At 34.6% G+C, this 288,358-nt stretch overlaps 1 long non-coding RNA gene across 2 annotated transcripts; it reads left to right on the top strand.

Annotated features, from left to right (window-relative positions):
- The first annotated feature begins 98,416 nt into the window (after positions 1 to 98,416).
- LOC108583133 lies at positions 98,417 to 255,912 on the top strand. Of its 2 annotated transcripts, none has more exons than XR_001897449.3 (4): positions 98,417 to 98,905; positions 208,216 to 208,257; positions 209,509 to 209,571; positions 253,581 to 255,912. It is a non-coding gene; the product is annotated as an uncharacterized LOC108583133 (long non-coding RNA). The 2 variants fall into 2 exon arrangements; XR_004180102.1 differs by lacking the exon at positions 253,581 to 255,912 and adding an exon at positions 215,770 to 216,176.
- The last annotated feature ends 32,446 nt before the right edge of the window (positions 255,913 to 288,358 follow it).

The raw sequence follows: 288,358 nt of genomic DNA, 5'->3' as shown, positions 1-288,358 counted from the left end.
AGACGCTAATTGTAATGAAAAATGACTTCAAGTTACACCAAAGCAGTAACTCACCTAAGAGAAGAGATACATTTTGAACACAAGTAATTAAAAGGCTTTTGTATTGTGTTATAATCCCATTAATGAAGTGGAGTGAGTCATATGAACATGCTGGAAAAATAAATTTTTTGCTGATGTAATGTGAAATACTGATATGGGCACAGACAACGTAAAACTCACACTTCTGAAACCAGGACATCAGTACAAATTGACCAATGACTGTTGTCAATTTAAATCGTGTGTAAGATTAGCTACTGCAGAAGGCACCTGGAAGTGCTCTGCAATCCTACATCTTATATGTAAAAAATATTTCTAGCAGTTTTCTCTAATTTGAAAAAAAATTATAAAATATACTTGAATTTTAAAATGATGGGGGATTGTTAGGGATTATAAATAATAATTAAAAATTGCTGAATGTATCCACAGAAAACACTGAATTACTCTGCTATTCTCTCTCTAGAAAATATTACAAAATTGTTGTCAAATGAGGATGCATTCAAAAAATATTGAGCCAAAAATTAGGAGAGAAAACTATTATGTAATGTGCCAGGGGACAAATTAATAAAAGTATTAATTTCTCTGAACCTTCTGATGTTTTTAATATTTGCTAGCATTCAGTTTTAATCTGTTGTTATATATATTCACAATCTAAAAAACTATTTATTTTGTGACTGATCTTGCACTTAACACTTTCTAGTTTTTTAAAGGGCCCCCTACCTCTGAATTAGTATAAGCTTCAGTACTCACAAAACTGGATCTACATTTGCTTTTGCCAATTTTTCAGGCTTAACTGAGCATGTTAAAAACAAGATGAATGTAGTAAGAAAATATAAATGTACAAAAAAAAAAAAAACACTTTTGCTTTAAATTGTGTGAGATGATTTCAAACAGGAGATTTCACAAGCAATATTGACTGAGCCCAAAATTGATTTACTAATTGCCATTTTTTAAAATTTCATAAGAGATTTTTCTCTGCAAAAATATTTTTAAAGCAGTCAATAGTTTTTTTGAAATTACTTTACAAAATATGCATAAAATCAAAATATTCAAATTTTCTGAAATACCTACTCTCTGCTAGGAACTCTTAAGGGCCTTTAAATGCAATGGTCAATGATTCCTCCTTGATTCTTTCATGCAGTGGTGCTTGGGAAGAAAATAAAAGAATAGGCCAAGCTCAGCAGCTCATGCTTCTAATCCCAGAACTTTGGGAAGCCAAGGTGGGCAGACCATTTGAGCCTAAGAGGGCAACATGACAAAATCCTGTCTCAAAAAATATTAAAATTAAAATTAGAAGAAAATAAAAAAATAAATCAACATACTTATTAATTGCCATAATGAAGAAAATAGGGTCTTGTCATAGAGCATAATGGGAAAAAAGAATATTATTTTGGGTAAGATGGTTAGACAATTTCCGTAAGAATGAGAATTAGTCATGGTACCTGAAAGTTGAGAAGAAGGCAGCCGTCAAAAATTCCCAGGAAGAAATTCATGTACAGGAAACAGCAAGTACAAAGTCCACAGCGGTATCTGGGTGTTTTAAGTTATAAGCCTACTTCTTAATATTCTTAACACCTCTTCTCTTATTTGGTTTTAATTAAGCATGTATTTATAACATTTTCTCCATCTAATATAATATTGTTTATAAGAAATACTTAAATGTGTTGAGAAATATCAGGTACACAGTCAGTTTTGCCTACCATTGACACTTTAGTTAATAAGTTTCAAAAGGTAATTCGAATCCTGTTTAAAATGAACTTCCCTGCAACTTGATATTTGTCTTGAGTTAATTACGAAGAAACAACATGTGATGGAACTTGACAGCTAACTGCATCACTAGCAAAGGAAGAGTTCTTGTTAGGACCATGACAAGACTAATCGTGACCTTAGTGGTTTTTGAAGAAATTTTATACTTGACAGCTTGCTGAAACAGCTGCTGTCAAGTGTAAAGAGTAATAAAGTATTACTCTTTGAAAAGTAATGCAGCCATTCGTCACCTTCATAATTGATAATATATCCTACAAAATGATTTCATTTAAAGACAGACAAATAAAGAATACCTTTTGGAAGGGTGTAATGAATTTGAAAAACCAAAGAAATTTGAAATAGAAAAGCACATTATGAGGATAATAGTCTGTACAAAATCTATTAATATGCACTTTATATTAGTCACTGGGGACAGGGCAAGGTCTCAGAAGTCAGCCTGAGTTAAAATGCCTATTCTTCCACCTTTTAGCTCTCTAACCTTCATAACCATTTAAACTCTCTGTGCCTTAGTTTCTCAACAATAAATGAGGACAATAACAATATTTAGCTCACAGCTTTATTGTAAACATGTCAAACAGAACTTTGTAAGCAATATCTATCATTATACATTATATATCTATGATCGTTACTTTGATTTTCCTAAAATATTAAAAAAATATCGAACTTGTTAATTCTTTCAAACAACTCCAATAAGTGAAAATACATCTCCTGCTGGTGGTTTGGTAAAACACGTTGTCTTTAGATGATGATATTATATCGGTCAGGGTTCTCTAGAGGAGCAGAACCAAAAGGAGGGATACAGATGCGCAGGAGTGTGTGTGTGTGTGTGTGTGTGTGTGTGTGTGTGTGTGTGTGTAAAATAGACAATATATGTATTATATGTAATGTATTATATACATAGTTTATATTAGATGGTAAAACAGATTTATAGTAAAGTAATCGTTACGTGACTACAGAGGCTGAGAGATCCCACAATGGGCCGTCTGCCAGCTGGGCACCCAGGAAAGCTGGTGGTGTGGTTTGAAGGCCTGAAAGCAGGAGGACCAACAGTACTGATGGTGAAGATTCTGGTCTAGTCTTGAAGGCCTCAGAAACAGGAACACTGAGGGCCAATCCATGTTCCAGCTCAAGCACTCACAAGCAGAGAGCAAATTCAACTTTCCTCTGCCATTTTGTTCTGTTCAGGCTGTGAAGGGATTGGGTGATGCCCACTGTGAGAAACACACATTCACCCATCCAAACCCAAAGAATGGACTTAGAGACACGAAGAACAGTAGAAGCCAAACTTTTAATGGTGGTCTTGCACGATCGGGTGTCTGGTAGGCAGGCACACCTGGGGCAGTTATAGCAAGTAATTTAGTTCCTAGGACGCAAGTCCCTCCCCAAGTCCCTCATTGGTCGAATACTATGGGGTTTCAATCTTCCTGGACGTCGACTAAGGTTATACCCCATCCCCTTCTCTGCTTCAGTTTCGGTTTCTCAATAATAAAAGTTTCTTCCCTACATTCTGTCACTTATTGTGACCTTCTAGGTGCATTAGCCATGTGGTTTGTTACATCTGCAGGCTGGCTGCCAGTACTTTGATTTCTCATGCCTTGAAAATGGACCATTTAAAATGTTTTCTCACACCCACCTACGCTGAGAAGGGCCATCGGCCTTACTCAGACCACCCATTTAAATGCTAATCTCTTCTGGAAACACCATCACACATATACCTAGAAATAACATTTAGCCAATTATCTTGGCATCTCATGGCCAAGTCAAGTTGACATGTGAAATTAATCATTGCAGGTTTTAATTATAATCCTTTTCCATTCTTTCCACTTCATTTGGTTGTATTTAAATGTTTAAAATATAATACAGCGAATCTTAAATATTAAACAACAATACAGCCTAGCATGTACCTTTCATTAAAAATGTCTTCCAGTGAACTGATGTAGCTGAAATTTACCATGTGATTCGTATACTACTTGATATGATTTGTGTCCCAGCCCAAATCTCATGTCGAATTGGAGGCAGGTTTGGTGGGAGGTGATTGGATCATGAGGGCAGATTTCCACCTTGCTGTTCTTCTGATAGTGAGTGAGTTCTCACGAGATCTGATGGTTTAAAAGTGTGTGGCACTTCCCATTTCTTTCTCACTCTCTCCTGCCACCATGTGAGGAAGGTGCTTGCTTCTCCTTTGCCTTCTGCCATGATTGTAAATTTCCTGAAGCCTCTCAGTCGTGCTTCCTGTTAAACCCGTGAAACTCTGAGTCAATTAAACCACTTCCTTCATAAATTACCCAGTCTCATGTAGTTCTTTATAGCAATGTGAGAACAGACTAATACACCACTCCTGTGGTAATTCTTTAACATGTAAATATACATGTGTATGAGCCATCAATTCCTTGGGGTATCTCAAGGTTCTAACTCTCAAGGATCTTGTTCTTTACCCTACTACAAACTCTCAGTCCTTGTTTATAGTTTACATTTTGTCTTTAATCAATAACTGCAATCCCTCCAGAATCCATTCTGAAGCATTCTACTCTCTGATCACCATCAAATTACATTCCTAAACTTTTCCTCTAGTTTCAATTGCTAGCGAATCCTTAGATCCCACCAGAATTTAGGATATAGACTTGCTTTCTCACACCATTTTTTCACTTCTTTCTTTACAGAGTTTAAAGTCCAATCGTCATAAGCATGTCATTGCATTCAGCCTCCACTATCTTTCTTCTCCATAGCTTTGTCCTTGTATGGCTAAACTTCACCTCTGATTATATCTAACTCTTGACCTCCTCTGCATCTTTGCACTGAAACTGCAGCTGAACATGATCAAAGGTAAGAAAGACACCATTAGCTGACTGGTCTTACAAAACTCCGGATTCTCTTGTTGGTCAATGCAGTCTTTAGTGTTTCTTGGCAGTCACACAATGTTTTACTCATTCATTGAGACTCACTCCTGTCTAGAAGCATGTTCCCCTGACGTCCCCTCTCTCTTTAAATTTTTAGCATCTCCTTTCCCATCTTTTTTTCATTGTTAATAACTTAACTCTCTCTCTCCTTGAGAAAATGGAAGAGATCAAAAATTCCATAAGCCCCATAACAACATTATCTACCCAGTTGTCTGTAATTGTACTGATCCAACCAGTGACAATCCTGATAATATTGATACACTTTCTGTGCTGCTAGTGAAGACCAACACTACTATCTGTGTACTTGATTCTGTTTCCTTTTAATTACTCAAGAACCTGACTCCAGCAACATTTTCCCTTTCCAGGCATTAATTCCTAGTCCTCCCACCTTAGGATCTTTTCCATTAGAATATACACATAATTGTATTTCTACCATCTTGAAAAACTATTGACTTCCTTATTCCTTTCAGTAACCACTCAATTCCCTCCTGCCTTTAACAGTAAAATGCCATAAAATTATCTCTTCAGTAGTTGTAGATTACCTTCTTATTCTGTCTTGAAAAACTCTGAATGGGCTTTTACACTCATCAAACAGATCTTGTCATAATTACCAATCACCTCCACTTTACTGAACACAATGTTCAGTTCTAAAGCTTCATCTCTCCTTGACTTATCAGCCTTTGATGTTCCCTTCTCTTCTAAACTTCTTATATGGCTTTTGGACATGGATAGCTCAGGTTTCCTCTTACTTCTTTGGCCTTTACTTCTATGTTTCCTTCCTCTGACCGCCTTCCCTTCTGTTTCTCCTTATTTCCCTGACTCCTTCACAGTGAGCATATTCAGGGCTCTCTATCTTTACACACTTTATTTCTCTCTCTTTCTCTCTCTTTTTTCTGTTTCTTTGTTTTTACTTTTCAGTTCAGGGATACATGTACAGGTTTGTTATATAGGTAAACTCATTCACAGAGAGTTGTTGTACAGGTTATTTCGTCACCTAGGTACTAACCCTAGTACCCACTAGTTATTTTTTCTCATCCTCTTCCATCTCTCATCCTCCACTCTCCATTAGTTCCTCTCTTTGTGTCCATGTGTTCTCATCTTTTAGTTCTCACTTATAAGTTAGAATATGCAGTATTTGGTTTTCTGTTTCTGCATTAGTTTGCTAAGGAAAATAGCCTCCAATTCCACCTATCTTCCGGCAAATGACGTGATTTCATTTTTTATGACTGTATAGTATTCCATAGTGTGAATGTACCACATTTTCTTTATCAAATCTAGCATTGATGTGCATTTAGGTTGATTCCATGTCTTTGTTATTGTGAATAGTGCTGCAGTGAACATACGTGTGCATGTGTGTTTACGGTAGAATCATTTATATTCTGTTAGGTATGTACCCAGTAATGGGATTGCTTGGTTGAATAGTAGTTCTGTTTTTAAGTCTTTGAGGAATTGCCAGCCTGTTTTCCACAATGGTTGAACTTATTTACACTTCCACCAACAGTGTATAAGCACTCCTTTTTCTCCACAACCCTGCCAGCACCTGTTATTTTGATTTTTAAAAAATAGCCATTCTGACTGGTACACACCTTATTTCAACATGCACAGGCCTGTGGTCAATCTCATCCTGACTAGTGGCTTCCTATACCATGCATACATAAGTGATTCCCAATTTCATGTCTCCAGACTTATCTCTTCAACCACTCCCTCAACATCTCCATTGGGTTGCATAAAAGCTATTTTAACCATAAGTTTATTTTCTCCATACATTCCTTTCTTGAAATCCTCATCCTCAGTTAGTGGTCGTTTTATCCTTTCAGCAGTTCAGATGATCAGATCAAATCTTTGAATCCTCTCTTTCTCTCTCACACAACTTCTATACCACAGTTAAATCTTGTTGAGTCTATCTTCAAAATATATTCAAATTACAGTAACTTCAAATTTCATCCACTGCTATCACTTTGGTGAAGACCACTGTTCTCTCTCTACAGGTTTCTTATAACAGACTCCTAACTGATCCCCAGTTTCCTCCCTGTGCTTTCCTCTTCTCCTCATCAGCCACTGATCCTGTGAAAATATAAGCCTGGTCATTCTCTGCCATAAATCTTTCAATGCTTCCAATGTCTTCTCTTCTCCCTTCAGGTAAACATCAAAGTTTTATAATAGCCTTATATATGTAACACTGCCATCCTTACCATTACTTATCTAACCTCATTTTCTACTTTTTTCTCTATAGCTCATTCTGTCCTATCCACACTGGCCTCATGCTTTATCTTGTGGAAAAAGAAAAAAAAAAAGAAAAGAATAAAGCAGTATTAGCCCAGGGAATTTTTCTTTGCCCTTCTTATTGCTTGAAATCCTCTTCCCACACATATATGCCTGGTAGATGCCCTCAATCCTCTCAGGTCTTCTCTCAAAATGCTGCCATCTCTAAATCTCTCTTCTATGTTATCTACCTTTTCATATATCTGAGATTCAATCTGGATTTTTAATTTTTTATATCTTCCAGTTCACTAATTCTCTCTTTAGTTGTGTTCAACCTTCTGTTAAAGTCATACATTATAATCACAGTTACAGTTATTATATTGCTCAGATTTTTATATGTTTCTTTTTTATTGCATTTCTTATCTGCTACATTTCTCAATTTTGACATTTATTTCTTGAAGTATATTAAGCATAGTTATTTTAAAGTCAGGGCTTCAGACACAATCTTCAATATGCAGACTCCTTGTGGGTTATTTTTTTCTGTTGTTCCCTTTCTGTGTGTTCTTTCTTCTTTCATGCAGCTTTGTCCCCTCATGTGTCTAAATATTTATTAAATGCTGGACATTACAAATGAAAAGCCTTTGAAATAATTCAAGGCCTATCTATCACCTCCAGATTATTTTCATTTGGAAAGTGGCTAAGAACAATAGAAGTCTGAAATCATCCTAATCCAATTTCAGAGATTAAGGTGATTTGAAACTGAGATTTAGTTTCTGCAAGAACCAGCTCTCTTTTAGTTCCTTTTACTTTTAAAATGTGTACCTTGGGAAAGTCTCAACCAAAAGTGTAAATGGTACTTACAATAAACATCCCCACTTGATGGTTCTGGACTCATATTTATATACCCCTATCTCATAAGATTTTAAAACATGCTGCTAAATTTCAGAAGTGGCACTTTTTTGAATGAGAATTTCTTCTGGAAGTAGAACTCACAGGAGAAACCATCTTCACATGCTGGACTCACATTTCTAGGTTTCAAAATATTTTTCTAGTTTTTGAACCTATAATTTTTTACAGTCTTATTAGTTCTCTAGTGACATTAAGCAGATTTTTATAAATATAATCAGCTTTTCTATAAGGGTTCAGCAGAGATGTTGGTTCAAATCACTCTTTATATATTTTTCTACTCTTTCCTTAACTCTTGTCTTTGATTTCCTTCTCAATTTCAGCATGGCCTCTCCAAGTCTCAGATAAAAGTATTCTTTATATATAATGTAAATATAAATGAGGTTAAGTGAAAATTGTATAATTTATAGCACTTTTAAGAAAGTGCTTTAATAATAATTCTTCTCTCTGAATTATTGCCCTATAATTAATGTATCTTTTTGGCCTAAAATTAATGTGTCTTTTTGGCCTATAATGTATAGGTTTTCTACTTTTTATCATGGCTTTTTCTAACATGTTTTATTTGTTAGAAAAAAATTGCAAATTTTGCATGCAAAGGGTAATAATTAAATGTATTATAGATTTTTATAACTAGATTTCTTGTACAAATGAAATAAATCAGATCAGGGAAAGTAAAATCCAAAGTGTAATAGGTCAATTACACACAGGACTCTGTGCCCAAATTTATTTCCAAATACAAGTAAAAATGATGACTTTTTCTATGGGTCATATAGTCACTAGTATTCCATTGTCTTCTTCCCCAATGAATGTCCTATTTCCAAAAGACCCCCTAATCTGAGAAGAGACTGAACATAATTATTTATGGCCTTTTGGCCAATATCTGGGTAAAGGTCCAATTGGATGGACCCTCAGGTGGCAATGGGTGAGGACAGAAACACATTTCGGGAATTCAGTCAAGGAATTCAGGGCCAAATCTAAGAAGATGAAGTTTACAAAAGAGAGTAGTGTGGTTGACTATTGTTCTCATTATTATGGAAAATAATTAACTCCATATAAAACAGGCAATTTATTTTGAAAAGTTGTATATGTTTTAAGTTTATCATTCATGAACGAAGTATGTATTGATAGCATTTCTGACCAATGATAAAGGTGAACATAGCTTTCAAAAGCAAAGTTAGACCTACAAAGGGAAGATGAGCAGGCTAAAAATCTTTGTTAAGAAATAGCATATTCATTTCCTGGAATTTCTTTTTGTAACTTACTGTTTGTCAAGCCAAGAGCAAGGTAATGTTTAAGGGTGAAACTTCCTTGCCCTTAGTAATGGAAAAAGCAGGTCCAGCAATATATTAATAACAATGAACACCGTCAACTAAGACTCATCCGCCTGAAAAATTAGCATCATTGACTCTTATTTTATGCATTTCGGTCTTTCTTCGAGGAAAAAACAATCACCATCTGCTTCTGCTTGCTCTTGTCTACTTCTTATAAATGTGGAAAGCATAGGAGTAGAGCTCCAAAATTCTCTAGACCTTGTTTGGTTGTATTTAATCAGGTAATTGAGAGAAGAAGAAAAAGGTGAGGATGTGATAGAACACTCACATATATCTCCATGTATTTTGTACTCAAATGGTGTATTTGTACATTTGTGTGTCTTTTATGCACATTACTCCATAAAAGTTATCCCCTATGTAACACTGATCATTACAGCCTTGCCTTTAGAATCCTCTGCCACGTACACTTCACAAAATCAATTTCATAACAAACCTGAAAATAATATGGTCTACCTTGAAAGGAAAATTAAATTTTCTAACACCTGAATGAAAGGCAGTGGCATAGTAAGGAAAAGAAACTTTCAGACAGAGCCATAAATGTCTCTTCATAGATCCTAAACACTGTGGCAATATAACAAAATTTAAAATATTCTTGGGCCTCAAAGCTCTTTACTTTGTATACTTATTTTCCCAATTATGAATCACCAGCAGTTTTTCCTTTTATATTCCCTCTGAGAAAATTTTCAGTCTCTCTATGTGGCCCAGGTTGGAGTGCAGCGGCACGATCTTGGCTCACTCTAACCTCCACCTCCCAGGTTCAAGCCATTCTCCTGCCTCAGCCTCCAGAGTAGCTACAGGCATGTGCCACCATGCCCAGCTAATTTTTGTATATTTTAGTAGAGACAGAGGTCTCACCATGTTGGCCAGGCTGGTCTCGAACTCCTGGCCTCAAGTGATCTGCCCTCCTCGACCTCTCAAAGTGTTGGGATTACAGGCATGAGCCATCATGCTGGGCCGGTTTTCAACTTCTTAATGCTGGTGCTTAAATTACATAATTAAAACTTTGGATAATTGATTAAATTTATGAATTTTAGATTTATCCTAAAAATATATAGATGCACGTTACATGTTCTTGGCTGTTTGATGTGGTAAGTGGCTGGGCTGACCTAAGTCCCCAGTGTTTTAATCAAACATGAATCTAGGTGCTGCTGTAAAGGAATTTTGTAGATGTAAAGGCTCTATAAACAGTAGACATTTTTTCAGTGACATTATCCTGAATGGGCCTCATTTATTCAATTAGGAGGCCTTAAAATGTGGGCTCGGCCTCCCTTTGAGAGACAGAAATTGAATCTCACCCCTGGATGTCTCTCCTGCCCATGCCTCTGTGGGGTTGCCTTCTGCTCACAATCCATCCTTCTTGTCTATTTACTACAAGAATACAAACTTTAGACTCGCCTAGACAGCATTCACAGTTGTTTAAAACAGTTCTTTATTCTGCCTCTGTTTCTGTCTCTTTTTCTCTCCTCTGGTGGTTCTGCTTTTCAGGTTGAACCCTGACTGAAAATTCCTGCAGTGCTTTTAATAAAAATCACCTGTATTGAGAGCAAAATTAAAAAAAAAAATTGAACTATAACTTAAACCCTAAGCTTCTCTAAAAAAACATTAATGAAAGTTTCCATTGAATTTCCTCAAGAGAAACCCAAGTCATTTTCTTTACTTCTGAGATTGGTCCTGGTCAAGATTAATCACAGTGTTTTTTTAAAAAAGTTCTATGGGAAAAATTATTTTCATATTGCACTCAGGCCTGCCTCTTCATAATGCAGTTTATTTCATTTTTCTTCTAGATTATGCTAAATGGTATTGAATTTATAAAACAAAGCAGAAGTTCTTCAAGGAATAATTTTCTCTTGGCTACAGAGTATATAATTGATATCCTTTGTCCCATTCCATATTTATATAAATATATATGTGTCTCATAGTTTATGAATTAAGCATATTCTAGCTAATTTACTATACATTATAGATAGAAAATTTTAATATTCCATGCAATATCAATGTAACTTTGTTGTGGAATAAGACTGAGTTTGAAAGTTTTTCGGAAGAGGTTGATATGACAGTGGGTTTCTAGCATGCAGCATAATGTTATACAGATGTAGATTTCAGCTGCTGAGATTTTCTCACCTACTAATTCTCATTCCCAATGAAGCAAATTTTGGCCTGAAAATCTTTTCTGTCACTCAGTCTGGTACTTTTGTGGACCACAAGAATATCTCACATACATAATGAATATTTTAATGAGCCTCTGATTCCAATCTTAGAAAATTGATTTCCTCTTCTAGTTTCATAATAGTATATATTGCCTAAAGGAACTTAACCCTGACTGTTCTCAGCTCAAAAGTCTTTAAGATGGAATGTTATGCTTTTGTAAAGTAAATTAGGTTACTACTTCATAACTATACCAATTTCAAATAGTTATGTGTTAGATTTTTGAAACAATGAATGCCTAGACCCTATACTACACAGGGTACTTTGTCAATTTATGATTTTGAATATAATATTTTACTAATTGTCAAAAGAAAGTTTCGTTTTGGGTTACTCCATATGTCATGAAAACACACAGCCTCTTTTTTTTGAAGAAAAATGAATTGCCTTAATCTTTAAAACACACTGTCAATAATTCATGTTAATGAACCTCTAAAAACTAATACAGATTTTTTGAATGACCACCTGTGGGAGAGGGCACTTTTTAATTCTATTATGTTATTAGTTATATGAAAATCATAATGTCATAGTATTTCACAACAGTTCCAGTTCCATTTAGAAAAATATATCTATGTTATGTCTCTCTTTTTAAAGGATGAATTTGTCTGTATATAACAAAAAACCTAGGCAGAGAGTGTCATGAAGAAATAGCAACTTACTCATCTTATATAATAATTTGAGAGATAGGAGTCCTGGACTAATGTGGCTATTTACTCACGCCCTCAGTAATTCGGGCTCTTTCTGTCTTTTCTGTCTCCCATCCACAGTGGATATACTGCTGTGACTATGCTTGCCAATTCATGGGAGCAAGAGTTCTGCTATTCATTTGTGTATGTTCCAGGAAGGGAGAAAAAGCAAGTTTAATGGAAATAAATATTCCCACATAGCAAGACTTTGCTTTTATTTTATTTTATTATCATTATTTTGATTTGGGAAGACACTTTATTCAGAGACTCCACCTGTATCTCATGAAACATTTTTCTGTTTTGTGTACTCCCTAGTTAAAAATATGTTATTAGATGGAGTATTTAGTTTACTATTCCCAATGTTAGGGAAAGCAAGTAGGAACAAAGTTGGTAATAGGTGTTGAGTACATATGTTTGTTTTTGGTCTTTGGTTTTCTGTGTGTGTGTGTGTGTGTGTGTGTGTGTGTGTGTGTGTGTTTTCTCCTGTGTAATAAACTACATCAGAACCTGGTGGTCTAAAACAACAATTTTATTTGATTTTTACATTTGGAAATCAAAAAGTTGGGTAAAGCCCAACTGTTTGGTTTCTCTGTGATCTACAAGATATCAGCTAGGGCAGCTGGAAGCAGATAAGATTATTGATCAGAGCAGATAAACATCAGAGTTCTAGCAATCTCATAAGGTTGAAGAGACAAAATTTTGAGTTTGAGGATTTTAGGGAATACCAAACGTGGAGGTCAAAATTCTAGAGAGAAAACAGAGATAGAGAAATAAACCTGGCAGTGCAGATTTCTCCTAGATGGACACGCTAATTTCTTAAGCTCCATAGTGTAAAGAGATAAAAAGGTAAGCTCAAAGCCATTGAAAAGCAGAGAAAAGTTTGTATCAGTCTTATAGTGACAGAAAGACAAAAAACAAGGTATAGTATCCGCCAAAAAGGAAAGAACCTAGACTATTAAGTCTTGGTGGGGAGTTCTGATAAAATAAACTATAGAGGTTGGGATTAATCAGTATCCTACGAAAGCTGTACTCAACCTTAAGTTAGCTCAGTTCCTGCTCTGTTTGCTCAGCAGATAATATACTCACTCTGAGCAAAGTAACATTATCAAATATCTCAAAAATATTTTGTACAATATCCAGCAGTACTGGGTTGAATTGTTTCTTCCCAGAAGATATATTCAAGTCCTAAACTTGGTAACTTATAAATATGACCTTATTTACAAATAAGGTGTTTGCAGATGTAATCAAGTTAGAATGAGGTCACACTGAGTTAGAGTATGTCCTACCTTCAATGATTGGTGTTCTTCTAAGAAGTCAGGAGAACATAGAGACACACACACATAAGGAAGAAGCTATGTGATGATGGAAACAGAGGCTGGAGTGGTGCAGTTAAAAAACAAGGAATGCCAAGGATTGCCAGTAGACACCAGCAGCTGGAAGAAACAAGGAAGGAAGAAGTCTTCCCCAGAGACTTGAGTGGAGACATAGACCTGAAGAAAATTTGACGTTAGACATCTAGCTTCCAGAACTGTGAGATAATAATTGCTTATTGATTTAAGCCACACAGTTTGTGTTAGTTTGTCACAGCAGCCTTAGGAAATGAATAAACAATCATTTGATTATATATGACTAGAAATACTAAAAACTAGCTTTAGGAAAAGATCAAAAATAGAATCAGGCCAGTAAATGACAGAGTCATAATTACCAGAACAACCATAAAATATGTGTTCAATAAAATATATATTTTAGAAAGTTTTTAATCAGAGAATTAAAGTTGATAAAGAGGTCACACGTAAAGTCCAGAGTAAATATGTATATAATGCATATTCTGTATCCAGAATACACAAACACACACACACACTCACACACAGACATGGACATACACACACACACATATTACTATGAAAATAATTAATTTTAACCACATACTGGAATCAAATGAGGAGAATATCAGTTAATTGTAGAAAGATCAGTGGAAAAGAGTAAATCTGAACAATGGACTACTAAAGGAATAGTTCATTAATATTAAAAATAGCTTAAAAGCAGTATGTATAGGAGTCAATAAAAAGGTCTAACAGTTGTATAATTGGATTCCCACAAAAGTAGGAGACAAAGAATGACAAAAACATTGAAAATATAATGTTTAATAATTTTCTAAAACCAATAAGAGAAATCTATCTATATCTTCAAAAAATTCTTCTAATATTGATAGGGTCAATAAAAGTAAAAATCATCTTAGATTTTCAAAATGTAGAAAAATAAACATCACCAATAAAAGTAATATATTAAAAGAATTCAGAGAATAAAGATACATTTTCTTATAAAGGGCAAAAATGAGAAAGAAGGGTGACTTTTTAATGAAGATAACGGAATTATATGCATATGGAAGTTCATAGCCCAAATGTATATATAAGTAAAGAATTGTTGAATAATAGAACTTTAGGTATCCATTTTACAAATTTATAAAGAGCTTATTTAAAAACAGAATATCAATAAGAAAGTAAAAGAAAGGCAATAATAATGATAAAAAGAGAAAGCAGTAAAAGATATAATAAGCATACAATAGAGAGAATCAATAAAACCAGTTATTTTTGAAAGGGGAGAGGAAAGATTCATGAAATTGAAAACTTATGGCAAAATTAGTCAATAAGGAGAAAAGAAAATAGTGGAAAATTTTTAAAAAGAGAAATAGCACAGATTCTATAGATGTTAAGTGTATAAGATGATATTATGAATAATTAGGGTCAATAAATTTAAAATGCTTCTGGAAGATAAAATAACGAAAGTCATTGACCTTGAAGCAGGCAAAGATTATTTTACTTTTGTTGTTGTTGAGACGGAGTCTCGCTCTGTCGCCCAGGCTGGAGTGCAGTGGCGTGATCTCAGCTCACTGCAAGCTCTGCCTCCCGGGTTCATGCCATTCTCCTGCCTCAGCCTCCCGAGTAGCTGGGACTACAGGCGCCCGCCACCAGGCCCAGTTAATTTTTTGTATTTTTAGTAGAGACGGTGTTTCACCTTGTTAGCCAGGATGGTCTTGACCTCCTGGCCTCATGATCTGCCCACCTCAGCCTCCCAAAGTGCTGGGATTACAGGCATGAGCCACCGTGCCTGGCCCGATTATTTTCATACTAGTCTAATATAAAGGATAACATAGAACAACTGAACTGTGTTAAAACAAAGAATTTCTGTTCATTAAAAGACACACTGTTACAATTATGCAAATAAGTCATAGAGTAGAGAGGAACATTTGCAATATTTATGTCTGATTAAGAGCCAGTGTTAAGAATAGAGAATTTTCTACAAATCGATAAAAGTGACAGAAAGATCAAGTTTTTAAAATGGGCAAAACCTTGAGGGTTTGTTTAAAAAAGAGAGCAAACATATGGTCAGTAAATTTATGTAAAAGTTGCTTGACCTTCTTAGTAATTAAGTAAATACAAACCAATATCTCAATTTGATACCAGTAATAAGATGACTACTACAATGAAGAAAAGAAAAAGACTGACAATGAAGACTGAACAGTGTTATGGATGGAGAGCAACTGGAATGCTCAAACAATGCTTGTTACTCTTGTCCACAGCACTTCGGGAAATTTTGTCATATACTCATACAACAAATTGCATTGTTAGGTAAATACCCATCAGAATTATTTAACAAATGATCCGTACAAAGATGCTTATAGCAATGCTATTCATAATAAACAAAAACTGCCAACAAATATTCATCAACATTAGAACAGAGAAATACAGTACATTACAACAAAACACCATGAGAATGGATGAACAATTGCTCTACTCACGTTTCAATCTCACAAACACAATGTTGAATGGATGAACATAGATGCACATATATATTGAATAACTGTCTTTATGGAAAAAAATAACAAAAAGACAACAAATATCTAGTGTTAGAAGTCAAGATAATTATGTTTTTGTGTGGGGCTTAATTATGAGGAGGGGTAAAAGTTGGAATTCTGAGGCACGAATAATATTCTATTTCTTGGTCTATGTATCTATTACATGTTTGCTTTCATTTTATTAATACTTATTGTTTGTGCGCTTTCCAGCATGTATGCATATGTGTGTGTTTAGCTCCATAAGAAGGTTATTTAAAAATAATGTGGAAGTAATGTTGACTAACAGCCACAATGGCCAAGGCATTATAAAGCAGACACTGGAGAATAAACTTCCAGGACTGTAGATTTGGTTAAAGGCAGACGCTTTAGAGTCAGCTTGTGCTTGAATCTTAGCAGTGAAACTTCTGTGACCTTGGAGAAATTACTTAACATCTCTGAGCACTCAATCAATCATATTATTTAGAGTAGAAATGATAATACTTGTCTGTGGCATAAATTTTAATCCATTTGCTCTTTCTTCCATACTAGCAGAATTTACATTGTGTTAAATATGACAACGTCTCTATCTTTTAAAACAAGCAAACAAGAAAAAACTGTCTTTCATTGTGTATTATTAAAATCCTTTCTTATTTATCATTTACAGCCAGTGCCAGTAACTATGTTAAATTCTGAGATACTAAAGTGAATAATTCATGAATCTTTCTTGTAAAGAACTTGCAACTTTTTAGGGGAAACACAAGAAAACCTCTAAGTCTCATTTAAAGATATGAGCTCCATGACAACAGAAATCAAGCTCGTCTTGTTCATTCTTTTAGTCTAATGGTCTCTTATGAAAATGTTTATCTCACTAAACAATACTCAATAAACATTTGTGGATTGAATGAATGAACAGATGCGTGAATGAAAATTGCTGTGGCAGAAGACGTCACATGCTATCGTGGGAGAATGAAGCAAACTGTGAACACCTATATCTAGGAGGGTTCAAAGATTCTCTACATATGAGGAAAAATTTGGCTTAAAGCCTAAATTGGTAGGTATTCATCATCCTGTCTTGTTGTGAGAGAAAACTGAGGGAAGATTAGCAAAGAAAGAGAAAACATCTAAGCAAAAGCTACATCATCAACAAACGCACTGAAATCTTTTTCACCCGAAGAACAGAAAATCAGAGCAAGTTTAAAATAAAAATAATGAAAGAAGCAGTGTTTCTCTCATACACTAAAGCCTCATTAAGTTCTCTCTGTAATTATAATGCACTAGTTTGCCAGTTTGGGTGACTATCTTGGTCTGCTATGCTGGGTAATCTCCCAAGATCAGTTGCCTTCCAGATTTAAAAGCTAGTTTACCTTGCTCCTTCTCCATCCTGGGAGCTATAATATAATGTGATTGAATAACTAATCTGATCAATAGATTTAAATCACAGTAATAACAGCTTAACATTTTAAATTTATGAGATACTTTTTCAAATGTCATTACTCAAAAAAAATAAAAAAGGATAACTTCAGTATCTTACCCTCCATGGAAGATATTTTGGCATATGCAGGACTCTTTCCAGTATGACTTTGCTTTAAGATTTAGCTTTTCTGCTACTTCCTTTATTCCATCTTGTCTGATAGCCAGGCACAGACGTTATCCTTGACACAAGGAATAATCTTTTGTGGAACAGTTTTGCACATGACTGCTTGTCTGTGCTTCCCTTGGTCTGTGAGCTCATTGAGGCCAATCATTTTATTTCCATTTATTGTAGGCTTTGTGCCCAACAGTGTTCTTAGCAATCAGAAGTCAGTCAATAAATATTTGTTAAATGAATCAATGTATACAAAATGGGCATTACCTGATGACAATCTGTGGTTTATACTGACTTGACCAGGTGACTTGACTTGGTGACAATGTATGGTTTCCTTAGATATACTGTTTACTTTAAATATATATGGGTTTCTTCTAAAGTTGAGTTTTTCGACTAAAGAGTTGAGTTTTCAGTGTTAAATCAATTTTTTTTAGGTAGGTTTTAATTTTTTGTTGTTAATTTCTGGTTGTGATTCCAGTTCACCATCTAACTTGTCTGTGGTGCCAACTGATCCACTGTGTGAACTCAGGCCTCAGACAGCAAGGGGTGTCTTTATTAAGATGTGACCCAGGTTGGAAGATGATTTTCCTGGTGAATCCCTTTATCAATAAACTTAGAAACTCCTTGTGACAACATGTCCCAAAGGAGGCCCTTCTAATTCCCGGCAGCATCAAGAGGGCATTGTGAGAACAGACATAGTAAATATGCCATTGCAGTAACAATAATATTAATAATGAATACATTGCTAAATATTCATAACAAGTGCATTATTGAATCAGGTGTTGTTGCTTGGTTTCTAAAGTCTATTTTATCTCTTAGTCTTTATACCAATCTTATAGTTTAGGTGAGATTGACCTTCCCTTACTGCAAGGAAAGGTCTGATTGACATAATGTATAAAATACTATCTCACTGTCCTTAGCAAACATAGCAAACAGCTCCACGGAAGAGAAACGTAAGCCATTCATCAGATTATGACAGTCTCCTGGGTCACAGCTATGGGTTTGTATCTGTGGAGACAAAAATGATTCCATCTTGGATGCTAATTTGCTATGCTGACTTCTGATCAGCCCCAGTCTCATGAATGACCCCTGGTTTCTACATCAGTTCTTGTCTTTTGTGTAAGAACAAAGCAACCTTGATGTTATCACACAAATTATAGGCTATGCCACACACAGCATTCTTGTCTGTTCTGGAGGATGCCTTTAGTTGTCTTGTTGGAGCACATATGCCTCTTTTCTGTGGTAGATAAGTCTCGAGTCTAGGGAGTCACCGGGCAGAGATCTACTTGTCTTGTGGCTGCCCAAGACCACACTTCCATCAGTAAGTTCTCTTAACAAATCACCCAATACTGACAAAGTAGGTTTGTCTGCCTCCTTCTTTGGTTTGATTCCTTCAGCATTTGGGGATCACTTTGCATACATGGCCCTTTCATGGAGCAGTACTATAGATTTTAAAGCACAATTGACAGATTTTTAACTTTCTCCCTGCCACCATCAGTATGATTTGTTAAATACATGTATAGTAAAATGAAAACTTTTCTATAGTAAGGAGTGCGAATTTGCTGAAAGTCACCTGCCTTTATTTTTATGGAATGTGAATTAACATTCTGTATGTGGTATTATGCATTCTCAGTGGGGGTGATCTTGTCTTCAGTGGAGTAAAAATTGGTTCTCATGGGAATAAGAAAAAAAAAAACAATGTGTGGGTCCCCAAGTGATAGTTGATATACAATATATCTGTCGGTACATTTTAGGGGAAAGGGTAATTAGGGGAAAAAATCTTTAAAAGATACTTAGAAGAGTGATAGTGAAAAAAAAAAAAAACGAAAGGTGTGAGAAACACATCTACAGATAAGTGGCAAAATACAAATTCACTACTGGATGGTGTTTGTGTGTCTCTTCTTTATTCCCCCACCCTACTTCTCATTTTTAGGTGGTATATGCAAGCTAATTTTATCAATATTTCTAACAATCCTCTAACTAGGAAGTCAGATCTACACAAGGTAAGTTGTGAGACTACAGTTTATCTTGCAGCTAGTTCCATGTATCTCTTAAGTGATTCTGAATTCTGTGGTGGACGTGGCAGCCAGGAGCAATGCTCCCTGAAAAGACAGCTGTTGTAGAGAATACAGTGCAACTGAACCCGGGTGCTGGCTGGGCGGGCTCCTCAGGGGATGAGAGGAAGGAATATCTATACCACACTTCATTTAAGTGGCTTAAGTCACTGACAGAAACGTCAGAACAAGAAGTAAGCAGGAAGGATCAATCTGGTCCTTTCCTGCGGTTCTTTATCTCAGTAAGGGACCCTGTTATGAGCTGGACAGAAGGACATTAGTCCTTGATTTCTTCATCACTCTTCCATCATCAGCTCCTGATTATTTTAGCTCCTAAATATCTCTTGACTTTTTTCTACTTTTTCTATCTTTAACATCACCACTTCCCTTGGTCAGGTTCATTTTTCATCTTGGCTACTATGATTACCTCCTAACGTGCATCTCTATTTATTTTTGCAATTCCCCTTTCCCCATCCATTTTTGCACTGCAGCTAAAGTTTAAACATAAATTGTGACTTGGTTACTGATCTTCTTTAAAACCCTTAAATAGCTTCTCACTCTTATTAGTATAAAATTCATATCCTCTTATTAGTTACTTTAGTGTAATGAATTTCCTCAATACCCAGAAGCTTAAAACAACACTCATTTATTTCCTACAGTTTCTGTGAGCCAGAAATGTGGCTTAGGGTCTGTAACTGCTATCAATGTTTTGGCCAGCACTTCAGTCTTCTTATGGCTTGACAGGGAAGAAGTTGCTTCCAATTTCAAGCATGCGGCTGTTGTCAGTCTTCAAGTTCTAAGTGGCTTTTGAATGGAGTTATCAGTTCCTTGATACTAGTAGCTGGCTTGAAACAAAGAAAAAGTGACAGGGACAGAGTAAAATGGAAATCACAGTTTTTGTAACCTAATCTTCTAAATGACTTGATATTACTCTTATAATCTTATAATTGAATCATGAGCCCAGACTCAATGGCGTGAATACCAGGAGGGAGGAACCACTGGCAGCCTCTTAGAGGCTTCCTTTCACACTGCCCATCATGAACCTCCAGTTCAGGCCACAGTTCTCCTCTGTGCACTTAAAATATACCTCCCGTACTCTCTCCACACCTGCCTTTGGCACTCTTTCAGTCCCTGCTCTTCTCCAAACTTTCTGCTGTTCCTATTTTCACATTTTCCTGAAAAGCTCTTCTTTTTTCTCTTTGTTTATGTAACTCTTTTCATTTCATTTCATTTTATTTTACTTTATTTAAGTTCTGCGATACATGTGTAGAACGTGCAGGTTTCTTACATAGATATACACGTGCCATGGTCATTTGCTGCACCTATCAACCAGTCATCTAGGTTTCCCCCCGCCACACACACGCATTAGTATTTGTCCTAATGCTATCTAATGCTCTCCCTCCCCTTTCCCTCCACCCCCCAACAGGCCCCGTTGTGTAATGTTCCCCTCCCTGTGTCCATGTGTTCTCATTGTTCAACTCCCACTTATGAGTGAGAACATGCAGTGTTTGGTTTTCTGTTCCTGTGTTAGTTTGCTGAGAATGATGGCTTCCAGCTTCATCCATGTCCTACAAAGGACATAAACTCATTCTATTTTATAGATGCATAGTATTCCATGGTATAGATGTGCCACATTTTCTTTATCCAGTCTATCATTGATGGACATTTAGGTTGGTTCCAAGTCTTTCTTATTGCAAATAATGCTATAATAAACACACGTGTGCATGTGTCTTTATAGTAGAATGATTTATAACCCTTTGGGTATATACGTAATGATGGGATTCCTGAGTCAAATGATATTTCTGGATCTGGGTCCCTGAACAATCACTACACTGTCTTCCACAATGATTGAACTAATTTACACTCCCAACAACAGTGTGAAAGCGTTCCTATTTCTCCACAGCCTTGCCAGCCTCTGTTGTTTCCTGTTTTAGATTTTACATTTATTTCATTGTTTCCTGTTTTTAAAGAAAAAATATCCCATCTTAGGTCCCATGAGTAGGGTTGCCAGATAAAATGCAGGATGCTCAGCTAAATTTGCACTTCAGATAATGCACAAATTTTTTTTTAGTGTAAGAATGTCCCAAATATTCAGGAGACATATATGTACTAAAAATATTTATTTCTTTAATCTGGAGTTTAATTGTGCATTCTGTATTATTCTTTGCTAAATTTGTCAATCTTACTTCTGAGAAGCATAGTAAATTTCCCTTTCCTAGGTCAGTGTCTGTCCTAACTAGCTGCAAGATAAATTGCAGTCTTACAACTTATCTTGTGTAGATCTGACTTCCCAGTTAGAAGATTGTTTGAAGTATTGATAAACTTAGCTTGCATATACCACCTAAAAATGAGAAATGGGGTGGAGAAATAAAAGAAAAGACATAAACACAATCTAGTAGTGAATTTGTCCAAAAATATTCATTGGATCCAGGAGTGATAATAATTTTTATTCTTATAGGTTCTCAGAAGAAATGAATTATATAATCAGGAATGCAGTATTTCTTAGTTGCTTAATAACTCGGGACCATTTAGAAAGATTCACTTCCCATATTTTTAGGCAGGTTTTGCTATTCAATGAGCTGACAGAAATTATTCTGAGTGAAATTTTAATTTGTGTCCAATTTCTCTTCATTCAACAAATCCCAGCAATATCACTCACTATCTAGTACAGAAAACAACTTTTTTCAAAGTTATTTGAGAGACAAAATTGTAAAAAGGAAAGCTTGGTAATTGTGAGCAAGCAACATAAACAGGGAGAATAGGGTTGATGTGAGGATTAAATGGGTCCATGAGCAAACAGTAAGAAACATACTTGGCACTTAAAAGGCAGTTAATGAATCTTCCCTTAAGCTCTTTTTATCTCCTTATCATGTATGTATTTTAAATTAGCTAAGACAAAATATATTGATGGTGAAAAATAGAAAGTCTCTAAAATTTAGGGACTATTTCAGAAGTAAAGAACATGTATTATTGTACATTTCAAATCTATTTAAGGAATTAGCCAAACCACTCTTCAGAAAGGTAGCTGAAATTTAAATTTAATGTTTTGTTGTTGTTGTTGTCGTGTTTTACTCTTCCTTTTTTTAAAAAAACTGAAGTATATATAAAAGTGTTGCTTAAAAACGGTTGTAGAGAATCTAAAACATGTTCTATGTAATGATTTAAATCTTTAGCTCCATCAAGAAATAATAATGAGCTTTAATAATGTCAGATTAGGTCAGGAAGAATCAGAAGGATCACTGAGCAAGGGTAGGCAAGATTGCAGCACACTCCCGCCCCATTCAAGCTGCATCGTTTAATTACTGGTTCAATGCAAGGTTAATAATTACTACCAACTGTCACATTCACTTAAGACTTTTCTGAGAAAATATTAACAACTCACTGACATTGTAAAGCTTGGGATTTCCATCAAGTAAGAGTGCCAGGGCAGGAAGCTTATGTGGAGGAAGCCATTACACAGTATGCAGGCAAATGTAGGTTTACAGCAGCAGTTTACCCAGTTTAGCTAGTATAAATAATGTTCAAAAGCTCATAAAAATCTGTAATTTCTCATATTTTATGCTTCTTAATGGAATTTTGGTGGGAATAATACAGGTTAGGAAGACTGTCAGTCAAGAGAGCCACTGTGTACCATCATTGAAGATTAGATTCAGATGAATAATTTTAAAAAAGAATTAAATATTATTTTTATAAACATTCTGAATAACTGTAACAAAATACATTAGCCAATGTTTGCTGTTATGCTAGAGGGAAAAGTATTTTTTTGAGGAACATATCTATGATATGATCTATCCAAAATGATGTGCCTTGTTTCATAGGAAGAGATAATCTTGATTGTACAAATTTCAAGCTGTTTAAATAATTGGAGACATGACAACTATTTTAAAAATCTTTCTTTGATGTTTGACAGAAAAAACTCAACCTTTCTCTTCACATATTGAAGATAAGTTAAATGTACTGATTCAAGAAGCTACTAATGCCCAAATATGTCTTTATTCTGTTTATGAGGATATAGAAGGAATAAAAGCCCAAATTTGATAAGAAAATAGATAATCAGTTTAGAGGACATGTGATTCATATCATATAATGTTTACTAAGGCTTTCAAAAATACTATGTAACATTTAATTTGTGAAGCTAATGCTATAAAATGTTGGACATTGTATAGCAGTTAATTTATTTTTCTATTCAAAGTTTCATTTTTTTAAATGCATATTTTACATCTTTTTTCTTTAAAAAAATTTGCACTTTAGAAAAGATAGTTAGATCTGTCTGCTTCTTACCTGTAGGTCAAAAGGTGACTATATTAACATTTTACTATTAACAATTTGATCTTGACAATCTCTTTGTATGATTTACTTCCCCATTGCTCCTTACTGTTTGAACAACATGTCACAGGCTCCCCTTCTCTAACTCTCTTCTGGATGCTGGGAATCCCTAGAGACATGATACCAGTCATAATCTCTCATGATTGCTAACATATATTGGACTTTCTACTCACCCTCCCACTTGAATATCAAACAGGCTTCTCACATCTCTATTATGTCCAAAACAATATTTATGCTCCCATACTCCCCTCCACAAATTAGTTGCTGTGTCCCCAAACTTCAGTCTCACTATTATTTATTCATTTCCTGAGTTAGAAGACTAAGCATTACTTAGGCACTTCACATCCTGTTTTTAGCAAGTCTTGCCACATTTACCTTTAACCTACTATCTATTCTGGCCACATCTCTCCATATCAGATGCTCATATTCTGGTTTAAGTCTCTTCTGATACTTGCCTGGACTACCTCCAAATGGTTTGTATGTCTACAGTTTTGCCTTTCCTTTAACATTGAGAATCTAGGATGATCTTTTATATACAGATCAGAGCATGTCACTCTCAGTGAAAATGGTTCCCCATCTTTTACAATGTGGAAGGCAAGTGTTTACATGGCCAAAAAGGTGCTCCAAGATCTGTCCTTCATAGCATGGAAGTCTTGTATCTCATTTGCTCTTCTTCCCTCAGCCGATTATTACTACACTGAATTTATGTTGTCCCTAAAACATGCCAAGTCCATTCCTGCCTCAGGGAATACTTGCTTTCCCCTCTGCCTTGAATATTCTTCTTGATATTTTATAATGGCTCAGTCCTTCCTATTATTCATGTCTCTACTCAAATGTCACCTTTTCAGGAAAGATTTTCCTGACTACTTTATCAAAAAGAGTATGGTCTTTACCAAAGGGGAAAAAAAATGTATTCGATAGAGTTATGCAGGCAAAGATGTTATTCAAGCTTATTGAAATAGGAGAGGCCACATCCGAATCTGACATCAACTCCACTGAAACAAAAGGAACAGGATTTTTAAGAGCTGGGTTAAGGGAGAGTTCACAGACCGTTTGAGTTTGCTAATTGGCTTTACCCAAAGGAACAGTAAACTTTCTCTCCTCTTTGTGACAGGAGGTAGTTGTACAGCTTGGAGCAAAATGCCCACCTGAGTTAGGCTCCTACTCTCCCATAGAGACTGGGAGGCAGGGCTTCTATGATTCTTGCTAATTACATTTCAAAGAGATGGCTCCCAGGTTGTTGAGAAAGACTGTTTAGGGATGGAACACTGGCAAGAGGGGGTTTAAAAAGATTTACATCTAAAAGGAGCAGAGAAAGAGTTTGCAACTACAAGCCTTCTAAAGCAAATGCTCTAACAAAAGGGAGGTCAGACGACTTGAGGCAGAAATAATCCTGTCCCAGGTTTAGTCATGGCAAGGGAACATTAAGGCTGCCTTATTTCCTCCTTCTTCTGTCATTTTAGTCTCTTAGTCAGCTTTATTTTTCTTTTAACTTGATTATAACTATTTTTTTCTCCATAGAACATAAGCTCTACAATGGTGGAAATTTTGTCTGTGAGGTTCAGGATCATATTTCCAGAATTTAGGTCTATTCCTGGCACACAATAGGTAAACATTTAATAATATTTTAATTACTTAATCATGATAGTGAATAATCATCTTATTATAAATGGATAATGAGTTGGAATATCATGAAACGTTAAGGTTATATAAAATGTATGTCAAATGCTCTTAAATTTAATTGATAATTTTGAGGATAAGAAAATTAATAAAGGTATTGTACTACTATCTTCCCACCATCTGTATTTACAGTGAAACACATGAGTTAACATCAATATTTCAAAATAGACTGCCCCTTTGCTGCAATATCTCTAAATCTCAAATATAGAGTTTCCAAAAAGGTGATAATAATTCCGGTCTTTCTCCAGACCTGTAGGGAAAGGTGAGAATGAGAAAAATCACTGTTACTGTCATGACCCAGTGTTCTTCAAGTGCACCTGAGGCAAAAGCTCCTGCATTAGTTAACTCTTTGTGGTAGTATGCATTCCCAGGGATGAAGAAAAGTGACTTGTGATGAGCTAATTTCTCGTTCTCATAAGTTGTCCTCATTAAACCTCTAGGAGACTATTGTATCTATGAACCACATCTTTAAGGAGAGACAGGGAGAAGAGTTCACCTTCCAAGCTTATATGCCGTGGTCTACTTGAAGACCTGGCAGGACGTGCCTGTGAGCCACCTGCGGGACCAGGAGCAGCTTTCATGGTAGCACTTGGATTTCTATAACAGCAGCAGTGGGAACAAAAGTGTAGGGACAGTGCAACCTGTTTCCAGGGAATCTCTAAGCTGAAATCAAGGGAATTGCACAGATATGTGAGTTTGCTATAGTCTACCGTTTAAAGGGCTACTCAGATCAGTTTGCAACCTCTTATAATATCCAGATATCTTCTGAAATTAAAAAAGTGTTTTTTGTTGGGTTTTTTTTTTTTTTGGATTGACAAATGGAGGAAGGTAGTTGATTCCCTAAAATCTGGTAGTAAATTGCCATCTCCTAAAACGAATTAGGAAGTGCTGCCCCTCTGTCCAGAAACTACTGCTGAGAACCAGTTTGCTCTTCCTCTACCGACAAAACTCAGTTTCCTTCACCTTGGACATAACTTCAGCTGCTGTAGTTTGCCTGTCTGGTTGTATAATCAAGATCTTAATATTCAAGAGTTTGGAGTCCTTAGTTGTCTTGTTCGTGTTGGGTTGTGGTTGCTGCAATGAACTATTAATGGCAATCACTGGGCACAAAAACACAAATGTATATCCGAGTGAATTCATTTGATTCCAGGCATACTGCTCTGTTCCTGTGTGGCAGCAACCCTAGGCACTTGTGGTAGTCAAAGTCGATTATCCTGGCCAGATTTGTTACTCCTTCAGTTGTCCCCCAGCACACCAGCAAGAGAATACTGAAATGATCAGACGTCACTCATAGCTTTCAGTTAACCAAATCTAACAGAAGCTTTCTTGACCTGTAAACCAGAACCTTTACTTGGTAGAATTTAAGATTGTGGACTGAGAAACAACAGTTCATAATTGAGTTCCCAGATAGGTAGTGATAGGACCCAGATGTGCTGTCACTCTTTTGTTCCTGACCTACATATTCTAGGTATTGGGAATACCAAACTTTATATCATCCATTTGGGTCATTGCATATAACTGTTGGGGTTCAGAAAACAATACCCCAAATTAAAGGCTTCAGTAGCAGCCTAAGAAGCAAAAGTTTTTCTCTGCCGTCTCCTGTCCTCCTGTCTGTCAGTCCCATTCTCTGCTGAAGCTGGCTATAGAAACCAGAATCCCTCTTCCCCAAGGTAGGTCATAGAAACCAACACTGCCTTTCCTGAAAGACAGCCATAGAACCTAAAAATATTCTGAGCAAAAACCGGCTATAAATAAACTCTCTGACCTACCTTATTTGACTACAGATGGACATAAGACCACCATTCCAGGAAGGTCCCTGCCCCACACTGAGAAGGAAAGAATGCATGCTGAGAGAGGCCAAGAAGAATCTAAACAGACAGGCCTTACTGCGTTTCCCCACTCAGTCTATTAACATTAGATCGTGTGCTCTTATCCTATCATATTTCTACATAGTTGTTCATACTTTGTTGAACCTAAGCATGAAAATGGACAATTTCCCCTATATCTTTGGGTCTCAATTCTGAAGGCTTTCATGTATATGCTTTAAACAAATTCATATGCCTTTTCTCCTATTAATCAACCTATCTCATGTCAGCGAACTTCAGTGAACCTCCAGGAGGCCAACAGCCTTGGCCCCTACAAACCTCATGGAGAACAGTATATTCATCTTCTCAGCCTACCATAGCTAAATACTATAGACTGGGTGCTTATGTAACAGAAATGTTTTTCTTATAGTTCTAGAAGCTGGGAAGTCTAAAGTCATATAAACCTGACAGCCAATTCTCTTCTAGTGAGGAACAGAACTGGCTGTCAGTTCTGTTCCTAGTGAGCCAAAGATGTTATTTAAGCTTATTGAAATAGGTAAGGCCATAACCTAGTCTGACATCATATTTCTCATCCTAGGGAGGAACAGGATTGGCTGTCAAGTTATCTATTTCCTTCCTGGCTTGCAGATGGCCACCTTCTTGCTGTGTCCTCATGTGGTAGTGAGAACGAGAATGAACTCTCTTGTGTATTTTCTTACAAAGATTCTAATTATATCAGATTAAAACCCTACCATTATGACCTCATTCAATCTTAATTGCTTTTTTAAAGGCCCATTTCCAAATATAGTCACATTAATGGTTTGGGGTTTCAAAATAGGAATTTTGGGGGCACAAAATTCAGTTCATAGTAAATAGCATCCTCAATCCAGAAGACATTTTCCATGGTGGCACCTTAGCTGAGCTGAATTGTCTTAGGACTGGTACCAGCTGACATCCAAGGTCAGGTCATCCCATTTACCTGCTAGTTGAGAGCCTCCTCTTAGGTGGATGCCCTCTGGCTGGCATTAAAGTAAGCTCTATTCACTTGATGCCCATTCCCACGAGGACATCCAGAGGGCATTTTCCAAGAGTATTTTCATCTTCCAGATGTTTCTCCCAGCCCCTTCTCCAAGCAGTCAAGCTATTCACTGCTGCTCAGTAGTTAATGGGCATCCATAAGTTGACTAACTCTTCCTTGGTATGAAATGAACAGCCTCATGTACTACTTGCAGCTCTTCTCACCAGAATTCCCATTCAGAATGGTCAGCCACTGCTGTGAGGGCTGTAACTGATGGGGGTCCAGTTTCAACCACAATCAACATATCACATCAACCACTTCGTGAAGCTGGCCTGAGTTATCTCATATTCTGTCAGTTGGTCAGAGGTATGAGTTGAAGGAGCAACATCAGTGCAACAGAAGTGATAACAGAAGGGATAGGTACCTGAGCTACCTGCTTATGTGATTTACCTCTTCTTTCTCATTTTTCCTAGGCCCATTTCAAATTACCATTTATATTTGACAGTAGAATGCTGGTGTGCTTGCTTGACATTGTCCTTGATGGATCTGTAATGCACAGCTCATAACAAACAGTTACTTGGAGTAACTATCCCTTGGCCTCTATTTGAGCCAAGTAGCATACTAACAGTGTGTGTATGTGTGTGCGTGTGTGTGTGTGTGCACGTGCGTGTCTGTGTGAGAGAGAGAGAGAGAGAGAGAGAGAGAGAGAGAGAGAGAGAGAAAGGGGGACTAGTTATCTGATACAGAATGGTATGGCCATAAATGTCTGTACTGCACCTTTCTTAGGGAGCTTGTTAAAGAATCTGCAAAGCATTTTTACCAATTTGTATATTTCTACAATTATTTTGATCTATTTTGTTATATGGCCAAAGAGGTAGGGAAGCTCACACTGCAACCCAGGGCTGCTGTAAAGTCCTCTCTTAATCTAGACCACACTCAAAATGACTGTGAACATATTAGTTATGTTCCTCTTAATTCATTCTTTGACCTCCATTCTCCCCCTTTAACTAGAGAACCCTGAATATATTAGTTCACAGTCATTTTGAGTGTGGTCTAGATTAAGATACATTGAAGCAGTAGTTTTGTTTTACTCTGAAATAAAAACGGCCTGCCTAGTGCTGTGCTTCTTTCTCAGGTAGGGGATACACAGAGCAACATTTGTCCTCTATCTTAGAGGAGATGCTCAGGAGTATTCCAAATCACTGGATTCCTTAAAATGTACTAGTGTTGTAGGCCCCTGAGTCCTTTTGTTGTTTATCTATCAAGTTCACCATGTGTGTATCTTATTAGAGAACCTAAGGTTCTGGCCACCTCCTGTTCACCTTGTCTTATTAGGCCAATTTTCCTTGATATAGTAAAATACAATGATGCTATCAGGAAGGTCAAAATGATCATGATCCTTATGACTATCTGACAATAAAGGGCAAGATAGTTTATTGATCCCTGTGGCAAAAAAAAGAGTTGGGGGGGGAGTGTTGTCCTTAACAGGTAAAAATGACCTGATTTGAGCCCTTCGTGCTAAGAGGATTGAGAGAAATGTCCTTAACAAATCCAGAGCCTTACACCAATTTCAGAAGTTGTGCTAATAGCAGGCAGGAGCTGCAAATGAGGCTGATTAAGAGTGGTCCACCATGAATTACAATGATCCATCTTTTGGTGGTGGTTGTTAACTGAGATTAGACTGGTGAACTGAAAGATTGAGAGAGGAAATACTGGAGACTATTATCCTTAAGTTTTTCAGATATTTGATGGTGGCATTAATACATGAACTTCCTCCTCAGATGAGATATTGCTCCCAATATAGACTCCTGGATGGGGATGTGGGGTGGGCTGTTTCCTGGCTTTCACTTTTCCACTTCTACAATAAAGGCTCTTACTTTACAGGCCAGAGAAACAACATGAAAGTTCTTCCAGCTGGTAAATATATTCAACCCAATTAAACTAATCAGGAAGCATATTAATACTCATAAGTATAGCTTGAGTCCATGGATGCACTGTATCTACAGTGAGATGGACTTGGGCCACCTCTTCATTCATTCCTTGACCTCCATTCTCCCCCTTTAACTAGAGAACCCTGATGGCATTTAGGTCTCTGGTTTCAGCTCATACATTATATAAAAAATTCTTCAAAATGTCTGTGTTTTCCCATTTCCTCGGTGCACAGCTCCCTGAATAAGTGGCTGCAGGTCCTTTGAGGCATGATCAAAGTATTTTTGACCATATATTTATGGTATTGAAGGATCTTTCCTCAAGACGACTTTGTCTTCCTGTCAGTCAGCATATTATGGTCATTTGAACTAATTTTAGATCTGGAAATTGAGATAAGGATATATATTTTGAATTGTAGTGGATGAAAGTTTGCAAATTCTCACTTATTTTTATTTACTTATACAAATTGTGGAAACCTTTGCTTGACTGTCATATCCCTTGCCTTCAGGTCAGCCACTCTAATTGTGGTAGGAGATTCAGACATCTTTATTGTCACTTTACTATACGCATTAAGTTATTTGCATTCTTTGCTTCTGACAATAAGTATTGCCACTGACCTCTAACATTCCAGATTCTTATTATCCACATTGATATGGGGCAGGTCTACAACAAGGTCTCTAACTCTCAATGCTCTTTTCCAAGGACACCTACCATTGAGCTTCTCAAACATTTTGGTAACATCCTCACCAGGAAATTTTACACTGCCTTAGTGAAAGGATGGATTCTAGGACCTCCTGAGAAGCAAGGAGGAGATCTCAGGTCTTATAGTAAATTTATTAATGCATATAGTAAATTTATTAATGCATCCCTATAAGCTTTCTGACTCTTACTGACACACAGTATATGTGTGTATATATGTACACAGACTGATTATATGTATACTAAACATGTATATTATACTAATGTATAATTATAAATACACACAAAACACACACACACACATACACACACACAAATTTCAAAGCTGGAATTGAGTTTCACCGCAAGTGCCAAGCCACTCCTACCTAGACTCTGATTATTGGCCTAAAAGCAATATTCTTGTTCCTTTGCAGATTACCACTCACTTGTACCTTATCACAGTTAAGTGTAGGTGAAGTTTTAATAATGACGATGCTAGAAACGATGTTCATACTGACTTCAGATTTCTTGACAAACTCCAGAAGCCCATCTGATCATATGCTAGCTACTCAACTTCTTAATCTGAGTACCTTAGAAAAGAAGACTGGATGTGAAAATTTATGAGCCAACACTTTATTAGGGAGTGGGATCCTAGGGGAAGTGATCTGAGGCAATCAAGGAGGAAAGAAAATACATGAAAATGTATGACCAAGTTTCATGAAAAATTAAAATTTCCAGCCTAAACGGATGTCTTCAGAGAGCTTCAAAAAAACTACTACATCTCTGAACCACGGCTTGTGAGCAGGATGAGAGAGCAGAAGAATTCATCCAACATCTCTTGCTCCTGGTGTAAGTTCACTGAGTAAAGACAGTGGCAGTAGAGAGCATCAGCAGAAACAGGGGACACAGGGTGGAAGGTGAGGTATGGGGGTGGAGCAGGGATGGAGGTACCAGAGTCCGGTGCCAAAGACCCTGGTAACACAGGCTTCAGCCACAAACCGGCAATGCACTGAGCTATGATGTGCATAAGCTAGAAACCCACATACACATTTATGAATTTACTTAAGTTTTTATTCAAATTCAAATCTTATAGGAAATATTACACACATTATAAAATTAATTATTAGTCATGAATTTAGTACCTAATGGCCATCAAATATTAGGAGACAACTTCTATGTAAGACACAGAGTTGAGCAGAAGGACAATGACAAGCACATAAATAAGGGTTATTTGGGGTAAAAAATATATATAGCAGAAAGAAAAATGGCTGGAAAGACTATAATACATGTAGGTAAAGAACAAAGGTAGAGAATGGTTAGTAACTTAACTTGTCTGCGTTTGCACTAATACCCAGCAGGAACCCCTGTTTGTACATCACAGCTTGCCAGTAGCGCTGGTTCAGCCACTATTTGGAGTGAACAGGTAATAGTTTTTATAATTGTTATTTCATGTAATATAATATGGAAGATAACAATATGAAACATGTAAAAATAATTAAAGTGAATTATCTGCAGGATATCATCTTTGTTCTCAGTCTTAGAGACTTCGAATAACAGAAAAATAGCAAAAAGAGTCCTTATCTGCCAACATTTTCCTACTCATTATAACAATGGTGTCTACTAAAGCGGAATATATAAATAAGAATAATATTTTTATTCTAGAATAGAAATTAAACAGTTAATTACTATTATTTACTGAATACATCCAGTATGTGATTTTGTGTGACAGAGAAGTCCTCAAAATGTTTAAGGTGAAGGTTTGTAAGTAATAGATCTATAGAAACTACTTGAAGGCTCATGCAATATGCCATTGAGCACCAATGATGCAATATTTCTAATCTTGGCAACTGCAATCAGATCCCAATTAAACGAAATGAAATGTTCATGGGTAAAATACAAATGACTTAAAATTTTAAATACAAAACTCTAATTTCAACTCGAATGCCTACGCATTTCTACAGAGGCCTTACAGCAGTTTATAGATGAAAAAGCATTTTGGGTCCTTCTAGCCCTCCAAATAATGAATATGTTTGAATTGAGTTTAAAGTATATGTACCTTATAGGACACGAATTCCGTCTTTTAGCATGCTGAACAAATACAACCTTGAGACTTCATTTGCTTCTCTTTGTGTGTATGTTTTGAGTATGAAGAAAAAGATGAGAATTTACATGGAACATTTTTACTGGAACTTTTCCCGCTAGATTTAAGACAATATCTATCAATCACATGCCAAAAGCACTTTATAAGCAGACTAAAGAAAAGGAGCTAGCTTCTGAATTATTTAGTCCCTGTCACTCTGCATCTGACAGTATCTTTATATTCCCCCACATTGTCTAATTTGTGCATATGGAAGTTACTGTATCCTCAGATACTAGAAGATGATAGACCAGAAAGAATATATGCTTCCCACACAACTGTGTTGGGAACAGAAGAATGTATCCTTTTCTCATTTCTAGAGTTTCACTTGGATGTGTTTCACTCTTTGTCAAGTAATTCAATCCCACCTTAACACTTCAGTGCTTACTGGTAGAGCTAACATTTGACAAAAAGAGTGGCCGAGCTGCCAACCCCTGTGATCAATTTCTGTTAGGCTTTACAGTACCAAGAGTATCACGTACAGTGTCCCTCTGAAATAACATGAATGGCAGCGTGTGGTGGGGCAGTCGGACTTCCAGGCATTCTTGCTGAGTCCGGACATCCACCAAGCTGTCGTGTTCTACAGGAAGCTTGATTGATCGTGGCTTCCCTTGTCTAAACACATTCCTTAGACAGAAAATCTCCAGCCTTAAAACTCACATCCTACTAGTCTGTATAGGACTGTTCAGACAGGTGTAAACCCATATTTCAAGTCATGCCTTAGTGTAAGTTTTGACTTATTGTTACCTCTTTCAGTTCTATTAAGGCAGAAAATAAAATAATTGAAAAGTCATTTAGAGGAAAGATCTGTTGCTTTGACATCAGTAAATACTTTTGGCCCCATATAATTGAACAATCATAAATATATTACCATTGGATGTCAGAATATTAATCTATAACACAGTTACTCATATACCACCTAACATCTCTGCCCTAGTAAGAAAACATACGTGTAAAATTGAGTCAGTATATTAATATTTTTAATGCCAGTGTTAGAACAAACTATCCCGTGCACTACAAATATACATGGGATCATCTTTATTTTCTCCAATCTTCTCAATAAAATTCAGCCATCAGAGAGCTATTTGCTCTTAAATACCTGTTTCACATTGCCAAGGACATCTTTTACTCTTTCACAAGCTGTCTGAGATGTTGTTCTTGTCAATAGCAGATTCTTTTCCACTTTGAAGTCGTTTATAGCTAATAATAAGCTATGAAATTCCATAACTCATCAAAATGATAAAAACTGAAGCCTAAGAGAAATCTCAAGTTTTCTGTTAGGGAAGGTGGAGACCCACACGTACCAACACCAGCATTCACAGATTATCTGTTCCTTTCAGTCTTTCCTGGTTCTCCTAAAGAAGAAAATTCCTGTAAAATATCTGGAAACATTTCTAAAACATTGTGAAAGCACTGAAATATATTTTAATACTGCTTTCTTTCTCTTAAGCATTAAGAACACGTCCTTTTTAATGTGAGTAAAGGAGGTGGGGTTATTAATTTTGGCACTGAAGAAAGACATTCCTCCTATTCCAGAGAAGAAAATAAGTAAACTATACAACCAGTTTTGTTTTTTTTTTTTCATATAGCAGATATGTGGTAGAGAGAAACCTGTCAAGATTTACTTCACCTCTCAAATGGTGGTGAAATAAAATACACTGCCATTTGCTGGAATAAAAAGCATAAACTCCCTTGAGTATGCAAAACAACAACACACTTTGTTGGTTTGGGTCATTTTCAGCTTGCAGTCTTGCTCTAAATAGCAAACACAGTATGCACTTCACAGTGTTAACATTTTAAACTGCACACTTCCAAATCAGATTAGAGTTACAAATGGTAAAACGGTTTTAACACTTGAAAAATTCTTTGGTTTGAAATTTCGTCTAGCACTGAACATGTTGGTGAACAAACTGAAAAATAAAGCTTCGTTTCATTCAGTAAAGAAACAGAAACACCAAATTAACACTCAGATATTTTTAAATTAAGTAAAATCTGATTATCTTAACTAGATGAAATAACCATTCAGAGAAACTTTATTCTCAATATTTTGTTAAGATTTTGTCAATACAATTTTGGAAAGAATACTGATGTGATTTCTTATTCTATTTTCACTTTCCAATTTTTGCAACGCACCATTTTACAAAATAAATATCCAAGTAAAGGTTTACATTACAGTATATGAAACAGAACAGAATATGCAAACACACATAGGGTAAAAATATGTGTCTATCTATGTCTATGTGACTGTGTACCTTAAGAGGCAGGCAGGGAATAATTTAATTACATGAGTAATGCAATAGAAGATCCTATTTGCCCATCTAAACATGTTTCTAGTATTTAATAGTAAATGCCTAAATTTTTAAATAAAACAATAGACAAACATTTCAGAATAAAACTATGGTTTTATTCTGTTGGTTTAAGTGAATGTTTATTAAATTGCATTTCAAACTACGTGTTCACAATGTGTGTAAGTCTAGGACTTGAACAAAGCATAATACATTCTCAATGTCCTGGTGCATTTGCAGTGCTCCATGGCAGACAGTGGTTCATGAGAGTCCACCACGTGGATACATGTGGCTTGAAAGTTTCTTAGTAAATTTAAATGCCTATTAAGGTACATTTAGCCAGTAAAATGACCTTTCTAAATAACATAGAGGCGGAAAAACTTGTTTAATATTCAGATTATTTGAATCAGTGATATCAGTATTGTCAAATATCTCTCTGGCAAATATTTATCAAATGTGGCCTACATGGAGGCAGGGAGACTGCAGAGGAATTTTTGTTTTTGTTTTTAATTATATATTTATTTTCTTATTTATATATCTGCTGACTTACAAACACTTTTAGCACAAGGGGTGTGTTTGGTGCACTACTTTGAGTCACCTGTGTCTAGTGCAGTGTCTGATACATGGTAGATTATTAATCAATTAGTTTTATGATACTAAATTTCTTTGAGCATAAAAGAAATTATATACTCTATGTATATTCACCATGCCATAAACTCTACCACATGGAAGGACGCATAAGTAGTAAATAACCAAATATTATTATTTTCTCATTGTTTAGATATATATTTCTGGTTTTAAAATATTTTATGGAATTTCTACTGTATCTATTTACAAAATTGTTATATCAGTATGATATTTTTATTTTTTATGAAAAATCTTCTGAATATATCATAAAAGTTTGTTTAAATACTTTAGTATAATTTAGTATTTTGTAATGAAACATTATTTAAGCGTTTCTTACGTAAGAATGTACATAAGCTAAGTTGCAAGGACTTAGTTACAACTTAAGTCTATGTTGTAAAACTTGTCTCATGACGAACTGCTCATTCCTGTGAATGATCACGGTGAATTCTCTCTTTCTGGGACATGTGAAATCTGAATATAGTATTACCATTCTTAGGGACATTTTTGAAAAAGTTTTAAGCTATGACATGTACATAGCTTGTGAGTTGTCATTCTTATGTTTACACCGAGAAAAAAGCAGGAAAAAAACACAAAACAATCAACAACTCTTTCTGAGCCCATCAGAGCACTGAGGTCACGAGAAAAATACACCAAACATAATAAAAAACAAACTATGCATACCTAAGTATGTCATAGACAGACTACAGAAAACCAAACACAATGAAAAACATCTTAAGTGAATCCAGAGGAGGAAAGTAATTTTACCTTGTAAGAAATGTGAGAAATACATTGAGAAATACATTGGATTCCTATTCACAAAATTTACAGGTGAGAAAAGAGTGGACTTAATATTAATATATTTAATATTTAATATACTGAACTAGAACCTGTGGTCCTGTGCCACAAATGGAGTCTGCCAGCCACACACCCACCGGTGCCCCACCCCTGTGCTGACACAGCTGCCAGTGCAAATGCATGCAAGGATGCCAGTGTCCTTGACCCCCTGGCCCATGCCATGACCACCACCAGCATGAACATACACACAGAAATTGCTGGTACTTCCTGCCCCCACACTGACATCACTGCTGGTGAGATTGTGCAAATGGACATGGCAGCCCTGCCCTCCTCCCCGTGCCACCACTACTACTGCTGTGAATTTCTACTGGAAGCCAAACACTCCAGTGCCTGCCAGCACTCAGCCCCAGCCAACAATCATGCAACTCACTGCACTGCCACTGCTGCTGGCACATGAAAACAATCACGAATTCTGCTGCCACTGCCCAAAGAAACACTTTGGCTGCCCACCCCCCACCCCATAGAATGTTCTGGCCAGCAGTCAAGGAACATCTCAGCCCCTCTAGCCAGCAGATTTCTAACCTTGAGGAGCCAGAGAACAAATCTCGGGGACAATACTAAACCCCCAGAGTTAGAACATGCAGCCCAGGAGTGCTGAACTGAGCCTTGCCCCTTTAAAATTTTCCAGAAACAAGGCCAGTGAACTAAATCTGCCTTGTACTACAATCAAACTCCTGAGGACATCACAGAAGATAAAAGCAAAAAAAAACAAAATAAAAAATGAAAAGGACAGTAACTTCAAAGATGAAAGGAACATCAACCTGCAAAGATGAAAATGAACTAATGTAAGAACTCTGGCAACACAAAAAGCCAGAGTGTCTGCTTACCTCCAAATGATCACACTAGTTCTCCAGCAATGGTTCTTAACCAGACTGAAATGTGAAATGACAGAAATAGAATTCAGAATATCTATAAGAGAATGAAGATCATCACCATTCAGGAGAAATCTAAGCAAGCGAAGGAATAAAATAAAATGATACAGGAGATGAAAGTTGGCATAGACCTTTAAAGAAAAAAAAACAAAACAAAACTGATGTAATAGAGCTGAAAAACTCACTTCAAGAATTTCTGAATACAATCACAAGTATTAACAAGCAGAATCCATCAAGCTGAGGAAGAATATCAGAGCTTGAAGACTAGTACTCTGATATAAGTCAGACAACAATTAAAAAAAAAAAAAGAAGAATGAGCAAAACCTTTGAGAAATATGGGATTATTTTAAAAGACAAAATCTATGTCTCATTCACATCCCTAAAAAAGGAGAGAAAGCAAGCAACTTGGAAAATATATTTGAGGATATCTTCCATGAAAATTTCCCAAACCTTGTCGAAGAGGTCAACATGTAAAATCAGGAAATGTAGATAACCCCAGTGAAATACTACACAAGGAAAACATCTCTAAGACACATAGTCATCAGATTCTCCAAGGCTCAAGTGAAAAAAAGAATGTTAATGGCATCTAGAAAGAGGGGCAGATAACCTTCAAAGGGAACCCCATTGAGTTAACAGTGGGCCTTTCAGCAAAAACCTACCAGCCAGAAAAGATTGAGGGCCTATATTCAGCATTCTTAAAGATCAGAATCTCCAACCAATAATTTCACATCCAGCCAAAAGTTCTTAAGCGAAGGCCTTTTCAGACAAGCACATGCTTGGGGAATATATTTCCATCAGACCTGCCTTACAAGCGGTCCTGAAGAGAGTGCTAAATATGAAAAGGAAAGACCATTACAAGCCATTACAAAAACACACTTATGTATATACACTTGTGACACTATAAATAAATCACACAAACAAGTCTGCATAATAACCATCTAACAACACAACAACATGATCAAATCTGGACATATCAATACTAATGCTGAATGAAAATGAGCTAAATTACCCAATTAAAAGACACAGAGTGGCAAATTGGATAAAAAAGCAAGACACAAAGCTATGCTGTCTTCAATAGCTATCTCATATGTGATGACACACATAGATTCAAAATAAAGGGAGGAGAAAAATCTACCAAGCAAAAGATAATTTTTTAAAACAGGGCTTACTATTCTAATTTCAGACAAAACAAACCAAGAACAATTTTAAAAGACAAATAAGGGCATTACATAATAGTAAAGGGCCCAATTTAACAAGAGGACCAAACTATTCTAAGTATATATGCGACCAACACGGTAGCACCCAGATTCATAAAGCAAGTTCTTAGAAACCTATGAAGAGACTTAGATGACCACTCAATAATAGTGGGATACATCAACACCTCACAAACAGTATTAAATTATCAAGGAAGAAAACCATCAGAGATACTCAGAATTTGAACTCAACACTTGACCAAATGGATCTAATAAACATCTACAAAACTCTCCACTCAAAAACAACAGAATATACATTCTTCTCTGCACATGACCGCATGCTCTAAAATAGGCCACGCACTTGGGCATAAAACAATCTCCAGCAAATTCAAAAACACTGAAATCATACCAACTCTATTCTCGGATCATAGCATGATAAAAACAGTGACCAATAAGAAGAAAGTTGCTGAACACCACATAATTACATGAAACTTAAACTTGCACCTGAATAAAATTTGGGTCAATGATGAAACAAAGGCAGAAATCAAGAAAATCTTCAAAACTAATGAGAAGATACAACAAACATGAATCTCTATAACACAGCTAAAGCAGTGTTAAGAGAGGGAAGTTTATATTACTGAATACCCTCATCAAAAGTTAGGAAGATCTCAAATTAACCACCTATCATCAAACCAACTCCAAAACTAGTAGAAGACAAAAAATAACCAAAATCAGAGATGAACTGAAGGAAACTGAAACATAAAAAACTGTACAAAAGATCAAAGAATCAAGGATTTAGTTATTTGAAATAATTTAAAAAGACAGACCACTAGCTCGACTAGTAAAGAAAGAGAAGATTCAAATAAACATAATCAGAAACCAACAGGGAGGTGAAACCTGTGAGCCCACAGATACATAAAAAAGCACTCAGAGACTACTATGAGCAACTCTGTGCACACTAACTAGAGAACCTAGCACAAATGGCTAAGTTTTTACAAACAAACATACAACCTCCTAAGATTGAACCAAGAACAGATAGTATCCATGAACAGACCAATAACAAGTTCCAAAATTCCATCAGTAATAAATACCCTACCAACTAGAAAACACCCAGGACCAGATGGGTTGACAGCTGAATTCTACCAGATGTATAAAACAGATCTGGTACCACTCCTACTGAAACTATTCCAAACCCTGGAAGGACAGGGACTTCTCTCGAACTTTTCGAAGCCAACATAATTTTGATACCAAAACCTGGCAAAGACACAACAAAAAAATGAAAAACTTCAGGCCAGTATCCTGGCTGAAAAATTTCTCAACAAAATGCTGGCAAACCAAATCCTGCATCACATCAAAAAGTGAATCCACCAGGATCAAGTAGGCTTTTTCCCTGGGATGCAATATTGGTTCAACATATAGAAACAAATAAATGTGATTTATCACATGAACAGAGCTAAAGATAAAAACGGACATGATTATCTTGATAGGTGCAGAGAAGGCTTGCAATAAAATTCAACATCCCTTTATGTTAGAAACTTTCAACACACTAGGCATTGAAAGAACGTACTTCAAAATAATAAGAACCATCTATGAAAAATCCACAGCCAACATCATACTGAATAGGCAAATGCTAGAATCATTCCCCTTGAGAACTGCAACAAAACAAAGATGCTCTCTCTCAACACTCCTATTCAACATTGTACTGGAAGTCCTGTTCAGAGCAATAGGGCAAGATAAAGAAATAAAATACATCCAAATAGGAAGAGAGAAAGCCAAAATATCCCTGTTTGTAGACAATGTGATTACATATATAGAAAACCCAATAGCCTCTGCCCAAAGGCTCCTACATTTGATAAACATTTTAGCAAATTTCAGTATACAAAATCAATATACAAAAATCAGTAGCATTTCACACACCAACAACATCGCAGCTGATAGCAAAATCAAGAACACAATTTCATTCACAATAACCATGAAAACAATAAAACGCCTAGGAATACAGCTAACCAGGGAGGTGCAAGATCACTACAATGAGAATTACAAAATACTGCTTGAAGAAATCAGAGGTGACACAAACAAATGGGAAAAGATTCCATGCTTATATATAGGAAGAATCAATATTGTTTAAACAGCCATACTGCCCAAAGCAATTTACAGATTCAATGCTATTCCTACCAAAATACCAATGAAATTCTTCATAAAATTAGGGGAAAAAAATCTTTTCTAAAATTTTATGGAACCAAAAAGGAGATTGAATAGCCAAGGAAATCCTAAGTAAAAACAACAAAGTGAAGGCATCACAATACTCAATTTCAAACTATACTACAAAGTGACACTAATGAAAACAGCATGGTGCTGGTACAAAAACAGACACATAGACCAAAAGTTAAAAGTTTAAAGTTTTTCATTGAAAGAGAAAATGATATAGGTAAGAAACTTGAATAAAATAATATAACTGCATTAGAGAAGGAATTAATCAAGCTAAAATAAAATCTTTTAGATTTTATTTTTATTCTATATTGATTTAAAATTTAGTTTGTTGAAAGTTGTGATATTAACAATATTATAGCATTGATTATACCACTTGAATAAGTGAAATGAATAACAGCAAAACCATATGAAATGAGTGGGAAGAATTGGGAATACTTGGTTATAAGCTACCTGCACTGCATATAAAGCAGTATAGTGTTATTTGAATGTAGAGTCAGATAAGTTTAAAATGTAAACTGCAAATTCTAGGCACTCTGATAAATTTTTTTAAGTAAAATAAATGTGCTAAAGAAAGAGTTAAACTGGAGTCTTATGAAATGCTCAATGAAAACAAGAGATAACCAGAATAAAGGAAAAAACTGATAAAACAATTGCAATGACTAAAAAATATTTGCAAACAATGGTAGATATTAATCCAACTATATAAATAAGCAATCTAGTGTTAAGGGTCTAAATACACCAATTAAAAAAGATTACTAGCGTGGATGAAGATAAAATAAGATTCATCTGTATGTTCTCTACAAGATATTCAATTTAAATATAAAGATTCAAATATGTTAAATAATGCAGAAATAGATACTATAATTCATTAGTTCGCTTGAGATGCTATAAAAAGTACTTTAGATAGATTAGCTTATGCAATAATTATTTTCTCACAGGCTGGGACCTCCAAGACTAAGGTGCCAATATATTTAATTGTTGGTGAGGGCCCTTTTTCTGGCAGATTAGTTAATAAAGCACAAATAAGAAATGCCTGAGTGCATTAAGCAATGGGAAGCAAATAGCTATGACTCACTTTTATTTTTTTTCTACCTAATCCCAAATTCGAGAATATAATTTTATGGCACTTCAGCATATCATAAAAGATTGGACCAGAGGATTTTTGCCTCTGACCATATGTCATTTAATACACTACTTATTTAACACAAAATAGTTTTAATTTGAACTTTAACATAAATTATAGAGATTACAATAAAGTTTGAGTCTACACTATACTACCATTTGAAAAGGTCCTTGTAAAGTTGCCAGTAGACATCTATAACTCATTTATAAAGTTCTTTTGCACATCTTTTTAGAAGAGTAGTAAGAGTAAATATATTATGAGGCAATTAAGAATGATGAATAATCATATTTCAAATAAGAAAAGGTAAACTCTACTGAATCCATGATTTATTATCTATACTGGAAAACATTCAATCAACATCAGGATGTTTACATTTCTTAATCAAATTAACTTTTTTTAAGCAAACAAACAAAAAGAATATAAACATTGTGGAATGACCACTAATGAAGTAAATTTGTGGGAAATTCATATTATTTTAATCAGATATTTGCAAAGTCCCAATTTCTAATGAAAGCGTCAAATAAAAATTGACTAAGAAACATTTTTCAGTGATTTTTTTAAGGGTTGTATTTTTTCTCTTTTATGGATAATATTTGTAATTATTCACAGTACCATGTCTACTAAATTAAGTACAAATTTAATAGGATTTGACAGATGTATGGATGAACTCCTTAAGCTTTACTGATTTACTGGGCACTAAACCACATACAGCTTGAAAGAATACAGTCTTTCATGAGTCACAGGCCTAATTATTGAGATATATTTATTTATTTTTTTTTATTTTAAGCAGATAGCCTCCCTATTTTTCTTAATTTGGCAAAACTAAATTTACCTGGTGCCTAAAATAATATGTTCACTGATCCTAGATTATTTAATATTCAAACTATTCAATATTCCTCGAAAATAAGGTATTTGATTACTCTAAAAAACAGGATTTAATCTTTGTTAAATATGGGGCTATCATTCTTGATAGATCATATGCATGAATCTTATCTTTTAAAAAAAATCAAATCTGTGCAGCTGTTAATCTTCTTAATATAAAGTTATAGGACAAACAATATCCATTAATGGGAAGATCTAAAGCTGACTTACGGGTAACCTGGTATTGGATGTGCTACGTAGCTCTCTAGTTAACCTGCAATGTTTATATATATGTGTACATACACACATGTGTGTGTGTATATATACACACACACACTTGTATATACACATACAAACATATATATACACTTATATATACACACATATATATACTTGTATATATAATTTCATACTGTGTAGTTAATATATAAATATATGTATAAACTTTCCATACATACACACACACACACACAAACACGGGATGCACAATACAGAGTTAACTAATCTGCCATCAGAGGCTGCTACAATCCATAGATGGAAGAGAAAAAAGTTTAATCAAGGTCACACCAGGATTAACTCTATCTCTGTGAGAGAGTGCCAGGGGATGCTTAATACCCACACATACCAGACAAGACCTTGGTTTTTACGGTCTCACCTGAAAGACCCTCACATACTCTATCGTATAATTAATTTACCTCAGAAAGGGTGAAGGTTAGTACAGCTGGGATTTTAAAGGAAGTTTAAAATTCTTCAATTACACACATAGACAAAATAAGTATGTTGTAGTTTACACTCATTTTTAAGCCATAATTATAAACCTTATAAAAGTAATTATAAATGTAATTCACCTTTTTTCCTGCATTGTTTTCATTGCTTTCCCTGCCTTGCTTATTTCTTCCCTCTTTTTCCCCCTTTTTTTCTTCTCCTTTCTCTTTCCTCCTTCCCTCCCTCCTTCCTTCCCCCTTTTCTCCTTCCCTCCTCCCTTCCTTCCTTCCTTTCTTCTTCCTTTCCTTCCTCCCTTCTTCCTTCCCTCCTCCCTGTCTTCCCTTTCTTCCTTTCTTTTCAGTTAGACCTCAATGAATATAACAAGTTAGTATTTTCTGGAATCAAAATTTACCCTTATGGTTCAAGTTGGGAGAACATATTAACCCTTGGTATATTCTGAACTTAGCACCTAGAACTGGATTTGACATAGAAAAGCAAAACATTTATTCGTTCATTAGCTAAAGTAATATATTCATTTCTCAGGGGAAAGAAACTAAGGTTAAACTGTGAGAAAGTGTCCCAAGACTACTTCTGAATTCTACTACTCCTATAATCTGTTCTAGTGGCTTGGCATATATCCAAAAATATAATGAATAAAGATATGATACTTGTTCTGTATGCCTCATCCTGAGTTATTTTGTTTACTTTGGCAGAATATTCTTTTATATATTTCTATATTATATGTTTTAGGAGAAAGTGCTTAAGAGTTTTTTTTTTTTTTTAACTTATACTTTAAGCTTTTTAAATACTTAAATTCAAGTAATATTTGAAGTACCTTCTTTTACTTTCAAGTTTTGTGCACCAAATTCACCAAACAAGCATAATAGTGTAGTAGAAATACCGTTATTATGGAGACATTCTTATCATGATGACCAAGTAAATAAAATATGAATTATAAAATTATCCTCTTACAGATCCACAATCAAAATACAAACATGGAGAAATTCTCACTGCAGAAGACTCTGTGAATCATAATCAGTATTGCCTTTGAACACACACGTTCTACTTTTCTCATTGAAATCACAGGCTACATCGTTGAGACTGTGCTTATACAACACTAACATTTCCAGCACATTGAGAAATTGGGGCAATTTTCTGAATATTAATGTTACATGCTGATGGGTACAGAGCTGTTCACCACATCTCTCTCTCTCATGCCAAATAGTTTCTGCGTAGTTGGGAGTCTATGAATATTGATATTTGAGTTAACTATTGCCAGAACATACCAACATGACAATTAGATTATTTTACATATTTATTACAAATAACAACATTGCATGACCTATTTTTAGCCATATTACCTGGTGTGAGTGATAATATTGAGGCAATTTAGAAAAATAAATATTGTGAAATTTAGATGTTTGTTCTCTGGATGTGTTTGTAGTGACTGTTACGAGCATGAAAACAGCACTTCTGGCTAGCAGGTTACTCCAAGCAATCTCATTTACTCCATGGGGTTATTTGTGAGGTTATTCATGTCTGCTTTCAGCAAACTTTCATGAGAGGTTGCCATATGTATATCACTCAGGTAGATGCTGAGGAGGCAGCTGATTTGATCCTTACCTTCTCATGGTCTAGCAGGCACAGTAGACATTAGTATGTACTGAGACATGCTACATGGGAGAAGTTATACAACAGGGTCATAAACAAGGAAATGTAATTCTCCTGGGGAAGGAAAGCTTCTCAGACAAATTATGTTTATAGGATTTGAGATTTATGGGCTTTGAAGGATAGGTGGATGTTAGTTTGGTGATAATTTCCTTATGGGGCAAGTGTTCAAGGCAGAGCTAAGTTCACATGCAATAGTGACGAGGTGAGAGACAGCATCATTCTCTAAAAAATGTGCAAGATACAGGATGTGAGTAGAGCATAGAGGGTGAAGGAAAAATCAATTTAATCTGTGACTGTCCAGGAAGAAAATTCATGGCCTTATAGGACAGTGCAAAACTTTTAAGACTTTACCAAAGAGGCATTGGAAGCCACAGTCAGGTTTCAGCCATTGGAGTGGCATGACCTGGTGTGTACTGTTAGGAAATTACAATAGGACACGAATATTTTCCAAACCCAGAAAACCTCTCCACAAAGTAGAAAACTTCCCCCCATAGGCAATCTGTTAAAAGACTGCAGAGAGAAAATATCACCCTTTTATAGAGTCAAGCAGATACAAAGCATTACATACATGTTCTCATGATAAACTAGTCCTCAAATAAAGGGATTTGACAGCACCATTTATCACTCATAGCTTTTCCTAAATGTATTAGGTAATTAGGGTTACCATCTGTGGTATCTAATTAGTTTATCCAAAGGAAAAATAGACTTCTCACATCTTTATGACAGGAAGTAGACTTGGAGCAAGGCCTCAGCCCACTGGGCTGTGATCCTACCACATAAACAAGAGAGAGAGGCTCTGTCTTCCCTGAGGGGGCTTTTCCTTTCAAAGAGACAGAGGTCCCCAAGGGCTTTAAGAAAGACTTTCTTGGGTTGCTTAACTGACAAGAGGCTTATTTAACATTTAAAAACATTTGCATACATTTCAAAGAGACAGGGAAATAATAGAATTACAAGTTTTCTAAAGGAAATGCTCTGAAGAAGGGAGTGGGAAGAAATCCCTTTCTTTATATTCAACAGAGAGAATTAAGCCCCCTTTTAAATTTGCTTTTGTCTTTGTCTTTAACAGCTGTTTTTTTTTTTTTTTCTATTTTTAACATTCCTTTTTTGTTTTTTATTGAGATATAAATCTCATTGTCTATTTGTGTATCAATATCACGGTCTCCAGATTTCTCTACTTTTTGGGAAAGTCTTAAAATCGGGTAGCATATTTCCTCACATTCACTCCTCTATTTTTCTTTTCTTTGTTTTCTATTTTTTTGTTTGTTTGTTTTGGTTTAGAGACGAGGTCTTTCTGTGTTGCTCAGACTGTCCTGGAACTCCTGGGCTCAAGCGAATTCTCCCACTACAGCCTCCCAAGTGTCTGGGGTGATAGACATGTGCCCCGCTCTGAATTTGCTCATCTTTTTAAAGGTTATTTATACTTTTGTAGTTCCGTTTCTTTTCTCTATTTGTAATATGCTTATCAATTTCTTAAAAAAAAAAAGTCCACTGGGATTTTGAGTGGATTTGCATTGAAACTAATTAATTTGGAAAGTATAGTGAATCTAACAACATTAAATCATCAATCATAATGATAATATGTTTTCATTTATTTGCCTTCTTTAATTCTTTCAACAATTTTTTAGTTTTCCATGTATTTACCATGTATTATGTTACACATTGTATATATTTTGAGACTAGTGTAAGTAATCTATTTATTGTATTTTTTATTTGCTTATTACTATCACACAGAAGCACAATCACTTATTACGTTGATCATGCCATCAGCAAGATTATCCATTTTTTTATTACTAATAATTTTTCACGATTCTCTACAAACGCAATGATGTTGTCTGCAAATAAAGACAATTTTACTCTTCCTTTTCAATCTTTCTGACTTTCTTTTGTTCCTCTTGCTGCCTTGAAAGAGCCAAGGTTTTCATCATCAAATTGACTGGAACTATTTAAAGTGGATGAGGTAGGCAATGTACATGGGCACACAACAATTATGGAAGCACTCGATGTTCTCAGGTTCAGATCCTGCACTTGTAAGACTCTAATAGGGAAGACCCCCCTGAGAGAGTGGAGCTTGTTATCTAGTCATGACAGGATCATTTTTCAGGAGCTTATTCTTCTATACCAGAAGTACAGTAATCTCCTCAATTGAATATTAATTCTTCCTGTTGTTTAAACGAAAAAAATAACTTGAGGAAGTTTTAGTTGTAAAATGATAATTACTTTAGTCAGCTTGCATCAGGTTTGTATAAAATTACAATCACGTCAAATTTTCTGAGGAGGCCCCCATATTTTACATCTAAATTTATTTATGCTACTAAGAGAATTAGGATTATGTCATTTTCTCATGTTTAATGCATAGCTCAGACTGTCATGTGTTACAGCTGGAAGAAAAAAACCTTCGGAATCTTCTAAAGCTTTTTTTAAACTGAAAAAAAGGCTATTTGCTCATTTTTTCTTATTGTAAGCACTACACTAGTTGCTTCATATACATTGTTTCATTTAAGCCTTCTAATAACAATGCAAATTAGATATTCTTAATCTGCATTTTACAAATGAAGAAACTCAAGTTAAAAAAAATTCATTTATCTACAACTCTATTGTGAGTTACTGGTGGAACCAATCCTTGAGATCAGGTATTTATAATAATAATAATTACTATTATTATATTATTATATATAATAATATTATATTATATATAATAATTACTATTATTATATTATTATATATAATAATATTATATTATATATAATAATTACTATTATTATTGTATTATATTATATTTTGTTCATTGTTGTATCCCACAGCCTAGAATTGTGTCTGGCAAGTAAACAATGAGCAATTAATGAACATTTGTTACATGGATAAAATAACTTTTATGCTCAGTTTATTTTTAATTTCTGTTGTTGTGTTTGCTGGTAAAGGTGAATATCTAATTATATGTTATATGTGAATATAATTGCCGTATTTTGAAATTATATTGAAGCAAATTTATTTCCTCACAATAAGAAGGCATTAGGGAAGATTCAGAACTCTTCTTTAGACTTGCCTATCTCATAAGATCAGTTGGAGGCTGTGGTGTGATGACCTTCAGCATATGTTAAGACAGGGCAAAAGTCCCAGTCATACAGCTTGAACCATGATAAAGAAAATGGGTATCTTGGTAGGTAAGCATTTTGTCAAGTTATGAGTCATACTCATAATGCAAGACCATTAGCATCCAGAATGTCTGTCCACAGGCAACAGATTACAGACAAGAGTTTCAGACACAAATGAGGGCAACTGGGTCAAATTAAGTCAGATTCTAAGAATAGAGACTAAAGGAGAATCCAGTATAAAAATAATAAATCTAAATGCAAGTATAAAAAAAGTGCGATATCCTGGGGAACAAAACTGAAACAAATGAACAATAGTTCTTATGTCCTGGTTAAGCCTAGCAGAGATAGGAGCCACATTTTCTTGATTGAAGGTATTGATAAAGTATTCAATGCTTTAAGTCAAGATAAATCTTACAATTGGGAGAAGACTGAGTCTACAGAATTGGGACTTACTGGGTTTTTTGAAAATAACTAAGTGAGTAGTGTCAGAAATAATCGTAGTTAGGACAGCTATTCAGAGAGTATGTTTTATGTGCAGCCTGGGGAAATCCGAGTTTTTCCTAGGCCTAGATTTAGTGTCTCTGAGCTCTATTGAAATACGCAGTTGTACAAAATGTATGTCCCAGCTCTCAGGGAACTTATTGCCTTGTGTGAGAGATAGACATTAATAAAGAGAGCATCATCATTATGAATGAGTTACATGAGGCTTACAGCCCGAGATAAGTGCTCTGAAGCAAAGCAACAGGCTTATGAGAATGTGTAAGAAACCCCATGACCTATGCTAGGAGTATGGGGAGGTTTTCCTCAGAAAACAGAAGTTCAGTTAATACCGAAGCCATGGGTGACCATATTATTCAGGATGTAGATAGTGTAAAAAGAAAAGAGAAAGAAACGAAACAGAATTTAATGTTAAAGAATACCATCATTTCCCTTAGAAAATAAAGAAGCAGCAGATAGACAGGTAGATAGAGCATAGGAGAGAATCTCTCCGTGCAAGTCAGGAAAGATAATATTTTCTAGAAATTCTGCTTCTGTGAGTTTTCCACTAGAGTTCTCAACATAGAAAGAGAGTGGTGATTTTACCCTCTAGAGAAGAAATCTGGCAATGTCTTGAGGCATATTTTGTAGCTACAACTAGGGAGGGTGCTCCTCAGTGGGGAGAGGCCAGGGATGCTGCTAAATATCTTGTAATGCAAAGAAAAGCCTCCTACAACAAACATCCACCCCAAATGTTAGTGGTGCTAAGCTAGAAAGCAAGCACTAGTGTGAGTGCGAAGATGACAGAGCAGCTACAGACTGAATGAGGTGAGAGGAAGTCATAGGGATTCTATGAGCATTGTCTGAGCACTCCTGGGAGTCCTGATACCAAGAGCTGCTTATAAGAGAAGCAGCTTATAAGAGTTTTGGTAAGAGAAGGTAAGCCCTAAGTTATTAACAGAATAAGAGCTGCCACTGATGGCAGCAGTTATAGGCAGCTACTGCTGCCAGTAGGAGTGGAGATATAAGGCCTGAGGGTATCCTAAGAAGGAAAAAGATACACTGCTGTTAAGACATTCTGGAAACGCTGTCCTTTGAAGTTGATGGAGATGAGAATGCTGTTGGACTTGGAAGCCACAAATGTTATCCCACCATTTGCTTTGTTGACATTTTAAATCATTAGATCTGTTTACTTACTCCTACTTAAGGTTATCACATTAAAAAAAGAACAATAAGAATTGTATTAGTCATTCTTACACTGCTATAAAGAAACATCTGAGTCATTTACAAAGAAAAGAGGTTTAATTGGCTCATGGTTTCACAAGCTGTACAGGAAGCATGGCTGGAGAGGCCTCAGGAAACACTCAGTCTTGGGAGAAGGGGAAGCAAGCACATCTTATGTGGCTGGAGCAGGAGGAAGAGAATGAAAAGGGAGGTGCTGCACACCTCTAAACAACTAGATCTTGTGAGAACTCACCATCATGAGAACAGCAAGGCGGAAATACGCCCCATGATGCAATCACCTCCCAGCGGGTCCCTCCTCCAGCATTGGGGATTACAGTTCAACTTTACATTCCAGCAGGGTCACAAGTCTAAACCATATCAGACAAATTGGTGTGAAAGGCCTTGAAATTTCAGAACAAAACTTTAACTTGATTCCAGAATGAGAAAACATTCGAAAGAATTTCAGTGAATTGATTTGTTCTTTACTTATTAAGTGCATCAGATGTATTACGTGTTCTAGGTGTTGAGATTTCAACAATTGGCAGTCTTGACAATGACCTTCTCATCCTGAATCATATATTTCAGTTGGGAAGCAAGAGATAGAAACAAAGGAAATTAATAGGCAAGATAACTTTAGAACATGGTAAGTTCTATGGAAACAACGAAATTGGGAAGTGGTATTGAGGCAGTCCTTGATTATTTTAGCTTATATATCTCTCCACTCACTTTCTAAATATTTACCTGATTTCACTGCCATTTGGATTAAGACTTAAGTGCTGGGAAAGACCTAGCTGTGGGATCCTGTAGTGACGGAGTCTTCCAAATTATGGCTTGAACAAGGAACAGAAAGATGTCTCAAGTGCCTGGATTGTATTTGGGGAATGGGAATAAGGTAGTTGTGGTAAGAAAGACCAGCTCCTGGAAGGCTTGAAAGCCACAGAAAGATTGAATTTAATTCTGAAGGCGTAAGAGATAACCAGAAGGTTTTATGCAGTGAAGTGCTATGACCTAAGATATATGTTAGAAGGCCATTTTGGTCCAGTATAAGAATAGTAGAAGCTGAATGATAAAACTAGGGTCATGACAGTGGGAATGGAGAAAAACAGAGAGTTCATGGACTTTGCTATGGAATGCAAAGGAAAAATATTACACATGAGAATTTTGCTTGGGTGTCATCGTTGGGGCATTTTAATAAATTATAATGCTAGTGAATTATAGTACATTTACTAAGACTAATGATTTGGGAAAGAACCGTATTTTGATATGCTAGGTTGTAGCTGCATAGAAAACATCCAAGTCACTATTGCACTATATCAGCTAAATTTCAGGGAATTTCCTGGTATCAAACTGTTGATTTGTTAGTGAATGGTCTATACAGTAATGAGATTACACAAAATCTCTGAGAGATATTGCTCCTAGAGACAGACAGAGTGAATGTGAAACCAAAATCTGAGCTCCGGGTCATTCTAGCAATTAGGAATCAAAGAGTAAAGCAATTAGGAGGAGCAAGTAGTAAAGCAATGAGGAGTCAAAGAGTAAAGCAACTACAAGGGAGACCTAGAAGGAGCAGTCACTGAGGTAGGCGGAGAATCATGAGAGCGTATCACAGGGAAACCAAGGCACAAAAGTGTGCCCAGGTAGAAGCAGTAATAGGAAGGGGTGCTTCTGTGGGTCTGACTTGCCCAGGACAGGGGAGAGGAAATAGGAATTGGGAGGAGGCAGGTTACGGATTTTTTAAGACTGACTATTATGGACTCATAGAGCCCACTCCAGCCCAGCATGGATTAAAGAGACTAAAGAAAGTAAGGAAGTATAATCAGCAAATGCTCACAACCTGTGAGGAGTTTTGCTACAAAGGGAAATAAAGAAAATGAATGAAATCTAGAGTAAAATCTAAAACTAAGATAAATTATATTATATTATATATACATTTATATTATAAATAAATTTACATTATATATAAATTTACATTTATAATTTTATTATATATAAATTTTATTATACATAAATTTATATTATGTATAATAGTATATATACACTTATAATTTATATATTTGTATATAAATGTATATGTACACATTTATTATATTTATATGTTACATTGTATATATAAATACATTGCATTTATTTATACATTGTATATATACATTGTATTTATATATACATTGTACATATAAATACATATAAGTATATATAAATACTATATATACTGTATTTATATGTACAATGTATATGTATGTACATGTATATTATATTTATATATTTATATGTATTTATGTATATAAATCTGTGTGTATATATATACTATATAAATAAAGGTAACAATATACAATGGTTACTTGATATATTCATTTGGATATTTGATTAACTGCTTAAACCTAGCATGCCAAAAGATGACTGTTTCATTTTCCTCCCCAAATATATTTCTCTCTAGTCTTTTACCTACCTTCACATCAGCGAAGTTAGTAGAATAACTACCATTTCTAGCTTTTAAATCTTTAAAATTGTGTATTAAGGAATGTTTTATAATTTTGTTTTATGATCTGCTCCTTCCTCCTTCCCTTTTAATCTCTATATAAACTTAATTTTATGCATTCAATATGTAATTTTATAAGATATATAAAATATATGTGTGTGTATATATAGACACATATATAGAGTGTCTTTATGTTATCTATATATAAAGAGATTACACATGAGAATTTGGCTTACATGAAAACTGGTAAGATCAATGGATTAGAAAGTTTCTCTGGAGCTCTGGAGTGGTGAGGTGTGAGTAATTGAGTTGGTGAGCTAGAAAAGTATACTTTTGATTATACATTTGAATTGGGGATGAAGGTATTGGTTATAAAGATCTAGGTCAAACCCATGGGAGTAGGTAATTGATGAAAAGTAGAAGAAAAACATTTTAGAGATGAGGATGAAATGGTACTACACAACATGTTGAATGGATCATACGTGTTTGCTGAAGTTACTAGAAATGATGGCAAAAGTGGTGGAAGGGTATCTAGTTATTCAATAAATAAGGAAGTAATCAGTTGATTGGTAGTAATGAACGAAAATAGTAGATGGTTCAAACTAGATCAGGAGCTTCAAAAATATCTCTAGTGTTTGGAGAATGGAGGATTGGAAATGTTTAAGACATATCTGTTACTTCATATTTAATACTTATGAGTATTGCTTAATTTGTTAGTATCAATGCAGCATTAAAATTCGCATTCGTGTGGCCCATTTTAAACGGATATTTTAAATAAATATTGACAGAAAAAGTTTAAGAATAATATCACTGACAGCAACTTAGAAGTTTGTGAAAAGGGAGAAGAATTTATTTTAAATTTTTGGTAAAACACTGTTTTTGAACACATACTACCTCATAAGACCATACAATTCTTGTTAAAATACACATGCTTTTATCATTGTTAGAGCGAATGAGTTGACAAATTACTGAGTTTTGGACTATCTGGAATTGTTTTGGAAATTTATCTCTAAGGCTAAATAGTGTGGCACCATAATTATTGAGTTTAGATGAGGGAAAGGAAGCAAGGACACCCTTGGATAAATGAAATGTCAAAGCAGGGTTGAAGGCAATAGTCATGCCTAGCATGGAGGAAATCCTTAATGACACTTTTTACAGAGTTCAAAAAAATCATTGCAATTCCCTTTAACTGACATGAATAAGAGTAATCTGTCAGCAAGAACACTTAAGGCTACCCAACTAAATTGGTTTGAGGCATCCTGCAGGAAACCAAATCTAATCTAATCAATAATACTGACACACCAAAGAGAGGTACGTAGGAGCAATTTTAAAAATGAGGAATAATATAAATTTTAAAATGTCAGGGTTTCTCCCTTTTAAGCTCCTGAGAACTAAAATTTAAAGTAATATTTATGTAGTTTAATGTTCTCTCTAGTTACAGAAAAAACACTATTTTGTTGTTGTTTTCATTTGAGGGACAAATGGCTTAACATTTAATTATACATATATGCATTCCTGAATATTTGCATGTATATATATATATTTCTCAACAAATATATATGTGAGTCTTTGTGTGCATTATTATAGTATAACACACATTATTAGATACATAATACATATTATACATACAATAATACATATTATTAATACATAAATATAATTATAATATAACATACAGTTTAACCCTGATAAATAAGAGTATTCTATTACAGCTTTGTTTAAATTCAAGTTATGTTTTGCTTTTTTTACTTTAAATAATATTTTTCTTTTTGCTGCATAGTTATGTTTTAATCCCACCTGCAAACATTGGCTAATCAGAACTTCAGTAATTACCAGGTATGGAAGGTTCTTCTTATCTTTTACTGACTCAGCTGCTTTCAGCAACCTCACCTCAAACTTACAAATGTCTCTAATTGGGCTATTTGCCTAACATTTTCACATTTTAATTTTATGATTGTCCTTGAAGAAATTGTTCTGGGATCCCACCAATACTAGTAATTATAGCTCCATTATGCCTCTTACTTAACTCAGGAGATATTTAGACTTTGATCAATGTATTCATTACACTTATTGATTGATAATTATAATGCATTACTTGCCGACTTTCCTGCCTCCCTCATTAATTGTCTTGCCACAGTCCAGAAACATAGTTGCTAGACACTTGACATACATTTTGCCAGAACATTTTACTTTGCTTTTACACTGACTTGGTACTTAATTGTTCACTTCCCTTATTACAAACCAATTTTATTATTTATTGTAGCTTTCTAGCGCTACTCATAGGGATCCAAGCAGCGTTCACCATTCTTACGTTCACCGCCCACTCCTTAGCTGTGCTCCTCTAAACTTGCTATTTCCAGAATGTTATAAAAGAAACTCAGCATAACTTCTCTATAATTACTCTAGGATTTATGATTTATTTAGATTTTATTTTTAAAGTGTTAACTAAAACTTTAAATATGTTAAAAGCTGTGGATATTACTATCTGTATTTGAACAAGGTTGATTTAAATACACGATCTCTTCTTTCTGAGTCTGGCTCTATTGCCCAGGCTGGAGTGCAATGATCTGGGCTCACCACAACCTCCAGCTCCCGGGTTCAAGCGATTCTCCTGTCTCTGCCTCCCGGGTAGCTGGGATTACAGGCATGCACCATCATGCCCGGCTAATTTTGTATTTTTAGTAGAGACAGGGTTTCTCCGTGTTGGTCAGTCTGGTCTCAAACTCCCGACCTCAGGTGATCCACCTGCCTCGACCTCTCAAAGTGCTGAGATTACAGGCGTGAGCCACTGCACTCAGTCACTATCACTTGTTAATAACGTAACAATACAAGTTGAGGAAGCGATAGGATTCAAGACATTCATTAGTGTACAAATGTGTTTTAATTACATATTTTGGCAAGTAATACATTATTTTTATTTAATCATTTTACTTCATTATTTAAACTACCTTAAATTATTTTCTAGGTCTAGACAGAGCAGCTTATGTTTATTTGTGACTCAAAATATGAATAACAATGCTGTGTATTCTTTTTTCCAGATGAATAGGACTCAACCTTTTGTAGACACTTCAAATAATGCTTTTCCTCATGAAAAAAAAAAAAAAAGTGTAATGTGTGACATTTTCATTATCTGTCCACTTTTTAGTCACGTTAGTAATGACATTTATCATTTAATGCCCCTTCCAAGCTTATAAACGTCCCAGTATGTTGTCTTTACTGTCGACATTTTGTAGTGCTTTGCATGTTTGTGTAATAGTTTGACACCGTATTCCAATTTTGTCACTAGGGTCTAGACCTCTTTATTCCCAGAACCTAGCATAGGGAAGGTTTTTTACTTTTTTTCTTTTTTATTTATTTTATTTTATTTTATAGTTTTTTGAGACGGAGTCCCGCTCTGTCGCCCAGGCTGGAGTGCAGTGGCGCGATCTCGGCTCATTGCAAGCTCCGCCTCCCGGGTTCCCGCCATTCTCCTGCCTCAGCCTCCCAAGTAACTGGGACTACAGGCGCCGCCACCGCGCCCGGCTAATTTTTTTGTATTTTTAGTAGAGACGGGGTTTCACCGTGTTCGCTAGGATGGTCTCGATCTCCTGACCTTGTGATCCGCCCGCCTGGGCCTCCCAAAGTGCTGGGATTACAGGCGTGAGTCACCGCGCCCGGCCGGGAAGGTTTTTTAATACAGATGCTCCTCAACTTCTAATGAGGTCGTGTCCTGAAACACCCATCGTAAGTGAAAAAATCATTTAATACCCTGCCTACCTTAACCATGCTCAGAATACTCACAATAGCCTATAGTTGAACAAAATCGCCTAGCACAAAGCCTATTTTATAATAACGTGTTGAATATCTCATATAATTTATTGAATACTGTGGTGAAAGTGAAAAACAGAAGGGTTGTACGGGTCCCCGAAGTATGGTTTCTACTGAACGCGTATCCTTTTTTGCACCACCATAAGATAAAAAAACTTTTAAGTTACAACATTCTAAATCAGGGATCGTCTGTATATGTTAATTTTTGTGTGTGTGTGTGTGTGTGTGTGTATATATATGTATGAAAAGGGAAAGTAAAGAGTTGACTCAATTTATAATATACTCTCATTTTATACATTGCATATGCATTAAAGGAAATACCAAAATTTAAAGAGGCATAGACATAATAAATATCAACAAAGGCAATCATAACTGTTATTTGGTGAAAATGTTTCCTTAACTCATCTGCAGGGCTGCATTATTACCTTTTGTTTTATCTCATTGTAAGATTTTAATATTTTTTCAATTGTAGCTCATCATTCCAATATTTAATCACATTGTTGCCTAAGACAGTGGTATTTTTTTTTTCTTTACATATGCTTGCTTTTTTTCTCACAGTTTCTTCAAGCAAACTCTCAACAGTACCTTCTTATCATGAGTATTAGCTTTTCATATTGCCAATCTTTTAATTGGAGTTTTAAAATAGGAAAGGATTTTGTTGGTAGACAAAACTTGAGTAAAGATACATTTTCAAAAATCTTAAATACTGACTGAAATAAATTGTATGTTTCTGTTTTTTCTATTTTTATCTGTTTAACATAAAACAATATAAGCATAAAGAATATTTTATAAATATAAACAATGCAAATATATTATGTAGAAAAGAAAGTGACACATTCAGAAATACTATCTTTATAATTAAAAATAAAAATAGTGTTCTATAATGCTTTCAATCATGATACATTAAAAATAAAAAATGTAACTTCCAGAAAAATTCGGTTAGATTGTGTAGAAATATATTGGTTTCAACCTCACTTGCAGAATCAGAGAACTAGATTGCTGTAAAATAGATGGACTCTTTTGAGTGCCATTGGATTCATAGGAGCAATATGTAAATAATGAGTAAAATAATCTTGATTATTTCCTGTTATTTTACAAAATATTAACCCTTGTGATCGCACTCAGATCACCTCACAGGTGCAAACAATTTAGGAAATAAATTCCATCCATCACGATCCAATGCAGTTATTTTCATACTGAGCCACTTGGAAGGCATTGGGTTATTTTCACTCAAGACCTCGGAAGATGTTTGAATATAGGGAGGTAGGGAGGAGAGGAGAAGGAAATGCTGAAAATATTTAAATTTATTTAAAAAATAATTAAAAATCTGTTCACACACATGCTGTTACACACATCCCAAGGACTATTTGCTTATTCATGTGTAGTTTCAGTGTAAAAACAGATAACATTTTCACTGACTGTGATCTAAATTAAATTAATGCCTCAAAATAATTCTTGAGTTAGCAGTGGAAATCAAAGTAGTACTTCAAGCGTACTTAAGTATTGACTTATGTTGAAAACAATTTAGCATTTTACCCTGCTTTGCTGTAATATTTCAAATAATTTCTAAAAAATGTTTCATTTAGAAGATTTCTAGATTATTCTCTGGATTTGCATAACACCTTCCATTGTTTATTTATTTATTTTTGAGATGGAGTTTCTTCTTGTCCGGGCTGGAGTGCAATGGCGTGATCTTGGCTCACCACAGCCTCTGCCTTCTAGATTCAAGCGATTCTCCTACCTCAGCCTCCTGAATAGCTGGAATTACAGGCACGTGCCACCACGCCAGGCTAATTCTGTATTTTTAGTAGGGACGACGTTTCCCCATATTGGTCAGGCTGGTCTCAAACTCCCAAACTCAGGTGATCCACCTGCCTCAGCCTCTCAAAGTTCCAGGATTACAGGTGTGAGCCACCGTGCCCGGCCTTCCATTGTTTATCAATAGTTAACAAGACTAACATTTTAAATAATTTATAGAGGAAGACTGATACAAATAAATCAATATTTCTATCTAAAAGTTGTCACAAATACCTTTTACTTAATATAATGATTCTAAGTTTTAAAACCTCCTTCATGAATGATGGTAAGCTGAGAATGAAAGTCAACCATTATTTACAGAAAACTTTGAACATGTCATGATATCTCCCATTTTCAGTACATATGTGGAGTTAATATATGACTGCATTTCTTAGCAGTCATATATTATTATTATATTAGCATTGTAACAATGTTTTATTTATTTTACTGCCTCATCCATATAATCAAATTATGTATATGATTTATTGTATGATCCTGACATAAAATTTATCATTACTCAATAATATAAAATAAATAAAATAAAATAACCCAGTAAACTTTTCTAAGGTAAGGAAAAATTCCAGCCACTGGAAATAAAATTAGAAATTTATGCTCTCTTACTAAAAAAAATTAATTATATATATGTTAATTTTTTAAAATTATACTTTAAGTTCTAGGGTACATGTGCACAACATGCAAGTTTGTTACATATGTATACATGTGCCATGTTGGTGTACTGCACCCATTAACTCGTCATTTACGATAGGTATATCTCCTAATGCTATCCTTCCCCCCTCACCCCCACCCCACAACAGGCCCCAGTGTGTGATGTTCCCCTTCCTGTGTCCAAGTGTTCTCATTGTTCAATTCCCACCTATGAGTGAGAACATGCAGTGTTTGGTTTTCTGTCCTCATGATAGTTTGCTCAGAATGATGGTTTCCAGCTTCATCCATGTCCCAGCAAAGGACATGAACTCATCCTTTTTTATGGCTGCATAGTATTCCATGGTGTATATGTGCCACATTTTCTTAATCCAGTCTATCACTGATGGACATTTGGGTTGATTCCAAGTCTTTGCTATTGTGAATAGTGGCGCAATAAACATCTACGTGCATGTATCTTTATAGCAGCATGATTTATAATCCTCTGGGTGTATACCCAGTAATGGAATGGCTGGGTCAAATGGTATTTCTAGTTCTAGATCCTTGAGGAATCGCCACACTGTCTTCCAGTCCCACCAACAGTGTAGAAGTGTTCCTATTTCTCCATATCCTCTCCAGCACCTGTTGTTTCTTGTGTTTTTAATGATTGCCATTCTAACTGGTGTGAGATAGTATATCATTGTGGTTTTGATTTGCATATCTCTGATGGCCAATGATGATGAGCATTTTTTCATGTGTCTGTTGGATGCATACATGTCTTCTTTTGAGAAGTGTCTGTTCATATCCTTTGCCCACTTTTTGATGGGGCTGTTTGATTTTTTTCTTGTAAATTTGTTTAAGTTCTTTGTAGATTCTGGATATTAGCCCTTTGTCAGATGGGTAGAGTGTAAAAATTTTCTCCCATTCTGTAGGTTGGCTGTTCACTCTGATGGTAGTTTCTTTTGCTGTGCAGAAGCTCTTTAGTTTAATTAGATCCCATTTGTCAATCTTGGCTTTTGTTGCCATTGCTTTTGGTGTTTTGGTCATGAAGTCCTTGCCCACGCCTATGTCCTGAATGGTATTGCCTAGGTTTTCTTCTAGGGTTTTCAAGGTTTTAGGTCTAACATTTAAGTCTTTTATCCATCTTGAATTAATTTTTGTATAAGGTATAAGGAAGGGATCCAGTTTTAGCTTTCTAAATATGGCTAGCCAGTTTTCCCAGCACCATTTATTAAATAGGGAATCCTTTCCCCATTTCTTGTTTTTGTCAGGTTTGTCAAAGATCAGATGGTTGTAGATGTGTGGTATTATTTCTGATGGTTCTGTTCTGTTCCATTGGTCTATATCTCTGTTTTGGTACCAGTACCATGCTGTTTTGGTTACTGTAGTCTTGTAGTATAGTTTGAAGTCAGGTAGCATGATGCCTCCAGCTTTATTCTCTTTGCTTAGGATTGTCTTGGCAATGCGGGCCTTTTTTTTTTTTTTTTTTTTTTTTTTTTTTGGTTCCCTATGAACTTTAAAGTAGTTTTTTCTAATTCTGTGAAGAAAGTCAATGGTAGCTTGATAGGGATGACATTGAATCTATAAATTACCTTGGGCAGTATGGCCATTTTCATGATATTGATTCTTCCTATCCATGAGCATGGAATGTTCTTCCATTTGTTTGTGTCCTCTTTTATTTTGTTAAGCAGTGCTTTGTAGTTCTCCTTGAAGAAGTCCTTCACATCCCTTGTAAGTTGGATTCTTAGGGATTTTATTCTCTTTGAAGCAATTGTGAATGAGAGTTCACTCATAATTTGACTGTTTGTCTGTTATTGGTGTATAAGAATGCTTGTGATTTTTGCATGTTGATATTGTATCCTGAGACTTTGCTGAAGTTTCTTGTCAGCTTAAGGAGATTTTGGACTGAGACGATGGGGTTTTCTAAATATACAATCATGTCATTTGCAAAAAGGGACAATTTGACTGCCTCTTTTCCTAATTGAATACACTTTATTTCTATCTCCTGCCTGATTGCCCTGGCCAGAACTTCCAACACTATGTTGAATAGGAGTGATGAGAGAGGGCACTCCTGTCTTGTGCCAGTTTTAAAAGGAAATGTTTCCAGTTTTTGTCCATTCAGTATGATATTGGCTGTGGGTTTGTCATATATAGCTCTTATTATTTTGAGATATGTTCCATCAATACCTAGTATACTGAGAGTTTTTAGCATGAGGGCTGTTGAATTTTGTCGAAGGCCTTATCTGTATCTATTGAGATAATCATGGGTTTTTTTCTTTATTTCTGTTTATATGATGGATTATGTTCATTGATTTGCGTATGTTGAACCAGCCTTGCATCCCAGGGGTAAGCCAACTTGATTGTGGTGGATAAGCTTTTTGATGTGCTGCTGGATATGGTTTGCCAGTATTTTATTGAGGATTTTCACATCGACATTCATCAGGGATACTGGTCTAAAATTCTCTTTTTGTTGTTGAGTCTCTGCCAGGCTTTGGTATCAGGTTGATGCTGGCCTTGTAAAATGAGTTAGGGAGGATTCCCTCTTTTTCTGTTGATTGGAAAAGTTTCAGAAGGAATGGTACCAGCTCCTCTTTGTGCCTCTGTTACAATTCGGCTGTGAATCCGTCTGGTCCTGGACTTTTTTTGGTTGGTAGGCTATTAATTATTGCCTCAATTTCATAGCCTGTTATTGGTCTATTCAGGGATTCAGCTTCTTCCTGGTTTAGTCTTGGGTGGGTGTATGTGTCCAGTAATTTATCGATTTCTTCTAGATTTTTTGTTTATTTGCGTAGAGGTGTTTATAGTATTCTCTAATGGTAGTTTGTATTTCTGTGGGATTGGTGGTGATATTCCCTTTATCATTATTTATTGGGTTTATTTGATTCTTCTCTCTTTCTCTCTTTTCTTCTTTATTAGCCTTGCTAATGGTCTATCAATTTTGTTGATCTTTTCAAAAAACCAGCTCCTGGATTCCTTGATTTTTTGAAGGATTTTTATGTCTCTATCTCCTTCAGTTCTGCTCTGATCTTAGTTATTTCTTGCCTTCTGCTAGCTTTTGAATGTGTTTGCTCTTACTTCTCTAGTTCTTTTAATTGTGATGTTAGAGTGTCAATTTTAGATCTTTCCTGCTTTCTCTTGTGGGCATTTAGTGCTATAAATTTCCCCCTACACACTACTTTGAATGTGTCCCAGAGATTCTGGTATGTTGTGTCTTTGTTCTCATTGGTTTCAAAGAACCTCTTTATTTCTGCCTTCATTTCATTATGTACCCAGTAGTCATTCAGGAGCAGGTTGTTCAGTTTCCACGTAGTTGAATGGTTTTGAGTGAGTTTCTTAGTCCTGAGTTCTAGTTTGATTGCACTGTGGTCTGAGAGACAGTTTGTTTTAATTTCTGTTCTTTTACATTTGCTGAGGAGTGCTTTATTTCCAACTATGTGGCCAGTTTTGGAATAAGTGCAATGTGATGCTGAGAAGAATGTATATTCTGTTGATTTGGGGTGGAGAGTTCTGTAGAGGTCTATTAGGTCTGTTTGGTCCAGAGCTGAGTTCAATTCCTGGATATCCTTAACTTTCTGTCTTCTTGATCTGTGTAATGTTGACAGTGGGGTGTTAAAGTCTCCCATTATTATTGTGTGGGAGTCTAAGTCTCTTTGCAGGTCTCTAAGGACTTGCTTTATGAATCTGGGTGCTCCTGTATTAGGTGCCTATATATTTAGGATAGTTAGCTCTTGTTGTTGAATTGTTACCATTATGTAATGGCCTTCTTTGTCTCTTTTGATCTTTGTTAGCTTAAAGTCTGTTTTATCAGAGACTAGGATTGCAACCCCTGCTTTCTTTTTGTTTTCCATTTGCTTGGTAGATCTTCCTCCATCCCTTTATTTTGAGCCTATGTATATCTCTGCCCATGAGATGGGTCTCCTAAATACAGCACACTGATGGGTCTTGATTCTTTATCCAATTTGCCAGTCTGTATCTTTTAATTGGAGGATTTAGCTCATTTATATTTAAGGTTAATAATTTTATTAACCTTAGGATCCTGTCTTTATGATGTTAGCTGGGTATTTTGCTCATTAGTTGATGCAGTTTCTTCCTAGCATCAATGGTCTTTACAATTTGGCATGCTTTTTCAGTGGCTGGTACCAGTTGTTCCTTTCCATGTTTAGTGCTTCCTTCAGGAACTCTTGTGAGGTAGGCCTGGTGGTGATAAAATCTCTCAGCATTTGCTTGTCTATAAAGGATTTTGTTTCTCCTTCACTTGTGAAGCTTAGTTTGGCTGGATGTGAAATTCTGGGTTGAAAGTTCTTTTCTTTAAGAATGTTGAATATTGGCTCCCACTCTCTTATGGCTTGCAGAGTTTCTGCCGAGAGATCTGCTGTTAGCCTGATGGGCTTCCCTTTGTGGGTAACCCGACCTTTCTGGCTGCCCTTAACATTTTTTCCTTCATTTCAACTTTGATGAATTTGACAATTATGTGCCTTGGAATTGCTATTCTCGAGGAGTATCTTTGTGGCATTCTCTGTATTTCCTGAATTTGAATATTGGCCTGCCTTGCTAGGTTGGTGAAGTTCTCCCGGATAATATCCTGAAGAGTGTTTTCTAACTTGGCTCCATTCCTTCCGTCACTTTCAGGTACACCAATCAGATGTAGATTTGGTCTTTTCACATAGTCCAATATTAATTGGAGGCGTTGTTCATTTCTTTTTACTCTTTTTTCTCTAGACTTCTCTTCTCGCTTCATTTGATCTTCAATCACTGATACCCTTTCTTCCACTTGATTGAATCGGCTACTGCAGCTTGTGTATGCGTCACATAGTTCTTGTGCCATGGTTTTCAGCTCTGTCAGGTCATTTAACGTCTTCTTTATGCTGTTTATTCTAGTTAGCCATTCATCCAATCTTTTTCAAGATTTTAAGCTTCTTTGTGATGGGTTCGAACATCCTCCTTTAGCTTGGAGAAGTTTGTTATTACTAATCGTCTAAAGCCTTCTCTCAACTCATCAAAGTCATTCTCCATCCAGCTTTGTTCCATTGCTGGCAAAGAGGTGTTTTCCTTTGGAGGAGAAGAGGTGCTCTGATTTTTAGAATTTTCAGCTTTTCTGCTCTGGTTTCTCCCCATCTTTGTGGTTTTATTTACTTTGGTCTTTGATGATGGTGGTGTGCAGATGGGGTATTAGTGTGGATGTCCTTTCTGCTTGTTAGTTTTCCTTCTAACAGTCAGGACCCTCAGCTGCAGGTCTGTTGGAGTTTGCTGGAGGTCCACTCCTGACCCTGTTTGCATGGGTATCACCAGCGGAGGCTACAGAACAGCAAATATTGCAGAATAGCAAATGTTGCTGCCTGATCCTTCCTCTGGAAGCTTCATCTCAGAGGGGCACCCAGCTGTATGAGGTGTCAGTCAGCCCCTACTGGGAGGTGTCTTCCAGTTAGGCTACTTAGGGGTCGGGGACCCACTTGACGAGGCAGTCAGTCCATTCTCAGATCTCAAACTCCATGCTGGGAGAACCACTACTCTCTTCAAGGCTGTCAGACAGGGACATTTAAGTCTGAAGAAGTTTCTGTTGCCTTTTGTTCAGCAATGTCCTGACCCCAGAGGAGGAGTCTACAGAGGCAGGCAGGCTTCCTTGAGCTGCGGTAGGCTCCACCCAATTTAATCTTCCCAGGCCACTTTGGTTACCTACTCAAGCCTCAGCAATGGCAGACGCCCCTCCCCCAGCCTCACTACCACCTTGCAGTTTGATCTCAGACTGCTGTGCTAGCAGTGAGCGAGTCTCCGTGGGCATAGGACCCTCCGAGCCAGGCGTGGGATATAATCTCCTGGTGTGCCATTTGCTAAGAAAAGCACAGTATTAGGGTGTGCCATTTGCTGGAAAAGCACAGTATTAGGGTGGGAGTGTCCTTATTTTCCAGGTACTGTCTGTCATGGCTTCCCTTGGCTATGAAAGGGAATTCCCTGACCCCTTGCATTTCCCGGGTGAGGTGATGCCCTGCCCTGCTTCGGCTCATGCTCCATGGAGGCTGCACCCACTGTCCGACAAACCCCAGTGAGATGAACCCAGTACCTCAGTTGAAAATGCAGAAATCACGCATCTTCTGCATCACTCACACTGGGAGCTGTAGACTGGAGCTGTTGCTATTCGGCCATCTTGGAACTTCCCATGCCCTCTCTTAATTATATTTTTAACCTTTAAATTGTATGTTAGTGTTTATACTTTTTCTATTTTATCTCATAAATAAGACATGCCATATCTAAATAGAAAATAATAATTTCTATAAATCTTAATATTCAAATAATTTTCCTGACTCCGCCCACTTAGTTTTTTGCATATTTGCAATCATAGTGTAATATATATTTTGTATTCTTTTCTGCTTGATTGATATATAGCTTATGTATATTGTGGTTGACAGAATCTGTCCCCCATGAATTTTGTCCTCTGCGTTATGTCTGTGAATTTATTACCTGACAATAGAAATGGTACAAATGTTAACTGTGGTTATTAACCAGCAGTCTTACAAAATAGGAGGATTATCTTAATATCCTGGTGGGCTCAATGTAATCGCATGAGCCCTTAAACACAGAAGAGAAAATTGGTGAGATTTGAAGCAAGGGAAAGATTTGATGTGCTTGAAGACAGAGAGAACCGCATAGAAGGTGTGAGAGGGAATACCCTCTAACCAAAACCCTTGTGCCTGAATGAAGACCTAGAGTCCCAGGTGAGAGCAGCATCCTTTGCTGATAATTGATTTTAGTCCAGTGAGACCCTTAGTAGAGAATCCAGCCACAATAGACTGGACTTCTGCTATAAAGAAAATGCGACATTATAAATGGTTTTGTCGTGAGCTACTAAATTTGTGGCACTTTGTTACTCAACAATGGGAAGCTAATACATATATTTTGTTCCCAGTTCATTACTATTCAATATCTAGATTATTAAATTGGTGTGTGGCATGGATACTAGTGTTATAAAGAATGCAATCTAAAGTTAGGAAATGGTATCTACCTTTTAGAAACCCACAATATAACCAGAAAGGCAAACAGCCACACAAGAAAAGTTAAAATATTTTTATTTTTGTCACAGACAGAAATGTTTGGGAGGAGTCACAGCAACAAGAGACACTGCTCTGGAGCTGTTTGCTGGAACTAATAGATACAGGAAGAATTTGTAATGTAAGTGCCTATCATCTAACTGATGCTCGACATTATCTCATTAACTCTATTTCCACTAACACTGCTGTAGTCAAATGGCTGGAAATGAAGAGAAACTGTAGATAAAGTATTATGTTAGACATAATACAAGATCAGACTGGAAACCCTAAACAGGCTAGGGTGGAGATGAACATAAGTAAAATAATTTGTGTACCTAGGAATTTTCTGTAATTTCAGCATATGCAAAAGATTGACTCCTAAATTTACAGATTATATTTTTGTATATGACCATTTAGGAAGCAATGCTAGGTTGGCTTGTGCAGAATAATATATGATTTCCAGGATACAGGAGGGGTAAAAGCCAAGATTTACTCCAAGATTTCTAGTTTGGCCACTGGGGACAAAATGCACAATTAAAAGAAACAACATAATTTAACAATTCAATAATTTGGCAGAAGAGGGAACATAAGAGCTTATTTTAAAAGTTATGATATGTTTTGCTATGAATAAATGAAACTATAACTCCAATTTTCTTCACAATAAGTAAGTCTATTACCTCAACTAATAGCATACAGGGTTGGTAGTTTGAACATTTCAATGTCATCTAGAACCCGAACTTGATGAATAATTTAAATGCATATGTTAATTAACTTGATTTAGTTATTCTACAATGCATTGATATTTCAAAACATCATATTGTACAAGATAAATATATATAACTTTTATTTTTTAATTTAGAAAAATAAAATAAAAGGAAATAAACCAGGAGGACAGAAATTATATGGTTCAACTTATATAAGGTACCTAGAATAGACAAATTCACAGAGCTAGAAAGAATAGAAGTCACCAGGGATACAGGGAGGGGAAAGGAATAATTATTTTTTTATGAGTAGAGTTTATGTTTGGAATAACAAAAACATTTATTGCATAATAGTGGTGATGAGTACACAGCATTGTGAATGTATTTAATTCCACTGAATTATATATTTACAAATGATTAAAATCATAAACATTATGCATATTTGATCACAAGAAAAAATAGGAAAAAAAAGAGTAACTTAAAACATAAGGTAGCAGTATTTAAGAAATGTCATAAGATTCCCAATGCTACAGAAAAGCAAAGTAAGATCAGAATTGATAAAAAGATGACTTGATTCGATGAGTTATAAATCAATAATAATGTTAGATACAGTGTTTGGTAAAGAGTACTTTTCTAACAAGTCATAGAAGTAGAAACCAGAGTGAAAGAAGAAAGTAGTGAGCAAGTGCAAGCTACATGAGTTGGCGGCTCCCTCATGGCATTCAAAATCAATAGGTGAGCAGGTGTGCCAGGGCATAGCAGTCTCAGTGGAACTTTTTGTTATTGTTTTTGTTGTTACATTATTTTAATTTATAGAAGAAAATATTATGTAGTTTGGAGGAGAAAATATGAGGCTTTAGATGATAAAATGGGCAGTTTATATAAAAAGGTTAAAAGTTTAAATATGGAGGACATAAATTTATACACTAATGCCCTGGATAGCAGAAGCTAAACTTACAATTTGTACATTGCAGATGATAAATACCCCTGAGCATGCCTTCCTCTCAATAGTACTCAAGCTGCAATTTTACTTTCACAACAACAGGAGAAACTACAGAAAAGAGGCAAGAGAAGTTGGTAGGTAAATACTCCTAGCAGTTTGTTAGAGAATCCAGGGAAGATGAGTATGTTCATATTTACTGATATCAATTTTCCAGGAAAGTGCAAGTTAATGTAATCAGCTGGGAATAAAGGGACAGGAATTTCAGTCTTCGGTAAAAGCTTTAATATTTCCTATTTATTCCATTATGTGCCAGTGCTTTATAGGTAATTATACTTCTTACTTCATGAGAGATAAAAGAACTTGGAATAAAACAGTAGTAGTTGCAATACAACCCAATATAATCACATAACATTTCTTTCCAGCTCTAGTTCATCCAGAGTCTTTGATTAATTTTTTATTGCATAGCTTAATTGTGCCTGGCATTTTATTTTATTTTATAGTGTCACTCTCAGGGTATTGTGTCTATTTTAAAAATATTTGGCTTCCACAAAACTCAGGAAATATTGTGGTACATTAGAGATGGCAGAGTTTAGAGGCAAAGGGATTCTTTAAGAGATTAGTCCAGTTGATGATGCTTTGGACTTAAACTAAGAGACTGGAAATGCGACTAGCTTCTAAATATTAAGAAGAACATGATTTTTACCAAACCAGAAGTGATAAATAAGAGAGCCAACCTCTGGGTAACAGCCTGGAAAACAATGCGTTAGAACGCCATTAATTGAGCTAGATACTATTGTGGAGAAAGATGAGGTTAAGAGGTGATCTGATGTTGTCACTTCGGGATATGTTGAATTGAATATGTCTGCAGAAGACACAAGTTGAGATAGCAATTTATAGTTAAAACGCAAATTTGGAGTTTGGGAAACAATCTCTACAGCTAGGCATCATTCTTTGTTTGATTATTGAAGACATAAAGCAAGTTGGTATTGACTAAGAACAAGTATTGCTTTTTAAAAAAAGCAAGAAGAGGGTGGGCGCCGTGGCTCACACTTGTAATCCCAGCACTTTGGGAGGTAGAGGTAGGTGGATCACGAAGTCAGGAGATTGAGGCCATCCTGGCTAACACGGTGAAACCCTGTCTGCACTAAAAATACAAAATATTAGCCGGGCGTTGTGGCGGGTGCCTGTAGCCCCAGCTACTCGGGAGGTTGAGGCAGGAGAAAGGCTTGAACCTGGGAGGCAGGAGCTTGCAGTGAGCAGAGATTGCACCACTGCATTCCAGTCTGGGCGACACAGCAGGCCTCCATCTGGAAAAAAAAAAAAAAAAAAAAAAAAAGGCAAGAAGAGAGAATCTAGTGAGAAGGTAGACAAGAAATGAGCCAATAGAAAAGATAAAGGAAGAATGGTCTTAGATGTTGGATTATAATCAGCATTTTCTGAGTATTTTATGCAAAAAAAATTTACATAAATTGGATTTGTTTTGTTCTTACCATAATGTTTTTAGGATGTTATTTATATCTACTTTGCACTAAACAGGAAAGTCGACCTCAGAGAGGTGAAATAATCTGTACACATTTATAAACATAGAACCTGGCTGTGGTAGAAGGCCAGACCTATCTTGATCCCAGGCTATTTCTTGTTCTCTAATACCACTCTGTAGCAAGGAGATAACTTCAAACCCAAACAACCTTTCAGGTCATTTATATAACAGCCACTTGTGGATTCCAAGGCAATTGGGTATGAAAGAATATGTGAGTGAGTTTTCTGCTAGCAGTTTTCCTCCATTCAGTCTGCTAAGTCTTTTAGGGAGATGGTTATCCTTTTTGCTTTCCTAGTTTTCCTAATCATGTAGAAAGTCCTTGCTCTATTTCCTCTTACTCTTTGTTAGAAGTCTTTTTCTGATTCTCCCTCTCCAGGCAGAAGCAAAAAGAAAAAAGATCTTCATTATGTTACGTGTCTGCTCATCAGCAGAACAAATTCCCATGGCTCTCTGTTCTAATCAGAAGGAAGTAATTTTCCTTTCTCACCTGACTGACTCTCCAACTTGGCTCTTGAAGCTGACTGCTCTCCAACCCTTCCCTCCAGGTACTCAGTTGCAATTTTTGGTTCCTGCTAAGGTTCGCTCATTAAACACTTTACCACTTACTCTGTTACTTCTATCCATCTTCCCTTAAAGTTGTACTACAAATTTAACCAAGTTTCAGTGAAAAATCAAGCGAACACATACTTAACCACTATATGATTTTAAGATCCATCTGTATTTATTTGACTAGATATTAAGTGCCTGATGACATAAACATAAAAGTCGTCACTATCATCATCACCCCTATTATTTGCTATGTGCTAGATACTATGCTAAATATACTTCTCAGGCATCGTTTCCTTTAGGTAGGAGTATTTACATCATCTCTCTTTATATAAATATAAATATAAAATATATATTTAAATACATATTTACATTATATAGAGAGAGTAATTTATATAAAACTGGTATATGTACACATACATAAATATTCTACATATATATACTGGTATGTGTGTGTGTTGTGTGTGTGTGTATATATATAAAGAATGGTCTTAGATGTTGGATTATAGCAGCATTTTCTGAATATTTTATGCAGCAAATATTGTATATATAAATATTTTAAATATAAAGTTTAGTTAATGGGATTCCATATATGTGGGGTTTACATATTTCAACCTAGTTTAACAATTTGTTGTGAGTTAGGTGTTATTATCATGGTACTGATAAATAAATAGTGTTTCAAAGTTATACTGCCTCTCCAGGGCAGAACCAGTTTTTAAAATGCTTCAAGTTTTTAAGTTCTAAGGATACATAAAAAGCTAGGACCCAAGTGAACTTGAACTACCAAAAATGTTCAATAAATATATTAAATTCATTTACAAACTAGGAAAGTTTATGGCACATATAAATATAAAACATACATAAATGTACAAAGTAATAGCAAGCTTCAATTCCCTAAAAATTAAGAAAAGATGAAATACTTACAAGACGTAATCCCCTTTTCTAAATCAATGTTCAACTTGTAAAGGCAGCCACAAACTAAGAAGTAGTCTAGAGGCTACAGCTCAGTGCTGATGGAAACATGTTTTGTTTAAAGTAAGCATCTGATACTAAAAATGTGCTTTTGAACAGTTGCTGAAAGTGAGTCAGCACCACAGATCACCTTGTCAGTGCTCTGACAGGAAGGCTGATGTTTAAAGGTGAGTTCCAACTGTTTCCTTAATTTATAGTGTAAGAATTCTGCAGCCACCTGTCTAAGGGAGGCAACCATACAGAGATTATTGGTCCCCTTTTGTTGCCCGTCTTGTTAGACCTCTTGTACCAATCAGCACTTTTTTTGTAGAATCTAAGCTGTTTTAATCACTTGTTTTTCCTTTTTCCAATCTTTGTGTCAGATAATTTTACATAAATCTCAATGGGGAAAAAAACAAACAAGAACAAAAAGCAACAACCCCCAAACAGAAAAGCCAATATATCTGGCTTGGCTAATGTTCCAGTTATTAGTCTATGGCAAACACTTGCCTTGTTAGGTTTTTAAAAGTTTCCCTCGGCCAGGCACGGTGACTTACGCCTGTAATCCCAGCACTTTGGGAGGCTGAGGCGGGGGAATGACGAGGTCAGGAGATCCAGACCATCCTGACTAATACAGTGAAACCCCATCTCTACTAAAAATACAAAAAATTTAGCCGGGTGTGGTGGCGGGCGCCTGTAGTCCCAGCTACTCGGGAGGCTGAGGCCGGAGAATGGCGGGAACCTGGGAGGTGGAGCTTGCAGTGAGCCGAGATGGCGCCACCGCACTCCAGCCTGGGCCACAAAGCGAGACTTGGTCTAAAAAAAAAAAAAAAACTTTCCTCAGAAATAGTGTTTTTTTTTTTTCTTTTTCTTTTATGTCTCATATATAACTTAGCAACCCTATTTTGAAAGCCATTAGTAATCACAGACCCTGAATGTAACCTCACTCTCTTCCCATTGTATAGTATTTATCAGACATTATTCCCTTTGGTGCACCACTCAGTGTTTTGCCAGTTTCTAGCAATGTTAACAAAGTCTAATAAGACTCAACCTTGCTAAGGCTCAGATTTCAGCATTAAAAAATGGGCCCAGTTATACTCCACAGAGTTATTTGAGAAAAATCAGAATACATGTAGAAGTTCAGAGCCAAGTGCCTGAAAAATAGTAAGTGCTACAAAGTTTTATGTTCTTTCCTTTTTTCATCTTTGCTTTTCCAATCATTCATTACTAAATATATAATAACTCTCAAGGGGGAACTCATAGGAGTTAACAGTTTAGTCTCATCCATACACTTACTTATAGGTCAAAAGTTGATCACTTGTCACTTTGATTTATTGTTCTTCATTCTCTAGTAGTGCAAAATAATTCTACTCTTCCTCAGTTGTAAGAGTCTCAGAGTTAAGCACAATGTAGTAGCACTCCCTAAGAATGTACACTATATGGTTATAGATGGGTTTCATTTTTTTTCTTTGCTCTGTTGCTTGCTTGGTTTATCTTGTTTTTGAAAAACAAAATTGTTACAAAGTGGAAAACATCACAGGAAGAAAAATGCTGAGTTTTATGATCTGGGAAAAGTAGGAAGGGAATATATTTCAGTGCTTCCCAGTTATTGAAGATAACCTTTTTTCTCATCGAAAGCATCCTTAACTTCCATGGCATACACTTTAATCTTCTAATATTTAAAGTGGCCATGGTAAGATTAGATGGAAGAGAGGTGGAGAGAGTCATCAATCATGCTTCTGTTTAAAACTGAACGTTTAATCTACTCTGGTTTACACTTTCAAAGCAGGAAAGGAATACTTTTTTTATATAGCCAGGTGGGACACCTTTGCACAATGACTTCAAAATAGTAAAAAGAAGCATATATATATATACATATATATATATTTAACACATATATATGTTAAATATTTCTCATTCATGTAGACTCTCAATGTATTCTACATGAAACACTTTTAGCAGTACTCACGGATAGGTTAAGTGAACTCAAAGATGCTTAAACGCTCTGTTTAAGCCAGCAGAGATACACAGGATCTTCTTGTGAGTTCTTGATGGCATTGTTATGTTACTTCCTGGACTAGTGCCTACCGAGTGTCAGAGGAGTGAGTTGAGTGGGGAGAATAACATGCATAACTTCCATGTTAGTTGATTGAGTTTTGTACCTAGACAGCTCATGTAACTGTGATTTCTCTATCTATAAACTGAGACAAATTATGCCTCTCTATTAAAAACACTCATTCAGAAGACCAAGTTTGTTTATATTAATATAGAATACTTCAAGATTTTTACATTAAATTGCTTTTAAAATTTTTCTTGTCTTATTAATACTGAAACATAATCTTCCAGCAGTGAAAAAGCTCAATTTCCCTCCTAAAGTATAGTGGTAAGAGAATGATATTGGAACCAATTCTAATTTGCTTCTGAAAGGGCTTGTATTATTTTTAGACAGATTACTTCTAAGAGTTCAGATTCCTGTCAGACACATATAAGTATGAAAATATAATAGCATAATAACTGGTACACCAAATATGTGTAATAAGTATACATTAAAAAAGCAAATATACATTTAAAAAGGTATCTTTAAAGCCACAGGTCCCCAGGGTGAGCAAATTGAAAACCAGAATGAGAATAGAAAGGGGAAAGAATGAAAGGAAGCTATATTTTAATTAATTACAAGTTAATTTCTAGGGCCATATTTGAATCTAATTTTATTAAACATTTTATTATATTTTAATTAAAATGGCTATGGCACTGTCTATAGAAGCTAAGGTTTATCTGATTTAAATAGTTTTTCAGGGATCCACAGTTGCTGGACAGGGCTGGAAGTATAAGATGGTGCTCATAAGTTCTATGTATATTTCTTTGTTTCACTTTTGTGTTATTCAAAACTCTCTTTCGGAAGGATAATGACCCTGGAAGGGTCTGCTCTATGGCGTCAACTTATTCCTGGTAATGTAGCTGAGTCTATTCAATACAATAAATATTTAATTAAGTGCCTAGTTTGTGCTCATGGAGTTAGGTGACATCAGTGAAGAAAGCAGACAACTCTTTCTTTTCTACATTGTAATGGAGAGGGACAGAAATCAATAACAAACCTACCAAATGAGAAAATTATATAGTATAAAAGAAAGTTATAAGTGCTAATTAAATACATAAAATAGAGTGAGCAAAAGAGGTCAGAAGTGCTATTAGTGGGCTAAATTTTAATAGTGTGTTCAAGGTAGGTAGAACTCACTGTTAAAGTGACTTTTGATTAAGGAACTAAAAAAAAAAGTTGAAAGTTAACCGTTGAGGTACCCTAGATAGCCAAGGGGAGGGAAGGCATTCTGGGAAGAAGCAAAAGCCAATGCAAACACACATGTTGGCAGGACATTGTCCGGTCTGCTCTAAACATATCGAGGAGGGCTGTGGCCAGTGAAATAGAGAAAGTGAGGGGAATCCGAGTAGATGACTAATCAGAGAAGTAATTGAGGAGGTGGGGATGTATGTCATTAAGCTAGGCACTCAGGCTGTCGCAAGCACTTCCTCCGAGTTCACGGGGAAGCCAATGCAGAGCTCTAAAGGTAGGAGTGACATAACTCACCTTTTGTTTTAAGAGTTTAACTTTGATTTTGCCAAGAACAGACAGAGGGAATGATATAGCCTGAGAAACTGATGACATATAACTTGGTTAGAAATAACAGTGGCTCAGCTGGGTGTGGTGGCTCATGCCTGTAATCCCAGAACTTTGGGAGGCCAAGGCGGGCAGAATGCTTGAGCTAAGGAGTTTGAGACCAGCCTGGCCAATATGGTGAGACAGACCATGTCTCTACAAAAAGTACAAAAATTAGCCTGGTGTGGTAGCGTGCGCCTGTAGTCCCAGCTACTCAAGAAGCTGAGGTGGGAGGATCGCTTGAGCTAGGAAGGTGAAAGTTGCGGTGAGTCATGATAATCACACTACGCTTCAGACCAGGTGACAGGGAGTTCAAACCAACAGGATTTTTGGTGAGCTGGCATAGTCTGAGAACCAAAGAAGAATCAAGAATGAGTCCAAGTTTTTTGGTCTGAACTAAGAGAAGATTGGAAATGCCATCAACTAAGATGAGTAAGAAGAGTGCAGATAGAACAGGTTTATCGGGGAAATATTAGAAGTTCAATTTTGAAAGTATTCTAAACATTTAAGAGGAGAAATCAAATAAGTGTTTCTGAGTGCATGTGAATCTGGGGTAGAGATGGAACTTTTGGTGTTGTCAGGATTTAAGTGTTATTTAAAGTGATTATCCTGATTACAGATGAGACCACAGAAATTAAAAGGATCATTTGCAGCTAGTATGAGCAACTATATGCCAATACATTGGAAAACCTAGAAGAAATGGATAAATTCCTAGATGCATATAACCTGCTAAGGTTGAAGTATGAAGAAATCCAAAACTGCAACAGACCAATAACATGTAAAAAGATTGAAGTCTTAATAAAAAGTCTCCTAGCAAAGAAAAGCCCAGGTTCTGATGGCTTCACTGCTGAATTTTACCAAACACTTAAAGAACTAATACCAATCCTACTCAAATGACTGCAAAAATAGAAGAGGATGTAATCCTCCCAAACTCATTCTATGAGGTCAAAATCTGAAAATACCAAAATCAGAAAAATACACATCAAAAAAGGAAAACTACAGACCAGTATTCCTTATGAACATTGATGCAAAAATCCTCATCAAAATACTAGCAAACTGAATTAAACTACACATTAAAAAGATCATTCATCCTGACCAAGTGGGATTCATCCCAGAGATACAATGTTAGTTTAACATACACATATCAATCAGTGTGATACATATCAAGAGAATGAAGAATAAAAACCATATCATCATTTCAATTGATGCTGAAAAAGAATTTGATAAAATTCAACATCCATTCATGATAAAAGCCCTCAAGAAACTGAATATATAAGGAATACAAATCAACACAATAAAAGCCATATATGACAGACCACAACTAGCATCATACTGAATGGGGAAAAAACCTGAAAGCCTTTCCCCTAAGATCTGGAACATGACAAAGATGCCCACTGTCACCACTGTTGTTTGACATATTACTGGAAGCCCTAGTTAGAGCAATCAGACAAAAGAAAGAAATAAAGAGCATCCAAATTGAAAAGGAAGGTGTCAAATTATCCTTGTTTGCAGTTGACATAATCTTATATTTGGAAAAACTTAAAGACTCCATCAGAAAGTGTTAGAACCGATAAATACATTTTAAAAAGTTGCAGGGGCCAGGCGCGGTGGCTCACGCCTGTAATCCCAGCACTTTGGGAGGCTGAGACGTGCGGATCACGAGGTCAGGAGATCGAGACCATCCTGGCTAACAGGGTGAAACCCCGTCTCTACTAAAAAATACAAAAAACTAGCCGGGTGAGGTGGCGGCGCCTGTAGTCCCAGCTACTCGGGAGGCTGAGGCAGGAGAATGGCGGGAACTCGGGAGGCGGAGCTTGCAGTGAGCTGAGATCCGGCCACTGCACTCCAGCCTGGGCGGCAGAGCGAGACTCCCTCACAGAAAAAAAAAAAAAAAAAGATTTTAAAGTTGCAGGATACAAAATATACATATAAAAATTAATCGCATCTTTATATGCCAGCAACAAATAATATGAAAAACAAATCAAGAAAGTAATCCCATTTACAATAGCTACAAAGAAAATGAAATATAGAGGAGTTAACCAAAGAAGTAAAATATCTCTGTAATTAAACATCGATGGAGGAAATTGAAGAGGACACAAAAATATGGAAAGATATTCTATGTTCATGGATGGGAATAATCAATATTGTTAAAATGTCCATAGTATTCTAAGAAATCTACAGTTTAGTAAAATACCTCTCAAAATACCAATGACATTCTTAACAGAAATAGAAAAACAATCCCATCATCAGTCTTTATTTTTATTTTACAAAAACTCATTAACAGCCAAAGCTATCTTGAACAAAGAGAACAAAACTGGAGGAATCACATGACCTCACTTCAAATTAAAGTAACCAAGACAGCATAGTACTGGCATAAAACCAGACACATAGACGGATGGAACAATATAGAGAACCCATAAACAAATCCATACATCTGCAATGAATTCATTTATGACAAAGGTGCCAAGAACATATACTAGGGAAAGGACAGTCTCTTTGATAAATGGTGCTGGGAAAACTGAATATCCATGTGCAGAAGAATGAAACTAGACCCGGATGTCTCGCCATACACAAAACTCAAACCAAAATGGATTAAAGACATAAATCCAAGACTTTAAACTGTTCAGTTACTAAAAGAAAACATTGGGGAATCGCTCCAGGACATTGGAGTGGTCAAAAGTTTCTTGAGTAATACCACAAAAGCACAGGCAATCAAAGCAAAATTGGACAAATGAGATCACGTGAAGTTAAAAAGCTTCTGTACAGCAAAGGAAACAAGTAACAAAGTGAAGGGACAACCCACAGAAGGGGAGAAAATATTTGCAAACTCTTCATCTGAGAAGGGATTAATAACCAGAATATATTAGGAGCTCAAACAAGTCAATAGGAAATAATCTAATAATCCGGCTAAAAATTGGCAAAATATCTAAATAGACATTTCTCAATACAAGACATAAAAATAGCAAACAGGTATGAAAGAGTACTTGATATTATTATCATCAGAGAAATGCAAATTAAAAGTAAAATGAGATATCATCTCACCCCAGTTAAAATGTGTTTTATCCAAAAGACAAGAAATAACAAATACTGGCGAGAAGGTCGACAAAAGGGAATCCTCATACACTGTTTGTAGAAATGTAAATTAGCACAACCACTATGGAGAACAGTTTGGGTATCACTCAAAACACTAAAAATTGACCTAATATAGGATACAGCAATCCCACTGCCAAGTATTTACTTTAAAAAAAGGAAATCAGTATATTGAAGAGATACCTGCACTCCCATGTTTATGGCTGCACTATTTACAATGGACAAGACTTGGAAGCAACTCTCTGTGTTCATCAGCAGAAAAATGGATAAGGAAAATGTGGTAGATACACACAATGGAGTACTAATCAGCCCTAAGAAAGAATGAGATCCTGTCATTTGCAACAACATGAATGGAACTGGAGGTTATTATGTTAAGTGAATTAAACCAGGCACAGATGGACAAACTTTTCATGTTCTTACTTATTTATGGGAGATAAACATTAAAACAATTGACTCATGGAAATAGAGAATACAGTGATGGTTACCGGTGGCTAGAAAGGATAGTGGGGTTATGGGGAGGAAGTAGGGATGGTTAATGGGTACGGCATAGTTTTTAGAAAGAATGGATAAGATTTAGCATTTGATGGCACAACATGGTGGCTTATTTTCCTATAGTCACCATGTTGTGGCTGCTATAATATTTGGCCATAATTTTAATTGGCCATTAAATTTGGCCAAATAATGTGGCAAAATAATAATTGGCCATAATTTACTAAAATTATACTTACTTATTTTAAATAATTTACTAGTTATTTAAAAATAACTAAAGTAGTGCAATTGGATTGTTTGTAACACAAAGGATAAATGCTTAAGGTGATGGACACCCCATTTACCCTGATGTGATTATTATGCATTGTATGCCTGTATCAAAATATCTCATCTACCCCATATATATACAACTACTATACCCATAAAAATTAAATATACATATATATATATAAATGTCAAAATTATGAACAAGATCATCAGGAGCAACCGGAACTAAAGTCAGGGACCGAGCATCTACGTGAACAAGTCTAGAAGAGGCAGATCAAGCAAGTGAGACCAGAGTGTCCTGCAAGGATAGGGAAGAAACTATATCATGGAAGTGGGAGTGGCTGACTCAAATGCCACAGCTAGGAATAAGAATTGGCCACAGGATTTTGATACTAGAAGGAGGACATTGTGTTCTTGCTAAGAGAAATCTTGATGGGGTCGTGAGTGGAAAGGCAACAGCCTTATTGCAGAATGTATACAGAGATGGGAAGAGGGGAACCCAAAATATTTTTTCAGGGAATTTTAGTGGAAATCAGAGTAAACAGAAAAATGTTAAGAAAGATAAATTCAATTCTAGATTACAGATATCCTCAATGAAACTTTTAAGATGATAGTTTGATCGCACTTTTTCTTGAATGTCCAACTGCATGCATACTAACCTACATCACTAGAAATCTTACATAGACATAGAAATTTCTTCTAGCTTATTATTTTAACAAGCTATACAGTAACAGACTCATACACATATATATATACACATATATACTTATATACATATAAGTATATATATATACTTGTTTTGATTCCATGATCATAGTTAACATATTTCAAACCACAGATACAATTAATATGCAGAAAGCAATATGTTATACAGAAATATATATGCTATGAAATATGTTCAGGAAACTACATATTGCAATACGTCTAGCTATATTACATTATGAACATATTTCTGTACTTCTCTTAGGTTTACGTTTGTTGAAATTTATACTCAAAACTATTAAATTCAGTAGTGGAATTAACTGCTCAAATATTCATACAGGCATCATAGAAAAAATTTCATTTACTTATTTTAGAAAAAGTATACATGATGGAGGAGTGGGTTATAAAACACACCAACCTAGAATGAGAAACAGAATCCAGCTTCATGAGATGTAACTGAGAAGAGCCTATAGTTCTTTGTGTGATCAATACAGAAGTGATCAACTGGAAGACAGTGTTCAATTCTTTAAGATGAGTTTGTGCCCACAAAAAGAGGTGGTCATATAGACGAGACACCACTAGAAGTTTACAGATCTTGGTATCCTTTCCGAAAAAAATCCCCAAACTGATCCTTAGGTACTAAAATCAAGTCTCTTATATATCAATGTTTATGCAATGATTTTTATTTCATTAATCACAGGGTCTTATTTCCACTGGCTATAAGTTTTAAAGTATTTACTGGGAAACCTGTCCATGGTGAATTGACTCTGAAACTGGGAAGTTTCATATGAAACCAAGGGAGCTAGCTCTGTGGTTCCTGAGTGAGCTGAAATTCATAGAACAGCTGCTAGAGGAGGGACACCTTGTTTTCACAACTGAATGTATGCCAAGTACAAAAAAACAGGAGCTGCAGGAGCATGAGTCATGATTATTTAGGGAGAAGAGTTTGTCAGTATTTCGATGTATGCCCATAAACATGGATACCATATACCCCTATCTATTTAGCAACAAATAATTTAAGGTGTGTATTTTAATCTTTCTTCTGGACAGAGGATAACTGGCTAAAACATAGTGTCTACTAAGTATTCAGATGTCACAGGAGTGAAATAACAAAAGTCTTTCAATTTAAAAATTTTATGTAGATAATTTATACATAATGCGCATTGTAAGGGGCAAAGACGTCTGCATTTAAGCACAAAACAGTTTATCATACTGACCAATGTGTTGCTTCTGCTTATGTTCTTTTACCATTTAGAGTATGACATATATTTTTTAAATGGTGCTAAACATCATTAGGTATTTTTAAAATTTGTCATCACTTGCAAAGAAAAATACTTTTTTTCCTGTTGTTTCCCCTCCAAATAATAGCAATTTTAAAATATTTTATCTCAACGTGAATTCAAAATAAAGGATAATACAGTGACAAGATAGATACATAAGAATATGGAATTGTTATTAAGACAAAGACAACTGCTATGTTCCTTTACATATCAGAATGAATATTTGCAGGGTATTGAAATCCAGGTGGCATGTGGGATAGAGAAATACCATGTATCCAACAACTGAGCCTGAACTCTGCTTGGAGAATCAGGCCCTCTGAAGTGAAATTTTATTTCTCTTTCAGGGCCACATCATTATCTGGGCTCCCTGTAGCTCTTCCACTACAGATGTAGGAAACATTTCAATCTCAATATTTTGTTTTTATAGCTCTCCCTTGTAAAAGGCAAGCCAACATTTCATATGCGTTTTCTTACACTCAGCTGTGTACCAAGTAAAGCAATAAAACTGCCAATGCCTGCCTTTGCCTTGATCTTCATCAAGTCCATACAGTGAACCAGGAAGGATTTGGAGCACCTACTATGAGCAAGGCCCATTCTGCCACCACAAAAGCAAAGGCTGCTGGATTCCCTTTTCAGAATGTCTCCGATTGTAGCTGTCACATAAGCTATGTTAAGTGAAAGATTTCTATCTTTTTCATGCTAAATATAACTCAGGAGAGCATTTATAGAATAAATTTCATATTTTATTTGTTACAAGTGCTCTTAAGCTTTTAAAATCATTTTTATATAGTTGATCAGGAAATGGTTTTAGATGCTATATGTGGACATCATTTTCTTGGAAAAATAAAATAATAAAGTTTTTTCTCAAGAAAATATGACACCTCTTACATTTTTGGAGGAAGTTGTCTACTAATAACAAAGAATTGCAGAATCTCCCTGGCACTATATAAATATTGAAAGATAGAGTGAATATGTTTCCATTTGTATTTCTAAACGTTCCATACTAGAAATGAAAAGACCAAAGAGACTCTCTTGAAATATTAATTTTCTAGATAATTTTTTTCTGTCATCTCATTTATTTTTATATATATTCTGGTAGCTTATTTCAATTTATGATATAAAAAGCAGATGTTATTTTCTTTCAGTAATCATTATTCTTGTGGGTTTGTAATGATGCTCTGAATTGGAAAAAAATATAACTAACCAGCAGAACAAATATATTTTACAAAATTTTGAATAAGTTGGTCTAATACACCTAGATAATCTTATTATCCCATACTTTAAAAGCAGGACATGTTGCTGTAGAAATATATATATATATATTTTTTGCCTCCATAAATATTTATAGGTTTAAAATTGAGAACTCCCAATTTATATTTAAAATTTCTAACGGAAAAAGACATTACATTATGAAAATATTAACATCAAGAAAGATCAACAACAATTATCTCACTATTATGTGAAGTAATAGTATTGCAGGAAGAAAAAAAGTAGGCTGAAAAATGGCTATTACATCTATTTTCCAGATTTTAAGCTCACTGACTGCTATTATCACAAGGTTACTATACTCTTTAATCTAATGTACCTGACAGCTAATTGTCATTCAATGAATATTGTAGAAGAAACTGTATTTAATATCTCTCTCAACTGGTTCCTGTATTTGCTTGGAATTTTTTTTTTCTTTAGGCTCTATTTCCATCATTTTGAATTTTTTCCCTGCAAACTACATACAGTGGACAAATTATAAGTATGTTAAAGTAGCAAGTGAAAAAATATAAATCAATTATTTACAAGTACACTCTAATGTACTGAGTATACTTGTAAATGTGTTGATGATTTTACAATAAAACTCATCCCAATTTAAAGCTTAATGTGGGTATAATTTATGTATAGTAAACAGCACATATTTAAAGTAAACGATGTGGAAAATTTTGACACATTTTTACATGTGACAAATTTTGAGAAATGATGTATATCCATCAACAAAATCATGATAATGAACATATTCATCACCATCCCCCCGAATTCCCCATAACTCTTTCTGATCTCTTTCTCCCATCCCTCCTCACAACTCTACTTCAGGCCAAACAACTACTGATCTACTTTCTGTAACTACAAATTAGTTTGCATTTTTTAGAATTTAGATTAATAAAATCTTATTTTAGGTACATTTTGTCTTCCTTTTTTTCGCTCACAATAATTTTTTTTGAGATTCCTCTATCTTGGTGGGTGTATTGAAAGTTTATTTCTTTCTATTATTGAATAGATTTCCATCGTGGGAATAAACCATATCTGTTCATTCATGCATGTATTTATGAACACTGGAGTTGTTGCCAGCTTTGGGTTATCACAAGTAAAAAGTTGTTATGAACATTTATGTGCAAGTCTTTGTGTGGATATGTGATTTAATTTGTGTTGGATAAAATCTCCAACTATAATTTTGTACAATTTTCAATTTGTATTTGCAGTTCTATCAGTTTTTCTCTGGTGTATTTTGAAACTCTGTTATGAAATGTTAGATTGTTACAATTTTTATGTGTTCTCGCCCCTTTCTTAGTACAAAATAAGCTTTTTTATTCCTGCGAATATCTTTGCTCTAAAATATATTTTGTCTGAAATTGAATTAATTTTCTAATGCTGGATAAAAATTATCACAAATTTAGTGATATAAGACAGCACCCATTTATTATCTCACAATTGCCTTGTGCCAGAAGTGTGGGCAATACTTAGCTACATCCTCTGGTCAGGGTCTCACAAGGCTGTAGTTAAAGTGTTGGCAAGGATGAGCTATCATCTGGAGGCTTGACTGGGGAAGAGTACACGATCTCAAGTACATTCAGGTTGTTGGCAGAACTCATTTCCCTGAAGGCACACGTTTGAAGTCTCTGGCATTTGGCTCATTGTCAGCTGGAGGCTGTTCTTGGGTCCTAGGGGTTAGCGACAGTTTCTAGAGACTGCTTATATCTTATACGAGGTTCTCCAACATGGCCACTTATGTCATCTAGCTCTTGAGGAGAGTCTCTCTCCTCAGATGAGGCCTATTCCTTCTACTGAGTCAGACTCACTCAGGCCGATCATATTTTTAGTTACCTCAAAGTCAACTGATTGTGTCTTGATAATTAATTATATCTGAAAATTTTCTTTTTCTTTGGCATTCTCTATTTTCTGAAGCAAGTCAGAATTCTTGTTCACATTTAAGGGAAGGAAATTAAACAAGGTATAAACACCAGGTGGTGGGGATTACTGGGGTTTCCCTAAGGGTTGTCAACCACAGATACTAATAGAGTTTCTTCAGCTTTCCTTTGATTCATGTTACTAGCCGTATTGGCTTTATTATTTTATAAGTTTTTTTTTCATTAATTTAAAGTTTTTTGTTGCTCTGATTATTGTTGATTAAGCTACCATATTGTTGGTTCTTATTTTTTTAATCTGCTCTCATAATCTCGAGTTTTAAATGTTTGATATTTACATTTAATATGAATGTTAATAAGAAAGTTTTTAATCTGTCACATTTCTGTTTTCTATTTATTTATATGTTATTGGTTCTTCTCTTTTTCTTCTTTTTGAATAATTTAATTTTTTATGATTCTATCTCATTTTCTTTGTTTTGATTAATTATCTATTACTCTTTTTGCTTTTGTCTGCCTGTGTTTGCTTTAGGATTTATAGTATACACCTATAATTTATCATGATTTCACATATTTTGTAAAATCCTACAATAGTATGTTTTCATTTTCTCTCTTCTAGTATTTTGCTTATTTTTAAAAATATGTATTACCTCTGCATATTGTATAAACTACATACTACCTCTGGTATCTTTTCTTTGTCCTTAAGAAATTATTTAACATTTTTTGTAGAGCAAATCACTGATTCTGCTTTTTTACATTTTTATATCTGTTGAACCTTTATTTTACCTATGTTTTTATTTATTTATTTATTTATTCATTCATTGATTGGAGACAGGGTCTTGCTCTATCACCCAGGTTGGAGTGCAATGGTGCGATCACAGCTCTCACTGCAGCCTCTACCTCTCAGGCTCAATCAATATGTTCACCTCAGCCTCCCAAGTAGCTGTTACTACAGGTGTATGCCACCATGCCTAGCTAATTTTTTGTATTTTTTGTAGAGATGGGGTTTCGTCATGTTACCCAGGCTGGTCTTGAACTCTTAGGTTCAAGCAGTCTGTCCAGCTTGGCTTCCCAAAGTGCTGGGATTACAGGCATGAGCCACTGTGCCTGGCCTACCTTTGTTTTTAGAAAACAATTTTTCTTGGTATACATTTTTAGTTTAAAAGTCACGCTCTTTCAAGATATGTACATCGAAAAGTCTGCTGTCACTCTTGTTTTGGTTTTACTAAAAATATCCACCCCTCCCCCAGCCTCCATCCAACTGTTTTGAAGATATTCTTTTTATCAGTCATTTTAAGCAATGTGATTATGTGCCTTTCTTTCATTGTTTTTATTTGAGTAAAGATTATTGAACATCTTATATCTGTAGGGTTTTCTTGAGCATGTGACATCTATTGACTACAAGGAGCAATAGTCTCAGGGTGTCCAGTCACTGCATTATTTGCAGACATTAAGGTCACCCAGAGACATGACTCTCACAAGTACCTGATAAATCAATTATTTACTCATGCAGAGAAGTGACATGGCAAGATAGATGTCAAGTGTGATTGTTATTCCTCAATAGCCAGCAGCTCTTGCCCTGCAGTCAACACAGGACAATGTTCCACACACAATTCTCTAGAGCTGCAGGTGAAGGGCCCTGTTTTCTCCCCACCAGGAACAGATATAGCAGTGGGGATGGCCAGTTAACACATGACACACACATCTTAAGCAGAATAAAGTAGCATCAAGCCCAGACTATGAAAAGATATTCACAAAAAAATGCAATAAGTCCAGCAGTCTATGATGGTTCCTATGTCCACATAAGAACATGTTGTTCCAGCCCAAGACACACTCAAACAGCCATGCAACAGTCAAGCAAGATGCACCCGACTGTCTTTCCCAAAAGTTTGTATTTTTGTTAAACATAGAAAAATTCTATCCATCATTTCTTCAAATATTTTTGTAACCCACTTTCCAAAATCTCCAGTGATATATAAGGGGGGTCCTGTGAAGCTTTCCCAGAGGTTACTAATATTTTATATAATTTTATTTCTGTTTATTCCTTTGTGTTTTATTTTAGGTAGTTCTTTGTCATCAAGTTCAGAATTTTTTTTTTTTTATTACTTTTGGTAGTGTCTGCTGTCAATCCTATCTAGTGTGTTTTTTAGAAGCTGGATTTTGGTCTTTTAAAATATATTTTACATCATCACTTAACATGCTTCATCTTTTTTCTACCTTCTTGAATATATAATGTAAAATTATAATAACTGTTTTCATTACCTTGTTTACTACTTCTCTTATTTGTGTACTTTCTTGGCTTTCTAAGTTATTGATTTTTCTGCTTATTATGTAAGTGCCACATTTTGCCTTTTTTGTATGTCGGGTAATTTTGGATTAGAAACCAAATGCTGTGGATTTTGCCCTTTTTCATTGGTGCATATTGTGTATTCCTATACACATCCTTGAATTCATTCTGGTATAAAGCTAACTTGCTTGAATATGGTTCGACTCTTTTAAGTATTGTTTTTAGGTTTTGTGGAACCTGAACAACTTTTAGTCTAGGGCTTTTTTGACTCCCTGCTGAGACAATGTCTTTTCAAGAACTCTTTGTGATGCCCTGTGAATAAGTTTTTCCACTTTGACTGGTGGGAACATGAACTTTCCCTGGTCCTGTTGATCCTTGGTATTGCTCTCTGTCCTTCTTTCCGTTATTTCTTTTCTGGCTTCAGTGCTTTCTGTTATGCCTTCATTAATCAGTAGTAAGCTGAAAACTGGTAGCCGACTCTGTGCCCTTTTCAAGAGGTTTTGCTCCATGCTTGTCTCCTCTCTTTACACTCTGCTCTGTGGAATAGAACTTCCTGAACTCTCCAGACTGCCTAGTCCTTCCCCGCAAGTCAGACAGGTGCCACCAGGCTTGATCTTCTCCCTCTTCCTGCATATCAGCCTCATAACTCTGTCCAGGCACTAAACTTGAGAAATTGTAAGGCTCAACTTGTTTGTTCACCCTCTATCAGGATCGCTGTTCTGTTTTGCCTGATGTCTAGCGTATGAAAATCATTTTTTGATATAATTTTATACAAATTTAATCTGACTCCTGTTACTCTATATTGGCTGAAAGAAGAAATCCCCAATTCAAATTTAAAAGTTACATTTTGTTTTGAAATCTAGAAATAGGTTAAAATACATGTCTCATGATGTTTTAGCGTTATAGACATCTCATTACATTTTAGGTATCATTTATAGATTTGCTAATTTTTTGCTTTAAATCATTTTATAAATTTGAATGGATTATATGAAAACTCAACAGAAAACTTTAAGTTTTAATTTTGTTTGATCTGTATTCAAATACGTGATAATAATTTTACGAAAGCAAATTTTGAACAAAATTAGTTTACATTCTTTAACAGAAGACATGCTTAAACATTCCATAGAAGTAAAAAATTGGAAACAAATAAATTTTTCCCCCATAGCTGTGAAGAAGTAGAAGAAAACATACACTTTGGAAGCTGCACATTTTGAATAGATATGAGTATCTTGGATGCAAACACTTAATAAACTTGAGTTGCAGTTTTTAGTTATACTCATTTTCTTGCTACATAGCTTGGACAACTGACTAATTCTCTTCTGCTTTCTCTCTCTCTCTCTCTCTCTCTCTCTCAATGTTCTTTAAAATTTGCTTTTACAGCGTGGCCTAATTTGTTTATTTTCACTATGTAGAGGTCATTATTTGGGCATTGTTAAAAGTTTATATTGTGACACTGTGACAGATAAGAACTAGCAGGCCAGATGCCTGGTGACATGCTAACTCAATGTCAACACTCTAATGACCCTAATAAAGGAGAACAAATGAAACAAAAGATCATCATAGAGGGCATCAGAACCAAATTATAATGGACATCATATGATCAGGGATGACTTTGGGGAATATTAAAACAAGGAGAAATTAACAAGATGACTGATATTAGTGTTGACAAGTATCAACAGATGTTTGCTTGCCTCTGGCAAAATAAGAATCAGAAACAGAAGTAGGATTTCTGTATTTCTGACCATTTATCAGCTACCACAACTACCTTTTAGCTAAATTATCAAGAAATAGTTTCGCTTAAATCATGGTATACAAAGAAAATAGAATATCACAATTTTTTTTTAAATGCAAAGAGGTAACTACATGAAAAATTATGTAATTTAGGATTTTATAGTCATGAATAATAAAATGCCTTATATAATTATTATCTGTATATAAGCATCGATTTGTGTAATAACTTGTCTAAATTTTTACTTTAGTATTCGATATTTAGTGCTTTTAAGAATTTTGGAAGGTAGCTCAACAAATAAAATGTTGATTGTAGAATCAGACTTTCTTTTTTAGAATCCTAGCTCCACCACAGCCTTAACCTGTTTTGTGCTACTGCGACAAAATACCTGAGACTGGGCAATTTAGAAATAATAGAAATTTATTTTTTTCACAGCTCTAGAGGCTAAGAAGTACAAGATCAAGGTATTGGTACATTTGGTTGTCTGGTGAGGGCTCTGGAGGTAAACTTTGTTTTAACAGGGCAAGAGAGTTAAATGCTGCCTGAAGCTTCTTTTATAAGGGCCTTGATTCTATTCACGAAGAAGAAATGCTTGTGGCCTAGTCACTTATCAAATGCCTCACCTCTTGCTACTATCACATTAGCAACACTTGAATTTTTGAGTGGATATGTCCAAACCACAACAACCACTTTCTAACTATGTGAACTTGTGCCAATTAGCTAACTTGTGTGTGGCTGAATTTCTTTGTTTTTAAAGGGGTATCAAAACTATATCTACTTTAGAGAGTTGTTATGAGGAATGAATCAGTTAATACAAGCAAAGCTCTTAGAGCAATGTCTTAGAGACGTTCAATAAATATTAGACAATAGTATTGATATTTCCACTGATAACATTATGGAGTTCAATTATTCACACTGTCTCGCTCTAAAAGAATGTGTATCCCTCCCTATGTTGCCACAGCTTCATCCACCCAGCCTTTAGGCCTTAGGCATTATCTCCTGTAATTTTCAGAGAAAAGAAAAATTGCTCTTGCCTTACAGAAGTATCTCATGGCACATTGGTTTAAGGCATAAGTGGTCTGCGTTGCCCTTACAGTTCCATACCCTGGAGTCTGACCACCAATAGAGCAGGAATATTATAGTGAAAAAAAATCTCAAGCAAGACATCTTCTTTTCTTTATGAAGGATTTCTTGAGGATTCTTTCATTCCTCCTAGCATGCTATAGATACAGTACGCACCTTGAAATTTCTTGGATCTCTGGCTCCTAAGACCCAGTCACAGATACACCTGTTCTCCAGCCTAACAGAATTGGAAAGCTTGTCTTATTTTAAATCTACATCTTTTGGATTGTTTTAATAAGTAGATAGGTTTAGCACCACCAAATGGGAGATTTCATATATATATACACACACACACATATACACACATACTATATACGTTTATATTTTATATATTTATAAAATGTATATTTTAAATATAAACTCATTTCAAATCTCTGTATATTATATATATCCCAAATCGAAATCATATATATTGGTTTTTAAAGTGTGTGTGTATGTACGTATATATGTGTGTGTGTGTATATATGTATACATAAAAATTCTTTAAAATCCAAATATGCACAGTATTGTTGTGACTGTTTCATTTTGTTTTTTTTTGAGATGGAGTCTTGTTGTCAGCCAGGCTGGAGTGCAGTGGCGTGATCTCTGCTCACTGCAACTTCCGTCTCCCAGGTTCAAGCACTTCTCCTGTCTCAGCCTCCTGAGTAGCTGTGATTACAGACGGGCACCACTGTGCCTGGCTAATTTTTGCATTTTTACTAGAGACAGGGTTTGGCAATTTGGGCCAGGCTGGTCTCAGACGCCTGACCTCAGGTGATCTGCCCGCCTTGGCTTTCCAAAATGCTGAGGTTACAGGCTTGAGCCACTGTGCCCAGCAGTGACTGTTTTCTTAATGGCAGGAGGGTGTAAGATATCCTAGCAACAAGGTGCCCTACGTGATATAGACTGCTGGAACCCAAAACACTTCACTGAAGGACTGCTGGAATTTATGGCCTTCTCTCTGGAATAATGTATCTTACCAAACTATCTAGAGTAGCAGTTGACAAATTTCTTTCCGTAAAGAGCCAGATAGTAAATGTTTTAGACTTTGTTAGACATGTCACAACTACTCACCTTAATAGTCAGAGCATGAAAGCAGCCATAGAAAATATGTAAGTGAATATGCGTGGCGGTGGTTCAATAAAACTTTATTTACAAAAACAGATAATGGGTTGGATTGGTTCCACAGGCTTTATTTTTTTCTGTTGTTTTGATTTAATTGAAACTTGTCTTGTTTTTACATTAAATGAGCACATTAATAGGTTTGTTCTAGAAATCACTGCTAAAGAATCTTTCAAATCTTTTTTTTTCTTTTTGGTGTTTCTCCAGTTTGACCCTTCCTATATGATAATAAGGGACTACAGTATGTATGTAGGACACCAGTAAAAGGAATCTGCTAATTTTAGAAAAATTTATTTTAATTATACAATGAGGAACTGGTGATAACACTGATTATTCCTGCTAGGCTATCTGAAGGAAATGTAGGGACAAAATAGAACCAATTATTTGACTTCCAAAAGACCTCCTCTGACCGTTAGATATCAGTTGAATTTTGAGTGTTCAGAAATTAGTGTTATCTTACTGCCACGGTCAAATATTTGCAAATAAAGTAAGTATACTTATTTCATGCCTTTTTTTTTTTTTTTTGGCTATGTTTCACCTAGAAATTATGGTAACTGAACTTTATTTATCATGGACTACTCTTGAGTTCAAGGTTTTACAAACATGATGAGCAAACCATTAGAAGGATGGCTAACTAAGCAAGGTTACACATTAAGTCTAAAATTTCTGGTAAACACACATCCATAAACAAATATAGTCAACTGTAAAATAAAATTATGACACCTTCTTCTCTTCTTGCCAAAGAACTTCAGAATTCAATCCTGCACAGCTTCTCTAGGTTTTTGTTGTGGATTATAAAGTTTTCCAATTCTTTTAGTGTGCCTTTATATGAATTTTGCTTTGTATTGTCCCATCTCAGCATGTGCTGAGATCAAATGCTATTTACAGACTTCAAGAAAATAACAGGTGAGGGAAGTGGAAGCCGAGGGAGTGGTTTGAAAGAGATGGGGACAACCTTATCAGATATGGAAGAAATAATTGATTTATATACAAGAAATCTTGGAGGGATTAAAGATCTGGGATGCTCACCATCCCTTAAATCCCTCTCCACATGTCTCTAATTCTAATTTTGGGGACCCCACTTCTCAATGAATGGCAGGACTTCCATAAAACAGACTGACAAGGCTGTGATTTTTATCAACACTGCCATTTAGATACCCACATCAAGTGTCAGATTTTGAGTGTCTTTTTGGCGTTATCACTCTTGTGCCACCAAAAAATAAGACATTATTTTGAACATTGCCTTATAAATGTGTCTATTTTCAGGCTCTGTCTTGGCATTAAAATCTATGGATTTAGGCTTATTTTGCTCTTTCTTGAAACCTTCCACAAGCAGCTATAGCAACACAGAATCCTTCACTTCTTGATCACATTCAAACTGTTCCATGATAGGGGTAAAATGGTCCGTGAAAGTCTTGAAGAGTAGATTAAGCCAGAGCCAAGAGTCACACTGGGATTGAAGCAAAGAGACTAGACTATAGCAGTATCTTTGAGGTTGCTGATCACAGTTAATGTTGCCTGATTGAGTTACAGAGGGTGGAAAGTTCCCACCATTAATAAAGAAATGAACCTGATACTTGCTATTCATTGATATTATTATATAATAGATATGTATACATACTAATTAACTGAATATATACTATTAAATTTTCAATTTTTAATAAAATTTTTAAATTTTCATTATATATAGTATATATATGCATATATATACTATTAAAATTTTTAAAAGGGAATTAGAAAATGAGGTACCTTGAAAGGCAGAGATGTTCACTGGAAGCTCAAGATTTAAAACACTCATGAAAGGCTAAAACTGTAGCCTCAAACAAATGGCAAGATACACCTTGCTCTTGGATTGGGTGTCTCAACATCATCAAGATGTCAATTCTTTCTGAGTTTTCTTAAAATTTTAATGCTATGCTAGTTAAGCTGCCAATGAATTATTTTGGTAAAGCTAGATGTATTGATTATAAATTTCATTTAAGGAAATCATCAAGACTAGCCAGAACAATCTTAATAAAAAGCGATGATTTGAAGTAGATGCTAGATCTAGGTTTATAAAATCTGTTGTACACTCTTTTATTTAAAATAATAAAGTGCTGGTATATGAATAAGCAGAGAGTAAATAAAACATGAAAAATTTCCACGAATACCTAAATATCTATGTACGTTTGGTATTTGATAAAGATGACATTTTTTAAATCGTTAGAGGTGACAGTGGTTTCTTCAGTAAGTGGTGTTGCACCGAGAGCCATTTAAAAATATATGCCAGAATTTGAATAACATGAATTTGAAAAACATGAGAAAGGTAACTAAGTACAAGTTAAGTAGAGGTATTGATTAAGTACATATGAAATAACATGTATGTATGGATACATATGTATACACATATAGAAACAAAATGCAAGTGCAGAATAATGTTTCTGATATTTTCCATTCATATAAAATAAGAAAAATAATTAAATAAAAATATTTATGGGATTTTGCTTAGTTTTGGAAAACAGCATTAGCATTTCACATCATAAACCTTAGAATGTTAAATTCTAAAGTATTTTTTAAAATTTACCAATGAGGGCATGAGGACTAGGGAGAAAGAAGTAGGGATGAATGAGTTACTTATTTGTGTATGTATTTTTATGTATTTGCATTGCCTCCATATAATATTTTATATATTGAGACTTCATAGATTAGAGAGGAAGCATATTACAATATGGAAAAAATATATACCTAACAGTTTAACACATTTATACACACAAACACATATAGGTGCATGTAAAATGAAATAGAACAAATACTGATTCAAATTACTTTTGATCACATAACTTCAATTATTTATATTAATATTAGCAGAGTATATTTTAAGAATAAAGATTTACCAAAATCTGTGAAAGTTTATTTGGCAGTATTAATGTTTGAACTACTGTTGGGGTTGGTGATTTTGAACCTCTTTTTTATATAGCCTGTTGAATAAAGTCTATTAATAAATATGCTTAAAAATATAACTATTGGGTGCTGGGCTTAATACCTGGGTGATGAAATAATATTTGTAATAGACTGCAATCCTAGCACTTTAGGAGGACGAGGAGGGCGGATTGTTTGAACTCACAAGTTCGAGACCAGCCTGGGCAACAGGGTGAAACCTCATTTCTACAAAAAGTACAAAAATTAGCCAGGCATGGTGGCACGTGCCTGTAGTCCCAGCTACTCTGGAGGCTGAGATAGGAGGATGGCTTGAAACCGGGAGGCAGAGGTTGCAGTGGGCTGAGATGGGGCCACAGCATTCCAGCCTGGGCTAGAAAGTGAGACCCTCTCTCTCTCTCTCTCTCACACACAGACACACACACACACACACGCACACACACATATGCACAAAAAAAGAAAGAAAAAATATGTACCACAAACCCCCGTGACACATGTTTACCTATGTAACAAACCTTCACATGTACCCTCAAACCTAAAATAAAAATAAAAAAACACAAGAAATTGGAAAAATCTAATAGATTATTAAATGACCGTATATAAAACAAGGTAAAAATAACATAAATATGCTCTTATAATAAAAGAAGGAGAGGTAAAATAAGCAAGATTTAAGCAAAATCTGCGATATTAAATTTGGCTTTAGTAACAATAGCACATACGATTGATATATATATATATACACACACACACACACACACACACACGTTTTTTAATGTATCTGCTAGCACTGCCCACTGTAAGGCCCTAGAATTTGTGAGGATACAGTAGCAAAATAAAGAAGCCTAGCAGCCATCGTACATTTTCTACATACAATTGCCCACTAACATTTTCCAGGGGCATTTGGAGTCCTGCTCTGGAGCAGGTCTGTACAAAGTGAGTCTGTGAAATTTTGTGTTAGAAATCAAGGAATCTCAGAGATGAAGGTGTTGCTACAACAGGAGGAAACTTGCAGAGGCTCTCCTGAGCCAACTTTGTGTCAAAATCAATGTCCAAAAAAGATGTTGGTAATTTAGTGAAACACTGAAAAAATAAAATCTGTTGCTCTGAAGTGATACAATAAGGAGAAGGGTAGCGTGGGGTGAGGTGAGCTGACTCCTTTGCTACCAATGGAAATGATGATTTCATCATCTCATTCTGTAAAGTGGCTATTAATACGAAAGAATTAGGTATTTGCCCTCAATTTTCAGAAAGAATGCTATTTCAATTATACTTGAAAGGAGGAAAAATGCTTGTTTAAAGAGAATTCAGTTAATTTATAAGCTAGTAAATGTTGATAAATATATATACATATATATATACGTGTGTGTATACATATGTGTGTATGTGTGTATATATATATTTTCTTTTTTTTTCGAGATGGAGTCTCAACTCGGTTGCCCAGGCTGGAGTCCAGTGGCACGATCTCCACTCACTGCAACCTCTGCCTCCCAGGCTCAAGGGATTTTTGTGCTTCCTGAGTAGCTGCGATTACTAGTGCATGCCACCATGCCCAGCTAGTTTGTTTTTTTTTTTTTTTTGCAATTTGTTTTTATTTTTATTCTTAGTAGAGACAGGATTTTACCTTTCGGGTCCAGCTGATCTCCAAGTCCTGACCTCAAGTGATCTGCCAGCCTTGGCCTCCCAAAGTGCTGGGATTATAGGTGTGCACCACTGCATCTCTCCAAAAATTTAAAAATTACTTTTCTACCACTCCAGTGGAAAAATTGAACAGGAACAGATCTTTATTAAATGCTAACTTTTTTTAGTGAAATTTGTTGATAATCATGATATTTACACAGTTTGAAATATCTGCCTGAATCTTAATCACTATTTGCAAAGGGGAAAACATCTTGGAAATTAATAAATCTGGTGGTGACCATGGTGACCAAATTTTCAAAGTTAGCATTATAAAAGGGGGGACAATTTGACATTACTTGCTTCCTGATTGAGACAGTATAAAGTACTGACAACAATATATGTTTGATCTATGCATACATCACAGATATGTTAAATCAAGCCAACTAACATATCTATCACCTTACCAATTTATCATGCTTTTGTGTGGTGCAAATGTTAAAAATCTCTTGTTAAACAATTTTGTAATGTATGCCACATTTTTATTAACTGCAGTCACCATGCTGTGCAATGGATGACCAAGAGTTTCCTGCAGTCTGAAACTTTGTGCTCTTATTTTAATAGACATCTCCTCTTTCCTAATTCTTCTCCTTCCCCCAGCCTCTGGTAACCCCTTTTCTTCTCGTTTCCAAGTGATCAATTTTTTTATAAAGATGCCACAATTATTATTTGCCAATTAAAATAAATAAATGTATACAAAAAGGGAAAGCAAAAAGTAATAACACTTGCCACAAATATTTTTACATGAATCTATCCACACTCTCAGACTTAACAGGTCGTTTAGAGAAAATAAATGGGTGAACAAATGTTATGGCTCCATAAGGGAAACCATTAGGCAAATTTAAAAATGTGTAACTTTCCTTGTTGAAAACACTGGAGTACGAAGAAGAGGCATAATCAAATGTGCTTACCTCTAGAGGGCATAGCTGACTCCCTAGAGGAGGAAAGAAGAAGCTTGTAGTTTGTTGTTTCTTTAACCATATGTGTGGATGACATTTATTATAATATTAATTTGGAAATAGATAATAATGTTTTTAAAAAAAGAGTAGTTAGATGCAAGTGACTCAAAGGGAATATAAGTTGTAAATGTTTCCTAGACCTACCAAATGAATATTATACAGTGCTTGATTTGTTTATGACTTGGAAAAATATATGTATCAGTTCATGACTCGTTTGACTCTATTATTCTGAAGGTCAAACTATAGAAAATGATTTTCTTGGAAAATAAAATATAGTCCTTTACCTGAAGCATGCGCAGAAGGATATATGTACCTATAGGATATTAAAAATTATTCAGAATATGTTATTAAATGGTTTTCTCAAAGAAAAATATAATGAAAAACATGGCTTTTATCTATGCTCCCCAAAAAGACAAAAAACTGAAAATATTTGCACAACAAATACGACCTTGCCCTTCAGCAGGGTTCCCCAGCCTGTACTTTCACAGAGGTACAAGAGAAGAGATGTCTTCAAGCACTCTTCACACAAACTGACTCAGTGAATCTTCTGCCATGTTAAATTGGAGAAAGTGACTGACACAGCATATTCAAGGAATGGGAAATAGACTCTATTTCTCTTTGAGATGAACTTCAAAGTCTCATTTCAAGGGACATAAATCAGGTGGTGGGGGAAAACTTTTTTTTTTAATCAATCAGCCAAACCATAATAAAATTAATCTAGACTAATAATAAAGGATGTACAGAGGATAATATTGAAACTGAGGTCCCTTTTGTAATATAATTTTGTTCTAAATATAATTGCATTATATTTAGACTTCCTGCTTAAAAGTAGAGAACACCCACATTTTGTTTTACTTCTAATATTTGTATTACTGAAAATGTAAAAGCAACATTATATATGGCTTTCATCATCAAAAAGTATCCCTTATCCAATGATAAGGGGCACATTTTCATGTTTCATCTTAAACGTGAAAAGAAAATGAGAGAAAGAAAGACGGAGAAGTGTTTATTTCATAGAAGTGTTTATAAGAATAACACAACACCTAATTTAATAAATTAGGTGCCGGGCACGGTGCCTCAAGCCTGTAAATCCCAGCACTTTGGGAGGCTGAAGTGGGTGGATCACGAGGTCCAGAGATCAAGACCATCCTGGCCAACATGGTGAAACCCTGTTTTTACTAAAAATACAAAAAATTAGCCTGGAGTGGTGGCGGGCACCTGTAGTCCCAGCTACTCAGGAGGCTGAGGCAGGAGATCTCGCCACTGCACTCCAGCCTTGGTGACAGAGCAAGACTCCCTCTGAAAAAAAAAAAAAAAAAAAAAATTAGGACATGTAGACCAGGTGCGTTGGCTCACCCTTGTAATCCCAGCACTTTGGGAGGCCCAGGCGGGTTTATGACCTGAGGTCAGGAATTCGAGACCAGCCTGTTCAACACGGTGAAACCCCATCACTACTAAAAATACAAAAAAATTAGCCGGGCATTGTGGTGGGTGCCTATAATCCCAGCTACTCAGGAGGCTGAGGCAGGAGAATGGCGTGAACCCAGGAGGCAGAGGTTGCAGTAAGCCGAGATCGTACCATTGCACTCCAGCCTGGGCAACAAGAGTAAAACTCCGTCTCAAAATAAATAAACAAATAAATAAATAAACAAATACATAAAAATAAAAAAAGGACATCTAGTATTTCATTTGATTCCTGATATAAACTAAATCTGTCAAATATTTTCTCACATTTTCAGCTGTGACTGAATGTTATTTATTAATTATGCACATTTTTTGGTACTTTAGTTCTCCAAAATGAGCTGCTTATTTTCATTATTTGCAATCTTTATTGTGACCAGGCTGATATATTATCTCTATTATAGTTTTCTCTGTAATAGAGATTCTCTTAAATAGTTTAAGAGAATAAAAATGTACTTATTTAGTAACAAAAGCACAGCGAAAACTGTAATGGACAAAATACGTCATCATTAACTTTGGTTGAAATTCTGAATATTTTTAAGATAGTGAGTGAGGTGAAAATTTTAAAAATGCATTTTTCCATGTAAGCATTTGTAATGATTAAATGCAAAATTGCTTGAAAAGGATATAGTGATGTGAACATAATTTTAACTTTGGGAGAAATATATAGATTTAGTTATATAGATTTCTATCAAATATTATAGAGAACCAATAAAACAATAAAATTATGGCTAGATAAAAATGTCTCCAAAATCAACTCTATAAGAAAAAACAAACCTAAGTCAGATGACAAAATATTAAACACAGCCACACATATACACATTTGAATACTATCAACTGGTATTTTTGATGTATGTAAACAAAAAAGTTTACAAGTATTTTTAGTACTATATAATATTTAAAATTATAATTAGAAGACGTTATCATCTGTACTAAATGACATACTTGTGAAAAGTAACATTATCTTTCCTTTATTCCTTTCTTTCTCTTCACATTTGATGAATATCATAATTTCAGAAAGGACTCGAATGAATATATTTTTAATGGCTTTTAATCGTACACTCTCAAAGTGCAAAATGATCTTAATAGTTACTAGAAAAAAACGATTGTCCTGTGACCTATGAAAATTTTTGTGAAAACAGTCTCCTATTATGGGTTATAAGTGGATAGAAAAATGAAAACAATAGCAAAAATAATGCATATTTAGTATACTTTAAGATAAAATATCAGAAACATTGAGAGAAAATATTTATGTTTTTGTAAAAAAAAAAAAAAACTTATGAGTGGTTTGAAGAGAGCCAGCACTCTTCTTATGGTATAATTTCAGGGTACAGAGTGTGGCCAACTGCCTCTCTGACAGTTTGCATCAGTTTCCAACATTTTATCCTTTGCACATTCAATGTCATAAAATGTTTCTAAGAATTTCTTTAATGGGCAGGTTTTATTGATGTTACTTTACCTTGGGTGCTTGCATCCTTTTTTTCATAGCCACTTTATTCATTACGGCTAATTATTTCTGCATTGTTTTATGTAATTCTGAAAGTCCGTGTATTAGGAACTATTAGGATGCTGATTTTCTGGGTGAGAAAACTGAGGCACAGAAATGTAAAGTAACTTTCCAATGCTACCATTAGCAGAAGATAGAACCAGACTCGAGCAATTTATCCCTAGAAGAGGCTTAAATCATTCTGAGAAATGAAGCCAGCTGGACTTCCCAGGTTGAGTGGGGACTTGGCGAAGTTCTCTGTCTAGCTAAAGGATTGTAAATGCACCAGTCAGCACTCTGTATAAATGGACCAATCAACACTCTGTAAAATGGACCAATCAGCACTCTGTGAAATGGACCAGTCAGCGCTCTGTAAAATGGACCAATCAGCAGGACGTGGGCAGGGACAAATAAGGGGCTAAAAGCCGGCCACGCCATCCCGCAGCGGCAGCGGCCGCCAGCTGGGGTCCGGTTCTGCGTTGTGGGAACTGTTCTTTCACTCTTCACAGTAAATCTTACTGCTGCTCACTGTTTGGGTCAGCATCACCTTTAAGAGCTGTAACACTTGCCGCTAAGGTCTGCGGCTGCATTCTTGAAGTCAGTGAGACCATGAAGCCACCAGAAGGAAGAAACTCTGGACTTAACACTCACCACGGAGGTCGGCGGTTTCATTCTTGAAGTCAGTGACACCAAGAACTCACCAGAAGGAACCAAGTCCGGACATACTTTAACCACATGTCCAATAATCTGTGTGATTAAAAAGTCTCAACACCTTGGCCCTGCCCCAGAACAATTTCTGAAGATGAGGCTCAGGCATTGCTGTGTTTTAAAAGCTTCTCAGACGACTCTAATGAACGGCCATGATTGGTAAGTACTGCTTCTGAGCCACCATGCATTACCAATAAGCATTAGCAGCATTGAAAAAGTGAAGGAGAAACGATACTCTTCAGTAACTGGTGTTAAGACAGTTGGAAACAAATAAGGTTGGATATCTACCGCACACATTTGCCTTGTGAAATTCCTAATGGTTCACTCACTCAATGTGTGAATTGTTACTATGTAATTCAAATATAAAATGTGACAGAATAGGTATATACTCATGTTTACACTAGGGACGAGAGAGAAAAGGCCAAAAATCAGCATGATAACAACAAGAAAACAAAAACCACAAGAGTAAAAAATTGCCTGCAAAATTAAACTCAAATTACTGAGTTTTTAAACTCAAAAGCACTCTTTTAATAGCTTATGGTCACTAAATGGATGAATTTTTCAATCTTTGTATTTTAAAGTCTGTGTGACAAAGCAGTACTCTGGCTAAAACAGCGCCATCACATGGGTCCCGCTGGGACTGCCTTCAGCTAGACTATTTCATGTCGCATGATACTGTATCAGCCAGCGTTCTAATACATGAAGAATGTTTTGAACTTTTTTTTGATTATTTAAATTTTACAACTTGGCTGTGGATTTTGTAAACCCAGAAAACCTGGGACTGGTCTCAGTTAATTTTGAAAGTTTATTTTGCCAAGGTTGAGCATGCTTTCCCGTGACACAGCAGCAGGAGGTCCTGACAACGTGCCCAAGGTGTTGGGGCACAGCTTGGTTTTATACATTTTAGGGCGATATGAGAAATCAATCAATATATGTAAGAAGTACATTGGTTTGGTCTGGAAAGGTGGGACAACTTGAAGCAAAGGCAGGAAGACTCAAAGTGGGGAGGGGCTTCCAGGTCACAGATAGGTGAGAGACAAACAGTTGTGTTCTTTTGAGTTTCTGATTAGCCTTTCCAAAGGAGGCAATCAGGTATGCATTGATTGCAGGGAGCAGAGGGATAACGGCATAGAAGGAGAGGCAGGTTTGCCCTAAACAGTTTCCAGCTTGAGTTTTCCTTTCAGATTGATGATTGTGGGGGCCCAAGATACTTTCTTTCACAATTTTTAAGAAAATAATTTTTCTCCATTTTAAAAGAAGCCTCAAATGGCATTAATAAAGCTTTTTTTATACTTTTAAGTAGAAAAGCATTATGATCTGTACTATTCATTGAAAAATTGTGAAATTTTCAGCTATTTTTAAAAATAATATTCGTTCTTGACAAAATGGTGTCCATGTAGCATTTCCAGGAAAAAGTAAATCAGTATGAATAATGGAGAGGGATATATTCTCTGCAGCTGTTGTAGTAAATGAATGGAACTTTGTTTAGTAGAACAATTTATCAATAATTAGTTATACATATTTGGCATAAATACATGTAAATATGCTCTTATCAAGTGTCACAAAAATAGGGAATTTTTTTTTAAAATCTTTGTATTACTTTATGGAATATAACTACATATTTAAGCAACAAGGTTGAAAGAAATCCTTTATTTTTAATAATTCTGTTCTCAATTTCAGACAATAGCTTAAAGGAAAAAAAATGCTCTCAGTAAGTTCAGCTCCACAACTACAGCAAATCTTTGATTTAGAAAACTTATTTTGAGAATTACCAAGTTGAATATAAAAGCAGCATTTTACTTTGATACGATCACATTTTGATTACTTTCTAAAAGACACCATGTTATCATTTTTGTGTATGATGAGAACACTTAATTTGGGATCTAGTTTCTTAACAAATTTTTAAATATTCAATACAGTATCATTAATTACAGGCATAATGTTTTACAGAGGAACTCTGGAATTTATTTATCTTGTATGACTGAAACTTTATGCTCATTGAATAACTCGCGATGTGTTCCTTCCCCAGACCCTGGTTACTACCATTCTAGTTTTTGCTTCTACAAATTTGACTATTTTAGATACGTCATATGCGTGAGATCATGCAATATTTGTCCTTTTGTGTCATGCTTATATTACTGAACAAAATGTCCTCCAGTTTCACTGATGTTGTTGCAAATGGAAAGATTTCCTCTTCCTTCTCTTTCAAATTAGAATAACATTTTATTGAACATAAATATATGCTACATTTTCTTTGTGTATTCAACTGTCAACAGACAGATGGCTTCCCTATATTGGCTATTGTGAATAATACTGCAATGAACTTCAGAGTGCAGGTATCTCCTTGAGATAGTGATTTTATTTCCTTTGGATGTAGAGCCAGAAGTTGTATATGGTAGTTCTATTTTTAATATTGTGAGGAACTTCTGCATGTTTTGTGTGGCGATTTCACCACTTTACCTTCTCACTAACAGTGTGCAAAGCTTCCTTTTTCTCCACATATTCACCAGCCCTTGCCTTTTGTTCTTATAATATCCATTTGATATGGTTAGGCTTTGTGTCTCCACCCAAATTGCATCTTGAATTACAATCCCCATAATTCCCGCGTGTCAAAGGAGAGACCAGGTGGAGGTAATTGCATCATGGGAGTGGTTTCCCCCATGCTGTTTTTGTGATGGTGAGTGATTTCTGATGAGATCCAAAGGTTTTATAAGTGTTTGGTGGTTCCTCCTGCATTCATTCTCCTTCCTGCCACCTTGTGAAGATGGTGACTTGCTTCCCTTTCACCTTCCACCATGATTGTAAGTTTCCTGAGGCCCCGCTGCCCAGTCAGGCTGAACTGTGAGTCAATTAAACCTTTCTCCTTTTTATAAATTACCCATTCTCAGGAAGTTCTTTATAGCAGTGTGAAAATGGACTAACACAACATACTGACAGGTATACAGTGATATCTTAATGTGGATTGATTTGCATGTTTCAAATAATGAATGATGTCAAGCAACCTTTCATTGTATGTGTATGTCTTTTTTGGAGAAATGTCTATTCAAGTCCTTTGCCTATTTTGTAATTGGATAAAGTTTTGAAGGTAATGCATATATTTATTATCTTGATTTTGGTGATATTTCATGGGTATGAGCATATGGTCCAATCCAATTGTATACATTAACTATATGTAGTTTTTGTATATCAATTATATGTTAATAAAGGTGTTAAAACAGAAATGAAATGAAAGCAAATGTATATTTACTATAGGAACTGCTTTAAAATGTTTTTGCCTATTGCAACACATCTACTAGATGATATTTACATGTGTGACATACTCCAGTAGACAGACCAAGAGTTGTTTGTAAAGGCTGCAGAAAAGAGAAGCCAAATTTCTGATACATTTACAGGAAATTCTTGCTGTGCTAAAACGCCATTTCCTCTTCTTCCTTTGAGATTATGAACCAAATGTTTAGGACATATAGGATTGAGCAAGACAGATAACCTGTGCTTAAGAAATATGTAAAATATTTTACTGTGCCTCCCAGGTGGTTGCTGGATGTACTGATAGTTGAAAAATGTCCTACACCCCAACACTTCCATTGGGAACCTTAAAATGCTAAAGAGACCTCTATACTAAGATGTTTATCAACTGGAAGAAGAAATTAGTGCACTGAGGGCCGGGCGCGGTGGCTCAAGCCTGTAATCCCAGCACTTTGGGAGGCCGAGACGGGCGGATCACGAGGTCAGGAGATCGAGACCATCCTGGCTAACCCGGTGAAACCCCGTCTCTATTAAAAAATACAAAAAACTAGCCGGGCGTAGTGGCAGGCGCCTGTAGTCCCAGCTGCTCGGGAGGCTGAGGCAGGAGAATGGCGTAAACCCGGGAGGCGGAGCTTGCAGTGAGCTGAGATCCGGCCACTGCACTCCAGCCTGGGCGACAGAGCGAGACTCCGTCTCAAAAAAAAAAAAAAAAAAAAAAAAAAAAAAAAAAAAAAAAAAGAAATTAGTGCACTGAGGATGCAAAACACACATAAAGTCAGTTCTCAAATGATAATAGACTTACAAACCAAAAACAATTCAAAATATCAGTGTATTCCATCCTTCTGTTTTACAGAAGGAAACTATAGCATAGATAGGCCAAATCATTTGTCCAAGGTACACCTAGGTAAATAGTGGCAGTGACAAGACACAAGCCAGTCTTTCAAGTTTTCTTACCACTAAAGGTTTCTATCTAACAACTATATTGTGAGTTCATTATGTACAACACCAGTCATGCTATCTTAGTATCAGCAACCAAGAACAAAATGCAGTTGTGAAAACTGAGATATAGTTCTGTATATCCCAGTCACTGTTAAAGTTTCTGCTTGGTAGAAAAATTGTATGTTATTGAAGTCTGATATATCATTATGTCGGATTTATTAAGATCAACTATTTATTTTATGCCAGATAATTGATAATTTATAGAGGATTAACTATGATTCAGGCATTGTTCTAAGCATATTACAAATATCTCATTTAATAGCTACCAATGGTAGTAACTGTAAGAAAAAATATATAAAAAATGAGTAAGAGGGATTGGGTATTGTAAAAAAAGGAAATCTTTCCAAATTAATCTATAGGTTTAGTAAAATTAAATATTAATTCACTCCCACTCCCCACCATTCTAAAGGTTATAGAAAACAAACATTAGAATAGAAAAATATTTTTAGTTAAGTGTTATTTTAGGATGATTATAGGCTCACATGTAATTGTAAAAAGAAAAAAATACATTGAGATTCCCTGAAGCTTATTCAGCTTCTTCCAGGGTTAATCTCTTGCACTGCTGTAGCTCGATAACACACCTATATTAGCATTGGTGTAGTCATCATACAGAGCATTATCATTACCACAAGGATCATTCATGTTGAATTTTTGTTTTAGTTTAACTGAAGTATAATTGATAAATTGAAATTTTATATATTTAATGTACACAATATAATATCTTGATATAAATACACGATGTGAAATGATTACCCCAATCAAGCTAATTAACATATCCATCACCTCACACAGCTATCGTATTTTCGTGTGCATGGCAGGAACACTTGAGATCTACTCTATTAGCAAATTTCAAGCACATAGTACATTATCATTAACTACAGTCATCATATTGTATGTTAGGTCTCCAGAAATAATTGCGTTTTGTAAGTGAAACCATGGAGCTATTGCCCAACATCCCCAAATTTCTGCACCCTCTAGGCCCTGGTAATCACCGTTCTACTCTCTATGACTTTGAATTCTTTAGATTCCATATATAAGTGAGAGCATGCAGTATTTGTCTGTGTCTAGATTTTTCCATTAAATATAATGCCCTCCAGGATAACCTATGTTGTTGGAAATGGAAGAATTCCCTTTTGCTTCTAAAGCAGAGTTGTGTGTGTGTGTGTGTGTGTGCTTGTGTATGTGTTTGTGTGTGTGTTTGTGTATTTGTGTATCCTTGAGAAAAATTCCTATTGGCTTTTCTGACCATTTTTTAATTGTGTTGTCTTTTTGGATGTTATGTTGTAAGAGTTCCTTCTTATTTTTTAATATTAGCATCTATATAATATATGGTTTGCAAATATTTTCTTCCCATCGATAGATTGCCTTTTCATTTTGTTGTTGTTGTTTTCTCTTTTCGCTTTGCAGAAAGTTTCTAGTTTAGTGTGATGTAGTCCCATTTGTTTATTTTTCCTTTTGATGTCTGTGCTTTTGTTGTCATGTTCAAAAGGATCATTGACAAGATCAACTTTTCCTCTATGTTTTCTTCTAGGAGTTTTATGGTTTCAGGTCTAATTATTGTCTTTAAGCTCTATTGACTTGATTTTTGTGTATGATATAAAATAAAGGCCCAATTTCATTATTTTCCATGTGGATATCCAGTTTTCCTAACACTATTTGTTGAAAAAACTAACTCTTCCCCATTATATACTTTTTGCACCTTTGTCAAAGTTGACTGTATATATGTGAATTTATTTCTAGGCTCTATTCACTTCTCTTTGTCTATGTGTCTGTTTAATGCCAGTACCATATTTTTCATTACTACAGCTTCGAAATGTGATTTGAAATCAGAAAGTGTGATTTGTTTTTGCTTATGATTGCTTTAGCCATTAGAGGCCTTTTGAGATTCCATATACATTTTAAAATTGTTGTAACCATTTCTGCAAACATTGCCATGTGAATTTTGATAGAGATTGAATTGATTTTGTAGATGTCTTTAGGTAATATGGGCATTTTAATAATTTAACTATCTTCATTAATATTATTCTTCCAATCCATGAACATAATATATCTTTCAGTTTGTCTTCTTCAACTTATTAAATTAATGTTTTATAGATTTCAATGTACAGATATTTTACTTGCTTGGTTAAAATTATTTCTAAGTATTTTATTTTTTATGCTATTGCTAATGGGATTACTTTCTTAATTTATTTTTTTCAATAGCTTGTTGTTAGTGTATACAAATGCAACTGTTTTGTGTGCAGATTGTGTATCCTATAACTTTATTTGCTGAATTCACTTATTTGTTCTAACAGTTTTTGGTGGTGTCTTTATGGTTTCCTGTGTATGATATCATGTCACTTGCTCATAGGAGCAATTTAAATTCTTCTCTTGCCATTTGAATGTCTTTCATTTCCTTTTCTTGCCTAAGCATTGTGGCTAGGACTTATATTACTATGTTGAATAAAAATGATGAGTGGGCATCCTTGTCTGGTTCCTAATCTTAGGGAAAAAACTTTCAGCTTTTCACCATTCAGTATGTTGATGGCTGTGGGCTTTTCATATATGGCCTTTATTATGTTGAAGTACATTCCTTTTATATCTAATTTGTTGACAGATTTATTATAAAAGAAAGCTGAAGTTTGTCAAATGCTTTTTCTGCATATATTCAGATGATCATATATTTCCTATTTTTACCTCTATTAATGTGTGTATCACATTATTGACTTGTGTATGTTGAATCATCTTTGCATCTCAGTGGTACATGTCATTTCGTCGTAATATGCGATCCTGATTATGTGCTTATGAATTTGGTTTGCCTGTATTTTGTTGAGGAGTTTTGCATCTATTTTCATCAGAGGTCATGGCCTGTTTTCTTTTCCTGCAGTGTCTATTTATGCCTTTGGTATCAGGGCAATGCTGCCACTGTAACACGAATTTAGAAATCTCCTCCTTCCTCAGTTTTTTTGAGGGGTTTGAAAAGGATTGACATTAATTGTTTAAATGTTTGGCGAAAATTCACCAATGATGTCATCTAGTTCTGGGACATTCTTTGTTGGAAAGTTTTTCATTAATGACTCAAAATACTTTCTCATTATTGGTCTGTTCATAGTTTCTATTTCAATATGATTTAATATTGGTAGGTTGTTTGTGTCTAGGAATTTATCCATTTCTTATAGATTATCCAATTTATTAGTACATAATTATTCACGGTAGCCTCTTATGATCATTTGTCATTTTTGTGGTATCGGTTGCAATGTCCCCTTTTTTATTTCTAATTTTACTTATTTGAGTCCTCTCCCATGTTTTTCACAGTGTAGGAGAAGGTTTGTCAATATTGTTTATTTTTTCAAAAATCAACTTTTGTTGATCATTTCTATTATTTTTTTATCTGTATTTCATATAACTATGCTCTGATCTTTGTTGCTTTCTTCTTTTTACTCAGTTTAGGCTTTATTCTTATTTTCCAGCTGCCAAAGGTATATAGTTAAGTTGTTTATTGGATACCATTCTTTTCTGTTAATGTCAGCAGTTACTGCTATCAACGTAGCAGTTAGAATTCTACTTAGAATTGCCTTTGCTGCATCACATATATTTTGCTATTTTGTGTTTGCATTTTCAGTGGTATGTGTCATCTATCTATCTATCTATCTATCTATCTATCTATCTATCTCTTCTTTAAACTATTCATTGTTTAGGAGTGTGCTGTTTAATTTCTTCCTATCTGTATGTTTTCTAATTATTCTCATATTTTTTATTTCTAGTTTAACAACATTGTGTTAAAAAATACATGGCATAATTTCAATCTTCTTAAATTTGTTCACACTTACTTTGCAGCTTAACATATGATGTATACTAAAGTATCTTCCATGTGCACTGGAGGAGGTATATTCTGTTGCAGTTTGATGGAAGGTTCTGTCATACCTGTTAAATCCATTTGGTCTAAAGTGGAATCCAGTGTTTCCTTATTGATTATCTTTTGGGATAATTTATCCATTTTTGAAAGTGGGACACTGAAGTCCCATATTATTATTGTGTTGCTGTATCTTTGTCCTCTCAGTTCTATTAATATTTTCCTTATAAAGTGTTCTGATGTTGGATACATATATATTTACAACTGTTACATTACTTAATTGGCCTCTTCATCACTATATAATGACCTTCTTTGTCTCTTGTGATAGTTTTTGACTTAAAATTTATTTTTTTTCATGTAAGTATCCCTATTGTCTTTTTGTTTCCATTAGCATAGAAGATCTTTCTCAATTCCTTTATTTTCAATCTATGTTTATCCTTAAAGTTCAAGTAAGTTTACTATAGGCAGCTTGTAGTGGAGTCTTGATTTTTGTTTTTATCCATTTAGCCACTCTGTCTTTTGATTGCAGAGCTTAATCCATTTACATTTAAAGTAATTATTCATATAATTCATATAAAAGGACTTACTATTCCTATCTGGTTAAGTATTTTCTGACTGTTTTATAGTCCCATTGTTCCTTTCTTCTTCTCCTGCTATTTTCCTGAAATGTAATAATTTACTGCATTGGTAAGCTTTGATTTGTTTATTTTTACCTTTTGTGTATCTACTATAAATTTTTGCTTTGTAGTTAACATGAGGTTTACCTAACACATCTTATAAAGAAAATAGTACATTTTAAACCAATTATAACTTAAATTCAATTGCATACACCATCTCTACACTTGTACTTCCTTCCGTCTATATTTTATTTTTGATGTCACTTTTTACATGTTGTTATATCATGTATCCATTAACATGTTATTTTAGCTGCAGTTATATTTAATAGTTTCTCTTTTAACCTTCAGTGATTTCCATGTCACTGTTATAATAATGTGAATATTCTAAATTTGATTGCATACTTAACTTTACCAGTGAGTTTTATGTTTCCATATGTCTCTTCTTCATTTCTGAGGACATAAAGTTAGGTTGGGACAGATTTTCTCAGTAATTGGTGGTGCCCATGGGCCAGTTTGGGGGATTCACAGGTGAAGCCTCCCGAGTGGCTCCCAGGTAGGCACCCAGATGGACTCCACAAATAATTGGTTGCCATCTTTTGACTTTGCAGTCCTGGTTTCTGTGATTTTCTTCCTAGTTTCCCTGCTCCCAGCTTCTCGCAACCACTCACTCATGTCAGTAGTCTAAGTGAGGTGAGAAAGAGGAGGTTCTCTTGGACAGCGTCCCACACAGTTGGAGAAAGCAGGCACTCACTATGCACTCACTTTTTTATGTGGTAGAAATAGCAGGTGTCTCTCTTTACACTGAGCTGTGCTGCTTAGGGGAGGATGACGGGTGAAGTAAAACTGTTCTTACAGTCTTCAGTTGTTTGTTCTTGGATTTTGTGTTCTAATGTCATTTCTGAACTTCTTCACTGGACTTTGGGATTCCCACGAAGCTATTCTTGTTCACAAGTGCTTGTTAAAATCAATGATGGTAGACAACACCTAGTCTGCCATCTTGCTGACATCGAATCTCTCATTTGAACTTTTATATCTATATTCACTTCCTTTCCAATAAACACCCTATTATTAACCCCTGGCAACCAGTAATCATTTTTCATCTCTATGATTTTTATCATTTCAAGAATATTATACAGTTGGAATCACAGACTACGTAACCTTTTGGGAATGGCTTTTTTTTTTTTTCTCAGAAAAACTCTTCAGAGATTCATCCAGTTTTTTGTGTATATCAGTAGTTTATTCCTTGTTATTGTAGAGTAATAATCCATGGTACAGGTATGCTAGAGTTTGTTCGATCATTCACATGTTGAAGGTCCACTGGATTGAATCCAGTTTGGGGTTACTATGAGTAAAACTGCTCTAAACTTTTATTTATAGACATTCTCTAAACATAACCCTTTATTTCTTTGTAATAAATGCCCAGAGATGCAAATGCTGGGTCATATAATACATGCACGTTTAGTTTTTCAAGAAACTGACAATTATTTTCGAGTGGTTTACTATTTTGTATTTCTATTATTAATGTGTGATTGATCCAGTTCCCCACATCTTTACTGGCATTTAATGTTGTTACAAAATTTTGTTTCAGCTATTTTATAGGTGTGATATCGAATTACATGTGTAATTTGCATTTCCTTAATAGGGAATGGTGTCATACATGTTTTCATGTGCTTATTTGTCACCTGTGTATTTTGGTAAAATGTCTCTTTATAATATTTTGCTTATGTTCAATGTGGATTTTTTGTTGGCTTTACTGTTGAATTTTGAGAGATTTTCATGTATCTAGATAATAGTTTTTGTCAGATGTGTGATTTACAAATATTTTCCCTCAGTCTGTAGCTTGTCTTTTTCAATATCTTCATAGGATCCTCTTCATGGCAAAATTTTGATTTTATGAATTCTAATGTAACCACTTTTCCCTTTAAGACTAGGGTATTGCCAGAATTTTCAGAATTCTCAGAATGCTTTGTCTAGACCTATATTTTGAAGCTGCTTCTTCGTTTTTTTTTTTTTTCTAAATGTGTTGTATTTTCGTGGTTTCATTTAAGCCCATGAACCATTTTAAGTTACTTTTTGTATAATTTGTGAAATATTTTGGACATCCTCCCCACTGCCCACCTCCATGGACATATAATTGCTTCAGCAACACTATTTGCTGAAAGGACTAATTTACTTCAATTGAATTGCTTTTGCACCTTTGTCAAAATTCAGTTGGGCATATTTATGTGGGTCTATTTCTGAGTTCTTTATTCTATTCTATTGATTTTTATGTCTATGCCCTCACCAGTACCACACAGTTTGGATTGCTGTTACTATATATAATACAACTTGAAATTGGACAGACTGATTCTGTTCACATTATTTTTATTTTTCAATATTGTTTTAGGTCATATAGTTCCTTTGCCTTTCAACATAAGTTTTCGAATAAGCATCTTTTCTACATCAACAAATATTGCTGATATTTTGATAGAAATTACATTAACAGAGTATATCAATTAATAGAGCATAAACAAATTTACTACATTTTTTCTTCTAATTCATAAACATGGTATTTCTCTCCATTGTGCGTTCTTTGACTTTTTAAACCACTGTTGTGTAGTTTTCAGCATAAGAAATTGTACATGTTTTGTTAGATTCCTGCCTATTATTTTCTTTTTAAAATAACTTAAAAATTTCTGGTGCCTCTGTTCATTTCTGGTAGTAGAATTTATAGCCCCAGTTTTCCTTCTGTTGATACTCAGCAGGATGTGGCTTCTCATTATTGCTGGGAGGGTGTGATAGATCCAGCTCCCCATTAAGCCTTCACTGACATATTCCTGACAAGTCCAGATAGGACAGCCTCATTAATGTTTCCACATTTTCTCCGGAGACATCATGGAGAGTGGAGACTTTTCTTACCGCCTGGTGTGAATGAAAGTCCTGGCTCCCTCCTTAGCCGTGTCTGACACTGTCCTGGTTTGGAGTGGGAGTTAAGGAGACCTGTTAGAATCCGGTAAGGGAAAAGCTGTGGTTTCCCACTTGATCATTGTGGACCTGGGTGAGAGTGAAGCCACAGCCAGAAATAGATCTCTCTTGTTAGGTTACTTCTTGCTTTATCATATGGCTAGAGAGAACAGAATTTTAGAGAGCTAATTTGTCTTAGCCCTATAGCATTTTTGCTGCCATCATCTTCAACTTTATATATAGGATATATGAGACAGAAAGAAAAATCTAAGGACCTCACCATCACGCCATTTCTTAAATCCTGAGACCCCTGGCTATTCTGCCTTCTCTCCATTTTTCAGACTCTCTTTATAATTATTTTATGTATGATATCTAGAGTTTTCAGTTGTACTTCATAGGAAGAATAGAGAATGTTTACCAGGAGTAAAAAACAAGCAAAACATTTTTGATGGTGTAATGCTATGATGGTTGCTTGTTCAAATCAAGGGCCTGCTATTATCTAAACAACTAAAAGTCATGTTTATGGAACAACATGTGTAATATTACTAAATAAATAAATGAACAGATTTATGTGTGATAAAAGAAACATCAATTCCATTTGGAAACAAATGGGTTATTTAAAAGGCAGTGTTTGAATTATAGCTTAATAAATCATAGAATGTTGATAGGCTATAAATTGAAACTACCATTAAGGATAATATTTCTGAAGAATCTTTAATGAAATAGAAATTGCATAAGCTATTGTGTTAAGTAAAAAAGTATGCTATTATATTATACTTTTTTTTTTTTTTTTTTTTTAAATTTATTTCTTATTATTATACTTTAAGTTGTAGGGTACATGTGCATAACATGCAGGTTTGTTACATATGTATACTTGTGCCATGTTAGTCTGCTGCACCCGTCAACTCGTCATTTACATCAGGTATAACTCCCAATGCAATCCCTCCCCCCTCCCCCCTCCCCCTGATAGGCCCCGGTGTGTGATGTTCCCCTTCCTGAGTCCAAGTGATCTCGTTGTTCAGTTCCCACCTATGAGTGAGAACATGCGGTGTTTGGTTTTCTGTTCTTGTGATAGTTTGCTAAGAATGATGGTTTCCAGCTGCATCCATGTCCCTACAAAGGACGCAAACTCATCCTTTTTTATGGCTGCATAGTATTCCATGGTGTATATGTGCCACATTTTCTTAATCCAATCTGTCACTGATGGACATTTGGGTTGATTCCAAGTCTTTGCTATTGTGAATAGTGCTGCAATAAACATACATGTGCATGTGTCTTTATAGCAGCATAATTTATAATCCTTTGGGTATATCCCCAGTAATGGGATGGCTGGGTCATATGGTACATCTAGTTCTAGATCCTTGAGGAATCGCCATACTGTTTTCCATAATGGTTGAACTAGTTTACAATCCCACCAACAGTGTAAAAGTGTTCCTATTTCTCCACATCCTCTCCAGCACCTGTTGTTTCCTGACTTTATATTATACTTTATAAGCTAAATATTAGAAAAGATAAATCTGATGTGTATTAGCAATTTTCAAAGGGAAAAAACTTTCCAAATATTAATAAAAATGTTATATTTAGATTTTATCATTACATAAATGGTCTGACTTATATTGTTCTATAATTTTAACTTATTCAAAAGTTAGGCTTTTATAGAAATATTGACATTTTTTACTTTATACAAGTATAAATCAAAAAACTCTCTCTAAAACTCATTCGCAATGACTAAAATATTTACAGCTACATCCTTAATGCCTTTCATGTTATCTGATAATATTTTTTAGGGTACTGAGAAAAAGTTTACATAAGTGAGAAAAAACATAAACCTATATCCTAGAATATTTTCTCTAATTACATGATATTTATATCTATTTAAAATTATGTTTGCTTTCAGAAAATATTTCTTATATGCCTACCATTGGCCAGCCTTATTGGTGTTTACAGTATTTTCCTTAATTCTAAGTATCTACAAAATTATTTTATTATTTTATTTTACATGTGTGGAATTGAAAATCTGAAGATTTAAAGAAATTCATGTAAAGTTTCCCAGATTATTAATAGTAAATTAGGTTTTTCCTGTAGGTCAGTTTAAGCAAACTGAGAGACTTTTTTTTTCTTTTAACTAAAACACAGGTAGAGATTTAAACAGATTTGTAAAGAATGTTTTATGAGTGACTTAATTTTTTGTTGAACTTTCAGTTTATTTAAAATTAAATTGTAATTTCATCTCTGGATTTCTAAATTCTTCTGTGCTGAGTGGGGATGAGATAGAGTGGAGATTTTTTATGGCAAATAGAATTTGTTTTGCAATAGTAGGATGGGCTTTCTATGGAAAAATTCACATTTTAAGTCATATTTTATTTTTATTATTGTTGTTTTCAATACAGTTATTTTTATTTTTATTATTGTTGTTTTCAATACAGTTATTTGTCATCTATAAAATGAGCTAATAATAATACCTTTCTTTAAAAGTTTTTGAATTATATAATTTAGTACAGGGAAAATGACCACCCACATAACATTATTCCATAAATATTTGTAATGGTTATTATCATTATAGTACAGAAACAATGGAAGAAATTATCCTATTTTATAAGTTTTATATCAGATTGAGAATTATTTAATTATTGTTTCATATTTGTTTTTGATATTTTTCTGAGTATAAAATTCTTATTTTGGGTAGGGTATTATAAATACTGCTTAACTTTTGAAATATACAACATGACCTACAGAAAGAAAGTTTTGGCAATCCATGTATACCTCCAGGAAAAATACTTCTATATAATTAACGGCTGACTAGGCATGTTACCTCTGTAACTAAAACAGTTATCTAAACTTGTAAAACACTCTTTGGTCATATTTGGCAGGAACTGTCCCTGAAGGATATCACAGGAAAGGTACACCAAATGTAAGAATATTTTTCTTTCCTTCTAAAGTATTTAGACTTTTCTTTGCCTTAAAAGTGATTCTTAAGGGGAATAAAAGTCTACATTTAATTAAAAATGGCCTTTAAGGCATTTTTCAGAAATCTGTCTAAACGTGGGGCACCATTCTGAAGAAAGCTCCTTGTGGTAATTATATTCTCCATGAGTGCTGATTGAACTAATTAAAAATTATAAGTCCTATCAAGACTATTTATTGAAATCTATTTGGCAGCTTCTATTGCTTGACATAGCTCAGTAGTTTATTCTTTTATACTCATTTAAGAATGGCAGCAGTGATTCCAGCAATGAATGAAAGCTGAGAAATGTTTGATAAACAGATAAGACCATATATGATCCTTTGTACCTCAGAAAGTGACTCAATGGGTAAATCCACAGATTATAAAATAACCTTTTAAATCACCTAGTAATTTTATTTTATTTTGCTTTTATTATCTAGAAAACTGCATTAGGTAACAACAATTCAGTTCCCTATCCAAATGTGTTCTTACTGGTTTGGTCTGAAGGAAAATCCAAAGTTAATTTTTGGTGTATTAGTGGTGATCAGGAGACATCCTTTAGGGAGCTGCATCGTGAAATCTAAAATAATTGTATTAAAATCAGGCCTTACATTGGTGGGCTATGAATAAATGCTCGGTAGTCTTTTCTCAGGGAGGGGCTTTCTATATTTCTCCTGTGTCACTGTTTGCTCAAGGCACAGAAAATATGGGTATTATGACCAGAGGACTGTCAAAATGAAGAAAATATGGAGTTAATGAGAGTAGGAAGGGAAATTCTGCTTTATTGTGTACTAGTTCTGTGAACTTGAGCAAGAAAATGAATATTTTTGCATTTTAGCTATTTACTTGCAAAACAGTATAGTGAAATGAATCTGGAAATATTGTAAGACTAATACAAATTAAGTGCATGGAGGAGTTCCTGGGAGGGCAAAACTCATTTTCAAAGAAAATTCTAACAAGTTAAGTTGTTTAAAAAAATGAAATGTTCATACCCACTTAATGGGCATGTTGTAAAGAAATTCATGCTTTATGAAAAGGGCCAGTTTGGTTAGCTTCAGGGATCCTTTAGCCCTGATGGTCATTTATGGCCAGTTTGAAATGTAGAATTGACTGAGTTATATATATTTGTGATGGGGTGCAGGTAAGTGTTATATATTGTTGCTTTGAATATATATTTTTTTACTTCTGCTGACAAAACTAACCAGAAATGTAGAAACTCTCCCTTTCCATTGATGTAAAAGTACCATTTTTATTCATATGGAAACATGTAAATATATGATTCCAGAGGATATAATTGAGAAATCAAGGCACAGATGGTGAATTATCCATGCAATGAGTCATGAGGTAAAATAGGAAGTAGACTGTCTTGTGTTCGTTCCACAATATTTGTAAATAGTTTTCAAAAAGCATTGTGAATGCATAAAATCAATTTGTTTTAGAAATTTGTATTGACCTTCCCTGTAAGTTATCAATGTCACTACATCTATTGATTAAATGTCTATTCTTTCTTTTCCTGAGCACCTGCCAACTGAAAAAAAAAAAAAGGAGAAAAAAACCCCCTGAATTATCAATCAAAGATTCTCATAAAAATAAAATCAAAACATGGTACAAACATGTTTGGTAATGTCTCAAATTATGTTCAAGCTGTTTTTACAATGCTAAAGATTCACCTAGAACCTTACACTAGAGGCTTTTCAAACAACTGACATATGTAAATCCATAATAAATGAAACATTTAGGAGCAAGAAGCACATTTCCAGGGAGAAAACAAACAGTTCAGAGTAAGTTTCTGAATTTGAGTCAGATAAGCCAGTGGGAAGCTGTGAAAGCTACTATCATTAACCTATACAGTAAATAAGCTAAAAAGATCTGGACTGGTATCTCTTGGTCATCAGATTTCGGAAAAAAGTCTTCCTTAATAAAACTGGTAGAATTCAGGATTTTTTTGTACGAAAACTAGCCTGTTGGTAAATGAAACTTTATTAGACTGGGAAGAAAGAGGTTTTGAAAAAAAAAAACACCTGAAATATTTTAAAAAGCTAATTCATTATCGACTTCATTCCTTCATACCACCTACAAGTCGCACCTTATTGCCATTAAGTATAAGCCAAGTGTCTAAAAATCATTGTCTAAGGGAAGGGGATGGTGAATGACACTTAGAACAAATAATTACTTAACCTTGGTTATCGAATTAGAGATTCTGCTTCCATTCATTGTGAAAAAAAAAACGAAGAAAAATAATTTATGCACTCTAACATGCTAGTGCTCAAAGAGCAAATTCTGAAAGCAAATAAAAAAGCAAACTGTCTAAACTGATGAAGAGACTATCTGGAACAAACTAAGTTATTTGATGGAATTAACAACCCTTTTAAAGGAAACGTTTGAATAATTTCTGAAAGACGCCGCAAGATTAAATTCCATTCTGGTCAGTTGGATTTATTCAGAAAGCTAAATTTCAATCTTGTAAGAAGTCTAATAACCTTTAACCAGACATTGCTTTCCTTAAATATCACCAAAAATATGTGTTCTAGTCACTTTTTTTTTCCTTTAAAAACTCCCCAACTTAAGAAAATGTTTGAATTAAATTTTGTAGAAATCTCGTCTTTTGCAGCAAGCTTGAAATCAAGCATTGTCACAAGCGCACAATTAATCTGGTGTTAAGTAGAAAGGCAAGATGAGTCAAGGCAGCTTTCTTTCAACTCTAATGAAAATCATGTTCAAGCAGGAGGTGAAGAGATCTGGGTGATGCAAAATCTAGCTCAAGGTTCTGACTTTTATTTAAAAAAACAAAACAAAACAAAAAAATAGACTTTGAAGTGGCTTTATTCACATAAACATGATTCATAGGAAACTCTACAAATAAGCTACCAGAAATCAAAAGTGAATTTATCAAGGTCTCAGTATACAAGTCATTGTTTTGTTTGTCCGTTTGTTTAATTATACTTTATGTTCTGGTATACATGTGCAGAACATGCAGATTTGTTACAAAGGTATACACGTGCTATGGTAGTTTGCTGCACCTATCAACCTGTCATCTGCATTAGGTATTTCTCCTAATGCTATACCTGCCCTAGCCTTACCCCCTTCAACAGGTCCCGGTGTGTGATGTTCCCCTCCCTCATCCATGTGTTCTCATTGCTAACTCCCACTTATGAGTGAGAACATGCAGTGCTTGGTTTTCTGTTCCTGCATTAGTTTGTTGAGAAAGATGGTTTCCAGCTTCATCCATGTCCCTGCAAAGGGCATGAACTTATCCTTTTTAATGGCTGCATAGTATTCCATGGTGAATATGTGCCACATTTCCTTTATCCAGTCTGTCATTGATGGGCATTTGGGTTGGTTCCAAGTCTTTCCTTTTGTGAATAGTGCTGCAATAAACATACGTGTGCATATGTCTTTACAGTAGAATGATTTATAACCATTTGGGTATATACCCAGTAATGGGATTGCTGGGTCAAATGGTATTTCTGGTTCTAAATCCTTGAGGAATCACAACATTGTCTTCTACAATGGTGGAACTAATTTACACTCCCACCAACAGTGTAAAAGTGTTCCTATTTCTCCACATCCTCTCCAGCATCTGTTGTTTCCTGACTTTTTTCTGTCTACTGCCATACCACCCTGAATGTGCCCGATCTAGTCTAAGTTGTTCTTAAGAAGAAATTCAACACCATGCGCTAATGAATGCTAGGAATTTTAGACAGATTGAGGGCAAGGAGGAAGCAGAAGGAGCTGGATTTTTCTCTTAAATGTGAAACCCTGAGAGGAATTCCACACAGGATGCTCTGTGCTAACACAGGAGTAGTAGTACAGTAGACAAGTTATTGCAAAGAGGATCCTAAAGAGAACAGACCAGAGAAAATTCATTCAGAGCATGCCCTGGCAAAGAAGTCAATCATCAGCAGTTTCTTTTGGCAGAGACTCAAAGACAGGCAGTGTGCCTCCTATGAGTAGAATCATGCAGCATTTGTCTTTCTGTGACTGGCTTTTTTCACTTAGACTAATGTCCTCAAGCTTTATCAATATTGTTGCATATTGCAATCTTCTTGTGGCTGAATGTATTCCATTGTGTGTATAGTCTATATTTTCTTTATCCATGCACCTGTTGATGCACACTTAGGCTGTTTTCACATCTTTTTTATTGTTTTTTTTTTTTTTTTTTGAGAGGGAGTCTCGTGCTGTTGCCCAGGCTGGAGTGCAGTGGCCGGATCTCAGCTCACTGCAAGCTCTGCCTCCCGGGTTTGCGCCATTCTCCTGCCTCAGCCTCCCGAGTAGCTGGGACTACAGGCGCCCGCCACCTCGCCCGGCTAGTTTTTTGTATTTTTTAGTAGAGATGGGGTTTCACTGTGTTAGCCAGGATGGTCTCGATCTCCTGACCTCGTGATCCGCCCGTCTCGGCCTCCCAAAGTGCTGGGATTACAGGCTTGAGCCACCGTGCCCGGCCCTTTTTTATTGTTAATTGTCAAATTCATAAAATCAAAGAGAGGAATGATGGTTACCAGGGGCTAGGGAGAAGGGGGACTTACTAATAATGAGCAAAATATTCAGTTAAGCCAGATTAGTAAGCTTTAGAAAATTCTTCCATTTTAAAAAATAAAAGTTTAAAATCTGGATTTTCAGATCAGAGATCTCTATTTTATAACTTCGTGGTCGTCAAAAATTAAAAACAGAAGCAAAATCTTGTCTGCTTAACATTACTTAGGTTGTTCATTTGTGACCTCAGATCTCATTTTAGAGTGAGATTATTTGTGTTATTTTCTACGGTAAACAAAATATTTAAAGTTAATTCCTTAAAAACTATTCAACTTTTTTTTTTTTTTTGAGAAGGAGTCTCCCTCTGTCGCCCAGGCTGGAGTGCAGTGACGCGATCTCAGCTCACTGCAAGCTCCGCCTCCCGGGTTCACGCCATTCTCCTGCCTCAGCCTCCCGAGTAGCTGGGACTACAGGCGCCCGCCACCATGCCTGGCTATTTTTTTTTGTATTTTTTTTAGTAGAGATGAGATTTCACCGTGTTAGCCGGGATGGTCTCCATCTCTTGACCTCATGATCTGCCTGCCTTGGCCTCCCAAAGTGCTGGGATTACAGGCCTGAGCCACTGCGCCCGCCAGTATTTCCTTATTTAAATGTTGATGTGCCTAAATCAGTATCTAATATGCATGGTCAACTTCTGTCTTCCAGTAAACAAAACACCTTATAGTTCTCTCTAACTGTAGAGTTAACTGAGATTCTCTTTTGGTTGAATCACATATCATTAATGCCAGAGCGTACCATTTACTCAACAGACAAGACGTTTTAAAATACATTCACCTTAAAGTACTTTCACATTACAATTTTATATTCCAGTGCTTTTGAATATGCCTCATTTCCTAAATTTCCAACATTTTAATTACTCTAATGTAAGAATATGTAGTGTATGTCATGTTTCCTTAAAAATATACCTATAATACTTTATAATAAATCCATATTGTTCTATTTTATGTAAATTATAAGATATGTAAATAATTGCTTCAAAAGAACACAGTAGGTCGAGTAATCTTTTAAACTGTTTACTTTATATTGAACACTCTGCATTAAAATATAATGAACATATGAGTATAAAAAGAGCATGGAACCTGACACACGAATAAGCAATATTGGAAGAGTTTTACATCTGTAATTCAATACAACCACAATTAACATTTCAAAAATATGTGTTAACTGACAGGATCATCTAAGTTACTGTTTTCTTGATACAAGTTTGTCAGTTTGGAGGTTTGCATTGAAAGAAACAATTGCAACAAAAGAGGTTGAATGTCTCTTGTTTTCTTTCCTCATCAAGTCATGATAAAAGCTCAACAGTATTTTTTTAAATAAAAATTTCTGACCGGGCGAGGTGGCTCACGCCTGTAATCCCAGCACTCTGGGAAGCCGAGGCGGGCGGATCACGAGGTCAGGAGATGGAGGCTATCCTGGCTAACACGGTGAAACCCCGTCTCCACTAAAAATACAAAAAAATTAGCCAGGCATGGCGGCGGGTGCCTGTAGTCCCAGCTGCTGGGAAGGCTGAGGCAGGAGAATGGCGTGAACCCGGGAGGCGGAGCTTGCAGTGAGCCGAGATCGTGCCACTGCACTCCAGCCTGGGTGACAGAGCAAGACTCTGTCTCAAAAAAAAAAACCAAAAAACAAAAAAATTACTAGCAGATTCTAAAGTGCATCTGGAAATTAATTGCATAGAAAGAGATAATATTCTGGAAAAGGAGAATAAACTTTAAGTAACATGTTTCCTAAAATGCCATGTTAAATACAACTATAAAGTTACAAAAATTAAAAATATCATAACACAAAGAATAAAATAATCTTGTCATAGGCAGGTTTAGAGATACAGAATGCTAGAGCAAAATGTGCCCAGAAACATATTAAAGTGTAAATAGGCATTTACAAAATAATAAAATGTGGAGCGTACCCTGTTCAGTAAAGGGCTTATGTATATTTGGGTAACAATTTAGAAAACAACCTTCCCGCCACAGAGACACATACAAATCTAATGACAACAAAACATAAAAGGATTACTACCTGACAACATGCATGCACATTAATTCTGGGAATAAATATGAAACTGTTAACACAACACTAGAGAAATATTTGCATTTGAAGACAATTTTCCAAAAAAGATGACATTATGACTGTTATACTGACCTAAAAATGAACATGTGCTAAAAGATATTATTTAATTCACTCAGTGAAGAAGCCAAATTAATCCTATAAATGATTCACGAAAACAGACATATTTAGGCAGAGTTGAGTGAATAATCAAAAAGTGTGTTGTATATGGACAATGGTTGTAAAATAGCTGAAAGAGAAGCCTGGCATGTTCTATACAAGCATTGTTTGATTGATACACTTTTTTTTTTTTCCCCCTAAGGTTCTCCCTTTGTTCTATCAAAAATATTCTGAAATAAAAATTATTATTAATCACAAACTGAGGTTGTTCTCATTAGATCTGACTGTATACAGAGCTGTAGCAAAAGTGTAAATTTACCATATAGGCTTTGTAACTTCACCGAAATTTTCCTAAGAAATCCCATGTAAGGATTTTTAAATTGTCTTAACAATTTTAAACTGTTTTAACAAACTTTCCTGACTCTAGGAATCAAAACTAAGACACTCTCTCCATCAGGATTTACCTGCAGTAACTATACATTTAGGTGAATTCTGTCTCTAAAATATCGTAATTTCCCTGGACTTACCAGGAAGTAAACTTTCTTGCTCACATTTAAGGTCGAGAGCACTGTAGACAAGTAACAAGTTCCATTTTCCCAAGAGGGTCGTGAGAATACTGCTCTGTAAAATCAATCTCATTTGATTAAAATTTCCGGTCATAGTTGATTAAATGAGCATTGTTTTCAAATATGACATTCCAGGCATGTTCTTGGTTGCAAAATCATTTTTTCCAATTACATCCTAATAAAAAAGGAATTTTGTTTTCACTGAACCTATGCAAATAACTGTATTGTCATGAAAAGTAAGATTCAGTAAGAGTTTCTGAATTCTAGGGGGAGAGGGCCAGGAAGAAAGAATAAGCGATCATTTTGAAGTGTTTTATTTCAGATTAGAGAAACAGAATTTACTAAGTTGTTTTGAGTTACAGACAGCTTAAGAAGAAAGAAAAAGGGCTTTCTAAAATATCCAGAAAATAGACCATTAAGACATCAATAATATCAACAGCAAAACAAAAATTGCAGCCATACCTCATCAGCTCATTCAGTCCTCTGTGATTAAATTCTTGTTTCACTGAATCTTGGGTTAGAAGTTTCAGCACAATTTTAATACATCTTTTTAAATGTTAGTGCTTCTTTTCAGACTGATTATTTGTATACACTATAGTTCAAGGCAAATAAAAATCCCTCTTCCACAGAGGTAGAACTTTCTATATCCACTCAAATTTTGTTCTTCACTCTTCTCCTTCTCATTCTATAATGACCAGACATTTTACTTTGGAACAAAAATATGTGTTTTTCTCTTAATAAACAAAAACCTATCTAATTATCTTGTATACAAACTTGTATTTCGATGTCATTTTTGCTTTCAGTAGTCTCATTTGTGTATACTGATTATAACCTTTTACTAATTGTAACTTGTAGTCAAAGTAACTTCTACTGCACAAAGGAAATTATAGGATGAATAATTGTGAACTGTCTGCCAAACACCAGCATTTTAGCAACTAACAAAGTTCATGAATATATATAACACTAGTTGCTATACTTACAACTATTCCTTTAAAAACTGCTTGAAGAAGCAAAAAATGAATATATTTATTAACAGAGCTTCCCTGTACTTTAGAAAATAAGTTCTAAAGTGAGTGCTTTTCTGTGGTATAGAAAAATAAGTGCATATACATGTAAAATATTGCCTAGTTATCAATGTTTTGGTATTTTTATCTTAGAAATGAGCTAGACATTTAATAACTATCCGTGAATTAACTCCATTTAATATTATTCCAAAATATTATTGGCTAAAATTTTGGATTATCTTCAAGATAACATTCTTCCAGCATAATTAATGTTGGAATAGTTTGTCAGAATAACGGTTCATTTTGGGTAAGCAATAGCTTACATTTTTCACAACCTTAAACATTAAGTAGAAATAATGTTAGTTTATTTGATAAGTAAATATAAGTAAAGGAAAAACATATGCAAGTGAAATACAAACATACGCGCGTATTATTCTTACTCATAAACCACAGAAGACAGAGCTGCTTTGTTAAACCAAAAATAGTAGTTTTGTTTGTTGAAGATTTACCTACAATTTATGAACTTGAATTTTTAACTCTTTTGTATTGGTTTCTGTAAAAATACATTTCCTTTCTAGTTTATTAAACATATTAGAAATAATCCTATTTTCTCAGAAAATTAAAAAAATATTCAATTTGCCTTTATATACTAAGCTTCTTTAATTTTACAGATTTTATAATCTAATTTGTGAAGACAATTTGGAGATAGAATAATTACAACATACTATATAAAGTAAAGGTCTTTATGAAATATAGATATTTAGGAATACACAGAAAAAGAAAACTGGTAGTTTCAATCCTGAAATTTTAGCAATAGGTAAAGATTAAGCACAGAAACACAAAATTAACTGGTTCAGATACAAAAGAGGTTTTCTTTCTGGTGGGCACAAACTTAATTGTTTGAGGTCATAATAGGACAGTATGCAAACAAACGAAAGACTAACAAACCAAATTTTTTGTCACGTTTCACCTAACAGAGACTGTTAACTCCATAAACCATTAATTCATTTCTAGAACCACCAAACATGCAAACCATAAAACCAAATTCCCTACTAAAGAATAGACATATTTATAAAGAGTTAGAAAATTGTTTATGATCGAATCAGATGATCTAAAAAGGAATGTCCTATGTAGACAATAAATTGTGGAAAAATAATGCAAAAGCAAGAAGGCTAAAATCATGTGATCTGAAGCAACAGTCTTTCACCAATGCATAGGTTTCTGTTGAAATTCAGTTTACCTCTGCTTTCTTAATATGGGCAAGGCTTTCTAAGTGCCAGGTAAGCCAGAAGTCATAAAGAAATGGTAAAAATGTCTATCAAAATAAAACATATTAGAATAACCAAAGGCAGCATAATTCAATTTAAAGGACTAGAATGTAATTGGATATATATACACACACATACACATATACACACATATATACATATATATATACACACATATATACACACACATAATCTTCAATCAGCACAGACATAAATATAGACATCTATCTCTTTAGTCAACACATGTGCATCTATGTATTCTAAATATAACTATAAACTATTATATAAGGCATATATAAAGTACTTGTAGTCAGAACATTCACATTATTTTGAAACATTTGTATTATAAAAACTTGTAACATTAAATACAACAATCCATATAAAAGAACAAAAGCTATGAACAGGGAATAATAGAAGACTAAAAGCAAATTTGAAATGCTGCCCAATCGTACTAATCATCATGAAGAGAACAATTAAACCATAAGAAAGAATTTTTTTTCTATTCAGAATTGAAAACGATAAAATTTTCAAATATCTACATGAGATATTTGAGTCACTCTTCAAAAAGACAAGAATTTGGCGTTATCTCTTCAACCTTAAAATGCACACACACAGTTGTTGGAGCAAATTTGCTTCCTTTATTCTTTTTATTTTTGTATTTTGTATTTTGTCTCATTAAAAAACAAGCATGTATATTATATATTCATCTTGACATGAAAAACAGTAATGGTAATTCTAATAAAAACTAACAGAATGAGTGCATGTGAATTACCAATATTGGTAGGCTCTCCAAATATGCAGCTTTTGCTGGTACAAGTCTGATTTTTGCATGTTCTGTTGTCTTTATGTAGTGCATTATATTTGTACCAAAGTTACTATTGTTTTAGATGAATAAGTTATTTAATTAATTTCAAAATAGTTATCAAGGAATAATCCAAAACTTCCTACCATAAAAACTAAGATAAATATTGAAGGTGATGGCTATCCCAATTAAACTGATTTGATCTTTACATTGTTTACATCAATGTATCAAATTATCACTTGTACCCTCAAATATGTACATCTATCGTGTATTAATAAAATACATAAAATAAAAGAGCTGAGAATAATAAAAGGGTTAGTAAAACTATAGGCATTTCACACACTGGTAAACTGTATTTCCAGCAAGCGTGTTATTCTTGAATATCAAAAGAAAGATTCATCATTCATGCTCTGTTTGTTGAGGGGTATTTGTGTTTGTGTACTACTAGATAAAATGTATTTATTTTTTACAACTCCTAAATAACCTGACTTTTTGGGGGGATGTGAAATAAAGCCATTTTATTGAGACTTCCAACCACACCAGAAGGGAAGTCATTCCTAAGGAAAACACTTTAATTTCAAAGGAAGCATACCACTGAAATGTCACCCTTTTTGCAATAAGCCATTGACAGCAGCTAAGGTGATTTAAAATGGCATTCAAGGTATAATTCATGAAAAGGACTGGTTTGGTTTAACATAGGTACACCTTAGTAAGAGTATCAGAAATCTTCAAACAGTGATATTACCACTTAAAGCTCTTTAATTAAGTGGAGATAGAAAATCAAACCCCAAGTCATCTGTTCAAGTAATGCTGGGAAATAATAACAGCTCTCATTTGACACAGTGATGGATTTTTTTTAAAAAAGAAAGAAAAATGGGGCAGGATATTTGGTAGGTGAAAGAGAATGCTTTCTTGGGGAATGAATATGGAAGACATTTGAAAGTCATTCACTGCAGGGCCAGGCATGGTGGCAGGCCCCTGTAGTCCCAGTTACTCCGGAGGCTGAGGCAGGAGAATCACTGGAACCCGGGAGGCGGAGCTTGCAGTGAGCCGAGGTCGGGCCACTGCACTCCAGCCTGGGCCACAGAGTGAGACTCCGTCTCAAAAAAAAAAAAAGGTAAGTCATTCACTGCAGAGCATCCTTGCCCTTCAAGATGGCAACATTCTATAAGAAAAGTCAGCTTAATATTGCATCTCCCAAACACTATTAAGTCTTTGATTTCTCCTCGTACATGAGGAATTCTCACCAATATAAAACCAAAACCAAAAATCAAAATGCTTATTTTGAGTATTAAGCAGCTCTACCACCTGACTGATAAAAATAAATACTCCAGCTGAAAACTCCTGACATATTCCTTCCCTGGTTTGCTCTCTTTCATGTTGTTATTTAGTTTGTAATCAATTATCTTGACTTATCTTGGATATTATACCTCTTGTGTTCTCTGAAATCTTTTTTATTTTCAGTAAGAAAGTCTGATTCAGATATCAAAAGGTCAACATATTGAACAAACCTGTTTTTCCCAGTACATTTTTGACAATTTTATTATCTTTCTTCTTATCCAATAAAAAAGTAAGTCTCTCATAACTGCTGTTGTGAAGTGTGCAGCTGCTTGGTGAATCATGCCTGATGAAGACGATTTTCATGGGTCAATCCAAATGAACTAATATAGCATTACTTATTCCAGAAGGAAAACCAAGAGGTGAGGTTGTCCATAACAGCATTCTATGTGAATAGGTAGTAGCACTATTATAATATTTTCCGTTAGCATTCAGTTCTTGTTTAGCAGATCAGACCAATACGTATTTTCAGAAACAAACTAGCAATCAACATGATTTGAAGATGGTGATAATAATGAACAAGCAAATGGTATAATTAACCTATACTTTTTGATATGTTTATTAAAATATTTATGCAGGTGTTTATTTTCCAGATAATGGTAGTATAGCTAAATATAATTTGTAGATATTTTTCTCCAGGTTTTGTAGCTGAGTATAAATCATTCTTACTGTATTTTCATGTTTCCCCTTTAGTTAATTTCAACTATCCCATATGAGAATTGATATTTACCACTACCCCAAATTTCCCAGCTCCCTTGCATGTTTTTGGGGCCATGTGACTGTTCTGGAGAATGAGTTTTAAGGATAAGTATTTTATGTAATTTTTAGATATTTACATTTATGATTTTGGGGCATTTTTCCCTTTCTCTCTTTCACCGTGTATGTGATGGTGGAATTCCTCTGTTCCAGGTCATGGCTGCAGTAAGTCAGTAAAGCCTCCCTCTCAGCCTGGGTCTCTGATTGATCTATGGATTAAGAAGCCTACCAATTCATATTGTATGTATTATATGAGCAAAAAATAAAACTCAGTTTTGGGTTTGATTCTTAATACCCATATTCCAACCTGTTCTGACATACATGTCTCTTAAAGCCAATACATTAAGGACATTTATATTTAAAATCAAACTTTAACCAAGCCCCATTTCTTTTTTTAAAATTTATCTTTTTAAATTTTTTCTCCATAGGTTTTTGAGGAATAGGTGGTACTTGGTGAGTACCTATGAGTAAGTACATAGGTTCTTTGAGTAAGAACCTATGAGTAAGTTCTTTTTTTTTTTTTCTTTTTCTTTTTTTTTTTTTTTTGAGATGGAGTCACTCAGACTGGAGTGCAGTGGTGCCATCACGGCTCACTGCAACCTCCAGCTCCTGGGTTCAAGCAATTCTCCTACCTCAGTCTCCCAAGTAGCTGGGACTATAGGAGTGTGCCACCACACATGCCTATTTGTTTTTTTAAAATTATTTTTAGTAGAGATGGGGTTTCACCATATTGGCCAGGCTGGTCTCGAATTCCTGACCTCAGGTGATCTGCCTGCCTCGGCCTCCCAAAGTGCTGAGATTACAGGCATGAGCCACTGCGCCCGACCATGAGTAAGTTCTTTAGTGGTGATTTGTGAGATTTTGGTGCACCCATCACCCGAACAGTATATACTGAACCCAATTTGTAGTCTTTTATCCCTCACTCCCCTCCCACCCTTTCCCCTGAATCCGCAAAGTCCATTGTATCATTCTTATGCCTTTGCATCCTCATAGCTTAGCTCCCACTTACAAGTGAGAATATAGACTGTTTGGTTTTCCATTCCTGAGTTACTTCACTTAGACTAATAGTCTCCAGTTCCATCCAGGTTGCTGTGAATGCTATTAATGCATTCCTTTTTATGGCTGAGTAGTATTCTGTCATATATAGATATATACACCACAGTTTCTTTATCCACTCGTTGACTGATGGGCATTTTGACTGGTTCCATGTTTTTGCAATTGTGAATTGTGCTTCTATAGACGTGTATGCGCAAGTATCTTTTTCGTATGATTTCTTTTCCTCTGGGTAGATACCCAGTGGTGGAATTGCTGGATCAAATGATAGTTCTACTTTTAGTTCTTTAAGGAATCTCCACGTTGTTTTGCATAGTGATGGTACTAGTTTACATTTTCACCAGCAGTGTTCCCTTTTCACTGTATCCCCACCAACATCTATTATTATTTTTTTATTTTTTGATTATGGTCATTCTTGCAGGAGTAAGGTGATGTAGCATTGTGGTTTTGATTTGTATTTCCCTGATCATTAGTGATGTTGAGCATTTTTTCATATGTTTGTTGGCCATTTGTATATCTTCTTTTGGTAATGGTCTATTCATGTCTTTAGCCCACTTTTTCATGGAGTTGTTTGTTTTATTCTTGAGTTTCTTGTAGATTCCAGATATTAGTCCTTTGTCAGATATATAGATTGTGAAGACTTTCTCACACTCTGTGGCTTGTCTGTTTACACTACTGACTGTTCCTTTTGCTGTGCAGAAGCTCTGTAGTTTAATTAAGTCCCACCTATTTATCCTTGTTTTGGTTGCATTTGCTGTTGTGTTCCTGGTCATGAAATCTTTGCCTAAGCCAATGTCTAGAAGAGTTTTTATGATGATATCTTCTATAATTTTTATAGGTTCAGGTCTTATATTTAAGTCTGTGATCCATCTTCAGTAGATTTTTTGTATCAGGTGAGAGATGAGGATCCAGTTTCACTCTCCTACATGTGGCTTGTCGATTATTCAAGCACCATTTGTTGAATAGAGTGTCTTTTCCCTAGTTTTTGTTTGCTTTGTTGAAAATCAGTTGGCTGTTAGAATTTGGGTTTATTTCTGGGTTCTCTATTCTGTTCCATTGGTCTATGTTCCTGTTTTTTGTATCAGTACCATGCTGTTTTGGTGACTAATGGCCTTATAGTATAGTTGGAAGTTAGGTAATGTGATGCCTCCAGATTTGTTCTTTTTGCTTAGTCTTGCTTTGGCTATGCAGGCTCTCTCTCTTTTTTTTTTTTTGTTCCATATGAATTTTAAGATTGTTTTTCCTAGTTCTGTAAAGAATAATGGTGGTATTTTGATGGGAATTGCTGTGAATTTGTAGATTGCTTTTGGCAGTGTGGTCATTTTCACAATATTGATTCTACCTATCCATAAGCATGGGATGTGTTTCCATTTGCCAAAGCCCCATTTCTATTTCTCCTTCTAAGAAATTTAATTCAAGTAATATTTCTTTTTTATATAAAAATCTTGCTTCTGCTACCCCTTTGTATTACCTTCTATTCTAATCTTCTAACTAATTACTGTATTATTGTCATTATTTGAGGACATTGTATTCTCATTCACAGTACTTTCTTTCATTTTGTTCATCAACAACTTTTTTTAGAACCCAACAAGATAGACATTTATCTCTGTAACATCTTCATTTGTAAATATTTTTATCTACTTTTCACTTCAGACTGTATCTTGAATAATGAAACTTAATATTACCTGAAACATTTGCACCATTAAAACCTTACTATGTTCACTGTCTTTTTATGTCGTCCAAATTGTCCACTTCTCTTATTTCTTTATTGTCTCTGCAGTGGTTCTTTAGAAATATCAGAGCATTTTTCCTTAGACTTAGGTCATTTCCTTCTACTAGCAAACTTCTCTTCCTTTTTTTCTAATTTTTTTACTCAGCTAAGATATCATGGTTAATCCCTTCAACTAATTATTTGCCAATATCCTCTACATGCTTACCCAATTGGCCTGCCTGTACACCTGCACATGCATGAACACACATGTGTGCGTACACACACACACACACACACACAAAGTTGTGATGACTAATCAGATTAACCTGTTTATCTTCTATACTTTTAATGCCAGATTGCTATTGTCCCTGAAGTAAAACCATAAATTATGTAAATAATGTTGCTGGAACTTTATGTTACTGAAATTTACCTAGTAAGCTCCGCTTTCTATTTTCTATAGTGGTTATTGATTAACCTCTCTACTTTGCTCAAATATAACAGAACGCCACTATCCACATACCTCATGCTCGTAGAATATTATACTTTCTTCTTCAATTAGAGAATAAAAGGTATTACGTAAGATTTTTTATAAAGCTTTCCCAAGTGATTTTTAAGTTACTTTCAATCCTAATTGTTTAGATCTTGTCCTTCACTCTTCATTACAATGAATATTCTCATTATCCATCCTGCAAAAGGTAAATCAATTCCCTACATCAGTGCTTTGAAACCCACACCCTCATTCTCTTTTGTAACTTTCCTGTATCAATTATATCTTCACTCACCTCTATTTTTACATTCTTCATCTTATTTGTATTTTCATTTCACTATTAAACATACTGAAAACTAAAATATCTTAATACAAATATATCTAAGTATAATAACAATAGTTTCTTTTGCTTGAGAATGAACAAGCAATGAGTTTTCACTCTTGATAAGGTAAAAAACATTTTCTATTTAGATTTTTCTCTTTTAAGTCATTACTTTTAACTATCTTTGTCAGAATTCTTAGAGGTGTCTTTATATCTATGAATGAAACACTAAGGTATTATGATAGATGGTGACTGAGTGTCCTCTGTCATTACATAGATTCAATTGTATAACAGGTCTCTCCATGAATGGAGGGGGGTCTGAATATAAGCTACATATACATAAATGAAGATCCATTTCAACATTTACTGGAAAGAGGCTACTTTTCTCTCTTAACATCTGTATAATGTAGCCTTGTATTCAAAAGGATCTCTAGATCTCTCTGTGTTGTTAAAATAGTAGGGATGATATATATATGCCTTTAGTCTGGGGCCAGTGCTGCTCCTTGTCCATCATTTTTGTAAGCAAGGGTTTCTATATGAGGACACATGCAGTGTTTTGTCCTAGCCCCTTTGTGTTCATTTATAATTACTATGACTTATATCCTGCAGTCAGTCAAGTGATTCCAGATCTTCTGCGCTAAACTCAACGTTTATCTGAAGCTTTTCTGGGAAGAATGCATTCTGCCTTGGCTGTTGGTTTCTCTGCATGTTTATCTTTGTAGCTCCCTGTTTTCTGCCTTAACTATCAATAGTTCTGTATTTTTTTCATTTTTCAATATGTTTTACAAAATTGATCTAAAGACTTTGGTTCCAACACATACTTAAATTAAAACACATACAAAGATTATCTTAAATATAAGAAAATAGTGCCAGGGTATACTGGTAAGCTTAGAATAAAGAAAAGGAACCAACAGCTGTTACAAGTGAAGAAGAATCTCAATGTGGGTGCAGTGAGTGGAAGTCAAAATCAATATGTTTCCTCTGTCATTTCAACTGGAGACAAATTATCAGAGAGAAGTGCTGTGTGTTAGATTTTTATACAGGGAACTTATTTCAGACTTAAGACATGGTGAACAAATGGAGCTAGAAATTAGTTATCAAAAGGGGTCAAGATGTGTACCAGAGCTTGGGAATTCCCATCTACAAATATGCCCCTGCAAGGAAACCTGCCATCAGCTAAGATTGTGCTCCAGATGGGGGAAAATAAGAGCCACAACAATTTGTGAGATTCCTAAACCACTAGTTAGTGTGAAATTCAAATTTTCATGACTACAAGAGGTGCAGGGTCCATGAATACAAGAATTAACATAATAAAATATGTGAACTGAAAAAATTGAGTGAGCACCAGCAGAGGCCCACCCATATTTCACCATGAAGATGTAAGATGCTTTGGTAACCTGGGGCATCGGATTCCCACAGAAAACCAAGCTCCCAAAAATGTGCTTACGACAAGTATTAAACAACACGCAAAGAAGCGTTGGCGAATCTACTAAGTGAGCGAATTAGGAGAGTTGTATACCCTGAGAAGATTTTAAAAATAAAGTAGACCAGAATATATTTTAAAATATAAGATGTCTGAAATGTACAAAGCATTAAAAGAGGAATGCAAACAAACAAACAAAAAAACCTGTAAAAACAGGACACTGGAAAAAGAACATCTTTCAGAAGAAATCAAATAGAAATTCTGTAAGCGAAATATAAAAATGAAATAAAGTCAGCTCAGTGGACAAATTAAACAGTAAACTAGACAAATAAAAAAGATAATCAGTGAGTCATAAGTTGATTTTTCATGTATTTAAAAACATTTTGACCACCTACTTTGTGTAGACTAATAAGGCTCTGCCCTTATCCTTACACTCCAGTTGGATAAAGAGAGGAAATAAAGAAGCAGATAAATCCCTAATAAATAATGTACTTCCAAGCAGTGATAAGTGATATGAAAAAAAAATAAGATACTGCAAAAGAGAGTAATATGAGTAGAGAGAGACAATCAAGTTAGGGTAGTCTTGGAAAATCTCTCCTAGAAGGTAATGTGTAAGTAGAGACATAAGTGAAAGAATGTAAAAAGCAAGACAAAGGTCTAGGAAAGAATATTCCAGGTGAAAGATGCAGTGAAAGGAAAGGTCCTGAAATACCAATTAATGTGGCTCGTTGGAAGAACAAGAATGCCAGGGAAAGTATGTAAAGAAAAGAGCAGTATAAGATGATTTTTTAAAAATAAGGGCTAATATTTTTTGAATCCAAAACATAAAATGTTGAAATGTCGTATCTTATCTCCTTTCCTATGAAAAGTGTTATTGAAATTGTTTATGTAATTGTTCATTGGTTTATGTTCTCCTTATTGGATCACCTTTTCAGTCTTCATATGCGTTCAGTTTGCCCCTAGACTGCCCTGTGCTTCCAGTTCTTGAAACTACCCAGAGGAGCCTCTCCACAGTCACTGCTGAAGGTGTCTTTGCTGATATCCTTGTGACAATCTATAAAGGGATCTGGATGCCAAGATACTGCTTATTTTCACAGAAATGATGTAAAGAGGCTTCTTCTCAACATTCCAAACTACACTTTTTGTTACTCAGCCCTGAACCATCACTGCTAAAATTGAAAACTTCATGTTCCTCATCTTTGCTTTTCTAGCTGGAAAGTTACATGGAAGCAACAGCAGCAATACAACACTTACAACACACACACACAACTTTACCCCACAGAGCAAACAACAGTAACTCTGCAAAGTATAATCTTTATTCATAAAAGGTCAAGAAATATATAAATGATACCCTGAAATATCTAACCCAATAAATTGTCTCAATTGTGCACAAATAGTAGATGACTAATCCAAAAATATATGATCAAATTTTAAAGTAAGGTTGATACCTTATGATTTCCTTTAAAAAAGTTACTGTAGCGTGCCAGAAGGTAAACTAAAGTGTTTATTATTGTTCCAGAAAAGGCTCAGCAGCAAAATTCAGATGATAACCAGGCTCCATCTTTCATAAACTCAAGCATTAAGATTAGGAATAAATGTAGGTCCCAAAGTAGGCCAAGATATAATTCCAATGAACTAATTATGTCCCTATGTGTTTGTGTGTGTGTGTGTTTGTGTGTAACTTCACATAGTGCCTAGCATAATTGATGTATTCAGTTACTAAATGTTAATTCATTAAGTGAGGGAAAACAAAAAATACTGATGTAATTTTTGTTTGCTATTCCATTATGAATGTTATATCTGAGGTAGATTCCATTATATTGCCAAAAAATGTCTTAGGTTAACATCTTCAGAGAGTTTTTCTTTAAAGATTTTCACTTATGTCTCAGGGATGCTTTGATAGAAATTTGTTATTTATCAACATTAGCAGAGTAATTGAAAGTAAAGGAGGATGTCAGCTTTCTTCTAGAAATGAGATTTTTCAGGTCAAATGCACTTGCTTTGGAATGATTCCAGTTGCTAAAGTATCTTGCAAAAAAAGCGTAAGTAAGTGCATTACACTAAATTTTTAAAATCTAAATTTAAATGTTTCTTTAATATCCCATTTCAGAGCTTTTTATGATTTGTTGCCATGTCTGAGGATAATAGTTGGTATTATTTCTGCTTCCTCTTGATCCCTTTTAATTTTTAATTTTATACTTAGGTTCTAGGTTCTTAGTTCTAATATTGAGTCATTATGCTTCACTAGATATCTCAGAATTATTGGTTATCTATTTGTATAAAGTAAGTCCTTACATAATGTCATTGACAGGTTCTTAAAAACTGCTGACTTTAAACAAAATAACATATAACAAAACTAATTTTACCATAGGCTAATTGATACAAACAAGAATTAAGTTCCTATAGCATCTTTCTGGTTACAAAAAACATCACCAAACCTCTAAATAAAGACCAAATTACTTAGCAAATTAAACATGGACATAAATGTGAGGTATACATACACTGAAGAAAGATTAATAGACACAAGTAAGAAAATTATTTCCCATATTATTTCAGTTCAGGGTTGTGGGTGCCCAGAATATCTCCTGGCAGCATAGGACACCCGGTGGGAACCAGCTCTGGACAGGACACCATCCTGCTGCAGAGCCGCTCACACAGAAACAGAAACACACACACACAGACACACACACACACGCCCCCACAGCAACACCGACCCTCACTCACCCACACTCCTACCTAGTGGCCCAGGCTGGGAATCAATCTTTTTTTTTTTCCTCATGGTTGTAGCATCATTGAATGAAGCAATATTATTCAAGGACTTGCTGTATATGAATGAAAGCTTAAATTGATTTCTTCATTAATTTTCTCCACACATTCAAATCACTTTTTAAGACCCTTCTCCTGCCTAGTTTAGTAGAAGCATAAGTAAAGTCTTATTTTTTTAAATCATCTAATCTGTAGATTTCTAAGTCAGTTGCAGAACAGTACTTATTTTAGTGCAAACCAGAAGACTGTCAAAGCCAATACTTAGTTCCTAGTCAGTTCCTTCAGCTGCAGAAGACCAAAATTTACTTAGAAATATTTTATCTGTATTGTTTTTTCAAATGGAAGTTTAAAATATAATTTATTATTTAAAAAGAACATGTTTATTTATAAATACAGAAAAGTGTTTATCCAACTTATTTTTGCTCCCCAGGAAGCCCTGTGTACAGAAAACAATCTCTTCAGAGAGACTTATTTCTTTCGCTATCCTGTGGGTAGACCAGCGAGTAGATATATACAGGACACAGATATCTCTTTTGCATGCCCTCTCTATTTAAGTAGAGAAAAATTTTTTAAAAATTAAAACCATTTTGGTCTACAGCTTCATAAGTTGCATTATATACTGATATGATTTGGCTCTGTGTCCCTACCCAAATCTCATCTTGAATTGTAATCCTCATAATCCCCACATGTTGAAGCAGGAACCAGGTGGGAGGTGATTGGATCATTGGGGTAGTTTCCTCCATGCTGTTCTCATGACAGTGAGTGAGTTCTCACGAGCTCCGATGGTTTTATAAGGCAATGTTCCCTGCTCTTGCCTGCTATCTCTTGCCTGCTACCGTGTAAGACATGCCTCTTCCCCTTTTGCTACGATTGTCAGTTTTCCTGAGGCCTCTCCAGACATGCAGAACTGTGAACCAATTAAACCTCTTTTCCTTATAAATTACCCATTCTCAGGTATTTCTTTATAGAAGTGTGAGAATGAACTGAAACATATACAGTGTTTAATTTATCGTTTTTTTTCTCTTAGTTGACTATCACCTTCCACCTTATCTAGCCACAAATCCAGGACCTGCATTTTTTTTTTCCTATTCTCCACTGCCTAAAGGGTATTGTGTAAAAGGTAAAATCCTAAAGTGAGCATGAACCTACCTCTCCCTCCTCAGTGCTCCCTATTGATATTTCAACATACTACATCATTTTAGACAGTTTTCATTATTTGGAGATATTTTCATTCTATCAGTATATGAACTCAAGGTTGGAGATGGTGATTTATCCATCTGTGATTTTCCCAAAGAATGAATCTTGTACAAAAAAAAAAAAAAAAAAAAAGCACTCATTAACTACTGGAGAATTGTATCCAATCTTCATTCTTAATTCTCTTGACTCCAAGCGACTTCTGAGCAGAGTTGTCATTGGGAGATTTAGAATGACTGAAGAATGTTAACAGATATTTTCACTGCATTGAGCATCAAAATGTGTAGATTTAAACTGCACGAATCTAACCACCATAAAAAATAAAAGTTGAAAAATAATTAAAAGGACAATGATGATAATAATAATAACTTTTAAAAGCAGCCAAAATATACTGAGTACTTTCTTTGTATCAGACCCTGGTCTAAACCCTTGTCATTTACTAGCTTATTTAATGTTAAGAACAAAGCTATAATGGGTGATATTATTAATGCCTGTATTTTATTTCTCTATTGATTTTAAGTTTTTCGAAATTGTGGGTTTTTTTAGATTTAGGGTATACATGTGCGTGTTTTTAAAGTGCATATATTACCTACTGGTCTCCACCTATTACCCAACTAGTGAACATTGTACTCTACAGGTAATTTTTCAACCCTTTCTTCCTCTCCCACCCTCACCCACTTTTGAGCCTGCAGTGTCTATTATTTCCATCTTTATATTCATGTGTATCCGTTGCTCCTAATTACACGTGAGAACGTGGTATTTGATTTTCTGTTTCTGTGTTCAGTTAGGATAGTGCATTGCCTCTATTATATAGATAAGAAAACTGACACTAAGATTTACCCCATATCAACAGCTATTAATAATCTAGCTAGCATGTAAGTACTGGCAGTCTGACTCTGGAGGGAGTTTGTACTCAGACTTACCTAAGGCTGTATCCTATACTTCAGAGAAACTTGTTTCAGAGTAGACTCATTATTGCAGTGATTTTAAAATGCAGTCTTTACTTCTATATATTTTAACAGTATTTCATTTTAAAGGTATAAATTAAAATTGTTAATATGTGAGCAGCCTGAATAATGTGGTATTAATGTTTGAAATTGGCTTTCTAAGTTAAAGGGCACAATGTCCTGAAAATGTGGTCCTAAGGAACCCAGCTCTAAACACAGAACATTCACAAAACACTTCTTATTAAATTGTTGGAAGCATGGGCCTCACATTTGCTGTCTCAGGTGATTCTACTACTGGCCATGCAGTCTGGTTTTTCTCTCCGTGATGAATAAACTGTCCTAATTCTAGATTATAATGAGATGTTCAAACTGTCGGGTGCCTCTTTACTCAAACTCTGACTTCTGAGAACAGATGACAATTTTTTTGGTAGAAACACCAAGACAAATATTTCTGTCTTCTACAGAAAAAATACATACATCTCAGCTATATATAAAACCTAGAATGTTGCATATTTTCACCCCAATTTATGGAAACTTTTCTTTCTTTTCTTCTTCTTATTTATGTATTTATTTATTTTGAGATGGAGTCTAGCTCTGTCACCCAGGTTCTAATGTTCAATTTTACCTTTTCACCAACTTACCACCATTGAAACAAAAGTGTCTCGAACTATTCCCACCTGCGTCGGAGTCACCTGGTTGTGCTTGTTAAACCTGCAGTTCCCTGGCTTTTACAGTGTAACTACTTTGTCCAACTCTGCAAGTTGGAGCCTGGGAAGCTGGCAGGGTAAAAATAAAAGAATGAATGAATGAATGGATGAACCAAGTCGTTATCATATAAAACTTCCTGCCATGAGTCCTTTCTTTTCTCCTTTATTTAAATCTTCCGTTCAGAAATGCATCATTTTCTACCCACGTTATTGCACCTTCTCTTTCTACTTCCAAATGCATCACTGACATGGTTTCTGCTTCTTCCATGGTACTGAGGCCTTCTTTAGAAATTATTGTGATTTTTAGCTATTCCTTCTTCCTTTATTTGTTGTGACTATTTATCTTCAATTATTTTAACTGCTAAGTTTTTTGAACTTGGCATTTTAATATTTTTTGTTAATAAATTATCTACTCTTTCTCCTCTTCTAATCACTAAATATGTTCATTTGTATATTCTCAAGCAGGCAGTGGTATCAGGGAATAAGATGATAATGCCACCATTCTTACCTGTAATGTCTCATGCCAGTGTGTATGGTGAGTTGAAATATGAAAATAGTGAGAAATCACTGTCATCAGTGGCTCTGCAACTTAATTGCTGGCTACATAATTTTGGTCAAGTCATTCGACATCATTGAATTTTCATAATCTCATCCATCAATTGGGATTGTAGTAAACCTAAAGCTATATGGTGCTTGAATTACATTAGTTAATCCTTGTGCATATGTTTGGCAAATTGTCTAGTTTTACAAAAATCTTCCTCTTCTTTAGAGTTATGCTTGTTTGCTTTATCTTATAGTCTACGCACATTAATAAAAACTGACCAAGAGTAATTGATATATTTCATAACGAATAAAGCTGGGAACCTAGCTTTATTAATTATAAAGAAGTACATTTGTTATTGTAGTATATCTGTGCAGAAATCTGTACTTACAGAGATTCAACCTTACATACACATGCAAAGAGAGAGAGCGCCAGCCTTCTTCGAATGTCTTATTTTGCCAGGTATTTAATATACATGAATCTAACTTATTTAGTAGTATTATTATTTCAGTTTACAAATGTAAACATCAATGGATAGTGACTTTCCCACTGGCCACAGTAGGATATGATGGTATTCTGACCTGTGGGTTTGAATACAGGGGTAAAGTGAAAGGATCAATTTGGCAAGGACCAAACTTTGTATCTGGAATTGTCTGCTGCAACACCCACGGCTCGTCTCCACCACACAGGTTTCCAAGCTGCTTGAGTTTTTGCTGCCAGATTTAACATGGATTTTTGTGTGTGTTTCTTTTGTTGTTTGTAAAATCAATATTGCTTTAGCCTCCAAGCAAAATGTAAAGGTCAAGGATTATGACTATTTCCATTGTTTTGCTCTTTCTAGTCCTCTAAATACTGAGATTTATGTTCAATCATATTTTCTGACTAAGCTGATGCCTGTGGATAAATGGGGTTACTTCTTTTATACCAAATTTATCCACCTGCCTTCGGTCTTTCTTCTTACAAATTAAGTAGTAAATAATGCAAAGCATATTGAATTACCATTTTTGAAGGTCAGCTTATATATTAAAACCTATTATCTAATAATGAATTTTAATAATGTTGCCACATGATATACATTTATATAATTAAAATTAGGAGCATTGACTTGAATACTACAAATTAATATTTTTAAATGGCCTTTTTATGGTACATATTAATGAATAGCATTAATCAACAAATATTTATTTGGAGTCTTTAGCAAAAAAATCTCCGAGTTACAGTTGATAATTATAAAGAAGCCATTTTGAATGTACTTAATTTTTTCGATTTATTATTCCAGGGATTCACCTCTCTACCCAACGAAAATAAAGAACTGCTGTTGTGTTTACAGTTAAAATAAATTCTGTTTTTATCTCCTGATACCACAGATATTAAGCAGTTTTAGAAAATTACAAGGCATTTAGGAGAAATAAATCATGTTTGTCCTGTGGTGTGCTCCTGGGAGATAACGTGTCTCTCAGGGGAGCAATGCCAGCTCTTGCAGTTTCTGGGTATAACATGATCCATAGCCATTAAATACTAAAAGCTAGTGTTCTCCTTCTATCTTTATGAAAATAAGACATGATTTACTCTAGGGCAGTGCTGTACTTAAAAGACTACTTTTCTTTTTAACGACTGAAGGGACATTTGAACAAAATGTTTAGTTTTGTATTTCTGCCAATGTTACATAGCCAGCATTGTAATAAACCACATGACTGGATTTTTGCCAAAGATCATAAAATGACAAGCTTAAAGTCTATAGGCAAAACTATTGGTGATAAATTATTTTCCATTTTAAGAAACATACCAAGTGAGTAACTTTATGGTTTTCTGAGTTTAAATTTGGTGTGATTGAATGAATTGTTCTCCTTGATGAAATAACTGTAATTCCACTCTACAGCTAAGGTGCTACATAGTGAATCAATTTGAAAATCCAAGAAAATACTAAGTATGGTGTGTGACATGCATTGCATATCTTGGATTGCCTTCGTATTCCTCATAGTAACTCATTTTAAAATGCAAAGTAACCACTTCTCTGAAATTTAATCTCAAAGGCTACTTTCTTCAATGTGTGGTATATAGGAAAGAATATAGTTTTTGGAGTCAAGATAAAACTTAGTAGTAATATGGTCTTGTGTAATTCTTTTAATTTCTACTGGCAAATAAAAAAATGTAATTTACACATTTTGGGAGTAAAATGATAAAATATATAAAGCATCTAGCATAATGCTTTTCAAAATCTAGTTTCTCATTAATAAAACATAGAGAAAAGTTTCTATTTCATTTTCTGTCACATTTATTAACTTCTTGCTTGCATTTCAATATTAATATATGTAGTAGTTTAAATATAAATGAAAAATAGTTTCTTTTACCTTTTTCTCTAAATTTTATTGTGTTTTTCTAAATATAGAAAATTTGAAGGATAGTAAAATAAATGCCATATAACCTACACTTGGATTTAATAATTGTTAATACCTTGACAAATTAGTTTTCTTTCATTTTCATTCTCTCTTCCTCTCTTTCTGTCTCTCACTCTCTCTCTCTCACTCTCTCTCCTTATTTCTTCTACTTGCCAAATTTGGGACACTTTAATGTCAAAAAAGGTGATGACTAATTCTGAAATACTGAATAGATAACAATCCATGGACTCAGAGTGCTGCACACAGGTAGACACCAGGGAGTTCTTTTTATAGAATAGTGATGGGAGGTAATAAATGGAGAAGGAGTGATGGGATTAAAAAATCAGCATTTGTAACCTTAGTGAAATGATTATTTGGGAAGGAATCAGCAGTGGGTTCCAAAACAAAGTGGAAAGCATATTTGTATAGTACCACTGTTTCACAGATTGCCTACTAATTTCAGAGGAAAAAATCATTCATTTAATAGAGAGCTTCCAGCCACCATCTTAACCAAGGACTCAACCTTGGCATCATGAGTAGTGGGAAAACTTGACCTTACATACCTGCTGATAATACAAAATAGAAAATACATGGCATTACTTTTGAAAGGTTCCCACCATTTAACCTTCATCTAATCACTTCTCTAGTCCTCATTTCAGTTTTCCAAGAAAAAGACAGAGGAATACGTTTAAGAAAATATCAGGAAACCATAAGACACACTTAAAATATTTACAATCTATTGACAACTGACTTAATTGCTTTAAAAATGCCATAAAGGAGAAAGAAATGTTGAAGTATTAGAGAAAACTAGTAGTGTCTTTACATATGAAGGATACAAGGGCATCTAGGACATAGTATGCATACACAGTTAGTACTTACTTTGGTTTTTATATTGATTCATTATACAGCACCTTAAGTATATAGTCTAACTAAAGTTATTTGATCAGTGGTAACAACTCATTTACTCATTCTGACTTCAGAATTCCTAAAATTATTCTTGTGGTTTCTTTCACAAAAAGAAAATTAATTTATCACGAATATTTGTGTCTACAGTCTTTAAGCCTGTAAGAGTGTGCGGTTTGGCAGATATTCAGGTAAATGACCTCCTACAAAACTTAGATGGAATCTTGTTTCAAAATCAAAATTGTACATATTATTTTCTAAACATTTAGAATAAATTTGAATATTGTTTAGATGTTAGGTAACATGAGGAAATTAGTGTTAATTTTTTAAACTATGATAATCGTATTTTTATCACAGAAGAAAAGCTCATGTTTTTCTTAGGAGATGCATTTGAAATGTCTAGGGTTGGAATGTGTTCTGCTTATGGTGCAATTATACTAGAAAACTAATTAAATGAAAAATTTTATAGACCCAACTACCTAAAAATAAACAACTACATACAACAACCCCTATGTGAAAGGGTAAATATAAACCCCAGATTAACTAAGTTATTTATTTATCAAATAAAGTTAATTCTCTAGATGATCATAGGAAACATAGCAGTAAAATCATCTCTAAAATTTGAATGCTGATATAGTTTTTTTTTGTAAACTCATTTATTGTTTTTATATCCTTCTAATGTTTCTTTTTTATTGTCTATTTTCTTAATTTTAATTTTTGTGTTTACATAGTAGGTACATGGGGTACATGAGAGATTCTGATATAGGCATGCATTGTGTAATAATCACAACAGGGTGAATGGAATATTCATCCTCTCAAGCATTTATCCTTTCTTTGTGTTACAAACTATCCAATTGTACTTTTAGTTATTTTTAAATGTGCAACAAAATTGTTGACTGTAGTTGCCCTGTTGTGCTATCAAATACTAGATCTTACTTATTCTAACTATATTTAGTATCCATTAACCATCCCCACTGCCCCTCCCCTACTACCCTTGATAGTCACTGGTAACCATCAATCTACTGTCTACCTCCATGAGTTAAATTGCTTTAATTTTTAGCTCCCACATGTGGGTTAGAATATATGAAGTTTGTCTTTCTATGCCTGGCTTATATCACTTAACGTGATGACCTCCAGTTCCATTCATGTTGTTGGAAATCACAGGATCTCATTTATTTGTGGCTGAATAGTACTTCCATTGCATATATGAACTACATTTTTCTTTTTCAGTTTGTCTGTTGATGCACAGTTAGGTTGATTCCAAAGTTTGGCTTTTGTGAATACTGTGCTAATAAACATGAGAGTTCAGATATCTCCTTGATAAACTGACTTAATTTTTTTTTATGTGTATATACCTAGCAGTGGGATTGCTGCATCATACAATAGTTCTTTTTATAAAATTTTAGTCTTTAATTTTATGGGGGCATAGTAGGTGTACATATTTATGGGGTTCATGATACATTTTGATATAGGCATACAATGTATAATAATTACATCAGGGTAAATGGGGTATCCATCACTGAAGCATTTATCCCTCGTGTTACAAAGAATCTAATTATTTTAGTTATTCTAAAATGTACAATTAAATTGTTATTGACTATAGCCACCATGGTGTGCTCTCAAATACTAAAACTTCTTCATTTTTTTCTATTTTTTGTACCCGTTAATGATCCCCGCATTCCCCCCAATGACCCCATTACCCTTCTCAGACTCTGTCATTCTACTCTCTATCTCCATGAGTTCAATTGTTTTAATGTTTAGCTGAGAACATATGACGTTTGTCTTTCTGTGTCTTGCTTATTTTACTTAACATAATGACCGCCAGTTCCATCCATGTTGTTGCAAATGACAGGACCTTATTGTTCTTTGTGGTTGAATAGCATTCAATTGTATATATATACACCACCTTTTCTTTATTCATCTGCTAATGGACATTTAGGTTGCTTCCAAATCTTGGCTATTGTGAACAAAGCTGCCATAAACATGGCAGTGCAGGTATGTCTGAAATATATTGATTTTCTATCTTTTTGGTATATACCTAGCAGTAGGATTGTTGGATCATATGGTAGCTCTACTTTTAGATTTCTTAGGAAACTCTAAACTGTTCTCTATAGTCATCATACTAACTTACATTCCCATCAACAATGTACAAGGGTTCTCTTTTCTCCACATTCTTGCCAGCATTTGTTATTGCCTGTCCTTTGGATAAAAAACATTTTAACTTGGATGAGATATATCTCATTATAGTTTGATTTGCATTCCTCTGATGAACAATAATGTTGAGTATCTTTTTGTATACCTGTTTGCCATTTGTATGTCTTGTACTGAGAAATGTCTACTCAGATCTGATGCTAATTTTTAATTGGATTTTTGTATTTTTTCCCTAAGAGTTGTTGGAGCTCCTGATATATTCTGGTTATGAATCCCTTGTCAGATGGTGAGTTTCCAAATATTTTCTCACATTCTGTGGGTTGTCTCTTCACTTCGTTGATTGTTTCCTTTGTTATTCAGAAGACTTTCAACATAATATCCCATTTTTTTGCTTTTCTTTGATTGCCTGAGAGGTAATACTCAAAAAAATATTTGCTCACTTCAGTGTCCTGGAGAGATTCCCCAAAGTTTTCTTTTAGTAGTTATGTAGTTTGAGGTATTGTACTTAAATCTTTAATCAATTTTTATTTTATTTTTGTATATGGCAAAATATATGGATCTAGGATCATTCTTCTGCATTTGGAAAACCAGTCTTCCCAGCAACATTTATTGAAGAGACTGTCTTTCCGCAGCATGTATTCTTGACACATTTGTCAAAAATGAACTCACTGTAAGTGTGTGAATTTGTTTCTGCTCTCTGTTCTGTTGCATTGGTGTCTGTTTTTATGCCAGTACCATGCTGTTTTGGTTACTATAGCTCTGTAGTGTAATTTGAAGGAATGTAATGTGATCCTACCAGTTTTGTTTTTTTTGCTTGGGATAGCTTTGGCTATTTTGGGTCTTTTGTGGTTCGTATGTATTTTAGGATTGTTTATCCATTTCTGTGAAGAATGTTGTTGGTATTTTGATAGGCATTGCATTGAATCTATGGATTTATTTGGGTATGATAGACATTTTAAAAATATTAATTCCTCAATTCATGAACATGGACTATCTTTCCATATTTTTGTGTACTCTTCAATTTCTTTCATCAATGTTTTGTTATACTTTTCATTGTAGATATCTTTTGTTTCTTTGGTTAATTCCTAGATATGTTGTTTGATTTGTGGCTATGGTAAATGCTATTACATTTTTTTTCAGATTGTTTGATGTTGGCTTATAGAAAATTACCAATTTTTGTATGTTGATATTGTGTCCTGCAACTTTACTGAATTTGTTTATCAGTTCTAATGGTTTATTTGTGGAGTTTTAAGTTTTTTCGAGTATAAGATCATATCATCTGCAAATAAAAATATAACTTGACTTCTTTCTTGCCAGTTTGGATGCTCTTTATTTCCCAATTGCTCTACATTGAATAACAATGATGTAAATAAGTATTCTTTCTGTGTTCCAGATTTTAGAGAAAAGGCTTTAAGTTTTCCCCTATTCAGTATGATATTAGCTGTGGGTCTGTAATATATGGTCTTTATTATATTGAGGTATGTTCTTTCTATACTCACTTTTTGGAGTTTTTTTCTTTTCTTTTTGAATAACGAAGAGATGTTGAGTTTAATCATATGCTTTTTCAGCATCAGTTGAAATGATCATATGGTTTCTGTCCTTCATTCTGTTGATATGATGTATTACATTGATTGATTTCCATATGTTGTAGCCTCCTTGGACCTCTAGGATGAATCCCACTTGTTTATGATCAATAACCTTTTTAGGGTGATGTTGTATTTGATTTGCTGCTATTTTGTTGAGGATTTTTGCATCAGTGTTCCTCAGGGATATTGGCCTCTTTTTCTGAGGTGTCTGTTTGGTTTTACTATCAGGGTAATACTGGCCTCATAAAATGAGTTTAAGATATTTTTTCATTAATTTTAATTTTTATTTTAAGTTTTTGGCAGCATTTGCAGGATGTGCAGGTTTATTACATAGGTAAATGTGTGCCATGGTAGTTTGATGCACCTATCAACCCATACGTGGATATTAAGCCCAGCATGCAATAGCTGTGTTCTCATTGTTCAGCTCCTACTTACAAGTTACAAGAACATGTAGTGTTTGGTTTTCTGTTCCTGTGTTAGTTTGCTGAGAATGATGGTTTCCAGCTTCATCCATGTTCCCGCAAAGGACATGAACTCATTCTTTTTTATGGCTGCATAGTATTCCATGTTGTATATGTGCCACATTTTCTTTATCCAGTCTTACCAGAGCTCCTGAAGGAAAAACCACCAAGTTTCTTTAGTATCCCAGAGTTCTTTAGCCCACGGTGGTAAGGCTTGCCAAAACTAAAGTTCCGACTCCCAGGGTGGATGATTTGCCTCCAGGCTGGTCTAATTGCTCTCTCTTGGGCGCTGGCCAAATTTGGTCCTGTGTCACTTTTTGCTGTGACGGGGCAGCAATGGGTTTAAATGCAAAGTCTCAAATAGCTGGGCATGGTGGTGGGCACCTGTAATCCCAGCTACTCAGGAGGCTGAGGCAGGAGAATCACTTGAACTCAGGAGGTGGAGGTTGCAGTGAGCTGAGATTGCACCACTGCACTCCAGCCTGGGCGACAGAGCAAGATTCGGTCTCTAAATAAATATATAAATAAATAAAATGCAAAGTCTCACAATCACTGTACTCTTATCTCCTCCAAGTGCACAGATTCCTTCTCCATGACACCCAGCCACTGTTGAGGGATGGCGGGGGCTGGTGTAGGTAATTTGAGGGTGTTTATTCTAACCTCTTCAGCGCCTTTTTCAGTGATATGAAGTTAAAACCAGGTACTGTGATTGCTCACCTGATTTTTGGTTCTCATGAAGGTGCATTTTGTGTGTGTGCGTGTGTAGATAGTTGTTTAACTTGGTGTTCCTGTTGTGAGGACGATCACTGGAGGCTTCCATTCAGCCATATTGCTCTGGTTCCTTCTTTCCATGCTAATATAGTTTTTAAAATATCCTTGATTCTTGAAAAATATCTTACATGGCTCTTAAAACATTAGTTTTTACATTTCTTGCTTTGTACTCCATCAAAATGATATTCTGTTGCTTTGCTTTGTTTGTTGTCAGAATCTATCAAATGAATTTGTTTCTTCTCTCTTCAAATCGTAGACTTTTTCCTGGAGATCCAATGTAATTTCTTAAACTTAAAGCCTACAAATGTTACTGGAGTATTTCTCACACAATTTTCCCACTAATTCATTGAGCCCTTTCAAGCTTTAGAGTTTGATTTTCTCTTATTTCTGGAAACCGTTCTTAAAACATAGTTTTAAATATTAGTGACCTTTTGCACTGTTTTTCTTTTTTTATTCATATGAGAGACTATTTATTCATATGTTGGAAACTTCTTCTCTCTCTGCTTTATTTTATTACATTATTTTTTATCCAACTTACATTTTCTGCTTTTTTTCATTCTATTTTATAAATTTTACTGTTTCCTTATGTGGAAATTTTGTAATTAACTTTTTATTGCTGGTATGATTTATTATATTATTTTATTTTAGAATATAAATATTTCCTATTTTAGTACTTACTATTGTATGTGTATATTCTGAATTTCTGCATTTCTGATGAATAGATTTTATATACATATTTATTTAATTACATGTAATTAGTGCCAAAATATCATGTTTCGTGTTTTTTTTTTTTCTTTTCATATTTTCCCTTTTTGGAGTTTTATTATTTGTTGCAAAGTTTTGATTCTCAAACTTTTGTTTGAGGGTATTTGCTTTGTGTATGTTTGTTGACTGTTTTGTTTAGAATTTTTCTTTATCGAAAATAATATGGAATCCTGTTTGGGAAGAGGCTAGAGAAAAAATGGTTTACTTACTTGGGTTTTAGTTTGAGTGCCCTGTACTGTTGCTTTGATGAAGTTATTAAGCACAATGTTAAAATGTCACAAAATTTTTATGCAATTTTCCCATGTCTCTTGTTTTAATAGTTCAATAAATCTTAAGATGATTCTTAAAGATTTACAGTCAATAATTGACCTATATACTATACATCTTAGCATAATTAAAACTTGAGACCTATATTTCCTCAAAATAACTGTGACATCCTATAAAATAATGTTCTATACCAATATTTTTACCTTTTCTACTTTGAGAAAAATACAGCCCAATAAGAAGAGCAAATAAAATAACACATTGACTTCATAGCTACAGCATTGTTGGGCCATATGCATTTCACAAATTTAAATTTAGTCTAAATAGTACAATGTGGATAAATAAGTACCTGAGACAAGTAGTTATATCCTGAAGCTAACCAGGAGTAAGATATTCAATAAGGACTTTCACAGAAGAAAAAAGAGCAAGGACAGTTGCAGCACAGATAACACCAACTAAGGTTCACTCTCAGATATCACTGAGGATATCACTAAAAGTGGGAAGATACTGATGATGGAAGTTACTGGTTACTGGAAAACAAAAGAAAACGACTGTAAGAATGTTGAGGGCCATTTTTTGGGAGAGGGAAAATACCTTGGAGAGAGAATGTATCCTTTGAAGAAAAACTCAAAATATAAAAAAACAAACTGCTGTATTACTTTCTCTTTTGTGACATTTTAAAGTTGTGCTTAATAATTTCCAGGTGAATAATTCAGGTGAAATCAGTCCATAGGATATTTCAAAATGTTAAGGTATTTGTTAGCCTAGATAACAGTTCTGAATCTTTCTTCATTTGCTCTTGATATGGTTTCTACCAAGATACCTTTTTTTTGTTAATAGATATTTCATAACTTATGTATTTAACAATCCTGAAATTTTGTTTCATACCGTTACAAGAGTCAGGGATTCTGTGACCTCTTTTGCAGAAAAGAACAATTTCCTATCCAGAGATAACCAGCTTAAGAGGTTATTGAGAGGCTATATATGTCTGTTGAGATAAAGTAAGTAACAAGTAATTGACGACTGGTTGTCCTCATTTATTGGTATTTTTAAAATACACATAATGAAGCATTTGTTATTACCCTAGAGAAATCTGAGATCATTTTAAATGTATGAAAATATGGTTCTGTAATTTGTTGTTTTTCTGAATCTATATCTATTTATCTTTCCACCATACTGATATGTTCATCATCTCTCATTCCTCTAGTTTAATAGCATTGTTGTTTTAGAAACAGAGACAAAACCATAAGATATTAAAGATTGAAATTAATCTGTATACAGAGGTCTTCTTTTTTAATATATACATATGTAACAAACCTGCACATTGTGCACATGTACCCTAGAACTTAAAGTATATTAATAATAAAAAAAAGAGAGGTCTTCTTGAGGGTGGCAGACAACGCTAATGCCTCTAAACTTAATATCCCTAATGTCTGTTTAAAACTGCAATACAATTGGAACTTCAGAAAATGGTTAATAAACAATAAGATTGGTTTTGGTTGAAAACATTCCCTATCTGTTTATTTCAGGGTTTTTTTTTTTTTTTTTTTTTTTGATTAAATGTATGTCTCTGTTCTCACTTCACAAAATGGTTAATAAACAATAAGATTGGTTTTGGTCAAAAACATTTCCTATCTGTTTATTTCAGGGTTTTTTTTTTTTTTTTTTGATTAAATGTATGTCTCTATTCTCTGTGACTTGCATAGCAAGTTCATTACGCTATTATAATGCTTCTAAGGATTCAGAAGTGTTGAATAGTGTTTTTAGAATCCGTAAATAGATAAATTGATGACAAATGCTCAATTCGTAGAATGTCATTTTTTTCTTTATACCTTTCAAAACATATATTTAAATTTATGTGTTTAAATTGTAGAGTCTGAAATTTCTATACAGTAACAGCCAGATCACTTTTTCCAATGGGAATTTATACTCTGTAGTACATTTTTTAACCCAGAGATATAAAAATTATAGCTTATATTTTCAAATATTATTTATCGAGTATAGCTGATTCACAATAAAATTTGCAATAGGAGAAAAAAACCATATTAAATAGATAGCATCTATAGAAAACAATGACTATTAAGTACTCTTTAGTAATATTAATGAGGTAACTGTAATCAAGTGACACAACTGATACTTTCTAAGATTCATTTCAAGTAGAAAATGCAAATTTTGAATATGTTTTATTTCTGTCCTAAGTCATAAATATAGAAAAGAAAGTGGCCCTGATAATTTACTTATAGAGCAAACTTTGCTTGAACATTTAGAACATTTGTTTACAACTTGAGTATTTAAACAATTATTTATTGATAAAATTTCTGTTAGCAATGATATTAAAATGTCAACATAACTAAGCTTATAATGTGACTGTTTCTGAAAAATCTTTATACAAATACGCTATTATTGAATTGTTGTATAATTGTAACTCATGTTCTTGCCTCTTCTAATCGATAGAGAATATTTTCATAAAGCTATCAGCTCAAATGCATGGCTACCCTTAAGGCCTAGAAGAATTAAGACAACAGACATCTGGGACTCCCCATTAATATAGGCAAGTGTTTAAGAAAATGTAGTCACTAGATGATTTTGCCAAATTATAGCAATTTATAGTCTTGACTGCTTCTACATAACCCATTCAGTATATATACACACACACACATATTATGTTAACAGTAAGTATATATTAACACAGTTATATCCAAATAAATTGCAGCATATTTCCACCAAAAATTTTGTTACAAACTGGTTAAGGTATGGATTTCATAGGATGACATCAGAAAATATCCTGTTAATTAAATAGCAGACACCTACTTTGTTGTTAAGCTAAATGTTGAGGAAAACAGTTGATCCCTATTTTTCTTGAATTAGCTTTTATGCTAGTCTCTGAGAATACCAAAATGAAAAATATACTGTCTTTGTCCTCTAGAAGTGTTTACAAATTAATCACAAAACAATTACATTAACTGACTAATAACTGGTTTTGCTTTCCCAAGGTGAAGCTAAAGATAAATAACTCAAACAGCGTATCTTTAGATGTTGGATATTTAGTTCAAATATAATTCATATAAATCTAAGCAAAAGAGTCATATTAAATCAATAATGATCTAATTTAATTCACTTTAATATGTATTTGTATTGCATAACTTTCTTTGAATATATATATAGGAAATGAGATAAGACTAACAGGTTGATTTTAATTGTGGTGGTGGTGGGAGTGATATTTGGGTTGTAGGGGTAGCGCTGTAAAGAGTAATCAGCCCCAAGAAAGAAAAATGGTCTAACATCACTAAGGTTTCCATTCAGAAAATGATATGAAAAGTCAAACTTCAAATTATTTTTGTGGGAGGTAAAGGAGGTTAACTAGTCCATTAGGTTCTGAATCACAAAATAAAATTGATAAATTTTAGGTTGCTAAATCATAGAAAGTTGTTCACAAATACAAGCTTCAGAACACGAGGTAGAGGCAAAAAGAGGTAGTGGAACAAGAAATAGTCAATTTTTATATTCCTACCAATAAAAGTAGAAGGGCTTCAGAGTTAGTAGACCAGACAAGTATATTATTAAATGTGTGCTTTTTAAAAATGTTATGGACACAAAACATATTTTACACACACCTTTAAAAACAGATCAATAGGCGCTCTGAAAGAAAACACAGCATTATTAGCTGGGCATGGTGGCATGCATCTGTACTTCCAGCTGCTCAGGAAGCTTAGGCATGAGAATCGCTTGAGCCAGGGAGGCTGAGGTTGCAGTGAGCCGAGACTGTACCACTGTACTCCAGCCTGGGTGACAGGAGAGACTTCATCTTGAAAAAAAAAAATAACAACATTAAAAACCCACAAGCATTAACAGCATCAATAGTAGAGGTTTTCTCAGGAGAGGAGAACTAGGTGATTGGCGGAGAGCAAAGAGAGACTTTTCCTTGTAGATTTAGAAAACAATGTTTGAATTTCCTACTGAATCTTTACACTGAAGCACACTTTTGTTTTTAAAAGTACATTAGTAAAAATATGTACTTCATGGAAATACTCTTCCACATAATTTATGCAACCACAAATAGGAAAAAATCTATATATATATCTATAGATATAGATATTATAAGGTGTTATGTAACTGCTGAGATGTACTCTGAGTTCTTGACAATTATCACTTTCAGTTGTCATTTAATACTATTTTGGAAACAAGTTTTTGTTTATTTGTTTAATTTTATTTTAGTTCTTAAAAATCAGTCAACCACCCAAGTATAGGATGGAAATAACACCTTATAACCCCATCAAGAATCCATAAAGCTGGTGGGTCAGTCAGAGACCCCACTAATATCAGTTTCCGTGAATAGAGGTTTCAATGTTAAGAAGCTCATAGCTGGGCCGATGTTGCCACGACTCTACTGCCACTGACGCTGAGACTCCCTGATGGTACGGCTTTATTTCTGTGATGTCATCATGTGTGTGTCTCCCTGGTAGTGCCTAGAGCCTCTTGACTTCAACTCTCTAGCCAGATATGTGACATAAGTAAACCCCATTTGTCAGAAAGGCTAGAAAAAGACATATTTATATTTTAGTTGCCTCTACAGAGTGGGCCAACAAGGGAGTAAGTGTTTGGGATTGTGTGTAGGTTGAGCTTGCAATGCCCACGCCAGCTGGTGGGTAAAATTGCTAGCACTAGAAACTTTCAAAAAGCTACAGAATTATTCTTCCTACTCCTGAATGAGATGTTGTGCACAAATAAAGATCTAATTTGTAAGAAGGAAAAAGATTGAGATAATGGCAACACCACAAGATGGGATTTGAAAATTAATATCTATAAACACGTGCTTTGGTTAATCGTGTTTGCCTCCGAGGTGGTTAACACAGCACTTGTGGTCACGACCTAGGTGAAATACTGCTAAAATACAATATTAAGTTTCAGAGCAGTTATTTGTTTTTTATTACTATTATATCAGTTATACACACTAATGAAAGGAGCATATAGCGTTAGTAAAATATCTATTACCTTTATAATGATAGAGATATAGAACTCTTTGAAAAATGACTCACTGCTCTTTTTTAAAGTATTCTTATATCATAGGCATGATCATAATTATGTCATATTTACTAATTATTAATATTGTGTATTTAAAAAACAATATCTGAGTTTAAACCTGTGAATGTTTACTACTATGCTCTCATAATCTTTCTTTACTTAAATTAGTAACTTTTGTTTTAATTTAAAATAACTGTTTTATAAAATGTAATTTGCTGTTTTCAAATACATATAAATGAGAATTGATTACTGCAGTCAAGCTAATTAGCATATCCATCACCTCATATAATTACCTTTTGTTCTTTGTGTGGTGAGAACATTCAAGATTTACTTACTTAGCAATTAACAAATGTAGAGCGCCGTATTAACTATTGTCGTCATGCTGTATATTAGATCTCTAGAATTTATTAATCTTACACAACTGAAAGTTTGTACCGTTTAATCAACTTTTCTTTTGTTTTGAAAATAAAACAAAACCTGCTAAAAAAATTCAATATCTACAATAAAATTTTGCTTTCAGTTTTGCAAAAAGTACCCTTCTTTTCAGCTAAACAAATAATTTATGAAAACAAGTGTACTTAGAATAATTTCATTCAAAATAATAGTAAGCACATAGAAATCAATATAGGTAGCAAAAATTGAGACTCTTTCATGTACACTTGAGAAGAAATATGTATTCTCCTGTTTCAGTGGAGTGTTCCAAATTTTTCTGTAAGGTCTAGCTAGTTTATAGTGTTGATCAAGTCCTCTTTTTACTTGCTGGTTTTTGCTTAGTTTTTCTGTTATTGAAAGTGTGATATTGAAGTCTCCTAATATTGTAGAGCTGTTAACTTCTCCCTTCAATTCTGTGATTGTCATATATACATATATATATGTTTATAATTCATCTTCTTAACGGATTATTCCTTTCATCAATATGTAATGTCTTGACCTTTGTCTCTGATAACCATTTTTACTTAAAGTCTATTTTGTCTGATAGTAGATACCACTTGTTCTAGTTTGGTTACTATTTTCATAGAGTGTCTTTCTCCATCCTTTCACTTCCACCTTTTTGTGTTTTGGAATATAAATGGAGTCTCTTGTAGGTGGTGTATTGTAGGATTATGCTTTTTAAATCTATTATGTTATTCTGTACCTTTTAATTGGAGAGTTTAATTCACGTGCATTTAAAGTAATGACAGATAAGTAAAAATTTCTGCCATTTTGTTATTTGTTCCCCATACCATTTTATTTTGTTCCACAAATTCCTCTATTACTGCTTCTTTGTGTTCAAGTGATTTTTTTGTAGTGCACCCTTTCAATTTCTTTCTCACTTCCTTTTCCTTATTTATTTTTGGTTATTTTCTTCATGGTTACCCAGGGAATACAATTAACCTCTTCAACGTATAGCACTTTGTTCTGAATTAATACCAATTATCCTTAGTAGTATACATAAACTCTGCCCCTATACGAGTCATCTCTCATTGTTTATGTGGTTATTGTTACAAATTAAATCATTATACATTATGTTCCCAATAACATAGATGTATGATTATTTTAAATATTTGTATTTAAATCCTGTAGGAAATGAAAAGTGAAGTCTCAAACCAAAAATACATTGCTGGCTCTTATATTTGGCCATGTTTTACCTTTAACAGGTATATTTTTTTTCTTCATACAGCTTTGTTTTTTTGGTTGTTGTTTTGTTTGTTTTTGTTTTGAGACAAAGTCTCACTCTGTTGCCCAGGCTGGAGTGCAGTGGTGCGATCTCAGTTCACTGCATCCTCTGCCTCCTGGGTTCAACCTCCACTTCCTGGGTTTATCCTCTACCTCCTGGGTTCAAGCCATTCTCCTGCGTCAACCTCCTAAGTAGTTGGGATTACAGGTGCACACCACCATGCCTGTCTAATTATTTATTTTTAGTAGAGACAGAGCTTCACCATTGGCCAGGCTGGTCTTGACCTCCTGACCTCAGGTGATCTGCCCGCCTCAGCCTGCCAAAGTGCTGGGACTATAGGCATGAGCCACCACACCCAGCTTCTTCATACAGCTTTGAGTTACTGTCTTGTATCCTTTTATTTCAACCAGAAGAACCACCTTTAGCATTTTTTATAGGGCTGCTTCAGTAATACACATTCCCTTAGCTTTCATTTATCTTTTATTTGGAAAAATCTTAATTTCTCCCTCATTTTTGAAGGATAGTTTTGCTGGATATAGGATTCTTGTTTGATAGTCTCCGTTTGTTGTTGTTGTTGTTTTTACTTTTTTCTTTTTTTTTTTTTTTTTTCCAGCACATAGAATATGCCATCCCACTGTCTTCTGGCCTCTCTAGTTTCTGATGAAAAATAGACTGTAGGACTTACTGGGGAGCCTTAGTGCATGCTTTATATGTTTCTCTCTTTGTCTTTGCTTTCAGCGGTGTGATTATAATGTATTTTAGAGTCAATCATTTTGAGTTTATCCTGCTTAGAGTTTGTTGAGCTTTTAGAATGTGTAGAGTTATGACTTTCATCAAATTTCAAACGTTATCAGTCATTATTTCTCATAATATTCTTTCTGCCTCTTTCACTCTCTTTCTTTCTGGGACTCTTATTATATATATGTTGGTATACTTGACAATATCCCCAAAGTCTTTTAGTCTCTGTTCAGTTTTTTTTTTTTTTAAATCTGGATCTCGGCATGTATAGTGTAAGTTAACCAATTTTCAGATTTGTTGATTATTTCTTTAGCCTGCCAGTATCTGCTGATGAGCCTCTTCAGTTAATTTTTTGTTTTAATTATTGTCAGCTATAGAATTTCTGTTTCATTGCTTTTTTAAATAATTTATGTCTACTCATATTCTGTATTTCTTAAGACATCATTCTTCCAAGATCCTATTGTCTTTTGTTCACTATTTTTTTAGTTGGCTGAGTCTACTTTGAGAGTATTTGTCAAGCAAGTTCAATGTCTGTGCTTCCTCTGGGAAACTCTCTCTTAATATCTCCTACAAATGGATTTCTTTCTTTCTTTCTTTCTTTCTTTCTTTCTTTCTTTCTTTCTTTCTTTCTTTCTTTCTTCCTTTCTTCCTTTCTTTCCTTTCTTTCCTTTCTTTCCTTCCTTTCCTTCCTTTCCTTCCGGTGCTGAGGAGTTCTGGAGATGCTGGAGGTTTATTTTTGATGAGAAACACTGAACACGATGAACTTTTCTATTTTATTTAATTTTATTTTTCTTTTTCTTTTTCTATTTTTCCATTTTCCTTTTTGATGACAATGATACATTTTCCATTTTCACCTTTTATTCACCTCTTATTCAAAACTGGGCATTCTGAATATTATAATATGGTATCTCTGAAAATTCTATTCATCTTCTTCCTTGTGGTTTGTTTTTATTACTTTACATAAGTAGTTCTTCAGTTACTTTTCTAAATTACTCATGTAAATCCTTTATTCTTTTTGTTATGTGTAGTCTCTGGTCATTTAGCTATATGTAGCTCATTTTAAACAGGGATTTGCTTGAACACCAGGAAGAAGAAAAATAATTTTTAGTTCTCCAAATATATTTTCTCCTTGAGTTGTCCTCTGAAGGTTTCAGTGTACCTATAATTTGTTCAGCTGTAACTTTTTCCCATGCTGCAGTGGATTTTTCATTTGAATTAAAATATCTTCAAGGGATGCCTTCTGTTGTAGCCACATTTCCACTCTGTATGATCTCAGAGCTAGACAAAATGAAAGCAGGCACCTTGGGTTATTCTTTCAGTTGACTGCCACATAAGTAATAGTATAAAAACACAATTATTTGGGAAAAACATCCACTCTCTTCCTTTCAGAACCAGTGACCAAAATTACAAATTGGGACAATGAGTTGTGGTTTTCAAAATCACTGCTGCAAAGCGGAGGTTATTGGGCCAAAGACAAGGACAAATTCCAGAAAGTTATCTGACCAAGTTTAATTTACCTTTTCATTAATTCAGCATCTGCCTGGTTGCTGTAAACCTTTGAGTCTTTCCCAGAGTTTGAACAAATTTGAAAGTGGAGTCTGATAGTTGCGCTCATTTTTTTCTATATTTCTGTGGAGAGAAGGGCTCTTGGAGCTACATACTCCATTATCATCACTCCTGAATAGTTGCTTTTTCAAATTTTATTTTCTTTCCTGTTATTTGTTACTTTCCACAAATGCAGGACTTTTTTTTGTTAACATAAGTGTGTCACAGTCTCTTTATACATGTAAAATTCTTTCAGTTACTAGAAAAAATAAAATCCAAGCTATGTACATTAAAAAATACTTAAGATGGCATTTAAAAACAGATTTGCAAAGTTTACAATGAAATTAACATAGCATTCTAAAAGCTTTCTGCTGTGGACAAGATGTAAATAATAAAAGATAACCTTTTTTTTTTTTTTTTTTTACCTAGTATTTGGGTAAAACTAAAGATATAGTTAGATACTATAGAAACAATATAAATAGTAAAAAACACAGTAGAAATAATAAAAGATAATCTGTTATAATTTGACAGTATTATTTCAAAACACTGATAATCTAATTTTACCTAGTATTTTGGGTGAAACTAAAAATACAGGTTAGAAACAGTAGAAACAATACAAAGCTGCAAATAAAAGAGTTAATTATAAAAACATTGTTTTCACAGCTGTAAAAAAAGTCAAATACAAATCATGGGTTATCTTCACTTCAGTTTTTTAAAATAAGGTATAACAATACAACTTTATATAAGTACTTATTTTATGGAAGTTGTGTTTCTTTTTTAAACTTTTAAGTTTAGGGGTATACGTGTAGGTTTGTTATATAGGTAAACTTGCGTCATGGGGGTTTGGTGTACAGATTATTTTGTCACCCAAGTATTAAGCCTAGTACTCATTAGATATTTTTCCTGATTCTCTTCCCCCTCCCGCTTTCCACCCTCTGATAGTCCTCAGTGTCCATTGTTCCCTGTTATATATCCCTGTGTTCTCATCTTTTAGCCCCCATGTGTGAACGAGAACCTTGGTTATTTGGTTTTCTGTTTCTGTGTTAGTTTGTTAAGAATAATGGCCTTCATTTCCATCCATGTTCCAGCAAACCACCATGGCACGTCATTGACTATTAGAAAAATGCTAATCAAAACCACAATGGGAAATTGTGTTTCAACGGAAAATTGTCTGTCCTCTAAAACTGTGCATCCTTTCTGTATTCTCAGATCTAGCTTTGTTCATTGTTTCGGGGATATTTTGGTATGCTTTGTAAATAATAGTTACCTGATAATTACGTAAATTATATTCTATATGGTACAAATTTAATTGACTTATCCCCCTTCTGTGAAATAACCAGTGTTGTTTCCATTTGCAATACTTTTCAGTGTTCCTTTTCTCTATATATTTTTATGCTTTTTTGATTTTGCCTAATATCAGTAATTACACCTGCTGAGTTCTCTCAGGTCATATGAGTAAAATAGAATTTTTAAATATGTTAACTTTTTATATGTGCATAAAAATCATGATTTTATCTTCTTCCTAAGAATTATCTTTTAACATTATAAACATAAGCATGCATACATATAGATAGACATCTATTTGGAAAAACAAAACAATTTTTATATATGTGTACATATATGTATTACTTATGTATTCACATATATAAGCATTTTATTCCAGCACATACATATTGATATGCTAGATAGTTTGATATACATGAATATTCTAGCATGAGATGGAGTCCCTTTCGTCTTTTTCAATTTTATAATTTCAACCCCTCTTTTATATCTTTTCTTCACCAATTTAACTATTTTTTTAATTTTTTATTTTTTAAATTTTTTATTTTTTTTTTTATTATACTTTAAGTTCTAGGGTACATGTGTACAACGTGCAGGTTTGTTACATATGTATACATGTGCCATGTTGGTGTGCTGCACCCATTAACTCGTCATTTACATTAGGTATATCTCCTAATGCTATCTCTTCCCCCTACCCCTCCCCACAATAGGACCCGGTGTGTGATGATCCCCTTCCTGTGTCCAAGTGATCTCATTGTTCAATTCCCACCTATGAGTGAGAACATGCAGTATTTGGTTTACTGTTCTTGCAATAGTTTGCTGAGAATGATGGTTTCCAGCTGCATCCATATCCCTACAAAGGACACGAACTCATCCTTTTTATGGCTGCATAGTATTCCATGGTGTATATGTGCCACATTTTCTTAATCCAGTCTGTCACTGACGGACATTTGGGTTGATTCCAAGTCTTTGCTATTGTGAATAGTGCCGCAGTAAACATACATGTGCATGTGTCTTTATAGCAGCATGACTTATAATCCTTTGAGTATATCCCCAGTAGTGGGATGACTGGGTCAAATGGTATTTCTAGTTCTAGATCCTTGAGGAATCGCCACACTGTTTTCCACAATGGTTGAACTAGTTTACAGTCCCACCAACAGTGTAAAAGTGTTCCTATTTCTCCACATCCTCTCCAGCACCTGTTGTTTCCTTAATGATTGCCATTCTAACTGGTGTGAGATGGTATCTCATTGTGGTCTTGATTTGCATTTCTCTGATGGCGAGTGATGATGAGCATTTTTTCATGTGTCTGTTGGCTGTCTGAATGTCTTCTTTTGAGAAGTGTCTGTTCATTGCCCACTTTTTGATGGGGTTGTTTTTTTTTTTTCTTGTAAATTTGATTGAGTTCTTTATAGGTTCTGGATATTAGCCCTTTGTCAGATGAGTAGATTGCAAAAATTTTCTCCCATTCTGTAGGTTGCCTGTTCACTCTGATGGTAGTTTCTTTTGCTGTGCAGAAGCTGTTCAGTTTAATTAGATCCCATTTGTCAATCTTGGCTTTTGTTGCCATTGCTTTTGGTGTTTTAGACATGAAGTCCTTGCCCATGCCTATGTCCTGAATGGTATTACCTAGGTTTTCTTCTAGGGTTTTTATGGGTTTAGGTCTAACATTTAAGTCTCTGATCCATCTTGAATTAATTTTCGAATAAGGAGTAAGGAAAGGATCCAGTTTCAGCTTTCTACTTATGGCTAGCCAATTTTCCCAGCACCATTTATTAAATAGGGAATCCTTTCCCCATTTTTTGTTTTTGTCAGTTTTGTCAAAGATCAGATGGCTGTAGATGTGTGATATTGTTTCTGAGGGCTCTGTTCTGTTCCATTCGTCTATATCTCTGTTTCAGTACCTGTACCATGCTGTTTTGGTTACTGTAGCCTTGTAGTATAGTTTGAAGTCAGGTAGCATGATGCCTCAGCTTTGTTCTTTTGGCTTAGGATTGTCTTGGCAATGCGGGGTCTTTTTTGGTTCCATATGAACTTTAAAGCAGTTTTTTCCAATTCTGTGAAGAAACTCATTGGTAGCTTAATGGGGATGGCATTGAATCTATAAATTACCTTGGGCAGTATGGCCATTTTCACAATATTGATTCTTCCTGTCCATGAGCATGGTATGTCCTCTTTTATTTCACTGAGCAGTGGTTTGTAGTTCTCCTTGAAGAGGTCCTTTACATCCCTTGTAAGTTGGATTCCTAGATATTTTATTCTCTTTGAAGCAATTGTGAATGGAAGTTCATTCATGATTTGGCTCTCTGTCTGTTACTGGTGTATAAGAATGCTTGTGATTTTTGCACATTAATTTTGTATCCTGAGACTTTGCTGAAGTTTCTTATCAGCTTAAGGAGATTTTGGGCTGAGATGATGGGGTTTTCTAAATATACAATCATGTTATCTGCAAACAGGGACAATTTGACTTCTTTTCGTAAATGAATACCCTTGAATTCTTTCTCTTGCCTGATTGCCCTAGCCAGAACTTCCAACACAATGTTGAATAGGAGTGGTGAGAGAGGGCATCCCTCTCTTGTGCCCATTTTCAAAGGGAATGCTTCCAGTTTTTTGCCCATTCAGTATGATATTGGCTGTGGGTTTGTCATAAATACTCTTATTATTTTGAGATACGTTCTATCAATACCGAATTTATTGAGAGTTTTTAGCATGAAGGGCTGTTGAATTTTATCAAAGGCCTTTTCTGTATCTATTGAGATAATCATGTGGTTTTTGTCTTTGGTTCTGTTTATATGCTGGATTACGTTTATTGATTTGCATATGTTGAACCAGCCTTGCATCCCAGGGATAAAGTCCACTTGATCATGGTGGATAAGCTTTTTGATGTGTTGCTGGATTCGGTTTGCCAGTATTTTATCGAGGATTTTTACATCAATGCAAACCTTCTTCTCTCAACTTGTCAAAGTCATTCTCCATCCAGCTTTATTCCATTGCTGGCGATGAGCTGCGTTCCTTTGGAGGGGGAGCTGCGCTCTGATTTTTTGAATTTCCTGCTTTTCTGCACTGCTTTTTCCCCATCTTTGTGGTTTTATCTGCCTTTGATCTTTGATGCTGGTGATGTACTGATGGGGTTTGGGTGTGGGTGTCCTTTCTGTTAGTTTTCCTTCTAACAGTCAGGACCCTCAGCTGTAGGTCTGTTGGAATTTGCTTGCGTTCCACTCCAGACCCTTTTGCCTGGATATCAGCAGCGGAGGCTGCAGAAGATAGAATATTGCTGAACAGCGAGTGTTGCTGTCTGATTCTTGCTCTGGAAGCTTCGTCTCGGGTGTACCCCACCATGTGAGGTGTGAGATGTCAGTCTGCACCTAGTGGGGGATGTCTCCCAGTTAAGCTACTCAGGGGTCAGGGACCCACTTGAGCAGGCAGTCTGTCCATTATCAGATCTCAACCTCCATGCTGGGAGATCCACTGCTCTCCTCAAAGCTCTCAGACAGGGGTATATACCTCTGCTGAAGTTTCTACTGCTTTTTGTTTAGCTATGTCCTGTCCCCAGAGGAGGAGTCTGCAGAGGCAGGCCGGCCTCTTTGCGCTGTGGTGGGCTCCACCCAATTCGAGCTTCCAGGCAGCTTTGTTTACCTACTTAAGCCTCAGCAATGGCGGGAGCCCCTCCGCCAATCTCACTGCCGCCTTGCAGTTAGATCTCAGACTGCTGTGCTAGCAATGAGGGAGGCTCCATGGGCATGGGACCCTCTGGGCCAGGTATGGGATATAATCTCCTGGTGTGCGCCGTTTGCTAAAACCCTTGGTAAAACGCAGTATTAGGGTGGGAGTTATCTGATTTTCCAGGTGTTGTGTGTCTCAATTTATTTGGCTAGGAAAAGGAATTTCCTTCCCCCTTGCGCTTCCCAGGTGAGGTGATGCCTCGCCCTGCTTCAGCTCTCGCTGATCGGGCTGCCCCCGCGGACCAGTGCCAGCTGTCCAACACGCCCCTGTGAGATGAACCTCAGTTGTACCTCAGTTGAAAATGCAGAAATTACGCGTCTTCTGTGTTGCTCACACTGGGAGCTGGAGGCTGGAGCTGTTCCTATTCAGCCATCTTGGGTGTGCCCCTTAACTACTGTATTTTTAAAAAATAAGTTGCATATTTGTCAAGCTTGGATTGAACTTGGTATAGAGATAAATTCTCTTGTAAATGTTGTTCTTTGAAAATATGTAGACTCATTTCTGAGCTTTCTATATAGAGAGTAATGGTGAGTCAGAATGGAAATATAATGGCCTTTATCTACATTGGTAGAAGTTCCTCCCTCTGGGATGATGTAACTCTCAAAGGATAAAGCTTATTCAGAAAAGTAGGGGCCAGATTTTGGCTCCAACTTACTCCTTTTAACCTGAAGCCTGTGTGCAGGAATCAGAAATTTAACTCACTTGAGTTTTAGAGTACATAAATATTATTAATTTCTTGGTAATGTTAGTGTGCAGAGACAGCTGAAGGTGAATATAAATGTGCTACTCTTCTACAACATCAAGGCTATGGTGAAAACAAACCCTAGACAAAATTATTTCCATTTCTGTGACTTTCTTTTATTAGCAAAACATGAGTTAGTACACAAAATCAGTCTAGAAGCTACCTGAAGTCTCAGTGCTCTGCCTATTCTGTTACTCACAGAGCATCTAGAAGGAAGAGGTCCCTCAAGGCAAACTGTCTATTGAACAATAGTCAAAACTCTATTAACCATCTAATCACGTTCAGGTGATAGCTGTTTTAGGGATCACAGCTGAGCTGTTTTCCCCAAGACTAAAGGTGAAAAAGCTAAAATCTTCTATCCAGTTTACGTCAATAATTTAACTAGTGAAAAACATGTGCAATGCTCATTATGGTTATTATTAGCAAATTATTAATTTCAGCAACAAAATGTCATCCTTAATATATTAAATATATGCTGCTAATTAGAAAGGACTCTTTTCTTCATTAATGAGAAAAGAAAGGGAAACACATCTAAGAGCTCACCCTTGAGTGGATCTCATTATCGAACGCCAACCAATCATCTCTATGGTGTGTATTTCTGTTTTTGGGAGTGGGTCACTCTTAAGTGAGCACAAAAAAAACAGAAAATATAAATTTTAGTATTTTAATTAATAAAATATAAGAAGTTACATATCACATTTAAAAGTATGTAACATCAAAAAGTAATTCCTATTGTTATAAATAATTTATAAGATTAAAATAATATTATGTTTTATGTAGCTATAATGAATATCACCTGTCCAGAAATAATAAACCTCTTTCAGTGCCACTTAATAGGCTATTCTTTCTGTTCCTTTAGAACAAAATTTATATAATTTTCTCCACATGAGAAAGGATTTCAATTTTCTTTTCATGTCATTTTTCTTTCCAATTTACAGATGTTCTCCACAAGAAGGAGAATAACATGCCCAAGGAATCCAATCTCCAACTTTTCAGTGAAATATTTGCTAAAAGCTGTAATTTCGGTTCTGAGGATCTATCATAAAAAATTTCAATGTAGCTACCTCAATCAAGTATTAAAGAATGAAAATTCTTTTCTTTACCATACTGAAATGGCTGCTTATTGCTTCTTTGGAGAATCAATGTGTTAAAGACAGCGCTTCAGAATCATTTATTGCTGTAATAAATGTTCACCATTTTCTCCAGTGTTGAGTGAAAGTGCAGTGAACTTGAGTTTCCTGTCTCAATTCTGCAGTTGAAAATAATTGCTTTGCTTTTCCCACATAATTGTGGAAAAACAATTTTAACAAGAGACTAGTTCCTAACTATTGAATATTGAAATTAATTAGCATTCACATTGCATTGTGCAGTGCCATCCCTGGAGAATTTTGGTAATGAGTCTTCAGATTAACTATACCCACTAGGGACACCTTGTACCATTATGCCTTCATGTTCTATAAATATACGTAGTCCTTGAACAGTCAAAATATATTAAGGGATCAGTTATACCCACAAATCTAAAAGAACCAGAATATAGAAGGACATGGTCCATTTAACTCTGCAGATCACAACATACTATGCTGGTACATCATGATATTGTCTCAACTAACATTTCCAAGTGTCTGTTCTTGAAACTGGCATAACATAACAACACATCGCAATGAAACACTCCCATTTAAAACAGAGCATTTGATTTAATGACCCACTTCTAATTAACTACAAGAATTGTGCTTAGAAAACTGTCGATTTATCAAAGCAAAGACAAGTTATGGATATTGGCACACACAATTTTTGTTAGCGTATCTGTTTCACTTCTTTCCTATAATCTCACCAAGTGTTGGCTAAGTTTAAAATTTAGTCAAGACACTTGCTCCAAGTAGGATTTTAAAAATTAACCTACTTTGGTTTATTCAAAGCCTGATTAAACAGATAATTAAAACTTACAGACACAGATTTCTGCTAAATTACTGTAGCTTGACTGAATTTGTACAGTAGATTATTTGTGGTATGTAAGCTGGCATAAACTGTCTCAGTCACAGTGCAGAAAACATACAAAGATTTCATGTTTCCTCTTTTCTACATATGCTCCTAAAATGGCTCCTTTTGATGTGAAAAGAGGCAGAAATATGGACAATTTATGAATTTTTTTTTTTTTTTTAGATTTAAGAGCTTCTTTATCTCAACTTTTCTAAGCCAGTGCCACTGTTTATTATACCATTTCACAATGGAATTGATCAATTCTACTTGCCTTAAGAATCCTTTAGTGCTTTGAAAAGGTAAATAACCTGAGAAAAATGTAAGAATTAAAATGATCATTTATGGTAAATTGCCAGGATGCAAATTAGGTCTGTGTTCAAATCTCCGTTATGAATACTTTTTATTTGTATAACTCTCTGAATTTCAAACCATCTTGTATTACTTGGAAAAATGCAGATGTTTAAACTTTAAATATTGTTGTGACTACTAAATGAAATAATGTATGTGAGACTCCCTAGCACATTTCCAGGAACAAAATCTTGCAAGGTTGGTTTCTTTCATGCATTTACACATGGAAAGGTAACATGCAACAGATTAAAAAAGAAAAAAAAAAGCTTCAGACTTGATCTCTTCCATGTACTACTTTAAATTTGAATAAGACACACAATCTCTGATCCCAAGCCTCATATATTTCATCTTCAAAACTAAACAAACGGTCACTTTAGGTACCAGGAGATCAAACAAATAAGGTATACACATCTTCCAGAAATATTGGCATTTTGAATTCTCTCAAAAATTGTTATTGGCCTTAAAACATTATATATTTGCTCAACAGTCCATATCATTCTACTTCCACATTCTTGTAGAAAGAAACTAATCATTGTGAATATCTCAATTCTCCACCTTCCCTAGTCCAGCGTTTATCTATTGGAATCTGCTATATGCTTGCATTGTTCTAGGCATTAAAGATAATGAGCTTGAAGCAGAACTACCCTAATGAAACTTACTTGGTCATACCAATCACAGGCAATCAGCAATACAATGTCAGGTAGAGAGGAATACTGAAAATAAAGTTCAATATAGTACAGGTTAAATAGTTAAATATTGGAGTGTAATGGTTGGAGTGGCCAGTGAAATACAGGGTGATCAAGAAAATACAGAAATGTTTCCAATGTTGATTATAAATTTTACATAATTCTAATGTGATATTTATCTAGACAAAAAGATTCTAAAACTAATAAAAAAGAATAGTAAAACAAGATACAGGCAAAATAATTGCCCTAATAGAATATATGATTGAGTGATGTTATAAATCAATGAGAAAATAATTATTCAATAAATATTACAGAGAAAATTATCTAAACAATTGAAAAATTATTAATCATTTTTCCTTACATTGTATGCCATAATAGATCCAATATAAAATGAAGAGGCTTCAGTTAAAATGTCAACTGTAAATAAGAAGTGTTACTGAATTTAGACAATACTCAGAAAGGATACTTTAAGTATAAACGCAATGAAATAAATAAAAAGGTAAAAGTAAACTACACATAAGTTTGAGACTTCTGAACCAATAAAATACATGAAAAGATAATCAAATAACCCAAAAATGTTTATTATAGAAGTTTTAAAGTTGTATCTCTAAGATTACTAAGGTAAACCTTGCAATCTTGAAGTTACCTAGAATTATATTGATTGGATACCCATTAGCCACACCTGACTATCAAGCACTGAAATGTGGCCAGTCCAGATTGAGAATTGCTACAATGTAAAATACAGACAAAATTCTGAAAACTTGGTAGGAAAATTAAAAATACAAAATATCTCAATAATGTTTTGTTGATTAAACATTAAAATAATACTTTTGACTTATTAAATTATGTTATTAAAATTAGTCTCTCCTGTTGCTTTTACTTTTGTAATATAGCTACTAGAGAGTTTAGCATTACCAATGTGGCACAGATTACATTTTGGATTGCACGTATCTAGAGAGGCAAGAACTATTTGGAAAAATTGGACCTACCAGATTGCCTCATCTTCATTTTTCTAAGATAGTATGTTTAGAGCCTTGATTATGATAATAACAGTGGTGATGATCTTGGTAATTCTTGCATCTCAACATTGTATCTTTATACCTTCTTGTAATTTTAGTGTTCACCTTATGTTTGATATACTGGTGCTAGAATTTGAAAAGTCAAATATTGTGGCTTCATAACAATGACAGCTTCCTAATTTTCCTAACTGCTATGAAATGTGAGTTGGTCATGGCCAAATAACTCAAGAATTTCATATTCTGTATACTTCAATGAAAATAAAAATGTTTACTCATTAACTCTAAGTAAAACCATCACCAAATTAATTGTAAATAACTAGGCAGAGAAAAAAATCTACGTTGTATCATTACATTTTTACAATACGTTTATCTTCTTCACTAAGAAAAGAAGTGCTGTTTGGGGAAGAACTTAATTGAGTCATCTCTAAGATTTTCAACTGTCTGTTATTGCATAAGAGATAGATCTAGATAATATGAACCTTTAAGAAGACAGGTTGTATCTGGAAATTATCATGACTTGTGTCACTCCTACGTCCATATATTATCTTAGTTATTCCAAATTAGCCACAGTGACTAACAAAGCATCACAGTCCTGATAACCTTTCACAGTTTGGTAGAGAATCTAATGAACAGGCAAGGAATGTTTAATTCACCTTGATTAAATAATTGCATCTGTGAATTTGTGTAAAATTATGAATAGAACTGAGATGTAGACAAAATTATGTATGAGGATGCCATCATTACTGTTGTGGCTGCTGTTATTTTGTATTATCTTGATGCAATTTTTACAGCAATAAGAAATAAATTATGCAAACACAAAATTTTAAATTTGAAGCACAGTGACATGAGAAGATTCATTAATATTTAAAAAATTATTCATTATCCAATTATCTAAGCATGACAGCATTTAACATTTTAGTTATGTATAATTACATATATGTGTATTTCTAAATGCACTCAGTTTTAATATACATATGATTTGCTACTGTGTTTCTTTACTTATCAATCAGTATGCAGCCTCCATTGTAGTAAGGCTTAAAGAAGATGCATGCAAAGCACTTGTGTCATCTCTCCCAGAGAGTAGGCTCTCTAAACTTCAGGAGATTCCTGTTCTTGCTCATAATGTTCTACATTTTTTTTCATATTACTGGTATATAATAAGCTTCCTTAATAATTTCAGTTGCTCAGACACTGAAAACTAAGATTGATTCAGTTTAAGTTAACTCATTCCAACTACCTATCCCATAATTTATTTCTTAGTATTTAATGGCATATACAATCATCTACATTACTTTGGGCTGCTTTTAATAGAAAACTGAATACAATGGCTTAATGAAGTAAAGATGTATATTTCTCACCTAGAAAAAAAATCAGAGGCAGTCCATGACGACCAGTACTCCCCTGTGTCACAAGGACCTGGTCTTATTTTTTGTTCTGTCATCTTTAGTTTGTGAATTGCGTTCCCATCTGACATGACGGTTGCTGTATCTAACATTCACAATTGAAGAGGAAATAGAAAGACACCAGCCATTTGCTCTAGCTGTCTGCTTTTTTTTTTAAACAAAACAAAACAGGAAAAGGATAGCACTTTTAGCTATTTCATAGATTTAAATGAAAAAGTAGACTTTCCTGTATATAATTATCCATATCTAGGTCTAATTTCAAACAAAATGAAATCTGTTATGAAAGAAGGGAAAGGAGTTGAATACCGGGGAGACAATGAGCAGATAGATTAGGGCATAAACTGTGATAATCCAATCTACTAACACACTTTTGTTAATATTTTTGTACCTTGAACCAATTTTCTCCTCTATTAAATGACGAAATAATATCTATCTCTCGGAGTGGTTATGCGATGTTAATAAGACAGTGTCAGTCATCTAGTGAAGTACCTGATTCATATTGTGTTCCCATTAATGTACTGATTTACATGAAGGGTTAGATTTCTGAAGATACAAGGTTTTAAGTATATTAAGTTTCTATGGTTGTTCTTTGGTAGTACCTGAGGTTGAAATTAATAAGCATAGAAAAGTATTCTAAAATAAGTGGATGTTGTTAAAGGCGTATGATGGGTAAGGTAAAAAATGTCTTTCTTATTACTTTCCTAGAAAATACAATTAAGAATTAGCACTAAATATATTCGGCCCTTACTATGTCTAGTAAAATTATGATAATATAAAATATTGAATACTAAACAAATATATTTTATGAGTCTTTGAACATTTCTTTGGGATATAATTAAAGAAAAATGGCAGAATAAAATATATGCTATATTAACCTGCATTATTATTTTTTAAGTTTATTATCTGAAAGCATTTACATAGCATGTGCATATCAATTCATATAATTCACAGAGCATATGGGTTGTCCAATAAATGTCTTTTTATAAGTTGGATTATGAATTTAAAAAGGAATATATTTTCTCAAGTACCTATGAATGGATCCTTGATTGTCTCTTATCAAGAATTATGAAGTTCTCAGAAAATGGCATCACATAATTGAAGCTAAAACAAAACCTAGTAGGAGTGGACAGAAAGTGTCAAAAGGCAATACAACTTTCCGAGTGAAAGCCTAATGCAGGATCAGAGAAGAAATGAAGTGGCTAAATCCGTCAGCCACTTTCCATTGTGTCCAGTCTTATTTGATATGAATTCCCTATGATAAGCCACTTAAGTATCTGTAATAATTCCCCGACAGATCTCCATGTCTTCACATTCTACATTCTCTATATTCCTATCCTCCAAATGTTTACAAAAAATATTCTTACCATTATTACATTTAAGACAGCATTATTTGACAACTCTTATGTTAAAAAAGTCAGATTTTCTATTAACAAAGAAGATTATTTAATTTATTCAATATTCAAGATCCTTTCTACTTAGTGTTTAAAATACTTCGCTGATCTTATCTTCTAGTGTTTCATTCCTCTCTGGCCACAGCATGCACTTGGGAGACTCAGTTAGTTTGCTAATGCTATTTCATCCTGTTTTCTTCTAGTCCGTCTAACTGGCATTTCTTTCCACTCAATTTAGCCCATTGAAATTTTTTGACAAACGCCCAAATTTGCTACTTTTTGGAATCCTTTCCTAATTTTGCTTGGCCAATTTAGTTATTCTCTCCTTTGTGATCCCATCATATTTTATTTATATTTACAATTGCAGAATTTATTATAATCTGGCATGCTTTCTAGTTAGCTAAAAAATTGCCCCCTCTTCTACTAGGTCAAAAGCTAATATTATTATTATTGTTATTTTAATCACCTAGTACCTAATTTGAGGATGTATGCACAGCAGGGTCTTATAAAGGCTTATTGAATTAAATTAATATTCATAAGTCTATCCTACCCAGACAATTAACTTTGTTTTCTTTTAATATCTACTATTCTGGAATCAGTGTCCGTTTGCCTTTGTGACAAATTGGAAAGAATATTCATGAAGACTTTCCCTTCAAGTTCATACTGCCAAATATTCTAAATGCCACTTCATGCCTTCTGCTTACATTATCTGTTTTCTCAAACAATTTCATCATTTTAAAAAATTACAAAATTCCAAGTAATTTATGGTACATTTCATAGGATTTCTGCTTTCATCCAGGAATGTCTCTAGTAAAAATTAATATGTCTTCTATCAGATTAACTCATTTATATTCATTCAGTAGGGAATTTCCATATTGATCTCTCCTTGAAAGTTCTTGTCCTCTTTCAGTCTCTTTGCACTCAGAATAGACATGAAACTGCTGCCTCAACAACTTATCAAAATCATTTTCATCCATGAAGACTGCAGAGAGAATGAAAAACTCCAGTTTAACATTAGGCCTTATTTATCCTGACATTTTTCCCTATGCTTATATTTGGCTGAGAAGAAGCCAAATGTATTCAGAGACTTATGTAGTTGGCACCATAATATCTAGCTTAGGGCCAAAATTCTGTTCTTGACAAAGATGAAAAAGTCATTTAATTTATTGGAACTTTTGTTTTCACATATGTAAAATGTAAGAAATTTAGATAATATTTATGCTTTCTCTTAGAATCTCTTTTTTTTAAAAAAAACTAAATTAACGTTTCAAGGTTAATATTAGAAACACAAAAAATTACATTTAAAAGTCACTTTTAAAGTCTTTGACTTATAGAATACCAGAGTTGGGAGGGAACAAGGAGTTCTTTGTCTAGTCTTCCTCCCTATGGCAGACATGTTACACATTATATCCAAGCTAGGCGGTCATTTTCTGTCAGCAAAATAAGTTCTGTAGTAACAAGTTTATGACATCAAAACTTAATCTGTTCCACTGCTGAACAGGATGGCTTATCAGAAAATCCTTAGACCCTGTCATTTTCATTGCTATCTTTGAAGTATCTGTAGTTAAAGCATCTAGAAATCCCAAAGAATTTATCTCTAGAACTATGGAATAAGATTCATGGTCCTCACCTTGAGTAGATAGAGATTTGCAAAAGGAACCCTTTTTAGCCAGCCATAACATCATCGGTGAAACACAAAATTCTAAAAAGCATGACTCTCATTCTAAAATGCCATATCCTAATCCCAAGTACTGTAAATGATGGGATATGACTGTGGTGATTAGGTTACATTATATGGCACAGTTGATCAGTTGATCAAGTGGGCCTGATCCAATCCTATGAACCATTAAAAGCAGAGTGCTTTATTGGGCTGATGATAGAAGGCGAAGTGAGAGAGATTCAGAGTCGAAGGACTTGACATTCATTTGCTGGTGTTGAGGGCTCCACCAAAGAAGGAGTACAGGTGGCTTCTAAGAGCAACGGTGACTCCCAACTTACAGTCAGCAAGGAAATGGAAATTTCAGTTTAACAACAGCAAGTAACTGACTTCTACCAACAAACTTCATGAGCTCAGATATTTCTTTGCGGATCTTCCAGATAAGAACTCAGCCCAACAAACACCTTGCTTTCAGCCTTGTAATGCCCTAAGCAGAGAACCAACGCACGATGCCAGATTTCTGACCTACCATACCGTGAGCCAATAAATGGGTATTGTTTAAGCTAATAAATTTGTGGTAATTTGTTATGTAGTAACAAAAAACACTACCTCAGTTAAGAAATAATGTGTCATAGAGTTTATTTGTAAATGAGGTACTGAGAGTACTGATTTTAAAAAATAAAATTATCAACAAGGTACCAACAGACTTTCCCTCTAAGGAAAATATTTTCAATTAAATTGTAATAATGAAAATTGTAATATGTGTGTTGTAAAGGCTGATATTTCATTTGAAAAAAAGCATAGCTGTTTAATCCTTAGAATTTTCAAAGAGAAGTTGTTCATATTCTAATGAACAACATTGGAAATTTAAGCAGAAATAAATTAACTGAATAAAAGCAGTTAATCCAACTGCATAGTTTTTATTTAATTAAGAATACCAGATTCTTTGTGGTCAAATTTTATAGTCACAGGTAACTTTCTGATTTGTAAAGGACTATTGAAAGAAACCAGGCACATTCCTCCATATATCTCCCAACTCCCTGAGCCCAGCACAAACACATTCCTCCATATATCTCCCAACTTCCTGAGCCCAGCACAAACACAACCCACCATATATCACTCTCAACTTCCTGAGCCCAGCACAAACACATTCCTCCATATTTCTCTTAACTTTAGAAAAACACCACCTGGGAAATCTCCGATAAGGGCACAGCGGGAACCAATAAAAAATGCTAAATGTATAATGTTAACCAATTGTAATGTTGTAACCAAAAGAATTCCCTTGTTCCCCTGTAACTTTACATATCCTGTTTACATCGGGCTGTAAAAAGCAAGCACTCGCATTGTTCGAGGCCCTCTTGTATGCTGTGGAAGGGAGGGACCAAGTTCGGACTTGCAGTAAAAGATCCTTGCCGCTTGGCTTTGACTCTGGACTCTGGTGGTCTTCTTTGGGGAACAAACGGTCTGGGCATTACACTATTCTTATATAAAAATTGCATTGCAAACTGAGAGTATTATAGAGAAGAAAACATAGCTAACCATTATTGAGCAATTACTATAGGCCAGGAGCTGTTTTAGTCATTTTAAGTGTATCTACTCACATAGCACAAGAGATTACTATTATTATATTATTGTTATTTTACAGATGAGAAAACTGAGACACATCACGATTACTCCTTAAAGGTACAGGAGTAGTGCTTGGTGAATCTGGAATGTGAATTTAGGTTCCAGAATCTGTGGAGTAACCACTATTGTTATTTATGTGTATATGTTACTGAAGGAGATAGTTCTTCATAATTTTATAAACAATTAGAACATAAAGGTAAATATCCTTTTAGCTTAGACAAAATTATAAAACATATTTAAAAAGGTATAATACCCAATAATATTTTTTCTCCACTTTAAATCATTATATTTTTCATGGATATATTGAATTATCTTATCTTACTTTCTGTGGCCAAAGTACCAGAGTAATGCGCCTCTCCTTAAGCATTGTAAAAATATATTCTAGATACAGACAATCACACAAAATAAACATCTGTCGTTCAACAGTTTGTCACAAAGGGAACATTCATATAACTACCAGCCAATTGTGACAATAAAACATTGCATATTTTTAAATTTGTCCTTTTCTTTTAGGTAATTAATATATTTATATTTAAAATTATAATTTCTTATTTGTTCTATGAGTAATTTAGAAGTGCATTATTCAATATTCAACATAAGGACTTTCTAGTTTTCATTTTTATTAATTTTTAGTTTAATTGATTTTTCAGTAAGATAAGATGATGTGTGTGATTTCCAACATTAAAAATTATTAAGATTTGCTCTATGGCACAATATATGGTCAACTTTTGTAAATGTCTAGTGCGTACTTGAAAAGAAAGTACTCTCTGCAGTTTAAGGAGTGCAATATCTTCATCATTAATTTTACTTATTGTGATGCCCTAATCTTTATTTTATCTTTACTGATTTTGGTGTCCTTGTTTATGAGTTTTTGAGATAGTTTGAATAATCCTGCAAAAATGATTGGTTTGCTTATGTCAGTTTTGTACAATTATAAAACTATATAATTTCTTAATTAAGTAATTTTTTCAGCATAATACAATGTCTGTTTATCGCTAGTAATGCTTTTTGGTTTGAAGTCTATTTTGACATTAATATTTTCATATTAATAATAGTGTCTGCATAGCTTATGCTTATCCATTCAGTTTTACTAATATATCTTTGTATTTTAGACATTTCCTTTGTAAATGACAAATAATTGAGAAAATTTTTTACAGTTTTACAATCTTTATATGCAATTTGAGTGTAGAGCATATTATTTACATTTAGATACATAATTTAATGACTTTAAAAAGTCATTTCTATTCATATACTCTTTCCCTTTTTTCTTACTTTTTTATCTTCTTTTGAATTGATTATATTTATTTTATTTGTTGTAAAGAATTGAAATTGGTCCACTCTCTTTACTATTAATAGAGTTCTCATAAATTACTCCATGATTTAAAATAATAATAAATAAATAAATATAAGAAGTAGCAGCTAGGAAAAATAAAAAACCTAATAGAATTTAAAAGGGACAGAAAAGAAAAGTAGAGGAGGATGCTCATTGGATGGTAACTTTTTACTTTTAAGACAACTATGGGATTTCTATTTCTAAAATATCTCTCCATTAATAAAGAAATTCAAAATAATAAATATTTTGAGCATTTCCCTTTGAGCAGGAAAATATAAGCCAGTTTTGTATAGATAAGGAGCTTACAAAAATGACATGATGGTCTGGGGCTGACAAGTATTGCTTAATCTTTGTACAACACAAGAATTGCTAAGGTCACGTCTTGTAGATTAGACATCTGTGTATATATGGTGAGCCAAAGGCCTGCAGTCCAAAGGTGTGCAAGTTGTACGCTTGCAAATGAAATTCACCAAATGACATCATTGTTTTTGGTAGTGTCACCATTACCAAGATGCCACCACATTTCTGGAAGGAATTTTAAGCAGCACGTCCATTTAGTCATTTCTTTTGCTCTGAACATTTCAAAGAAAAGAAATAAGCCAGAGACCTGATCTAATTCCTCTGGGGTGGAGCATACAATACAATAACAGGCCACCTGATGAACAAGTGCTAGAGATTTTATAGTAGAAGAGTTTATCTATTCAATGCTTTTTAACAGTATGTTATTCTTGTTCTTATAGACTGCTGCTATGGTAAACAAGCATTGCACCTATCAATATATGACCCGATTCCAAGGAAAGTATCCCAACAATCATCTTATGCCAATATGTGAATACAAAATGAAGATGTTTAATGAACTGAATGATTCCTTTTGGTATGCAAGTGAGGATAATTACAACTGAAAGCGTCGTATTGTCTTGGGCAAATGCACATCAGGTATAAAGATTGTATTTCCATTGGTCTATATGCAGGACCACCGTAGAAATGGCAAACAAGACTTGTGAAAATTAGAAAGATGGAAATGCTTTTAATTTCCGTTTTAAAAATGTACTTAAAGTCATGTGAAATCTGTCGGCTGCAGTTAGGAGTTATTGGGACAGGATTCCAGGTGGTGATGGGAGGCATAGGGAGTGAGCCCAGTAATAAGTCAGTTTTCTCTTTTAAAAGCACCCACAAACTTCAGAGTTATAAGTAACTTGAAAGCCTAGAGTCAAAGAAGGTGGCCTGCCCTCTCCACACTGTGGGTGCTTCTCGTTAGGTGGAACAAGAGACTTGAGAAAGAATGAGACACAGAGACAAAGTGTATAGAGAAGAGAAAGTGGGGCCCAGAGGACCTAAGTACCAGGCTTCATAGAGGACCCATAATTCAAGCAACTCGAAGGTCCTGAGTTCCTGGTATTGATAATTATCCTTACCATCCAGTGATGGCGAGAGTGTAAGGCGGATCAACAGGACCACAGGGAGGAATTGTAAGACATATGAACAAAAACTCTGTGACATGAATAAGCTTAGTGAAAATGTTGGAAGCCTTGAGATGCATATGCAAACATCTCCATAACCTTTAGCATTATTTCAGCCTATCATGGGGAGAAACCTTGACAATAATTAGCTTTCCCAGGGCAGAGGTCCCTGTGACCTTTGGCCAAAATTTTGTCCCTTGGCAGTTGAAATTAAGAGAATGGTGAGCTGACTTTTTAACCAGTGTTGCCTTCAGGCACTTGTTTAACAAAGACATCCTGCATAGTCCAAAATCTATTAAACCCTGAGTCACCTACATACGTCTCTTGCAAGGACAGGCTAGTAGGGTCACAGATTAACAAGACCAAATACAGAACAAAATGGAGCTCTTGTGTCTACTTCTTCTTTCTATAGACACAGTAACAGGCTGATCTCTCTTTCTTTTCCCCACACAAAGGATAAGAACTAAAGTTATGGCAGCCTCGCAGTGTTAGTGGGACAATATCAGAGGCCAAGACTGAGACAAATGTCTGAATAAACTCTATTAATTTGGATGACATTCTGAAATACTGCATCATAGAAGTAATTTAAGCTGGAAACAAATGTGAACTATGAAAGACCTTAGAACACATTTGAATCATTTCCTTGAAACCAATTTACTTTGAAATGCATCAAAATATAAAATTCATCGATAGATATATATATGTGAATAGATATGTATGTGGAAAAGTAAATGCGGTAAACCTAACAATGACAGAATCTACGTAGTAGAAGTGTGGTTGTTCGCTATAAATCGATTTCATTTTCTTTCTTTAAAGATTTTCATACTAAAATATTGTGAAAATGTGGATGGAATTAAGACTTTCCATGGCCAAAAATTATACTATACTATGATATTATCGGTACACATACATTAAATAAAATATTAGAGAATATGGGATCTTCTCAAAAAGGCAGATCTTTCTAGGTAGAAGCTAAAAGATGTATGAAGAAATGATGAGCAAGAAAAACAAACAGTAGGTATAAATAAATGTTGATTCCACATAACAACAATAACAAAGACATATGTCAAGTGTATGTATTGTTATATAATGTATATACTATTTAAAATAAATAGAATGGTCCCAACAATATTAAAATCATGCTGTTAATCTGTGACCCTACCCCCAACCTTGTCCTTGCAAGAGACATGTGCTGCGGTGACTCAGGGTTTAATAGATTTTGGACTGTGCAGGATGTGTCTTTGTTAAACAAGTGCCTGAAGGCAGCTTGCTGGTTAAAAGTCATCACCATTCTCTTAATTTCAACTACCCAGGGACAGGTACACGGCCAAAGGTCACAGGGACCTCTGCCTAGGAAAGCTAGGTATTGTCCAAGGTTTCTCCCCATGTGATAGGCTGAAATAATGCTAAAAGGTTTATGGAGATGTTTGCATATGCATCTCAAGGCACAGCATTTTCCTTTAAACTTATTCATGTCACAGAGTTTTTTGTTCATATGTCTTACTGCTGATTTCTTCCCTACAATGATCCTATTGTCCTGCCACTCCCTTATCTTTAAGATGGTAAGGATAATTATCAATAAATACTAAGGGAACTCAGAGACCGGTGCCGGCGTGGGTCCTCTGTAAGCTGAGCGCCGGTCCTCTGGGCCCACTTTCTCTTTCTCTATACTTTGTCTCTGTGTCTCATTTCTTTTCTCAAGTCTCTTGTTCCACCTAACGAGAAACACCCACAGGTGTGGAGGGGCAGGCCACCCCTTCACTTTGACTCTGAGCTTTTCAAGTGCCTGCTCTGAGATTTGTCGTGCTTTTAAAAGAAAACTGACTTATTACTGGGCTCACTCCCTATACCTCCATCCTACCCTGAATCCTGTCCCAATAACTCCTAACTACCTTGACAGATTTCACATGACTTTAAGTACATTTTAAACTTGAAATTAAAACATTTCCATCTTTTCTAATTTTCCACAAGTGTTGTTTACCCATTTCTACATTGGTCTACATATAGACCAATGGAAATACAATCTTTACATACCTGATGTGCATTTGCCCAAGACAATATGTGCCTTTTCTAGTTAGTAGTATAATCCCCTCACTTACATACCAAAAAGAGTCATTCAGTTCATTAAACATCTTCATTTTGTATTCACATATTGGCATGGATGATTGATAGGATACTTTCCTTGGAGTCAGGTCATATAAATGATAGGTTAGTAACTTGTTTACCATAACAGTCTATAAGAACAAGGAATATACTGTTAAAAGCATTGAATAGATAACAACTCTTCTGCTAACAAAATCTCTAGCACTTGTTCATCAGGTGGCCTGTTATTATTATGCTCCCCAGGGAATTAGATCAGGTCTCCTGGCTTATTTCTTTCTTTGAAATGTTCAGAGCAAAGAAATGACCATGGACGTGCTGCTTAATTCCTTCCAAGAAATGGTGGCATCTTGGTAATGGTGACACTATTCAAAACAATGATGTCATTGGTGAGAATTTCATTTGCAACGTAACTTGCACATAACTTGGACTTTGCAAGCCTTTGGCTCACCACATATACACAGATGTCTAATCTACAAGACGTGACCTTAGCAATTACTTGTGTTGTACAAAGATTAAGCAATGCCAATATTTAGACCACATCATATTCATTTTTGTAATCTCAACATCTGCCACAAAACTGGCTTATATTTTCTGCTCAAAGAAATGCTCAAAAATATTTATTGCTGAATTTCTTTATTTAATGGAGAGATATTTTAAGAAATGAGAAATCCATAGTTGTCTTAAAAAGTAAAAAGGTTACCATCCAATGAGAGCATCCTCCTCTGCTTTTCTTTTTCTGTCCCTTTTAAATTCTATTAGGTTTGTTTCCGAGGAGCTACACAGATGGCAATTATCATGAGAGTCAGTTGAATGTCGGGGATACTTTCTCCATTTTACTTTACATTTTTTTTTTTTGCTGTGGTCTTGCCTATACTTTGATTATTTTTCCTAGCTGCTACTTCTTATATTTATTTATTTATTATTATTATACTTTAAGTTCTAGGGTACATGTGCACAACGTGCAGGTTTGTTACATATGTATAAAAATGTGCCATGTTGGTGTACTGCACGCAATAACTCGTCATTTACATTACGTATCTCTCCTAATGCTATCTCTCCCTGCTCCCGCACCCCATGACAGGTCCCAGTTTGTGATGTTCCCCTTCCTGTGTCCAAGTGTTCTCATTATTCAATTCCCACATACGAGTGAGAACATGCGGTGTTTGGTTTTTTGTCCTTGCGATAGTTTGCTGAGAATGATGGTTTCCAGCTTCATCCAGGTCCCTAAAAAGGATATGAACTCATCGTTTTTTATGGCTGCATAGTATTCCATGGTGTACATGTGCCACATTTTCTTAATCCGGTCTATCATTGATGGACATTTGGGTTGTTTCCAAGTTTTTGCTATTGTGAATAGTGCCGCAATAAACATATGTGTGCATGTGTCTTTATAGCAACATGATTTATAATCCTTTGGGTATATCCCCAGTAATGGGATGGTTGGGTCAAATGGTATTTCTAGTTCTAGATCTTTGAGGAATCGCCACACTGTCTTCCACAATGGTTGAACTAGTTTCCAGTCCCACCAAAGTTTACTTGCTGCATGGGAAACCTTAAACCCCTTTCCTCTCTTTGCTTCCAGAATGCCTACAGCTAGGCCTTCGCCCTCCAGACAGAAAATAAAAAAAAAAGAAAAAAGAACATTTTCTCTGTAAAACTTTCCCAGCCAACTTTCAGATGTGGAATTTATGAGAAAGATAAGTCAAGAGTAACACTAAGATTGTAGGCCTCAAAAATTTAGAAGCAATAAGTTGCCTTTAACTAAAATGGGGAAGACACTTGAAAGGCAGGTTAGGAGAAAGATCAGGAGTTTGGTTTTGAACAGCTCAGGTTTAAGATTCTCATTATGTTCCCAGTAAATAATATCCAAGTTACCAGTGGCTAATCCTTATGGGTCTGCAGCAACCTCAATTCTTGCCTACTCAGAAGAAATAATTCAACTGAGGGGCATAAGGAAGAAAAAGAGAGTGAAGCAAGTTTCAGAGCAAGAGTAGAAGTTTATTTGAAAAGGCTTTAGAACCACATTTCTAGGAAAATGTAGTTTCCTGGAAGTCTAATGAAGAAATAAGATTTGATTTGCATTTCTCAAAAAAAAATAAATAAAATTAACTTTTTGTTTGTTTTCCAGAACAATCTGCCCCAAATGTATATGTTGGTCTCTATTTTTTTTGCAGGAGAGGAAACTACATATATATTTGAGATGTCAGCTTTTCTTTCTGGTTTCTACCAGTTCCATTAAGGTTTCAAATCTTTCAGATACAAGTGTTGGCCTGAACTAGGGCTCTGGGAGTGAGGAGCTGCCTATCTCCCCGGTGGGGAGGAAGCTTCTCCAAGCACTGCACGTTGTCAGAGTGGGCATGGAGCCTGAGCGTGTCCCGTGTCATGCATAGCTCTGGAGGACAATCTGTCTGCCTCTGAATTGCCTCACTGTTACAGTTAAGAAGATGAACCTCATCAGGGGCTATTACCAGTGCTGCCTTTTGTTCCAAACCACTGCAAAGGAACAAAAAAACAAACAAAAAACTGCACTAGTTTTAAAAATTGGAAGTGGAGAAATAGGAGATGTAGGCTTGATGTAGATATTTAATAATTAATCTAAATTAGTGAAAACTGACAACTGAACATCACTGATTACGAAACAAAGATTTGGGACCCCCCACCCCGAATATTGAAGAGTTATGTCAAGCAAAATTGATATGAAACGATGTGCAGTGATTTCAAGTTGATACCCTTCCACTGTTGATAAGTACTTGGTCAGTTCAATAGTTTTATTTCTATTTTTTTCTTAAGAAGGCTTATTCTAAAGGTACTGTTTTCACTATCATTGTAAAAAATAAAATAATAATTTTAATGAAAAGTAAAAAAGGTGGTTTTATTTTCCCGTGTTATCATCACATTTGACCACTAACACAGTGCCACATTCTACTTAGATAATGAAGAGTTCATTTTAACTTCTACAGCCAGTTCAGGAAGAAAAGAATAGTAAACCCTTGTTATTTTCTCTCATTCACAATAACACAACCTTACAAATAGGAAGCTTTAAGCTCTATTCTACTTACTTTGAAATTCTGTGTAATTCCTCAATACAATATGTTTCATTTAGAAACTGTCAATTCCTCAAAAGCAAAATTCCAAGGCATTGTTCAAAAGAAAAAAAAAAACATATTTGTTGTCGCTGCTATCCCAAAAGTAATCAAAGGAGGGTACAAAGATTTGGCAAAGCTATACGTGAAGCAAGTCAAAAGTAGCCAAGTATCCTTTGGAAAAAAGTAAAATTTTTTTTAATGTTGATTAACTCAATTCAGTTTAACATTTTGAATACACCGTAACACTAAAAATAATGATTGTGATTCTGACATTATTTATATATCTATATTCTGAAAGGACAAGCTTTAGTATTATTTTTTAAGTCTGATTATAACATACTTAACATGACAATGAAAACTTTATTTCAGTTTGCTATTCAAGTGAGGAAAAAGTTATGATATTCTTAGTATGTCAAAGGATATGACAACTTATTTCCAAATAAGTCACTTTTTCACCTGTGGTGATTAATATGTACAATCCATCATTATTCTAATGTATTTATTTTTAGTTATAAGCAACATACATTTTCCAGAGAATTAATCATGATTAAGATTTATAAGAAGTAGAGAGGAAATTTAGCAAGACATTTAACAGCTTGGACACAAGTTACAGTCAGTTGGACAAGAATTAACAGATACTAACTCTGTGAATTTGGGAAATTTGTGTTTCCTTCCTGAGTCTGTTTCCTGATCTATAAAATTAGGATAATACCAGCAGCAAGTTAATTTGATTATTTGAAGAAAATACAAGGAAGAAATAAGAGTAAAGTAGCAGATAGACAGATGATAGATAGATAGATAGATAGATAGATAGATAGATAGATAGATAGATAAAGTAGATAGAGAGATAGATAGAAAAATCTATCTTTTTTAGGGCTTGTGATAGGTAGATAGATAGATAGATTTGTCTAGATATCTAGATAGATAGATAGACAAATCTATCTCCAAACCTGCCCATCTATCTATCTATCTATCTGTCTATCTGTCTGTCTGTCTACAAACCTATCTAGATATCTGAACAAATCTATCTGTCTATCTATCTATCTATCAATCAATCATCTATCTCAAGTACTAAAAAATGTAAACCCATACATTCAATATAAGTATGCAGAGAGAAATGTAGTAGTTGAGTCCGTAAATCTCTAGTCACAGAGTGACTCTGACAAGCAATAGAACTTTGTTTTCTGTACTTACCTGAAGAATTAATCTTCCCAATATGATTTTCCATTTCATTTTTCCAACCAGTTTTTGTTTGCTGTTGATCCTTATACCCAAGATTTAGAAAGTTAAAAAAAGCTACAATATTCTCAATAAGTTAAGTTGGCTTATTTTAATAGAAATGGTAGAAAATGCCGTATCTAGGGCATTGTCTTACATTTTTATGAGCACTCAATCCAATTGAAAAGTCATAGTGCTTTTTCAAAAAACAAAATCTTCAAAATATTTTTCTGGCAATAAATTAAATTGACTTCATGCCTCAGTGTAAACAATAATGCATCATGCAGTTTTTAAAACAACATTTTTTAAATTTAAAAATGACTGAGGCCGGGTGTGGTGGCTCATGCCTGTAATCTCAGCACTTTGGGAGGCAGAGGTGGATGGATCACCTGAGGTCAGGAGTTTGAGACCAACCTGGCCAACATGATGAAACCCTGTCTCTACTAAAAATACAAAAATTTAGCTGGGCGTGGTGGCAGGCACCTATAATCCCAGCTACTTGGGAGGCTGAGGCAGGAGAATCGCTTGAACCCAGGAGGCGGAGGTTTCAGTGAGCTGAGACGGTGCCACTGCACTCCAGCCTGGGCAACAAGAGCGTAACTACGTCTCAAATCAAATAAATAAATAAATAAACAAATAAATCAAATAACTGAAAATTGTTTTAAAGATAAACCTATTTACACTTTTTGCTACATAGCAATTTCTGATTTTTTAATTAAATTATGAGCATAAAAATGATTTAAAAAGTAGAGTTACTTAGGATTATTAAAATTGTAACATCTTGGCTTTACTTGTTTCATTAAAGCCAAGACATCTGCATGATTTAATTTTGTAACTTTGGAAAATTGCTATACTTTCTGCAGATATATAATTTGCAAATTTGATATGGATAAATGAAGAACATTGTTGCTTTGAGTGTTTTTCAAAGCTTTGAACCTTATCAATAGAAAAACAGAGGAAAATAATCTGCTATTTTAGTTCATCAATAAATATCTCTGTTCTGATAAGATTCACAGTGTTTCCGTAGTGTGCCTAAATTATTAAACTTCTGTGTCTATAGAAATTGAACGATTTCCCTACAATTGACTCAAATTATAACTTTAGTTTCTCCCTCATACTGTTTCCTCCTTCTCCCCACTCTCCATCTTTTCTCCTTGTCTTCTAGAATTCATCCTTCTTTTCCCCCTTCTCCTTATCTTCCTTTTCCTTTTGAAAATATTTTTGATAAGAAAAATGGCCACTTAGTAACTCAAACACATATTAATATTTATTTATTATAGGGAAAATCAATCTCATTCCATTGCATTCAAGTTTCTTCAGATTTCATGAGACCAAGGCAGAATTCTTTTCTTAGGCACTTGTTGTGTAGTGGGGTCTACGTGAACACTTAGTGCAAATGACCTGGTGGGAAACCGGAAGACCTTATGTTAGAGCTCATCTACACTTCCATGTCACCAAGCCTTAGGATATAATTTAATGACAATATGCCAATACTGAAAAAATGATCGGATTTCAGTGATCTGGGTGTCTAGTATTAAACCGTGAAGAAACATTGTACTGGGAACCAGGAGAACTAATCATCAAAATAATACAAATTATGTGTTTGACTTTAAACAAATATTTATTTCTCAGCTTTCAAGTGAGATATCAATAAAACCTCTGAATATTTACAGAATAATAAGGATATATTTGAAGACAGTTCTTTTAGTCATTTACAGTTATTTTACAATCCATAATATCAGATTTGTTATGATCTGCATTATTTGTTAATAAAATAATCCACCCTGAATCAAATATTCTAAATACTTGCAAATGAGTTTATAGTTCTAGATCAGCATACAGGGAACAAACTGCAAGACAAAATTCAGACACTGAGCCAGTTTTATCTTAACCTTTTTTGTAAGCCACAGAACTTCAGGGGAAAAAAAAAGTCTATACTTCAAGTTAAATCACAAATCGGTTAGCTTATTTTCCCCAAATGATGTATGTCTTCTTAATTAAAAATTTCCTAATTGGGATAATGTCTCTATTTCCACTTTAAAAACACTAAAGAAGATAAGTAGACCTAAGAGCAGAGTGCTATTTCCTAGGTGCAACAATTTTTATTTAATTTCTCATTAACACTTTTTAAAAAGAGCATATGTTTCTCCTAAATTCTTTCAAACATCTTTACATTTGTTTTTTCAGCAGTTACAAAGTCCTGTTTAAAAGGACTTATTATTAAAAACAAAAGCAAAATCTCGAAAAAAAAAATCCTCACTCCTGAAAGCCAAGTGGGAATCATAACAAGGTCACGACGAGCCTAAGCTCACGTCAAGGGAGTCTTCCTAAAGACACATCACCATAGCAACAGCATTGAGGAATGAATCAAACTGCACATGTGGAAGTCCTAACACCCAATATGACGGCATTTGGAGGTGGAGCCTTTGTTAAATGAGTTCATAGATGTGGGGACCTTGTGATGGGATTAGTGTCCTTATAAGAAGAGACACGGAAGAACTAGTTTTCTCTCTCTGTCTAGTGAGGACACAGTGAGAAGATGACCATCTACGAGTCAGGAAAAAAGTCCTCATCAGACCTTGACCATGCTGCCACCCTGATTTTGGACTTTAAGACTCCAGAACTATGGTAAATAAATGTCTGTTGTTGAAACCACCTAGTCTATGGTATTTTGCATGGCGAGATTAGATTTGCACTGGTCGATACAGTAGCTACCAAACACCTGCAGCTATCAAGCACTTAAGATGTGGTTAAATAGTGATTTTCTGTGAGTGTAAGATATATGTTGGATTTTGAAGACAGTTAAAAAAAGGCAAAATATTCCATTAGTAATTTTTAAAATTTTAATTATGTATTAAAATATGTACCAGTTTAAATACAATATATTACTAAAATTAATCACTACTTTTTCTTTTACTATGTAAAATGTGACTACAAAATTTACAATCCTCTATGTGGCTTGCATTTGTAGATCATATTATTTTTCTATTGGACAGCATTATTTTAGACTCTCATGTTCCTTTTAAAACCCAAGTCCTGATTAAGGTAGTAAATTTAATGATCAGTCATATCTTGGTACTCATGAATTATCAAAATTTGAAATGCATTTTCTAAGGAGAAATCATTAAAAGAGAATCATGATATGTTGGGGATAATTTGCGACACGAGTTATTTACACAGGATCTTGAGAGACCCTCTGTGGTCCAATTCACAGTGGGTCAAATGTTATTCAAATAAGGATTGCAATAATTGATTCACAGCATGTTAGATATGGAGAAGCCTACCTAAATATTTTCAGATAAAAAATAAGGCTTTGGATATAGTAATATATTGTTCTCTATTCAATTATTTATCTCTTGCTTTCAATGTCTATTGCCATTTGTTTTCAGACATTCAAACTCATCTTTCATCTAAAGGAAACTCAATACTCTGTTCTGACACATTTATCCTTAACTCTGAAACTGTTCAAACTAATATTTAAACTTATGAATTCTTAGCAAAATAAAACCAATTATGACGATGAGTTTTTGTTACTCATCTCTCTTGTTTTAGAATAGTTAGTGAAAACACAGGTGCCATCCATGACCATCTATGCTGAATGCTCAGCATTGTAAAATGATTGGTTAGATTATATCTTAATATTTAAAAAAGTAAATAGGTGCTCCATATTAGAACTAATAAAATTGAATATATTGTTTTGTATTTTACAACCTGAAATGACATTTTACAACTTAAAGTAGATCAGTATAAATGAGACTGTAATTGCTTATATACTAACATAAATAGAGTTATAAATGGCTTTAGGGAAAAGAGCTATTAGGCTGTGACCCTAGATCCCTCACCTTTCAATGTACCAATTTCATAACGGTCATATGCTCGCCATAATCAAGGCAATTTTACCTTTATTGTCAGGATGATTAACCAAATTCTTTTTTTAAAAAACTTTTATTTTAGGTTCAGGGGTACATGTGCAGGTTTACAGTATAAGTAAATTGTGTGTCACAGATAATCTGTTTGGTGTATGGATTATTTCATCACCTGGGTAATAAAGATATTACTCAACAGGTAGTTTTTCCATCTTCACCCCCTACCTCATGTAGGCCCTAGTGTCTGTTATTGCCTTCTTTGTGTTCATATGTACTCGAAGTTTAACTTTCAATTACATGTGAGAACATGTGGTATTTGGCTTTTTTGTTCCCATGTTAGTTCACTTAGGATAAAGACCTCCAGCTCCATTCATGTTGCTGGAAAGAAAATGTCCTCATTCTTTTTTATGGCTGTGTAGTATTCCAGTTTACTGTTGATGGACATTTAGGTTTATTCCATAGCTTTGCTGTTGTGAATAGTGCTGCAGTGAAAATATGCATGCATGTGTGTCTTTATGGTAGAGTGTCTTATATTTTTTGGGGGTATATACCTGATAATGGGATTGCTGGGTAAAGTCTGCATAATGTATTATTTTGACAATATGTGCTGGATTGTATATCACATTTCAAGTTCTCCTTTCACCTACACTGGGAACAGACAATGTTTTTCTGTTTTATTTTATTTTATTTAGAAACTGTCTTTTAGAGGGTACCATATTTTTATTCCTCTGGATTTTACTACTTTGTTGGAGAAGGCAAGAAATGAGAACTGAAGGCAGGTTTTCATCCAATGAGTCTAGAATAAAATGTGGCATATTTACATGCCTACTGCTGATACATTCAGCACCTTCTCACACATTCAGTGGCAGGAGAAGGAGGCAACCCAATGTATCACACTGCCACGCGGAACAGAAGAGGCCAAACCCAAAGCGAGGATCACCCAGAAGAGGGAACTTCATTTTACCTGCTTCCTCTATGATCAGTGAAAACTCTACATGCTGATACCAGCAAATCATTCACCCACATCAAAAATCCTCATTTGCACGGCAGGGGTAGGGTGGCATTGATATTGTATTCAATTTTCTAAAATCCACGAAAGGATGAGCTTTAATAATTTTAAGTTAATTAGAGAAAACATGGTCTTCACCACCGACTTGTTCAAGAATCAGGCTTAAGCTGATAGGTGTGCAGTGTTTCTCACACCAAGAGCATTCATTCTGACTTAGAATTTGATTAAATTTGGATCAACGAAACGTAAGAAGTTTTCTTCTGGGCTTCTGAAATCTTTCTTCACTGGTAATTTTGAGAAAAACAAGAAGAGGCACTCTCTGTCATTTAGATGTGCCACCTGGGATTTCTTCAGCCAGTTTTGATGGTCTGAGGTTAAGACCAGAAAGACTGAGGTCTGAAATAGAAAAATGTGATTAAACGGAGCTTGAAACGTTCATTAATTAAGTCAACTGTTAAGGTGACGCTACCCATAGATTTCCATTCATAGTAATCAATATTATATTTATTACATTTTCTTCTTGTGTAAAAGCAATTTTAATTGGAGTTTCAATTCACTACAGCAAAAAGCAGCCTAATCTCTCCAAGGTCTGAGTGAACTGTCAGAGTATAGGGCCATGCAAGGTGACTTATGCAGCTGGCCTTAAATATCAAGTAATTTATTTCACTGCTAGAAAGTGTATTGCTAGCTGTATTGCCTGGTCTGAACACGAATGCCACAGAAGGAGTGCAAGGTCACTGACAACCATCAAAACAAATAGAAGAGTAGTGAGAATGAAGCCATGGTGCTATCTTCATATTTATAGTGATCTTTTATTGCTGTTGACATAGTCATGCTACCAGAATCCTTTTTATTTGAGAGCAAGAAAGGTAACATGTGTTTTAGTAAATGAGACACAGCTATGCTTGGGTCTATTATTCTGTCTCCTGGGGCTCAAGAAGCTACTCAAGCTGTGCATTTGTGGTTTATCCCACCATCTGCTATTCAAATGTTTCCTATTAACCATGACCACCAGTGGTTTAACCTTTCAATATCTTTCAAACATTTCATTGACAGGCCAAAAAAAAAAAAAAAAAAAAAAAGTAACTGGGATGGATGCACAAAATCCATTTTGAGGCCTGTATTGTTCAGCTAATAGATCTGTCATCAATTAAAGGAGGGCATAAGTTAGATGTGTTGCATGGCCAGATATATTTCTCTGTTCTGAATCTATCTACATTGCTAAAAGGGCATGAAATAGCTTCCACCGGTGGTATTTTATTACCACTGAGCTGTAAAATTTAACAGCACAGGCAACATTGTCTGGTATCTACCTGTTAGGGAAGAAAGGGACAATGTGGAAGATTTAAAGCTTAACCAACAAGACATCCAGAAGTAGAAAATGAGTGCTTAGAGTGAGCCTTTGTTAGTTGGAACTAAAATCACAGCTGAAGAAAATGACTTTCCCTTCATAAAAATAGTTGCTCGACATATTTCAAACCCAAATGCTTATTTCTTCCTTCATAAGAGCATACATTTAATGTAAATTTGTTCCATGCTCTATACTTTAGCTGAAGAAAAGCAGCTATTGTGTTACAAATCAAATCCCTTTACACAATATCTTTCTTTCACTCATTTGTAGAAAATGCAAAGGATATCGGAGTTGTCAGAATAAAAAACTGTTTTTTCTTAACAACAACACTCAGGAGCAGAGTTAAGGGCTACAAAATAAACTTTTGAGGCTGAGAAGAGAAGCCCTAAATTGTTTGTCATCCCTGTGTGAGAAAGATAAGACAGGTCAAGCCTGAACTGGTGTTATATTATTTATGTAATACATTGTACTTGTAAAGCATTGGTAACTATTACATGTATTTAAAACCCTATCAAATTCTCCAGCCCTGTTTCACATTCATGCTATAGAAAATAGCACCTTTTAAAGAATAGTCTATGAGAAAGCATGACTCTTGATTCTCAACAAATGGTTAGATCCCAATTTAATTCTAACAAAATAGGGCATTTAGAGAGCACAGGTAGCTGATATGTTGTAGCCAGTGTTACTGTGGTTACCAAATCCTCTGAGATAAAAGCTTAATTTAACACATTTGGACCCAGGGGCTAAGAATTTGGGGAATAAGTATGACTTTCAGGTATAGACCACATGGGATGGGCTTGTCTAATCACAGATGTGGGAAAAAACACATAATTGAAACTGCAAGAACTATTAATAACTTGCTCATCTCTCACTTTACTTGAGCCCCTTCTCCTGTTCATTCCCCATTTGGATTATAGAGAAAGATCTTCTATAAATGGAAATCATATCATATCATTCCCCAACTTATAATCATTCAAATAGTTATTGTTAGTTAAAATAAAATATACTTTTCTTATGTTATCCTGCAAATCCTGTTATGATCTCTCTTATCCACCCTAAAAATCAGCTCATGTAATTGATTCCTTTTTCCCTCACTTTTTCCCACTCTCTGTCACTGAAATCCAGAAGCACGGGTAGGTTTACAAATTACTTATAACATGATGAGCCACAAGTGGTTTTCAGTGTTATTGGCTCCCAATAATCCTCCCTGCAGCCCTCATGCACTGATCATTCTTTGCATGGTTGAATTTTTCTCACCAGTTATTCTTACTTAAAGAGACACCTCAGTGGGATTTCTTCACCCTGCCTGACTAAAGCACCCTGTTGTGTTTTGTTCTATCTCGTAGTGTCCTTATGGCAGTTATCAAAATGTGTAATTGTTCATTTTTGTTTGCTTTTAGTCAGTTTTTATCTTGATATGTAAGAACTTCAAAGAATATTTTTAAAAACATGAGAATTTAGAGAATTTAGAACACAATTACTTTTCCTAAACTTCGAAAGTGTTATTGATTTTAATAGATTTTCATATATTACAAAGTCATTGATGTAGTCTGTGAATTTTGTTATAACACATCAAACATCTTACAGGTATAGTCTTTATACTAAGGTGGCAATTCATAGCTAACACCATTGTAAGTATTCCTAAATTGATAAAATCTAAATCTCTTATGAAAGTGAATGATTATCTTAGATACACTGGAGAAACTTTTAAATTTCTTTTCTTGGGTATGCAATAAATATATGTAATTAGATAGGTGGATTTTTTTAAATAGTTTTGAAATCTTAGAAAAGTATTGAAAATTTCATATAATACTTTTCTGGAATAAATTATGTGCATGGGGAGTAAGGATTGAAGAATTATTGGGCATAATTCATAAATTAGTCAATTAAGTCAATAATGGAGAGGATATCCTAGTCTTATTAAACAAAACTAGAAAAATGACAGAGCAAAGGTCACATAATAGCAAAGACAGCTATTGGAGAGGACGTTTATCACTGATATAACTCTTTACACGAGTCAGCAGAGCCAGGAAAAAAACCAACTCTCTATTCCTGGAAAGAGCTATGAATAAAATCACGTGAATGAGTTAATATAAAACTGATAAGAACATGCTCAGTGATCTATTGTTATTGAGAGTTAAGTGAATGGATAGAAGGGAAGCCAGGAGGCTAAAACTTATTAGGAAGTTTTATTAACATCTCCCCAGGGAATTAACAGACTTTAGTAGTATCAAACCCAAATCAGTTAGTAGATTTTATTATTGGCTAAAAATAATAAGATTAAACAGGTCAATCAAAAGAAAATTAGTATTCTACTTCTAGTAATAGGGAGATATCTCCTACCAAACCAATCAATCTTCCCAGATATGACTTGAGTATAGAACTACACATTCTACAAAGATTTTAAAAACAACTTTTTAAAGGCATAAGAAAGTGACAAAAAGAGGTGTAAACTTGAGAAAAGTTAATACTCAAACTAAGAAAAAGGTGGGAAGTCATTTTTCAATTTTTATGGCTTCCTGCTTGAGGGAAGACCCAAAATTAGGTAGAAACTGATAGGCCTACTATCTTTGAAAGTCAGAATGCAGACTTCAGGGTGAACACAGGAGCTAGGGTGTAACAGTAAACATCTGGGACAGGATAAATGCATGGAGGAATACCTTCACATTTTGAAAACAAGCTCTGCCCAAATCTCTGCATGACCCCTAAATTATTCAGGTGTGTAGCAGAATCTAAGGAGCCAAACTAGGAACAAAATGTGTAAACAGAAGTTTTACCTGCTTCCCACCACAGAAGGGACTGAGACTGAAGTTTGAGTTCAGCTAAAGTGACTCCCTATTAAAACTTTAAAAATCAATCAATTAATCAAATCAGTACACTTCAAAAGAATATAATGGTATCTGAAATCTACCCAGTATATCATTCACAATATACAGAATGCATTCCAAAATTACCTGGCATGAAAAGAAATAGGAAGCTTCATTTCATGTATACTCAAAACAAAGAGAAATAAATTAAGATTAACACTTACCTGATCCCAACTTAGAATCAGCAGATGAAAATTTTAGAGCAGCAATATTTACTTTTAAGGACGTAAAGAAAAATATCCTCAAAAGAGAGTATGTGTAGAAAATAGAAACTAAGAAAAAATTGAAAGCTCTAGAGCTGAAAATCACAATATTTGAAACAACAACAAAAAATGTTTAAATGGGGTTACCACCTGGTTGGAAATACAGAATAAAACGTCCATAAACTTGCAGATAGACCAACAAAATCATCCAATCTGAAAAGTAGACATTAAAAAGACTGGGAGAAAAAGTTGAAAAACAACTTAGAGTTAATATCAAAGTTCCAGAAGAAAAAAGATAATATGAGACAGAAAAAAAGGAAAACTGAATGGCTGAAAATTTCTTCAAATTGTTGAAGGACATGCATTCACAAATTAAATTTAGTGAATCCAGTGTTAAAAATTACGAAACACACACAAGGCTGTGAGTGTGCGCACGCACACACACACACGCACACGCACACAGATAGAAACAAAGTAGGGAAGGTAACTATTTAAAACCAATGATAAAGAAGATAATTTTCAAAGCAGCTAAAGAAAACCAACAAGCACACGAAATATAACAAAATGTTTATCCTTGACTTCTCCTTAGAAAAGATGGAGGCAAAAGACAGTGGGATTATATCATTAAAATACTACAAGAAAATCACCCCAGAATTCCACATACAGCTAAAGTATTCTTCACAAATACAGATAAATAAAAGCTCACGGTATTCAAGGAAAGTATTTAAGCAAATCAGTGGTTATCTTTTTTCTTTTAACAAATATTGCTGATAAAATTGAATATCCAATTTAATAACAAAAGCTCCAAACCTGTCTGTAATTACAACAAAAATTTAATTCTAAATGGTTAAGTCTTTCAATGTAAATGCCAAAATATGAAGCCAAAGAAACATTTGACGATTTCTTGAGATGTCTTCATAACACAGGGGTACGCACATGTTTTCTTAGATAGGACATAGAAAGCAATAACTATAAAAGAAAAAAAAATGTTGCTATAGAGTCAAACACTTCCTAAGCAGCAGTGACTGCCGCATCAGCTAGGTTAACTTGCCGGATTTCCACAGATTTGGTCAGTAGGGAAACAGTGAGCCCAAATTGATTTAGACAGTTTATTACTCTCAGCAGAACCGGCGGCATGAATTTCAGGTTCACATCAGTTCCTCATACAGCCAAGTTCCGGAGAGTTGTCATAGAGGTGGCTGCAGGTGAACAGAGTCTGTTTTGTAGCTAAGGACCACTCTACCTCGGAACCCACTCAATCTTTCAGAGAGGGGCTGGCAAACCTATCATTACGCCCTCTGGAGACAGCTACTAACTTTATTATCCTAGTCAGGAAACAAATCTTCCCCCTAATCTGAAAGAAGACATTTTCTTTATTACCTTGTAAAATTTATCTGGGGAGGGGAGGGAGACATTATCATTTTTTTTACTCTCCTAGAATATGAACAATGCTACATCGTGCATCAGAGTAGCTTTGCAAACTTCACTGATGTTCAGAAATGCATGACCCATGGGGAAAAGTCTCCAAACAGTGGGTAAATTGGCCTTTTCAAAACTTTAAGACATAATCATCAGGTACCATGAAGGAGAAAATGAATAGCCAGTGCAAAAATATTCATAAAATACATATTTACAAAGCATTTATTTCTAAGATATGTAAAGAATTACAACAACTCAATAATAAAAGATTGATAACAGTATTTTTTTGGGGGTCGGGGATGGAGTCTTACTCTGTCACCAGGCTAGGGTGCAGGGACACAATCTCAGCTCACTGCAACCTCTGCCTCCTGGGTTCAAGCAATTCTCCTGCCTCAGCCTCCTGAGTAGCTGGGATTACAGGCACACACCACCATCCTCAGCTAATTTTTGTATTTTTAGTAGAGACAGGGTTTCAACATGTTGCCCAGGATGGTCTCCATCTTCTGACCTCATGTTCCGCCTGCCCTGGGCTCCCAAAGTGCTGGGATTACAGGCGTGAGGCACCGCACCTGTCCAACAACTGTATTTTTAAAAGTTGGCTATATAAAGGGCCCCCAAATATACTCGATTAATATTCATAGTAATATGTACATTAAAACCACAATGAAATATTATTACCTACCAGAATGGTTGCAGTGATAAAGACTTCAAGGATGTGAAGAAAAACCATCGAAGGATACTAGTAGGAGTGTAAAATGGTGCAACTATTTAGAACATGACCCTGACAATTTCTTTTGAATTGAAATACACACTTACATACCAACAGTTCCACTTGTAGAAAGAGAAAGTTGTATACTTATTATACATGAATGTCTATAAGAGCTTTATTCATAACGCCAAACACCCAGAATTTTATGCATATGTGTATTTGTGTGTTTGTGTGTGTCTTACCCTATTCTTTATATTGACCCAACTTTTTGCTTCAAAACTTCCCTATTTTTAGCAATTTTCCCCTTATTGGAGGATACTGCACTAGTATTAAAATGGGATTATATAAATGGTGACTAGCATCAGCAGGCACTCCTTAATTCATTAATGTTTATGATTCCACATATGCATACTAGGAGTCCCCAATCCCTGGGCCATGGACTGGCATTGGTCCATCCATGGCCTGTTTGAAACTGGGCTACGCAGGAGGTGAGGAGCGAACCAGTATTGCTGCCCGTGCTCCGCCTACTGTCAGATTGGCGGTGACATTAGATTCTCATAAGCGTATGAACCCTATTATGAACTGTGCATGTGAGGGCTCTAGGTTGCATGCTCCCTATGAGAATCTAATGCCTGATGATCTGAAGAACAGTTTCACCCCAAAACCATCCCCCCAAACCCAGTCCATAGAAAAACTGTCTTTCCATTTATGCAGCCAACAGACATATGAAAAAATCATATCACTGGTCATTAGAGAAATGCAAATCAAAACCACAATGAGATACCATCTCATCCCAATTAGAATGGTGATCGTTAAAAAGTCAGGAAACAACAGGTGCTAGAGAGGATGTGGACAAATAGGAATACTTTTACACTGCTGGTGGGAGTGTAAATTAGTTCAACCATTGTGGAAGACAGTGTGGCGATTCCTCAAGGATGTAGAATTAGAAATACCATTTGACCAGTCACCCCATTACTGGTCATATACCCAAAGGATTGTAAATCATTCTCCAATAAAGACACATGCACACCTACGTTTATTGCAGCACTGTTCACAATAGCAAAGATTTGGAACCAACCCAAATGGTATCAATGATAGACTGGATTAAGAAAATGTGGCACATATACACCATGGAATACTATGCAGCCATAAAAGAGGATGAGTTCATGTCTTTTGCAGGTACATGGATGAAGCTGGAAAACAGCATTCTCAGCAAACTATCACCAGATCAGAAAACCAAACACCACATGTTCTCACTCATAAGTGGGAGTTGAACAATGAGAACACATAGACACAGGAAGGGAAACATCACAAACTGGGGCCTGTGGGGAGTGGGGGGTTAGGGGAGGGATAGCATTAGGAAAAATACCTAATGTAGGTGATGGGTTGATGGGTGCAGCAAACCGCCATGGCATGTGTATACCTATGTAACAAAACTGCACATTCTGCACATGTATCCCAGAACTTAAAAGTGTAATAATAATAATAATAATAAAGACAAAGAAAAGTTGTCTTCCATGAAAACCAGTCCCTGGTGCCAAAAGGATTGGGGACCTCTGATATATACACTTTGAGAATATGCCTCTGGAGTTTGATATTTTTTCCCTAGGAGTGATTGAAAAACATACCCTGAAGCAAATTTATCTTCATGTATATCTTAAAAGGAGTGGTTATGTTTACAGAGGATAGATTTTTGAACATTAGACTTATTCAAACTTGCTGTGACATAGTAGGCCAAAAAACCAGTTAAAACTGGCAATTAATTAATAAAAGAATGTTATTACTCAAAGCAAATTTGATGAAGAGTTTACTGCTACCAATGTTTTAGCTTTGGGGACAGCAATGTAGAGTTACATGGGTTCTGTCACATGAATTGACCTGTGTTTTCATTAAATGATATTTTTTGAAGACTAAGCAGTATTTTCTGCTTATTTGTTTGTCTCTCTATTAAAAAAAAGAATATCTACAATAAAAACAGATTCAAAGTCCTAGACAAATTTCTTTTGGGAAAAAAAATGTGGATACTTGCTCAGTTACTGATTAGTATTTGCCCTTGAGTACCACGTAAATTTCTATTTCCTGGTTCTCAGGGTTTTTTTTTTGTTTGTTTTTGTTTTTGTTTTGTTTTGTTTTTTACATAGATAACAGATTGTATTTAGTCATTGAGAATGTGTTGCCAGCTATAGAGTCTTCTGGCATTTCTGTAAAAGTGAGACAAGAGAAAGTCCCTAGATTCCACTTCAAGTGACATTTGCAAAAAGCAATGGCCACTACACCAACATAAAGTACTATTTGGAAGACTGTCGGTAATTTCATAAAATTGGTTTCTTAGGTTATGCTCACCCAAAGGAGTTCCTGAGACAGGATCTGAATGCCCGTAGTTTATTTAGTTGATATTCCAGAAGGCAAAAATGAGGGAGTAGGGAGAATGAAAAAGAGAAGGAAGAAAAGTCAATAAAGGGTACGCTCATTAGAACAGGCTGCCACTGAGGTCAACTAGCCTTTAACTGGTAAGCTCTGAGTAACCTAGTGTAGCGGTGCCTTAAAATTTCCCATGAAATCATGGTCTTAATTGGTTGATGGCTGCTCTTGGGGAATGTAAAATCCCAGGAACTTCTGAGCTCTCCTGAGGGAAGACTGGAAGAGCTCCCGGGGAGGCTGAAGAAAACCTCCATGCAAAGACACACAGAGACTTGGGTCCTTGAGGGAGGAAGCCATCAGGGTAAATAAGAATGATCCCTCTCAGCTTCAGGAAACAGAACAGGGGCAGAGAGAATGTAAAAACCACAACTTAATTCAATTTCAAAGTACAAGCCTATAAGCATATATATGCATACACACACACACGTGCGTGTCGTGTCGGTGTATACTATACAGATATGCATAGTCAAATGATATTTATATGAATACAAACATTGACACAATGCGATGTCCACCTCACAAATATTCATTAGCCTTTCTTCTAATTGTGGATATTTAGTAATCACAAGGTCTATGGATTAGAACTGAACAGAAACTTTCAGAGATTCCAGGGATTATCATTAATTTACCAGAGAGATTCAACCTCTGTGCACAGTGGCTCACTCCTGTAATCCCAATACTTTGGGAGGCCGAGGTGGGAGGATTACGAGGTCAGGAGCTCCAGAGCATCCTGGCTAGCATGGTGAAACCCCGTCTCTACTAAAAATACAAAAAATAAGCCGGGCGTGGTGGCGGGCCCCTGTAGTCCCAGCTACTGGGGAGGCTGAGGCAGGAGAATGGTGTGAACGCAGGAGGCGGAGCTTGCTGTGAGACGAGATGGTGACTTTTCAAACTCTGAATTTTATTTTTTAGCCTTAAAACTTTAAACTACTCACATTAATTTCAATGGACATTGATGTGTCTCTATAGTTTATTTTTTTTAACTTTTTAATATTTTTAGGCAAAGTGAGTTTTTATATCTGAAAATCTGAAGATCTGAACATGTGCTAAACTATTCAAAAGGCACACATGTTAGTACAAATAACTTGTACTCTAAAAATGACATACATTAGATGTCAAACACCAAAGGAAATTTTTTTAGTAACCGCAAAAAATAAGAAATGTGGATATTACATAACTCATTTTTTCTAGGAACTCTGATACTCTAAATGCACAAATACTTTTAGATTTATAATTTTATATTTAGTCAGTTGTAAAAAAATGTTTAAACTGTCCTCATGTTTTAGAGTGCTTTCCCAATGGAATATTTTAAGAACAAAAATTCATCACTCCAAAACAAAGCTCATCTGGAAAAAAATTTGAAGACTAACAGAAGTGGCAAATTAAAGTGACATATGTTATAACATTTTTTCGAGGATAATTATAGGACATATGGTGAAAGATATCCCTTTATTTAAAATTAAATTTTTAAAAAATGAACGCTGTCAAATATATTCAACTCTCATATGAATATCCGTTATGTAACAAGTCACAGGAGGTCTGCTTTTGAAGATGTTACTATGAAGCATTTATGAAAAAAAAAAAAAAAAAAAAGAGAGAGAGAAAGCATCATGCCGCTACGTAGGTACAGTAAATCAAATTCAGGTTGAGGCTTCTTAATATTATGAAATGACTGTACTGAGAATGGAAATACATTTCATAGATGATGAGAGCCAGAAGAAATCTTAGAGGCCACTTAATCCAGTTATTTTCACCAGTTTCTACTCTTTTCAAGCTTCAGAAATCTTTGGATAAACTCCAGTATAAAAATCAGATCGAAGCACTGTCTCCCCTCCCCACGTGAGGGCCCCCATATCACCAATCTGAATCCTTTAAGCTCTGCAGAGAACAGATTGAAAATCAAATAACTTGTCTTGCTCTAATTTTCCAGATGGCAAAACTAGTGTATCACAAAGACTAATTTATTTTTCATAGTTGGTAGCTTGATGTGTGTTGGAGATGGGTCTAGAAGTTAGGTCTCTTGATTAGTTCCTGTTTGCCTGGAACACCATGTCCCTGATTCCAAAAGAAGGACTGCTGCAGTTATAGCTAAATGCAACCCATATCAAGTAGATGTGAACATACTATGCAAATAAATTCCAATTGTCCTTTAACCCGGTGTCCTTTATTGACATGGAGACTTCGTGCAGAATAGGAAGATGTTGTCTGCAGGTACTGGATATCTCAGGGTGATCTCCCATGCATATAGAAATCAAAACGATTTACCTTATTTCAGGAAAGTAAATTGGCTTCCCAAGTGCGTTCAAACAATATTCACAGTCTATAAAAACTATCTAGAAACCTCTAGAAATGCTTTCTGCAAAATCTTTTATTTTGCCTTTTCATCACACTTTCTAAACACAGAGCAGAGTGATTGGGGTGTAGCATCATAACCATTATTTGGTAGATTACTCTTAAATACTATATTTTTTAGAAAACAGGGTTAAGGTTATGTTAAAAGGGAAAGATTTAATGTTGTTAAAATCATGTGGCATCCTTTAGAAGAGAAGGAGCATATTAATGTTATCACTATTATTTTGCTATTAATATTTTAATATTATAAAATGTGAAGGTCATATTAACTATTCCCCTTGGAAAACAGCTTCAAATGTTTAAAATGATTATGAGATGCGCATGTCAAAAAATAGAGCAACTCCATCAGACTTTGAATTCTCAGTGCTATAGAGTGTATTATTGTTTTTCTGATTTCCATTTTACTTTAGACTCAGGGGGTACCTATGCAGGTTTGTTACAGGCTATATTGCATGGTGCTGAAGTTTGGGCTCTATTGATCTTCTCACCCAGATAGTGAACATAGTACCCAATAGGAAGTTTTTCAGCCCTTGCCCCTTTTCTCCCTCCCTCCTTTTGCAGTCCCCAGTGTCTACTGTTCCTAGCTTTATGTCCATGTGAGGCCAAGATTTAGGTCTCACATATAAGTGACACTACTCAGAATTTGGTTTTCTGTTTCTGCATCAGTTCACTTAGGATAACAGCCTCCAAGTGCATCCATGCTGCTGCAAAGAGCATAATTCTGTGTTTTTAAATGGTTATGTTGTATTCCATGGTGTATGTGTACCACATTTTCTTTATTCAATCCACCATTAGTGGACAGCTAGTTTGGTTTCCTGCTTTTGCTATTGTGAATAATAACACAGGCATTTATTTTAATATTAGTCTCAATTTTGCTATTTTTTTAAAAGAGAATTTTATTGAAAATCTTAGTTAAGAATTCAATTTTCAAAGGTGAAATTTATATTTTATCAAAACAGTTATAATTTGGCTAAACACTTCTACCAAGTAATATCTTCTTTGTACCATAAATTAACATGAACAATGAAAATTTGTTTGTAAGAAATCATTATCGTAATATTATAAGGTTGGTTATTTCCCTCAACTCAAACTTGTTTATATTGTATAATATTTTATATATAAGCTTTAGAAAAAAATTAATGGGAAGATGATAAGCTATTCATATATGACACTATTAATCTGTTATTAGGGTTGTTAAATTGTAGAAAATTTTCATATTATTATACAGACTTTTTATTTGAAGACACTTGTGCAAGAAGAAACACTGTTTTTGTTGTTTGACACTCAATAGATTAGTTTTATAAAATTGGCCAGTATTTCTCTAAAAATTTGAATACATCATATAAATAATAAAGCAAAGAAGAATTATAGTTAATATTTAAATCCCCATAGGTGTTTACTTAAGAAGATACCACACATTTAGTATATACTTTCCTATACCTGAATTTCTTCAAATTACAATTATTATTACTCTGTACTCCTGTAATCATTACCACAATTGTTATTTTATGTTAGGTTGGTGCAAAAGTAATTGCAGTTTTTGCCATTAAAAGTGCTCCCCAGACTGAGCTAGACATTTATTTATTTAAGTACCTTGACAGAGTTATCATTTGCTCCCATCCAGGTATTAACCAGGCCAAATTTGCTTAGCTTTTGAGATCAGGCAAAATTGGGCATGTTCAGGGCGCTATGGCCATGGATTCTAGAGTTACAATCTTTTAACAAAGCCAAAAGTAAAGCAGGAATACAGTCTCAGCCTGGGTTGGCCAATATAGCTTTTGTTTTGTTTTGTTTTCTGTCTGTAGATACTTCGCTATCACCTGTTCATGCCTCTTAGGAGGTGAAAGGTAAAATGCATGTTGTTATTGTTGTGAATATCAGCATGTGCTGACCAATCATTAAAAAGCTGTTTTTCTGGCTATTTATTGGAACCACTGGTACCGTTTTATCCTCTTTTCCTTTTTTGCCTTCTATTTAAGAACGATTTGGTTTAATCATAGTTTTTGGTGTTTCTCTTTTTCAATTTCTTAAAGAGAAAATGGGCAACAGTGAAAACAATCACATCTGCTTCCAGGCACTCCTCTTTCTTATTTCAACTGCATTTTGTGATTTTAAAATCACAATGGCTTCTCTTTACTATAATTGTAATTTTGATTATGATTTCTTTTTAATTTGGCCAGTGGGAAATCCTGGCTCTTTTATATTTTAAGGTTGTTCCCCAAAATGCTGAAATTATTTACTCCCTCATTATATTACAAACCAATAGATACCACACCCGGCTAATTTTGTGTTTTTAGTAAAGATGGGTTTCTCCATGTTGGTCAGGCTGGTCTCGAACTCCTGACCTCTCAGGTGATCCGCCCGCCTTGGCCTCCTAAAGTGCTGGGATTAAAGTTGTGAGCCACTGTGCCTGGCCCAGTCCTCTTTTATGATTATTTTATTTTTGTTACAAAATATAAAATATGCTGCTAAGGACCTGTCATTTCTTGTTACAGTATAGAACCTCATCTGTGTTTTAAAGACACAGGTTAGAAAATTGGTGGCAAATATGTTGGGCCACATCTAGTGAAGAAATTGAAACAATATTAATTTTAAGGTCAAATATTATTATAAGGGTTGATTATTCTTGATTTAATCATACAATGGCCAATTATGTACATCTACATATTTCTAGTTTAGTTTCTATGTAGCCTATATAGGTATCATTTTATACTCATCAAAATTATAAGTGGAATTCCTTCTCTTGTAAACTGTAGTATATTCAGCATCCACATATGTATAATCAATTTATTGACAGACATTTATTTCTTCTTTCTCCTAGTATTGAAATAGACTTTTATGGTGTGAATATTTGTAGTCCCTGAAAGTGCATACATTAAAGTCTAATCCCATATGTGATATTATTAAGGGTGGGGTCTTTGGGAGGAGATCATATCATGAGGATAGAGCTCTCAGGACTGGGATTAGAACCCTTATAAAAGAGGTCCAAGGGGCTCCTTGGCATTTTCCACTATAAGAGGACACAAAAAGTTGTCATTTATGAGGAACTGACCCTCACCAGATACTGAATCTGCTGGCACCTTTACCTCAGACTTCCCAGCCTCCAGAACTGTGATTAATAAATGTTTTTTGTTTATAAGTCACTCAGTTTACAGTATTTTGTTATATTAGCCCAAAAGGACTAAGGCATAGCTAATAAAAGCAAATTCTTATGTAGTCCTAAATAGGTACTCATCACTGTTTTAAGTACTTCAATAAGTTCTATTAACTACCTCAGAAAATACATGTATCCATTTTTTATTTCAAGAAACTAAAGCACCAACAGATTAATCCATTTCCTAAGTTCACACACACATTAGAAATCCCAACTGGATCCAGGATTTGGACCCAGTAATCATGCCAGTAACTAATGTACTCCAGTAATTTCAACTATTGAACCAGAAACTTAATTTAAAAATCTGGGCTAACATTTTTATAATGGTTAACCATTTGCAATTTATTTAATTACATACTATCAAACCAATTGGTGAAAAGGTAAAATAAAATTAGCAATCATAGTTTTGTTAATTTTTTGTCATTTGACCACTTTTGCATTTAGTTTACAAGAAGTTTGCTACCAGGTAGACATATGCAATATTAGGTAGTCAAAATCTCTCAAATATACAGGCAATCCTCAAATATTTATACAATTCTTTAAAAAAAAATTTCACATTTAATTTTCTTCTTATCCTCCTTTTAAAATGTATTACAAGTAATTATTAGCCCTTTTTATTTATATATTTAATTTTTTTAACTATGACATATATCTGCTTAATTTCTGCCTCAAAAATGCAACCTGTTTTTAACTGGTATTGCCAATATCCAATAAACAATAAGGGTGAAGGGTAAATTTGATGGAAACTTGGGTGTAGAAAGGTCTTGCCACTTTCGAATATTAGATAAATTGGCTTCTCGTAAAACTGCCACCTCTCCTCCTAACCCATTATAGTTTTGTCTATTTGTTTGTAATAAATTGCACAGTTCTCTGAGAGACTTACATTTTTCAGTAATCCCTCTTAGAGTGATAGTTACATGGTGCTATAAAATATTATTTTACAGCTGGGCGCGGTGACTCACACATGTAATCCCAGCACTTTGGGAGGCCGAGGCAGGAGGATCACCTGAGGTCAGGAGTTTGAGACCAGCCTGGCCAACATAGTGAACCCCCATCTCCACTAAAAATGCAAAAAGTAGCTGGGCGTGGTGGCGACCTCCTGTAATCCCAGCTACTCGGGAGGTTGAGGCAGGAGAGTCACTTGAACCCGGGAGGCGGAGATTGTGGTGAGCCAAGATCGCGCCATCGCACTCCAGCCTGGGTGACAAGAGTGAGACTTCATAAAAAAACAAAACAAAGAAAAAAAACCTCAAAAAATTATTTTATTTCTGTAAAATATATCTAAAATAAATACCTTCGGAAGTTTAACATGCCATAATGAGATACATTGAAAGTGCATTTTTAGTGCTGAATTTTGAATATGCTCTCACATTCTAGATCTGAATTGAAATTATAAATAGCATCTCAAGAATTGTGTATTTCAAATTAGACTACTGCAGTGCGTGTGTCTGAATGTTCTGCCCAAATCTTCACTTGCTGCAGCTTGATTAAATATATTTGTCCTTCATTTTGTCCTGGCCACCTTATAGTCATTACTGTAAACTTCTCAGTATTTATTTAAATGTTGAAAAATAAGTCTACAAGCTTCTATGTGTCTTGGCTTCTATAAAATGTATGTTTTTACCTTAGAAATTGTAAATTTAATTTAAACTAAAAATGATAACTCTTATGTTAAATGAGAAAGAAAAACAAAAATCCTCTAAAGAATTTAGATTGTTTTTCTTACGCCAATAATGTTACCTAAATAAAGAAAACATTTAACAGAGTTTTTACTTCAAAATTGTGGTATACTATAAATATGCAAAATCTTTCTTTGTGATATAAAATAAGCTTCTGAAATTCAGTAAGATAGAGGTTGATTGTGATAGATCAGGTTTAAAAAGTATGTTTTGATAGGAAGATAAAAATATTTGTTTAATTTCTATAAATCAGAAATTAATCAAATATGTCATTTTTCCCTCTAAAATATTTTGGGCTCATTCAGTACATAATGACTGAAAGTCATTTACCTATATGATTTACCTGAAACATTCATAAAAATGATTAAATGTGTCAAGAAATCTCTTTAAATGAATCTTAAGGTTTTGCCATAGGCGGAGATTCCACAAAATTCTTGGTGCAGAACATTTAAGATCTGAGATTCATCATTTTATTCTTGTAGTTCTTACTTCATCACTGACAGCTGATGAAGAAACACACTGTAAGACTAAGTACTGCTGCAAATTGTTATTTATAGATGTTCTGCACAATACACAATATTCCAGAATACTTCCCATCTACTCTATTTCCAAACTGCAGGTCACAGCTCAATAATGATTTGTGAAATCAATTTATAAAACAGACATAGAATAAAATATGATGATAAAATTTTGGAATTCATGCCATGAAGTAAGGATATATGTTGTTCGTGAATATTTTCAGTTGTGTGCATGTGTGTGTGTGTTTCTGTATGCATATTTGAATACTGAGTCTTTATTCCTAATATAATTATTAACATGAGCTGTGGCCAAAGTGCTCAAAAAATACAACTATCTTAACTGAAAATATACCTGATAAGCTAATTTTCTTAAAATTGGAGTTTAAAAAGTGGTAGTTTACAAAACAGTGTGAGCTTTTCACCTTCATATTCTCGCTTATGCTTTTCTCTTCTTGCATTTTCTTTTACTTCTTGTTTTTGCCCTTCACAGACGTACTCTATGGTTTGCTTCCTGATATTTATCTGAACACTTCATTATTTCTGTTTTTAAGTATGCCTGTGCCAAGTCTGCACAAGTCTCTCTGACTTGGCACATGCATACCTAAAAGAAATAATGTAGTTAAATATCGGAAATACAAGAAGCAATAGAAGATAACATTCAGCCTTAAGAACTTGAGAATTCACTGAAAAAAAAAAATAGAAAAGTAAATAGAAAATTATTTCTTAACTGGTGGTATCATTAGAACTCATTGGAGCTGAGAACAAATGAAAAATAATTGATAGGAGTGCACTTTTTAAAATAATTTCAGAGTCAGATTTATCTACAACTAGAAAAATGATTCAATGACAGGCAAAAATAAAAACATGAGGTTACTTGAAACTTGATAAATAAGCAAAAAAACCCAAAACAAAACAAAACAAAAAACAATAATAGTACCTGGGCTTTTAGTATCTAAGGTTTAAATGGCATTTGAATGGCCTGTCTAGTTCTGTGTTACCTGTCTCAGGGGAAATTCTTTCAGCTATATTGATAATCTAGAAAACAGAAAATCTTATTCTTGCTACATGATTTACACTGTGTAAGAAACAGTCTTTTGTACTATTTTGCCATTTCTCTGTGTTGGTGACTGAACTATAAAATCTTGTGACTACTTTTGTGATGTGAATTCAGCGATGTGCTAAATTTAGTTCTTCCTTTGGGAAAAAGTCTGTACAGTCCCTTAGGAATCCTAAAACTACCTAACATGTACAAGATGGAATTTTTTTCCACAAACTTTTTTTTTTTTTTTTTTTTAGTTCTTAACAATTCTTAGTGCACTCTGATTCATCTCTATAAATGATCAAACTTAAGAAAATATATTCTCACATGTTTCTCACCATATGCACTTCAGAACTCCATTTGCTTTTATAAATTCATCAAAAAATATCTCCAAAATAATGACAGAATTAAGAATAGTTCTTCCATTTTGCAAAAAATTAAGGAACACCAACGCTATACCCTGGCACTGGGGATGAAATGATAAAAACAATAACATAATCCTTGCCTTTGTAGAGTCTACTTTGCGGGGTTAACAGTGTAGTTGGAGACAAATAAATATAGCATGGAGGCCGAGGGAGATAGGATTGTCAAAGATCAGTTCTACTTTGGGCTAATGCAAATCTGTGGGAAGCATTATAAAGAACACTGGAAGAATAACAGGTTTGAGGACAAACAACATGAATTGGTGTTGGAATATTGAATTTGAGATATGTTTAAAGCTTCTTAATGGAAATGTTATGTAGGCAATTGAACATATTGTGTGAAGCTAAGTTGGAAAGCCAGGACTGGAGATTAAAAACAAAAAAAATATAACTCCTTGGTCTGCTGAAGCAGCATCACGTAAGATTTTCAAATGATAAAACTATGTAGTGGAAGAAGAAAAGGTCTTCAATGTGTGTTCTGAGAAGCTCCAACAGGCTCAAGAAAACTATAAAAACAAATTCTCACATGTATTTTAATTGAAAACACAAATGTACAACAGCCCTGAGCATGCGGATGTAGCTGAATTTAGGGCTTATTGCTTACTAGCATGTCATTTCCCTGTATTATCGGTTTCTGGAGGACAGATGCTTATTTGGCCATGGGCTCCTTAAAATGAATGATAGGGTTTCAATATACAGGTTTTTGTGTTTTCTTTTTAATTGAATTGAGCAAGCACGTATTTTCATTTCACATCTAAAATATTCTAGAACACAATCTAAATGCTATTTTTCTGAGCCATTGATTCATTGGGAGAACTAGGGTAAATGAATTGTTAATGCCCCAGTTTTACCATTTGTAGTGAAAAGCATAAACAAAACACTAAACTTATTATCCACCAATTTATATTACAAATCATCATAATTAATAATAGATGATATTGTCAGGAACCTAATACAGAATGCTTCTTTTATCACCTTTTGAGTTGAGAACTGCGGTAGATTAAAGAAGGCTGCAAATGTCCTTTCCTATCAAGAGTAGAGGATCTATGTCTCCTCTGCTGGTATTTGAATGGATTTCTGGGACTACCTGGCAAAGAGCATACATTTGAACATATGCTCTGCCAATTTCTGAGTGCAGGCCTTAAGAAACAGATGGCTTCCACCTCCAGTCTTGGAGCACTTGCTCTTGGAATCCAGCCACCATGCTTTGAGGAATACCAAGCACCACAGTGTGAGGAATCCCAAAGACACCCACGTGAAGAGGAACCAGCCAGCAATCCCAGCTGAGTTTCCAGGGCCAGTACCACATTACCGAAGATAGGAGTACGCCATTTTGCTAGCAGGTCCTCTAGGCTCAGTTGAATTACGCAACCTCGTGCTTTGTGGAGCTGCGTGGAGCTACCTTCACTGACTTCTGCTCAAATTACAGATTCAGCAGCAAGATTCGTTGTTTAGTTTTACGTTTTCACTTTAAAAGTTTAAAACTTAGTTTAAGCATTAGTTTTAAGATTTAAATCTGGAAGTTATTTGTTACATAGCAATAGACACCTAGAAAGACAATAAATTGAAATCAAAATAAAATCCTTATATTTACTAAAGCTGCATCAGAGAATACAGAGAATACAGAAATCAAAATAAAATCCTTATATTTACTAAAGCTGCATCAGAGAATACAGGGAATACAGAAATCAATGTTGGTGGGATTGTAAGCTAGTTCAACCATTATGGAAAACAGTATGGCGATTCCTCAAGGATCTAGAACTAGATGTACCATATGACCCAGCCATCCCATTACTGGGTATATACCCAAAGGATTATAAATCATGCTGCTATAAAGACACATGCACACGTATGTTTATTGCGGCACTATTCACAATAGCAAAGACTTGGAATCAACCCAAATGTCCATCAGTGACAGATGGATTAAGAAAATGTGGCACATATACACCATGGAATACTATGCAGCCATAAAAAAGGATGCGTTTGTGTCCTTTGTAGGGACATGGATGCAGCTGGAAACCATCATTCTTTTTTTTTTTTTTTTTAATTTATTTATTATTATTATACTTTAAGTTGTAGGGTACATGTGCATAACGTGCAGGTTTGTTACATATGTATACTTGTGCCATGTTGGTCTGCTGCACCCATCAACTCGTCATTTACATCAGGTATAACTGAAACCATCATTCTTAGCAAACTATCACAAGAACAGAAAACCAAACACCGCATGTTCTCACTCATAGGTGGGAACTGAACAATGAGATCACTTGGACTTGGGAAGGGGAACATCACACACCGGGGCCTATCATGGGGAGGGGGCAGGGGGGAGGGGGGAGGGATTGCATTGGGAGTTATACCTGATGTAAATGACGAGTTGATGGATGCTGACGAGTTGATGGGTGCAGCACAGCAACATGGCACAAGTAACATATGTAACAAACCTGCACGTTATGCACATGTACCCTAGAACTTAAAGTATAATAATAATAAAATAAAATAAAAAATAAAATAAAATCCTTATATTTATAAAGCTGCATCAGAGAATACGGTTTGGGTCTATGACCACGGGTTTCTTAATCACAGTATTTCCTTAATGTCTAGACTTTGAAACAGTCTAAAGAAACGTTTGGATTATCATGGCAGATATATACATCCAGAATTACTGACTGCTGGCAGTCCAGAAAATTGGAGGGAAGAAGCGAATAAATAACCCCTGTAAGAATCACTTCAAAGAGACACAGGGACAGATGAAAGGCTCTCCCGGAAATCTCACAATTTATAGGAGTTGTGCTTAGCGTAAAATAATCAAACTAGGAAACAATATTTTATGTAACAGAATTACAGAAGAATATGTTTATTGTATCATAAGTAAATTCCTTATGTTAAACTTTCATAGCCTTAAATATATTCTACTAACAATAGGCATGATTTCGGTTTTACTTTACTTATTTTTTTGTCCATAATTATGTTTTATCAAAAACCATAAACATGTTGTAGGCAATGGAAGTTGGGAACAGAGAATCAGTAAAAGGAAAAGCTCTGTGTGTGTGTGTTTTATATGTATGTAGTAAAATATTTGAAGATAAAATTTTACAAAGACCACATGTTTGAAATTAAACTTTTGAGTTAGTGATGTGTGTTGAGGATTCTTCATTGGATACTTTTCATGTTTCTTCAGGAACTTAAACTAAAATTTGTTTCTATATAATGCTTCTGCACTTAGCTATATCTTCCAACATATATAAGCAGGTATGCATATATATATATATAAAATATATATATATATATTTTACATCCGTCTTCATTTTCAGTGAGACTAATCTATAACTATGACTACTCTCATTGCATATAAGGCAATGTATAAACTTCTTTCACATAGGTTTACTATTTCTGTATTATTGTGTAGCAGTGTGCATTTTTGATATATTACCTCCCAAAAGAGATTTATAAAATATATGTTTTCCTTCACCACAATTATGTAAGAAATATTTTTCAAGAGGCACATTAAAGTAGTAATATTTAACAGAGGCTGACACATCCTTCATAATTACTTTTGTTCTATTACAGCACCTTACAAATTTAATTAATTAACACTGTTGTAATACCAAAATATGGAATAGAAAAATCACTGAGCACCAAAGAACTTCAGCTGCTGTCAGTTTTGTTATCCAAATCAATCAAATCACACACATTTATTCAAACATATGAACATTATCTCTTTTGGAAAATGTAAACTAAAATAGAACATGAGAAGAGAAGACATGAGCTCAACCCAGTGACCTCTCTTGAGTCATTTCACCTTGTTGAAACATAAATCTTAGCAAATGACAGCAAATCATATATATCAAGAGGAACAATTCATCTTTTATTAGAACTCAAAAAGTTTAAAACAAAATAAATGAATTATGGTCAGTTATTGACAATGTTGTATTTTTAGTGAAAGCTACCAGTTTCATTAAATTTCAGAGACAAATGCTTTGAAAATATTTTTATGGTGTTTTCCATATAAACTATCCATGTTCAAGTATTAAATCTTGTATAGCATCCTAGTTAGAAAAAATGATCATTATGACAACCTCTGCATAAATTAAACTGTATTTCTTTCAATATTTTTCTATTATATTTTTCTTTTTCCATTTTACAGCTTACATTTAAGGAAGTAGGCTGATATCAGAATATCTATTCAGTGACTGAGAACTATTATAGTATATCATAAGATCATTGCATTGATCTTTCTAACTTTATACTTCTATTTAACTACCTCCTCAGAATTGAAATATTGACTGATCTTTATAATCCCTGATCCTTTAAGAAGAAAATAAAAGTGTTTAAATCCACATTAACTTTGCTTTACATTAAAGACATGTTAAAGAAATAGACTGGTCCCTCTGAAGTTTACCAATAGCTTGTCATTTTACAACATCTATAATCTTATTTTTGGGTTATGGAAGATATTTTCCCCAAAATACAAAGTTTCTAAGCTAGACCACAAAAGCTATTTAACACTAATGAAAACAAATTAACAATATGAATCTGAAATACTCTCTCTTGGGAATAGGAAAATGAAATGAGATAGATAAAAAATAAGGTATTTTGCTAGGGTTCTGTCAGAGTCTACCAGAATTTCTCAACTGATACACATCCTCTCAGATGTGCTTATGGTTCAAAACATTATAGTTATGCTGATGACCCTTAAATCTACATCTACCAAAACAAATTTATAAAGAATTAACATTAATCCAAAAATTATTGAAAATTTCTGAAGCCCTTTGGGTTACTTGCATTTTAGGGACATTCGTTAACTCAAATTAATCTTTTGTGAGTTGAATTTACAGAAGAATAAATGGCATTTAGTAGTTTAAAAGTCTGAATGCTTTGGTTTTATTTTTTCCTCCTGATTTCCTAATAAAATTTTACCTAGTTTCTTACATTGTTTAGTTTTTAGGAAATAAAACTAAATAAAACTCATGTGCTAAGTTTTTGTTTTTGTTTATTTTAAAGGTCTTTGACTGGAAACAGAATGAGCAAGACAAAGGAGATCAGGTGGGGTCAGAATACCCCCTTACCTCTCTCTTTCTCATTCTCATTTGTTTTCTCTTTCTTCTCTCTCTCTCTTTCTTTCTCCTTCTTCCCTTCTCTCTCTCATAGACACATGCTACACATACACATGCAAACACATACATGCACACAATGTGTATATGTGTGTTTCATAAGTCAGAGCTACCTGTACTCTGCAGTTCTCAAAATGGTTAGTCTCAAGATTATTCTCTTCTCTGCACTCACTACCCAATAAGATCTAGTCCACTTCTGTGGTTTAAATACCACCATGTGCTGAAGATTCCCAGTTTTGTATTTAGAACAGTTTAGTTCTTTGAATTTCAGTCTTGTAGAGCTAATGGGCTGTTAAACATCTTGATACATAGATATATCATCACATCACAATTTTAATATGTCCAAAACAAATCATTGATTTTTCTCCCCACACATACTCATACCTCAGTGTTACCTAGCTATTCAGTTGCTTATTCTGGAAACATTAAAATCATCCTATTTTTTTTTTTCTCTCACATACTAAATAGTACATTAGTCAATCCTATCAGTTGTACTTTCAAAATATTTCTGGAAACCAACCACTTACCACCACCACCACACGTCATCTCCAAACTACCATGACCTCTCTTACAGAATCCAGAATGATACCTTTAAAACAGACATCATTTTTTTTCACCTTCCTCTCATAAAAAGTTATATTCCACACTCAACAAAATCCTAAGACTTCTAATGGACATTAAGATCCTACATGTTCCAGCCCGTGGCTTTCTTGGACCTTGATTTCTACCATTCTCTGTCCACTCATCCTCTTCTGGGGCTCTGGGTTGTTCTTTATATCAAGCATCCTCCAATTTCTAGGGATATAGAGGTATTTTTTCTTGAGCCCTGAATCATCTTCTCAGAAATTTTGGTGGTTTCTCTATCATAGCATTCAAGTGTTGCCTTTTCAGAAAGAACTTCCCTGGCACCCCTATCTGAAAGGACATTTGCATCCCTCATGTTGAAAAATATATAAATGTATTTTTGCTCCAACCAAAAAATATGCTCAAGGAGGAGAGAATTTTTATTTTATTAACTGCTAAATGCTCAGTGTTGGCACATAGTAGGTGGTCAAAAATATTAGTTGAGTAAACCTCGTGAATTCTGTGGAATTCCACTACTTTTGCTACCATCACTATATTCCCTTGTTATGTCAGAAATACATATTTTAATAACTTATTTATCTCTTTTATTTGTCCTCAGGGATGTGATCTATAAGATTGGAAGAGAGTGACCTGAAAAGGGGACTTAACCAGTGCCAGCAAGGTAAGTTTCATGCATGACATACCTCTATGGCTCTCCATCAGATTCATAGTTCTGAACACAAGGTGGGTGGTAAATAAATATTTGTTACATTATGGATGCTATCACAGTCCATTCATATAACCTTACTTTACCTTTATCACTAATACTACTAATGATAATAAATATTATTCACCTTCCTTGACATCTGCTATGACAAAACCTACTAAATTTCCCTCTATTCATTCCCTTCTTCTTTATTTTAGTAAATAAACCTTCAAGTTTTAGCTATGCATATGGCCATGCAGCTTGAATTTATATTTCAAAGTCTTCCTTACAGATGGTATGGCCATGTGCCTAAATTTTGACCCAAGAGATTCAAAGGAAATCAATGTACTCACATTCTGAAACTTTAAAAAAAAAGTATATTGCTTATCTTCTGGTATGCCTCCTTTTTTTTTTTTTTTTTTCACGGACTGGATCATGGAATTAGTTGAGACACTGGATATTTCTTTGCCCCTCTAGACCCACTCTCCCCTATTCAGTTGTTCCATGCTCTCAGAAACTGGCCGTTATGGACTCTCAGGTGCTCTGGCTTCCAATTGGTTCAGTCAGTGGAAGATTGGTACATTCAAAGAAGGATTTACTTTTATAGGTTCTCTTGTTTTCAGAGGCTGTGTTCTCTTGTTTAAGACCGTATCTCCAGGAGAACTGTGTCTAGTCCTACAGCTGCAGCTATTCTTCTTGGATTTTTGGATTCCAAATATTTTTTCTCTCCTTTTTCCTTTTAAGTACTAGGCATGATAATGATTTTATTGTTTTGGGGTTCATTTAACTCTCTCTATATCTTTATAAACAGCTCCTTTATTAAACTCATTTCATTTGTTCAGTTGAGTGCCTCCACCCCTGCTGAGGCCTTGATTGACAATAGTGCATAGTACTAAGAGTTGCGCCACAAAACAGGCCATTAAGTAGGTTTGTGGGATAGGTTTGCTCACATGTCTGCAGTCCTCCTGGCTGAGAGAGAAAAGGACACAGATAGTCTGAGGCATCCAGTGCCGCCATAATTGTTCAAATTATCATGCACAATCATAGGATTAAAAATGCAGATAGATGGAAAGCCAAGCATCTCGAGATCACATGTCCATGGCACTTAGTTACTGAGGAGATCATAGTCAATATAAGGATTGTGGGATAAGCTGGTTGCTTCTGTTGACCCTAAAATGAATGTTGACTTTGTCAGTCTAACTCAATCTAGGATGCAAAGTCTGAAAACCTCTATGAGGAAGATAAAACTGAGGATCAGGTCCACAGTCAGATTTCAGGGGTTGCAGAATTACAGCCCCAATTAAATGCTTACCCTCACGAGGTCTCTGATGCTTAGATAAGGGAAATGATGGAGACACACTGAAACCCTGAAATTAGGTAGAGGACACTTGAAGCTGAGAAACTGAACCCTCAAATAACATAAAACTCCCTTACTGGTAGAAGCATTCTGGCCCCTCTCTGTCTGAAGAAACCTGAATTCACTACCTGAAATAATCTTTAAATTACTGTACTACAGTTGCCTTATAGAGGGATTCTCCCCAAAACCTACCCTGACAAATCATCATTTTTCTCCAAGCTCATGAGTTAGTGCCAAGCCTATTGCCGATACAAAAGTACAAGACCTGGCAGAAAATAGCCAATATACTGAAAGAGTTGCATAACTTTGTCACTTTTGATCAACATAAACCTGATAATTGTAAGAATGTATTCTGAAGGTGTTAGAGAAGACATACAAAACAGAAGATATTATCATCCTGAATTTATTAACATTGGTGCACTTCCTCAGGTTTCTAGGTTTAAAGTGTTGGCTTCAGCCCTGGGGAGTGGCATTTGCCTTCCATGAGGATACTAATTGTTTGGCCTAAATTCAATGAAGATGAAATATCAGTACTGTCCTGTCATATACTAGAAGAAAGTGTACACTAGATCATGCATGAGAACATCGTGGTGTATCTATTATGTACAAACTGAGATGGTCTTAAGCCACAGCCAATGGGAGGGCCAGAAGGGCATTCTGGTCATCAAAGCTGGCAGTAAAAAATGGCTTGGTGACGGGGACAACGGTATCTTTTAAAAATTCAGGGCCGGACGCGGTGGCTCAAGCCTGTAATCCCAGCACTTTGGGAGGCCGAGACAGGCGGATCACGAGGTCAGGAGATCGAGACCATCCTGGCTAACACGGTGAAACCCCGTCTCTACTAAAAAAAATACAAAAAAAAAAAAACTAGCCAGGCGAGGTGGTGGGCGCCTGTAGTCCCAGCTACTCGGGAGGCTGAGGCAGGAGAATGGCGTGAACCCGGGAGGCGGAGCTTGCAGTGAGAATGGCGTGAACCCGGGAGGCGGAGCTTGCAGTGAGCTGAGATCCATCCAGCCACTGCACTCCAGCCTGGGCGACAGAGCGAGACTCCGTCTCAAAAAAAAAAAAAAAAAAAAAAAAAAAAAAAAAAAAATTCAGAGGTGATTGTCTACTGTAGGCTGGAGATGAAAATGGGGAATATCACAATTAGTTTAGGTTATTCATCTGAATGAGAAGAGTGGAAAGAAGAGGTAAATAAAGAAGGTTAAGGCCTTTTAATAGCACTGAAAATCAGACACAAGGTGGATTACAGGGTTAGAGTGGTAACAATTAGCAACAGGGTGACATGATATTCAAAGCATTTGACCATTAAATTATTAATAACATCTAATTTGTCCCAAAGTTCTTAGAAATAAAATTGATAAGAAAACTACTAAAGTCTTTGATATAAGTTAAGGGGTATTTGTTTCTGAATGTTGAAATTATGTCTATCATGGCAGGAAAGAAAAAGTTTAAGATACTGGACCTGTCTTCCACACCCACACCAATCTAGTAAACCAAAAACAATATGACCTCTCTGAAGGAACTCCAGAGATTAGAATGTCCTTCAAAGTAATGAAAAATACAGAAATGTTTATTCCTCTAAAATCTTCACTTAATTGATTGGCTGGCCCCCAAACCAAATGCACCTAAAACAAACAAACAAACAAACAAACAACTATAACCCTGAGATCAGGAGTTCAAGACCAGCCTGGCCAACATGGCGAAACCCTGTTTCTATTACAAATACAGAAAAAAAAAGAAATCTGGGCGTGGTGGTAGGTGCCTGGAATCCTGGCTACTGTGGAGGCTCATGCAGGAGAATCACTTGAGCCCGGGAAGCGGAGGTTGCAATGAGCTGGGATTGCGCCATTGCACTCCAGCCTGGGTGACAACAGTGAAATTCTGTCTCAAAAAAAGAAAAAGAAAAAAAAAAAGAGGAAAAGAGAGAGAGAGAGAGAGACAAAAGACCTCTTTCTTTCCCACCAAGTAAGGATACAGCAAGAAGGGAACCATCTGTAAACCAAGAAGATAGCTTTCACCAGAAAACAAATCAGCCTGCACCTTGATCTCAAACTTTCAGCCTTCAGAATTCTGCGAAATAAATGTTGGTTGTTTAAGCCACCAAGCCTTTTATCATAGAAGCCTGGACTGATTCCCAGCACTTTGGGAGAGCAAGGCAGGTGGATATCCTGAGGTCAGGAGTTCAAGACTAGCCTGACCAATACGGAGAAACCCCGTATCTACTAAAAATACAAAATTAGCCAGGCGTGGTGGCGGGCGCCTGTAATCCCAGTTACTCAGGAGACTGAGGCAGGAGAATCACTTGAACCCGGGAAGCGGAGGTTGTGGTGAGCCGAGATCGCACCATTGCACTCCAGCCTGGGCAACAAGAGTGAAACTCCATCTCAAAATAAAATAAATAAAATAATAAAACAATACTCTTATGATAATTATGCTTGATGTTCATGAGTTAGGATGCGCCATAGATACCTTAGTAAGAAGCTTGCATTTCAAACATGGCGGATAATTCTCATCTATGGTCTTTAAAAATTTTCATCGTCACTATAGCACAACGTGCAACATAGCTTCTATGTAAATATTTCTTTTTACAATAGAGAAAAGGAGGTACTGAGTTCACCCCCATTGTATTAACTGTCCTTTCCTCATACCCTGCCACCCAGAAAAAAACTCTTTTTAAAATGACAGATTTGCTTTCTGAAGTCTCGGGTGTAGGATAATCTTGTAGACAATACTTTGCAGGGTTTCCTTCTTTTCTGTCCCAAATGGGGTCAAATGGGAGGTGGCCTCTCCCACTATTGTTCCAAATAAAATACTGGGAGAACTTTTACTTTCTTGTTGTACCCAAGGAAGAAAAGTTTTTAACCAATAAATGTAGTTTTGTTCAATGGTAACCTGGGATTGGACCTTGGTCATTTTGGTCTTGTTAAGCTCATTCCTCCGAAGACCAGTGGTCTCTTCACTGCCTGTAGCAGTGTCTGATCTCAATCACAGAAGGAAAATTGAGTTGTTGCAAAATGCTGGGGGGTGGGGGGAGGGGGCAAGGAGAATGATGTGGAACAGAAAATATTCACCAGGACATCTCTTCGTTAGTTCTTGTCCCATAGTTTTAATCCATGGGAAAACATGGCCAACGAATAACCACAAGGTAGTGATTCGATAAAGTTTTGGGTTGAACAATCCACTCAAGCCAAGGTATTTGGGTAAGGGAAACGTGGAATGAGGAGGGGGGCTATTGAAGTTTTGTTTGCATTACATTAGCTCATTTTATATTTTCCTTTTTTTTCCCTTTACCTTACATAAGCAGTGCTGATATTAGCTGAAGTTCACTGTCAGATCAGAATGTGGCCAAATTGACATTGATCTGTGATTATGCAATAGCTGATGGGACTCAATATGTTGTCCATTTTGTGGATGTTTTTTGTCCAGGAAGAATGACTCCCTCCCCTCAAATGCTCCCTCTGGACAGCTCCTTTTGAACAGCCCTCTCCCACAGGTCCCATAAATGCTCCCTTTGCTTGTCCCTTCAGGCAAGTTGCTCTAGGCTCTCTGCTCTGGTCCGCTTCTTCTAGGTTTTACCAAATCATTTTTGTTTCCTTTAACCCTGTGCCTGCTGCTGTAAACTGTCCTTTTCCAAATTCATTTAAAGTATGTCGATGGATTCTTTCCTATGTTTCTTGCGGGGACCTTGATTGATATATTTTGAGAGCCACCTTTTGAACATGCAGGCAGTGTGATACTGGAGGTGGTAGCAAAGCAACAAGATAAAAGGAACTCGTGTCTGTCCTGGAATCACCTACTGAGCAGAGCTTCCTATGCTCCCTGGACGTCTTGCTCACCAGACTGTCATATGAAATAGAAATATGTAATCAACTGTTTGTGACACTGTATTTTTCAATATCTTTGTCATAACAGCTCAGCTTGTACTCTAATTAATATACCTACTATGTGGCCAGCACTGAGCTAAGGGATGTACACAGAATTTCTTATTTAATCTTTATGAAATTCCAAAGAGGTTGCCATTATTAATCACATTTATAAATGAGAAAGTTGAGTTTCACAAGCCCTGAGTAATTTGCCCAAGTTCACAGAGATAACAAGTGACAGAGTTGGGAATTGAGCTAAAATCTATCTTATTCCAACGTGTGCAATCTTTATCCTGTAGTGCACTGCTTCTTAAATGGATCTGCACTGCTCTTTCCAGGTTCCAGTCTCTTCAGACTCTGCAGAATTTACCTAAATTAGCACTTTTCTCTCACCCTCACCTAATCTGTGGGATGCTGTGATCAGAATGTTCTGTAAGCACAGGAGCTAAGAAATAATCATTAAACCTTACCCCACAATGAGTCCATCAATCTTTTGTGTAACACTGATCAAAATAGAAAGCAATAAAGTACTTTTTGTGCAGTATATTTAAGGTCGCCTTGAAATTGATGTGCTTCTCCATAAAGTAGAGAGTCAATAATGGTAAGACAAGCTGGGATTAGATAAAGACACTTATCAAGGATCTGCATCTTTTGCTTGAACAATTGTGAGGAAAAAACAGAGATTCTGTTAACTTTGGCAGAAGCTTTTAAGCTGCCAACAGGACCCTAATATTTGAAACGTTTGACAGGAGGGAAAAAAAAAAAAAAAGGATGCTGGCAAAATTATGTGCTTTACATTCCAAGGGCAACATTACAACAAGCTTTTAAACTAATACAAGCTTAGATCATTGAAATATCTCTTAAACACAGTATTATAGAGCTTCACCTCAATTTCCCATACTACTTTTCCTCCTGTGATTTGACCTCGTCTTTTCCATATTTGTTCACAAGTGTACTTGAAGAGTATTTCCAAATACTGAACATGTGACTGGAACTATTGAGAACACTGATATTGTGACATTTTCGGTGTTGGCGGAGCTCTTTATGTCAAATCTGGTGAGTAGAAATGCAAGCATGTGTGCAGTTATTTTCTTAGCAATTATATGAAAAGTAGAAAAGCTCAGAGCAGAAATAATTAACTGGATTCTATATTTTATGCTATGTATGGTATCACACTGTAAGCTTCTGAGACATGTTTGGAGATAGGAATATGGCATATAGAATAGATGGCTCAGAGCTCTCACAAATTCAGAAAACCACCCAATTTGTAGTATTTTATCCCTCACCCCCCTCCCACCCTTTCCTGCTTGTTTCCAAAGTCCATTGTATCATTCTTGTGCCTTCGCATTCTCATAACTTAGCTCCCACTTACGAGACAGAACATACGATGTTTGGTTTTCCATTCCTGAGTTACTCCACTTAGAATAATAGTCTCCAGTTTCATGCAGGTTGCTGTAAATGCCATTAATTTGTTCATTTTTATGGCTCAGTAGTATTCCATTGTGTGTATATGTTTATGTCACAATTTCTTCATCCACCTGTCGATTGATGGGCTTTTCAGATGGTTCCATATTTTGCAATCAAATTGTGCTTCTGTAAGCATACATGTGCAAGTATCTTTTATGTATAATGACTTCTTTTCCTCTACTAGATACCCAGTAGTGGGATTGTGGGATCAAATGGTAGTTTTACTTTTAATTCTTTAAGAAATCTTTAATTTCTTTAAGAAATCTCCACACTGTTGACCACAGTCATTGTACTAGTTTACATTCCCACTAGCAGTTTAGAAGTGTTCCATTTTCACCACATTGACACCAACATCTACGCTCAACATCACTAATGATCAGGGAAATGCAAATTAAAACTATGATGTGATATCACCTTACTCCTGCAAGAATGCCAATAATCAAAAAATCAAAAACAAAATAGAGGAATTTTTTAAAAGAAGACAGTGCTCAGCCAGGGACTTCGGAATGTCATCTTATTTTGATTTGCTATATATTTTCAACAAATACATTTTTTGCCTCCTTTAGGGCAGATACTGAGATAAATATGGTTCAGTTCTATTAGCAATTATAGTGAAAGTCTGAAATAAAAAAACACAGATATTTAGTGCATTTCCATGCATGGGTTGGACATTTGGAAGTTCTTTCCAAAAAGTTGTAATAATTTGATACACACGCAAGAAGAATATATGTATTTATATAACCACATTGTTTTATAAAATGGTATTATAATAAAAAGCTTTATTTGACATTTTTAATTGCATAAATTTATCATTATGCTCTAAACATATTTTGAAGTAAAATTTAGCAATTAAATAGACTGAGGTTTTCTCTTTAGCAGTTGCGGACAGAGCACATGTAGGTATTTGCTTCAGGAGTATCACAGTGTTTCTTTCTAATGTCAAGACACTTTGCAATGTCATGTTTGAACTTTTATCTGTTACAGTTATCCTGTGAGAAAATTTTTATTAACTTTATTTTTCAGTTATGGAAGCAGATTTAAACAGATTAGAGCTACATTTACTCAGCTAGTAAGTGGCAGAGCAGGGCCTCATACCAGGGCTCCCACCCCAACTATATTCCTCTGTCCTTTGAATCATGCCATGTGGGTTGTCAACTTCTTCCATTTACTGCTCCACTGGTGTGTTTCCACATGCTACATCTGTGTAAATATCCTATTTCTTAGTTTTCTTTTATGAATTTTATTATTTATACTCTGTATCAGTCACATACGGAATTTGTATATGTTTGTTAGAGTCATATGCTGTGCATATGAAGAGTTTTAGAGAGAATGGTCGGTAGAAGTGTCATTCTTCTGGAATTAAATGAATGTCTTTTGTTGGTTGTAGTGATAGCACAAACACTCTCAGTGGAGAAAGATAACTATATATATGCTTCTCTCTCTCTCTCTCGCTCTCCCTGTCTCCCCCTCTCCATACACACACACACACAAACACACACACACACACACACACAGATACACACATATACAGAGAGAGAGAGGGACAGAAAATATATTTAATATTACAATATAGTATATATAATATACTATATAGTATCTATATATTTCCCCATGTATATTCCCTATACATGTTACTATATATTACACATTCCATATTCTCTACGTTACTATATATATTACCATATAGAGAGTAATATATGGTAATATATTAAATATATTTACTATTTAAATATTTTATATTTATATTATATTTATATTATATATTTACTATTTATATATTTAAATATATAAATATATTAAATATATTTGCTATTACTATATAGTAATGGTTATTAAATATATTTACCATTACTATACAGTAACATATAAATTATTAATTATATTTACCATTACTATATAGTAATATTTATTAAATATATTTGCTATTACTAATATATTTACTATTATGCTATACTATTTACTACATATAATATATCCTATACACTATATATATTATATACTATATGTAAATTACTATATAGTAAATTATACAGTTAATGCTATAATACTACAGTAATTGTATAGTAAATTACTATGTAATAAATATGGTATAGCAATATTTACTATTACTATATAGCTGTATATAGTAACATATATAAATAATTTATAGAGAGTAATATACAGTTATGTAGAGAGAATATATATATATGGAGGAAGATTTTTTTAATAAAAAGGAGTTATTTATTGAGCATCTACTTTGTGCCAATTCATCTATATATGCTATCTCAGTTAATTATGACAATATCTCTTGTGTTCGTATAAGTTCCTCCATTATATAAATGTCTTAAAAAACTCATGTGCGTGAATTACTTCCTTCATGTCACATAGTAAGTAGAACCAGGATTCAATTTTCTGTGTTTCCAGAACTTTTGCTCCTTGTGTTTCTTTTAAAATTTTGCATAATATTTATACATACAAAAGAATGTGAATGTTTAAAATATATAATGCATAATAACAAAATACATAACTGATCCTATCACATAAAGAAATAAATTATTACTAATATCTGTGCATTTAACAGTAAGTACATGGAATTAACTACTGTTCTAAATTTAGTGTTTTTCACTACATCGCTTTATCAAAAATCCTTTAAAAAGTTTTTATCACATGTGTAAATACTATTAAGCAATTCAATGTACTGCTTATGCTTTTTTTGTAGATTTACTAAAATATTATTATAAATATAACTGTTTGCTGTAGATTGGATTATTGATCAACAAAGATCTGAGCTCCAAAGATCTATAGTGGTGTAAATACATTTTCAACCACTGATTGTGGCCTTGGCCATGTGAGGCACTTTCAACAATGGAACATTAATAAACTCAAAGCAAGCAGGAAAGGAATTTGAATGTGCTAGTGTGGCTTGCATTAGCTCATGGACTATAATATTCGACCATCTCAAGAGCATGCCCATGTAGTTGCTGCTGTTTCCATCTGGATCCCAGAACCAGAGCTGTTGCAGCAGACTCAGACTTAACCTCCCTAACTGTAGCCATCATCAGAAAGTGCAGCACTCAAAGAGCAGAGGCTCAGACAAGCCCAGACTTCATCACCCATATGGCGGTCAATCTGAATACCCGAAAGCATCAGAGTAAATGATGTTAGAAATCATCAGTTCGGGGGGTAGTTTGTTGCAAAGCAAAAGTGTGGCATTAGCTGATTGCTATGACTTCTCTTACTGATTTTTAAAATTTAATTTTATGTTTTTAAGAATATCCAGGTTGAGTTTTTTGTGTGTTTTTATTTAAATTCATTTCTTTTCATTACTATATATTTAATGGTATCTTAGTGACAAAGTTTTTCTAACACATTTCCCTCTTTGGTGGACATTTTTGTTTCCTTTTTAATTTCTTTTTAAATTGAGGACACAGGTGCTTGCATTTAGGGCCTACTCACATACTCCAGCAAAGATTTCTCCTCTTGAGCTCCTTATCTCAATAACATCTTTTAATCAATGTTCACTCCTTTGTGAAGTTTTTTGCACAAAAATTTGTTTATCCATTCCCTTGATGAACATTTGTATTGTTTGCAGTTTTTAGATACTATCACTAAAGCTGCTACAAAAAATATGTGTAGAAGTCTAGTATGAATATATGCTTTTATTTTTCATGGGTAAATGCCTAAGAGTACAAATATCTGAATCACATGGTCAGTGTATGTTTAACTTTTTAAGAAGCTGGCAAACTGTTTTCCAAAGTAGTTAAACATTTTTACAATCCTCTGAGCAGTAGATAAGGTTTCCATCTTCTCCATATTGTCACCCACACTTGACATGGTCAGTCTTTTAAATTTTAGACCTTCAAATAAGTGTGAAGTAGTATCTCATTGTGCTGTAGGTCACAATGATGTCAAGCATTTTTTCAAGCGCTTTTTCATTTTCTCTATATTTTCTTTGGGGAAGTGTCTATTAAAATGCTTGTACATTATTTTTAATACATTTATTGAATGTTGTGATGATTTATATCTTCTGAATATGCCTTTCTTGAGATATGTGATTTTCAAATATTTTTAGTGTACTTTATCTGTTCATTATCTTAAGAGTGTCCTTCAAAGAGCAGAAGTTCTTAATTTTATGAAGTTCAATTTATTATGCTTTCTAAAATTTGCTTAAGTGACATTTTGTTCTTATCAATGAACATGTTCTATTTCTCCTCCTGTTATAGGTCTTCTTTAATTTTAATCAACACGTTTTGTAGTTATCAATGTAAGGGTATTTCACCGAAGATTAAGATTTGAATATTAATGTGCCTTTTTTCATCTATTGATACAAATCTCATGCCTTTTCCATTGTAACTTATAAATATGGTAATGTGTCATAATATACTTTCTGATCTTCAATAAAACCAATAAGACTATTGTGTATTTATTTTATCATTGCTGTATTTGATATTTGCACCTTGATGTGACTTCTCTTTTTCCCTCGTATCTTTTTTGGTTTTGGCATCAAGGTTTGGCCTCATGTAAAATTGTGTGTAGTATTCCTTTTCTTCATTTTTTTCTCTAAAAGATTTTGTTTCTGTCTTGTTTTTATATTAGAGTGATCTGTTCTTTGAAAGTTTGTCAGACCACTGTTACAGAACCATTTTATTCTAGTGTTTTCTTTAAAGTATACGGTTAGCGCAAGAGTAATAATTTTAACTCTGAAATCAATTTATTTAAAAATTTTATTCTAGTGTTTTCTTTAAGTATACGGTTAGCGCAAGAGTAAGAATTTTAACTCTCAAATCAATTTATTTAAAGGTTCCAAGATAGCTTTTAAACTTCTTCTTGGTGTTGATTTTTAAGTTCAATTTGTTGGATATTTTCTAATATACTGGACTGCATTTGTTACATTATTCTATTGAATTTAATATCTGCTAGATGTGTATATATGTCAGATTTTCATTCTAAATATCAATTATTTATACTTTATTTTCTCTCTTTGATAAGTCCTATTAATTATTAGAAGCTTTGTGTGTATTTTTGGTCATTTCAAAGAATAAACTTTTGATTTAACTTTACTTTGTTGGATTTAATGTCATTTTATTTTTCTCTATTTTCTTAATTTTAGGCTTTTAGTTCACTATCAGCTTTTTTCTTTCTCATATTCATATTTGAGGTAACGTACTTTTTCTTAGGTATCCATTAACTACTTCACATCATTTTAATGTGTAGTATTTTCAATATTAGTTTATTTTTAGTATTGTACTTTTATATTTTATTGTTTCTTTTTTGACATTGGCTATTCAGAATTGTTATTATATTTATTTTCATTATGTTTTTGTTATTGGCATCTGTTTAAACAGACTTGAGTCTGATAATATTATTGTATTCATTCAAACTACAAATATTCATTTGAGTACCTACTGCACAGTAGTTACTTGTCTTTGTTCTTCAGTATCCTAGTGAATAAACAGACAAAAATCATTTTCCTTCATAGAACTTATAGTCTATTGATATTAATACTTCATTAAAGCTTTTTTTATAGCCTAGGAAATATGTTCAGTTCTTATAGATGTTCTATATGTACTTAAAAAGAGGACACATCACTATTTGTTGCTCAGGGCACTGATTCTTTATATAAATATTTCATCAACCAAGCTTATGAATGTTTGTCAAGTCATCTACATTTGTACCAGTTTTTTATATATCTAAAAGAAATAAGTTGAAATATTTTATTGTGATGATGTATCTAAAAATTTCTCCCTGAGGTTTTATCAATTTTAGTTTTATGTATTTTTTAGGGTACTTTATATCTTAATGTGTTTGTAACGTTGTAACTCTTAGATCAATTGAAAATTCAATACACACATGCAATTCTTAGCTGGTATTCACTTGTAAATCTTTCTCTTTCCATTGGTTTCCAGTTCTGTCCACTTGATTTGGGATTGTTTCTTATAAACAAAGTACAAAAAATCTTTTAAAAATTAATCTGATGACTTATTTCTCTAAACTTATATTATTTACATTTATTGTGTTTAGTAATAAGTCTGAGCTTATATTTTACTATGCGTATTTTACATTTTTCTTGCTGCTTTAAATTGACTTTTATTGCTTTCATTTTTTTTTTGTATGTGTTATTCCATTTTTTTTCCCATTACTGACTTACAGTTTGGAAGTTATATAAACTTTTTATTTCTTAACATTGATTCTTCTGATTTTATCTCATGTACTTAACAAAGTTTAATATACATCAATAAGAATGTTGAAAAATATGGCTCTCTTAAGCAGTAGATTCCTTAGAACAGTACGTCAGGCCACACTTTTCCTGCTTTATACTCTATTCTCCATCACTCATGTTCTACCATTTTTATGGCCCTATTATTTAGACACGGGCATTATTATTTTGTAATGATAAGGCTTTTTATCTTCACTCATAAGTTTAGCAATTAATTTGATCACCCTTTCTTCTTATAATGCTGTTCCTATGGAGAATCAATTGTTGATTGTATTTCACAGTCTTATAGTTTCATTTCTTGCCATCAAGATTCTATGGTCATGTATCATTAGCCTCTCTATCAGTTATCTATTGCTACAAAAGAAACATTCTAAAACTTAGTGTATTAAAGCAACAAAATGGTTTACTATGTCTTAAAATTTAAGAGATTTACTGGTTGTTGTTTCTGCCTCACAAAGTACCAGCTGGGGCTACTTATGTGACTGCATTCATCTAGGGGCTAAACGGGGATAAAAAATCCAAGAAGGCTTCTCTTATATCAGAGACCTTTATGCTATTGAATAAGGTGACTATTCTTCTTTGTGTGGCTTTTTTCTCCCCGTGGTGTCTTTAATATCATGTCCTTTCTATATGACCTCTCTTGCCAACTGGAATTGACACAGGGTCACTTCTACCTCATTTTATTAGTCATAACAGGATACAGAGTGGGCTTAGATTGAAGGGGAGGAGAAATAACTCTACATTTTTAACGAAAGGAGTGACATGTCCTAACCAAAAATCCTCATTTTTTTCCCCCAAATAACCAGTTGTAAAACATCAAGACTGTACTAACAAAATATATACTATACATAATGGCACTTTTTTTCCCCTTTCCTGTTAAATCATTATTAAAAGAAAACCTAGTAAAAAATAATTGTAAAGATCAGATTTACAGGGAATTCTGGTTAAGGTCATTCTTTTGCCTGAATGTCCCTGGTGAGAAAGAATAAGTTAAAAACCACCTGTTAGCCTTATTCTTCCCACTATCATTATTCAGTGATTCATATGAGCCCAAATAAGGCCAGTGATAACCCTATCAAGAGAGTTATTATTTTTATTTGGCACAGTTTCATTTATTTTGTTTTTTATTTAGACAATTATATATATTTTCCACTTTAATCATCTAAAAATGATATAGTGTAATTTGCTGATGATTTTGATCACATCTGCTTTCTATTTCATATATTGCATTCATATTAATTTTATATTCTCTATGAATTCTAATAACTAAGGTATTTAACATTATAAAGTTTTTTTGTTGTTTCTATGGACTTTCATTCATGATGGCTGTCTCTCTTTTTGTTTTCATTTTAAAATTTATTTGAATTATATTAATCAACGGAAAACCTGAGAACCTGAATTGAGGGTAATTAATGTGTAAAAGTGATTGGATTTGCATCTGTATCTCCTTGGGAGAAAATAACCTGAAACCACTCCAGCCATTTCTCAGATTCTAAGAATTAATCAGAGTTCTCAGGTCTGCCTCCCTCTCCTTAATGTTCACCTTAGATGCAGTATGAATATCATAGAACTAATTCATACGTATAGTGAGGGACATTACAAATTTTATGTCAGCTCGGGAACTCTGTCTGTTTTTTGTATGTTTTATTTTCTTAACTTTTATTTTTCTCCCTTTCTTTCCTTTTCTGTTACAATTTTTATTCCTTTCTAAAAGCCTAGCAATGAATCAAAATATCATTTTATGCAAGGTCTATTCTGATTGGGCCTTCCATACTACTGTAAATGGAAATTCAGTGTTTCTTCTACTAGAAGGGATTTCAAAAGGAGTATCAATTTGCCTGTTTTACTTATTGGCTGTTGAGTAAGTTTTTGTTAAAAGTGTTCATAGCTAAAGAAAGAAAATAATTCTCGTTAATAACCACTACAGCAGATTTTCATGCATATAGACAAGGGATTCATAATGGAAAGATAGAAGAAAAGTGAATAACTTCCAATATAGTCTGCCAAATTTTCTTTCCTAAAACTAGTTATATTAAATTTCCACATTAATGATTTACTTTTTGAGCTTCTGAATTGCCTTTGATTTCCTGTAGTCACAATTATGTTTGAGAAACTGTTCTCATTTCATTCCCACTTTTTGTTGTTACCTTCATTAGTTGACAAGAACTGTATGGGACAGTGGGGTTTGTATAAGCTCTAGAGTTTCTATTCAATAGCTAGTGATTTTCTTTCACCATAATTTAAAAAGCAAGAAGATTCTACTTTTGAATTTTCTACCTTTCAAGAAGTTTTATTCTTCCCTCGGGGTTTAAGGAGCCATCTTTTAAACTTCAGAAGTCTCGACTTCAGTTCAAAGATTAAAAGGAATGATGGAATGTCAAAGGCTTCTGAAAGTAAACAACGTTCTTCCAACTGTGAAGAGACAGCATTAATCCAGGATAAAACGACTATGGATGGAATAAACACTTTTATATTTATTAAAATTACAGAGATGTATTGGTTACTTGCTGGTTTATACTGTAGCCCTTTTAAAAGTGAAGCTATGTACTTCAACATTAGTTTTTTTTAGCAGCATTGTATTATGTATACAAAGGCTTTACTTGGAGAGGGGCTTGGTTTTGTTTTTGTTTTTGTTTTGTTTTGTTTTTTTCAGACGATGAAAAACATCATCTGAAACATCAGACGATGTGTCACTCTGTTGCCCAGGCTGGAGTGCAGTGGCACTATCTAGGCTCACTGCAACCTCCACCACCCGGGTTCAAGCAGTTCTCCTGCTTCAGTCTCCTGTGTAGCTGGGAGCTACACATGGTGGGAGCACGCCACCATGCCCAGTTAATTTTTATATTTTTAGTAGAATAGGGTTTCACCATCTTGGCCAGGCTTGTCTTGAACTCCTGACCTCGTGATCCACCTGCCTTGGTCTCCCAAAGTTCTGGGATTACAGGCGTGATTCACCACACCCAGCCTTGTTCTTTTCTGTTTTAAAATACATCTAAAAAGTTTCCAGTATTTTCAGCATACACGTTTTTATCTCTGAAACAAACACCTCAATGGTATCAAACAGAAACAATGAACAATTGACAATCTGAGTTAATTTTATTAAGAGAAAATAAAAATATGCTATTTTCATTTCCCAAGGTGCTAGATATTTTTCTTGTTTCAAAGTATATACCTGTTAGACTTAGGGTCATCCCTGAAGGAATTCCGAATGGACTTTTTTATTGCTACTGTTTTTGAAACAACCTGTGTTTTAAGAGCACTGGCATGAAAATCAAGAGACTTCATTATTAGTATTTTATACATTTTTACAATAGACTTTTTTGCAGTTAATCCGAAAAAAATAACACGTTTTTAAAATATTTTCTCACAACAAAAATGTCATAAAGCTTTAACTTGAAAATATAATCATAATAGCAGGTACATTTACAAAAAAACTGTGGCAGATCATTTCATAATATAAATATTAAAATCCAGTGGTTTTAGTGTGTTTCATTTAAATAAAGGACCTCATCAGAATTATACCTTTTTATTCATTTTATTCATTTTTGTATATTTATTAGTGGAAAAAAATGAATGAATCATCCAAAATTATGTCTATAAGCCACAGAACAATTAGTTAACAGCTATATAGTCTTTGTGAACATTAACATACCCTTAATACACTCATTATAGATAACATTAATCATGACATATACCTTAAAAGCTCTTTAATGATTTTTACCAAACATGTTGAGAATCTCATAGATGTCATACCACGTGTCTCTTGTTACATAATACATTATCTTAAAACAAAAGTACTAATTACTTCACAATTTCCCTGGGTTAAGAGACTGTGCTTACCTTAACTGGGTCCTCTGGGACTCTTACGAGACTACAATCAAAATGTCAGCTGGGATTGCAGTCATGTCAGGCCTTGATGGGGGTGGGATCTGATTCCAAGGTCATGCATATGAATGTTGACAAGGTTTAGTTATTTGTATCCCATTGGCCTCAGGGCCTCCATTCCTCACTGGCTATGGGCAAGAGGTCATCCACAGTCTCTTGACATGTGGGCTTCTCCACAGAGGTAGCTCATAACGTGATAGCTGGCTTGATCAAATCGGGTAAACAGAAGCAACAGAGAATATGCAAGCAAGATGTATGTCACAATCTTTGTAACCTAATATTAGAAGTGGTGTCCCATCATTTTTGCCATATTCTGTTTACTAGAAACAGGACACAAAGTTTAACTCACTGTCAAGGGGAACAGATTACACAAAGATGTGAGAAGCTGGAGGCTGGCATACATGGCAGTCATTTCAGAAGCTGCCTTCTGCACAGATGTTGGGATATTTGAACAGGTATTTTATAGGGTTGTAAATTTAAAATAACACAGTTTGTGTCTACATAATAATACTGAACATTCTGACAAAAATAAAAATTAGTTCAATAATAATTTATATGTAGCAGAATCATAACCTGATTAATTTTTTAAATGATTATTTCTCCTTTTATTCTAGGGATCCTTTGTACTAAACTTTAAAGGTACCCATAGATGAATATTCAGCTAGAGAAAGATTGGTAACTTCTCATTTGCAATAAAAGCTCTGTGATTACAAATGCTTCCAGTTGTAGGAACTTAGGAAGATATTCATGCAGTGTATGCCAATATACCTTGATAATATTCACTTGGCAAATCTAGGACTAGTCTATTTTTGTTTGTTTTCCCTAGAATATATATTGAGAACACAATTTTCAGATTGGCTCCCTTTATGTCAAAATACATGGAATAGACCTTCTTACTTAACTCCTAGGCTAGGTATCTTTGCTATAATAAATTTGAACTTATCCAACTGAGATTGACTGGCTTTTTTATAATACTTAGGTATTATATGTGAAGACATTAATTTTTATGTAAGTGAGTGATTTAGATAGGTACAATAATCTATATATTTGCAGTCCATATTCACCAACATTTTTGCTGTAATAGTGTTTTTTTCTTTTTAAATTCACTATTGACCTATAAGTGAAATAATGAACCCATCAAATAACACATTTTATTATTTATTCACCTTGATCTTATTTCTTTTGCTAATGGTTTCTTAAATTAATTCCAAATCTATTTTATCCACATTTCTTCAATGATTTATACATTGATGTTGAATACATTTACCTTTTTAAATCTAAGTTATTACTCTAATTAGTTTAAACAAATTATTTATGAAGGAGTCAGTGGGGCAAACACTACATTTAGAATTAAATAAATAGACCACTAAATAAAAAGTTCAGCTAGTGGATGATGATTTAAATTTCTTGCTTACCCAATCCTCCCAACCCTTCCCATCAGAATGGCCTGTTAGAAGATAGCAACAAGATTCATCAATCATGCTCTCAACAAAAAGGTTATGCACGTATAAATTAGCAAAGTTGTTTTTTATTATGCTATTAAAGCAATTTATCTTGCCAATATAGTCCTACAAAATTAAAGAAATATTTATATTCTGTTCCCATTTTTCTTAGACCATACTTACCTAAAATGAAACGATTTTTAACAAACATGTGGATTAAATTATAAGTTAATTAAAATATGTTAAATTAAGAAATAAAATGAAGATATTACCACCCTAGAAATGGTTTCAGTAGAATAATCATTTGACATTATAAAAATATATCCTCCTGATTCCTGACATGTTCATTCCAACGCATCTTAGTTTCTGATTTTGTATTTGTTGTTCTATAAGTTTCCTTTTCTGTAGATATATATGGTACAAAAGTATTGCTTTGGTTTTCAATATGTGAAGTACATTTCAGTTGTAGTCAAAAATTATTAAGTTCCCACTAGGATCAGAAAACTGTATTATGAAGCTTGAAATCTTATTTACAAAGTTGGAAAAAATATTTTCTCTAGGAAATTCATTTAACTTTTAATTAAAAAGAGAAATAATTTATTTTTTATCTAGGTCTGATATCTTGACTTTTATTTTATTAAAAAATATGGAACTGTGAGGCTGTACGATTGCATAATGAATAGAAAATTAAAATAGCACCTTTAGAAAAAAAAAGGAGAAATGCTATTCATTGGTTGAATTTGAATTTCAGTGGATAGGTTTTCAATTAGTATATAAGTTTTAAACTCTGCCATTTTCATAAAATGGCAATTTTTTAAAGAAAAACCATGACCAATATAAAAGTTGAATCATGTCATTTTCAAATTTTAATCTGAAATTATTTGAAGCAAGTAGTTTCTAGATAAAACTTCATGGCAATATCTATTTGTTAATGGTCCTGGCATCATTAGTTAATAACATAAACATAGAAATAGATGAAACAAAAGTGAAGTGTTGACAAATTCCTCCCAAACATAAAGATTCTCCTTAAATGAAGAAATACAAACAAAACTTTAAAAGTCTTCCACATACAGACACAGAAACATACAACAAAATATGAAAAAATGTACTTAGAATAATCACTGAATAGACCAATAGTAGGCTCTGAAATTGAGGCAATAATTAATAGCCTACCAACGAAAAAAAGTCCAGGACCAGACGGATTCACAGCTGAATTCTACCAGAGGTACAAGGAGGAGCTGGTACCATTCCTTCTGAAACTATTCCAATCAATAGAAAAAGAGGGAATCCTCCCTAACTCGTTTTATGAAACCAACATTATCCTGATACCAAAGCCTGGCAGAGACACAACAAAAAAAGAGAATTTTAGACCAATATCCCTGATGAACATCGATGCAAAAATCCTCAATAAAATACTGGCAAACAGGATCCAGCAGCACATCAAAAAGCTTATCCACCATGATCAAGTGGGCTTCATCCCTGGGATGCAAGGCAGGTTCAACATACACAAATCAATAAATGTAATCCAGCATATAAACAGAACCAAAGACAAAAACCACATGATTATCTCAATAGATGCAGAAAAGGCCTTTGACAAAATTCAACAGCCCTTCATGCTAAAAATGCTCAATAAATTCGGTATTGATGGAACGTATCTCAAAATAATAAGAGCTATTTATGACAAACCCACAGCCAATACCATACTGAATGGGCAAAAACTGGAAAAATTCCCTTTGAAAACTGGCACGAGACAGGGATGCCCTTTCTCACCACTCCTATTCAACATAGTGTTGGAAGTTTTGGCTAGGGAAATCAGGCAAGAGAAAGAAATCAAGAGTATTCAGTTAGGAAAAGAAGAAGTCAAATTATCCCTGTTTGCAGACGACATGATTGTATATTTAGAAAACCCCATCGTCTCAGCCCAAAATCTCCTTAAGCTGATAAGAAACTTCAGCAAAGTCTCAGGATACAAAATTAATGTGCAAAAATCACAAGCATTCTTATACACCAGTAACAGACAAACAGAGAGCCAAATCATGAATGAACTTCCATTCACAATTGCTTCAAAGAGAATAAAATACCTAGGAATCCAACTTACAAGGGATGTAAAGGACCTCTTCAAGGAGAACTACAAACCACTGCTCAGTGAAATAAAAGAGGACACAAACAAATGGAAGAACATACCATGCTCATGGATAGGAAGAATCAATATCGTGAAAATGGCCATACTGCCCAAGGTAATTTATGGATTCAATGCCATCCCCATCAAGCTACCAATGACTTTCTTCACAGAATTGGAAAAAACTGCTTTAAAGTTCATATGGAACCAAAAAAGAGCCCACATTATCAAGACAATCCTAAGTCAAAAGAACAAAGCTGGAGGCATCACACTACCTGACTTCAAACTATACTACAAGGATACAGTAACCAAAACAGCATGGTATTGGTACCAAAACAGAGATATAGACCAATGGAACAGAACAGAGTCCTCAGAAATAATACCACACATCTACAGCCATCTGATCTTTGAAAAACCTGAGAGAAACAAGAAATGGGGAAAGGATTCCCAATTTAATAAATGGTGCTGGGACAATTAGCTAGCCATAAGTAGAAAGCTGAAACTGGATCCTTTCCGTATTCCTTATACGAAAATTAATTCAAGATAGATTAGAGACTTAAATGTTAGACCTAATACCATAAAAACGCTAGAAGAAAACCTAGGTAATACCATTCAGGACATAGGCATGGGCAAGGACTTCATGTCTACAACACCAAAAGCAACGGCAACAAAAGTCAAAATTGACAAATGGGATCTAATTAAACTAAAGAGCTTCTGCACAGCAAAAGAAACTACCATCAGAGTGAACAGGCAACCTACAGAATGGGAGAAAATTTTGCAATCTACTCATCTGACAAAGGGCTAATATCCAGAACCTACAAAGAACTCAAACAAATTTACAAGAAAAAAACAACCCCATCAAAAAGTGGGCAAAGGATATGAACAGACATTTCTCAAAAGAAGACATTCATACAGCCAACAGACACATGAAAAAATGCTCATCATCACTGGCCATCAGAGAAATGCAAATCAAAACCACAATGAGATACCATCTCCCACCAGTTAGAATGGCAATCATTAAAAAGTCAGGAAACAGGTGCTGGAGAGGATGTGGAGAAATAGGAACACTTTTACGCTGTTGGTGGGACTGTAAACTAGTTCAACCATTATGGAAAACAGTATGGCGATTCCTCAAAGATCTAGATCTAAAAGTACCATATGACCCAGCCATCCCATTACTGGGTATATACCCAAAGGATGATAAATCATGCTGCTATAAAGACACATGCACACGTATGTTTATTGTGGCACTATTCACAATAGCAAAGACTTGGAATCAACCCAAATGTCCATCAGTGACAGACTGGATTAAGAAAATGTGGCACATATACACCATGGAATACTATGCAGCCATAAAAAAGGATGAGTTTGTGTCTTTTGTAGGGACATGGATGCAGCTGGAAACCATCATTCTCAGCCAACTATCGCAAGAACAGAAAACCAAACACTGTATGTTCTCACTCATAGGTGGGAACTGAACAATGAGATCACTTGGACTCGGGAAGGGGAACATCACACACCGGGGCCTATCATGGGGCGGGGGAGGGGGGAGGGATTGCATTGGGAGTTATACCTGATGTAAATGACGAGTTGATGGGTCCTGACGAGTTGATGGGTGCAGCACAGCAACATGGCACAAGTATACATATGTAACAAACCTGCACGTTATGCACATGTACCCTAGAACTTAAAGTATAATAAGAATAAAAAAAGAAAAAGTAAACAAAGATGCAGTTATTCTCTTGTCAATACACTTACAGATGTATATAAATGTGTACACCTTATGTTTATGTAAATATATATGTAACTGTTCTTACGACAAAAAATATGTAAACTATGAGTAATAAAACAATAGCTTACTGTGAAATTCATATTTAACAATCTATAGAACTTGATTAAAACATTAAAAACCACGTTTGAAGAAACTTCAGTAATGTTGACAGAGAAAAGGGATCACTTGAGCCCTCTGCAGATAATAATTATGAAAACTGGCTAAATATGTCTTAAGGTATGGAAAAGAATAAATAAGGTAGAAAGATTATTCTTTTAAAAAACTGCAATTAGAAGGGGTAAGAGTTCTAATTTGAATCTGAATTTGAATTTTTCTAGACTAATTGTACTTCCATCTTCCCTTGGCTTTAGAGGCAAAAACTAAAGCAAAAAAACACTGTGTTATTTGTTCATTGTGCCCAAAAATATAACATTGAGGCAGATAGTTCAGCTGACAATAGAAAATTCTGGTAGCAATGGGGGAATACAGAATTTAGTAAGATTCAGAGTATAAACATTAAACTTGGCATATCACTGGCTGAATTTAAACCACACACATGTAGAAGAAACAATAGGGAGCTTGGTGAAGAGATAGGCAGAGGCTGAAATATAATCTATTATTGAAAGGTAGACCTGTACTAGACAAGATTTATAATTTTTCTGCTTAACAGTGTGTTGCTTCATAGAAAGCCCAAATCTTACATGCTTGAATGGTCAGGAGAGAGCGGCCCAAGGCCAGCTAAGCAGTTGGAAAGGGGTTAGACATTCTTAGGAACAAAGAGAACAGAAAGAGGTAATCCACAAATTCCATAAATCTCACAAATTGAGGAAAGCAGGCAATGTCTACTCGATATATATATGTACACACACATATATATGTCATATATATAATTTTATGGGTAATTAAGTGGGTTTATGTTATCTGAATATTTTTATTAGTAAAATAGTATATCATTTTAAAGTATAATTTTGGAGGGATATCTTCTTCATTCTTTTCTATGCATTTATGAAAGAAGTAAATTCCTTCCATAGGACCTCAGTTTGTCAAATTGCCAGGAGTTTATTAATTCATTTAATTATTACTTACATCCAAAAAACTCAGCTTCTTATGCAAAAAAAAAAATCTGTTAGAAGATGGATTTTTTGCCCTCCTTATTAAATTATTTCTCATTATCTTTGTCTTTCTATTCCCTGTGGATTCTGATCATATTTTTATTCTTCTTCACTTCTTTGATCTTTTGAATCAGTTACATACCAGAAAAAAAGCCTATAAAAGATGTGTACATTTTCACCTAGTGTCTGTGACATTGATTCCAATTTCCTTCAAGCATCTATAAACAAAAATACACATTTGCGAAAGGTAACTGGAAATTTTCGCTTAGCTTCAGTGAGCTCAAATAGCAAGTCTCATTACCATTTTCAGGGTTACTCTACATGGATTTGTAAACATCTCTATTCAATTATGGATTGAACTTCTGATATACAAAGTTGTTTTGATAAATTTTTCCTTTAAAACTAAAACCATTATTTCATTTACTAGAATATTTTCAGGATGACAAACTATTTGTTTTTTGTATGTTTGATTAAAGGGACAACTTCTGAGTAATATTTAACTCTCAACGCAAAAGCAAATACCAACCAAAAAATTATTTGATAATTATTGTGAATTTCAGGCAGACACAAGCAAACATGTTCTCTTCTCCTTTCTTCACTTCCTCCTTCCCATATTCTGCTTCCCTTTTTTCTTCTTCCCTGCCTTTTTCTTACCTTCATTTCTTTCTTAACTTTAACAAATAATCATTGATACTAGGTGTTATGTTATGCGCTAAGGATATATTTTTATTATAAAATTGTGACTGGGAGTAGTTTAGCTTAATTTGGGTGATATATCTGTGCTGGGTTGGCAAGAAATAAATGCTATGTGGTAAATATAAAACTCATTTTGCAGTATAGCAGAAGGCAAACCCAGAGCATTTGTAGAAATCAAAAGACTATTGAGCTATCTAAAACACATCTCGGTATAACTATACCATGTTGGTATAACTATACCCTGGATTGTGCAGTAGCTAGGATTTAATTACTTATTGATGGTTAATGTGTATCCTGAATAACAGCTGAGAAACCAGTAATTTTTGAGCATTACTATTGCCCTCAAGTAACTTACAGGCTACACTCTGTAGTCATAAAAAAGTATGGAACCAAGTCCTTTGCAACAACATGGATGGAGCTGGAAGCCATTATCTTAGTGAAATAATTCAGAAATAGAAACTCAAATATATGATGTTCTCACTTATAAGTGGGAGTTAAACAATGAGCACACGTATAAATAAAGATGGAAATAACAGACTAGCAATTCCAAATAAGGGGAGATGGGAAGGGGAGTGAGGGTTGTGAAAAACTACCTATTTGGTACTATGTTTTAACCATTTGACTGATGGGTTCACTAGAAGCTCAAGGAATCATATCTGGTAATGTAACCTACCGCCTGTGGAGGCTTCCATCTGCAACCATTACCATTGCCCCACAGAGACTTAAAGACAAGAGGAATTCACCATGTTGATGCTGATGCAGTCTGCCGTGACATTGATGATGAAGTTGTTTGTCTCTGATCTAACAGTCTCATGTCTTCTAACAATATCATTAACATTGTTACAGACTAATTTTGAGACTGGAAAGTAGAATAAAATCATAGACCCTCATGTTTCTGAAATACCATAATGGACATCAGGAGGTAAGAAAAATGTTAATAAAAGTATCCCAAATCCAAATGCCAAAAAACACTTTTTAAAGCCCTATAATAGTTAGCATATAATAAATGTAGTTGACAAGTGTGTTCAGAGACAGAAGGAAAACCAGACTTCGGATCCCATCCTTCCTGCTGAATGGCATGAGTGTGCGGCCAAGGCTGGTGGGGAGTGACTAACCACAGCCAGCTTGTCTGTTCGAGCCTCCAGGGCTGAAACCTCAGGCTCGTTTTCAAATCATCCTTCTCATAACATCACAGGACTCTAGAAGAAAAGAGAAGCAGTTTTTGTTGAAATTTCAAAATACTAGTGTTTGAAAATATTTATTTTTGTTTTAACTAGGAAACACTACCCAATACCTGTAAAAAAGACCACACTGTAGAACAGAAGTTTTTCCAGAATATCTAGTTTGATAATCACTAAATATTTCAGTTTAGCTACCCATGAGAGAGTTTTTCCAGTTGCGATTAATGTGGAGGAAAAAGCAGTCTGTTCTAAAATCGAGGGTTCTGCTTAGGTAGACGTGTATTGTAGAAAAAGAAGACATTTTCCAGGTTGACTGAAATGATGGAGCAAGATTAAAAAAATATAGAGATTCCGTTGACCTTGGAAAAATGTGTATTGAGACGTAGATGTGATTGGCTTTTTTAATTTCAGAATTTGGTTTCATCCTAACTTACAAGGTGACCGTTATATGCTTCAGTATTCACTACATACTGCAATATTGGAATGATGGGTTTAGAACTAGATCTTGGTTGGGATTAACCTAACACTTAGAAACTGAAGAAACAACAAACGTTTTGACAGATAATGGCCCAGTAGAAGCTGCTGAAGAGGACTTGCTCTGAACAAACCAGACCTCATGGTTGTATTGAGAAGAAAAAAAAAAGAGGAAGTGAGACTATGCTTAGTGCCAATTTAAAGGCTTTAATATGTCTGTAGAATTAAAATGCAATGGGGAATAATTATTGAAATGCTAAATGGGGCCAGGCGCGGTGGCTCAAGCCTGTAATCCCAGCACTTTGGGAGGCCGAGATGGGCGGATCATGAGGTCAGGGGATCGAGACCATGCTGGCTAACGTGGTGAAACCCCGTCTCTACTAAAAAATACAAGAAATTAGCCGGGCATGGTGGCTGGCGCCTGTAGTCCCAGCTACTTGGGAGGTGGAGGCAGGAGAATGGCGGGAACCCAGGAGGCAGAGCTTGCAGTGAGCTGAGATCCGGCCACTGCACTCCAGCCTGGGCTACGGAGCGAGACTCCGTCTCAAAAAAAAAAAAAAAAAAGAAATGCTAAATGGGTCAGCAAATTACAGAATGTTACACAAATATGTAAATTTTAATTTTAATTTACATATGTTTTTCTTTTTTTTTTTTTTGATAGAGACGGAGTTTCTCCATGTTGGCCGGTCTGATCTTGAACTCCCGACCTCAGGTGATCCGCCCGCCTTGGCCTCCCAAGGTGCTGGGATTACAGGCATGAACCACCATGCCCGGCCTGATAATAATTTTTGAAGACTTTGCATCATCAGCATAGTAAGGGGGAAAATGAAATTTTTAACTTTGGCCGTATTACAGTGTTCCTTCTGTAAAACAATGAGATGGATGAAATGTCACCGTGTTTTTCTTTGAAACTAAAAGTAGCGAGGCTGTTGTATCATGGTAAAGAATACAAACTGCTGCTGCTTTAGTAACACGGTTACATTGATAATTGGATGTCATCACTGACAAACATCTCTGCCTGAGACCAGGATAAAGGATGGTGGAGATAAGGTCAGAAGCAGTTACCAGGCCCTGCCAGTGGAGCTCCTTGGATGTCGCTCCCAAAACTATGGGCTGTCAGATATACACACAATGAAAACAACATAGAAACCTCACCAGCACAGAGCTAGAAAATCAATGCAGGTAATTAGTTCTTTCTTTTGCCCTGTAGAAAGTTTATTTTCCATGGAGAAAACACCTGGACGTAGTTAAGTACTGATGTCCTAGCCACCTTACCTGGCTCATCTTATCACAGGGTGGGCCCTCAACCCTGGCTATTTGACTTCGGTTGGCTTATGTGTTGCGCTTTGACCAATGGACTGTGGGAGATGGTGTGTACACCACATACAAGCGGAAGCTTGATGTGTTTGCCATTTTTGAAAGCTCTGTAGGCCTTGCCTACTTCTCCTCCTGCCTCCATCCTAGCTTTTCCCTCTACCTTGTGAGAGTAACCACAGCCACCCACATCCCCCTGTAAAGGGAACAAGATGTAAATGTTTGTTTAGGCAAACCCTGAGAACGGAGGGCTGTTTATTGCTGCAGTAAAGGTTCACTAATCATAGCTTTTGCTGGATTTCTGTGTTGCTTTATATTTTTACTTCACTGTTCTTGCAAAGTATACGTATTAGGAGCTTGAGAAAGAGAAAAAAATATTAAAAGCACACTTTAAATTCCACACGAAATAAGGAGGAACAGACTTGAAGGCATTAAATCACTCAGAGCAAAACTACAATTGGCTAAACCCTTAAACACCTACCAAGGTAGAGATGGGCAGACACCATTGTACTCACTCTGCTACAAGAAGAATGTTCCATGTAAGGCAGCCTATTCTCTCTGCCTGTCTGATCCCTCTGCCCTAACCAGGGTAGGCCCTGGAAATTACTTCCCATCTGGCATTAATCAAAACTTCCAAAAAGAGGTACTTTCTTAAATACATGTGTCCAGTATGTGTCGCTGTTTTCTGTCTCTCTTAATAATTTGTATCTCTGTCTTTAACTCACTCTCTCACAGGCTGTATCCCTAACTCTATTTTCCTCTCTCTGTCTTTTCCTACCACTCTCTCCATTTATCTATTTCTATAAGTCTATTTCTCTGTCCATCTCTTCTCTATTTCTTTCCCTCTCTGTCTCTATCTCTAACTCTCTCTGTCTCAGTTTCTATCTCTAAGTCCATATACCCCTTAGTGTTCTTTGGTGATTAAGTAAATAACCACATATAAAGCAGTTTAACATAAACAAGCACATGGCAAGCAGTATATAAATACTCTTTTAAAATAATTACTTTGGAAATGGTTCTGTCTCTTGAAAAAGCTACCTTTGCAAGTCTCAGAATCACCCATGCAGCTGGTACCAGGACAATTAATGCACTCAACACCTCTCATCATCATTTTGGGAATACATAAAGTCACCCATGGACAATCATGGTACGGATACCATATTTTATCTCAGGGAAGCATAGACTAGATTGCTCAGACTATATCTTGTCTACTAGAAAGTTGTATTTATAGTCTCTCCTGCTAAATTCACAAAGATGAAAATCTACATAGAGATTTCCAGCCAATATCCCACTCTGTGTAAAACGAGATACAAGTGGCAGGAACATCCTATATTTTCTAAATGTTTTGCTAAATGTTTTCATGAGTCTACAGTAGTAGACCCTGTATTCAGGGATTTAAGATCGTAACTATGTTCTTACAGGAAGCACAAGGAACAGTTTTGTGTTGTCCTGTCTACATTGTGATCTAGATCACATTCCTTATGGGCCTAATTAAAGACTGTGTCAAGTGCATTACTGGTTTAGAAATATATCCTTCTAAATGCTAATGTGGGTTCAGTGAGAAAGGTACTTTTGTACATTACTAATATGAGTAAATATGACTACAAACTTTGGAAAATAGTTTGCCAAAATGAATCAAGTGTCTTAAATTATTCACACTGCATAAATTTCACTTCTATCAATAAGTTCTTTTTTTTGTTTGTTTTTTGTTTTGTTTTGTTTTCTTTTTTTTGAGATGGAGTCTTGCTCTATCGCCCAGGCTGGAGTGCAGTGGTGCAATCTTGGCTCACTGCAAGCTCCGCCTCCCAGGTTCACGCCATTCTCCTGTCTCAGTCTCCCAAGTAGCTGGGACTACAGGCGCCCGCCACCTCACCTGGCTAATTTTTCGTATTTTTAGTAGAGATAGGGTTTCACTGTGTTAGCCAGGGTGGTCTCCATCTCCTGACCTCATGATTCACCTGCCTCAGCCTCCCAAATTGCTGGGTTTACAGGCGTGAGCCACCGCACGGGGTGCTTCTATCAATAAGTTCTAAGGAAATAACCAGAGAAATTGACAACAATGTTAATAATAAAATTATCTGTGAAAGCAAAACTGGGGGTCAATAGAATCAGGGGTGACTACATTATAATGTAGAGATACATGAAATATTTTGCAGACATAACTATACTTTAAAAATTTAATAACATGGGGAAATGCTTACAAAATAATGTTACTTGAAAAAAAAAGAACCACAACTAAACATATACCAAAAGCTAATTTATATTTAAAACAGTATATATAATTTACATGATAAGTTATCCAACACACAGAGAGGGAAGTATCTTGGAAATGCATGTTGCATACTAAAAATACTTATGTCTTTGTTTATGATTTCTGGATGTTTTTCTTCTTTCTGTCCCTGTTTTTTTTTTTCCTAAGTATCTGGGCATGTTTTTATCTTTAGAAAAAAAGTAAGATTTTTGAACTTCGCTGTAGTTTAGGTATTCAAACTGTATAATAGTCTGTTGGACTACCATTCCACTAGTCATAATATAATTTAAAATGAGATGAATCTGCAGTAATCATTCTAATTAAATCTATTTTGATTTCTAGCAATCATTTGTTCTGACTCTAAGTGCTCAGAAACCATTCACTTGAAACAGTTGACACTTTGACATACTTTAAACTCACTGTTCTATAGTTTGCAGAATCTCATTTCCAATAAAAACATATTTTTTTCTCTACTAACACTTAAGTGTTAGTATATTTATATATTTTCCTTATTTTTGTAACTGCTTATAATATAAACTTTGGTTTATTGTGGAGAGAGCATACCTTCTCCCTTTTTTTCTATCCAAATTGATCCTGCTTCTCATTTAAATATTATCCAGGAGTTCTGTGTTTTACAATTCCCAGATTATATGATAGTCTTTTATCTTCCTTTTAAAATAGAAAACACCAACCCAAGAGTCCATCCTTAAAGAACCACAATCAGACACTATCTTTATGAGGTATGGATGGGAGGTAGACTAGTTCAAGGCTCAGACAGGATGGGCAGGTGGGGGCCATTTGAGCCTTGAGGTCTTCACTCAGGGCTGCCCCCAGTGTGAGAGGTGACTCTGAGGTTAGCCCTTGGCTGGGTCACGTTTTGAACATGTGGTTCCTCCAGAAATGAACAGCTGGTAGTGTTTCGGGGTTGGGGGCGCCACTGTTGGGAACATCCTTGAATATATTGCTCCATCTTTTGTTCTGTTGTATTTGGCTACCAATGACAATCAATTATTGCTTGTCCAGTGACTTCTCTGTTCTCTTGATACTCTCATGTTTGTTTCAAGGCTATTTCACATAAAAGGGCTTTTAAAAAAAATTCTCATACTTTCCTGATTTGACTTAAAGAAACTACTGGTTCTTCATTGTTGTTATTTCAAGGCCCAGAGCTGCCCTCTTCACTTTGTTGTTTTTTTTTTTTTTTTAATACTTTGATGAAAGTTTACTAAATTCCTTTTTTAAAAAAAGTTTCCCCTGTTTCTGGGACAAAGAGAAAAGCAAAACAAGCAAACAACAAAAATCAAAGTTTCTTGCTTTTCTGGGTCATCACAGTTTGAATGTGAAAACAAGATTTTCAAATATTTTTTGTTGTGAATGAAATTCAAATGAATAATCATATTGACCTTCTGCTTTTTTGTAAAGCAGAGGGAAAATTCTAGGAGAACTCGGCAACTCATTTGAATTTCTTCCCCTCCTTTGCCTCAATCTTTGCCTCTAGTGGTCTACACATAAGAGCTCCTACTGTCTTGTTTCTCCAAGTAGATGTCTTCTCTTTGGAAAGGCTCTCAGGGTCCATAGTTGTTTTCTCTGCATGATTTCCTACAGAGCTTGAGCTCTTAGCAAACACTCTTGATGATGCCCCTTTGTGCCTTTAAATTTAATTTATGAATCATCTGTATACTAGAGATCTGCTGTTCTGTGTTAGCTGTGCACATGGTATTTTCTGCTCTTCAGAGCCACAGTGCTGCGCTCTCTTCCATAGCAACTTATGTATTACAGGAAAATTGCCTCAATGAAACTTCAGTACCAGAGCAGAACTATAAAGGAGGTATCTGAAATAGCTGACATTTCATCCACTCAGTTCCTGAAATGGGAAGCTTTGTGTTTTCCATTACAAGTTTTTTTTTTCCCTTTTTACTTCATATTTTATTTTATTGATGTATAATAATTGCAGATATTTATAGGGTACAGAGTGATAGTTTGATTCATGTATACAATGTATAATGATCAGGGTAATTAACATATCCATCATCTCAAATAGTTATCATTTCTTTATGTTCAGAATATTTGAAATCCTCTCTTCTAGCTATTTGAAAATACAAATAAATCATGGCTCACTATCGTTACCCTATAGTGCCACAGAACACTAGCACTCATTCCTCCTGTCCAGCTGTAATTTTGTGTCCATTAACCAACCTCTGCCTCCCTTCACCTATACCCTTCTCATCTCTGGAATATTTTCTTAAACAAGATCAGTTCCTTAGTTTTTAGTGCATCTCTTTTCTTTTATCTTTTTTAAAATTTAACATATTGTTAATTATTATTTTTATGATTTATAAATGGATACAAGTAAAGACATTTATTTAAAGTTGCTTATACAACATTCTTTCAGTAAGTTATACACAATAATCCTTAAAGCCACAGAATTTGCTTCAAAATTTATTTGTTTTTATGTTGGGTTATTTCTAGTCCACACTGCTGCCAATTGTATGAGATATCAAAAAATAACTAAAAGATGATAGAAAAATATTTCAGTAGATTGTTTTCCCTAGGTACTTTTAGCAACAATACATTTCTTCCTTAAAATAATATTAAACTGAAGTCTAGTATACCAGGTAGGGAAGTCAAAGAATGCTGTAATGAGAACAGGGAAAACTATTTGGCGCTTACTACCCCCACTTCCTCATTTTCCCCATACTTGCCACTGGAATGCCTAGAGATACTACCAAGAAACTCTGTAAGTCTGGAATAAGACAGTAGAAAATTCATATTTTAGAAAATTATGTCTCTATGGAACCCTGTAACCACCAGCCACGGTAACCGTATATAACTTCAGTAGCCACTGCTACTTCACATTTCAACATAAATTCCACCATTCCGCTTCTTGTGTGCCACCTGATAAAGATATATTTTTACTTCTTTCCCCTGCTTTCGTTCATTAATTCACTTCTACTGAAGTCCAAACCAATGAGGCAGTAGAAACCATGTAGTCAAAAGGTAGCCACTGCAAATTCATAATGTCGCCTTACAGGAAGCACTTGAGACAGTTTCTAGTGCTTATCGTTTGAATAATTGGACATTCTACCATCATTAAAGCTGTGAAAGTCAACACAAAAATTCTAATAACATGCCTTTGCAAAATAAATGTCAGTTGAGGAACAGGTGAACTTCGAGAAAGCTGCAGAAGGAAGAGATGCATTTCAATTTTTACAATCAATTAACTTTTATATTCTGTCCCAAAACCATGGATATAATAGGAAAAATCAGAATATCCATATTACTTAAATTGATTTTAGAATGAAACATGCATGTGAGAGACAGTTACCCAACTGAAATTGCAGAAAGAGAAATGTAATATTTAACTCTTATTACAAAGCAGTTAGGCTTTTGCTAGAATAACAATTTCATATATAATGAGTTTACTTTGTTAATAAAATAAGAGACATTGAAGATTTTTCATAAATATTATTTAAATTTATGTAACAATCCTTAGTATGTTTCTCTATGTTAAACATTAATTTTAAAAAAGCTTTTCATAAATTGTTTTTAGAAACTCCAATACTATATAAATACTATATAAAAGTTTTCAAAATTACGAGAATATATATTTGACTATTTTGCATTTTATTAGAGAATTTCTCAGGTTTCTTTAACAATCATTTGTTCTTATTCAAAATATAGTGCTTGTGATATAATAAGCTTGACTTTGAGAAGTCAAGAGACAAAATATTCTGAGGAATAACAGATATGATTTGATGATGCAAAGGTTTCCATCATCACCTTCACTGGAGTAAATTGGTCAAATATGAGCAAATTGACCAGATAGGTATGGATATAGATATAGACACATAAAAATATAGATGCTCCAGTACCTAGTACAAACAACTAATTTCAGAAGCTCTGGTGTTGTTTAAGCACAGGTGTTACTAAAAATTGCTGACATTTATTGCTTTAACTGTCCAGCATGCCCCAGCTGCATTTTAGAAAACTGCCCATACCCTCTTATTCCTGAAATTGCCAAACTCTCACAACTATTATGGGAGCTTCACAAAAAGATAGTAGGGCAGAAGCTCTTGCACATGTTTTGTTGGTTTGCATGTGGTCACCTGACACAGTCTAAACCAATAACAATCCATCTCTAGGAATAGCTGAGAAACAGGCCTAATATGCCAGCTCAGCAGAATGCTCTGAGGATATATAATAAAGAGCTATTTATGTAACCATTTTTCTTCTTTCTACGAACCGCAGACAGCAGTAAGTAATACATTTTAAAATGGAGTAAAATAGCAACACAAATTATAAATTATACAGATGGATAAAGAGCAGCACAGAGAGACAAAAATAATCTTGACAGAATCTGAAGTTTGATTTGATCCCAATGGAATGCTATCCTTATTTTTCATAAGCTATACCAATGCCTTTATTATAGGCTCACAGTTGATTCACTTTTATTTTATCTAATTCAAGTTGGATTTTTTTGTTTAGTCCCTAAAATATGTTCATATTTAAACATTAGTTCTAAAAATTAGCAACGTTGCTGCTGAATATAGAATATATTATCTCTAAATAAGATAACCGTATTACTTCACAGAAGCACAATAAATGTTACCCATTTTCATTTGTTTAAATTTCAAATAAAACATTTATTTGAAGAAAAAGCATGCTAATATATAAGCAAAATATAACATTTGAATGATACATGCTTGTCAACTTCTAATGTGTAAATCAATGTTCACAACAGAATTTTACACAACAGTACAAACTGGAAGCAATACAAATGTTCATAAATAAGAAAGACAATTAATGGTGTATAAACATAATGGATGTTATGTAACACTCCATAACAATGAATCACAGCTATACACTATAGGACAAATTTTAGCAAAATAAACTAGCAAAAAACATTTAAAAGATTATATATAGTATGATGCACATTTGAAAATATCAAAACAACTAAAGCACAAAACTGTATTTTAGCAATAGATATTGGTAAAATGAATGCCAATGAAATTGTAGATAATGAAATGATAATCATGTCATTATCATGTTTGGAGGAGGCAGTCAGGGAACAGATGGTTAGATATCAGTTAGTGAATATGCTACTTTATAGAGTATTAGTAGAAAATATACTGAAAAAGAAGTTGGAAAAAAAGCAGGTAATATATGATGGGAATGTATCAAAAGATAACAATTGTTGTTAATCTAATTCAGTTTTTAAAAATCTATTGTTAGCTCGACCTTCCCCTTGACACACACAAGTGATACAGTATACAGCATGTTTACAAGTTTAGGCAGAAAAATTGGATTAACACATATTTAGTAAATTTTCATCAAATATTGTGAAACATATTTGTTGTCCAATTTTTTTAATGGAAATTCTCCTATAAGCTGTATTTTATATTTTAAATCTAATGTTTTAGAATTTATTTACTACAGCATTTCGAATGGTTCTAATACTGTGAAGTATAAGGTACATTTTATTTTCAAAGTTAAACTTGAGAAAGGCAAATGAAGGTCACAGATGAGATGAAATAAGAGTCAGATAGTTACAATGCAAAGCAACACAATCAGTAAGAGGGAGGTGTTTCTGCTTCTGCTTGTCTTCCTAGCTCACTTATTCAGGTGTGTGTTCCGGAAAATATTATTTTTAGTTTACATGACTGTAGAAGTCAAGATTTTACTCAGCATAGATTGAATTATACTGAGCCTGAACCATGAATTGGTAATTTACGCACCTGAAACATGCTGGAAATTATGAGCAAGGTGACCTGATGCTATTTCTAAATAATCGGCCCTCTCACTTCCTAGGAAATTTCACCTTTATTACCTCAGCATGATACTTCCCACCTTATAGCTCATCAGAATGGGCCCACCAAGGATTTTGCTAGTAGTCTGCCTCACACATCCTAAAAAATGATTGTTATTAAGGAAAAAAAATGAGAAATGTATTTTTCATATACCTGATTTCTATTATCATAAGAATGATCCTAACTGAACTACATTTCTTTTGATTGTGATTATGACTATAAATAGTATAATTTGGTGCCTTTGGCTCTGTAAGTGGAAAGTAAGATTTTTTTTTCAGGATACCAATTACCCTACACTGACATTGAAGCTTGATCAACATGATTGTGTGTTACTAAAGTGTATTCTAAGAGATCTTTACAAATAGGATGATGTCCCATCTGAGAAGTAAATTTAAGGTCAGGACCTTTTTGTAATAATTTTTGTATTTCAGGAGCTTTCTTATTCCCTTTAAGCCTATTAACTGTATGTTATCTTAGTTATCAGTAGTATTTTTGCTCAAATTAAAATTACCAATAGTTTGAACAAGATATATTCACAGTATATCTGGGATAATGCCATTAGTTGTGATCAGCAGGAAAATATACAGATTATTGTTTTCAACCTACAGACAATCCCAGTAATTTCTCTTCAAGGAGACCCTCCTCCGTGCTGCCCAGCATCAAGTCTTTTTCCATCCGATCATCCTCCATGTGCATTTAAATATCTCTTTTGTATACATACTCAAATTATTCAATCTTTCACTTTTCCTCACTTCCTATTATGTACTATTTCCTTTTTTCTCCCTTACTTAGCCATGTTTATTCTTTATGATCAAGCTAAAATCTCACTTTCCATAAAGAATTACTTAATAACACTATTGTTAAGTAATCTCTTTTTTGTGAACTCCTAAAAATCAGAACTTCAGCCACTCATGTGTATCTTTAAAACCTTATATTTTAGTTACTTAAACATTTGTCATGACAATCTTATTAGCCTGGAAATTCTTGGAGCAGGAGGCTGATACACTTTTCAACTTTTCATGATCCTTCCCTTCCCTAATAAAAATTAATAATAATGGTCTCTACTGTGTTCTTCTTTCTTTATCTCATGCCAGTCTTCTATGAGCTGCCTTTACAGTGGTGAATAAGACTAATGTGGCTTTTTATTGATCTTCTAGTAGTGACTCATGGTATTAGATATTTTATTAAAGAAATATTTATTAAGTTTATACATGAATTTCAGATTCTCTAAATTCAGTAGTAATGCTCAGATACTGATTTTTTATAATTGTGTTCCAAATGAAAATATCACCTTCTGTTCCTATAACTTCAAAGTCTAAAATATTATAAAGTAATATATGTGTAAAGTGATGATTAATTCTTTAAGAGTCCTTTTCATTGGACATAAAAAATATTTCTCAAAAATAATACTCTAGTTTCTAATTTGAATTTTTCATTACCTTGATTAATTGCCAAAGAAGTAGAATTTGTCAAAATGATAAGAAATTTCAGCTACTCATTTTGGCCACACAAAATCCCCCAGTTTTTAATCTGATTGGAATTCTATGAAAAAGCAAACTTTTAAAAAACTAAATTGAAGGTGGTTTATGTCCATTCAAACACTTTCTTAAACACATAAACAACGGTTCAGTGTTTTAAAGGGCAAATAAAACCCTAAGTCAGAAATTAATTTTTCTTTTTCCAGGAGAAATGGATTTCATAATTGCAGATATTTCTCGTTTGCTTTCTATGATTTTCCTGCTAGGTCTCAGAAGCTGCAGTTTTAAGAAAAGCATTTGAGATGTGTTGGTACCCTGAATGTGAGAAACTGGTTGTATTCGTCTGTTCTCATATTGTTAAAAATAAATAGCTGAGACTGGGTAATTTATAAACAGAAGAAGCTTAATTGGCTCATGGTTCTTTAGGCTGTACAGGAAGCATGGCAGCATCTGCTTCCGGGGAGGCATCAGAATCCTTACAATCATAGATGAAGGCAAAGAAGGAGTAGACATATCATATGGCCAGAGCAGGAGGAAGAGAGAGTGAGGGGAGGTACCACATACTTTTAAATGACCAGGTCTCGTGAGAACTCACTATCATGAGGACAGTACCAAGAGCATGGTGCTAAGCCATTCAGGAGAAACTCACCCCCATGATCCAATCACATTCCACTAGGCCTCACCTCCAACACTGGGGATTACACTTTTTTTTTTTTTTTAAGCTGGGGTCTTGCTGTTTTGCCGGGCTGGAGTGCAGTGGCATGATCTCAGCTCACTGCAACCTCCGCCTCCTAAGTTCAAGTGATTCTCCTGCCTCAGACTCCTGAGTAGCTGGGACTACAGGCATGTACCACCACTCCCAGCTAATTTTTGTATTTTTAGTAGAAATGGGATTTTACCATGTTGTTCAGGATGGTCTCAGGATTACATTTTAACCTAACGTTTAGGCAGAGATAACATCCAAACTATAACATTCCATCCCAGCACCTCCCATGTCTTTCTCACATTGAAAAATACAATCATCCCATTTCAATAGCCCCCAAAGTCTGAAATCATTGCAGCATTAACAGAAAAGTCCTAAATCTCATTTGGAAATGTGTTGCTTTCACAAATGAATCTATAAAATCAAAGGAAATTATTTGTTTTCAAGTTATGATGGGGGCACCAGTACTGATTGGGTAAACATTCTCATTCCAAAAGGGAGAAATTGGCTTAAAGAAACAGGGTACAGGCCCCATGCAAGCTTGAAACTGAGCAGAGCAGTTATTAAATCTTAAAGCTCCAAAGTAATCTCTTTAGACTCTATGTCCAACATCCAGGGCACACTGGTGCCAGAGGGGGGCTCCCAAGGCTTTGGGCAGGTTAGTTCTTTTGGCTTTACTGGGTTCATCCCCAAAGGCTGCTCTCATGGGCTTGCATTAAATGCCTGCAGCTTTTCCAGGTGCAGGGTACAAGCTTGTCAATGGTTCAACCATTCTGGGTCTGGAGCATGGTGGCCCTCTTCCCATAGTTCCACTAGGCAGTGCCCCACTGAGGACTGTATGTACAGGCACTAATCCCACATTTCTTCTCTGTCTTGCCCTACTAGAGGGTCTCCATGACGGCTCCACCCTAACAGCAGGCTTCTGTCTAGACATCCAGGCTTTTCCATACATCCTTTGAATGAAAAGAGGAGGCTTCCAAGCCTCAACTTTTGGATTATGTATACCAACAGGCTTAACACCATGTGGAAACCACTAAGGATTGCCATTTGTGCCCTCCAGAGTGGCAGCCAGAGCTGTACTTGGGCCCCACTTAGCCATTGCTAGAGCTGGAGCAGATGAGATACGGGGAGCTGTGTCATAAGGCTGCACAGAGCAGCAGGGTCCTGGACCTGGCTCACAAAATCATTCTTCCCTCCTAGGACTCTGAACCTATGATGGGCGGGACTGCTGTGAAGTTCTCTGCAATCCCTTGGAGACCTCTTCCTATTGTTTTGGTTATCAGCAGCACTTGCCACATTTTTAATTATGTAAATTTCTGCAGCCTGCTTGAATTCTTCCCCTGAAAATGGGCTTTTATTTTCTACCACATGGCCAGTCTGCAAATTTTCCAAACTTTTACACTCTGCTTCCCTTTTAAATATAAGTTTCATCTTATTTATTTGGTCTCAAATCTGAGCATAGGTTGTTAGAAGCAGTCACACCACCTCTTAATCACTTTACTTCTTAGACATTTCTTCTGTCACATACCCTAAATTATCACTCTTAAGTTCAAACCTCCACACACCCTTAGGGCATGAACACAGTCCAGCCAAGTTCTTTGCAAAGGCAAAACACATGTGACTTTGCTTCAGTCCCCAATAAGTTTATCATTTCCATTTGAGGCCTCCTTAGCCTGACTTTACTTGTCCATATTACTATCAACATTTGGGTCACAACCATTTAAATAGTCCCTAAGATATTCCAAACTTTCCTTCATATTCCTTTCTTTTTCTGAGCACTCCAAACTCTTCCAACCTCTGCTTGTTACCCAGTACCAAAGTCATTTCCACACCTTCAGGTATCTTTATAGTAATACCTCACTCCTGGTAGCAATTTTTTCTATTAGTTTGTTCTCACATTGCTACAGTTAAATACCTGAGACTGGGTAATTTATAAAGAAAAGAGGCTTAATTGGCTCATGGTTCTTCAGACTGTACAGGAAGTATGATGCTGGCATCTGCTTGGGTTTGCAGAAGCCTCAGAAAAATTACAATCATGGCAGAAGGCAAAGGGGGAGCAAACAAATCGTGGCCAGAACAGCAGAGAGAGAGTGGGGAAGATGGTACACACTTTTAAACAACCAGATCTTGTGAGACCTCACTCACTATAGCGAGGGCGATACCAGGGGTGTGGTACTAAGCCATTCAGGGGAAGCCTGCCCCCAGGATCCAACCACCTACCACCAGTCCCCACCTCCCAAGTCTGGGATTACATTTTGACAAGACATTTGAGTGGGGGCACACATCCAAACTACATTTCTGGTCAAGCAAACACATGTAAAAAAAGAAACCTGAGTGCAGAAAAAAATAGAAAAAGAAATTATTTTTAAACAATGTGAATATAAAAGTGAATATTTAAGGTACATGTAGAGTTATTCTTTCACATGCCTCTCAGCAATGGAATATAGTTTGAGAATTATAGCTTGCGTAATTATGTTTACTTTCTTCCTGATTATACTGCTATTGGTGAGCCAGAAACTTGCAAATTATTCAAATAAGCATAATTTTAACTTTCAAGAAGTAAAGGGATTTGTTGGTGTTGAGATGTGCAAGATGAGGTCAGAATAATGCTGAATTTGAGGCACAGTGTTCATTTTTTTATTGACATTTTATTACCAACAGATGGATAGATTTCTCCTCCTTGGTTTCAGAAACCAAGTCATATGTATTTCCCTTTTAAAAATTGTCATTTTTTTTTAATACTGAGCATGTTCCCAAATGTAATATAAAAATATAAACTGTAAACTATATGGACAACCAAATATCACCCTCTTGAAGTAAAATTTCTGATACAAATATTGATAGATATTACTGATCTGATATGCATTTAATTTGACTATAAATGAAATGTATAAGAAATGCACATTAAAGTTACATTGTCATATCATGTATATAGAATATGTATATAGACATAGGCACAATATATGCAGAAGAAAATATTTATCAATTAAATTATCATGCCAGCAGCAGTTGGATAAAGTAGTGCTTCCATTAAGTTGAATAATAGCAAACTGCATTTAATACATGATTGCACAAAACTCTATCAAAAATTATCTGGCAGATTTATTGGCTGGATGACATGTAAACAAAATAAATAATATAATGACAATAACATATTTATATAATATGCACATAATAAATAGTTTGGATAAGGTTGTCCCTTTTTTTGGTATTATTCTAAAATAGTTTACAGTCATACCATGAGGAAACAAGCCATCAATTCAATAACAAGTGAGAACATGATTTGCAAAAACTAAATGTGTTTAGAGAATTATATCCAACATGACCCATATGAAATCTGTGGCTACATGACCTTCTGTTAGCATTATTTTATTTAACTGAAAAATGGATTTTATGATACTTAGCAACATTTTCTTTTTGTCTACATCAGTAAAAAACAAAAATAGAAATAACTGCAATATTGGCAAAAAATCATTTATGAGCTATCATGCTGTGTAAATTATTTCATCTCTGGGTCTCAGTTTTCTGATATGTAAAATGGGAATAATAATATCATTACTTTCTAGGACTTTGATTAATGAATATTACCTATAAAGTGCTTAGAAGAGTTTCTTGTCTACATAAAGAGATCAATAAATGTTAGGAGTATAATTTTGTATACACACTGTATGTTCATTCTCACACTGCTATAAGAACATATCTGAGACTGGGTAATTTTTAAAGAAAAGAGGTTTAATGGGCTCACTGTACCATATGGCTGGGGAGGCCTCACAATCATGGCAGAAGGCAAAGGAGGAGCAAAAGCATGTCTTACATGGTGGCAAGTAAGAGAGCAAGTGCAGGGGAACTGCCCTTTATAAAACCATCAGATCTCATAAGACTTATTCACTGTTACAATTAGAGTGCAGGAAAGACCTGTCCCTGTGATTCAATTACTTCTCACCAGGTCTCTTCCCTGACACGTGGAATCATGGGAGCTATAATTCAAGATGAGATTTGAGTGGGGTCACAGCCAAACCATATCACACACAAAAAGGAAACTAAATGTATTCATATTAGAGTTTTTATTTAAGCACCTAATGCCTCAGTCTGATCTCAGTGATGCATAATTAAATTATTTTGTTGCTTACTCTGTTAAAGGAAAGCAATTTAGTTACCCCATAGGCATTTGTTTTCTTCATGTGTCACTAACATACATTATTGGATCTTAAGGACATATCTTACAGATGGTGTGTTTTCACAACATGCTACTAAAAGACCAATATAGGCGGCTTTATATTCTCCAGTTATATCTTATGTATTGTAGACACAGCTTATTGCATCCTTCACATTGAGAAAAATGTAAAGCATTTAACTAATGATGTCAATTTATGTTGCTAGAATAAAATACTATTTGAAGTATTGTCAAATTTTAGTTATTAAAAGCCTATATTTACTTAGAGTTTGTCCAAAACAAAACTGAAACATTAGATCAAACATGTTACAAGAAACTTTTTTTAACTAAAGAAGGATTTTTTTCCCTCAAAAAATGTTTTTACTAAATCATTGCTTTCAAATATTTCTGTTATTGTTTTTCTTTTTGAAAGTCTCACAGCTGGCCATCTGTTGCATCTCCAACAAGACTTTAATGTTGAGATTCCTCCATATATCTCAGTAGAATAAAAACCTTCACACGTGTCAGAAAACAAATTTTTACCTATATTTATTGTTGACACTCTTTAATTAATATTACATATTATATGATGCCACTACTTTAGATTCTGTTGTCATTAAAGAACCAAAGCAATCATCAAGAAAAAACCTCTATCTTCTGCCCCTACCAGTGACCAGACACATTTTCCTTTCTATTTTTATAAATAAATTTAAGTTTGACAACTACAACAAGAGTTAAAACATAGCATCCTCACAATCTCCTTCTGCTACTAATTGTGGATGTTTTCCACCAATTTTAGGAAGAAAATCCCACATATAAATCTCCAGTCATTGGGACTTCACTCAAGCACCTGAAAGCATAATTACTGCTATCAAATAGAAATTACATGGAACTCAGTATGTTTAAAATCAAAGTCAAAGAGTTCTACATCCAGAATTTCAATGTAAGGAGCTCTAAACACCCACTCCTTTGCAAAACAAGTCTAACTGGTAAAATTATTTTTTAATTGATCATTTAAAGTCTCTGGAAATTGTCCTTGATTCTTATAATAAATTAATAGACACTTCTCAAAAGAAGATGTATAAGCAGCCAGAAAACATATGAAAACATGCTCAACATCTCTATTTATCAGAGAGATACAAATCACAACCATTATTAGATGCTATGTGTATTAGTCTAGTCCATTCTCATGTTGTTAATAAAAACATGCCTGAGATTGAGTAATTTGTAAAGGAAAGAGGTTTAATTGACTCAACAATTCACGACTTGGGAAGCTTCAGGAAACTTACAATCATGGCCAAAGGAAAAGCAAACATGTCTTTCTTCACAGGGCAGCAGGAAGGAGAAGTATAAGAGCCGAGCGAAGGGGTAAGCCCCTCATAAAACCATCAGATCTCATGAGAACTTGCTCACTATCATGAGAACAGCATGAGCAGCACTAGGGTAACCGCCCCCAAGATTAAATTACCTTCCCTCGCATGACATGTGGGGATTATGGGAACTGCAATTCAAGATGACATTTGGGTGGAGACCTAGACAAATCATATTACTATCTCACATCAGTCAAAATTTTTACTATTAAAAAGTCTAAAAATAACAGATGTTGGTGAGATTGTGGAGAAATGTTCACAATTACAGACTGTTGGTAGGAACACAAATTAGTTCAGCTCCTGCAGAAAGCAGTTTGGCGATTTGGAGCAGTTTCTCAAAGAATTAAAAATAGAATTACCAGTTGACCCAGCAATTTCATTACTGAGTGTATATCCAAGGGAAAAAAAATCCTTCAACCAAAAACACACATGCACTTGTATGTTTATCACAGCACTATTCACAATAGCAAAGACTGGAATCACACTAGATGCCCATGAATGGTGGATTGGATAAAGAAAATGTGTTACCTGTACAGCATGGAAGCCTCTGCAGCCCTTAAAAAGAATGAAAAGAATGAAATCACGTTTTCTGTGATAACATAGATGCAGCTGGAGGCCACTATCTGAAGTGAACGAATGAAGAAACAGACAACCAGATATCGCATAGTCTCACTTATAAGTGAGAACCAAACACTGGGTTCATACAGCTACAAAGATGGAAACAATAGACACTGGGAATTTCAAAACTGGGGAAGGAAGGAGGGAGACAAAGGTTGAAAATTTACCCATTAGTAGGTTCACCAGTTGGGTGACTGGGTCATTAGGAGTCCAAACCTCAGCATTAGGCGATATATCCATGTAACAAACCTGCAAATGTATTCCAATAATCTAAGGTAAATTTTAAATAAAATAAGTATTAATGCAACAAAATCTACTAAGTCTGTAAAAATGGGAAAAATCTCTTTGTAGCACTTGAGTCATGACTTATTCCTTTCCTACAATCCCACTTCAGCTCAATCTTAGCTCCGCTCTAGAGCAGTGTGTACAAAAAGGCAGGACTCACTTGCCGTTTAGCTCCCAATCAAAGAAGACGGTATCTTATCAGGAGGGTCTAAACATCAGCACTTCTCATTCCCTCCAGCTCTAAGTTGCAGACACCAAATTCCTGGTGAATGTAGCCAAATCAGTCAAAAATATCGTGCACCACCCTGGCAACAGTAAAAGGGCATAGGCTCTGCACCAGGCAGGCCGGCCACAATTTTCTTGGCCACAGCTGGCCCACAGTGTAGTGGTTCTACATGGGAGAAATGAAGCCAAGACTAACAATGCTTACCACCCTTTCTCAGCACTCAGATTACTGGCTCCAGGATTTTTCACAGGGAAAGAGGCAGTCAGTCACAAGAACAGAAAACTCTGAAGATATCCTCAAAAGATCTGTCTTTATTTGATACAAAATGAGAAGTTCAAGGCCAAAAATTATCTAATGGAGAAATTTGGTAACAAGCAAATTAGAAAAGACTGGTAGTTCTTGCTAATTAAAAGCAACAAGTTACTACATTTTGAGTCTATTGAAACACTAATGATATTTGAATGTTGATTATTTTATCTTGCATTTTTATGAAATGTGTTGATATATTGAAGTTCTAATTTCATTTTTCTCAACATATTTTTTATTTCCCTTTCTATTTCTTCATTGACCAATTGGTTTTTCAGCTGTGTGTTATTTAATTTTCATATTTTTTATTTTCCAATTTTTCTCCTGTTATTGATATTTACATTCATATTACTGTGATCAGAAAAGTTACTTAATGTGATTTCATTTTTTAAAATTTGATAAAACTTGTTTTATGGCCAAACCTATGATCTATCCTAAAGAATATCCTTTGTGTGCTTGAAAAAAAAAAGTGCATTCTACCGTTGGCTAGGATGTACTGTATATATCTGTGAGGTCCATTTGATCTATAGCACTGTTCAAGATTGATGTTTCTTTAATGATTTTCTGTCTGGATCACCAATCCATTGTGGAATGGGGGGAAACTGATGCCCCTACTGTATCATATTTTTGCCCACCTCTCCTTTTAGTTCTGTCACTATTTGCTTTATAGACATAGGTGCTCTGATGTTGCATGCATATAAATTTACAATTGCTATATTATCTCCTTGAATTCAACACTTTTTCATTATGTAATGACCTACTTTGTTTATTTTTATAGTTTTTCACTTAAAGTCTATTTTGTATGAGGTAAGAATAGCCACACCTGCTCACTTTTGTTTACCATTTGCATGCAATGTCTTTTTCCATCCCTTCATTTTTTTTAGCCTATGTGTGTCTTTAAATTTGAAGTGAGTCTCTTCTAGGTAGCATATAGTAGGCAATTTGGTTTTTTTTTAATCCATTCAGCCAGTCTATGTCTTCTGATTGCAGAATTATATCCACTTATATTAATAGGTAAGGACTTATTTATGCCGTTTGTTGTTTTCTGACTCTTTTGTAGTTCCTTTGCTTAATCTCTTACTGTCTTCCTTTGTGATTAGATGATGTTTTGTATTGTTATCCTTTGATTTCTTCCTCTTTATCTTTAGTGTATTTATTATCTTTCTTGGCTATCATAAGGCTTATATAAAATATATTACAGTTATAACAATCTATTTCAAGATAACAACAACTTAATTTTGACCAATACAAAAACTCTGCACTTTAACTTCTCCTTTCCCCACATCAAATGTTAATGAAATCACAATTTACATTATTTATATATTGCATATCAATTAACAAATTACTGTTGCAATAGTTATTTTAACACTTTGTCTTTGAACTTTTACACTACAATTAAAAGTAAGTATGCAACACCATTATAGTGTTAGAATACTCTCAGTTACATTCTTACATTTATGATGAGTTTTATACTCTCATGCGTATTCATGTTTACCTTTGGTGTCTTTTCATTTTCACTTGAAGAACTTCCTCTAGCGTTTCTTGCAAGGCAGGTCTAGTGCTGATGAACTCTCACAGCTGTTTCTTTAGCAAAGTCTATCTTTCATTTCTAAAGGACAGTTTTGCTCGGTATAGTGTTGGTGATTGGCAGCGTTTTACTTCTTTTTTTTTTCTTTTTCTTTTTTTTTTCCTAAGAGTTTGAATACATTATCCCATTCTCTGCTGGCTTGTAAGGTTTCTGCTGAGAAATATATGATAGCTTCTGGGTATTCCCTTGTATGTAATGAATTGCTTTTCTCTTTATTTTCCTCTCCAGGTATAAGAAGTTTTCTATTATTTCTTTAAATAAACTTTCTTTCCTTTAAATTTCTCTGCTCCCTGTGGGACAATCATAATGCATATATTAACCTGCTTGAGAGTGTTCCTAAAACCCCTCAAAAATCTCATTTACAGTAATATCAAAAAGAAACAATACAAATAAATTTAACCAAAGAAATGAAAGGTTTGCACATTGAAAATTCTAAAAAATGAAATAAATTGAAGAAGCTACAAATACATGAAAACATGTCACATATTCATATACTGGAACAATTAATATTGTTAATATTTACATATTATTCGAAGCATTATATTGATTCATTGCATTCCCTATAAAAATCTAATGACATTTTTCATGAAAATAGAAAAAAAAACTAAAATTCATATGGAACTACAAAAAAAAAAAACCCTAATAGTGAAAAAAATGGAGGAAAAAAAACAATGCAGAAGTTATTACAATCTCTCTTTTCAAATTACATTGCAAAGCTATAGTAATCATAACAACATGGTACTGTCATTTAAAAAAAGACACGTAGGCCAATGTAACAGAATAGGATGCCTAGAAATCTCACATTTGTAGTAAACTGATCTTAAAACAAATAACCAAGGACTCACATAGGGAAAGAACTGTCTTATCATTAAATGATGTTTGGAAACCTGGATATCCACATGCGGAAGAGTGAAACCGAACCTTTATGTCATATTATATGTAAAAAATAAAAATAAAAATAGATTAAGTACTTAAACATAAGACCTGAAACTGTAGAACACCTAGAAGATAACGTAGGGAAGAACCTTCTCAACATCGATCCAGAAAATTGCTTTGTGAATATGACCCCAAAACACACATAACAAAAGCCAAAAATAGGAAAATGGAATTACATAAAGTTAAAAAGCTTCTTAAAAAATCAAGAGAATGAAAGGACAACTTGCAGAATTACAGAAAAGGTTTACAAATTATACATCCACTAAGTGGTTAACACCTGATGTGTATAAGGAACTCAACTGCTCAATAGCAAGAAAGCAAATAACCAGATTTTTTAAAAAGGTAAAAGGATCTAAATAAACGGTTCCAAAAAAAGACATACAAATCACTGACAGAGATATGAAAAGTAATCAACATCCGTAATCATCTGAGGAATGCAAATCAAAACAGTAATGAGATGTCACCTCACACATGTTAGAATAGCTGTTGTCAGAAAGACAAAAGGTAACAAGAGTTGGCAAGGGAACCCTTGTACACTGATAATGGGAATGTAAATTGGTACAGCCTCATGGAAATGGTAGAAAGTTTCCTCAAAAATTAAAAATAGAACTTTCATTATTATTCAGCAATCCCATTTCTGGGAATATATTGAAAGGAAATTAAATCGGTATATTAAAGAGATAACCACACTGCCATGTTTATTGCAGCATTATTCAAAATAGCCATGATATGGAAAAAAAAAAAAATCAATGAATAAGTGAATGAAGAAAATATATGTCTGTATATGGAAATAAATATTATTTATCCTTTTAGAAGAAATAATTTCTTACATTTGTCACAACATAGATGAACCTGGAAGACACTATGCTAGATAAAATAAGCCAGATATTAAAACAGAAATAATACATGATCTCACTTATATATGAAATCTAAAAATGTAAAATTCACGGAAGCAGACAGTTGAATGGTGGTTGCCAAAGTCTGTTGTGGTGGGAGAGGGAAAATAATGCAGAGATGTTGCCCAAAGGGTACAAAATTTCAGTTAGGATAAATAAAATCTAGAAATGTATTGTATAACATGGTCACTATAGTTAAAATTACATAATGTATACCTGAAATTGCTGAGAATAAATCTTAAATGTTCTCACTGAACACACACACTCACACACAGAATAACTATGTGAAGTGATGGATATATTAATTTCTTTGGTTATGGTAATCATTTCACAATGGATACATATATCAAAGTAACACATTATATACCATGAGTACATACAATTTTTATTTGTCAATATTCTCAATAAAGCTGGAAAAAATGCAACAATCTAAACATTAGGTCAGCTAGTTTATGAGGGATAACTTTCTTCTATTGGCTGATTTCAAAGCAATAGTATGAAATAATGTGTATATAGTACTGTTTGGGGGTCTATAAGATATAAAGTGTTATACATTTAACAGCAGCAGTACAAAGGAGGTATGTGGGAGCAAAGCCATACGGAAATGAAGATGTGAAATCAAATGATAATCATCATCATTTAAATCTACAGGAAGAAACGAAGAGAACCAGAAATAATAAGAGGTTAAAATAGCAAACTGTATAAATACATACTTTCTTTTCTCTGCTTCATTAGTAAGCATGAATTATATAAAGTCATAATTTACATTATGACTTTATAACTATGACTATTATTTTTATAACTATATAGATACATGAATAGAAATAATAGCACGTAAAAAGGAGAAAGATATGGCTATATAGGAACTATATGTCGCTAGATATAAGGTAGTATAAATCAAATAGATTCCAATAAGATATATATGGTAAATCTGGTATTAACTACTAAGAAAGCAATTTAGAAAACACACGGGTAAATATTAAAGAACAACTGTTACACTAGGAAATATCCAGTTAGTGCAAAAAAAGACAGTATAGGAGAGATAGAAACAAAAAATATATGATCATATAGAAAAGAAAAAGTAAAATGATAATCATAAATCCAATTATATGCATTATACACCAGTCAAATCAATGTCAACTATTGTTAGACTGAATACCAAAATGAAGGGGCTGTTTTGTAATTGGCGGGACACATCAATATTAAAAGACACAAATAAGATGAAAGTATATTACTAAAAGATAAAATAAGACTGGACACAGTGGCTCACGCCTGTAATCCCAGCACTTTGGGAGACCAAGACGGGTGCATCACGTGAGGTCAGGAATTCGAGACCAGCCTTACCAACATGAAGAAACTCTGTCTCTACTTAAAATGTGAAAATAAATAAATAAATAAATAAAATAGCCGGGCTTGGGTGGTGCACGCCTGTAGCCCCAGCTACTCGGGAGGCTGAGGCAGGAGAATCGCTTGAACTCAGGAGCGGAGTCTGCGGTGAGCCGAAATTGCGCCACTGCGCTCCAGCCTGGGTGACAGAGCGAGACTCCATCTCAAAAAAGATAAAACAGGTTGTAAAACAAACAAAAATTCTAGAGCTAAAGAGAAGTGTTCTATAATGATAAAATAGTCAATACATGAGGAAGATAAAGCTATTATAAACAAATGGGTACCCCCAAAATTACCTTAAAACACATGAGACAGAAAAAAATGAATAGACTACAAAACAGCAATTCAATAATATCATTTGGATACTGCAATACTCTGCTTTCAATTATAGAGAAAATAGGTAGATGATCATTGAGGAAGTAGAAGACTTGAAAAGCCCTAAAAACCAATTAGATCTAATGAACTCATTGTTGGTGGCTATGGCCCTGCTGGGAGGAAAGAATAACCCTGTCCTCGACAAGAATAATACTGAGAAATAGAGAAAAACAGAGACAGATGATATATTGGGGAGGTGGAGGGAGGCATGCAGGAACACTGATTTGAGCTTTTCAAGGTCAGTTGCTTCCCTGTCTTTTCATTAAATTGGTTTATTAATCTATATCTCGTCATTTTTGCTTAAGCTACTTCCAGTTGAGTTTCTATCCCTTACCAAAAAAATCAGTCCCGATGCTTATATAGATTCTGGCAATATACAGATTGGTCCAGAATAAAAGGTTATTAATTGAATACGCAAATAGTACAAGGAGTAGATGGTTAATCTAGTGCTAGTGGGAAAAATAGATATAAATAATTAGACATAATTAGATCAAAATTGACACCAAAGCCTTTAAGGCAACTTTTGAGCTTTTTAGTAAGAATTAGAAGATAAGCTATTCAAAAAAATTTTGAGTACAAATAGTATAAAATCGTCAGTGATGGTACTGAGGGTCAAGGTAGGAACCCTCAACTGATGAAAATCAATGCTACATGGATATAGAAGGGATTTTGTGAGAGCCCTTATAAAGACTGCAGGCAGAAAAGACTATGAGCATCTGGGAAAACTTTCACTATTGTGGAAGAGCAGCATTTTAAAACTGTGGCACTTGGGGTGATCAGAGTTCATACAGTGGCTAAAGGTGGTAAAAATAACAGAAGTATCGAACTGGTTAAAAACAACCCTGCTGATGGCAGTATCGGGAAGGAAAAGGAGAAAAGTCATAAATAGTATTTTTTATAGACACCAGACACAAAAGACTCAGAAAAAGGTATACACCAGTGATACTTAACCGATACCTAGAGGCGCATAGACATGAGCTGCCTGCCAGAAGTTTCCACAGCCCCATTCCTTTAGTATCTGTACTCATTTTATTTTCTTATTTTTTCTAGATTTACTGAAGTATATTTTGACAATTTGAAATTGTATATATTTTAGGTATACAATGTGATGGTTTAATAAATGTATACCTTGTTAAATATTCACAACAACCAATCTATAACCTATCCATCACTTCACATACTTTTCTTTTTCTTTCTTTTTTGTGGTGAGAACACTTAAGATTGACTCTTTTAGCAAATTTCTAGTATAAGATGCAATATTGTAAACTATGTCAAATTGCTGTACATTCTAGATCTCTAGAAATTATTCATATGGCATAACTGACCGCATAACTTTTGACCAACATTTTCCCCATTTCGCCCTTTCCTCAACCTCATAATCACCAGTCTATTCCCTATTTCTATTAATTTGATTTATTTTAAATTCTACCTGTAAGTAAGGTCATGCAGTATTTGTCTTCATTTCTTGCTTATTTCACTTGGCATAATATCTTCCAGGCTCATGCATATCATTGCAAATGACACAACTTCCTTCTATTTTGAAGCTAAATAGTTTGCTATCATGTATATGTACCAAACGTTCTTCATTCATTCATCTGCTCATGGACTCAGATTGATTTCATATCTTGGCTATTGGGAATAATTCTGAAAGGAATATGGGAGTGCAGCCACCATCTCTTTAACATACTGATTTTATTTTCTTTTTACATATACCCAGAAGTGGGATTGCTGGATCATAACAGTAGTTCTATTTTTATTTTTTGAGGAAATTTCATACATTTTTCCATAATGGCTGTAGCAATTTACATTTCAAACAACAGTGTGCTAGTGTTCCCTTTTTTCTGTTTCTCCATCAACACTTGCTATCTATTTCCTTTCTGATAATAACCATCCTAAGCAGGCATGAGATATCTCATTGTTGATTTGATTTGCATTTCACTTATAATTACTGAATGGTGAGCATCTTTTCTTATACCTGTTAGCCATTTGCATATCTTCTTTAGAAAAAATTCTATTTGAGTTCTTTGCCTGTTTTTAAATTATTTTTTGTTTCTTTTTGCTGTAGAGTTGTGTGAATTTCTCATATAAATTGAACATTAATGCCTTGTCAGATACATGGTTTGAAAATATTTTCCTCCAGAGTATAGATTGTTTATTTTACTCTTGATTGTTTCATTTGCTCTGCAGAAACTTTTTAGTTTGATGCAGTCACATTTGGCTATCTTTTTGCTTTTGTTTTCTGTGCTTTTAGGATCATATCTAAAAAATTATGGCCAAGATCAATGTTGAAAAGCTTTTCCCCTGTGTTATCTTCTGGGAGTTTTATGGTTTCAGGTGTTAAGTGTTTCATTCATTTTGAGTTGATTTTTGTATTTTGTGTGAGGTGAGGATCCAATTTCATTCTTCTGCATGTGGGTATCCAGTTTCTTCAACACTATTTATTTAAGAGACTATATTTTTCCTCTGTTTGTTCTTGGCAACTTGACCAAAGATGCATGGATATATCCTGGGCTTTGTACTGTGTTCCTTCAGTTTATAGATCTGTTTTTATGTCAGCACCATACTGTTTTGATTATTGTAGCTTTGTAAAATATTCTGAACTAAAGAAATGTGATGCATCCAGCTGTTTGTTATTTTTTTTCTGAAAACTATTTTGGTTATTTTGAGTCTCCATGAGTCCATATGAATTTTAGGATTCTTTTTCTATTTTTGTAAAAAATGCCACTGAAATTTTTAGAAATTACACTGAAATGACTCTATATATCACTTTGGGTAGCATAAACATTTAGCAATACTAATTTTTCCAATCTGTGACGATAGGATGCCATTTCATTTAACTATGTTTTCTTTAATTACCTTCTTCCAAGTTTTATAATTTTCAGGGTTCAAGTTTTCCACATCTTTCACTGAGTTTATTCCTAAGCATTTTATTACTGTTGTTGTCCTCATTGATAGGTTCAAGGTCTTAATTTTCTTGTTGAATATTTCAGTGTTTTTGTATAGAAAGTTCCAGTTAATACTTTACATTTGGTTATTGGTTTTTGATGTTAGATTTAAACTCACTGTTAGATTTAAAACATTATCTTTATTATTTTCTAGCTTTTGTATATATGAATAAGTCACTTTTATAACTTGGTTTGATTTCTATTACTGTATGTGAATATTACTTTAGGATGGCTACCTATTCATCAGAAAATTCATGCTATCATGGCAGTTTTTCTATGATTCATTCAGTTTGCTATAGTTCTACAATTGGGATTATTTGCTATTAAAATACACTGATAAATTATAAACAAACAAAAATACAATACATTTTATTCATACAAAAATATATTCATAGCTTTATGAGAAAACTCTTGTGCTTTTTATAAAAATGTTTCTCTCTTTTTGATAAAAATTCATTTTGCACAATGGACTCAATCTGTGCAAAGGTTTTAGAACATTTTTTTCCTCCCCTCCCTAGGCAACAATAGATATAATGTACATTTATAATTTATATGAATCTGCACTTTAAACAGATTGTATAAAATATAGACTTTTTTTACTTTTTTCAAATAAAATTTTATATTATCTTTCTTACTCCATAAGCAGTCATGCTCTTTGAGATGATTTTTAGCATCCCTTCAATTAAATTTATTTTTATTTTAGCACATAATTATTTTTAATTAGGAGTTTATTTTTCAGTTAACTCTCAATCTCATTTACAGCTGTATATGAGACAAATGTCCTCTAACTTTCTCCAGTGTCACATCAATCAGATAACTGTGCTGCTAATCATTCCATGTTCCAACACTGATGTTAAAATTTAATTGAGTTTTGGATCCTGTTATTTGAAACAAACTTCCCAAATACCCATGTACAGAGAGAGCAAATCCTAACTGGGTTTTGAATAAATTCTTCCATGATTTAGGGCACCCATAAGGTATAATTCCTTCCACACTGTATTTAAACAGATCGTTCAGAGGCAATAATGTCTATCCCTCTCTTTTATTTTGTGTATGAAACTCTATGTGGTGGTGTGATCCACATAGTCCAAGCAGTGCTGAACACTGGAAGGAACAACCATATCCTGTCCCCTAACAGCATTAACTATTAAGTGTGGATGTTTATGCATTCATGTATCCTTGGTAGAGCAAAGACTCTGTGATGATTGTATGCAGCCACAGTAGGGAAAATGGTGGGGACAGGGCATGGCGTGATAGGAAGGAGGCTGTGACTCAACTGTTTCAGAGAACATGACTCCTGCAGAGAGAGGTGCAGGTGATGTGGTAGGGATCATGTTGATATAAAGTTGGTGACACTCTAAGCCTAAGGTGTAATGCCTCAGGGCCAACCTGACAAACAAAAGTACAAGCTCACACTGAGAACCATATTCTGCATTCCTTACTTCTGCACTCGTCCCAGCGTAAACAACATAGTTTGGTGTAGCAGCATAGGGGCTGAGTGTCCATAGATGACAGTGGTCGGTGACTCCTTGCGAGGCTGTTTGTTGTTAATGGATTTCTAAGAAAAGGCTAGAGCTGACTTGTAGGCACTGTCTTGTTCCTTCCTGGGCACATGCAAGCCTATTTCTATGTAATTTAAAAATAACTCAGGAAGTCATTGAGTCTGTGACTAGGGAGACTGTAGTTAGAAGCTGAAATTTTACAATTATGATGGAGGAAGACTGAAGTCCTGAAGATGCATGCGTTTTAAAGCTAACGGCCAAATGGAATTTGAATATTAATTATAATATAAGAATGTAAGAACAAAAAATCCAGAGAATGATGAGGCCTATAAAACTCTAGTTTACAAGACAAAAACAAAAATCAACAAAAAGAGTTTTTAGAGCTGCTATGTATCATTTTCCTGAGTATTAAATGTATTTTGAGGAGAAACAATTGCATCAATCAAAAGCTACCCCCCCTGCAGTTTGGAAGGAATTGGCTAACTATTTACTCTCTTGAGTCCAAAAAACAGTTGGAGGAAACAATTTTGCACCCTTGTGAATTTCATTCCAGTCTTGCTCACATACTTGCTCAATATGTTTTTGCTGACAGATGAAGTGACTGGCAGATGTAACATGCGAATTCTACATTCTTTCTAGTTATTAAGGTTTTTTCTTTTCATTTTATTTTTTCTTCCTTTTTGTTTTGCTAAGTAGAATAATGTTATTTGGATGAAAAGCACTCATGGCAGCAAAAAAATCTATGGGGATATTCAAAGTGTTTGAATAACATATGGTGAGTTTGGATATATAAAACAAATCTAAATGTTTGCAAAGAGCTTCAAATTTCCAAATTCCAAATGATATCAAAATTTACTCATTTATTTCATATAAATTATCACATAGTAGATGTGATATCGTTCATAAGTTTACAGTATATGCCTTACAAAATAAGAGAGAGATTTTCATTTTAGAGATGTATTGCAACTTACAAGATAGTAGACAGCAAATCAACCATAAAATACCAGGCTGCCTGGCCAGGTTGGAAAATATTCAGTGTTACACAGAATGCACCTAAATATTACTTCTTTGTAAACAAAAAAATAACAATAATAAATACTTTTTTGTTCAGGTCAATGCTAAAATTTTATTTTGCACCAGGATTTCCTGAGCCACTACAGCCTGGCAGAGACCCACTAATGCAGAATAAAGTGCACCCAGTGAGAGATAGTGACCAGTGGTAGCGGTATGCAGAGATATGCCAGTGTGTCTGGGGAGTAACTGGGCATATAGTGTGCAGAATTTATTGAATGAGGCAGGTACTGCTTAGTCCCTCTTTAAAGGACTTGCTTAGTCTTACTAAGCAAATAAAATTATTTGTAATTATTATTACAAAGCAGGGCATATAAAAGAAAAAAGAAAACAATTCAGAGAAGTGATAGAAGATAATGATCAAAGATTTTAACTTATTTCAGACCTTAGTAAGGGGTCCATGAATTCTCAAGCATACATACAGATTAGTGCATGTGTATGAGTATTTAAAGTATTCAGTAGGCTCTATGATGAGGTTTTAGTCATTTCCTGCTATTTTTGTTGGTATTGCAGTCCAGATAAAAATTATGTCAGCATACTTTTAAACTAGATACTTGGACCAGAACCAGGAGGTGAAGATGAGACTCAAAGTATACAAATGGCAATTGCAATCATGATTCTGGGTACAACAGCAAGAGAATCTCATAAGTGCACACCTTCAAAATGCTGTCATTTGTTAAGAGAAAACAGACCGCTAATACTTTTACCCTTATTCCATGCTACTTTGTGAGCTTAAGACAATGTTGTTTCCTCATGCTTTAGAAAGTCATTTTCCGTGAGTAATAATTTTAGATTATCATAAAACAATACATTTCATTATTTGGAAATCGTTTTATACTATTGTAAAACAAGATGAACTCAATTATTGGGAATATATTATTTATACATGCATGTATATAATAAATTTGCATGTTCTAAAACCTGTCTATCTTCTGTTAGCCATCTTATGCTAGGTAATTACTTTTCCTCCTTCCTTTTATTCTTTAACTATTTATACACTGTTGACAATTGCTTGTTCAACCTTGCTTCCTGTTTTCAGCATGTTTACCTCAGTATTTGTACATAAATCTGTTTCACCTACTATTATTTCTGTTGTATTTTCTGAACGCCTCACATTTTCTATGCTTTTCTTATGAGCTTTCTTACTCTCCAATTGCATCCCTTGAGTGTTACCTGAACACGTATTGCAGTTCCTGGTCCTCATGGGAATAATTTCTTAGTAGTTTCCTTCCTTCCCATACCCTACTTTGTGATACGTTCATGAAACTTGACTTTTTAAAAAAAAAATTGAAACAGAACCAATTATTTTCAAATATAATTTTACTTCCAGATAATGAGGGTAATTGGATTTTAAACAATAGTGTTAATACTATCTCCTAATTTTCTGTAATTAGGTTAACTATAGTTGTATTTTGTATAGACTCAATATATAAATTTTACCAGTTTTAGTTCATTTTTCAACAGATTTTTTTAGTTCACTAAAATTATAGTAAGGTACTAATTTAATTCACCAAACTTTTCAAGAAAATATTTAAAGATAGTTTACAAAGAAGACCATTTATTTTCTTTTTTCTCTTTGATTTATTACTTTTATTTTCCCATAGGTTATTAGGGTACAGGTGGTATTTGGTTACGTAAGTTCGTTAGTGGAGGTTTGTGAGATTTTTCTGCACCCATCAATCGAGCAGTATACACTGCACCCAAATTGTAGTATTTTATTCATTGTCTCCCTCCCACCCTTCCACCCAAGTCCCCAAAGTCCATTGTATCATTCTTACAGAAGGCCATTTATTTTCCTCACAGGAACTCAGATATCTTTTTTCCAGATCACCAGTTTAGTAATGTGTCATATTTCATAATGATTTCCTTTAAAATGTTAAAGATTATACTACTTTGGGCCGGGCGCAGTGGCTCACGCCTGTAATTCCAGCACTTTGGGAGGCTGAGGTGTGCGGATCACCAGGTCAGGAGATCGAGACCATCCTGGCTAACACAGTGAAACCCCGTGTCTAATAAAAATACAAAAAATTAGCCAGGCGGGCGCCTGTAATCCCAGCTACTCGGGAGGCTGAGGCAGGAGAATGGCGTGAACCCGGGAGGCGGAGCTTGCAGTGAGCCGAGATCACGCCACTGCACTCCAGCCTGGGCGACAGAGACGCCGTCTCCAAAACAAACAAACAAAAAATTATACTACTTTGAAAATTTCTAAGTTTTCTAAGTGATTTTATACATTTGATAAATTTAATATTTAAGAAGCTCACTTATTTTACTTTTTTTTTGTTTTTTGATTGGTCAACAGCCTCTCAATTAAACTCGTTTCTCTATTTTTCAGTAGGATATTAACTACCTAAACTGTACCATTTGTTGAGTGTGATGTCTTAAATTATATTTCTCATATTCTGATTTAATTTAAATGGATTTATGTTACATTGTTTAAAGTGTTTTAAATATTATATAAGTTATCCAGAACAAAATTGAAACACTACCTATAATCTAGGATATTAATTTTTAGGTCTTATATTCAAGTCATTTTAATCGTTTGACTTTTGTTCATATAGTTTGAATTTTCAAATCCGCTAGAAGTACGTGTTTTGATGTTTATTTTTCACTGTCGTGTCCTAAAGGAGTTCTGTATTGCCAATTTCAGTATCATCTAATTCAAAATTTTTTTTTTCCATTCTGTATTTTCAAATTTTGGTCCATGATAAGCTAAAGTCAGGAAGCCTTCAGACATAGAAAACTGCTATTTCAATCATTACCGTTTATGCATAAGCAGACTGACTTTTCATGTTATGCTAATGTAAGTATTTCTGCCACATAAACTAATAATTGCCAAGAAATCACACTGAAAAAAAAAAAAAAACTGTATTATTTTCTTACCTGTAGCTGATTTAATGTTAAAACGAAGTTGAATCCAAATTATGGCAAGTGTAAATTCATACAGATTTGTTTTTGGTTTTATTTACTTTTTATTTTTTGTTTACTTTTAAACATAAAAGGCTGTTTTGAATTTAAAGTATGTATTTTTCTTTATGATCTAGCTTTATTTTTATATGTTTGCTAGTTTGTTCCTTATGTTTGTAAATATTGTTCTTGTAGATTGCCACAGTTTAGTTATATATAATACCTTTATTTTTATTTATGTAAAAATGACATGCAACTGTGAATCGTAAGATTTCAGGAATGGAATAATAATGAACTAATTTGCAGTGAAGTGGACTCATTATCATGCCAGCTGCTGATATTTTCCCACCCAGTATTCTTCCTGGCAAACAAGGTCCCAGGGGGAAAGTCTTCCGTCTGGCTAAGGAAAATAGTCCTTTACTTTAAAAATCTCTTTAACTCTGATAATCATTACTTTAATAATAATAATTTTTTAAATTCTATACTTGTTTTTCCAATGGCAGCTGTTTCTTTATGAAGTCTCTCTCTATATATATGTATATATTTTCATAACCTTAATATGCCTTGTTATAATGCTGTTTAATTTTTGGTTAAATATTACATATAAATTACATGCAAAACATAAATTCCCAGGAGATACATGTAATTTTGTATATTAGCCTTAGAGAATAAGAACCATCCGTTTCAATTCGCAATATAACAAATTATATAGTATATGGGCAAATTCAGATTTTATGTAGATACATTTTATATATACACATATAGATGCATATATGTTCTTGGGTATATGCTGACATTTCAAAAATTAGTGCAACCTCTAAGCAAGAAAATAGCAGTCTATTATTCTTTTTACATATGTGTGATTAAATACTCATCTTAAATCCTCTTAATGAGAAATATTTGCTAAATAATGATACAAATATGGTAACCATACTATGTAAATAATGCAGCTTATTTTCTTTTGCATTTTATTTTAATATGCATGTTCTTGAGCACATTTGGCATTAGGTCTGCCTTTAATTTTCAATAGCCTAGAGGAAGAGCTAAATTGATGAGCTTTCATATTTCTTTAAGCTATGTAAAACCCAATTATTGTCATCAACACAAGCTGCTATTATGCAGTTATTAAACTCTTTTATTTCTCAAAATTCTCTCTAAAATAAATTTGCCACCTACATTCTAAAATATTTTTGAATACATTTAAAACATGATTATAGCAAAGTAGCTAAGCTCTTCTATTTTGTATGAACCTTAAATAATGTTTTGGTTCTTTCTCGTCCTTTTTCTCACTTGCCACAGTGTTCCATAATATCTGAGGAAATAAGATCTTCTTAAAATAAAAATAAGAATTGCAGAACTTTTCCTATCTTTAGATAAATATAAAAGCCCATATTTTGAAAGATTGTTGACATGTTTAGAAATATGATAGCATAGTCATCATAGAGAGTTGAAAGTAACATGATTGTTTAAATTTGCCCTGATACACTGAGAACGATTTTTTTCTTAAATTCAATGGCTTGGATAGAAAATATTTTCATGCATTTATCAGACTTCAAAATGCTACTTGGAGAAATGCAGAGTGCTAGAATGAGTTTAAAATATAGCATGACAACTTCAGTTACACACAAATCAATTGACTACTCACTTCTTCAACTTAAATTTGTCTCAGGATATGACCATACTGTACTAAAATATTTTTATGCTTCAAATTAAAAAGCGCATGTTTCATTTGTTTTTCTTAACTGAACAATATATACTATATTGATATTTTCAGTCACCTAATAATTAAATTTTCATTTTTATCCTACTTATTGGAATCCTGTAAACCAATTTTCCAAAAAAGGACTTAGTGAAGGAAAAATATAAGCAGTTATATAAAAGCTGGCATTTTAAGCTAATAACCTGTTTACTTTAAATGAGTTTGTTTCACACATTATTTTCTTTCTCATGTCTTATTTTTTATAAAGTACTGATTCCCTAGGAGAGCAAAATTAATTTATACAGAGCATCCACTTTTGAATATGAAGTAAACTATTTTTAAATAATTAGCTCAAACCATACGGTGGTGCAGTGTGAGTGATACCTGTGGGTGTGCCAGTTGTAGAATGCCGGTGCCAATCTGCAAGAGATAATTTAGCAGTAGGAGCATCTGGCTGCTTGGCAAGCTTGTTAGGCATTTTTCTTGGCACCAGTTAGTTACCTCTATGTTGATCACTTGATAATACATTTTAAAAGGTCTATGGATTATGTAGCTAACATTTAACCTGTGCTTATTCTTTTTTTTCTTTTTAATTAATGTGGTTCTCATTGGGTCAAATGCAGTATATTAGTGTGTGTGAGAGATTGAGAGAGAGAGAAATCTAAATACTTAAAAGCTTTACTAATAGTCTGAAACAGAAAACACTTTAAGGTCGTATTATTACAGAAGAGTGTTCCCCAAATATGTAACATAATGAAACACAGTTCTAAATTGTGGTCAAATTATATATATTGAATAACAAATACTGTGTTGAAGTATCACACTACCAAACTTAGATAGGAAAAAATGAAACAGAAAACCACAGTATGGATTCCTGGTTAATACATGGTTTCTATCTATTGTAATTAATTTAACAGGGACAGATCAAATTAGTTTCGTTGTAAGAAAATCTGAGTGGAATAAAGTAACAGTTGGTGCAGAGAAGTTATTTCAGTTGCACAGACATGGTTAAGTCTCTTGCAAAGCTTTTCCAAAGAGCCTTACTTTAAATTAGATATGATATTTCCACTTTTTTGTGCAGAAGTGCTAATTTCAGTCCTTCTACAGGAGTTTGCTGTTTGGAGAATAAAAATTTTGATTAAGCGTTTGACATTCAAAAAGTTCCACCATGGTTTATATTCATATATAGTTACACTTACAAATAAGTGAATGCTTATATAGTTAGGTATATATGTATGATTTAGATTGAATTATATGCCAATTTCTTCCTCTCACCCTGTATCCAGGTATATTGCCATGAAATCTCTTGCCTAAAGGTGAAACTTTCTTCCCCAACTCTTGACTTGGGAATTAGCCACTGACTTGACTTGGGCCAAAGAGATATTAAGAAACCTAATACAAGTAGGAATTTGAACTGTGCTTGTACAGCCTGGTTGTCCTCTTATATTGTGGTCATTGTCATGAAAAGAGCTTCACCTGACCCCTGGTAGAATGCAGTGGGCCAGTCCACAACTAACCAACCAGCCGCAGGCTACAAAAGCAGAGACACCCCAGCTGACACAAAGATTCATGAGAAATAAACTGCTTATTGTACACCACTGAAAGCCTGTGGTAGGCCCACAGCAACTGCTGATTGATATAATATACTTTACATTTACTTTGTACTTAGAATAATTGTTGCATATCCTTAAACTTAAGCCAATATAGTTAATACTCCCCAATCAGCCCTATTAATATAATATCTATCTATAAACTTTATATAATATTTATATATACTTGGGTTGGGAAGATTTTTTTTAGCAAAAAAAGGGAAAATGTAAGCCACAGAAAGCAGGTTAACATTAAATCATGAGAGTAAAAAAAGGGGGGCAAATGTTTGTATAAATTTGTCTTATGATAGAATTGAAATCACCCCAATAGTTCCATAGACAGTTTTTTTTTTTTTTTTTTTTTAATAAACATAGAAATTGACCTTTCTGATCTTAAAAGCTTGAAACTTCCATTTATTTATCTAGGTTCCTTCCTCAGGAAAGGACCTCTCAGCCTCTCAAAAAAAAAAAAATCAGAGAACTGACACTGTCCAGATGACCACATCTAGACAATGAAATGTCAGATCCCTTATTCATCATGATTGTTTCTTTGCTCCTTCCTAGTGTCTGTTTTTTTACACACTGTGACATTTCTTCCTGGGTGTATCAACCCCTAGTTTTAGTGGTTGGATAAATGGGTTTGAGGCAGATCTCCCACCCCCTCAACTGCAGAACCTGATGAAAGCCTTCCTCCTTGGCAATAATCGTCGTCTCAGTGATTGGTTTTCTATGTGGCAAGCAGCAGGACCTAGATCGAACCACTGATGTTTTGGTAACAGAATCACAGAAAATCACAAGTGTAATATACATGAGAAAGGACTCATAAAAATAAATGTGAAATGGTGAAAAGCTAATATGCTATTAGCTTTTACAAATAGTTAAGTTATAATTAATAGTCAAATTAATGAAAATTAGTAAAGATTCTGAATAAGCAATTCATAAAAAAGGAAAGGCAATGGTCAATGAAGTTCGAAAAACTATTGGACTTCAATAACAGAAGGAAGTATATGCCTTGTTCACCATCCTATTGACACTAATAAAAATCAATTATTATTGATAATGTTTTTGAAGGCAATTGTGTGGGAGAGTGGGCTGTTTGTAATGTGAATTGTGGACAACTTTCCAGAAGTGGCATATAATTTAATAAAGAAAAGGAAAACAGAGTACACCTTTCTTCCACAGTACCATTGTTACTGGAAAAATATATGTGTGTACCCACACATACCCACACACACACACATATATATATATACACACACACACATATATATATGTAGTTATTTGCAGAACAATGATGAAAACTGGAACTAGATTGATGTTCACCAGTAGGATAATAATTGAATAATTTATTTTCAAAAGTACATTATGCAAATATTTTTAAAAATTCATATTTATATATAATCTGAAATTTTACCCATAATATTATCAAGTAAAAATCATTATTGTGCAATATATATAATTATATTTTTAAATAAAAACAGAAGTGAATAATATATTGATATATGTATATTCTCATATGGTAATATCAGCACAGACAGATACTGAAGGATTGATATTAAATACTTAACATTCTGTGGGTTTCATTTGAGGGGAGAGGAGCAACTTGCTGGCTTTCTCTCTGCATTTTTCAACTGCATTGTTACAACAAGTTAGTATGATCTTATATTTACAGATGAAATAACAATTCCAATTGACAAAATCATCTTTTTGTGATAAATTCTGACTTCCAATTCTGTAAATTGCTTTGAGCAGTATGGCGACTTTAACAATACTAATTTTTTTCACTCCATGAACATGGACTGCTTTTCCATTTACTTATGTTGTCTCTGTACATGGCTAGACATTGTACAGTAATGGAAAAAGATGAAAAAAGGTGAAATACGATATAAATTTCTACCTCATGTAGAGCGAATGGTCTCAAGAGTTCTTGTCATGTCAATTACTCTTGACTTTGTGCATTTTATTACTCACACCCCATTCATCTTGCAAATCCTAGAACAATGGAATTTTTTCAGTCCCATTTCTACATCTTTTGTTTACTTCAGCAACTGTTTTCTTCAATTTTTTGTTTTGTTGCCAGAAAAACTGAGTTGAATGTTAAATAGTTTTCAAATCAACATTATCACTGTTTTATCTACTAAATTGTTAAAAGCTTGAGGGCTGGGGTACACTTTTACTTTATTTCTCGGTTAATCACAAGATGAAGCACATTGACCAGTCTAGAAAAGGCACTTGTAAACATTTTCTGATGATTGTTTGGTTTATTTTTATTGCTAGTACTAATTAATCAAGAATCTCCTTTAAAAAAAAAACTTCTCTTAGTGGCTTTCTCAGCTTTTCCTGTAATGTAATGTTAAAATAGCTTTAATTCTTTCTGAAATAAATAATAGATAGGAATATAAAATCACAAAATGTAATATCCCGAATGAATTATCAAGTTAAGTTCTAGGTCTATAAAAATATAATATTTAAATATTAAAGATAAGTGTGGTTTTTATTGGAGTAACTTTTTTAAAATTTCAAGTTTAATTTAGATAAACAGGGTACATGTGCAGGTTTGTGACATGAGTATATTGCACCCAGGTAGTGAGCAGAGTACCCAATAGATAGTTGAAAAACTATCAACTCACACCCTCCTACCTCCTTCTCTCCTCTAGTATTCTGCAGTGCCCATTGATCCCATGTTTATGTCCGTATGTGTTCAATGTTCAGCTTCCACTTGTAAGTGAAAACATGTCATATTTAGTTTTCTCTTCCTAGATTAGTTTGCTTAGAATTATGGCTTCTAGCTGCATCAATGTTGCTGCAAAAACATAATTTCAGTCGTTTTTATCACTACATAATATTCTGTGGTATTTAAGTGTCATATTTTCTTCACCCAGTTGACCGTTGATGGGCACCTACTTGAATCCATGCTTTTGTTGTTGTGAATACTGTGGCTGTGAACATGCGAGGACATGTGTCTTTCTGATACAATCACCTATTTTCCTTTGGGTACTTATCTAGTAATGGAATCACTGGGTCAAATGGTAGGTCTTTTTCATGTTCTTTGAGAAATCTCGAAACTACTTTCTACAGAGGCTGAACGAATTTACATTCCTGCCAACAGTGTACAAGTGTTTCCTTTTCTCTGAAGCCTTGCCAGCATCTGCTGTTTTTTGACTTTTTGGTAATAGCCATTCTGACTGGTTTGGAATGATATCTCACTGTGGTTTTGATTTGCATGTCTCTGATAATTAGTGGTGACTAACATGTTTTTCACATCCTCTTTGGCCACTCATATGTTTTTGGAGAAGTGTCTGTTCATGTCTTTTGCCTGTTTTTAATGGAGTTTGTTTTTTTTTGCTTGTTGATGTGTCTAAATTCCTTATAGATTCTGGACATAAGACTTTTGTTGGAAGCACAGTTTACATATATTTTCTCCCACTCTGTAGGATGTGTATTTACATTATTGATAGTTTCTTTTGCTATGCAGAATCTCTTTAGTTTAATTAGGTCCCACTTGTCAATTTTTGTGTTGCAATTGCTTTTGTGGACTTAGGCAAAAATTACTTGCCAAGGCCACTGTTGAGAAGGGTAGTTCCTAGGTTTTCTTCTAGTATTTCTATAGTTCAAGGTCTTACTTTTAAATTTTTATCGACTTTGAGTATTTTTTATATATAGTGATAAGTGAGAGTTCAGTTGAATTCGTCAGCATATGGCTAGCCATAAATCTCAGAACCATTTATTGAATAGAGCATCCTTTCCCTATTTCTTGTTTTTGTCAGTCTTGTCAAAGATCAGATGTTTATAAGTGTGTGGTTTTATTTCTAAGTTTTCTATTATGTTCCATTGGTCTATGTGTCTGTTTCTGTGCTATTATAATGCTGTTTTGGTTATTATAGCCTTATAGTATAGTTCAAAGTTGGGATATAGCAAGATTAAATTGTGTATACAAATTACATTTGATATGTTCAATAACCAGATGTTTGCCAAACCCATATAATGTCAAAGTTCCAGTGTCTCTTAAGACTTCACTCTCAGAATACCATCTCCTCAGTCCTATCCTAGTAATCTGAAGGAAAATTAAAACATTCATATATATGCACAAGTCTATGTATACACATGAAGAAGCAAACAGTACAACAGCAGCAAAACTTGACACAGCACATAATTGGAAAACCTTAAGATATATAATATTTAAATTTCTAACAGTGTTTTAACCTTCTTAACCCTGGATACACATTATATTCACCTAGAGTCTCAAAGAAATAACCAGGTCTGGTTCCCATGACAGACCAAATCACATCAAAATCTCAAAGATGCCGTCATCATTAAGAATTCTTCAGAGTAATATAGGGACTCCATTTATGTCGCAGTATATTTTTTTCTGGTAATAACTTGCTGAACAGAAGTTTATTCCTTAAATAGAATATATTTTATCCACAATCTAAAAGTGTTTTGCCTTCTTTTCTTATTAGATTAATTTTCCTGTCCTTTAATGACTTATTCTTCCCATTCAAAGGGGAACTTTCTTGAATGAGAGCTGCTCTCTCTGTTGTGACTGAAAATCTCTGGATCAGAGTTCCCCTATGCTTCACAACATTATATATGCCAGTCCTCTTAGTGTAAATGTTGTTTCTCACCTGGCTTGGAATCAAGCTTGCTAGAGCCCTAACTCCCTTGGCATGCAGCATTTTACGGAGACACATGTTAATAATCATCCTTTCACACAGCCAGGGCTAGTGTTCATATATTTCCCAGAACTACACTGAGTCTCAAATGTCGCTTTATTCAGTACCACATTATTTACAAGTAATGTGAACTCCCCCAGTGAAAGTACCCAGCTTGTCTTCCTCCTTATTAATGTCTTTTTAAATCTCTAGCTCTAGTGCATAACAAGAACAATACTTTGATAAATGAATGAAGGAATGATTAAAAGTTGTACATTTTAATTGTATTTATCTTTGCTGTTCATCCTGAATTGTCCTGTTCAGCCATTATCTGTTTTCAATGATATTAAGATTAGTAGCTGAAGTTGTGATTCAAACGGAAATGTACTCAAGAATATTGTAAGTGACATTGAGGGCTTTGTTTTACTAACCTCTACCAAAGTGTACTTGAAAAAAATGTAGAAAAAAGTGCACTGTGTAGATTAGTGCAGGCCAATATTTCTTTTTAGAGCTTTGGGGAAAAAAAAGTTACATTTGATCATCAGTGTTGATTTCTCCAGCTTAAATACTGCTTCCTTTCCTCTCTGCTTATTGTTTTTATTTTCTTTTTCTGTATTTATTTGTATTGGATAATCACCATTTACTCTGTGTTCTTTTAAAAACACAAACATTAAAAACGACATACAATGTCTTTTGGGACCTGCTCAATACTTACTATAGCATCTTTTCCATATTGTCTGTAGTATGGTCATCAAGTTTTGATTAAAATTCAAATTATTTTAAATACTTTATTTAATTCTCTCTTTTTTTTGTCTTCTCTTTTCTTCTTCCCCTTGTCCTTCTCCTTTTGTCATGACTTTCCTCCCTTTTTTTTCTACTTTTTTTCTGTATTGGCCCTTGTGTCTGATTAATGATTGCTTTCTAATTTCTTGAACATTCATTTATTAAATAATTAAGACAGTTATTTTTGAGATAGTATATATATAAAGAATGACTATCCATGAGGCACTACTGCCAGTTTAGGGTAATGCAACTCTAATATAAATTGAGAAGGGAGGAAGGAAAGAAAAAAACATTAGCTAAGACAAGAATAAAATACGTTATTTTTATTTTGTCCTAAACTTTGGACAGTGTTCATCCTTTTAAAACTTCATCCTGCTGCAAATGCACAGTTTAATATATACTGCTATGGCCTTGACTGTTGGTCCTGCCTGCAAACATGAAACTAGCAAATCCATCTATGAATAACATCCAAAACCTCTGTCCTATTGATGGATCAATTGTTTGCTTCCTCACCAAATTCACATATTGAACCCTAACCATGAATGTGATAGTATTTGGAGATGGACTTTAGGGAGCTAATTAGGTTTAGATCAAGTCATGAGGGTAGGTTTGTCATGGTGGATGAATGTTTTCATAACAATAGGAAAAAAGAGCAGCACTTTCTCTCCCATCACAATATGAGGACTCAGTAAGAGGGCAGCTGTCTGTCTGCAAGCCGGAACAAAGGCTCCAAACAAAACTAAATCGGCCTGAACTTTGATCTTAGACTTCCCAGCCTTCAAAACTATGAGAAATAAATGTTGTATAAACCACCAAGCCAATGGTATCTTGTTATAGCAGCCCAAGCTAAGACGACTATCATCAAAATAATTTTAAAAAATAAGTAAAACACAACCCAGGACTATATGTACCCTTGGAATGTCTTTATATACTTTTTAATAGAAGAGGACTTGATCCACCACTAATACATTTAAAGTTTTATTTCATAGCCTTTTATTATTAGCAAGAAGTTCATATCATTCTCTACTTCCTTTTCCAGCAGTTCTCTGGCTAAAGTAGAATAAATCTTTCCGTATGGCTGCTTGTCATTCCACCTGCTCCGCTAGCTCACCAATGCATGATGAAGTAGTCATTTTTAGTATATGAGTATTAAGATATAATCAAACAGCTACCAATTGATACTCTCAATTGGTCTCTTTGTGACCTGTGAATAGAAAAGCAAATAGGTTTCTTCTAATTAACATTCTAGAGCTAATCACTAGATCATCTATGTGTCCCTGAAGTGGTTATCTCTTGTTGTATTTTTTTTTTTTTTTTTGTAAAAGTATTAGTGAATCTAAAGTCTTCAAACTGTTTTCAACCATATAGAATTCTGGAGTTTGTTTTTAAACACTCATTTTTTGTGATCCGTCAAATGAATAACATTTAGTAATGCCAGCAAGATATGAATCTCCCCAGAGTTAAATGGCTTCTACTTCTTTCTCTTCTACACTCCCTCTTATACTTATTTTCCTAGTATTATTTTTCCATCTTTTAAATTATTTCATTCTCCACATTGAGTGTTGTTTTTAATTCCTCCCTTCTTAAGTTTATTTACTGTTCTCACTTCCACCTCATTTTCTTTTTTTTCTTTTATCGCTTCTTTTCTCTTCATACTTCATTTTATTTTTCTTTCTCTATTATTTTACTCTTTGTTTCTAAGTCTCTTTTGTTTTCCTCCTCACTCTCTTTATATTTTTTTAACTCGTTCAGATGTCTCCCCTGGCCAATTATGGATATATTTTGTTAATTTTTTATCTTTCTTTATTACTGGAAGTGCAATTTCTGACTTTTTAGTTGACTCCTGCCTTCTTTCTTTCTCTTCTTATTCTCTTATTCTCAGATTGTCTCACTTTCTTAAACTTCTTCTTTCTCTCTCATCTTATTTTCCCCCAAATGGACACAAAGGTAAGTCTGTCTTCTCTTTTGCTTTGTCACCAAGTGGGATATATTAAGATGATTGTGAGATATAAAATCGTTAATACTTCAAAACATAAGGTTCACAGCTCCATATCACCAGAATTTTAAAAAATGTTAACATGTGAGAGGAAGATGGTATAATGTAATTTAGATTGAACCAAAAGCAAATAAACCACAAGTATAAAAAAATGTATATTATATAGGGTCACAAATAATCCCCTTCAAAATGCTCAAATTTGCATAAATTGATCATTGAGAGGGCCCCTTTGTATGACAACCCTAAGATAATAATTTTAATGTAACTATAAGATAGGGTGAGGTTATTAAAAAGCTTTAGAGTCAAAACATATGCCCTGTTTACTACAATGAAAACTGATACTCATTTCATTCATTCATTAATAACTAGCAGCATGTATAGAGGCAGGCATCACTGCCGTCCAGCAATTGCTGAACATCTGTGCTGGTTGATAAACTGCCACGACTTCCTAAGTGTGCTGTCATCTCCTCAACCTGTATGGAGCCCCTCTCACCTGTCTTCACACAAGCCAGCAGCTGAAGAATTGATGTGTGGACCAGCAGGGGCCTCCCTGTAACTGCTGCAGTGCCTATTCTAAGTGGACTCTACCAGGCTTGATGTTAGTTTGAATTTTACCCTGGAGAACAGGAAATAAAAATGAAATGTGACCCTTTTTTTGTTAAGCTCACCATCCCTTGCATGCAATGAATATACATTAGTGTGTATTAAAGTTATGCACAAGTTAAGTGAAAGCTCAGAGAAAATGTCAACAATATAATCTGTGTCTTGCACTTTTCACATATATCACTTCATTCAGTTCTAAAAGAAACCCTCCTGCAGGGCCAGGTCACACTGAGGGGCTGAGGGTTGAGCTGAGCAAATTTGACAATAGATGGTGTGATAGGTGCCCACTTCCCTTCGCTCTTGCTCTGTTCATTTATATTTATCTCAGTGAAGAATGGATTAGGGATTGGCATTCCCAGAGCTTAAATAATGTAAGGTTGTGATACATACCACTGTATTTCCCCCTGAGGTTCTGTTTTTTAATATATTTATATTATTTTTTTATTATACTTTAATTTCTGGGATACATGTGCAGACCGTGCAGGTTTGTTACATAGGTATACACATGCCATGGTGGTTTGCTGCACCCATCAAACTGGATCTCTTCCTTACACCTTATACAAAAATTAAGATGAATTAAAGACTTAAACGTACGACCTAAAACCATAAAAATCCTAGAAGAAAACCTAGGCAATACCACTCAGGACATAGGCATGGGCAAAGACTTCATGACTAAAACAGTGAAAGCAATAGCAACAAGAGCCAAAAATGACAAATGTGATCTAATTAAACTAAAGAGCTTCTGCACAGCAAAAGAAACTATCATCAGAGTGAACAGCAAAAAAAAACTATCATCAGAGTGAACAGGCAACCTAGAGAATGGGAGAAAATGTTTGCAATCTATCCATCTGACAAAGGGCTAATATCCAGAATCTACAAATAACTTAAACAAATTTACAAGAAAAAAACAAACAACCCCATCAAAAACTGAGGTTCTGTTTTATGTGTGAGTGAATGTTACCAGCTGATGACAATAGTTGAGATTTCTTAAGGTAATATGAGCATGAAGTCATGAAAAAAGAAAATGAATAACTGGAATCAACATTTATAAACTTCAATACCTCTAGATACATAAATCATTTTTAAAACATAAAAATAAAATTACTAGATTACTAATGTGAAAGTGCCTTAAATGGCTACATAAACAATTTTAAATAAAAGTTACAAAAATATCAAGATTCACATTACTTATTACAAGTAATGTGAATACTCATAAGATGTCACATTACTTATTATAAATTAATATTAACTGATTAGAACATTTTCTTACAGAAAATATGTTTTTGACCCTTATGTATATTTTTTTCCTTTATAATGAGATGCTTAGAGAATATTCATATGCTAACATTGGTATAAGAATGATCATTTTATCTCTTCATTTACCATTTTGTACATAGATTCTAAATAAATACTGACCTTTCAGTTTGTCATTCGTAGTCTCATAACATCTGGCCCAAGCACGCTGAGATCCATATAAATATGCAAGCTAAAGCTCATGGACTATTCTAAAATACTTGCCATACTTAGATTCTTTATTAATGCATTCTACTAGAGCTGGAATGCGATTTTCCTATATCTAACTCACCAAATCGTACTCATTCATCAACACTCAATTTGAAAGTTATTTCCTTGCAGAATCTTCATTCTTTCTTGTAGGGCAAAGAGACTTTTCTCTTCAACTCTCTGCATTTTGTGCCTGCCTCCCTTCAGGTTCTTATCACATTCAGCTGGGCAGTGTTAGTTGAGTCTATTTCACAACTTCCCTTTTAAACCACGAGCACTTTGAGAACTGGAATTGAGTTATTATTCATTTACACAAGGCAACAGTGCATAGCATAATGTTATGTTCAGAAGAAGTACTTAAATAATTAATAAATATAGGATCAACAATATTACTTGGCTACAGTCAAGAGCCAGTCTCTTTTAATTTTTATTTTTTTATTTTTTTGGTTTCATAAAAACTACCTTAAAGTGTTTGCTGTATTGGATTATAGCTCAGGACGTTGCATACCTTATTGCTCTGCTTGCTACAAGTGTCCTTGAATAGGACTGTATTAAACACTGACTAGAAAAGATAGTGAGATATTAATAATAAACCAAAGGCAAACCAAAGGGGCAATTGGACAAACAAAATTTAAAGCATTATTAAGACATTCAGCTAAGTATGTTGTATATTATTTATTATTTTCTCACATTTGTGAACTTATTATCTTAAACTTTAAAAAAATCAGCTTATTTTGCAAGAGAGAATGAAATAGTTTATAGATTTAATTATGCATCATTAGCTGCAGGGTTCTTTAGGTTCTTTATCAGAAGAAGTAGCACATCTATAAAAAAATACATTATTTTGATTAAAATTTCATGAAATTATTTGAGGTATCCCTCTCCTTAAATCTAATTCTTATAATGGGTTATCTGAAGTATATATGCTGCTCTGAACTTTGAGCACATTTTATACAAGACTGAACAGAGAAGGGAAAGATAGAAAAATAGGGACTTGTTATAAAATATTGGTTTTATAAATAAATAAGTGTCCTCAATACTAATCTTGATGAAGTTATAGGCACCGACTGTTGGGCATGATAGTGTCTCATCACTCTAGTATCCCCCAAAGAAGAGCATTTTACAAAAAGTGTGATATAGTAGATAAGAGCCTCTTAAAGAAGACCAGTTTAACTCTTATTTCTACCTGACTTGGAATTTTTTGTCCAGGTTGATCACGTATTCTTCTTTATTTTCACATCCAGTAGTTTCAGTCTGTTTCTGTCTCTATGTACGTTCTTTTCTTCACCTTTTCATTCTCCATATTCAGTTATTTTATAGGAAATACAGTATATATCAAAAGTAACATATGTAATTATATTACATATGAAATACATAATTATAATGAATAAACATATATGTATAGATATATGTATATCCATATATATAGAATAAATAACGATTTAATGCCTCCAATTAACATCCTGTATCTTTGAAGAAACTCCATTTAGGAAATTATTTAAAAGATATATCCCATTGAGAAGTGTATAGGCTACTCAAACATTTGTAGTGTTTTATCAATCTTGCAGAAAAATTTCATATGCATGTGTGTATATAAACACACAGGTATAAATGTATATTATATACATACATTTTAAAATGTTATGTTTTAATATTTATTGAGCTAAAAAGTTGTCTGTGTCCATATTTTGTTCTCAATTTATTCATGCTTGCCATCCAAGTTAAAAAAAAAAAAAAATCATCTTTCTATAATTAGACAAAGTGTCAATGGGTCCATATTTAACAAATAACTATTTATTTATTTATTTATTTGAGACAGAGTCTCGCTCTGTCCCCCAGACTGGAGTACAGTAGTGCGATCTCAGCTTACTGCAGCCTCTGCCTCCCAGGCTCAAGCGATCTTCCACCTCAGCCTGCTGAGTAGCTGAGACCACTGGAGTGCACCACCACACCTGTCTAACTTTTTAAAATTTGTGTAGAAAGAGAGTTTCACCATGTTGCCCAGGCTGGTCTCCAACTCCTGGACTCAAGAGCTTCCCAAAGTGTTGGGGTTACCAGGTGTGAGCCACTGTGCCTGGTCAACAAAGAAGTATTAAACAACATTTCTTTTGGTTTGAGAATGTTTACAGTAAGTAATCCTTCAGCTTAAGGTATAAAATAGGCCAGGCGCGGTGGCTCACGCCTGTAATCCCAGCACTTTGGGAGGCCGAGACTGGGGGATCACGAGGTCAGGAGATCGAGACCATCCTGGCTGACACGGTGAAACCCCGTCTCTACTAAAAAATACAAAAAACTAGCCGGGCAAGGTGGCGGGCGCCTGTAGTCCCAGCTACTCGGGAGGCTGAGGCAGGAGAATGGCTTAACCCGGGTGGCGGAGCTTGCAGTGAGCTGAGATCGGCCACTGCACTCCAGCCTGGGCGACAGAGCGAGACTCCGTCTCAAAAAAAAAAAAAAAAAAAAAAAAGGGATAAAATAGGGTATAATTGGCAACTGGCTAAGAACTAAGGAAGTCAAGAAATGTCTACAAACCAAGTGGTTGTGAAAAACTACGTATTTGGAAACAATTCCTAAAGAATAACAAAAATAAATATAAACACTAACCTGAACCCATGTAAAATTCCACAAAACGAAAAACAAGACAAACGCAGAAATAGTAATTCTAATAGTGGTACATGAACAAATTAAATGTTAAAAAGCATCTGGTTTGTACTCAATTCAAATTGTCGAAATGTACTCCAGAAAACAAAAGATGAAAATGAGAGGATATATATTTATTTTGTATTCTAAGATGAAAGGGGAATTTACAGTATTTATAAAATTGCAAATAAAATAAAGATGTAATTGTAAATTAAAATCTGTTTGAGTCAAGAAAATGTAAAAATTGATATTAAGAAACAAATTAGTAAGGTGTAGAACAATCTTGAGGAGTTCTTCCCAGAATTTATTGGCCTAAAAGATGAACGGAATGTTGAAAAAACAAAGATACGAATATACAATGAAGGGCCAACATTGGGATAACAATTGTATACATAGAATGAGACCAGAAATGATGAAAATAATTTAAAATTTATAGATTATGGCAATTAAAATTTGGGAAATTAGAGAAGAAAATAGTAAGGAGTTTCTCCATTTTTCCTATGGTTACTTTTTTAAGTTATTTAAACACATTTAAATGTAATTTTAAAAACTAACTTGAATTAAAACTAAAGACAGAATAAACATACCTGGTTCCTTAGGGGAAAATAATTCATATAAAGAAGATAGAAAACAGAGGATAAGTGAGAGGACACTAAAAGATATATCATAGTAAAAATATATGTATCTGTTATTGTTATGATGATTATTATTATTTTATTGAGATGGAGTCTCACTCTGTCACCCAGGCCAGAGTGCAGTGGTGCGATCTCAGCTCACTGAAACCTCCACCTCCCAGGTTCAAGCGATTCTCATGCCTCAACCTCCTGAGTAGCTGGGATTACAGATGCGTGCTAACACACCTGGCTAATTGTTTTATATTTTTACAAAAAAATACAAAAAGAGACGAGGTTTCGTCATATTGGCCAGGCTGGTCTCAAAATCCTGACTTCAGATGATCTTCTCGCCTCGGCTCCCAAATTGCTGGGATTACAGGCATGAGCTACCGCACCCGGCCTATATAAATCTATTAGAAGGGAAATATATGCACACACTTTTGTGTGTGTTTGTGTATATATACACACACACGTGTGTGTGTTTAATAAGAGAAGAAAACATATCATAATAGACAAGAAAGAGGACAAATTCTATGAAGGAGAATTGGTTTGCTCTCAATAGATGTACCAGTAGGTAATATGCTCAGGATATTGCATGTTTTAGTTTATCCATTCGTTCAATACATATTTATAAAATGTCAGATTTTTTTCTGACATTGTACTAGAGTACCGAATATAGATGATTAAATGAATAGATCATATTCTCATAACATTCTCAATCTCGTGTGAAAGGTAAGCAAGCAAATCAATAATTCTTACATGATTGTCCATTGCTATGAAGAGCTTTTAGAGCTGGTAGTCAGTGCAAAAGAATTTATATCACACCAAAGTAAAATGACTAGACAAATAATTTAGGTTTCATTTTAGAAGAGCCAAGATCAGTACTTTATGACTATCTTCATTTCTGTAAAGCCACAGTTCTCTGTATCTAGTATCTGACGTATCTAAAATTTAATTTGCTAAAGAAAAACTAGAAGGTTCTGAACATTAGCAAAGGAGAAATTCAGAAAAATTCTACTGTTGTATATGCTGCTTACTCCTATTCAGTCATAGAAATACTAAAACAAATGAGGTCATTTTTTGAAGATACACTATTGTTTCTGTTGCTTATATTAGAAGACTACATGTAGAGTTTGTAGTTAACACATGGAGAAAAAAAAACAGTAGGATTCTTTATAGGAATTTTTGCTCATTTCTTTTTCAAGTTGTGAGTCTACAAACTGTGAGGTAACTTTCAATGCAAGAAAGATATTTCTTTGATATACTATAAATATTGGTAAAGTGCCTGGGAAATGTTAGCTAACTGTGAAATTAGAGGAAACAGTTCACGCAAGAACTCTTTCCCTTTTGAAACAATTCCTGACTCAAGAATTTCCCCAAAACATTCTTAATTTCAGTAACTTCCTAGAAGAACTCATTGACCTTACTGAGAACTGTTATACTTGTGGTTATGATTTACTACAGGGAAAGGATACAGATTAAAATCAGCCAGGAGAAAAGACACATGGGCAGAGTCCTGAAGCATATCAAATGGAGAGCTTTCAGTTGTCCTTTTGCTGTGTGATTATACAGACACTCTTTGTATTGCTAACCAGGGAAGCTCACCGGGGACTTGTCGTCCGAAGATTTTATTGGTGCCTCATCACATAGGTGTGAGTGATTGCCCACATGGTTTCTCTCCAGCTTCAGCTTCTCTAGAGGTCAATTTATATCATGGGATCTTATACCAGAGCCTCTAACCTGTATCATATTGTTGGTGTGGTTCAGATCCCTCACTCTAATGTTGTTGCTATCTATGTGGCTGGCTCAAGGCACCCAGAGAAATAAAGATGCTCCTATCAGGCATGATGTTCCAAGGGACTGCAGATTGCCTTCCAGAAGTCAAAGGCAAGGTCCAGACCACTTTTTGGACAAGGTAAAAGTCTGTGTTACACACTCTCTATTTTTAGTAATTTAAGTAATGATAATAAAATGTATGCAGAAAATTAATATTAGGAAACTTGTTATCTATAATACAGATAGTTGAAATATAACATTAAGGAATTAGATGTTGGATGTTTTCCTCAGTTTCTTTTATATTCAGAAGATTTTAAAAAATATATTAAAATGATCAATCCCAGTGTAATTACACAGAATATCTTTGAAATCGGACTTTAAACTTTAATTATTGTAAAAATTAAAGAATATTGACATTGGCAATAAACCCATGTTTAAGTGATTATTCTACAGCTAAGGTTCAGTGAATATTAAGCCAATCCCTTTTGGAGATTCTTGAATAGAAAGTGTCCTTAAAACATTATTTTAAAGGTGACTAAAATAACCAACTTTTGAAAATCAGTTTTTAAAAATAGTTCCCCTGTTTCTGGGACCTTATAAGACAGGTTGTTCTTCTTTTTCTCCCTCAGGAAAGGACATTTTATGACTAGTCATAAACCATTAACGGTATAGGATTATAATTGAAATGCTGACATAAACTTAACTATTATAGTGAAATCCTCATCACTTTAATCTCTTAGCTGGTGAAGGAAAATACAATCAAGTACTAAAATAGACATTATCTGGTATTTTGTCAGGTGATGGGGGCAGTAGTCTTGTTCAATCCAGTACAATTTGATGCTAAGATACCTCAGGTGATGCACAAACATTCTGTGTTTTCACATGTGCACATTCCATCCATTTAAAAGGAAATACAGACTTCCCATTCTTTCTTCAGACATCAAAATGGGCCTCTGAGAAAATTCAAATGGACCCTCCAATTCCCATCTACTCAGAGGTAAGCAACTCACTATTAAACAAAAAACCAACAGAAAAATATGAATTCTAAGATAGAAAACAAGCAACCAAACATTCAAAATAATCCATGTCAGTTTCAAACTGGTCCAATTAGTTCTGTATCCACACTATATCCTGTGAGTTTTATCTCCACCTCAGATTTTGTTTTTAATCTCTGTGGATTTAAGTTATTTCTATCTTCTCTGTGTGATCACCAGGTTTTGAGCTTCTTTTTGAGGGGTGAGGCCATGAATTAACCACCTATGCATTTTCCAAAAGGGAGCTTTATAAACTTCCACAAATAATGCTCCTAAAACACGATTATCAATTAAAAAATCGATCTTGTAAAAGTTATTTTTTGAGATACTCTAGATAAATCATATAACTCTGGAATCTATATGCTCTCCTTCTCCAGAAAGGGAAGTTTGGGTTTTCAGAGATGTTTGTGATGTTATGCTGGTGTACTGGAATTTTATATAAGGTATTGTTAGCAATCTCCTGACATGATGAGGTATAATTTTTGCCTGATACCATATGCTAAGTACATAGAACTTACTAATAATGGCCACAGACCCAGTTTTTAACCAGTTTGCAGTCTAAAATTTATAATTTCCTTCTCATATTTATGTTTTATCTTTTTAATAGGATATTACATTTTTAGTCATGAAATATTTATGCAACAAAACTATATTACTGAAATAGTTTTTGAACATAATTTCTTCCAGACACATTTGGAGAGGCATCGATTTATGTACAGATTCGTGGTTCTGGAACTTTTTTTCAGTTACTAATAGTTTGTCTAATACTGTGATAAAAGTTTTCTAACAAGTTAGGCAGAGTTGGTTTCAATAAATGACTGTTGTGTTTTACTAGAACAACTGCATAAAATTTTAATGTACGGTGAGGATGAACAAGACTTTTCATTTCAGAACACATGTGTGTGCGTGTGTGTGTGTGTGTGTATTGTCTTCATTCATTTATTCATTGTTTCTTTTTATTTAAACACATTTTGAGGAGAAAAGTATGGAACCAGGTAGGCAACCTATGAGCATTACCATTCCTTCCTCCGAAGGGGAGATTTTGAGATTATGAAGGTTTTATGTATCCAGAAGCTTAGGTTAGGCATAAAGCAGAGCCTCCACTTGCTCAGTGACTGCATAGGAGGAGGTTTAAAAAAACTAAGAAGATGAATCAAACACTGGCATATTATCCAAAAGACTTATCACTCAGAGAGCACTAGATGGTGAAGGAGAATGTGATGTGACAAAGTGATATAGAAGCAGTTATTTCTGACAGGCTCTTTATCTATATATTTGCTAAACAAAATTGCCTTTTGGTTTTTTTTCATTTTCAAAAAAAGGAGGAGAGATAGTAGAGTAGGATGAGGATACGACTTAATAGCACTTGTTAACCCAGAGTAATAAGCATGGTTGAGTCTAGAAAAGACTGAAACTGGAAGTTTCAGGTTCACACTAAATGAGGCCTGAATCTTCCACCTGCCTGGAAACACGATGCTTCCAGGCTACCTATGGTACAGAAGTCAGATTAATTTTTACAGATTGTTTCCTAGGTCTTTAAATGACTCATAGAAAATTAACATTTTGTGACCTTACAAAAAATTAAATCCTACTTACCGTTCTATCCAGAAACACCTAAGAAACGGTTAGTTGCCCAGAATTTTTTGTTTGGTTGTTTTTTCACCAAATTCTGTCTTGGGAGGGAACCAGTCCTGAGGAAGGCCTGCCTAGGTGTTGCCTAACAACGGCAGCAAAGTGACTTCAGGGAGCCATCCACGCAGCCAAGCTGAGGCTAACTCATAGGGGCTTTGAGTGCTCATAGAGTGCTCCTTTAAAACAACTTTCTAGGTTCTGGGTACATGTACAGAATACGCAGGTTTGTTACATAGGAAAATGTGTGCGATGGTGGTTTGCCGCACCTATTAACGCATCACCTAGGTATTAAGCCCTGCATGCATTAGCTATTTTTCCTAATGCTCTCCCTCCCCCAACCCCACAACTCCCGCAGTGTGTGTTGTTCCCCTCCCTGTGTCCATGTGTTCTCATTGTTCAGCTCTCAATTAAGAACCCAAACTGTTTTAAACAAATTCTGTGACAGGGCATTCAGCTACATCATGAGGTGACCATTTTATTTACAGAAAATTTTCATTGGCAAAAAAATTACTGCAAATTAAATTATTATTTGAGTTTTTGTTATTGCCACCCACTAGACATTTTCTTG

The sequence above is a fragment of the Papio anubis genome, chromosome 19, assembly GCF_008728515.1.
Source record: "Papio anubis isolate 15944 chromosome 19, Panubis1.0, whole genome shotgun sequence".
Taxonomy (NCBI): domain Eukaryota; kingdom Metazoa; phylum Chordata; class Mammalia; order Primates; family Cercopithecidae; genus Papio; species Papio anubis.
The sequence above is the reverse complement of the archived record's forward strand: the minus strand, read 5'-3'. Positions and strand labels throughout refer to the sequence as shown.